Below are 288,358 nucleotides of genomic sequence, written 5' to 3' on the forward strand. Positions count from 1 at the left end.
GTCCCTTAAATCTATTTCTCACTTCCACTGTATAATCATAAGGGATTTGATTTAGGTCATATCTGAATGGTCTAGTGGTTTTCCCTACTTACTTCAATTTCAGTCTGAATTTGGCAATAAGACCAGTCAGCTCCTGGTCTTGTTTTCGCTAACTGTATACAGCTTCTCCATCTTTGGCTGCAAAGAATATAATCAATCTGATTTCGGTGTTGACCATCTGGTGATGTCCATGTGTAGAGTCTTCTCTTGTGTTGTTGGAAGAGGGTGTTTGCTATGACCAGTGCATTCTCTTGACAAAACTCTATTAGCCTTTGCCCTGCTTCATTCCGTGCTCCAAGGCCAAATTTGCCTGTTACTCCAGGTGTTTCTTGACTTCCTACTTTTGCATTTCAGTCCCCTATAATGAAAAGGACATCTGTTTTGGGTGTTAGTTCTAAAAGGTCTTGTAGGTCTTCATAGAACCGATTAACTTCGGCTTCTTCAGCATTACTGGTTGGGGCATAGGCCTGGATTACTCTAATATTGAATGGTTTGCCTTGGAAACAAACAGAAATCATTCTGTCGTTTTTAAGATTGCATCCAAGTACTGCATTTCGGACCCTTTTGTTGACCATGATGGCTACTCCATTTCTTCTAAGAGATTCCTGCCCACAGTAGTAGATATAATGGTCATCCGAGTTAAATTCACCCATTCCAGTCCATTTTAATTCACTGATTCCTAGAATGTCTATGTTCACTCTTGCCATCTCCTGTTTGACCACTTCCAATTTGCCTTGATTCCGGGACCTAACATTCCAGGTTCTATGCAATATTGCTCTTTACAGCACCGGACCTTGCTTCTATCACTGGTCACATCCACAACTGGGTATTGGTTTTGCTTTTGCTCCATCCCTTTATTCCTTCTAGAGTTATTTCTCCACTGAGCTCCAGTAGCATACTGGGCACCTACCGACCTGGGGAATTCCTCATTCAGTATCCTATCATTTTGCCCTTTGTCACTGTTCATGGGGTTCTCAAGGCAAGTATACTGAAGTGGTTTGCCATTCCCTTCTCCAGTGGACCACATTCGGCTGTGGTCCATGTGATCAGATCGACTAGTTTCCTGTGATTATGATTTCAGTGTGTCTGCCCTCTGATGCCCCCTCCCAATACCTACCGTCTTATTTGGGTTTCTCTTACCTTGGTCGAGGAAAATCTCTTCACAGCCGCTCCAGCAAAGTGCAGCCGCTGTACCTTACCTTGGACGAGGGGTATCTCCTCAAGGCCGCCCCTCCTGACCTTGAACGCGGAGTAGCTCCTCTCGGCCCTCCTGCGCCCGCGCAGCCACCGCCTGTTGGACGTGGGGTAGCTCCTCTCGGCCGCCGGCCCTGGCCTCAGGCGTGGGGTAGCTCCTCACGGCCGCGCCTCTTTGCGTGGTTTGTTGCGCCGGGGCCGGCGTCTCTCGCGGCGCGTGTGCGCCGCCGGGGCCGGCGTCTCTCGCGGCGCGTGTGCGCCGCCGGGGCCGGCGTCTCTCGCGGCGCCTCTGCGCCGCCGCCGCCGGGGCCGGCGTCTCAGCTTTGATACAGTCTGCTTATTCATTCTATGTTGTGTTGCTCTGACTCTCTGCTATTGAATATCCTGAGGGCAGGAGTTTCTGTGTGTTTCATTTCTCTATCCCCAACACAAAAGCCTAGGGCCTGGCTTACAATTAACAATGAGTAAGTACTGGGGCTGGAGAAGGCAATGGCAAGCCACTCCAGTACTCTTGACTAGCAAATCCCATGGATGGAGCAGCCTGGTAGGCTGCAGTCCGTGGGGTCGCTAAGGGCCGGACACGACTGAGCGACTTCACTTTCACTTTTCACTTTTACACATTGGAGAAGGAAATGGCAACCCACTCCAGTGTTCTTGCCTGGAGAATCCCAGGGAAGGGGGAGCCTGGTGGGCTTCCGTCTATGGGGTCACACAGAGTCGGACACGACTGAAGTGACTTAGCAGCAGCAGCAGCAAGTACTGGGGCAGGAAAGAAAGAAACAGCGAGGGAGGAAGGGAGAAAGGGAGGGAGGAAAGGGTGATCCAAAGATGCCCAGTACAGTGAGGGGGTCAGGGGATGGACTCCTCTAGACACAGGTGAACCCAGAATTGAGCTGTCCTACGTCTTACTGTGCCTCCTTTTTAGTAAACCCTACAGCTGTACAGACACCATGCAGAGCATTAGGGAGTAACCATGAGGTCGACCAGGTCTCCCAAAGCTGTGTCCTCCAGAAATGACACCTGGGATATTCTTTAAAGTCTAGGGAAGGAAAAGCAGAGACACAAAAATGATCAATGAAATTGAATTTCCCACCTGTATGTGAAATCGGGGCTTGGAATCAGATTAAGATTGATTTAGATAAATATATTTCTTGGGAAGTCAACAATAAAATCTGTGCTGGCTAAATCATACATCTGTTTAAAATAGTGTGATGATTGACTAGGAAAAATAGTGTAGGCCCTGTGCCTCCCTTGCCAGCTGAGTGAGTCCCCTTTCTGAGCATGAAGAGTCACAGCTATACGGGGGAATCATTGTACCTCAGCTGTCAGTCATTACGGGTTGGGTTGTATGGCAGTAACATGTGATCCTCAACTCTGAAACAGCAAAGGGTCTTGTTTTTAATTTTTGATTGCAGGATAATTACTTTACAGTATTGTGATGGTTTCTGCTATGAATCAGCCACAGGTAGACATATGTCCCCTCCCTTTTAAAACTCCCTCCCAACACCCACTCCATCCCACCCCTCTAGGTTGTCACAGAGCTCCAGGTTTGGGTTCCTTGCATCATACAGGAAATGTCCACTGGCTATCTGTTTTATGTATGGTAATGTATATGTTTCAATGCTACTCTCTCAGTTCATCCCACCCTCTCCTTCCTCCACCTGGCCAAAAGTCTTCTTTCTGTCTGTGAAAGGGGCATGTCTTGATCACACAAGACGTCCATCAGGGGTCAGTGGGAGAGCTTTGCTCCTCGTGTCATTCAGGAACCCAGGGCCGTCCCCTTCTCATATATCTGGGGGCTGTGCCAGAGGGAACATGAGGTCTGGAGACGCTCTCAAAATGATTCAGCCTAGTCCTTTGCAGAGATGTGGATGGACCTAGAGATTGTGTCGCACGGAGTGAAGAAAGTCAGAGAGAAAAACAAATATCATGTATTAACACATATATGTGGAATCTGAAAAAAAAATGGTATAGATGTAAAAGATCTGTTTACAAAGTAAAAAGAGAGACACAGACTTAGAGAACAAACGTAAGGATACCGAGGGGGGAGGGGTGGGGGATGAATTGGGAAATTGGGACGGACATATACACACTGTTGATACTGAGTATAAAATAGACAGCTAATGAGCACCTGCTGTGCACCACGGGGATCTCTACTCAGTGCTGTGTGGCGACCTAGATGAGAAGGACATCCAAAAACGAGGCGGTGTAGGTAAGCACACAGCTGAAACGCTTAGCTGTGCAGTAGAACTACCATAACATTGTAAAGCAACTACACTGCAATTTAAAAAAAATTTTTTTAATTAAATTTAAAAAAAGAAAAAGAAAGGATCAGCTTTGCTTTGCTCATCAAAGTCACTGTGGGGACCAGTCTAACAGAGAAGCCCCACCTCCAAGCAGCCAGTTCCAGGTAAGAGAGCTTGAGAAGGTCTCAATAGCAGTTGAATACATGAAGGGATCTTTGGCTTTTCTATTCACAGCCCAAGGTCACCCCCAGTCACAAGGGGACCAGGAAGCATAATCTTACTAATGTGCTCATTTTCCAGCATTGAACCCTTAGACCCTCTTACTGCCATTTTTTTACTGTAGATTACTCTCAAAATTTTCAGGCTGGGGGCAACTGGAAGAAATAACTCATAATCAAATGATTCATGACATCTTTGAGTTCTCACAGAACCCTTGTTGTTGTTGTGTCCGACTTTTGCGACCTCATGGACTGTAGCCCAATGGGCTCCTCTGTCCATGGGATTATCCAGGTAAATTGTGTCCGACTTTTGTGACCTCATGGACTGTAGCCCAGTGGGCTCCTCTGTCCATGGGATTATCCAGGCAAGAATACTGGAGTGAGTTGCCATTCTCTACTCCAGGGGATCTTCCCGATCCATGGATCGAACTAAAGCCTCCTGCATAGGCAAGTGGATTCTTAACCACTGTACCACCAGGGAAGCCCATTCAGAACCCTACCAATTAGTTTTTACTTTTCCCACTTTGCAGATGTGGAAATGGAGGCATAGAGATATTTGGCAGCATGCAAAAGGTCCCACAATAGACAGAGGATCCAAGATTTGCAGGCCAGGTACAAGTGCAAAGTCATTTTTATTCTTTCCAGAATAATAGCACTACCTTTGACTGTCCTATTTCCCTTTTAAATGACTTGGTATTTTCTTATTAGACCCATCCTGTCCAAACCAAAAAAGGAGAGAGAATACTTAGCAAAATATATTTGTTCAGTTGTTAAACTGTGTCCAACTCTTTGCAATCCCATGGACTGCAGCAAAACAGGCTTTCCTATTCTCCACTATCTCCCAGTTTGCTCAAACTCATGTCCTCATGTCCACTGAGTCAGCAATGCCATCCAACCATCTCATTCTCTGCCATCTCCTTCTCCTCCTGCCTTCAGTCTTCCCTAGCATCAGGCTCTTTTCCAATGAGTCGGCTCTTCACATTACGTGCCCAAGGTATTGGAGTTTCAGCTTCAGCATCAGTCTTTCCAAAGAATTTTCAGAGTTGATTTCCCTTAGGATTGACTGGTTTGATCTCCTTGCTGTCCAAGGGACTCTCAAGAGTCTTCTCCAGAGAAAAAGAATAAGCACAGCAAATGTTGGATTGATTCAGTTTTCTTTGGTCATCTTTGTCTTCTGTAAGTAGATGGAGAAAGGAAGGGGAATAGAACATAGGGCAGATAAGAGGCCCCCTGATATTGCTGGGGAAGCTTCTGCTTATTTTGAAAGATTCTCCAGGGACTCAGACATGTGTAAGCCAGCCCAGTCCAAAACTCATGTTTCATGGAGTTGATTCCTTATGAACCGTAAAGTGGTTTTCACTTGTCCCTAGTGTTATTTGTAGAAACTTGTATCAGAGAGATCAGAAAATGATTACATATTCTCTTTTCAAAGGGCCCACATAAGCAGTCTGTTATATTTCTTGGTTAGGGTGGCATATTCAGTTATGTTTCAAATTTCGGCCTGTCGGGACTACCTTCATGCAAAGCTTTGCACAAGTTTAGCTTCGCCAGAACACAGACTATCTGTGTTGTTTGAGGGATCTGATTTAAACTTCATATAAATTCAGTGTGTTTAGTATGCCATATTTATTTCTGAAATCTTTTCTGACGCCTTGTTACAATTAATCTACACCTCCCATTACAGCCTGTGTCCTAAGAGAAAAGTCTGAATCATTTGTCCTGAGTCACTGGTGATATATCCTGCTCTTTCCCTGGTGGCTCAGATGGTAAATACTCTGCCTGGAATGCAGGAGACCCAGGTTTGATCCCTGGGTCTGGAAGATCCCCTAGAGAAGGGAATAGCAACCCAGTCCAGGATTCTTGCCTGGGGAATTCCATGAACAGGAGCCTGGTGGGCTACAGTCCAGGGGATCGCCAAGGATCAGATATGACCGAGCAAGTAGCACTTCATACAAAAGACCCATTTCTCAAGGCTCAAAGATGCCAAATTCTAAAAGAAAAGCTCTCGATTAGGGTAAAAGCCTCAGCCACAAAAAGAATACAGGGTAGAAAAAAGAAACATTCAGCTCCAAAGCTTCAGCTCGTGGTTTGCACGTCTCTTTCATTTGCTCGCCTGGTGTGCATGTCTCTTTTATTTCCAGTTTACACACCAGTAAAGCGAGGCAAGGAGATGAATGAGCCTGGACTTGGACCCCTCACCAAAGACAGCTGTCTCTCCACATTCCACAAGGCAACTTGAGAGATATCCCACAGGTTTGAGCAGAGCCAAACTGTGTAATGTGATGGTCGACCCGCAATACCTCCCCAAAAGCAATGCTAAGCTGAGATTAAATCTGAAGAGTACAGGCAAGACAGCTCCATGTAGAAACAGAAGGAACCCTGAACACTGCACATCTCAGCTCCTTTGTTTACACAGCAGGAGACTGAAGGTCACCAAGGTGAAATGACACGTTCCCTAGCAAAAGGGCCAGGGCTGAACCTGAGCCCTTCTTGAAATACAGCTGGAAAATTTCATCTGTACAATTGTCCAGGAGCTCTTTTAATAGTCTGAGAATAAGTTTATATTTAGCCTAGAATTAAATAAGCATTTAATATAGATAAATCTAGCATATTTTTTTAATTCACCAGTATTCAAACTAGATCAATGTGTTTTAAAATTACTTAACATTTATTTTCCATCTTAGCAGTAATAAATAAGCATTGCCCTCCTCCCACTCATCCCCACCAAGGGCTCTTTCCTGCCGTGCTTTTCCCTCTCCCCTTTGCCCCTGCTTCAATCCAACTCCAATGCTCCCTTAAAGATTCTAGTTAGGCTGATCACCTAAATCCACCAGATCAAAGGAATTTTCACTGAATTTCTATAGTAGTTTTGGTTTATGCCCTACAATCTCCCAAAGAGTGTATACATTCTTTATGTATTTTAAACATTCGTTATGTCTTTATACATTCATTATGCCTTTCTTTAGATACTAACTGAAATCAATTCATGTAGGTATCATCTATCAAGTATGTTTCTGAGTTTCTCCAGGTCAAAGAAGTTTCTTCCTTTCTTTTAATCCCCTTGGCTCGAAATAGCAAATAGGTTCCATCCTATGAAACAGCACTGATCAACTGATAAGAACCATCTTGATTTCCAAGATGAAAATATTCAGGCTTATCAGGAAAAAGCAGTGAAATATGTGCTCTGACTCCTCTTAAGTGGTGTCTGGTTTAGGACTGAGTACAGAGTTTGTGAATCAAACATTAAGTCTAAGCTCACTACAGCCTCCAAGTCTAGAAGACAGCCTTTGCACAAACACACCCTCCCATCTACAGCACCCCCACAAGCACACAGGGGCCTCAGAATTGGCTCATCCTACAAAAGGATGTCCAAAACTTAAATCTCCTCTTTTGCAGATTAAGAAACTGAGATAGAGAACCCTTAAATAGATGACAGACAACCAGAGGCAACCGGAAGTCAATAATACAACTCTATATGGTATCACTTATATGTGAAATTCTAAAAATAGTACAAATGAGCTTATTTACAAAAGCAGAAACAGACTCATAGACATAGAAAACAAATTTATGCTTACCAAAGAGGAAGTGGTGAGCGCATGCTAAGTCACTTCATCATGTCCAACTCTTTGCAATGCTATGAGCTGTAGCCCACCAGGCTCCTCTGTTCTCCAGGCAAGAATACTGAAGTGGGTTGCCATGCCCTCCTCCAACTGATCTTTCCAATTCAGGGATAAAACCCATGTCTTTTTATGTCTCCTGCATTTTGGCAGGCGAGTTCTTTACCACTAGTGCCACCTGGGGAAGTGGTGGCTAGGTATAAATTGGGAATATGGAATTAACAGATGTACACTACTATGCATAAACTAGATAAACAACACAGATATTTCATATAACATATCTCTGCCCATTTAGCACACACAGGATCTATGATCAATGTCTTGTAATAAACTATAATGGAAAAGATTTGAAAAAAGAATACATACACACACAAACACATGCACATACACATATGTATAACCAAACCACTTTCCTGTACACCTGAAATGAACACAATAACATCTCTCACAATAATGTGTGATGTGTGGGAGAGGAAGGAGTTTCTAGAGGGAGTGGATATATGTATATGTGTGATTGATTCACTTGGTTGTACAGCACAAACTAACACAACATTGTAATTACACTCCAACAATAAAATAAGATAATAAATAATATAATAATATAAAAGAAATAAAAAATAAATTAACTATACTTCAAAAATAAATGATTTTTTTAAAAGAATATGACTGAATCACTGTTATTACCCCTCAGCAACCCAGTTAGGAGCGATATTCCTAAGAGAGGGTGGGAGAGTCTAATAGAATCAGTAATATCTGGTCTTTATCTAGTTAACTGTGCAAAAGTACAGTTTAGAGCAACACGGCAAGAATATCAATTGGGAGAATCCAGCCCCTCAGAGCTTCTCATCTTACCATGCCAGAGTTCTAACAGATCCCCCTCTTCATCCTGACAATGAATGCCTCGGTCAGCCTCCAGAGAGACCAGAGAAAAAAAATAAAAGCAAGGAGAAAAAAGATCAGGAAAAGCCCACACTCCTGCAAGTAGAAATTTAAGCTGCTCTGAGTGCGTGCTAAGTGAGTGAGCACAGTGCCAGAGCACGGGATGCGGTGCCTCGTGGCTCCATCCCAGACCCCGAGACAAGCAGAGCTTCAGGCATCCTCAAATCCCTGGGTCCTCGCCTCCATGGGTGAGACATTCCAGCTTTCCACAATGAAGTGCTTGCTCTCCGGGGAGGCCCCTGCTCTGCCCTGCACATAACTAGACACTTCCATTAGACAGTTCTCAGTTTCGCTGGTGCAACACTGTATACTTTAACTATGAGAAACCGAAATATAAATTACTTTAAAAAGAATGTGGCAAAGACAACCAGATGCAACCAGATTTAAAGTATCCAAATTAGATTTAAAATAAATCATTTGTAAATAACTCCAAAGAAACAATGTCCTAAATGAAGACACTTCTAAATATTCCTCGATTCCTTTTTCCCTCCAAAGGACGAAAGGGATAAACTCTAGCTACCCTAAAAGGGAATTACTCAAGATGCCCAATTAATGGGTGAATTAAAACTAAGCACAGCTATTATTTACTGTTCTCAGTTCCAGGCACCGTCAAGAAGTTTACAAGCATCCTTTTACCTAATCTTCACGCCAGTCTCGTAAGACCATTTTGCCCCCATTTTACAGATGAAGGACTTGACTGAGGGACAGAAGTGACTTGCCCCTGGTCACACACCAAGACTAGAGTAGGGTGAGGGAAGAGAGGACTGAAGGGCAGAATTTAAGGAGGCACTCGGTTTCAAGGTTTTACAAGTGCAAGGTCATTTCCTGAGTGTGAGTGCCACCTTAAATTTAGATTCTGGAAGCTTCCCTTGCCCTACTCTAACCCTGCCCATACATGCGCAATGCAATAGTGGTACATCTGAGATTCAAACTCATAGCTATCTGGTTCCAAAGCCCTTGCTTGTCCCACTCATCCCCTTGTAGAGACGAGCAACTCTACCCATGACAATTTGTTCCAAAACACAAATCTCTGCACACGCATCTCTGAGAGCTGAAGTCACCAAAAAGCAGCGGGAGCCACAGGAGCCCAGCAGGGTAGCACCGTGGTGTGGCAGGGTCACACCTGCCCCAACCTTTAGCCATGTCATAATCACAGGGTACCCCAATATCCTAAAAGACAAATCTACTTTGTAAGTATCCTTAATATGACACACGAGAGTACAAGCAGTCTGCTCTATTTTAAACCTACATTAAGTGACCGATTTGTTCTGGGACAGAGAACACAGTGCATATTTTTCACCAATGCTCAAACCAAAACCAAAGCTCTGATTAAGTCCCATGACCAGTTTCCAGCCCAGGCTCTATCCTGCTCATGGCTTAAGCCGTAAAACTTCTAATTGCTCACTAGGTAGGGGTGGAATAAACTCATTTCTTGAGAGTAATAAGCTTAATGGCCATGAAGAGCACCATCATTTCTACGGACTGGAAAGGGGAGACTAGCTGAGGGTTTTTCCTCATAGAAGCTCTCTTTACTGACCTGCTGGTGGTGGGGAGGATGCATGGGAATTCTACAATGTCTGCATTTGACAAAATTACCCCCAATTATGAGAGATATTACCCCAAATGACTCTTTTCCCTTGTCAGCCACGATTTCCCATTGTAATTTTCATTTTCATCTGAAAAGCATTTTTACCAGAAATAAAATGGTATATTTTAGTTTGAAAATGGGTAGCTGCCAAGTGTTGGCCATGTGACCTGCCCATCCTAACTGAGTTGCTCTAACATGGTCTTTTTTTAAATACATTATTTTTTCAGAACAGTTTTTTAAATTTACAACACAATTGAGAGGAAGGTACAGAGAGTTCGCATAAATCTCTCTACCCTCCTTCACACACAGCCTCACCCATTATCAACGTCCTCCAACCAGAGTGGTACATTTGTCACCATTGATAAACTTATGCCAGTACATCACCCAAAATCCACAGTTGTATTAGGGTCCACTCCTGGTGTTGTACACTCTAAGGGTTCAGACAAATGTATGATGACTTGTATCCGCCACCACTGTTGTATAGAATAGTTTCACTGGCATAAAAATACCCCCTCCCCTGTGTTCTGTTCATACATCCCATCAACTCTCCCACAGGATCCATTAGACAATGTTGAGCTACCATAGGATCCAGCAATCCCAGTCCTGGGCATATACCCAGAGAAAACCATAATTCAAAAAGATATGTGCACTCCAATGTCCATTTCAGCACTATTTACAATAGCCAGGACATGGAATCAACCTAAATACCCATGGACAGAGGAATGGATAAAAAGATTGCAACAGTGGAATGGGACATTCCATTAGAACATGACTCAGCCACAAAAAGGAAGGAAATAATATCATTTGCACTAAAACGACGGATCTAGGGATGATCATACTAAGTGAAGTAAGCCAGACAGGCAAAGACAAATATGACATCACTTATATGTGGAATCTAAAAATAATGATACACATGAACTTATATACAAAACAGAAACAGACCCACAGACATAGAAAAAAAACTTCGGTTACCTCCTTAGATAAATTAGGAGTCTAGGATTAACATATACATACTACTATATATAAAACAGATAAATAACAAAGACCCACTGCATAGCACAGGGAACTATACTCACTATTTTGTAATAATCTATTAGGGCAAAGAATATAAAAAAGAAGACACATGCAGAATCACTTTACCCAAGCATCTGAAAGTAACAACTTTGTTAATCAACTGTACTTAAATTTTTTTTTAAGTGGCCAGTGCCCCCTCACCCCAAAAAATTAGACCTTTTGTTCTACACATAGAGAAGGCTCAGAGTGCCTTTGACCTCGGTAGAGGAACAAAGGTGGCTGCCTTCTGCAGGATGGAGGAAGAAAGGACTAGTCTCTCCCCTTTCCACCCAGCCCTTGAAGCCTGCATTCAGGCACAGATGGACGGATGGCAACCAAACCCATGAGACCCAATGAGGACAGCACAGGGTGAGCAGCCCCATCCCTTGAGGAGCTGTCTGTCTCAAGTGAAAAATCTCACCTTTCCTCCCATGGGGCACAGGAAAAACGGGAGCATGCTGGAGTGTGAGCCAGAGAGGACAGCAAGACTGAAGGCTGATGGAATAATGCCTTGTGGATTTCCTGCCTTGGAAGCCAAGAGGCCATTGCAGGTTTAAAGTCCTCTCTGTAGCCATTGGTGGCTTAACATAAATGGGAAAGGGCAGATCTTTATTGACCTCATGTGAAAAGCTGAACTCAACTCTCGTCTTGCTTATAAAGCCTTTCCTCCCTCTCATGGGGGCACTTTGTCCCTCCCTCTTTGATGTCCCTGCTGTACTGCGAGTCTTCAGTGGCGGCAAGTCTGTCACATCATTGTCCTCATTTTTGTTGCAAGTACAGCTCTCATGAGAGTTATGGATGCCTGTGTGCAGAAAACATGCCTTTCTTTTCTGGAATTCGATCTAATTTCTGTTCTGAGCCCCTGTTCCCACCATGAGGCTCAGGTCAGTCAATATAAGTTTTCCCCACCCTCTCTGCTGGCATAGAACTTGAGGCTGTAGAACCAAGGCTATGAGAGCTATGGAGGGCTGGTAGAATTGCAGGGTGGTTGGTCTTCAACTGCCACCTAAATATCCCTTCCCAGATGGCACACAAGGAGCATCCAGGACAACCCCCAGCAATCAGTTCTTGCAGGACACTCCTGGGTTCATCACATGCTCCACCCTGAAAGTGATTTTTCTCTTTGCTTTGTGCACACCAAAGCATCTTGTAATTGGTCAGCCTTGCCTCTGTAGGACCCTTCAGTGCCATCTCAGATCCATCTGTCCAGGTATCTCACATGGCCATTTATTGCTGTTGTTGTTTAGCTGCTAAATCCTGTTGGACTCTTCTGCGATCCCACGGACCGTAAGCCATCAGGCTCCTCTGTCCATGGGATTTCCCAGGCAATAACACTCCTCCAGAAGATCTTCCCGACCCAGGGGTCAAACTCGGATCTCCTGCATTGGCAGGAGGATTCTTCACCCCTGAGCCACCTGGGCTTCCCAACTTTATACTCAACTTATAAAGCTTTTCCTGGAAATAATCTCCCAGCACAGGTATACACACTCACGCAGCCCTCAATACCTCTTACTTCTTCTCCAGTCAGGGTGCAGTCAGGCAAGCCTGCCCCCGCCCCCAGCCCAGAAAAGTGAGTACGTCCAGACAGGTCACATGGATAATCATTTAAAACTAATTACTTACTTGTGTCACAGAGATGGCCCCCTAACATCTGGTTTAGATAATTTTCTCCTCCTTCCCCCACCCTCGCCTGAAACGTTCTACCAAATGTTGCAGGAAAAAATACAACCTGTGCAGCATCGCAGCTGGTCGATGACCCAGCTCTGCAGGCTGACACCCGGGAACAAATTTGCACCCGGCAGAGAAGATCTGATTTCAGTGTGGTCATGTTCCATGATTCAGGGCTGAGTTCTATGACTTCCTCCCTCTCCATCACCCCAAGGGAAAAATTTCACCCTGAAATCAGACCCTAAACCCTAAGGAACTGCCCCAAGGGAGGCTGACTCAGAGCCTTGTGATACAGGCAGGTTTACACTTTTCAAGTGATCCTGCCAAGGCACCCTGCTCCATCCATTCATCTGTTTATCCAGTAAATTTTTATTAGCATTCCTAATGCGTGCCAGGCTTCCCTGGTGGCTCAGTGGTAAAGAATCCGCCTGCCAATACAGAAGACATGGGTTCAATCCCTGGGTCAGAAAGATCCCCTGGAGGAGGACCTGGCAACCCACTCCAGTATTCTTGCCTGGGAAATCCCATGGACAGAGAAGCCTGGCGGGCTATAGTCCATGGAGTCACAAAGGAATCCAACACGACTTGGCAACTAAACAACAGCAACAATGCATGCCAAGTTAATCTCAGAGTGACAGTAAAAATTTCAGAAAAGGTCTAAAAGATCACCTATTACAACCCTCTCTTGCCAAAGAGTAGTCCTGGAGAGGTCAGGTAGCACCCACAGCAACACAACTACTTGGCAATGTAGCCAGGCCTAGTCCCTGGTGTAGCTGACCACTCTTGTTCACACTCACAGAGAACTGAGGCTCACAAGCGCAGCTGCCTGAGGTCAGCTGAGCTATACAGGCCTTCTCTCTGTCCTCTTTGACATTAACATAAGCCCGTGAGACTAAGGAGAAAGCATCAGCTTTATTTGGTGCTGTCTATTGCTGTTGCCATAGCAACTCCATTCATGCCAGCAAAGAGATCCTGGTTATTAATCTGGTTGCTCTTCAAAGGAATCTAAAATTTTCTAGAACTTCCAGGACATCTACCACACTGAGATTTGTCTACAACTTCTTAGCCATTGTTACTTTGCTTCTTCCAATAAGAGGGTATCTGCCCACGAGGAGGGGCTTGAAGAGTATCCCGATATTAGGAAGGCCTGCGCCTCTTGCCTTCGTTGTAATTCTGTGTGGCTTCTCCAGACTCTCTTATGGCTCATCATGTCTACATCTATTTTCCCTCTGGACCTAGAGTGCCGTCCCTTTTCACTGTCTTGTTTCACACTCACAAACTCTCTACTCACACACTCTTGTTCCCCAGCTGCTAAGTCATGTCCCGCTTTTCGGGACCCCATGGACTGCAGCACGCCAGATTTCCCTGCCCTTCACCATCTCCCGGAGCCTGCTCAAACTCATGTCCATTGAGTCGGTGATGCCATCCAACCATCTCATCTTCTGTCGTCCCCTTCTCCTCCTGCCCTCAATCTTTCCCAGCATCAGGGTCTTTTCCAGTGAGTCAGGTCTTCACATCAGGTGGCCACAGTATTTAAGCTTCAGCTTCAGCCTTAGTCCTTCCAATGAAAACTCAGGGTTGATTTCCTTTAGGACTGACTGGTTTGATCTCCTTGAAATCCAAGGGATTCTCAAGAGTCATCTTCAGCACCACTATATCACAATTTTCTAATTGGTATCTTAGCTTCCATCCACCGCTGGAATAATCTTTACAAATGTAAGTCTAATCAGGACCTTTGACCACACACCTCACTTAAGTCATCCTCCTTATGGCTTCCTACAGCTGGGAATATTTCTTTTTACAGTTTTACTATTTATTTATCTGCTTATTCACTGGCAGCTGTGTTGGTGCTTTGTTGCTGCTGGTTTTTCTCTGGTTATGGCTGGTGGCGGCTACTCTCCAGCTGCAGTGCGTGGGCTTCTCTTGTTGTGGAACACAGGCTCCAGGGTGTGTGGGCCCTGAAGTTATGGTTCCTGAGCTCTAGAGCACAGCCTCAATAGTTAGAGGGCAAGGGCCTAGTTGTTCCAAGGTATGTGGGATAATCCCTGGATCAGGGACCAAACCTGTGTCTCCATCATTGGCTGGCTGATCCTGTACCATTGAGTCACCAGGGAAGTTCCTAGAAATAGTTCTGAAGAACCTCATTGGCAAGACCTTCCATGTGAAGCGAAAAAGTGAAAGTGTTAGTTGCTCAATCGTGTCCAACTCTTTGTGACCTCATGGACTGTAGCCCACTAGACTCCTCTGTCCATGGAATTCTCCAGGCAAGTATACTGGAATGGGTTGCCATTCCCTTCTCCAGGGGATCTTCTCAACCCAGGGACCTGGGTCTCGAACCTGGGTTTCCAGCACTGCAGGCAGATTCTTTACCCCCTGAGCCATTAGGGCTTTCCTTATGATGGTGCAAGAGCTTCCATAATCTTGCACCAACTGCCCTTACCAATGGTATCTTTCCATCTGTCCTTCTTCTCAAACCTGTGATCCAGTAAACTAAATGCCATAGCGTTCCCCAAAACCCCTGCCGTGTTTTCTGTGCTTACACCCTTCCACACACCAGAAAAGCTTCCTCCCACACTTCCACTTGGAAATCTCCAAGTCACCCTCACTCAGTTGATTAACTATTCACCACTGCACTAAGAAAATGAATTACGACTTTCTCTAGTCCTTTGATACTGTACCCCTTTATCTATCAGACTGTGCATTTACGGAGCTCGGTGTTAGGTGGTACTCATCATTCATTATTTAGGTTCTTAATATAGCAGTTGTAACAAATCAGCGACAAGACTTACATTTTTAATATCTTCATTTCTAATCTCTAACATAGAGCCATGGCATACAGTGAACACTCAAATTATGTCTGAGAGAGTGACAGAAAGAAGAAGAAAGGAAGGAGGGGAAAGAGGAAGGGGAAAGGGGGGAAGGGGAGGGAGAAGAACAGAAGGAGAGGGGGCAGATGGGGAGGAAAAAAGGAGAGGGAAAGGAGAAAAAGAAAGAAGTGCTAGCAGCCAAGCTCAGCTGCACCGCCTCCATTTCTTATCCTTACCTGCATCTGACAGCAACCATACGTGTTCATTGGGCCATTTCTTTCCTTTGAGGTCTTCCAGATGAAGGGGCTGAAGTGATATTTGCAGTGCAAGGCAAAAAAAAAAAAAAAATTTTTTTTCCTATACACTCCCATTAAAGCCATCAATAAATTAGATTAGTGGTTTTGACATTTTCTGCCTACTTGCTGACCTAAGCCTCTAAATAGAGCCGCTATAGTCTTTTCTTACAGCCCATCTCAGTGTTTATAAGGTGGCAGAAGTTGTGGGACTTACCTGTCGCTGAGCCAAGGTCAGAGGGAGCAAAGCACAGCTTTATTACACTTTGGAAAAGTTCCCAATAGGAGGCTCTTTCTCACACGTATATGTCGTAGCTGGTAAAATACCTTCCAGCAGCGTCCAACCCCGCTGAAAGCGTGGGCGGTGGCCAGTAACCCTCACCTAATATATCAACGTAAATCTTATTCCGATCACATTTTATTCCTTACTCTTTCTCTCCACAGCAGAGCTGTATGAGGTCACTAGGAAATTGTTAGAGTTCCTTTCCCATGGGACCTAAGAACACATTTTACATTTCAGTTCTTGCTACTCAGATTCACTGTGGGAGGGGGGTGGGGCTTTATGTCAATGTTATAGCAGAATCAGAGACTCCTAGAACCAGGGGTATCTTAAAAAAATCATCTATCTGGGTTTCTCAATTTGCAGTGGAGGAAGGAGAGCGGTCTACAGGGGAATGACCTCTGCACTGTCATTACGCAGAAGTAAACTGGTTTTAAAAGCATCAGAAAGATTCTACCCACCTGGTTTTTCTCCCCCTGGACACCAGAGTCTTGACTGAAATATACAATTCCATTGGCAGAGCTCAGGCATGTCTAGGGAATAATACCTGTGAAGATTTTTAACTCAGGACTTTGTGACATTAATTCATGGACTCGGTGCTCGAAAACAAAAACAAGCTGCATTTGTCTCGAGCTTCTAGTTCTTGCTAAGAGATGGAAGAAAGTCCTGAACTACAAAGAGAAATGAAAGACTCCCTGCTTTTGTGCATTCTTGGCCTTCTTTCGGACAATGTCCACCCTCTTGGGGCCCATACTGTTCTCCTCTCCTATTATTTTTACTTCCTTTCCTAAGTCAAGGTCATATTTTTCAGCTTCACCTTGGGCTTTTCTCTGAGCTTCTTTGCTGTAGCAATAAAAGTCTAGTTTTATATTTGACAACTTTTTACATTGATGAGGTGGGGGCGGGGGGCAGGGGCCTGTCCAACATACAAATAAATTTGCTCTATGGGCTGGAAGCAGGGTGACTTGATATTTCCTGTGTAATATTAATAAACATTCTCCTTAAGTAGAGCAGACCAGGGTTTTCCTGATTAACCATTTCATGACTCTGTTCCACAGACATTGGCAAGGAGTAGTGAGTCCTTGGGGAGCTGTTGGGATTTCTTTCTTTAATATAGCTTGATTTGGTGCAATAATTTTCCGGAAAATAACTTACCTCAATTAAAAGACTGATTCTTCCCTGAACAGTGCTCTAACCCCAAGCCTAATGAGATTTGGTCCCTTTGAAAAATATTCAGCCTACCAAGTATTAGATTCCCAAAGCACTGAGATAAAGATTTAGCATTATTTCGTTTAATTCTCACGGCAACCCTATGAGATGAATGCTATTATCCTTACTATCTTACAGTAAAGATGCTGAGACTTAAAGAGGTTAAGCTGTGTAACATTCAGTTCAGTTCAGTTCAGTTCAATTCAGTCGCTCAGTTATGTCCAACTCTTTGTGGCCCCATGAACCACAGCATGCCAGGTCTCCCTGTCCATCACCAACTCCCGGAGTTCACTCAAACTCATGTCCATCAAGTCGGTGATGCCATCCAGCCATCTCGTTCTCTGTCGTCCCCGTCTCTTCCTACCCCCAAAACATTAGGCACATGTTAAGTAGCGGAATTAGTTCCAGCTGGTGCTACAGCCAAAGCAGAGTATTTAATCATTGTACCAAAATGCTCAGACACCCGTAGGAATGGATAGTGCCCTGGGCTCTCTTGTTGGGTTTGCTTTACAGGTACCCAGTGTTCATAGCAACATTATTTACAGCAGCCAAGTTCTGGAAATAACATAAAACTTTTTGTTTTTACAACAATGAGAGGACCTATGCTTTAAATACAAGCTAGGTTTCTTAGAAGGCACTCTTTCTTGACTACCATTCAAGTACCATCCTCTTCAGAAGTGACCTGTAACGTCATGCATCCTTTCATTTTTATTATCTCTCAAACTTTTGTCTTCAGTCTTCCAAAGTCTCAGCACCTTGGCAAATCCATTTCTTGGCAAAGCCGGAGATGACAGTAGACTGTATTAAGCCCAAGGGTTTACCTATGACATGGAAGGAGAAATCATGACTTGAGTGACTGAGTGAGGATTAGATTTTGAATAAAGAGATTTATATCGGAAAACTCAACAGAGTGTCTTTAAAGTCTGACACAGGCATGCAAATCCACTTGGCCTTTTTCATATACCTTCAAGTTTAAGTTCACCTTGGTTTTGTGGTTCACACTCTCTATTCCCAATACCAGCTCTTTCTACCTTTTCTAATTCCATTCTTCAGAGTTATTTTATTCTGCTGTTGTAGAGTGGAGTGTTCTTTAGTTGTCTGTTAGATCTAGTTGATTTGTAGTGTCATTCAAGTCTCCTATCTCCTTGGTAACCTTCATGTCCAACTATTATTGTTGACTTGCTTGTATCTTCCTTTTATCCTGTTGGTTTTTGCTTCTTGTGTGTTGGGCTCTCTTGTTAAGTTTACCTTACAGGCACCCAATGTTCATAGCAACATTATTTACAGTAGCCAAGATATGAAAGTAGCCTAATTACCCATCACCAGATGAATGGATAAAGAAGATGTGACACATATATATAAATTTCCACTGTATGTAATGGAAAGTTATACAGTCGTAATAAAGAGTAAAATTCTGCCATTTGTGACAGTGTGGACAAACCTAGAGACTATTATGCTTAGTGAAATGTCACACAGAGAAAGACTCTGTATGATCATTTATATGAATAATCTAAAAAAAAAGGAAAGTACATAATTAAAAAAAAATAAAAACAGAAACAGACTCACAGATATAGAAAACAAATTAGTAGTTACCAGTGAGGAGAGGAAAGAGGGGAGGAGCAAGCTAGAGTAATAAGATTGAGACAGAAACTACTATGTGTAAAATAAATAAGCAAAAATGGTATTGTACAGCACAGGAAAATATAGCCAGTATTTTGTAATAGTTTTAAATGGAATATAATCTGTAAAAATATTGAATCACATGTTGCACACCTGAACCTAATATAATATCGTTAAGTCAACTATGTGTCAATAAATAAATAAATAATCATTCAGTTCAGTTCAGTCACTCATTCATGTCTGACTCTTTGTGACCCCATGGACTGCAGCACGCCAGGCCTCCCTGTCCATCACCAACTCCCGGAGTTTACTCAAACTCTTGTCCATTGAGTCGGTGATGCCATCCAACCATCTCATCCTCTGTTGTCCATAGGCTTAATTTAATTATATGTTTATAATTACTATATCTTTTTGAGAAACTGGCCCTTTATCTACATATAACACTGCTATTTGTCTCTTGTAGCATTTTTTAAATTAAAGTCTATTTTGTCTAATACAGTGTAGCCACCGAGCTCTCATTTTGTTACTATTTGCCTGATGTCATATTTTCAGTCCTTTTACTTTCAACCTATATTCTCTTTAAAGTGTGTCTCTTGTAGACAACATATAACTGAATTTTTTAATCTATTCTGTCCATCTCTAGCTTTTAATTGGGTGTTTAATACACTCATACTTATTATAAGTACTGATGAGATTGTTATGTTGCTACTTGTTTTCTGTATGTCTTATGTCTTTTTTATTTCTGCATCCTTAAATCGTTGCATTCTTTTGTGGTAAGTAGTATGTTTTAGTCATATTTATTTCCTTTGTTTCTTTAATTATTGTTTTTCAATCATTTTCTTAGTGGTTTCGCTGGAAATTATGTTTTTAAATTTATAACATTTTAGCTCAGATTAATACCAACTTATTTCAATAGTGTACAAAACTTTGCTTCTATATTACTCCATTCCCTCACCCCTGACTTGTGTGATTGCTATCACACCAATTTCATCTTCCAATAATATATGCCCATCAACATAGATTTATAATTATTGTTACATGCAGTTGTCTTTTAAATGAGGCAAGAGGAAAAAATAGTTACAAACAAAATATACATTTATACGGCTTTTTTATTTACCTATGTGGTTACCTTTACTGATGTTCTGTTTCTCTCATACAGATTTGAGCTACTTTCAGGTGCTTTTATTTCATCTCAAATGATTCTTTTAAAATTTCATAAGGCAGACCTGCTAATGAAAATTTTTCTGTTTTATTTATCCTGGGATGTCTTACCTTTACCTTCATTTGAAAGTTAGTTGTGTGGGATGAAGTAGGCTTGTTTGATATCATTTCTTTCCATATCTTTAGTATGCCATCCCACTGCCTTCTGGACTTCATAGTGTCTGATGAGAAACTGGCTGTTAATGTTATTGAGAGTCTCTTATACATGATTTATCACTTCTGTCTTGCTGCTTTCAAGAGACTCTCTTGGTCTTTGATTATACTACAAGTTTAGTCTATTTGGAGTTAATTAAGCTTCTTAGATGTGTACATTAAATTTTCTTATTATGTTGGGAAAGCTTTCAGTAATTACTTCTTCACATATTATTTCTACCCTCCCTTCTCCCCAGCCCTGCACACTCTTGAGACTCCTATTATGTGTGTGTTGGTGTGCTGGATGGTGTCCCATGGGTCTCTCAGGCTGGGCTCATTTTTCTTCTTTATTTTCCTTCTGTTCGTCTATATGGATAATTTCAGTTACTTAATTGGGGGTGGGAGGAGATGGGGACTACAGAGAATGAGATGGCTGGATGGCATCACCGACTCGATGGACATGAGTTTGAGTGAACTCCGGGAGTCGGTGATGGACAGGGAGTCCTGGCGTGCTGTGATTCATGGGGTCACAAAGAGTCGGACATGACTGAGCGACTGAACTGAACTGAACTGAATCTTCAAGTTTGCTGAACTTTTCTCCTTGCCTCTCCAACTGATGGTGATATCCTGTAGTGAATTCTTCATTTCTTCATTTCAGTTATTATACTTTTCAGCTCCAGAATTTTTGTTTGGTTCCTCTTTACAATTCTTGTCTCTTTCATGTTATTAATTTGGGGAGACATCATCCTTATGCTTTCTTTTAGTTCTTTGGGTATGTTTTCCTTTAGCTCTTTGAATATATTTAAAACAGCTGATTTAAGTTCTTTGTCCTTTAAGTCTAAAATCAAATCTAGTCTTCCTTGGTTTCTAATGACAGCTTTTTTTCCTGTATAAGGGCCACGTTTTCCTATTTCTTTGCATATCTCAAAAATTTTTGTCAAAATTGAACATTTTAAACAGTGTAGAAATTCTGGAAATCAGATTCTTTCTCTGACCTCCAACCAGGATTTGTTGTTTTGCTGTTTATTGCTGTTGCTACTGTTTAGTGATTTTACTGAACTAATTCTGTAAAATCTATGTTATTTGAATACATCAACACTGAAGTCTCTGCTTTGTAAGCCTAGTGATCAGCTGATAATTAGACAGAGATTTTCTTAAATTTCTGGAACCAGTAAGTCTCCCAAACTTTGCCAAAAGATCCTATGTATGCTGACCATGTCCTCAACACTCAGCTAGGCAGTTAACAGCTTCACATTATCTTTCAGTTTCCCCTGAGAAAAGCCTCAAAGTCAACCCCTGATGAGAGCTTAGAGCCTTCTCAGGTCTTTCCTAAGTTTTCACATGGGTCAAAGCTGCACATGGGTTTCTAGATTTTCAGGAATCTGTCAATGCTCTTCAAAGCTCTGTATGGAGATGTGTATTCTTCTCAAACTTTTCCTTTAAGTTCTTTGGTTAGCCAATTATTTGCCCTGATTGGTATCTATTATCTCAGGCAACCATCATATTAAGCAATTGTCCTTCATTGTTTTCAACAAGTTCCCTTAATGAAAAGGCTTTTCACACCAAGCGAGCTCTGCCTCTAGTAGGATGGCAGGCTACTAGTTTTCACTGATATTACAGATTGTTGGTTTTCAGGTTGCCATGGAGTTAGAAACTTCCAGATAGCTCAGTTGGTAAAGAACCCACCTGCAATGCAAAAGACCCCAGTTTAATTTCTGGGTCTGGAAGATTCGCTGGAGAGGGTATAGGCTACCCACTGGAGTATTCTTGGGTTTCCCTTGTGGATCAGCTGCTAAAGAATCCACCTGCAATGCAGGAGACCTGGATTCAATCCCTGGGTTGGGAAGATCCCCTGGAGAAGGGAAAGGCTACCCCCCTGCAGTATTCTGGCCTGGTGAATCCTATGGACTATAGTCCGTGGGGTTGCAGAGCTGGACATGACTAAGGGTGTGCTGTGGTTCATGGGGTCACAGAGAGTCGGACATGACTGAGCGACGGAACTGAACTGAACTGAAGCAACTTTCACTTTCACTATGAAGATAGAAATGAGGGAAGGAAACAGGGGAAATTAAAGTTCCACTGTTTATATCAACTTCTTCTACATAGATTCAGCTGTTTTCCTTAAATAAATGCTCCCCAGTTTGCTTAAAACCTTTAGTTAATTTCCATAGTTTTGAAAGAGTTGATTCTGTCAATTTTTGCCAGTGTTCTAATGGCTCTTATGGGGAAAAGACTCTTCAGAGGGTCTTCTTTCATAACTTTTACTGAGGTCCAACAGAACACTTTATATCAATGTTTCTTTGCTCTATGTGACCCAATTAAATTTCTTGCTTCTCTGTTTTTGCTCTTTCCCATTTCAGTTTCCTCTTTCCCCACCTTTAATCAAAACATTTTTTTCCACCTCAAATCTTTCAAATATCCCTTCATTTTCCCCTTCATTGGCCTTGCCTAAAGATTTTATTTATCAACCAGATTACTCCAGCTATGTCCAAATTGGTCCTTTGCAATATGTCTTATTCTCTTCTGATTCTTTACTACCACACAGCTAGATTGATCATTTTAAAACATAAATATTGGGACTTTCCTGGTGGTGCAGTGGATAAGGATCTGCTTGCCAGTGCAGGAGAAATGGGTTCAACTCCTGGTCCAGGAAGATTCCACATGCTGTGGAGCGACTAAGCCTGTGCTCCAAAACTACTGAGCCCATGCTCTAGAGTTCACAAACCGTAACTACTGAGCCCACGTGCCACAACTACTGAAGTCTGCACATTCTAGGGCCCATGAGCTGCAACTGCTGAGCCCTCATGCTGCAACTACTGAAGTCCATGTGCCTAGAGCCTGTGCTCTGCAACAAGAGAGTCACAGCAATAAGAAACCCATGCACTGCAATGAAGAATAGCCTCTGCTCGCTGTAACTGGAGAAAGCTTGCACAAGCAGTGAAGATCCAGTGCAACCAAAAATAAATAATATTAAAAAACATAAATTTGACTGTGTCTTCCCCTGCTTAAGCCCATCCATAGATCCACATCACCTACAGGACAGAGTCTAATCAATACCACAGCAAGGCAGAGAATGCCCTCTTGATTTGATACTGAATCTCCATTCAGAACTTGCAGCTTTTGCCCTAGCCATACATGAACATGCAATTCCATATAAATGCTGCACTCTTTCATTAACATTCTTTTCTTTTGTTCTCCTAGTGGTTTAATCAATTCATTCAATAAAATATTTTCTAAGTACCTACCATGTGCCAGGTCTTCCCAGGAGGTGCTAGTAGTAAAGAACCCACTTGCCAATATAGGAAACATAAGAAATTGGGCTTCCCTGGTGGCTCAGATGGTAAAGTGTCTGCCTGCAATACGGGTCATCCGGGTTCAACCCCTGGGTCAGAAACATCCCCTGGAGAAAGAAATGGCAACCCATTTCAGTCCTCTTGCCTGGAAAATCCCATGGACAGATGAGCCTGGAAGGTTATAGTCCATGGGGTCGCAAAGAGTTGGAGATGACTGAGCGACTTCACTTTCACTTTCAAGAAACAGGAGTTCTATCCCTGGGTCTGGAAGATCCCCTGGCAGAAGGCATAGCAACCCACTCCAGTATTCTTGCCTGGAGAATCCCAGGGACAGAGAAGCCAGGCAAGCTACAGTCCATTGGGTCACAAAGAGTCAAAAGTGATGGAAATGATTTAACACACACACACACACCACGTACCATGCCCTATGCAAGGCACAAGGGAAAAGGAAATCAGCAGAACAGGCCGAGGTCCTCTTCCTGTGGATGTCACATTGCAGAAAGATGATAATAATTAAATTAACAAATAAACTGCATAATTGCAGAATGCTGAAACTGCAGTGAGGAATGATAGTAACAGGCAAAACCTTCCATCACTGGTTTTGGAAGGAAAACTTTCTCTAAAAAGACACGTGTGAACAGAGACTTAAAGGATGACACAGAGTCAGTAAGTCATGAGAGTCAAGAGATCCTCAGTGCAAAACCCTGGAGGAAATGAAACCCAGAAAGAAATTAAAAAACAGGAAAATTGTCCCAGAAGCCTCCACACATCCAACGAACACACACACACTTGCTCACACATGCATAGACCTAAGTTCCTCAAGTGAGTAACTGCTGAACGGACCAGCTGACAGATGGGAAATCCTTGCATGGAGCTATGACAAGGGGAAGTCTGTGGGAAAAGGTGCTGTTATTTAGCTGGCCCACCCCTGCTGAGTGAGTCCAAAGTTTCCCTTGGATTCATTCCCACCTGAACTTCCACCTTATGAGCTAAAAAGGCCTTTAACATTCACGTTTTTTACAAAGAAAGAGATGAGGATTAAGTAGCAGCTGCTTAGGGTTAGGTGGAGAGAAGAAACATATATATACTGGGCTGTAAAATGATTATATTTTGAAAAGAAACTTAAAACCTCCCATCCATGCTTCTCAGTGTTGTGATCCAGCTAAAGAGTGTTGGGTAAGCAAAGCTTTTCGGGGGAGATGGAGAGAGGAACAAGAACGTATTCCACAAAGCGTGGTGTTGACTGAAGAGGTGACAGACTTGCCACTGAGTAACCAGCCCACAAACACAGACCCCGCCGAGGCTGAGGACGTCCTGAAGAAGCAGAGCCACGGCCGGATGGTCCTAGCAAGTTCTTCCCAATGCTGGCACTCTCTGCATATATATATTTTGTAAATAACTATTGTTGTTGCTGTTCAGTCACTTGATCATGTCCGATGTTTTGTGACCCCATGGGCTGCAGCACGCCAGGCTTCCCTGTCCTTCACTGTTTCCCAGAGCTTGCTCAAACTCGTGTCCACTGAGTCAGTGATGCCACCCAACCATCTCATCCTCTGTCGTCCCCTTCTCTTCCTGCCCTCAGTCTTTCTCAGCATCGGGGTCTTTTCCAGTGAGTCAGCTCTTTGCATCAGGTAGCCAAATATTAAAACTTCAGCTTCAGCATCAGTACTTCCAATGAATATTCAGGGTTGATTTCCTTTAGGATTGACTGGCTTGATCTCCTTGCTGTCCAAGGGACTCTCAAGAGTCTTCTCCGACACCACAGTTCAAAACCATCAATTCTTTGGTGCTCAGTCTTCTTTATGGTCCAACTCTCACATCTGTACACGACTACTGGAAAAACCATAGCTTTGATGGTATGGACCTTTGCTGGCAAAGTGATGTTTCTGCTTTTTAATACACTGTCTAAATTTGTCAAATTTTTCTTCCAAGGAGCGAGTGTCTTTTAATTACTTACAATGAGTCAAACCCTTCTCTAGGTTGAAAGATCCATCAGGGAACAAGTGAAGATTGCTTGTAGAATTGTAATGGGGAGAAAGATAGACAACAAGTAAATATATAGGTAACATACAGGTTGTGTCAGTGGCAATAAGTGCTACGGAGGAAAACTAAAAGAGGAGAGGGAATTAAGAAATGCTGAGAGGTTCCACTTCCAGCCAAGATGGAGTAACAGGAGCAGAATTACCAGTCCCCTTGAAACAGTGGGGAAATCTGGGCAAGACACACATCACAGTGGTTCTCGAGTCATTGGATATCAGGTGATGAATGACAGATGAGAGACAAGAAACAAACAAAGTGAGTTTACTGCCCGGAGAGAGGCTGTTATTAGTATAATTCATCGTATCAGGAATTAGTAGAGGGCTTCCCTGGTGGTTCAGTGGTTAAGAATCTGCCTGCCAAGGCAAGGGACAACGGTTTGATCCCTGGTTCAGGAGGATCCCACATGCCTGGGAGAAACTAAGCCCAGACACAACTACTGAGCTTTGCTCTAGAGCCTACAAGCCACAGGTACTGAAACCCAAGTACGCAGAGCCTGTGCTCAGCAATGAGAGAAGCCACTGCAATCAGAAACCCGCACACGGCAACTAGATGACAGCCCCACTCTCTGGAACTAGGCAAGGCTCCCATGCAATAACGAAGACCCACCACGGCCAAAATATTCAAATAAAAAATAAATAAGTAAATCTTTATTAAAAAAAAAGAATAGAATAAAATTACATGCTCAGTTTAACAAATTCTTAAATAATGTATAATAAAATTCAAAATCTATTATCGTTTATTTTAAATCTCAGTGAAAGTAAATAGACTATTTTCTCACCATGATAAAATATATTAAAAGTTAAAAATATCTAGAAGTTAACTGACAGAATTATTCCTAACTGTAGCATATCAGATGAATTCCTATGAAAGTCAAGGACAAGAACAACGGGGACCCAAAATTTTATCAGTCTTATGTAATTTCTGGATAATATATATAAGATAAAATAAAAGATATTTTTAAATATCTCATAAGTATCTTATCAATATAAGTTTTATTTATTTGGAGAGCTCTGTGTGTGTGTGTTTGCGTGAGTACTCAGTAACGTCCGGCTCTTTGAGTCCCTATGGACTGTAGCCCACCAGGTTCCTCAGTCCAGTCCATGGCATTTGATCCAGTCCAAGCAAAAATACTGGGGTGGGTTGCCTTTTCTTCCTCCAAGGCCTCTTCCCAATCCAGAGATTGAACCCGAGTCTCTTGTGTCTCCTGCAATGGGAGGTAGATTCTTACCACTGAGCCACCTGGGAAGCCCACGATTGTATACCCAGAAAAAAGCAAAAACTTAAATGAAAATCTTCTGAACTAATAAGATAGCTCAGTAATGTGACAGCTAACAAATATATATCTTAACATAGTTTTTCCAATATGTCTAAAATAATATATTACAAGGTGTAATAGAAAAAGATCCCTTTTACAGTAACAAAAATCTTTTAAATTCTTATGAGTAGACCTAAATAAAATTTACTGAATTCATATTGAGTACCTACATGTTATTTATAGAATTTATGCTATTTTGACATAATAAAATGTGCAAATTAACACCTTGATCATGGGAGAATAGAAGGAAAAGGAACAGTATCGCAGCGGGGCAGGTCAACTGAGAGGCCGTTGGTATATTCTAGGCAAGAGATGATAAGGCTCTGAACTAGGACAGTAGCAATAGATACAGTTAGGAGGAGAATATTTGGCTGATACTTAAGATCTAGAATCTGACAGAGTTAGAATCACTACATGAATGGAGTTTTTCAAATAAACTTGTATTAACTTGTACCATTGACAAAGGTCTTGAAAGACAAGGCTTGGGAGTGCAGGATCAAAACTTGAAACAGGAAGTTTTGTTTTTTTTCCAAAAGTTTAGCTTGGAATATCAAGAGCCAGGCCCCAAAGGGTTCTGTAAATAAAATTAATATCATAAACTGGTGTTTTTCAAACTGCAAGCTGCACTCGATTAATGGATCATAAAATCCATGTGTGGATTGCAATATAATGTGTAGATTATTAAACAAGAGAACAGAATAGTAGGCCACAGTCTATTACACATATAAGGACAATTCTCTTTCTATTTATTTATTTTTATTTACACTTTTTACTTTGTGTTAGAGTATAGCTGATTAACAATATTATAATAGTTTCAAGTGGACAACAAAGGGACTCAATCACATATATACCTGTATCCATTCTTCCCTAAATTCCCCAATTCCCCTCCCAAAGGATAATTCCTGCTTCTTGATATTTTTTGCTTTGTAGGTGTGTGTGTGTGTTGGGCCTCAGTGTAAAATACATTTCTTACTGTGAGTTGCATCAAAGACTTGAAAAACACTGCCATAAGTTATAAATTTGGGGAAATGTTGAGAAAGAGTCTGATTGCCCAGCTTCTCAATAGACTAGGTAAATGAGCCCCAACTAGGAAAATGCATCAGCTCAGAGGTGACAAGTCATGAAAGAATTTAAAAGAAGATAAGAACTGCTGCAAAAATGCAGCCCCAGGCTGAGTGTTTAAGTCTGAGTTGGACATTCAAGAAGAGGAGATTATTCCCAGGAAGAGAAGCAGCAAATGCAAAGATGAGAAGGTGGGAAAATGCCATAGACATTCAGAGGACAAAGAAGAGGTCCATCTAGCTGCAGCCAATTTAGACTGAGCAATGGAGAGCCGAGAGGGTCACACTGGACGTTTAGCTATTACTAGTAGGAAGGCTGTTTTTGATGGTCTGTAGGGTATCATGACGGAGAAGGCAATGGCAAGCCACTCCAGTACTCTTGCCTAGAAAATCCCATGGATGGAGGAGCCTGGTGGGCTGTAGTCCATGGGGTCACTCAGTCGGACACAACTGAGTGACTTCACTTTCACTTTTCACTTTCACGCATCGGAGAAGGAAATGGCAACCCACTCCAGTGTTCTTGCCTGGAGAATCCCAGGAACGGGGGAGCCTGGTGGGCTGCCATCTCTGGGGTCGCACAGAGTTGGACACGACTGAAGCGACTTAGCAGCAACAGCAGCAGGGTATCATGAAACATTTTTGCTCTGGTGAATGATGTGAAGATAACAGGATGGCCTGGAAGAAAGAGGAACTGAGGGCAATAAGAATTTTTAGAAGTCTCGTAAATAGTTTGGTCCAAAGGAGTAGACAAGATTTGTGGCAGGGGCCATAAAAATAACAGATTGTATGTATTCTAGGCTGAAAGCCTTCAAAGCTCTTGGGAATGGGCTATGAGGAAGGAACAAGAGTTTTAAGATAAAAGCCTCCAATTCTTAGGCATGCAAATAAGTCTACTTACTAATGATCCTAGAATAATTAGTACTATTACTATCATTAATAAGGACTTTACACTTGCATTATACTTCATTACCTCAAAGTATTTTCACATCCAATGGTTATCAGATTTTTGTACCTTAAGAGGCAATGAGGAGCTATACCACTATCTTTGTTTTAAGGATGGGGATAGTGTTTCCTGGTGGCTCAGTGGGAAAAAAATTGCCTGCCAGTGCAGGAGACACAGGTTCGAACCCCGAACTGGGAAGATTCCACATGCAGTGAGTCAACCAAGCCCATGTACCACAACTACCGAGCCTGGGCTCCAGAGCCCAGGAGTCACGACCATCGAGCTCACGTGTCACAACTACTGACCCTGGAGCACTTAAAATAAAACCTGTGCTCCGCAACAAAAGAAGCCACTGCAATGAGAAACCCCGCACAGCAACAGGACAGTAGCCCATGCTCGCTGCAACTAGAGACCCAGCACAGCCAAAAATAAGTAAATAAATAAAATTATAAAAATAAAATAGCCTTGGGGAAATTGCTACTCTCCTGGTGGCCCAGTGGCTAAGACTCCATGCTAAGACTCCATACTCCCAATGCAGGGAGCCTGGGTTTAATCACACATACCAGAACGAAGATCAAAGGTCCAGAGAGCCATAACTAAGACCCGACACAGCCAAATAAATAAACAAATACTAAAAGTACATATGGGAAAATTCTATTCCAAAGAGCTTATCTGGATTTCTAAAGATCACTTAGTTAGCGATGGGACTGAACCCATCAAATCTTCTCATTGTTCTCTAGGAATCTCATAGGAAACCACAGGCCACATCTCGAGTACTGTCAGTCTCTAATAATAGCCCATCAATCTGATGATAAAAATTACTCCAAGAATTGAATGGGCTCTATCTTTCAGGGAGAAAGCCCATTGGAAAGGTCACTGTGGCTTGGTGTAAGTTTATTTAATAAATATTTTTCTTATTTGGAGGTTTTAATTTTAAGTATGTGGTCTACTCTTTTTGTATGATTATTTGCTCAAAAAAATTTTTAGTCAGCAACACACCTCGTAAAAATTTAATATGTTTCAGAGCTCTCTTTACCGTTTAAAAAAACACAAATCAGGCATTCTTGCATTTCGAACGTGGCACCCCCATAACTGGGCTCTCTCTGAAGAAGGCGCTTACCGACCTGGTAATGAAATTACTCTTTTTAAAAGAAAATTGCACTCGAATGGAGGGTTGTCTCAGACGGTTCCTTCACTGACTAAGGGTCTGAACATCAACCTCTCAGATGGGTCCTGACTTCCTTGGTCACCTGCACACTTCTCTTTTTAAATTTGGAGAGGGTCTGCTCTCTAATGTGCCTTTGGCTTTTGGAGCATTAGAGCAGGATGATGATGACTCAGCTGTTTGAGAGTCCTGGGTTGAAGTCACAGCTCTGGCTCTCCTGGGACGTATAACTTTGGACAAGTTAACTCACCTCTCTGAGCATCATTTTCTCATCTGTCCCATAAAGTGGTTAAGCCTCACATCTCAGGGATATTGCTTGGACATAAAAGAGCAAACTTGAGAACACTGAGCCTGAAGTGAGTCTCACTGAAGATGTGTCACCCAAGGGCTTCCCTGATGGCTCAGGGGTAAAGAATCTGTAGGAGACGCAAAGGACGTGGGTTCAATCCCTGGGTCAGGAAGATCCCCTGGAGAAGGAAATGGCAACCCACTCCAGCATTCTTGCCTGGAACATCCCATGGACAGAGGAGTCTGATGGGCTAGAGTTCGTGGGGTTGCAAAGAGTCAAATGTGACTTAGCAACTGAACAACAAGGGCCTCTGAATGACAAGGTTTGCCAGGAGAGTGGTTACTGGGTTCACAGCTTCACTTACTTAGAAAATTAGTGCTTAGATTTCCAGCTCTTCCCTTTTACCAAGCCCAGAGATTTGTACCCATGGGCAAACTTACCTGGTCATATTCCATAACCAACTACTTTGAGCAACAGGTTAGTCAAATTTATTAATAATTGCAGAAAAATAGCCCAAACTTCTTCAGTTCCTTTGTCAACTGAAAAAAAAAGAAAAGTACAACCTAGAAGTTGAGTATTCTGTTTTTCTTGGCAGAAAAAACTGAGGACTTAAGCTAAGAAGATAACCTCTCAGATAGCTCTGATACACTGCTCTGAAGAGGTAAGGGAGGGGCCAAGTTGTACAGGAATTTTGCAACCAAAACCAGAAACTCAGAACTTCAAAAGGGTTTTAAACTTCAAAATTAAAAATTTCTTGTTAATTAAAGAAAATCAGACAGCTCAAGTTAATGAATTTAGCCCTTTTCTATTGGGCTTCCCTGGTGACTCAGATGATAAAGAATCTGCCTGCAATGCAAAAGACCCAGAGTTCAATCTCTGGATCTGGAAGATCCCCTAGAGAAGGGAATGGCAACCCACCTCAGTATTATTACCTGCGAAATTCCATGGACTACAGTCAGACATGATTGAGCGACTAACGCACATGTATGAGTCTGGGTTCATTGAGATCACTCCTTTGATCTGCATCCTAACAGTCTAGGGCCAGCATCCTGTTCTTTCCCATCTTGAATCACCTCAGGGTCCACAGTCAAGGTAACCACGGTGTCTGATGGTCTGATTGTCATAATATCCTTTGCTTACTGGTTTGGCAGGCAACATTCTTTGTGGATGTCTTCAATCAGAAAATATTTATTGAGCATTTTTATGTTCAATTATACGAGAAAATGCCTTAAATCATAGAGGTGCATACTGGAATATTTAAGGGGAAATGTCATGCCTATGCATCCATGCGTGCTAAATTGCTTCAGTCATGTCTGACTCTTTTGCGACTCCATGGACTGTAGCCTGCCAGGCTCCCCTGTCCATGGGATTCTCTAGACAAGAGTACTGAAGGGGGTTGCCACGCCTTCCTCCAGAGGATCTTCCTGACCCACGGTTGTAACCTGCAACTCTTATGTATACTGCATTGGCAGGTGGGTTCTTTATCACTAGAGCCACCTGGGAAGCCCCCATGATGTCTGTTCCTTAAAATAATTAAGCAGAAATAAAAGAAACGAAAAGTGAAAAACTGACTGCTAACCTAGATTAGGAAAATATGCATAGATATTATTTTTGTCTTTCTATATGTATTCATGGGAAATAGATGGGGAAACCGTGGAAACAGTGTCAGACTCTATTTTGGGGCACTCCAAAATCACTGCGGATGCTGATTGCAGCCATGAAATTAAAATATGCTTACTCCTTGGAAGGAAAGTTATGACCAACCTAGATAGCATATTAAAATGCAGAGACATTACTTTGCCAACCAAGGTCCGTCTAGTCAAGGCTATGATTTTTCCAGTGGTCGTGTATGGATGTGAGAGTTGGACTGTGAAGAGAGCTGATCGCTGAAGAATTGATGCTTTTGAACTGTGTTGCTGGAGAAGACTCTTGAGAGTCCCTTGGACTGCAAGGAGATCCAACCAGTCCATTCTAAAGGAGATCAATGCTGGGTGTTCATTGGAAGGACTGATGCTAAAGCTGAAACTGCAATACTTTGGCCACCTCATGCGACGAGTTGACTCACTGGAAAAGACTCTGATGCTGGGAGGAATTGGGGGTGGGAGGAGAGTGGGACGACAGAGAATGAGATGGCTGGATGGCATCACCGAGTCGATGGACATGAGTTTGAGTGAACTCCTGGAGTTGGTGATGGACAGGGAGGCCTGGTGTGCTGTGATTCATGGGGTCGCAAAGAGTCGGACATGACTGAGTGACTGAACTGAACTGAACTGATATATTTGAAAGTTTTCATGATAAAAGTAGAAATAAAACTAAGTATCACAAGAGAAGAATATCTATCTGGGAAGGTTGCTGGAGAGGAGTAAGCGAGATACTTGACACAGACCCATAATAGATGCTCTGCTGCTGCTGCTGCTAAGTCACTTCAGTCATGTCCAACTCTGTGTGACCCCGTAGACGGAAGCTCACCAGGCTCCCCCATCCCTGGGATTCTCCAGCCAAGAACACTGGAGAGAGTTGCCATTTCCTTCTCCAATGTGTGAAAATGAAAAGTGAATAGATGCTCAGTAACCATTAATTCCACTAACTCTTGAGTTACACACTCTTAGCCACATATACTTAGTTTCCTCACCTTTGAAGACATACCAAAATCTTCACCTTGGAGAAACATGATAAATCCTATAGCTTAGTTCCGTCTCATAGCCTTGTGTGGGAGGTTTGTAACCAAGATCGCTTGGGCACAAAGACTGACTCTTGGCCACGCAAGAGTTTTCCACCGACCATTTCTGTTTGAACTTTTTATCGGAGCAGAGTTAATTTACAATACTGTGTTGATTTCAGGTACACAGTAAAGTGAATCAGTTATACATGGACACATAGCCACTCTTTTAGATCCTTTAACCATTTCTTTCTAAAAAGAGGGATCAGTTCAGTTCAGTTCAGTTCAGTCGCTCAGTCATGTCCGACTCTCCATGACCCCATGAATCACAGCTCGCCAGGCCTCCCTGTCCATCACCAACTCCCGGAGTTTACGCAAACTCATGTCCACAGAGTCGGTGATGCCATCCAGCCATCTCATTCTCCATCGTCCCCTTCTCCTCCCGCCCCCAACCTTTCCCAGCATCAGAATCTTTTCCAGTGAGTCAACTCGTCGCATGAGGTGGCCAAAGTATTGCAGTTTCAGCTTTAGCATCAGTCCTTCCAATGAACACCCAGGATTGATCTCCTTTAGAATGGACTGGTTGGATCTCCTTGCAGTCCAAGGGACTCTCAAGAGTCTTCTCCAACACCACAGTTCAAAAGCATCGATTCTTCGGCCATCAGCTTTCTTCACAGTCCAACTCTCACATCGATACATGACCACGGGAAAAACCATTGCCTTGACTAGACGGACCTTGGTTGGCAAAGTAATGTCTCTGCATTTTAATATACTATCAAGGTTGGTCATAACTTTCCTTCCAAGGAGCAAGCGTCTTTTAATTTCATGGCTGCAATCAGCATCTGCAGTGATTTTGGAGCCCAAAAAATAAAGTCTGACACTGTTTCCACTGTTTCCCCATCTATTTCCCATGAAGTGATAAGGCAGAGATAAAAGCTGCTCCTTTGAAGTTAGAGAGATGTTGACGTGTCTTTACTCCCACATGGAATAAAAGCTTGAACTGGGCAGCTGATTTACTTGGAGGAACTTCAGTATTTGTAGTTGTACAAAAAGATCATTGTGTCACCCATGGAGATGCTTGTACACCCAGGGGCTATGACGTCCAGCACAAGATAGGTGGACTAGGCCAGAACACTGGAGTGGGTAGCCTTTCCCTTCTCCAGGGGATCTTCCCAACCTAGGACTCAAACCCAGGTCTCCGACATTGCAGGCAGATTCTTTACCAGCTGAGCCACAAGGGAAGCCTATAAGATAAGTGAAGTAATAGTAACTGCCTCCCACCCTTCCGCCCCCAACCCTGTCCCCAAAAGACCAAGCAGAGGGCTTAATTGGTGTTTGGATTTAGGCAGTGGGTGATTGTTCTACACAGAGATCTTTCATTGGCATCAGTTACTTTGCTTTCTTGAGAATCCCTTGGACTGCAAGGAGATCAAACCAGTCAATCCTAAAGGAAATCAAGCCTGAGTATTCTTTGGAGGGACTGATGCTGAGTTTCCAATATCCTGGCCCCTTGATGCCAAGAGTCAACTCATTGGGAAAGACCCTGATGCTGGGAAAAATTGAAGACAGGAGGAGAAGGGGTTGACAGAGGATGAGATGGTTGGATGGCATAACCAACTCAATGGACATGAGTTTGAGCAGCTGTGGGAGATGGAGAAGGACAGGGAAGCTTGGTGTGCTGCAGTCCATGGGGTCACAAAGAGTCGGACACAACTCAGTGACTGGACAACAACTTTGCTTTCTGTTTTTATTTGTTTTCTTTTCACTGACACACTTCAAGGAGAAAATAAGAAATGACAAGAAAAGCTGATTTCAACAAACATGTACTTTTAGAACATGTGCTGGAAGCAGAACTCATTCAATCCGAAAGCAACATCCAGCCCAAGTGGCCAGACAGGCCTTGGAGGGCCCTCCTTTTGCAGTTAGGGAAACTGAGTCATCAGCTGGCCAGAAATGGGAGAGTCCAGCCCAGCCCTGGGCACCGCGTATCCACACACGGTGGCTGTTCTTGTCTGAACAAAAGGGTCTTGTGGCAGAGCTGGGAAGAGCAGACAGGACAGAAGAAGAGTGATTCTCCTTTTTGTTCTTCCAGCCTGGAAGTGGCAAAAACCAAAGTGAGGAGAACATTCAGCTGTACACATGCCAGCAGAACGACGTGTCAAATGCACAGAGCAGCTGATTCACCAGGACAGGAGTTCAAGTACCAACTGTCCTCCAAAACCCCAAGCAGAGTGGTGAGGCCTTGCTCAGATTTGTGAAGGCTCTGGAATAGGTCAACAATAAAAAAGATCCAGGACGCACGGACTGGAGCGCTGAGAAGCTGCTGCTCAGAAAGGCGGGGCAGAGGGGACTTTTAATTGCTGGCCTGTGAGACGAGATGCCCATACATGGTCTAAGGATGTGGAAGTGGGTGCAATGTGGTCTTGGGACACTCAGCTCACATTCCGGGTCTGCTTTCTGTAGAGGAAGGATGTGCCTGGCCAGTATGTGTCCTTCCACCCTGCTGTGGGTGCTGAGACCAGGGAGGGGCTGTGACCCATGAGTGAGGTTCTTTCAGGAACCATTAGGAAGTATCTACAAAACCCAAACAGGCATTCTTATTCCAGAACCTGGAGATGAGCCAGATAAGTGAGCATGTAACCTCCAGCGCCCACCTCTGACCCTCCCAGAAACAGCAGCTCAGCCATCCCTCACGCATCCTCACCACAAACATCCACGAAGCACTACACCACTCCAGGCAATCTGCCAGGCTCCGGGCGACTGGCACATTGCAGCTCATCTCCACAGCATCATTCATTCCTTCACTGATTCATTCATTCAGCAGACATTCCTGAGCGCTGTTCTGCATAGTAAGTTCTGGAGTTGCAGCAGGGAGCAAGACCAATCTCCTCCCTGACCTCACTGGTAGTCGAATGGTTATAGGGCATTCAGGGAGTCAGGTGACCTCAGTTGAAAGCCCCTGGACACGTAGCTTGAGCCTCAGTTTCTTTGTCCTGCAAAATGGACATTACCCTGCTTTTCCCACAGGGTTGCTGTGAGATTCAGAAGTAAAAGAGGTGAAAACCCCACTCAAGTCCTCATAAGTTGGAAAGTATTCTTAGGAAGGGGGGAGGTTTTGTTCATTCCCCCTAAGCTATTTACAGACAGACAAAGAAGGTACCAAAAATCTGTATCGAGTTACTGGCTCATAAATGGGGAATTTCATAAAGTTTGACCACTGTGAGTGCAGTGACTTACTGAGTGCAGGAGGCTGTCCAGGCAGGGCCGAAATCACTTCCAGTACATTCGGAGAGCGCCGCGTGGTTTACAAAGGCGTGTTTGTAAAGTGCAGAGCACCTCGGCAAGAGTTAGCTTTGCTCAGGTGGGGTTCAGGCGGCCTGGGGGCTGGGGACGTTGCTTATCGGGTTTGCCCACCCTGGAGGCAAGAAACTGAACTCCAGATTCAGTTAACATCTTTATACCTGAGAATATGTGGAGAATAACTGAATCTAAACTATGAGCTAAAGAACAATACGCAGATGTCTACCTACGTGATTCGTTGTGAAGCGTCATTGGAAAAGACCCTGATGCTGGGAAAGATTGAGGGCAAGAGAAGAAGGGAGAAACTGAGGATGAGATGGTTGGATGGCACCACTGACTCAATGGGCATGAGTTAGAGCAAGCTCTAGGAGAGAGTGATGGACAGGGAAGCCTGGTGTGCTGCAGTCCACGAGGTCACAAAGAGTTGGACACGACTGAGGGGCTGAACAACAATTTTACAATCTACATGACACACATCAGTGGCACGCTCCAAACCCTGTCTGTGAGTTTTCCAAGTTGCTCAGAAAAACAAAAGGCATGCCCATCAGCAATCTTTCTTTTGCAGGTAGTATTTCTCAGTTGGTTGAGATAAGGGGAGAAAAGGGAGTGGAGGGGGCCTGCCACAAGGGAAAAGTTCACTGAAGGCATTTCCCAAAGTCTTCTTGACACTTATCCCTGCTTCCCAGGTGAGCATCATCGCAGAACAGAGGAGAGTTGACAGCAGCCCTGCCCTCTGACTGGACCCCATTCAAGGTCTGTACCACCTGCATCGCCCTGATAAGGCATCAGTTTCTGGTCTTCCCATTGCTCCCTGAGAATCTGAGTCTAACCTGCACTGGGACACACATGTTCTCACTCTGGGACTGAATTGTCTAAGGAATCTCCATCTCATTGTCTACAATTGCTTTGTTGGGGGGGGGTTGGGGACGTGAGGGGGAAACTGGCTGAATTTTTATGATCCTCACTGTTGCTTTCCTGACAGCCATGTTGAAACTTGGGGACACCTGTTAGCCTTCCTCTAGACAGCTTACAGAGGTGTCCACTGAAGGAGTCTGTCATGGAGGATGACCCTGTCTGCTCGTCTCTGCGGGTTAGCAGTGGGAAGTGCAATGTGGGTCACCTGATTATCAGCACCAGCGGAAAATTCTGCCCCACCCTGGGTATGTCAACAACTCTGTATTATTTCCTGTATCCCAGAAACAAAACGAAACTTCTCTATCTGAGGAAGCCTATGGCTTTCTTGACCATTGTCCGTTCACTCATGAGTGGACCAGCCCTCTATAAGCAACATCACATTTGAGCCTCGAGACAATACTGGGTGGTGGCCATAGCACATAGAGATGTATCAGTTGAATTTTTTTCCCAAAGGAACAGAGTAGAGTGGTCTTGTCCTTCATCCCTTCCAGCTCCAAACTGATGGACAGCTTCCAGTCAATCCCTTGACCTCTCTGACCCTCAGTCTCTCTGTCTGTAACCCCTCTTCATCCACACAGGCGGTTTCTGCTTTGACTTTGGCTCCAACTCCACGCAGGAATCAACCCCATGCCAGATTTCACAAGAAGTCCAGTCACTGCAAGAAGTTTGTGACTTTTAGAGATGGTAACTGAAGGGATGGGGGGAGGGGAGTCCTAGAAAAAGGTCAACTCATGCTAAGTACAGCAGTAGCCACCAAGGAGCCCGTGCTCTCCAAGTTTCCATCAAGGATGGAAACACACAAGACTTCTTCAACATCTTCCCTGCACAGGAGATGGGGATCTGGTCCTTTCTTCCGGAGATCATCTCTGGTCCCAGCCTCCTTCCTGGGTCTCATGTAAAGGTTGTTCCTCTAAACAAAGGCAGTCCCTTGTAGAAGGAAGAGTTGAGGCTCTACGTCTCTCCTCCTCTACCGGAAGACTGTAATATAATAAGACGTCCTGTTCCCAGCCCAGGCTCTCATGAGGACCAAATGAAGGAGAGTGGGTGCAAGCAATCTTTGTAAGTTGCAGAGAATCAACCAAATGTCAGGACCGATGGTGGTGGTGGTGGCAGTCACACGGCATTAGAGGCGGGAGGAGTGACACCCAGACCCGGTAAATACACCTCCCACACACATGCTCACACACATGCACACACACACACACACACACAACTGAACTAAAGGGTTCACAAGGCAGTATCCACCCTACTGTGTGCTGTCTGTTCTAAGCATTTACTCTCTTCCCTTCCATTCCAATTAAAAATGCTAATTGTGACCCACAAAACTTCTTCCACACCCACCAATGAGTCACCAGCCTTAGAAGAATCCTGATATAGTCCCAGCTTCATTGTACAAAGATGAAGACAAGGTCCACTGATTTTCTGAAACAAACGTCTACTACCCTCCCACCAGCTCACACAATGTGCTGAACTTGGGGAATGCCAAGGTCAAGTTCTCCTTGAGGATTTTACAGACCAGCAAAGGCCTGCTAAAGAGGTAGGTCTGGACAATGATGAGCACAGGTTCACATAATCCCAGGACAGGGCTGGAGTTAATACTACACATAGAGATCTTCTCTTTTAAAAATTGCTTTTCTAGTTTAGTTATGAAAGATAGCAAAGCATTTATTCTAACTCTATTTTTGAAAACTTCCATTTGCCACCTCAGTTGATGAAAAACAAAACATAAATGTTGATGACTTCTGCTCTGTGTGTATAAATCTACCAGAGTCTGAGGTCAAAGCAGAGAAGCCTAAGAGGGAAGAGTAGGCCTTCAGGAGCCAAATAATACAAATCCTAGGTTTTTACATCATTTTACAGCTTAAAATGTACTTCCATATAACGTTGCCTGTTTTATTTCAATATTCACAATAATCCCATCATTTTATTATTCCCATTTTATGGGTAGAAAGCTGAGGCCCGGGCAGTGACTCACCTAGGATCACCCAGTCAGCAAATAGCAGGAATAATAAATCTTTGATAAGTTGTAAGGAAAACAAAAAGGAGGCTCAGGTTAGGCACAGATTTGGGGAGGTCTGGGTTTCTCTTAAAATTACAAAATGCCACAATCCCTCATAAATTCAATAAACATTGAGTCATTATAAAAATCAACTATATATTTCAATATATCATAAATGTTCTGCATAAACGTTGCTTTATCATCCCTTTCCTGGCATGGACTTCTGTTCCAGGGGTAGATGCCAGAAAGCAGAGCCCTAAGGCCACTCCCAGCTTCAATTCTCAATAAATTAAAAAACAAAAAAGAGCCTCAGGACATAAGCCAAAAGTTCTTTGTCTCGGCCCCTGCTCCCCGTGTGGCACTGACTCACATTCTCCACTCCCAGAGTGAGTTTCCTTCTCCAAGCTGTTTATTTATTTCTAGAAATTCTCACAAGGCTAATGATGAAAAACTGACATTTGTCTAAAAGAGCTCAGACTGCGAGAAAATGCCAAGCCCCTGAAGGGACAGTTGTGTGAACTTGAGTGGGGGGATTTTAAACCCCACTTGCAAATCAGAGCCAGAGGTCACTGTGAGAACCAGACAGGAGACAGGTTCGAATGCAGTTGATCTTTGCAAGGCCTAGATACTTGCAGAAAAAAATAATAAATAAATAGAACATGTACTCCCATTTGCTGGGCTTACAAAAGAATACTCTTTTTAAATTTCCTTGGTCTGTCATTCACACACACGCACACACACATATTCACACACAAGAAGTACAAACAGAATTTGAAATGAACTTCATCAAGTAGTTAACAAGTTTATAATGTAGTTTGTAGAATTTGTCTCAAGCCCATGAACCTGTCAATTGTTTCTCATGTAGAGGCAGGCCCAAAAGTTGTTATTAAATGCAAGGTTTTATTTATTTTTTGAATGTCAAATTATCAGCATAGAATTCCTGAAAAGCTGGGCAAAATTCGAATCAAAAATTATTTCATATGGCACACTAAAGAAACGTCCAAAATCCTTCAAGCTAGTCTTCAGCAATATGTAAACCAAGAACTTCCAGATGTACAAACTGGGTTTTGAAGAGGTGGAGGAACCAGAGATCAAATTGCCAGCATTCACTGGAACCAGGAGAAAGGAAGGGAATTCTAGAAAACCATCTACTTCTGCTTCATTGACTAAAGTCTATAACTGTGGGGATAACAGCAAACTGTGAAAACTCCTTAAAGAGATGGAAGTACCAGACCACTTTAGCTGTCTCTTAAGAAGCCTGTATGTAGTCAAGAAGTAACTGTTAGAACTGGACACGGAACAATGGACTGGTTCAAACTGAGAAAGGAGTACGACAAGGCTGTATGTTGTCATCCTGTTTATTTAACCTATATGCAGAGTGAAATGAATCACTGGATGAGGCCCAAACTGGAATCAAGATTGCTAGGAAAAATATCAACAACCTCAGATATACAGATGATACCACTTGAATGGCAGAAAGTGATGAGGAAGTAAAGAGCTTCTTGATGAAAGTGAAAGAGAAGAGTGAAAAGCTGGCTTAAAACTCAACATTCAAAAAACTAAGATCATGGCATCTGGTCCCATCATTTCATGGCAAATAGATGGGGGGAAAAAGGAAACAGTGACAGACTTTATTCTGGGGGGCCCAAAATCACTTCAGACAGTGATGGAAGCCATGAATTTAAAAGATGCTTGCTCTTTGGAAGGAAAGCTACGTCAAACCTAGACAGTGTATTAAAAAGATCCATGTATTTTGCTGACAAAGGTCCATATTCAAAGCTATGGCTTTTCTGGCAGTCATGTATGGATGTGAGACCTGGACCATAAAGAAGTCTGAGCACTGAAGAATCGATGCTTTTGAATTGTGGTGCTGGAGAAGACTCTGGAGAGTCCCTTGGACTGTGAAGAAATCCAACCAATCAATCCTAAAGGAAATTAACCCTGAATCATCATTGGATGAACTAAAAAGCCTCTTGATGAAAGTGAAAGAGGAGAGTGAAAAAGTTGGCTTGAAGCTCAACAGTCAGAAAACGAAGATCATGGCATCTGGTCCCATCACTTCATGGCAAATAGATGGGGAAATAATGAAAACAGTGAGAGACTCTATTTTCTTGGGCTCCAAAATCACTGCAGATGGTGACCGCAGCCATGAAATTAAAAGATGCTTACTCCTTGGAAGAAAAGCTATGACCAACCTAGACAGCATATAAAAAGCAGAGACATTACTTTACCAACAGCAGTCTGTCTATGGTTTTTCCAGTGGTCATGTATGGATGTGAGAGTTGGACTATAAAGAAAGCTGAGCACCGAAGAATTGATGCTTTTGAACTGTGGTGTTGGAGAAGACACTTGAGAGTCCCTTGGACTGCAAGGAGATCCAACCAGTCAACCCTAAAGGAAATCAGTCCTGAATATTCTTTGGAAGGACTTATGCTGAAGCTGAAACTCCTATACTTTGGCCACCTGATGCAAAGAACTAACACACTGGAAAAGACCCTGATGCTGGGAAGATTGAAGGCAGGAGGAGAAGGGAACAAGAGGATGAGATGTTTGGATAGAATCACCAGTGTGATGGACATGAGTTTGAGTAGACTCCGGGAGTTGGTGATGGACAGGGAAGCCTGGTGTGCTGCAGTCCATGGGGTCGCAAAGAGTCGGACATGACTGAGCGACTGAACTGAACTGAACTGAGTCACTGAAAGGACTGATGCTGAAGCTGAGCTCAAATACTTTGCCCACCTGATGGGAGGACCTAACTCATTGGGAAAGACCCTGACGCTGGGAAAGATAGAAGGCAAAAGGAAAAAGGAGTGGCAGAGGATGAGATGGTTAGATAGCATCAGTGACAACGGGCATAAATTTGAGCAAACTTCGGGAGATAGTGGAGGACAGAGGAACCCGGAAGCCTACAGTCCACAGGGTCCCAAAGAGTCAGACACGACTGAGCGACTGAACAGCAACAACAAAAAGGAAATGATCCTGGAAGAAATAAGTAGCCTTTGAAAAGTTGTAAGCAATGGTAGTTGTATGATCCTATTTGCATTTCGAAAGGTTGTTCTTACAGTAGAGGAAGAATGGCTTGGAAGACAGTAAGGCCAGGTGCAGCCTGGCCAGCTGGGCTGCTGCTGCTAAGTCGCTTCAGTCATGTCCAACTCTGTGCGACTCCATAGACAGCAGCCCACCAGGCTCTGCCATCCCTGGGATTCTCCAGGCAAGAGTACTGGAGTGGGTCACCATTTCCTTCTCCAATGCATGAAAGTGAAAAGTGAAAGTGAAGTCACTCAGTCGTGTCCGACTCTTTGCGACCCCATGGACTACAGCCCACCAGGCTCCTCTGTCCATGGGATTTTCCAGCCAAGAGTACTGGAGTGGGTTGCCATTGCCCTCTCCAATATTGCCATATTCCAACCATCAATGATGAGAGGAGGTTGCTGCTGCTGCTGCTAAGTCACTTCAGTCGTGTCCGACTCTGTGTGACCCCATAGACGGAAGCCCACCAGGCTCCCCCGTCCCTGGGATTCTCCAGGCAAGAACACTGGAGTGGGTTGTCATTTCCTTCTCCAGAGAGGAGGTTAGAGGAGACAATTTTCCAGGAGTCTCTAATGTTTTCACATTTCTGGGGAGTGAGACAGTGACTGCTCTCTGTTCTGGACTATATCTTCAAAGTGAAAGTTGCTCGGTTGTGTCCAACTCTTTGCGACCCCATGGGCTATGCAGTACATGGAATTCTCCAGACCAGAATAACTGGAGTGGGTATCCTTTCCCTTCTCCAGGGGATCTTCCCAACCCAAGGATGGAAGCCAGGTCTCCTGCATTGCAGGCGGATTCTTTATCAGCTGAGCCACAAGGGACCTTTGCCTATCCAACAGCCTTGGAAGAGAGAGTGTCTCCCTCCAGAAGAGGCTTGCTGACAACAAACAGGAAAGAAGAACATCGTCTGTCGCCTCCTCCCAGAGCATCAGGCATGATTACTGCCCATCATAGAGGATATGGGTTCCCAAGCTCAGGGTTCCTCTCCCGTCTTGTACTCACCATGTGTGCACGTGTCTTCTGGGCCTCACAGCACTATTCTGAGGGAGCTGGGGTTCAGGGAAATGGCAAGTATTCCTCGCACTCTGGCTACTGCTAATTCTGTGAGAAATACAATAAGTTGGACTCCGGGAGTTGGTGATGGACAGGGAGGCCTGGCGTGCTGTGATTCATGGGGTCGCAAAGAGTCGGACAGGACTGAGCGACTGAACTGAACTGAACTGAACCCTCCATACAAATGAGTTTCGTTCCAAGACCGTATTCATAAGTCCAATTTGTTCGTAAGTACCACAAAGTTAGCATAGGTACCCAACTAACGCAATCAGCTATATAGTACTATAATAGGTTTATATTTTTCACACGCATAAACTTAAAAGACAAACAAAATGAAAATAAAGGGAGCATTCTCAATCTTACAGTACAGTGCCGTGAAAAGTAGGATAGTACAGGACAACAGCTGGCATACAGACTGGCATCAAGTGGACAGACAAGAAGAGGGACTGCCCGGAGGTGGGCGATGGTAGAGCTGGAGGACCGCCAGCAACCAGAGACAGAGGGCAAACTGTGATTTCCCTCACACTAGATGCTGATGGAGTGCACATCCGCATCTTTTAAAATCTGCAACTTGAAGATTCGCATGTAGGGGACTTACTGTATATTGTCCTTTGTCTTTGCCCCATAACATGTATGTCTTCTACTGGCATCAGTGAAACCATGGTGGGCTTAACTGTTCACTTACAGTTAAGAGAAAATATCAGGGCCTTCAGGGCTTCCCTCATAGCTCAGTTGGTAGAGAATCTGCCTGCAATGCAGGAAACCCTGGTTCGATTCCTGGGTCGGGAATCTCCCCTGGGTTTTCGATCCCCTGGAGAACAAATAGACTACCCACTCCAGTATTCTTGGGCTTCCCTTGTGGCTCAGTTGGTAAAGAATCTGCCTGAAATGCAGGAGATCTGGGTCTGATCTCTGGGTTGGAAAGATCCCCTGGAAAAGGGAAAGGCTACCCACTCCTCCAGTATCCTGGCCTGGAGAATTCCATGGACTGTATAGTCCTTGGGGTCACAAAGAGTCGGACATGACTGGGCGACTTTCACATACACATACATCAGGCCCTTCAGTTTTTGACACTGAGATATGCTTATTACAACAGAAATGGAGAGAATGGAACGTATGCGAAAGAAATTTACTTGGTTTTTGGCAATGAGAGAAGAAAAATATTAAATTAGAAATAAATTTCTTCTTCTTCTTTTATGGCCTCTCTTCATTCCATGGATATGTCCATGCATCTACCCAACTCTTGATCTTTTGTGAAAGAGGTATGGATTAGAGAAAAATCTAAGAGATACAGACAATTATGGGATTGATTTATATCAGACAGTGTTCAGAGTAGATCATGAAATTTAAAAAAAGAGAGAAGGGGAAATAATAGATCCTTAGGTATGTAAAAAGCAGCAGTGCTTGAAGAGTTTTTAGGAAAAAGCAGATAGGAGTTGCTCCGGGATAGTTGATACACAGACAGACAAGATACACAGACAGACAGATAGACAAGATGGATGGATGGACGTACAGACAGTGAATAAGCAATAGCTAGAGACAGAAAGAGAGACAAAAATGCAGAAAGCACATTGCAGGTTTTGCCGTTTAATATGAATGGAACTTCTCTTTACATTTATATAGAATTCAGGAGAGGTTAGAATTATTTTAAATTTCCACTTTGGTTGCAAACTGCTGGATTTTTTTCCCCTATGAATTCAAGCCAAGTTTAACTTCAGGGCAAGAGCCAACAGACTAAGATATATGTAGGTTACAGGTGTAAGACTTATGAAACAACAATTTATTAGATGTGCCAGTTTAAAAAAAAAAAAAAAAAACAGAAATCTGTGATAGCACTCAGGGTCCTGGCTTAAATATCTGGTTTTATGGGGTGCCATTTAGCACACTAGGTAATACAGGTGGAAGAGTAGGTTTGGGTGAAAGTTACAGGGTTTGATCTTGAATGTGTTGAGTTGGCAGTGCTGTAGGTGTGCAAGTAGGGTGGCCTTGGCTGGAGTTTGTGGCAACGACAAGGCACCCGTGACAACGCAATTGGACAAGAGGCTACTGCCGAGGATTGGCCCCTGGACAGAGAGTGGGATGGCCCCGGAGGTGGAGAAAACTGGGAGAAGGGGTATTGCAAAAGCTCCAGGAAGGTCACACATCAACAACGTGGATCAAGTGCTGATATCCAGGAAGAAAACTTCAAGATCGTTCCATTACTTCTCAGTCAAAGTAAAAAACAAAAACAGCAGTGAGATATAAAAGACTTTTACAAAATATAATCCTATTTCATACGAAGGTTTAGAACCCTGCAAGCCACTCAAAGAAGAGAAACACACAATCGTAAGTGGAAAAGGAAGTGAGATCCACAGAAAGGTGAAAAGGTGAAGTCCCTCAGTCGTGTCCAACTCTTTGCAACCCCATGGACTGTAGCCCACCAGGCTCCTCCATCCATGGGATTCTCCAGGCAAGAATACTGGAGTGGGCTGCCATTTCCTTCTCCAGGGGATCTTCCTGACCCAGGGTTCAAACGAGGGTCTCCCGCATTGCAGGCAGACTCTTTACCATCTGAGCCAACAGGGAATCCCGAGACTCACAGGCTCTGAGCCAAAAGCCGACAAGGAGCAGCCAGAGGTTCACAAGTGAGAAGGCAAGAGGCCCGTGTCGGGCTCACTGAGAGGAACCTGGAGCTGAGAGAGAATCCGCCACCCATGAAAGGAGGCTGGGAGGGCTCTGGTGACTGCCCAGAGGCCAGCTGGCTCTCCTGCAGGTCAGTAGCACCCTTTGTGCAGTTCTCTTCTCTGCAGCTCAAACTCCGTCCACCTTGGCCTCCCAGGACTCCCAGCTCTGTCATCTAGACTCAGGGAGACCCCCAGACCCTTCCTGGCTCCCCCATCCCTGTGCCACACCCTGGAAACTCTCCAGACCGGAACCTGGGGAAACCACAGCTCATGTCACATGTTTGCCCACTCTCTCAGGGACCACTGCACAGCACCACAACTGTTTCATGTATGAAGACTCTAATATTCAGGTAGTTCGTCCAGCTTTTTGTTCTCTCGAATGTGAGGGTAAATTTGGTTCCTGTTCCTACATCTTGGCCAGAAGCGGAAATTGTTCCTAAGACGTTAAGTGCCATCTGCCTGGGAGCTGTAGAGTCCAAGTTCACACTTCCAGCCCTGCCTTCTCCCCACACTCCAGCTGCCTATCATTTCCACTCTCTCTCTTTTTAATTGGAGGATAATTGCTTTACTATCTTGTGTTGGTTTCTGCTGTCCAACAGTGAAAATCAGTCGTAACTGTGAAAGTAAAAGTGTTAGTCTCTCAGTCGTGTTTGACTCTTAGCGACTCCACGGACTAAAGCCTGCCAGGCTCCTCTGTCCACGGGATTCTCTAGGCAAGAATACTGGAGTGGGTTGCTGGTCCCATCTCCAGGAGATTTTCCCAACCCAGGGATCAAAACTAGGTCTCCTGCATGCCAGGCAGATTCGTTACTGTCTGAGTCAGCAGAGAAGCCCCCAAACCGAGTGAAGATATATATATATCTCTTGAGCCTCCCTTCCGCTCCCGCCATCCTGCCCCTCTGGGTCATCACAGAGCACCAGGCTGGTCCCCCTGTGTTATATAGTAGCTTCCCACTAGCTAGCTATTTCACACATGGTACTGTATACATGTCAAAGCCACCTTCTAAATTGTTTCCATGCTCTCCTTCCCCTGCTGTGTCCACAAGTCCATTCTCCATAGCTTTGTCTCCATTTCCATTCAGATGGCTAAGTTACTCAAACATGTAATACCTACAAGAGCCTTACAGATTTGCCACCCCAGTCATGCATCTGTTCCTCCACTCCCTAGCCCTATTCTCCTTCCCTCAGTCTGCAGTATTCACGTCTTCTCACCTATGCAAGCAGTCCCTGATGCTTCTCAGTCTCTCAGCAATCACTCCCCTCTCACACACAGACACACTCGCATCCAAATAATCACAACGGCTTCTGTCCAGCGTTCGCCAAAATACTACCTACATCTGTTCTCTTCTCGCTCCAGCGCCTACACCCAGATCCAGACAACCAGCATCTCTTGCCTCCTTTGTTGCAATGGCCTCCACGCTAGCCTTCTCTGTCAAATCTATATCCAGCAGGCAAAATAACACTGTTAAATATCAGCCATGTCACACCGCTGCATAACGTCAATGTCTTTTCATTACCCTTTGAGCAAAATTTGAGGTCCTTCCATTCTGCAATCCAGGCCCCATTTCCCAGGACACACACTGCATTGGTTTCCATTCTGCTCCAGGGACATTCCAAGCCAGCTCATGCCCCAGGGTCGTCTTCTTTTTTTTTTCCGCTAAGCCAGGTCTTCATTGATGTGTGCAAGCTTTCTCTAGCTGTAGCGAGCAGAAAGCTACTCTTCACTGCAGTGCACAGGCCTCCTACTGTAGTCACAGCTCTTGTTCAGAGCACAGGCTCCAAGTGCACGGACTCAGTCCTTGCAGCCTAGGGGTTTAGTTGCTCCACTGCATGTGGAATATTCCGGGAGCAGAAGTCAAATCTGTGTCTCCCGCATTGGCAGGCGGGTTCTGATCCACGCTGTGCCACCAGGGAAGTCCCTGTTCCAGGATCTTCACACGTGCTCTTCCCTCCCCTGAGTTCATTTCCCATCCTCACTGCTCCGTCTTCCAGTCTGTCGAATGTCACCTCTTCAGGGGCCTCTTCCTCATCCAGTCGAACATCTTACGTGGGTCCTGCTCTTGTGCATTCGACATCTCAACCCATGTTTTCTCCTCTCACAGCACTGAGTTTTCTGTTTCTTGCTGTTTCCACTTGTTCACCTGTCCTGTCTTTCTCACTCACGTGGCCGCAGCGAGAGGACAGGAAACACTGACCGCCTTGCTCTTCAATCTGTAATCCCAGCGCCGAGCATGGCACCCAGCTCTCTGCGTGTTGAGTCAATCAATCACTCATTCAAAACCTCAGTGAACTGATGAAGGAACAAGACGGTGCAACTCCGTCCGGAAGGTAGTGTGCAGCCATTTACAAACTTATGCAAATCAAGGAACAGTCAGTTTCATGTTTGGGGATCATTATTGTGGCTACGACGTGGACAGTGAGGGGAGGGGTAGGCAGCAGTGAGGCCAGATGAGCAAGGGGTAAAGGAGGCACCTCCTGGAAACATTTAAGGAGGTGCTCGCTCTCATGGCCATGCAAGCTTGGAGTCAGCTCCCAAGAGTGGGTGCCTCCTTAAATGTATATCCTAGCTGCCTCCCCAGCCTCCTCCGGTTCCAGGCCTGGGCAGCAGGGAGACTCTCTGGGAGATAACTGCAACAGTTCAGACAAGAGTTGACAGCGACCCTGGTAATAGAGTGGGTCAATCTGAAAGACGCCGAGGAGACCTACACCCTTCAGTGTCCACTCTCCAGCCCGCTCTGTATAGCTCTCCTCTTTCAATCTGTCCAAAGGCACAGTGAGGTCCCTTATCATCTTCTTAACCTGTTTATAACATTTTTCAAGCTTCCAGAGTTAGTATCTTAGCACCTGGCACCTTATGATCCACAAGTGGCATTTTGTGGTGAAAAGGGAGCACCTAAAGGACATTAGGAAAGGTTTCATGGTCACAGATTCAGAATTTGAGGGCATTTTAAATAGAAGAGAAAGGAAGCCATTGATTTAGTCTAGCTCTTCGTAGTTTTAAATTAATTTTGGCTGTGCTGCATTTTAGTGGCAGCACATGGGATTTTTTATCTTCACTGCAACATGCAGGATCTTTAGTTGTTGTATTTGAACTCTTAGGACATGCAAGATCTCTGCTCCACAACAGGAGAGGCCATTCCAGTGGAGGCCTGGGTGCCACAGCTAGGGCATAGCTGCTGCTCACCAAAACTAGTGGGAGGCCCATGCCTCAGCAAAGGCCCAGCAGAGCCAAAAATAAATAAATAAAATTATTTTTTTAATAGCTGCTTGTGTTAAGGGTTTAGAAGGCTTCAATTTTCTTAACAAGATGTGTCATCTTGGGTAAGTTACTTAATCTTATGAAGTCTGTTTCCTTGCCTATAAAATAAGACTAATAGTATCTGCCCCACATAGTGATGGTGGAGATTCAACTAAATAATCTCTGCAAATGCTTCCCCCACATCTGGCATATGCCCAGTAAACATCTATTTTCTGTCTCTTGTGTTAAAGTTTTCAAAGCACTCTCAGATCCATCGGCAGGTCTGATCCTCATGTTGTTGTTCAGTCACTAAGTCGTGTCCAACTCTTTGTGACCTCACAGACTGCAGCACGCCAGGCTTCCCTGTCCTCCACTATCACCTGGAGTTTGCTCAAATTCATGTCCGTTGAGTCAGTGATGCCATCCAAGCATCTCATCCTCTGCCTCTCCCTTCTACTTTTGCCCTCAATTTTTCCCAGCATCAGAGTCTTTTCCAGCAGTCTTCAGGTGGCCACTGGAGCTTCAACATCAGTCCTTCCAATCAATATTCAGGGTTGATTTCCTTCAGGATTGACTGGTTTGATCTCCTTGCAGTCTAAGGGACTCTCAAGAGTCTTCTCCAACACCACAGTTCAAAAGCATCAGTTCTTCAACCCTCAGTCTTTTTTATGGTCCAACTCTCACATCCATACATGACTACTGGAAAAGCCATGACAAGCCTATAAGGCCAATAAGAGGGATAATTATTACTCAACTTTACAGATAAGGAAACAGAGGTTGGAGATTATTTGAAATAGAGCTGCCCGATGCTGTGTGGTTGGAGCCAGGTGGAGAGGGGACTGGAGAGGGTGGAACCCAGGCCGTGGGGCTTCAGACTCTACCCCAGGGCTCTCTTGCCTTCTTGTCCTCTTCTCCTCCCTCTTTTCTGGGGTCTCGTTTTTTAAAAAATCATTTAATGATCTAAATGATTTAAATGATTCATTTAATGAATACGTAGGCATCTATCAAAGCGAATGACTGAAAAATAAGAACGTAAACTTGTGAAATGTGGGCCAGGCCAGCGGACATAACACCTGTGTTAGCAGAAGCCAGTGGAAAGCCTCTGGTCGTATTTCTGGAACGCTTTTCAAGCATGTGAATGGAAAACTCACTCAGGCTGCTAAGGAAGACAGACATGCCTGAGGACTTCAGGAGTTCCCTGAGTGAGATCATAGCCTCCAAGAAAGGAGGCCCTGGAGACAGGAAAGCGTACCGTTGCAGTTTCTGTTCAGGCCTGCATGCATTGCTGCGTTTGATAAATATTCAGCTATCGGTTGTGTAAAAAGATGAGCTGTGCTCAAAGGCAGCTAGAAACAGATGCAACGCAAGTGCTTTTGCCCCTTTGTCTGAGTCTGAGGGGAGACTGGTTTGGGGTCCTGAAAGTGAAAGTTAGAGTAAGTGTTGTCGTCTAACAAAAGGAAGAGTTCAAGAGCAAACCCAGACTCTCTCAGGAGACCAGTGCAAGTTTGGTTGCCACGTCCCACCAGCCCTAGCCAACTGCTTAGGGAGGAGGGTCTCTGGGTCAGAGCCGAGAAGGAATTAGGGCTCTTACCCACCAGTCAGGGTCTGCTGCTGCTGCTGCTGCTGCTGCTGAGTCACTTCAGTCGTGTCCGACTCTGTGTGACCCCTTAGACGGAAGCCCACCAGGCTCCCCTGTCCCTGGGATTCTCCAGGCAAGAACACTGGAGTGGGTTGCCATTTCCTTCTCCAATGTGTGAAAGTGAAAAGTGAAAGTGAAGTTGCTCAGTCGTGTCCGACCCTTAGCGATCCCACGGACTGCAGCCTACCAGGCTCCTCCATCCATGGGATTTTCTAGGCAAGAGTACTGGAGTCAGGGTCTAGTGGATGCAAAGAGGTGGGTGGTTGCAGTTCTGGCCACCTGCACGTCCTGAGGAACAAATTCCATCTCCCTTCCCAGAGCTCTGGAACCTTCCAGAAGCCCATCTCTAGAACCTTGGCTTCCAGCCCTCCTGCCCTGAGAGCTCCTGCCTACCCTCATCGTTTCCTTCTGCCTCACGAGGACCTCATGACAGATCACCGATGTCTCTCTGATCGTTTTCGGTGTGATGGAGTATAGGGAAACGTTTGCCCCTCGATTTCAGGAGGTCTGGGAAAGGCTAGGCAGTGAGTGAGGCTGAGCCTCAAAGGAAGGGAACTTGACCTTTGTGTGGGGGTGGGGGAACAGGCACAGTGGGGAGCAGACACACCCAGGGTGGGGGATTTGGAAGGCAGCTGGGTGCTGGGATATAGAACTCTTGTCCTTCACTCCCTAATATTTATTGGTGTTACTAAACTCACCACACTTACCCATAGTCATAGATTTGGGGGGATAAATAAAATGGCCAAGGGGACATGGTCTGCTTCCCAAGTGGCCCAGAGCCAGTTCAAGATGGGGCACCAATTTGCAGTAGCAGAAAGAGAGGAGGCCAGGAGGAAGGAAAGTGCGAATTTGCGGAAATTGCGAGGACTTCGGATTCTTACCACCAAAACCTGAAACCTGACGGGAAAGCTGAGTGACTCGCATTTCTGTGTGTTCAGTCTTCCCACCCGAGTATAAGTGCGTGGTGTCACCACCACCTCAATGCCTTTGCACACAGTCGGAGTTTAACCACTGCATTCACTAGTTTTCACAATCCCCTCTACTCCCAGCCCAGCCAGGGCCAGTGCTGAGGCGGTCAGTCATGTCCGACTCTTTGCGACTCCCGTGGACTGTAGTCCGTCAGTCTCCTCTGCCCATGGAAACTTCCCAGGCAGGAACACTGGAGTGGGTTGCCATTTCCTCCTCCAGGGGATTTTACACCCAGCACAGCACACTAAAATCTAGATCACGGACTGAAGGAGAGCGTGATGGCAACCAGATCCTGAACTAGGAGTCTGGAGGGCTTGAGACTTCATCGCTCCTTGGCGGTTTGCCAGATTCACCACCAGGATGAGGTGAATGCCTAGCCCCTCTGGGCTTCAGCTTCCACATAAGTAAAATGGGCATGAAAGTCTAACCGAAGGGCCCTGACATTAGCTACTCAGTGAGTGAGGTGGTGATGCAAACAATGTACCTAGCAGAGACTCACACATGATAATTGTTACGGAAAAGCTTTTCAAAACCTTCTTGTAGTATTACTGACGCTTTGAGAATGTAACTAGGAAAGAAATGAGTTTGGGGGAGGGCCATGCATGTCTGAGCAAGCAGCACCACTTGGACGCGGTAGACAGCATCCTCTGAGGGACCTGCCGGGAGCACTCCCTGCTCACCCTGCTTCCGGCCACCTTGCCTGCCCTGGCCTCTGGGGGTCTTGCTGTCACCTCTGCGCCTCGTCTCTCTCTCTGGCTCTTCCGTCCGTGCTCCTGGCTGCGTCGCTCCGTTTCTGCCCCTGCTGCTGGCCCGCCGTCTCCCGCCCCGCCTCGGTCTTTCTCTCTCTCCCTTCCTCTCCTCATCTGCTCTTTCCTGCTCCTGTCCTCCCGTCTCTCGGTGTCTGTCTCTCCGTGTCTCTCTTGTCTCCCCATCTTTTCCTCTCTCATCCTCTCTTCTGCCTCTCCTCTGTTTCTCGCTGCACCTTTGCCTTGTCTCTGGAGCCCCCCCTTCCCCTGACTCTGCTTCTGTCCCTCTGACCGTCTCTCTGTCGGGGTCCGTCTCTCCCCTGTCCCGTGTTTTCTTCCGTGAAGCTCATGGAGACTGAGGTTCTGCCCCTGTCGTGACCTCCCCCAGCAGTCTCTCCCTCAGCATCCCACCTTCATTGTGACCATTTCTCATCAGGGTCCCCAGGTCAGTATAAACCCCCCTTGTTTCCTATAGGCTGCAGATGGCGCTTGTGTGCAGCCACGCAGCAGAGGCTCCCTTCCAGACCCAGGGGGAGGGGAGGCGTGACCCTGGTTTCCGTCTGTCCTGGGGGAGATGCCCTGGGCTCCCCTGCCCCGCGGGAAACGTATTCAGGGTACATGCCCAAAACAAGGCCCCCCTGAGACCCCACAAACATGGAGACAACGTTCCTCTTTCCTCAACCTCAAAGCTGTTGTTCTTTTGTGTTTTGCTGACTGTCCAAATTACAGGTGCTCTTAGCAGAAAGCTTAGACAGTATGAGAAGCAGTAAAGATGCAGAGACGTTACTTTGCCAACCAAGGTCCGTCTAGTCAAGGCTATGGTTTTTCCCGTGGTCATGGATGGATGTGAGAGTTGGAATGTGAAGAAAGCTGAGCGCCGAAAAATTGATGCTTTTGAACTGTGGTGTTGGAGAAGAGTCTTGAGAGTCCCTTGGACTGCAAGGAGATCCAACCAGTCCATTCTAAAGGAGATCAATCCTGGGTGTTCATTGGAAGGACTGATGCTGAAGCTGAAACTGCAATACTCTGGCCACCTCATGCGACGAGTTGACTCACTGGAAAAGACTCTGATGCTGGGAAAGGTTGGGGGCAGGAGGAGACGGGGACGACCGAGAATGAGATGGCTGGATGGCATCACCGACTCCATGGACATGAGTTTGAGTGAACTCCAGGAGTTGGTGATGGACAGGGAGGCCTGGCGTGCTGTGGTTCATGGGGTTGCAAAGTGTCGAACATGACTGAGCGACTGAACTGAACTGAACTGAAAGATGCAGAAAGGAAAGTCACTCATTATCTGACCACCCAGAGGCAGCCACGGTTGTCATTTTGGCATATTTTTGTCCAGAATTTTTCCCACACATTTTCTCTCTTTCTCTCTCTCTCCCCTGTCTCTCTTCTGCGTGAGGATACAATAGGAAGGCACCTATCTCAAAGAGGGCTCTCAGCAGGACCCAAGCAGGGCAGCTCTCTGAGCTTAGACTTCCAGCCTCCACGACTGTGAGAAGTATTTGCCATTTAAGCCTTTAGTCCACGGTACTCAGTTACAGCAGCTGAAACTAAGACGCCAAGTAACTAATTTCCAGATAGCATTGTCTTGTGATTGTGACGCCAACCCTCATGAGATAGGCTTTGAAAGCTGTAGAGGAAGTGCACACCAGTAATATGACAAGTTCAGGCAAACAGTAGGAAGATGAGAGTCTGGTCTCATTTCTCTCTCTCAGTACAAGCTTGCCAAGCCACGTCATAGAGGTGAGAATCAATCACAGTTCAAGGAGATCGGACAGGGAGTGCACCAAACATTTTTGATGATGTTAAGAGTACTGTAATGTGTTGAATTGTGTCCCTCCAAAATCATATGCCGAAGTCTTAATCCCAGCACCTCAGACTGTGACCTTATTTGGAGACAGGGTCATTTCAGAGGTGATCGAGTTAAAATGAGGTCATCAGGGTGGGCCCTAAACTAGGGACCGATGTCCTTATAGAAAGGGGAACTCTGGACACAGAAACACACATTATGGGAAGACCATGTGTGCCCACCCCGCCAATACCTGCATCTTGGACTTACACCTCCAGAACTGTGAGAAAACAAACTTGTGTTGTTTAAGAATCCTCGTCTGTGGTTTTATTTTTTTTAATCTTCATCTAGCATACACCTCTTTTTCTTTCTTTTTTTTAATAAAGCCATTCTTAATTTCATTCTATTTAGCTTTTTTTTTTAGCTGTGCTGCACAGCGTATGGGATCTTAGTTCCCAGACCAGGGATCAAACAGGGGTCCCCTGCACTGAAAGCATCGAGTCTTAGCCACTGGACTGCCAGGGAAGCTCGAATCTGTGGCATTTTGAATAACAATTCTAGCAAACTAATTTAACTAATGTGTTAAATTATATATATACTTTTATATATATATATATATAAGTGTAAGCTCAAATAATTTTCCTAAGCTATCCAATCAGAACATCTTTCTTGGCTATATTTCACTTCCCATGAGAGTCTGTTCTCTGTAGTTTTCTCAAAATAAACTCTTATCATTGGAAAAGACTCTGATGCTGGGAAGGATTGGGGGCGGGAGGAGAAGGGGACGACAGAGAATGAGATGGCTGGATGGCATCACCGACTCAATGGACATGAGTTTGAGTGAACTCCGGGAGTTGGTGATGGACAGGGAGGCCTGGAGTGCTGTGATTCATGGGGTCGCAAAGAGTCGGACATGACTGAGCGACTGAACTGACCTGAACTGATTGGAGTAGCCTGGATGGATCTCTGTCCCCAAAACTATTAACACCTGGTTAAGACCCTGATGCTGGAAAAAATTGAGGGCAGGAGGAGAAGGGGGAGACAGGATGAGATGGTTGGATGGCATCACTGACTCAATGGACCTGAGTTTGAGCAAGCTCTGGGAGTTGGTAAAAGACAGGGAAGCCTGACGTGCTGCAGTCCATGAGGTTGCAAAGAGTCAGACATGAGTGAGAAACTGAACAAGACTCTCATCCATCCCAGGTCCTTTATCCCAGAGAGACACAGTGTTCAAGTCCGGGACTTAAGGTGGACATCACCATTCACCAAAGAGTGGCTCAGACTACTGTTTGTTTTTTTTTTAAGAACAAGCACATCTCACCCAACTCATGAACAAAAATTCCCACTTCAGCTGGTCTATTTGACAGGAACTGATCAACGTGTGGGAATGATCAATCTTATTCTCAATTTAAAATTAAATAGAGGATATGTTTAACAAGTTGTCCAGTTTTCATTTCCCTTTTGTCCTCTATAATGGATGGTTTATATCACATTTTGTAAAACTTTTTAAAAGCCCTGTGATATCAACCTAGTCTAGGGTGGAACTATTGATAAATTTCAGATAATGATCCTTCCAAATGAATTAGTGAAAATGAGGGAAAGAATTTTGAACAGATACGATAAATTTCTGTTTTCATTACCATAACTACTATGAATTAAGTCCTTCCTGTCTGCTGGGGACAGTGTTAAATGTTTTACAACAACATGATTTCAAATAATCCTGATTCCAACCCCATAAAGCAAGGAGTGATGGCATCAGGTGATGTCATTCAGGTGAGGAAACTGAAGCCCAAAGTCACATGACTGCTACATGGAAGAGGCATAGTTCTAACAGGGCCTTGCACTCTTGGGAAATCCCTGGTGATCCAGTGGTTAGGACTCAGTATTTTCACTGCCGAGGAGGCAGGTTCAATTCCTGTTTGGGAAACTGACATCCCACAGGCTGCACGGTGCAGCCAAAGTAAAAATAAAATAAAAATAAGTAAATAAAGCTGTGCTCCTTTGGCTGCTTTTACAATACAACCAAAACATGCACATAGACAAGTTTCACACACTTCATACAGACATCAGGGTCAAGTTCAGTGGTTCTCAAACTTGTTCAGGCGTTATTGGAATACCTGAAAGCCAGGCAAGATACCAGGAAGCTGTTAGACAGTTGATTCGATTTGGGGAATAAGAGCAGTTTTAGGAGCAGAAAAATATATGTGTTTATGACATTAAGTCTCACTCAGAACAGGGGCCCATGGAGGGAACAGCTGTCACTGAGCCTGAGAGGTGGGAATTTCATCCTTAATTAATTCATCCTTCCCGCCTTCTCACTGGTTTTGCGAGTTGTAAGGACTTGCAAACAGATATCTAGGGAAGCAAGAGTTTTAGGAACTGTTGTAGGAGACAGGGGCTTCCCAGGTGATGCTAGTGCTAAAGAACTCACCTGCCAGTGCAGGAGACATAAGAGGCACAGGTTCAATCCCTGGGTAGGGAAGATCCCCTGAAGGAGGGCATGGCAACCCACTCCATTATGATGATGGGGATAATAGTTCTTGCCTGGAGAATTCCATGGACAGAGGAGCCTGGCAGGCCACAGTTCATAGTGTTGCAAAGAGTCGGACACGACTGAAGCAACTTAGCACATGCACACTCAGGAGAAAGACTGAGAGAGGTCCATCCAGCAGAGCCCCAGGACTAGAATGAGATCTTCTGAACCCCAATCTTTGCTGTACTATTTTCAATCCTTACCTTACAGCTCAGTTTCCTCATCTGGAATATGGGGATCATATCAGCAAATACCTCCAATGGTTGTTGTTACATGTAATGCACTGTGACAGAGCAGTACCTTTTTTAACTAAAAGAGTCAATAAACAGTAGCTGTCATCCCCATCATCATGAAATTGCTTTCCCAACAGAATGGGAAAGGCTGCCTTTATTCGGTTTCCATCAAACATCCGTTTCCTACAGGAACATACCTGGTACAATTGATCCGGCTTAACGTGGCTAAGCTAGTACCAAGGCTTGCATTGATTTGACACTGATGATCTCAAGGCTGCGAGACTAAAGAAGGCGATGGGGGCAGGGTGGATCGGAATTTTTTCCTCCAATAATCCTATATTTTGGGTGTGCTGAAAGAGCATAATCACAGTTATAAAATGTTTTATCTAAAAGAGTTTTTTTAAAAAATCAAGCTACCATGACTTCAAACATCAAAAAAATAAAACCATAACTTCCTTTTCCACCACATCCCAAATTCAATAAAGTCAAGATTTGGGTCTATGGAGATGGAGAGAGGATAATCATAAGAATGATGGTGAAAGCCCAGGGCAGTGTGCAAAAATTCATAATCGCAATGAGTTCATTTAGAATTCAGAGTGTCCATTTCGAGATATAGAAACTGTATTGCTGTTTTTGCAAGAATAAATGTTATTACAAGGACAGGACGTTCCAGCCTGTTCAACCCAGGGCTCTTGTTCCTGCGTTTTCCTTCTGATCCAGGGTCCCTTACCCCACCCCCAACCCCGTTTGACTCCCTCCCCCACCCAATCCCTGCAAACAAGCACGTGAGGGAGGGAAGGAGCCCACAGCACATGGGAGGCGGAGGACAGAGTTCACCCTGAGAAAAATCATTAATCATCTGGAGGTCACCAGCCCTGCACACGTTTCCTTCTCATGCCTGTTCTGTGGGCGATCTGTCTCCTAACAGGTTTTGTAATGCTGAGTTGTAAAGCGTTCCTGATGAATTATTGTTGGCACTCCAAAGGCTTGAAGGCTCGAGTCCACGAGAAGAAAAAGCAGACTCTCTCTCTTGTGCTCATGTCCGCAGGGCCAACACAGGACTCACACTGCATGTGCTGGTGGAGAATCTGGGGTCCCCACATCCCCTCAGCTTCTCCTCCAAGAAGGGCCTGAGACAGACTGGGGTTTGTCACTGCTCTGGGAAACAGGGGTTTGAGGGGGTGGGTGGCAACCCACTCCAGTATTCTTGCCTGGGAAATTCCATGGACAGGGGAGTCTGGCGGGCTACAGTCCATGGCATCACAAAAAACTAATCAGACATGACTTAGCAACTACAACAAAAAAACAAACCCTAGGCCTCACCCCTGGTATAGTCCCGCTCTGGGTAAGGGCAGAATTTATGGTCCCTCTTGACAGATAAGGAAACTGAGGCCATGGCTATTATATGAACGTGTCCAAGGTAACCCGGCTACGTTACAGCAGTACCAGGATTAGAACTCGGGTATCCAAAGTGCAGGATGGGGGTCACAAAAGAGTCGGACACGACTTAGCGACCAAACAACAAACAAATCCAAACTGTCGCCTCCTTCCTTTCCTCCGCTCTGCTTGCGCTGGCGTGTCCCTGTGGGGCATCATCACACAACACCTTTGCCTCATCTAAAGCCTCTGGTCCAGCCCTCCATCTGCCTGATATTCTCTGCTCCCAGGGCCCCCTGCCCACCCCCTTCTGGTCATCCAGGGCCAATGTAAGGTCACCTGCTCAGAGACGCTGCCACGAGCACCCTGTCTAAAATAGCCCCTGTCACTCTTGATTATAACACCCTACAGTATCTCTTCATAGCATTCATCAACTTGAACATCATCTTGTTTATTAATTTTTTTTGTTCTCTGTGCATCTCAGTTTTGCTTCCAGCTCCAGATCATCCAGAATGTAAGAAGTCACCATGGTGGTGTACTTCTCCACTGAGTGCCCAGCACTTAGAACAGTACCTGGCCCCTGGTGGGTGCCCCATCAACATTTAGCTACATGATTAATCAATAAATGCAGATCATTATCAATGCCTTACCTTCAAATAAAGCCTCTGCAAATATAAATGTGTTTACGGATGTTTATGGGCTTCCCTGGTGGCTCAGTGGTGTAAAGAACCCACCTGCCAATGCAGGAGACGCAGGTTCAATCCCTGGGTCAGGAAGATCCCCTGGAGAAGGAAATTGCAACCGACTCCAATATATTTGCCTGGGAAATCCAATGGACAGAGGAGCCTGGTGGGCTACAGACCATGGGATTACGGAAGAGTTGGACATGACTTAGTGCCTAAGCAGCAACATGAATTTATATAAGGATATTTAAAAAGACATTCCTAAGATTTCGAAAGCATTTTCACAAGTAATATTTTACTATCACTTGTTCCATGTGAGATGGGAAGAACAGGCTTTCTTACAAACATTTGATAAACAGGGAAATTGAGAGATTTAGTGACCTTTCATCCTGACCCTACTATTAGGAGCCCAGGGCTCCCCTGCAGGTCACTTGCTATATAACATTAGGGAAGTCACTTTTTTCCCTTTAGACTCAGTCTCCTTTCAATGGAGGCTTGGAAACTCAAAGAATTCTAAGGTTTCTTCCAGGAATGATACTCTAGGGTGGTAGTTCCCAAAATGCAGGCTTGGAACCCTAGCATCTGAGGAGGTAGCCCAGGGAACCACTTGGGAAGCACTGTGTTAGTGTTGGCTCTAAGGTTACTTCACAGCAGGTACTGAATCCCAGCGTGGGTGAGAAGAGCAAGTCCTGGTGCAGAGGAGGAAGTGGAAGGAATGAAATCTGCCAGCCTCTGCACTGTGCCAGGTGTGTCCTGAGCACTTCCTACACGTCACCTCGTTTGATCTCCAAATCTCTAGGAAGTAGGCAGTCTTCTTACTTCCACTTTATGGCTTGGAAACTAAATAAAACTGAGGAAACTCAGAAAGATGATGTATATGGCAGAGGATGGTTGCTCAATCAAATTATCTCAGACTTTGTTCACAAAACTTCAGTTCAGTTCAGTTCAGTAGCTCAGTCGTGTCCAACTCTCCACGACCCCATGAATCACAGCACGCCAGGCCTCCCTGTCCATCACCAAATCCCAGAGTTCACTCAAACTCATGTCCACAGAGTCGGTGATGCCATCCAGCCATCTCATTCTCTGTCGTCCCCTTCTCCCCCACCCCCGACCTTTCCCAGCATCAGAGTCTTTTCCAGTGAGTCAACTCGTCGCATGAGGTGGCCAAAGTATTGCAGTTTCAGCTTTAGCATCAGTCCCTCCAATGAACATCCAGGATTGATCTCCTTTAGAATGGACTGGTTGGATCTCCTTACAGTATAAGGGACTCTCAAGAGTCTTCTCCAACACCACAGTTCAAAAGCATCAATTCTTCGGCGATCAGCTTTCTTCACAGTCCAACTCTCACATCCATACATGACCATGGGAAAAACCATTGCCTTGACTAGATGGACCTTGGTTGGCAAAGTAATGTCTCTGCTTTTTAATATACTATCAAGGTTGGTCATAACTTTCCTTCCAAGGAGCAAGCGTCTTTTAATTTCATGGCTGCAATCAGCATCTGCAGTGATTTTGGAGCCCAAAAAAAAAAGTCTGACACTGTTTCCACTGTTTTTCCATCTATTTCCCATGAAGTGATGGGACCAGATGCCATGATCTTTGTTTTCTGAATGTTGAGCTTCAAGCCAACCTTTTCACTCTCCTCCTTCACTTTCATCAAGAGGCTTTTGAGTTCCTCTTCACTTTCTGCCATAAGGGTAGTGTCATCTGCATATCTGAGGTTATTGATATTTCTCCCAGCAATCTTGATTCCAGCTTGTGCTTCTTCCAGCCCAGCGTTCCTCATGATGTACTCTGCATAGAAGTTAAATAAGCAAGGTGACAATATACAACCTTGACGTACACCTTTTCCTATTTGGAACCAGTCTGTTGTTCCATGTCCTGTTCTAACAGTTGCTTCCTGACCTGCATACAGGTTTCTCAAGAGGCAGGTCAGGTGGTCTGGGATTTCCATCTCTTTCAGAATTTTCCACAGTTTATTGTGATCCACACAGTCAAAGGCTTTGGCATAGTCAATGAAGCAGAAATAGATGTTTTTCTGGAACTCTCTTGCTTTCTCCATGATCCAGCGGATGTTGGCAATTTGATCTCTGGTGCCTCTGCCTTTTCTAAAACCTGCTTGAACATCTGGGAGTTCACGGTTTATATACTGCTGAAGCCTGGCTTGGAGAATTTTGAGCATGACTTTACTAGCGTGTGAGATGAGTGCAATTGTGCGGTAGTTTGAGCATTCTTTGGCGTTGCCTTTCTTTGGGATTGGAATGAAGACTGACCTCTTCCAGTCCTGTGGCCACTGCTAGATGGCTGTAAAAGCTTAGTTGTTATTTATTTTATTTGCCATCAGCTATGGAGAATTGTTTCCTCATTTTCACCTTCCAAATATCCAGTAAGGGCACCTATCAGCTGAACCTAAATGGCATCTAGAACTCCAGCTGCAAGGGAGTGTGGGAAATGTAATTTCCTTAGTTTTAGGTGCTCTGCAGGACAGTACACAGGAGAGTGGCAATCACGCACAGTGCCAAGGGCCACAATCATCATTTATCCTATGGTGAACTTGGTTATCAGGGTCTCTTCCTGGACTCTAGGGGTCTGAGATGTGATCTGGGAACTAGGGAGGGGAGATGGAATTACTGCAGCAATAAACTGGGGGTAGAAGTGGAGGGACTATCAGGGTCCAAGATAAAGACACAAAGCTCCTGGGAAGTTTCCTGGTTGCCTAGTGGTTAGGATTCCAGGTTTTCATTGCTGTGCTCTGGGTTCAATCCCTGGATGGGGAACTGAGATCCTGCAAGCTGTGTTGTTGTTATTCAGTCACTGAGCATGTCCAACTCTGCGATCCCATGGACTGTATCACACCAGGCTTCCCTGTCCTTCCCCATCTCCCAGAGCTTGCTCAAACTCACGTCCATTGAGTCGGTGATGCCATCCAACCATCTCATCCTCTGTCATCCCCTTCTCCTCCTGCCTTCAATCTTTCCCAGCATCAGGGTCTTTTCCAATGAGTCAGTTCTTCACATCAGGTGGCCAACGTATTGAAGCTTCAACTTCAGCATCAGTCCTTCCAATGAATATTCAGGGTTAGTTTCCTTTAGGATGGACTGGATTGATATCCTTGCAGTCCAAGGGACTCTCAAGGGTCTTCTCCAGCACCACAGTTCAAAGGCATCAATTCTTCGGTACTCAGCCTTCTTTACGGTCCAACACTCACATCCATACATGACTACTGGAAAAACCATAACGTGGACTATATGGGCCTTTGTTGGCAAAGTGATGTCTTTGCTTTTTAATACACTGTCTAGGTTTGTCATAGCTTTTCTTCCAAGGAGCAAGCATCTTTTAATTTCATGGCTGCAGTCACCATCCACAGTGATTTTGGAGTCCAGGTATATGAAATCTCACACTGTTCCCACATTTTCCCCATCTATTTGCCATGAAGTGATCTGACTGGATACCATGACCTTTTCTTTTTGAATGTTGAGTTTTAAGCCAGCTTCTTCACTCTCCTCTTTCACCCTCATCAAGAGGCAAGCTGTGAAACTCAGCCAAAAAGAAAAGAAAATAAAAAACAAACTTCTGCCCAAAATTACAGCAAAAGCAAGAGAAATGAAAAGAAAGAAAAAGGAATGCAGCTGCAATGAGTGAAGTGTTCATTTTCTCATATCGAAGACCTCGTGGGGTTCTGCTCCTGGCTTCTCCCATCCTCACTATGCAGTTTTAGACACATCCTCTCCCTCTGAAAAAAAACACTTCTCATCACTTTTCTTTTGCCTCTAGTTTGAGGAGCAAGTGGACCCTCAGACTCACACATGATGAACATGGGATGCAGATTTAAGAGAGATCATGATGGCCTCTCAGCCAGAAATGTCAAGCGGCTTCACCCATTTGCCTTTGAAGTTGTACTCATTCAACCTGAAAAGTTCTGTAAGTGGCAGAGCCACCTTTCAATAGAATTTCAATTCAAAGGAGCAGGGCTTCATGCACTATTTATTTTATAGGAGTTTATTTCTAAGAGTAAGTATATATTACTTCTACAATCAAGAAAAAGTAACTTAAAAATATGAAGTCTTTTGGTAAGTGCAGGTGGGAGGGATGAAGAGGTAGAGCACAGAGGATTTGGGGGGCAGTGAAAACATTCCATAATGACGGATATATGATATTACACATTTGTGCAAACTCATACAATGTATCTCACCAAGGGTGAACTGTAATGTAACCTATGGATTTTTGGTGGACTTTTCAAACCATGAGTCAATGTAGATTCATAAGTTTCATGTACATTCTGGTGGGGGATGTTGATAATGGGAAGGGCTCTGCATGGGTGGGGGCAGGGGATATATGGGAAATCTCTTCCTGTCAGTTTTTCTGTGAACCTTAAATTGTCTTCACTCTCTAAAAAATACAATGTCTTGACCAAAATAAAATAAAAGGTTAAATTAATGCAGGGATGGGAACATCTGATTAAACATATGATAAAAGGAAAGAACTCCCATTAGCAGAAGGGTAAACCTAGCATGGCCACACCTGAATGTTGTTTCATTTTGTTTTGGTTAGAGAATACATAGGTATTAAAACTTATTTTAAAAAATAAAACTCAAAACTGTACAATCTCTCATACACACACATACAGACATGTTTTTCTGGTCACAACTGTGACATAGAATTTAGTTCTGACTGTGGGATTACAGAATGTTTGGGTCTTAAAGGACCTAGAAATCACGTAACCAAGTGGTATCAAACCATGTTCTGAGATGACCCACAGATATATCTGAAGGACTCCAAGAGCAGAGGAGATGGTGGAGACCAAGGACTCCATCCAGCCTGAAGTGAAAGGACTTCCCTTTCATCTATTTTACACTTTGGATTTGCCTACAAGATTCCATTTTTAATACTCTGCAATGATGTATATGGGAAAAGAATCTTAAAAAGAATGAATATATGCATATGTGTAACTGATTCACTTTGCTGAACAGCAGAAACTAACACATTATAAATCAATTATTCAGTTCAGTTCAGTTGCTCAGTCATGTCTGTCTCTTTGCAACCCCATGGACTGCAGCATGCCAGGCTTCCCTGTCCATCACCAACTCCAGGATCCTACTTAAACTCATGCCCACTGAATTGGTGACGCTATCCAACCATCCTATCCTCTGTCATCCCCTTCTCCTCCTGCCTTCAATCTTTCCCAGCATCAGGGTCTTTTCCAATGAGTCAGCTCTTCTCATCATGTGGCCAAAGTATTGGAGTTTCAGCTTCAGCATCAGTACTTCCAATGAACACCCAGGACTCATCTCCTTTAGGATGGACTGGTTGGATCTCCTTGCAGTCCAAGGGACTCTCAAGAGTCTTCTCCAACACCACAGTTCAAAAGCATCACTCCTTCGGTGCTCACCTTTATTTATAGTCCAACTCTCACACCCATATATGACCACTGGAAAAACCATAGCTTTGATTAGACTAACTTTTGTTGGCAAAGTAATGTCTCTGCTTTTTAATATGCTGTCTAGGTTGGTCATAGCTTTTCTTCCAGGGAGCAACCATCTCTTAATTTCATGGCTTCAGTCACCATCTGCACTGAATTTGGAGCCCAAAAATGTAAAGTCTCTCACTGTTTCCATTGTTTCTCCATCTATTTGCCATGAAACGATGGGACCGGATGCCATGATCTTTGTTTTCTGAATGTTGAACTTTAAGCCAACTTTTCCACTCTCCTCTTTCACTTTCTTTAAGAGGCTCTTTAGTTCTTCTTCACTTTCTACCATAACTGTGGTGTCATCTGGATATCTGAGGTTACTGATATTTCTCCTGGCAATCTTGATTCCAGCATGTGCTTCAGCCAGCCTGCCTGGCATTTCCCATGATGCACTCTGCATATGAGTTGAATAAGCAGTGTTATAGCTGATTAAAATAAAAAATAATTTTAAAGAAATTTTACTGCAACGCACATAGGAAATCATGGGAATAAGCTCAAAGCTCTGTTTTTGTTGTTCTCTCCTGTTGACCATTTGCTACCCCATGGACTGCAGCATGCCAAGCTTCCCTGTCCTTCACTATCTCCCAGGGTTTGCTAAAACTCATGTCCATTGAGTCATTGATACCTCCCCACCATATCATCCTCTGCCACCACCTGCTCCCCCTCCCTTCAATCTGTCCCAGCATCAGGGCCTTTTCCAATGAGGTGGCTGTTCGCATCAGACAACCAAAATACTGGAGCTTCAGCTTCAGTTTCAGATGGGAAGCTGAGCCAAGAGAGCTGAAGAGCCCATGTACCATCCTGCAAGAAGCAGAAACGCAGGGTCTGGAACTGGAAATCTGATGCCTCATCTGTTTTCCCTCCACACCCACCGTAAGACTCCCAGGCTGAGTGGCCCAGACAAATGCGGCTCGGATCCAAGGGTCAGATCATTGTTGGTGCTGTTTGTTTGCACAACGTAGAACACTGTTTAAGACCTGAAGCTGGGAGATGTCCCCTGGCGAGCCTCTCTGAGTTGGAGCCCAGAGGAGAGTGTTTCGAGAGCTCATGGTCTGGGACCCAGCGAGCCCCAGAGAAGACCGGCTGGCTCTTCCAGGGGGCAGCGCGCTCTGCTGTTCTGTGTCACCTCCCTTCGCGGTATTGTAAACACCAGTCCACTGTATGTTTTTAAAATGTGAGAAGAAGCAGGATCCTGCCTGCGTGTTTTGACATAAACTGTAAGGAGGGAGAATGGGACTAGCGGATCTCGCCTGTGCAGAATGTCATTGTCTCCTGCACCTGATGGTTAATCTCAGGCCTCCAGGCTGGGCTGTCTGGACGGTCCCTCTACCCCGCTGTCCACACCCACCCCGGCATGCAGAGCAGAAACCTAGGACGCACACTCCACTTTTCCCCTCATGGGCTCTGGGCTTTTGTCCTTGGTTTCCTCACCTGAATAATGAGACGTGTGGCCTAGATCATGGTTTTCAAGCCATCAGAGACACTAGCTTTGGATGCATTTGACAAAATGGGTGTCCTGGTAAGATCTAGGTTGAGGTTTCTGCTACTAAAAGAAGATTGGAAGTCCGCTGGATTAGATGCTTCTACTACCTCCTTCAGCTCTGAGATACGGCAGATCTCGATTTTGCTTCTCTTTAAAGCGCTGGAGGAAGTTTCACTTCCACCCAAGAGAGATGAAGAAAGGCCCCCTCTGCCCTGTCCCTGGATGGTTAGCTGAGGATCTCAGGGTCTGGGGAGCTCAAGTGTGTGGTCACCTCCTAACTCATCCCCTCTCATCCCCACAGAGTGAGTGGTTCCCTACTCTGGCCCATGTCAGCGACTCTGTCTTGTGCCAACCACACTGCCACACAACTGCTGCCCTGTTCTATCCACTCCTCCGACCACTTCTGCCTCCTGCCTTCCATCCCCTCACAGCCACCTGAGGCCCATGAAGTGAAAGTCGCTCAGTCGTGTCCAACTCTTTGAAACCCCATGGACTATGCAGTCCATGGAATTCTCCAGGCCAGAATACTGGAGTGGGTAGCCTTTCCCTTCTCCAGGGCATCTTCCCCACCCAGGTATCGAACCCAGGTCTCCCACACTGTGGGCAGATTCTTTACCAGCTGAACCACAAGGAAAGGCACCTGAGGCCCACAGATGTGTCTTATGCTGGCCTGAAATCCCAGCACCTGGCACAATACCTGGTGTATTGTAGATTCTCAATAAGTGGATGCTGATAAAGCTAGAGTTGCCCTATGAACCTGCAATCTCACTCCTGGGCATGTAACTAGATAAAACTAGTGAGGGAGGAATGGACTGGGAGTTTGGCATCAGCGTATACAAACTCTTATATATAGTTCAGTCGCTCAGTCATGTCCGATTCTTTGTGACCCCATGGACTGCAGCACACCAGGCTTCCCTGTCCATCACCAACTCCCGGAGATGGCACAAACTCATGTCCATAGAGTCAGTGATGCCATCCAACCATCTCATCCTCTGTCGTCCCCTTATAGAATAGATAAAGAACAAGGTCTTACTGTATAGCACAGAGGACTACATTCAATATCCCATGATTCTGAGAAAGAATATATAGGGACTTCCCTGGTGGTCCAGTGGCTAAGATGCCACACTCCCCATGTAGGGGGGTCTCAACTAAACATCTTGCCACAACTAAAACCTAGCAAAATAAATAAATATTTTTAACAGAATATGTATATATAATAAATATATGAACATATAAAACTGAATCACTTTCTTATACAGCAGAAATTGACCCAAAATTGTAAATCAGCTATGCTTCAATCAGATAAATTTTTTTTTTAATGCGTGTTGAATTGCTGTCTGAACAACTGGACTTCCTTTCAAATTCGGCAGTCTACAGCCAACCTTTCAATGCACTCAGTCTCAAGAAACACATTCCCGCCTGGTGTAGAAAACGGTACCTATTCACTCAGCACATGCTGAGCATCAACTCTAAGCCAGACTCTAGGGCCTGGAGACACAACGGAGACTAAAACCTGCTCCCTCCTGGTGGAGAGGCACCAGCATCACGTGATAGAATGGAGTCTAGTGCGAGGGCTGGGAAGGGTCTCCGTTTGCAGAGCATGACTCTTTCTGCTGTCACGGTCGCGCGTGAAAGCTGAGGCTTGATGTGTGAAGTGGGAACAGGAAGTCACCAGTCCTGGTTTCCTTCCTGAGAAAAGGAACCAGGAGACTTGCCGAACAGAGCACAAAATACCAAACAGAGGACGTTGGAAGAGAGCTTCGCAGAGAGACACAAAGCAAGAGGGAAAGGCCACGTGCCTCCCTCCCCACGGTTCCCGACCCGAAGGCTGTAGCGTCTGAGAAAAGTCCAGCATTTGCAGTGCTGGGTTTGCATCTGGTCACTGTTCCTTGCTCTTGCTAAGTGATGAGAGGCAGGATGTCCTAACTTTTCCGACACTGTCTTGGGAGAAAGACCATGACTCTGAATGGTGATGTGTTGAGTTGCAAGTGACTTTGGGATTGCCAGTGGAGGGTCCAGAAGGCACCCAGGCACTAGGTCTAGAGTGCTGGGGAGTGGTCTGTGCCAGAGAGAGGTCTTGGGGGTTAAATTGTATGTGTGTGTTCTTTGAAGCCCCTGATCTATTTGACAACACGCAGGGAGAAGGCACAGGAGAATGGAGGGGTGGTGAGGAAGGAACCCCAGAGAACACTCTGATTAGAGTGACCCAGAAGCTGAGACCTCTGGGAAGTAGGTTTTCTCCTCCAAGCTCTTCCAGGACTTATTCAGGCAGTTGTTCTAGCTCCCAACAAATGGCCTATGCAATCTCTGCTGTTTCCCACCCAATATTGTGATCTCTGAGGACAGGGTGTGTGTACGGTGGGTCATTCAGTTGTAGCCGACTCTGCAACCCCCTGGACTATATAGCCCACCAGGCTTCTCTGTCCATGGAATTTTTCAGGCAAGAATACTGGAGTGGGTTGTCATTTCCTCCTCCAGGGGATCTTCCCCATCCAGAGTTCGAATCCTCATCTCCTGTGTCTCCTGCATTGGCAAGTGGATTCTTTACCATTGAGTCACCTGGGAAGCCCTATCTTATTTGATCAAGTTTTAAATCATGAGGTCCTCCAGTGAGTGCTTTAAAAGAGAAAGGGAGGATCATGTGGGCTTCCTCAATGGGAAAGGCTGCTTTTATTTTAATTTTTATTGGAGTATAGTTGATTTCTCCACTGAGCGCCAGTAGCATACTGGGCACCTACTGACCTGGGGAATTCCTCATTCAGTATCCTATCATTTTGCCCTTTGTTACTGTTCATGGGGTTCTCAAGGCAAGTATACTGAAGTGGTTTGCCATTCCCTTCTCCAGTGGACCACATTCGGCTGTGGTCCATGTGATCAGATTGGCTAGTTTCCTGTGATTATGATATCAGTCTGTCCGCCCTCTGGTGCCCCCTAGCAATACCTACCGTCTTATTTGGGTTTCTCTTACCTTGGTCGTGGAAAATCTCTTCACAGCCGCTCCAGCAAAGTGCAGCCGCTGTACCTTACCTTGGGTGAGGGGTATCTCCTCGAGGCCGCCCCTCCTGACCTTGAACGCGGAGTAGCTCCTCTCAGCCCTCCTGCGCCCGCGCAGCCACCGCCTGTTGGACGTGGGGTAGCTCCTCTCGGCCGCCGGCCCTGGCCTCAGGCGTGGGGTAGCTCCTCACGGCCGCGCCTCTTTGCGTGGTTCGTTGCGCCGGGGCCGGCGTCTCTCGCGTCGCGTCTGCGCCGCCGGGGCCGGCGTCTCTCGCGGCGCGTGTGCGCCGCCGGGGCCGGCGTCTCTCGCGTCGCGTCTGCGCCGCCGGGGCCGGCGTCTCTCGCGTCGCGTCTGCGCCGCCGGGGCCGGCGTCTCTCGCGTCGCGTCTGCGCCCCCGGGGCCGGCGTCTCTCACGTCGCGTAATGGTCAACAAAAGAGTCCGAAATGCAGTACTTGGATGCAATCTTAAAAATGACAGGATGATTTCTGTTCGTTTCCAAGGAAAACCATTCAATATTACAGTAATCCAGGCCTATGCCCCAACGAGTAATGCTGAAGAAGCCGAAGTTAATCGGTTCTATGAAGACCTACAAGACCTTTTAGAACTAACACCCAAAAAAGATGTCCTTTTCATTATAGGGGACTGGAATGCAAAAGTAGGAAGTCAAGAAACACCTGGAGTAACTGGCAAATTCGGCCTTGGAGCACGGAATGAAGCAGGGCAAAGGCTAATAGAGTTTTGTCAAGAGAATGCACTGGTCATAGCAAACACCCTCTTCCAACAACACAAGAGAAGACTCTACACATGGACATCACCAGATGGTCAACACCGAAATCAGATTGATTATATTCTTTGCAGCCAAAGATGGAGAAGCTGTATACAGTTAGCGAAAACAAGACCAGGAGCTGACTGTGGCTCAGATCATGAACTCCTTATTGCGAAGTTCAGACTTAAATTGAAGAAAGTAGGGAAAACCACTAGACCATTCAGATATGACCTCAATCAAATCCCTTATGATTATACAGTGGAAGTGAGAAATAGATTTAAGGGACTAGATCTGATTGATAGAGTGCCTGATGAACTCTGGACGGAGGTTCGTGACATTGTACAGGAGACAGGAACCAAGACCATCCCCATGGAAAAGAAATGCAAAAGAGCGAAATGGCTGTCTGAGGAGGCCTTACAAATAGCTGTGAAAAGAAGAGAGGTGAAAAGCAAAGGAGAAAAGGAAAGATATAAGCATCTGAATGCAGAGTTCCAAAGAATAGCAAGGAGAGATAAGAAAGCCTTCCTCAGTGATCAATGCAAAGAAATAGAGAAAAACAACAGAATAGGAAAAACAAGAGAGCTCTTCAAGAAAATTAGAGATTCCAAGGGAACATTTCATGCAAAGATGGGCTCGATAAAGGACAGAAATGGTATGGACCTAACAGAAGCTAAGATATTAAAAAAAGGTGGCAGGAATACACAGAAGAACTGTACAAAAAAGATCTTCACGACCAAGATAGTCACGATAACGTGATCACTGACCTAGAGCCAGACATCTTGGAATGTGAAGTCAAGCAGGCCTTAGAAATCATCACTACGAACAAAGCTAGTGGAGGTGATGGAATTCCAGTTGAGCTATTTCAAGTCTTGAAAGATGATGCTGTGAAAGTGCTGCACTCAATATGCCAGCAGATTTGGAAAACTCAGCAGTGGCCACAGGACTGGAAGAGGTCAGTCTTCATTCCAATCCCAAAGAAAGGCAATGCCAAAGAATGCTCAAACTACCGCACAATTGCACTCATCTCACACGCTAGTAAAGTCATGCTCAAAATTCTCCAAGCCAGGCTTCAGCAGTATATAAACCGTGAACTCCCAGATGTTCAAGCAGGTTTTAGAAAAGGCAGAGGCACCAGAGATCAAATTGCCAACTTCTTCTGGATCATGGAGAAAGCAAGAGAGTTTCAGAAAAACATCTATTTCTGCTTTATTGACTATGCCAAAGCCTTTGACTGTGTGGATCACAATAAACTGTGGAACATTCTGAAAGAGATGGGAATCCCAGACCACCTGACCTGCCTCTTGAGAAACCTGTATGCAGGTCAGGAAGCAACTGTTAGAACTGGACATGGAACAACAGACTGGTTCCAAATAGGAAAAGGTGTACGTCAGGGTTGTATATTGTCACCTTGCTTATTTAACTTCTATGCAGAGTACATCATGAGGAACGCTGGGCTGGAAGAAGCACAAGCTGGAATCAAGATTGCCGGGAGAAATATCAATAACCTCAGATATGCAGATGACAGCACCCTTATGGCAGAAAGTGAAGAGGAACTCAAAAGCCTCTTGATGAAAGTGAAGGAGGAGAGTGAAAAGGTTGGCTTGAAGCTCAACATTCAGAAAACAAAGATCATGGCATCTGGTCCCATCACTTCATGGGAAATAGATGGAAAAACAGTGGAAACAGTGTCAGACTTTAATTTTTTGGGCTCCAAAATCACTGCAGATGCTGATTGCAGCCATGAAATTAAAAGATGCTTACTCCGTGGAAGGAAACTTATGACCAACCTAGACAGCATATTAAAAAGCAGAGACATTACTTTGCCAACCAAGGTCCATCTAGTCAAGGCAATGGTTTTTCCCATGGTCATGTATGGATGTGAGAGTTGGACTGTGAAGAAGGCTGACCGCCGAAGAATCGATGCTTTTGAACTGTGGTGTTGGAGAAGACTCTTGAGAGTCCCTTATACTGCAAGGAGATCCAACCAGTCCATTCTAGAGGAGATCAATCCTGGATGTTCATTGGAGGGACTGATGCTAAAGCTGAAACTCCAATACTTTGGCCACCTCATGCGACGAGTTGACTCACTGGAAAAGACTCTGATGCTGGGAAAGGTTGGGGGCGGGAGGAGAAGGGGACGACCGAGAATGAGATGGCTGGATGGCATCACCGACTCTGTGGACATGAGTTTGAGTGAACTCCGGGAGTTGGTGATGGACAGGGAGGCCTGGCGTGCTGTGATTCATGGGGTCGCGGAGAGTCGGACACGACTGAGCGACTGAACTGAACTGAACTGAACTGATAGTTGATTTACAGTGTTGTGTTAGTTTCAGGTATACAGCAAAGTGATTCAGTTTTACATATACCTATATCCATTCTTTTTAAGATTCTTTTCTCTTATAGATATCTAATAGGAAAAATTTTTACTTTCTTGAAAAGTGCCCTTAATTTTCTTAGTAGTCTACTGGTTGCTTTGTAATATTCAAACAAGGAGAGATAGGGAGGTGGGGAAGGGGAAATAAGCCGTGGTGATGTGAAGCCCATTGAGCTTCTTCTCTTGATCAGTGTTAGTTCATTTAATCCTAGTGTTAATGCTATTAGGTCGGTGTGGGTTTTCCCTGGACCAATCCTAGAGTCGTTCTCTCTCCTCTCCAGTAAGAGCATCCCCAGAGATGCCTCCCTAGCACAGGAATGAACTCTCAGGGGTCCTGCCCTCAGACCTCCAAGAGCCCAGGAGCAAGGTGGACTTTGGCCAGTCCCACGGAATAGCCAAGGGACTATGCACCAATTCACCATTAATGTCCTCCCAGAAGAAAACATAAGCACCATTGATTACCTTCTAATAACTGTTTTATTACACATTTTATATTTATGAAAGGGCACTGTGAGACGACTATTATTATTTCTCTAATGCAAAGCAGATGGGCCTGACAGAGGTAAATGGGACTTTCTGGGTGTGGCCCTCGAAGTCTGTGTTTTCCCGGAAGGTTTTGAGCCGGGGCCAAACCAGACCCAGAAGTTCGGCATCATCCACCCCTGTCTCGACACATGACTTTCATTAACAAAATTGCATCGCTCTTTTCTGCAGAAAGTGGTACCATTACTCTAATAAAAACATGTCCATTATGGATCAATTGCCACCTACGTGGTGGTGAGGAGGACTCAGAAGCAAGAGGGTAGGAATGGGTGAGAACAAAGGAAGGCTGGTCTTGAAGAAGGGGGCCCAAGTCATCGGAGCTCTTTCCCAGGCCTGGGGCTGGACGGGAATCAAACTTATATCTCCAGCACCACCACCCTGGGCTCATACCCTGCAGACAGGATTTGGCTCTCTGTTCCAGCAACTGAAACAGCCCAGGCTGCACATGCCTGGCCAGTGGAGGTCAGCACAAGCCCACCAGCCACCTTCCCTCCATGCTCACGCTTGGGGCTCATCTGAGGCCATCTGACTTTACTCTTGACTTTACTTCCTTCCCCCAACCCAGTAACTGCTCCTCCAGTTTCCTGCCCCCATGCTTACTTTGTAAATTAAATTCGGATTTCTTGACTTGGCCATGGTCATGTACCTTCCACCCACTTCTGGTACATTCATGGTGACCCCTGTCTCACCAGTGTCCACCAGTACCCACTCAGATTCTGAGACAGCTTAAATTTTTGATACCCTAAGGCATGCCCATCTTGGTGTTTCTGCTTTTCCCTATACCTCTGACACTCAAGGTGCATGAGAACTGACGGAGCAGAGGCAAGAAAATGAATTCCTGAGTCTTCAGAAATATGGATTCTGTAAGTCTGCAATGGGCCACAAACCTGCGTTTCTTATGGTGGATGAATCAAAAGGAGGAAGACCCTGGGGTGCACGTTGAGAAGCACAGTCTGAAACTGCCCTCATGTGCCTTAGCTGGTAGGTAAGTCACCATTTGAAAAAGTAAGGACATTTTGCATCCACATGATGCCCAAACTGTTCATGGGTTCTCACAGCAAGAATACTGATGTGGTTTGCCATTCCCTTCTCCAGTGGACCACGTTTTGTCAGAGTTGGTGATGGACAGGGAAGCCTAGCGTGCTGCCGTCCATGGGGTCACAAAGAGTCGGACGTGACTGAGCGACTGAACTGAACTGATACACAAACCCTTTGAAGCACTTTCATAGTCACTTGTTTTCTATCTCCTCTGGCTCTCTCTCCATGAGTAAATGAAGAACAACACAGCCTTGAACAGCACCGTCTCCCCCACCTGCTGTCTCTCTGCCACTTTAACCAGGGCAGTACTCTTCCCACTGCCCTCCACTCAAAACAGATGCTCAGAAAGGAATCTGCACTGAGCCCTTGACCGTGGGCCCACTGGAGACAGAGGCCATGGGTCAGTGACCTCTGTGTCCTTCCCGGCATCTGGTGAAACCCAGTCCCCATGACATGCTCAATAGCTCCATGGCAAAGTGCTGAAGAGGATCTGAGGAGGGTTGTCTGCACTAAATCTGGTTTCTTGCTCTAAATGAAAACCTACTCTCTAATGGAATATTTTTCCAGCATCAGAGAGCAGGTGGGAGGTGGCCCTACAGTTATGTGAGAGATAGCTCTTGTGGGATCCCACAATGAGCTCAGAAAAGGTAAGGAATGATGTGGCCCCAAGAAAACAAGCTTTGGAGCCAGTCAGGGCGTGTATCCTGGTCTACCTACTTTCTCTCTTGTCACATTTATAGGCAACTTCTATCCCCCTGTTTTATTATCTGTAAACAAGAGGCAAACACCCTTCCTCACAGGGTAGTTGTGAGCATTAGGAAGTGAATTTTCATTTAGACCTTGCACCCAGTAGGCATGTTATCAACGATGTGCAGGCATGCTAGGTCGCTTCAGTCCTGTCTGACTCTTTGTGACCCTATGGACTATAGCCCACCAGGATCCTCTGTCCATGGGATTCTCCAGGCAACAATACTGGAGTGGGTTGCCATGCCCTCCTCCAAGGGATATTCCAGAGCCAGGGATCGAACCCATGTTTCTTGTGTCCCCTGCATTGGCAGGTGGGTTCTTGACCATTCGTGCCACCTGGGAAGCCCCTTACCAGTGGTAGTTTCATCAAATGCTGATCCCTGAATTTTAAAACATAATCTCATTAGAAAGAGGAGACTAACACACAGAGAAAATGTGAGACCGGGCTTGAGACCAAGCAGTGTGGAACTCACCAAAGAGCTGGAGAAACCTGGAGAAGGGTGACAACCTGGAAGAGCTCTTGGAGGACATGGAACCTCCCTGAGCCTCAAAGGATGAAGATATGGAGTGCCAGAAAACGGGGGAGACACTGGCCTGGGCTGCAACAAGGTAGCCTAGTGATTCAGAGGACCATTGAGGGAAGAGAGTCCTTTTTATAAAATTTATGCCTGCTTCAATACGGGCTTCTCAGGTGGTGCTAGTGGTAAAGAACTTGCCTGCCAATGCAGGAGGCATAAGAAATGTGAGTTCAATCCCTGGGTCGGGAAGATCCCCTGGGGTAGGGAATGGCAACCCACTCCAATATTCTTGACTGGAGAATCCCATGGACAGAGGAACCTGGCAGGCTACAGTCCACAGTGTCACAAAGAGTCGGTCATGACTGAAGCGACGTACCCACACAGCTTCAATACAGAAAGGATGTAGGAAAAAAAGCAGTACCAAGATTATATTTTTTTTACCTGGACATCAAGACCAGGTCTTTGGGGGCCATAGATATTTTACTCCAAGTGTCCTAGCAACCAAAGGGGAAAAGCAATCAGAGGTGGGTCTGTAATTCCTTCCATCACAGAGGAGGAAGAGACACATTTTGCTCTTCAGAAGATGGACAACTTTTTCCTAACGCTGAACTGTGAAGGGGATTTCTCACTGGACTTATTGCTAACAATGCTTTATGTCTTGAACCAGCTTCATTGTATATAATGAGGTCTCTTAGGCTGTTACTTAAAGTGTCCCACTGTCAACGGTGGAAGCACCACTCGCAATCCAGGAGGACAGAGAGGACAGGCTAACACAGCCTCTGCACACCTCTCTGATGCTTGGGATTGAGTCCTCCGGAAGCCGGGCGCCCTCCGTCTTCCCTTCATCCGTGAGCACTCGCTGGCCACCAGCGATGAGCTTTTCAGGGGCTTCCCACTGCTCTTCCAAGAAAGTGCAACCTCCTCACTAGAGTCTGCAGGGACCACTGCCATTCAGCTTCTCCCTACACCCCAGGCCTACTTCCTGCTCCGGACCATGACATTGCAGACACACAGGCCTTCGAGAAGGTGCTGTTCTCTCTGACCGCCAAGCCTTCGCCCTTGTGCAGTCCGCGCAGATGACTCCACACGCTGCTTCTCACATGCGGTGGTTGACTTCTTACATTTTGGGTCTCAACCTATAGACCCTTCTTCCCATGGCTCTGCCCTGCCTGCCCTCCAAACCAGGCCTCTCCTATCATTCTCCAGCTCCAACTCCGTGTCTCTCCTCCTTAGCACCAGTCACAATCTACATGCAATTTCCTCCTGCCTTTACTGGGGTATTGGCGTCTTCCCTCTAGAATGAAAGAGGGTGAGGGTGCTGCCTGCTTTTCTATCACACCCCAGTGCCCAAGAGAGCATCTGAGGTGTGGCTGGTGCTCAACATATATCAGTTGAACAAATGGAAAAAAAAAAAAAGTGCTCTTTAAGGAGAGCCTGGTGGGTAGTCTTTTCTGCATGAAATCCTGGCTTAAAAGATCCATCTGTTCAAGCAACTTCCCAGGTGGTCCAGTGGTTAAGACTCCATGCTCCCAAAGCAGGGTTCCCAATCCCTGGTCAGGGAACATGCCCACATGCCACAAGTAAGAGTTTGCAGGTTTCAACTGAAGATCCCGCGTGGCTACAGCCAGACCTGGCACAGCCAAATAAATAAATACTTTTTAAAAAAATCATCCGTTCAAGAAGATATCCTTCCACAGAAATCAAAGAAGCCCAAACAACCTTGACTCCCAGAAGAGCCAGTCAACCGGCTCAGACAGCTCACACCTCTGCAGACAAGGTCAGGTTTCTCTTAAGAACTGGTTCTGGGGGGCAGGCCGGGTTTGTTCTCTGCTGCAGTCTTCCCCTAGAGTGAGGTGGGAGCAGAAGGCCAATCGGATTCTTGTCTTCCATCCCTTTCAATCCAACCCCCAAAGAAAAGTCCCCCTCCCCGCCGTGGCGGGGAGATGAGAACAGGCCTCCACTTCGAAGGCACCAAAGAGTGCTGCACACTGGAACAAAATAAAGAAAGAGACACTGTCTGGATATGAGCGAAAAAAATCTCTTCCTTGACCCTTTGCTGGTAGCAGGGTCCACTGGCATTAGTCCGCAGCTAAGGGCGGCTGTCTGTCTTGAGTGATGCTTCCCCCCCAGCCCCCCGCGGAGAGTAACCAGGGCACGGCCACCCACCACCGCCCGGCCGTCTGCAGCCCAGACCGAACTGAAGGCTTATTATCACGCCCGGGGCCTCTCTGTTCCCTTTGGTTTCCTCCTTCTCTCCCACACTCTTCTCCGGCTCCAAACAGGCCACCTGGTGCCCACACCCAAATTCCTGCCCTCCAGCCTGTCCTTTGCTACAACCGCACGGAGCTGGAGATGCGACCCAGAAATTTCCCCAGCTGGAGTCCAAGGTGGTCAGAGACTTCATTCCTGCTCAGTCACTCTCAAGCTGTGCGGACTTGAGCAAAACTCCTCCTTGCCTTGCTTCAGTCATCTGTGAAATAAGCAAAGTGTCCTCATCCGTGTCCTACCTTCATGATCTGTACCATGACTTCATCTTAGCTCTTCTATTCCTTTTTTTTTTTTTCATTTTGAACATAACTTTATTTTTTTAGCCATGCTGTGTGACATGCAGAATCTTAATTCCCCAAACAGAGGAATGCATTAAGATTGAATGCATGCCCCCTCTGATGGAAGCTCAGAGTCTTCACAACTGGACAGTCAGGAAAAAGAGCCCCTGTTCTATTATTTAAAACATTATTGTCTCATGTTTGCCTTTGTACTCACTCACTTGTCAAGCAATGATATCTTGGGTGTTCTATGTATATTTTTCTAATGTACAGTCAAAATAAATAACTGTTTAAAAAATTCATCTGTCTACCACTAAAAGTCTTCTTACATTTCATCAGTCCAACATAACCACACTTCTAGAAATATTGGATTAATTAACTGATCTCTGACATATTGTTCCTACAATGTATGATTCTGAGGACAATTCTAGAACATAGAACTACTTTGACTCCTGAGAGTACAAACACTGTGTCTTCCATTTCATCACATCCAGGATGGTGCGTCCTCGGCTTGGTATTCATGGAATCTCAAACCGACTGTTGATGGTAATAAGCTCCAAGAGTGAAGGTCCTATTCTTAGCATGACTAGATTTTTTTCTTGCATTTAAGTCCCTATTGTGTGTCATGTCTGATACTAGATACTTGCAGAACAGAAACAGTAGAACACATAGATCTGTCTGCATTAGATCTGGCAGGAGACAGCCATGGAAACTAAAAACTCCACTGAAGTGTGGCAAGAAAACCAGGCTGCAAATCCCTAGAGAAAGAAGACTGAATCTTATTCACCTGTGAGTCCTGGCACCTGGCACTGCACCCAGTACATGGTGGAGGTTCTAGAACGGGAATATTTATTTACAAGTACTCCAGGGGATCAGTGAAGACAGAGATTTACTCTACATTGGTAGCATCCTTGAGGGCTCTGCTGAGCAGGCTTTTGAAAGAGGAGGTATTCTCTGGTGAGGAAATCCAGACAAAATTGCCTAAACAAAAACCCAGAGGAGAAACACAGAAGGAAGTCTACAGATCTACCAGTTATTAAAAAGGGCAGGACAGTGTCTCTTTAAAGGGACTTGGTAAGAGCTGAAGATTTCCAGCTAAACTGGCCCCATGGGAGGCAAGTAGGTGAGCTAAGGGCATTGAAGTTCAATTGTGAGCAGGTCGTTAGCAGTATCAGGATGCAGAGAAGAAGGTGGGCTGACTAGAGATCTCAGATCCTCAAGGACAACATGGCAGTGACGTCCCTGGGTTTTTGATCATTCTAGACTGGGTGCAGCGGAGAAGGCTATGGCACCCCACTCCAGTACTCTTGCCTGGAACATCCCATGGATGGAGGAGCCTGGTAGGCTGCAGTCCATGGGGTCTCGAAGAGTCGGACACGACTGAGCGACTTCACTTTCACTTTTCACTTTCATGCACTGGAGAAGGAAATGGCAACCCACTCCAGTGCTCTTGCCTGGAGAATCCCAGGGACGGGGGAGCCTGGTGGGCTGCCATCTATGGGGCCACACAGAATCGGACACGGACTGGAGCGACTTAGCAGCAGCAGCAGACTGGGTGCAAAGAAATCAGGAACTCCATATCCCAAGAGGTGCAAGGGAAAAAACATAAAAAAACTAACCAAAGGACTAAATAAAGTGCAACCTAACAAGACAGGAAACTTTCAGATGCTAACTGTGCTATTCTAGATAGACAAACCTGTACTCCACTCCTACCATCACCACCAAGTCCAGGAGGGTAGCCTAGATTTCCACCCTTACCACTCAGTCCCAAGACACCCACCTCCTCCACCACGATGGTATCAGAGAAGGCAGCTTAGAGAAGAGGGACATTCATGTCTGCTGGGTGGGAATGAGCTACAGGAGCCCGAAGTCCCACACCTACCTGGCAGTAAGGAGGTGCCCCTGCCCCACCCTGCTGTTGAGAATCAGACAAGACCTCACAGACAGCCAAGCCTTCACCACTGTCCAACAATAACACAGTCACTCCACAGTGTCAGTGGAGGCTCCCTGGTGAGCAGGAAATGTTAAGCACCCTGCCTGTCTCAGCCAGGATGGTATCAGCAGAGGCCGAGTGGAAGATCGGACTTCCACATCCACCTGGGACCCAGAGACAGAACCCTCCTCTCCCATCAGAGCAGCTTCAGTGGAGGCGGATGACAACAGAAGATTGAAAGAAGATCCAGGTGCTCCTAACGTAACTCCCAAGTTGTCTGGGTTTCCATCAGAACAATCACCCTTTCCCTCAAGAACCAGGAAAATCTCAACTTAAGTGAGAAAGACAGTCGACAGATTCCACACCAGACGATACAGATGATAGAATTCTGTGCCCAAGATTTTAATGCAGCCATTGCAAGAATGGGCTTCCCAGGTGGTGGTAGTGGCTGGAATCTGCCTGCAATGCAGGAGATGCTCAAGTGATGCAGGTTTGATCCCTGGGTAGGGAAGATCCCCCAGAATAGGAAATGGCAACCTGCCACAGTATTCTTACCTGGAAAATTCCATGGACAGAAGAGCCTGATGGGCCACAGTCCATGGGGTCACAAAAAGTCAGATACTACTGAGAGACTAAGCAGCAGCATTTCAAGAATGCTTCAGTGTGCCGTTACAAATAGCCTTACAACAAATGGGCTCCCTTGACAGCTCAGTTGGTAAAGAATTCACCTGCAATGCAGGAGACCCCGGTTCAATTCCTGGGTCAGGAAGGTCCCCTGGAGAAGAGATAGGATACCCACTTGAGTATTCTTGGACTTCTCTTTTGGCTTAGCTGGTAAAGAATATGCCTGCAATGCAGGAGACCTGGGTTTGATCCCTGGGTTGGGAATATCCCCTGGAGAAGGTAAAGGCTGTGGGCAGGAATCCCTTAGAAGAAATGGAGTAGCCATCATGGTCAACAAAAGAGTCTGAAATGCAGTACTTGGATGCAATCTTAAAAATGACAGAATGATTTCTGTTTGTTTCCAAGGCAAACAATTCAATACTACAGTAATCCAAGTCTATGCCCCAACCAGTAATGCTGAAGCAGCAGAAGTTGAACAGTTCTATGAAGACCTACGAGACCTTTTAGAACTAACACCCAAAAAAGATGTCCTTTTCATTATAGGGGACTGGAATGCAAAAGTAGGAAGTCAAGAAACACCTGGAGTAACAGGCAAATTTGGCCTTGGAGCACGAAATGAAACAGGGCAAAGGCTAATAGAGTTTTGCCAAGAGAATGCACTGGTCATAGCAAACACCCTCTTCCAACAACACAAGAGAAGATTCTACACGTGGACACCACCAGATGGTCAGCACTGAAATCAGATTGATTATATTCTTTGCAGCCAAAGATGGAGAAGCTCTATACAGTTAGCAAAAACAAGACCAGAAGCTGACTGTGGCTCAGATCATGAACTCCTTATTGCCAAATTCAGACTTAAATTGAAGAAAGTAGGGAAAACCACTAGACCATTCAGATATGACCTAAATCAAATCCCTTATGATTATACAGTGAAAATAAGAAATAGATTTAAGGGACTAGATCTGATAGATAGAGTGCCTGATGAACTATGGACGGAGGTTCATGACATTGTACAGGAGACAGGGACCAAGACCATCCCCATGGAAAAGACATGCAAAAAAGCAAAATGGCTGTCTGAGGAGGCCTTACAAAAAGCTGTGAAAAGAAGAGAAGCGAAAAGCAAAGGAGAAAAGGAAAGATATAAGCATCTGAATGCAGAGTTCCAAAGAATAGCAAGGAGAGATAAGAAAGCCGTCCTCAGCAATCAATGCAAAGAAATAGAGGAAAACAACAGAATAGGAAAAACAAGAGATCTTTTCAAGAAAATTAGAGATATCAAGGGAGAATTTCATGCAAAGATGGGCTCGATAAAGGACAGAAATGGTATGGACCTAACAGAAGCAGAAGAGATTAAGAAGAGATGGCAAGAATACACAGAAGAACTATACAAAAAAGATCTTCACAACGAAGATAATCACGATGGCGTGATCACTCACCTGGAACCAGACATCTTGGAATGTGAAGTCAAGTGGGCCTTAGAGAGCATCACTACGAACAAAGTTAGTGGAGGTGATGGAATTCCAATTGAGATATTTCAAATCCTGAAAGATGATGCTGTGAAAATACTGCACTCAATATGCCAGCACATTTGGAAAACTCAGCAGTGGCCACAGGAATGGAAAAGGTCAGTCTTCATTCCAATCCCAAAGAAAGGCAATGCCAAAGAATGCTCAAACTACCGCACAACTGCACTCATCTCACATGCTAGTAAATTCATGCTCAAAATTCTCCAAGCCAGGCTTCAGCAATATGAGAACCGTGATGTTCAAGCAGGTTTTAGAAAAGGCAGATGTTTAAGCAGGTTTTAGAAAAGGCAGATGTTCAAGCAGGTTTTAGAAAAGGCAGAGGCACCAGAGATCAAATTGCCAACATCCGCTGGATCATGGAGAAAGCAAGAGAGTTCCAATAAAACATCTATTTCTGCTTCATTGACTATGCCAAAGCCTTTGATTGTGTGGATCACAATAAACTGTGGAACATTCTGAAAGAGATGGGAATACCAGACCACCTGACCTGCCTCTTGAGAAACCTGTATGCAGGTCAGGAAGCAACAGTCAGAACTGGACATGGAACAACGGACTGGTTCCAAATAGGAAAAGGAGTACGTCAAGGTTGTATATTGTCACCCTGCTTATTTAACTTATATGCAGAGTACATCATGAGGAACGCTGGGCTGGAAGAAGCACAAGCTGGAATCAAGATTGCTGGGAGAAATATCAATAACCTCAGATATGCAGATGACACTACCCTTATGGCAGAAAGTGAAGAGGAACTCAAAGGCCACTTGATGAAAGTGAAAGAGGAGAGTGAAAATGTTGGCTTGAAGCTCAACATTCAGAAAACAAAGATCATGGCATCTGGTCCCATCACTTCATGGGAAATAGATGGGGAAACAGTGGAAACTGTCAGACTTTATTTTTTAGGGCTCCAAAATCACTGCAGATGCTGATTGCAGCCAGGAAATTAAAAGATGCTTACTCCTTGGAAGGAAAGGTATGACCAACCTAGATAGCATATTAAGAAGCAGAGACATTACTTTGCCAACCAAGGTCCGTCTAGTCAAGGCTATGGTTTTTCCCATGGTCATGTATGGATGTGAGAGTTGGACTGTGAAGAAAGCTGATCGCCGAAGAATGGATGCTTTTGAACTGTGGTGCTGGAGAAGACTCTTGAGACTCCCTTGGACTGCAAGGAGATCCAACCAGTCCATTCTATAGGAGATCAAGCCTGGGTGTTCATTGGAAGGACCGATGCTAAAGCTGAAGCTCCAATACTTTGGCCAACTCATGCGACGAGTTGACTCACTGGAAAAGACTCTGATGCTGGGAGGGATTGGGGGTGGGAGGAGACAGGGACTCATCACCGACTCTGTGGACATGAGTTTGAGTGAACTCCGGGAGTTGGTGATGGACAGGGAGGCCTGGCGTGCTGTGATTCATGGGGGTCGCAAAGAGTCAGACACGACTGAGCGACTGAACTGAACTGAACTGAACCCACTCCAGTATTCTGGCCTGGAGTATTCCATGGACTGTATAGTCCATGGGGTTGCAGAGAGTTGGACATGACTGAACGACTTTCAGTTTCACTTTTAAAACGAATGAAAAACTAGTCTCAGCTAAGAAATAAGAATCAAATGGAAATTTTAGTACTGAAAAAATACAATAGCAGGAAGAAAAAGGAAGAATTTAAAATCAATGATCTAATCCAGGGCTCAGCAGACTGCAGCCTCCAAGCCAAATCCGGTTTGCTGTCTATTTTTGTTAACGGTTTTATTGGAAGGCAGCCATGCTTATTTGGTTACAAATGGCCTGTGACTGCTTTGTGCTACAATGGCAGTGGTGAGTAATTGCAACAAAGAGTATATGTTCTCCCAAACCTAAAGTATTTAGCATCTAGCACTTCACACAAAATGTTTGCCAACTCCTGATCTAAACTACCACCTCTAGAAACTCAAAAAAGAAGAATGAAACCCGTATAAAAAAGGGGAGAAGAAATAATAAAAACAATAAATAATAAGAGTGATGATGGAAATTTCAAGAGTGAGAAAAATATTCTTTATCTTGACTTGGGTGATAGTTTCATGGATTTCACAGTTTTCCAAGCTTATCAGATGATACTCTTCAGATCTATGTATTTTGTTGTAGGTAAATTTGCCTCCAAAAATAGCATGGGTCAAAGTCAGATTATGTCACTCTTTAAGTCACAGTCTTCTGATGGCTCTTCTTTCCATTCAAAGGAAAAGTCAAAAACCTTTCAGTGGCCTCAAAATTTCTACATGAACCACACACACACCCCACAGTCTGCAATGCATTCCGTTATTTCTCTGACTTTATCTCTGGCTCTTCCCATTGTCACTTCTCTCCAACTACATTACCCTCTTTGATGTTGCTTAAAGATTCTAGATACTCACCCGTGTCAGGGCGTTTGCACTGGCTGTTCCCTCTGCCTAGAAGGTTGTTCCCTCAAATACTCCAGTCATCACCTCCTTCACCTTTTTTAAGTGTTTGTTCATCTGTCATCTTCTCAATAAGTCCTACCCTGATGAATATATTTAAAATAATAACTCACTCACCCCCACATCTCCTGGAGGAGGTCTGATTCCCTTTAACCTGCTCCACTTTTTTCTTTTCCCGCAGAAGCTTCTTAAACCCAACTTTGAAGGTATTTATTTACGGTGCATATTGTGCCTTCTGCCTCTGTGCCAACACATGCTAGCATGAGAGCCCAAAGGAGGACTGTTCATTTTGTTCTGCTCATGGATATGACACAGCTACTTATCAAAGTTGTGTCATATGGTGGATATTCAAGAAACATTTGTTGAATAAGTAAGTGAGCAATAGACAAACTTGTGAAGACAATTAAGTGAACGCCTAATTAAGTGAACGCTGGTGTGAATCTGGCAAAGCAAAAACTGCTGCTCCTTTGCTTGTGGTGTTTCCTCCTTGATCCTCACCCCTTGCCATCTGGGCCTCACAATGATAGAGCTCACATCCTGAACAACTACATTCTTTGATTTAAAAAAAAAATCCTAACTGTATGAGTGGCCAGTGTAGCACTTTCACCGCCTAGTCCTAAATATATAGGGTTTAAAGAGAGCATCTTTGACATGAGAGTGGCTGTCTTGACTCCACCCCACCCACACACAAAAATGTGGCGTGGAGGTGTATTTTAACACTGGAGTGGACTCCACTCTCACCAAACTTGGATTTGAATAGTTCTTTGCATACTTATTAGATGGGGCTTCCCTGGTGGCTCAGAGGTTAAAGCGTCTGCCTCCAATGCGGGAGACCCGGGTTCGATCCCTTATTAGATAGCGTATTAAAAAGCAGAGACATCACTTTGCCAACAAAGGTCCTTACAGTCAAAGCTATGGTTTTCCCAGTAGTCATGTACAGATGTGAGGGTTGGACCATAAAGAAAGCTGAGTGCTGAAGAATTGATGCTTTTAAATTATGGTTCTGGAGAAGACTCTTGAGAATCCCTTGGACAGCAAGATCAAACCAGTTGTCCTAAGGAAAATCGCCCTGAATATTCATTGCAAGGACTGATGCTGACGCTGAAGCTCCAGTACTTTGGCCACCTGATACAAAGAGCCGACTCATTGTAAAAGACTCTGATGCTGGGAAAGATTGAAGGCAAAGGAAAAATGGCAGCAGAGGATGAGATGATTAGATAGCATCACCAACTCAGGACATGAACTTGAGCAAACTTCGGGAGATAGTGGAGGACAGAGGAGCCTGGCGTGCTACGGTCCATGGGGTGTCAAAGAACCCAACACCGCTTAGCGACTGAACAACGAGCAGCCATTAAGAATCAGTTAGAAAAAAATGCATTGTAGGTATTTCAAACTGGAAGGGAAATAGGTTCTAACAAAACCATCGGAAGAGCTGAAGAAGAGAAAGTTAGAGCTCCCACAAGCTCTTAGATTCACCACTAGTTTTTAGAGGATTAGGAAGCTGGAGTCACAGAACAACCACTGCTGATAATCATGGGCAGCAAAGAGACAGGTTATCCAAGGATACCGTCTGGGGGTCATCCCAAAGCATCCCATTTGCCAAAACCTACGCTGTGCCCACCACCACCAGAGAAGCAGTAACATTGATTTGGCCTCTATGTACTTGGTGAATCAAACCTTTACACCTATGGTCATTGACCCAGTCTAATCTGAAACTGCTGCAAGAAATTCTGGGAAATGTCATTCTCAGGCTACAGCCTCTGTGATTTGCAGAGGAGCAGGAAGTCTTTCAGAGAAGGCAATGGCACCCCACTCCAGTACTCTTGCCTGGAAAATCCCACGGATAGAGGAGCCTGGTAGGCTGCAGTCCATGGGGTCACGAAGAGTCGGACACAACTGAGCGACTTCACTTTCACTCTCACGCTTTGGGGCAGGAAATGGCAACCCACTCCAGTGTTCTTGTCTGGAGAATCCCAGGGACAGGGGAGCCTGGTGGGCTGCCATCTGTGGGGTCGCACAGAGTCGGACACGACTGAAGTGACTTAGCAGCAGCAGCAGCAGCAGGACGTCTTTACTCTAGATGGATGAGAGCGGTGCCTGCATTGATTCTCCTGTCCTGTCAAATCACTGTGATTTTCAACTGATAAATGCAATTTGTGCAATAGAGGTATCCTTCTCTCCTCCCCTGACCACCCAGTTAAGCACTTCCAGAGGCTCAGTTTAGCTTCTCAGGTAGCACTTTGGTCTCCTAGGTCTCCTGAGCCTTTCAGTTGCCCTGAGGGAAGGCAGCAGGTAGAATTCTCCCAGTGGTAGAGCTTAGCTCCCTGTGGGAGTGGTCAGCTGGTGGGCCATTGACCAAACACTATTCCTGCTTAGACAGGAGAGTGGACCAGCACCAGAACCAGGACACCGGGCATTGTGGTTCTCTCTTCCCTTTTCCCTTCCTATCTGTAGCTCCATCACCCCATGCCATCCCACTGGACATTTCACGCAGAAAGCCGGGCGGCACTTAATATCCCTCTCATGGACTCTGATGGGCCATCAGAAAGCAGTTTAATGGAGCATTAAAACAGATCCCCTAATTAAAACCAATGGAAACTCATTCCCTTTTCCCTGAGGGCAACATCTACATAGAACATTGTCTAATTTCCATTCTCCTGGGGAGGTGTTTTCTATCAAGCCAGGGAGAGGTTAACTCCCCTCAGTTCAGTTCAGTTCAGTTCAGTCGCTCAGTTATGTCCGACTTTCCACGACCCCAAGAATCACAGCACGCCAGGCCTCCCTGTCCATCACCAACTCCCGGAGTTCACTCAAACTCATGTCTATTGAGTCGGTGATGCCATCCAGCAATCTCATTCTCTGTTGTCCCCTTCTCCTTCCACCCCCAATTCTTCCCAGCATCAGACTCTTTTCCAGTGACTCAACTCAACACATGAGGTGGCCAAAGTATTGGAGTTTCAGCTTTAGCATCAGTCCTTCCAATGAACACCCAGGCTTGATCTCCTTTAGAATGGACTGGTTGGATCTCCTTGCAGTCCAAGGGACTTTCAAGAGTCTTCTCCAGCACCACAGTTCAAAAGCATCCATTCTTTGGCGATCAGCTTTCTTCACAGTCCAACTCTCACATCCATACATGACCACGGGAAAAACCATAGCCTTGACTAGACGGGCCTTGGTTGGCAAAGTAATGTCTCTGCTTTTTAATATGCTATCTAGGTTGGTCATAACTTTCCTTCCAAGGAATAAGTGTCTTTTAATTTCCTGGCTGCAATCAGCATCCACAGTGATTTTGGAGCCCAAAAAAATAAAGTCCAACACTGTTTCCACTGTTTCCCCATCTATTTCCCATGAAGTGATGGGACCAGATGCCATGATCTTAGCTTTCTGAATGTTGAGCTTCAAGCCAAACTTTTCACTCTCCTCTTTCACTTTCATCAAGAGGCTTTTGAGTTCCTCTTCACTTTCTGCCATAAGGGTGGTGTCATCTGCATATCTGAGGTTATTGATATTTCTCCCAGCAATCTTGATTCCAGCTTGTGCTTCTTCCAGCCCAGCGTTCCTCATGATGTACTCTGCATATAAGTTAAATAAGCAGGGTGACAATATACAACCTTGACATACTCCTTCTCCTATTTGGAACCAGTCTGTTGTTCCATGTACAGTTCTGACTGTTGCTTCCTGACCTGCATACAGGTTTCTCAAGAGGCAGGTCAGGTGGTCTGGTATTCCCATCTCTTTCAGAATGTTCCACAGTTTATTGTGATACACAAAGTTAGAATGGCCTAAAAGAGCACTTCTTTTATGCTTCCCTGGTGGCTTAGCTGGTAAAGAATCCACCTGCAATGCAGAAGACCAGGGTTTGATCCCTGAGTTGGGAAGATGCCCTGGAGAAGGGAATGGCTACCCACTCCAGTATGCTGCCCTGGAAAATTCCATGGACTCTATGGTCCACACACACTGTATAGTCACTCACAACTGAGCAACTTTCACTCATTCACTCTTTATAGCTAGGCTTTTAGTTTGGGGCTTCCCTGATGGCTCAGATGGTAAAGCGTCTGCCTGCAACGCGGGAGACCCGGGTTCAATCCCTGGGTTGGGAAGATCCCCTGGAGAAGGGAATGGCTACCCACTCCAGTACTCTTGCCTGGAAAATCCCATGGATGAAGGAGCCTGGTAGGCTGCAGTCCATGTGGTTGCAAAGAGTCGGACACGACTGAGCAACTTCACTTTTATTCCAAAAGAGAAGGCAAACACCTGAGTGTCCACATGACTTTGTAAAGGTGCTGAGCCCTTTGCATATGCGCTGCAGCAGGGTTCCAGGCACTGAGAGTGAGGGAAGCAAATACCCTGCGTTTGAGACCTCCCTGGGTTAGGACTCTCCTGAGTTCTGGTTGATGGAAATTATATGGAGAGGTTTCAGGGATGCAGAGTCACAGACGGTCAGACCATGATAAAGTTCACCACGCGTAAAACTACATTTTACAGAGCACAGGATCTTTTATTTGTTTTTATCTGTGCCAAGTCATTTGGAAAGACTCGATTGGTAGACTTGTGCAAATGAAGGAAATCCAAACGCAGTAACGTCTCCTAAAAGGAAACTGAAATCACGAACACATTTTGCAGAGTGAGTGCCCAGAGCACACTCATGTGGCTGAAGCAAAATGTGTTCCATCCAAATTCCATCCCAAATATTCCATCTCCTTCAGTGAGGCCAGCAGAGTGTTGAACATGACCTCATAGGAAATCCATGATATGGCCTTTGACTCTAAGACCTAGGGTTCTTGGCCTTTTTGATCACAGATCCTTTGAAAGTCTGGTGAGTGATGGCCTATTTTTGGTATAGTTTTACCTGCTCTGTGGGCTTTCCCATCTCCCTTCTTCTTGCACCTGGGGGGGACCCCTCCCCCACTCCAGGTAGGTCCCTATCAATGTGGCGGCGCAGGGTGCGGAAGTGACCCAGGTGGATCAACCAGAGGGGCTCAATGCCCTAAAACCCAGTGAATGGTGAAGGCATGTCCGTGTGACCCAGATGGGGGACTGAGAGTCACGCTCCGCTTACTAGGTAGTGCTAAGCTGGGAGGTGTAAGTACAGCATTGTTGGTGGCCTTTCAATAAAAATGGACTTCCCTGGTGGCTTAGATGGTAAAGTGTCTGCCTACAATGCGGGAGACCTGGGTTCAATCCCTGGGTCAGGAAGATCTCCTAGAGAAGGAAATGGCAACCCACTCCAGTGGGTTTTCTTGCCTGGAAAAACCCATTGACAGAGGAGCCTGGTAGGCTACAGGGTCGCAGAGTCGGACAGGACTGAGTGACTTCACTTTCTTTTCAATAAAAAATAATAAAGAGAGCTTCTTTTTTATTTTATTTTTTTTAATTTTTGGTCACACCACATGCCTTGCAGGATGCAGCTTCCCCAACCAGGGATTGAACCCGTGCCACCAGCAGTGGAAGCAAGGAGTCTTAACCACGGACTGCCAAGGAAGTCCCATTGGTGGCCTTTCTGTTTACCAAGCACGAAGAACCTTGAATCAGAATAAAATGAGAGGCAAGCTGAGTGAAGAAGTGGAGAAAGTCAAGAAACAGAACAACTATAGTCAGCCATTCTGGAAGCTATTAGTATCCTGGGTATGAGCCCATGGAAAATAAGCCAATAGATGACCTTTATGCTCAACGCTTCTCTCTTATCCAACTAAGAGAGTCCAGGATCCTCGGCCTAAAGAAAATGCACAAACCTATAGCCCATGCATAAAATAATTCGTATAATATCAGAAGCTGAAGTCCTTCCAAGGACCTTAGGTAAAGGGGCTCTGTCCATTCAGTTTTCTAGATGGTCTTAGAGAAGAGCTGACTTTACAGCCAAAACCGTCTTCTTCCTGTGCATCAGTGTTCTGTTACACGTTAAAATGTTAGACTCTGGAAAGGTAAATACCACCAGCCATTACCAGTCAGAGACAACCATTAGCAAACAGTCTGAGGGTAATGACTGTGATTCAGAACTACCTGCATGGCCTTATTTGGCCACAGATGGTGAACAAGTGACATTTTCTCTTAGGATTTGAGTTCCAGCTACTCATTTTCCCCATTTGTGCAGCTTCCCTGTTTGTATAATGGAAAGTTCGGACATTTGTCCAGAGGTCCTTTCACCACTGGATCTGCTAAATTAACCACAAGTGCTTCTTCCAGTTTCAATTATAATGCCATTTAAAGCCAAGTCAAAAAAGGAACTATTTCTTCAATGAGCACACACTTTGCCTTCCCCCATCTGTAAGTCCCAATATTATACCAACTAGGGTTGGTTTCCTCTCCACCAGGATTGTTTCTTAGAATGCAGAGGAGGCTAAACATTAATAACTGCATCCCGTTATTCTTTAATGACTGTTTTTTAGTTATTCCAGAAAGACTCCAAACTTGACTAAATAGTCTAGGTTCATCAATCTCCTTGGGAGCTCTGCGGAATGAATATATTAATAGTGATTTGTTGTTGTTTAGTCACTCAGTCATGTCTCTTTTGTGATCCCGTGAACTGTAGCCCGCCAGGCTCCGCTGTGCATGGGATTCTCCAGGCAAGAATACTGAACTGAGTTGTCATTCCCTTCTTCAGGGGATCTTCTTGACCCAGCTATCAAACCTGCGTCTCCTGCAATGGCAAGCTGATTCTTTACCAGTGAGCCACTAGGGCAGCCCCATTAAAAGTTATATTTACTCATATATATTTCAGAGCAGCTATAATGTATAATTTATATATCATAATTAAATATATATTATTTATTTAATTAAATAAATAACAAATATATAATTTATATTATTTATATACGATATATATTTAATTATGATACATAAATTATGCATTATAGCTGCTTTAAAATATAGGGATTCCCTGATAGCTTCCCTGATAGTTTAGCATTGCGATGTTCAACCACCATGTTCAATTCCTGGGTTGGGAAGATACCCTGGAGAAGGGATAGGCTATGCACTCCAGTGTTCTTGGGCTTCCCTTGTGGCTCAACTGGTAAAGAATCCGCCTGCAATGTGGGAGACCTGGGTTCAATCCCTGGGTTGGGAAGATCCCCTGGAGAAAGGAAAGGCTACCTGCTCCAGTATTCTGACTTAGAGTTGTACATGACTGAGTGACTTTCTAAGTCATGATCTTCCCAATACAAATATATATATATATATATATATATATATATATTTTAAATGAGTTCATACATACACATATATGAACAGAGTAAAATATTTTAAGATTAAAATTCCCAAATAGGTGGGAATATTCTGACTGGAGGGGTGAAATGTAGATCTTGCAATTTGAAACATGGAGATACCCTTGTGTTAGAATCATCTCCAGAGGAAAATGAGTGAATGAATAACGTAGCCAAAACACAGTGTTTTTCTCTTCAAAATAATGTAACGGGGCCCCAGGCTGAGCCTCACCTGTGCCTACCCTGAGGTTTATTCACAGCTGGCAAGGAGGACCCCAAAGAGACTTATTTTCATAAGGGAGAGTGAGAAGAGTCCCCTGGCAGGGAAAATCTCATGAGTTCTTTACATGAGCTCGACTAGGGGCAATGTGCCTGCATCTGTGGTGGGTCTGGGTACAGCTCACACTGTCAGTCAGACAGCCCTGAGGTCCTGTACCCAGCATCTGAGTCTGACTTGTGATAAGGGGCTGTCATACGAAAGCAAATACAAGTTAGAAGAATGGAACATGTTAAGTGTAAGGTACCCTCAACCTTGAAGCCAGCGGCTGGGCATCATTTGGTCAAGGTGTGTTTGAGGCCAGTTTCATCAGCCTCGAGCAGACACTGGCAGATACCAACATCCCTGGTGAAAAGTTTTGACAAGAAAAGCCCAGAAACCGTATTGCTGTCGAGATCAAGACTGGGAAAGGAGTGAAGCTAAAGCCACACAACACCAAAAGGGCAAGTTCTTAGAGGACAGAAGATGGACCACCTTCTTGGGATTCTCAGAACCCTGTGGAAGGCTTTGAGGGTACCTGGACGCTGGAGTTTCTCCCCACTCCACTCCTACCCTGCCCTTGACCCCTGCAATGAGACTGAGCTTCTCTGTTTTTTTTATGTTCCATAGCATTCTGTACAGAGAGCCACCCTGTTTCTCCAAGATATGACTTGGGCAGCAAAAGTGCCAGTGAGGTAGGCTAGATGGCTCTTTTCCCTACAGTGGTCAGAAGATAATTAGAACATGGACATCCTGGGTTCTACCATTGCAGGCCCTCTGTCCAAGTCAACATTGTAGATTCCAACTGGACCAGCGGCCGGATTTCCGATTCTTCCTTCCCTAGAGTCCCTCTTTCTAAAACAATGCAACACCACTGGATGGATGCCTTTGAATGGAAATATCCAGTGATTGTCAAGGTGATGAAATGAGATTGGAATACCCCAGAAACAAATCTGTATGAATGACGCTTGAAAAATCTTGCACCCGAAATGAGGGAAGGATGGGCAGACCTGTTTACCAGGGACTGACTCTAAATATCACAGTTCACTGCTCCTTGGTCTGTTATCCAAAAATCTGTACAACTCAACAACGGAATCCAAACAACCTGGCTTAAAAGGGGGCAAAAGGTTATGAATTGATATTTCCCCCAAAGAAGACACACAAATGGCCAATGAGCCCATGGAAAGATGCTCCACATCACTGATCATTAGGAAAATGCACATCAAAACCACATTGGGACACCATTTCATGGCAGATGGATGGATAAGCAAAATAGGGTATATCAATGGAATATCATTTGACCAGAAAAAGGAATGAAACTCTGACACGTATTATAACAGAGATGAACCTAGAAGACACTGCATGTGTGCTAAGAGGCTTCAGTCATGTCCAACTCTGTGCGACTCGATGGACCATAGCCCACCAGGCTTTCCCATCCATGAAATTCTCCAGGCAAGAATACTAGAGTGGATTGCCAAGCTCTCCTCCAGGGGATCTTCCCAACCCAGGGATCGAACCCACGCCTTTCACATCTCCTGCATTGGCAGACAGGTTCCTTACCACTAGCACAACCTGGGAAGCCCACTTGAAGACATTGTGTTGCATGAAATGTCAGATACTGAGGGACAAATAGTGCATGACTCCGCTTCTACAAGATCCTGAGAGTGGTCGGATTCATAGAAACAGAAGGAGAATGGTGCTTGCCAGAGGTTGAGGTAGGGCAGGGAAACAGAGAACTATTGTTATTTTTTGTTGCTTGCTTACCCGCTTTTTTTAAATTTATTTTTAATTGAAGGATAATTGTTTTACAGTATTGTGTTGGTTTCTGCCATCCAATAATGTGAATCAGCCATAAGTATACATACGTCCCCGCACTCTTGAACCTCCCTCCCACCCCGTACCCTTCTAAGTTATCACTGGGCACAGGGTCAAGCTCCCTGTGTTAAACAGCAATTTCCCACTATCTATTTTTACCCCTGGAGAAGGAAATGGCAAAGAGTAACATAAGGACTGACATTGAAACTGAAACTCCAATACTTTTGCCACCTGATGCAAAGAGCTGACTTATTGGAAAAGACTCCGATGCTGGGAAAGATTGAGGGCAGGAGGAGAAGGGGATGACAGAGGATGAGATGGCTGGATGGCATCACCAACTCAATGGACATGAGTTTGGGTGGACTCCGGGAGTTGGTGATGGACAGGGAGGCCTGGCGTGCTGCAGTCCATGGGGTCACAAAGCATCGGACACAACTGAGCGACTGAACTCAACTGAACTGGGCGACCCAGGCCACCCCCGCGTGGCAGAGAACAGGAAGGGACAAAGACAAATTGGACATCGGGGTCCGAACGGTAAACCCATGGTGTCTCAAATGGCTGGAGGAGCCCCTAGAGACACGGAGCCCGCGGCAGGGGCCTGCGTGTCCTCAGCCCCCTCCCGGGGAGGCTGGCTTCATTTCTGTAGCACATGCGGTTTATAGAAGGAGAAACAGCAGCACCCAAACCACACCACTGTGTATGCATGCGAAGCCCTTGTTTAGGGAGGCTCAAAAGGGAAGTTCTCAGTCTGTAATATCTCTTCCCTGCAAATTCCTTCCGGGCCTCCTGCGGCCTCAGCACTATATAGAGATGTCAAGTGTTTATCCAAGCGGCCTCCTGCTTTCTGTGGCTCAGCCTATCTTTCTGAATGTGGCTTCTCCTTCCCTGCCCCCTCTGAATGTTCTGGCTCCCCTGGACGCCCATAGCTGATTTTCTAGCTTTTCTCTTGCTCACTCATTCTTCCAGTTTTCAAATAGATCCTTACTTCACCTGCTTGGCCAAAGGAAACATCTGTTGCTCCTACTTAAGTCACATCTGACTCTCTGCAACTCCATGGGCTGTAGCCCGCCAGGCTCCTCTATCATGGGATTCTCCAGGCAAGGATATACTGGAATGGGTTGCCATGCCCTCCTCCAGGGGATCTTTCTGACCCAGGGATCGAACTTGAGTCCCTTGCATTAGCAGGAGGATTCTTTGCCACTGAGCCACCAGGGAAGCTCCTACATATATGCAAAATGACACATATATTAGCAAAGTGACACAATCAGGACTGAGGAAGAAAGGGAGGAAGAAAATACTTACACTGTGCGAGTTAACACAGTCGCCGTAGCTGAACTTCAGAGAGCTGCACCAGTTCTTGGTGCCAAGACGAGGACGCCTAGAAGCTTCTAAGGGAAACAGTGCTTCTGAGGATAGTCAGTTCTGGTGTGTCTTACTTTATGAAAGGAGCACAGAGGGAATTCCCTGGCAGTCTAGTGGTTAGGACTCTGCACTGTCACTGCCAAGGGCCCAGGTTCGATCACTGGTCAGGGAACTAAAATCACACAAGCCACATGGCCAAGGAAAAGGGCCATCGACTCAGTGAAAAATGGCCAACACTTTCCTGGGATATGAAAATTTTCATTTGGCTTTGTTGTGTTGCCATGGTTACTACTTCTCTGTTGATAAGGAGAAAAGAAGCCATTTTCTCTTGGCATCTATTCTGTTTGCAGGAACCAAGTTGGAGATCAAGAATTCTCCCAGGGGACTTCCCTGATGGTCGGGTGGCTAAGGCTCTGGGCTCCCAGTGCAGGGGCTGGGGTTCAATCCCTCCTGATGAGGGAATTAGATCCCACATGCCACAATTAGGACTTGGCATGGCCAAACTAACTAATTTTAAAAAGAATCCTTCCATACATTTGAGTCAGTGCTAATGAAGTGGATGGACCTAGAGTTTATTATACGGAGTGAAGTCAGTCAGAAAGAGGAAAATAAATAATGTATATTAATGCATATATATATATATATATAGAATCTAGAATGCTACCATCTAGAAGCTAGATGGCACTGTTGAAACTATTTGCAGGGCAGCAATGGAGAGGCAACCCACTCTAGTACCCTTGCCTGGAAAATGCCATGGATGGAGGAACCTGGTAGGCTACAGTTCATGGGGTCGCAAAGAGTCGGACACAACTGAGAAACTTCATTGGTAATGGAGAGGCAGACACAGGGAACAGATTTGTGGACACAGGGGACGGGGACGGAGAGGGTGGGATGAGTGGAAAGGACAGAATAGCTTGGAAACATATACATTACCATTTGTAAAATAGATAGCCAGTGGGAATTTGGTGTATGATACAGGGAACTCAACCCGGGGTTCTGTGACAACCAAGAGGGGTGGGATGGGGTGGGAGGTGGGAGGGAGGTTCAAGAGGAACCTATGGCTGATTCAGGTGGATGTATGGCAGAAACCAACACAATATTGCAAAGCAATTCTCCTTCAGTTAAAAGCAAATAAATTTTTTAAACTAAAGTACTTCACAAAAGCCCCTCCCCCAAAAAGGAGTCCTTCCCGTTACAAATTTTTGCATGCCATATTTCCCATTATGTGGGAAGACTCAGGTCCCATGGCAAAGCCAATGAGGAGCTATGGTGTCAGCTGCACCATGAAGTTCTTCCTCCCCTAAAGGTAACTACTCTCTAAGTCACCGTATCTGACCTTCAGATGCCTTTGGCTACCTGACTCCCTACCCACTGCGCCCTTCCATTGTGGTGTCTAACAATGGAGAGAGGACAGAAGAGGTCTGTAACTTTTCCAGCGTGATTCTTGGTGGATCCACAGAAGCAGCTGGTCACAAGGCTGCATCCTGTTGCTTCCTCCCTGATCTGAAGAGTGTGGGGGTCAGCTTCACATCCACCCTGTGCAAGACACAAAAGCAAGCACTCCAGAGTCTCCAGAAGAAAAGAATGCAGCCCTGCCCAGACTTTGACCTTGGCCCACTGGGAATCCTTTTGGAATCCTGATCTCTAAACTTGTGCTGTTTTTAACCATTGCCATTTTGGTGTTAAGTTTGTGGCAGTTTGTTACAGCAGCAATTTGGAACAAACAAACATGCTTCACTCTCTGCTTCCCCCTTCTTGCTGCATGGGATGTGGATGCAGGGTCTGGTGGGATGGCAGCCTTCCTGTAGTCTTGCAGTAATATCCATGAGGATGAAGGACTCAAGCTCGGGCCAGCAGAGTCTGGGTCTCCGATGGCTTCACCAAGCCACCAGCCCTGGGCTGCCCATCCCTGAACTTCATGTCACATTAAGACAAACAAAATACAACATGTTTATGTCACTATAGTAGGACTCTGTGTGCTGGAGCTGACTCAATCAGCTCCTGAGAGGGAATTATTAAATATTTTACAAGTTTTTAAATATTTCACAATATTTGCAATATTTTAAATATTGTACAAGTTTTAGGGGCTTCCCTGATAGCTCAGTCGGTAAAGAATCCACCTGCAATGCAGGAGACCCTGGTTCGATTCCTGGGTCGGGAAGATCCCCTGGTAAGGGATAGGCTACCCACTCCAGTATTCTTGGGCTTCCCTGGTGGCTAGGCTGGTAAAGAATCCGCCTCCAATGCAGGAGACCTGGGTTGGATCCCTGAGTTGGGAAGATCCCCTGGAGAAGGGAAAGACTACCCAATCCAGTATTCTGGCCTGGAAAATTCCATGGACTGTATAGTCCGTAGGGTCACAAAGAGTCAGACATGACTGAGCGACTTTCACTCGCTTAAAGCTTTACTACTCTCTATGCTCCTGAGACTACCCCTCTGTTTCTCTCCCCACTCCATATTATGTACATAGTATATACTGTACTAGATACTATATATCTTCACAACTGCATACCAAGTTCCATCACACTGGTAGCTTAAAACCAGCCATGGGGGGTGTATTTCCACTGGGAAAAACAGCAAACACTACAAATCGGGATTTCACATTTTCTCAGAGTCAGTTGTTAGACATTTACTGATCTGCCAGTGGTTTTGTGTCTCTGCAGCCAAATACATGTCCAATCAATGTGTCCCTAAGGGTTTTTAATGCTGCTTGTCCTGAAAGAAGAGCTACCACTTGTCAGCTCAAATTATATTTGTAGGAAACTGGATTCTCCTTGTTCCTCTTAAGTAAAAATTTAGGTACCAGGCACTGTGCTAGGCAGGCTCTTTCTTACTCTACCTTATGAAAGGTAGATCTTATAAGCCCATTTCACACACGAGGAGACCAAAGCTCAAGAGAAGAAGGGATTTGACAAGGATCCTTGGCCAGTGAGAGGCCAAGAGAGGATTTGAACACCCTTTGAGCTGACCCAGAATCTGTGTTCATCCTTCTGCAGCACAGTGTGCTTCAAACAGCAGACACTGAATAAATATTTGTTGAGTTATTGAAACAAGTGTTAATTCTTCCTTCCAGATTGCCAGGGACCCAAGATGCTGGACTCACGTGCAAGGCAGCTTTCACACCATATGTGCAAAAGACATTGGCACCAGGAAACTTTTCCTGAACATCAAAGAGAGCCCTGAAACACTTATGGTTAGAAGATTGAGTTTCATGAAAGTATTAAATTTATGTTTTTTCGAACAGCATCACTGGGGGAGGCACCAGTGGTTACAGCTCCCTCATCTTGAAATAGACACAGAGTAATTTCCTCCTTTGCTGGTTGTCAGCCTGGCTCCCAATCATTGACCCCAGAGCTGGCAGAATTTCAATGACTCTAAAATTAATCTGTGGGGCAGAGAGATTGTCCCATGCCTTGAAATTCTGGGAGCTTTGCTGTGGTCTTAAAGTCAGGGCCTGGGATGGAAAGTCAGGAGGTCAGAGGTGAAATTTCAATTCCTGGCCCAGCTGGGCACTTTGGACAATCCTGTGGACACATTTTTCCCCTGCCCCACAAATTCTTCTGAGCCAGGGTGATTGAGTAAGTAACACAGAATAGCTAAGCACATACACGGGATTTTTAACTTAATTTTTTCAACATTTATTTCAATTCCAACGATAGACATATGTGGACAGATAAAACAATGGGATGTGTAATAGGAAAGACATGGACAGACTGGTATGATTGCACAGAACCCAGGGTGTCAAAGTACAATGATGTTGGAGGGAGAGATCAGGAAAGGTTTTTTGAGATACTGATGCCTGAGGTTGCTGCTGCTGCTGCTAAGTCACTTCAGTCGTGTCCGACTCTGTGCGACCCCATAGACGGAAGCCCACCAGGCTCCCCCGTCCCTGGGATTCTCCAGGCAAGAACACTGGAGTGGGTTGCCATTTCCTTCTCCAAAGTGTGAAAGTGAAAAGTGAAAGTAAAGTCGCTCAGTCGTGTCTGACCCTCAGCGACCCCACGGACTGCAGTCTACCAGGCTGCTCCATCCATGGGATTTTCTAGGCAAGAGTACTGGAGTGGCTTGCCATTGCCTTCTCCGCGATGCCTGAGGTTAGGTTTAAAGAAAAAATGGAAGTAGGTAAGTGAGAAATCAGTGTAGGGGACTACAAGCAAAGGGAGTCATGCACCTAAAACACAATTAAGGTGGCCAAAGTACAACAGCTCAGTGCTTGAAAGCAAGACACAGAATGGCAAACAGCAAGAGGAGTGAGCAAGGTTGCCAGGACACACAGGATGTCACACAGATGTCACAGTAGAGTATCTTCAGTTTACTCCAGACACCAGGAGAAGCCCTCAGAAGTTTTAACCAGAGGGTGACATACCCCTGTTTGTGTTCAGGAGCAATCTTGAAGGCCTCAGGATTCATGAGAAACTCCTTGCAAAAGAATTGGTAGGAGATGAGCACCACAGAGGGAGCTGTGCTGAGAAAGCAGAGGGTCAGCATAAAGATCCATAAAGATTCATTGGGAAAAATCACAGGACGCAGAGACTGAGGTTAGAGCTGGTCTAGGATAACCCCTGAGTTTCTAGCCAGAGCAACTAGCTGGATGATAACACCCTGAACTAAACACAGGCACCAGAGCAGGTGTTGGTGAGACAGTGGGTTACAGCATGAGTTCAGTATAAGTCGTGCATGTGTTATCCCAGTTGAGATGCCCAACAGCCAGTGTCTTCAAAAAACAGTGGGCTTTATTCATCTCTGAATCCAATCTAGGGCAAATCCTGGCATGCATAAAACTCTTGACATGTATTCATAAATTGAAAGGATGGAAAACTGAATGAAGCCTAGGAGAGGAGTTTAACATAGGAACAGAGGTTCGATTCCCAAGTGGCGCTAGCGGTAAAGAACTCCCCTGCCAATGAAGGAGACGCAAGAGCCACAGGCTCAACCCTTGGATCAGGAAGATCCCCTGCAGAAGGAGATGGCAACCTACACCAGTATTCTTGCCTAGAAAATTCCATGGGCAGAGGAGTCTGATGGACTGCAAAGAGTAGGACACGGCTGAGAATGCATACACACACACCCAGAGAGGTTTAATGGGGATAGCAACTTACTGAGAGTGGTTTAAACTGAGAAATAATGAAATTCCAGAGAAAGAAAGAGTCTCTAAAGTGATAAGAGGAGAAGGCCAAGAATGAGATCCTTGGGAGCACCAAGAAGCAAGGTAGCCCAGTGCAAGCAGATGGAGACTGGGGGATGCAGAGAGTTTGGAGGGAAAGAGACAGACATCCCAGAGGCCAAGGAAGCCAGGAGGACACGCACGGTCATAAAGATACACCCTGAGAAAGGCCCACGGGATTCACGCGAGGGCCTCTGCAAGAGCAGCCACCACAGACCAAGATAGGGTAACGGGGGAGGAAGAGGGTCATTAAAGGTCAATGAATCAGCTCTAAATAACTTGCAGAAGTTGCCCCTGACTCTGCTGAAAGATAGGACAGACTGCTCAAGTGTAAACGGGGCTTGAGACAAAAATCAACTTCACTGTAGACAAACACAAAGGATTTTCTACGTCTTGCATTCCTGAGTGTCTGCAGTGAACATTACCTGCTAATTTGGGTGAGAAGGTAGTAGTTGAGTCAGCTGGCAAATGTGGCAGGAGATGGCAAGACAAACCTTCTGTCCCATTTCTGGTCTGATAATCTCATTTTAAAACCAGTCAACGGAGGCCCAGAGAGATGAAACAAATCATTCACAGAAAACCAGAACTGAGGTCTTCTAAGTCCCAGACCCACACTGCCTCCTGAAAGTTTTGTTACGGTTCCACCATAAACAACAGAATAGGAAGGCCATGTTCTGGGTTAGAGTTGTTGACTAAAAAGTATAGTCACAACCTGAAAGTAGAAAGTTATTTCATTTGGTGGGAATGTTTGGCCCAGGAGGCAGCATCCCAGGAGCTCTGAGAAAACCTCTCCAAGGAGTCAGGAGGGGGATGCAGGCTATACACAAGTTTGCAACAAAGGGAGCAGGCAGCCTGAGCATCAGAGATCAGGGATCAAGTTAAGGAATTTAGCATTCTGTGTATGGGAAGATGGCAGCCTCTGGGCTCACTGAATCCATACCTTTCATGCTCCTCAGCTATCTGGGGCCAATCCTGTTTCCTTGTTCACCTTGCTTCTTGCATTCCCCCAGCTCCTCAGCAACCACCGTGGGGGGTGGCAACATCCCTGGATCACAGTTTGGGGAGCCCTCATTTACATTTGGAGGCCAGAAATCGCTGATGGCTGTGACATTTCTTGTTTATTGATACGGCAGGAGATATTTTCATTTCACAGACTGAAATTGTATTGAAGCTGAGCCATTTTCCCAACATGAAGTTGCTTGAGGGTAGAGTCATCACAGAAAAGGCAAAACCAAGTCTCCACATTCCATCTGAGTCCTTAGTTATGTCTGATGACACATAACCAGTGTCTCCTAACTGGTTGGCCTGAGAGATTTCCATCTATAGAGTACAAGGAGATCCAACCAGTCCATTCTAAAGGAGATCAATCCTGGGTGTTCATTGGAAGGACTGATGCCAAAGCTGAAACTCCAATACTTTGGCCACCTCATGCAACGAGTTGATTCACTGGAAAAGACTCTGATGCTGGGAAGGATTGGGGGTGGGAGGAGAAGGGGATGACAGAAAATGAGATGGCTGGATGGCATCACCGACTCAATGGAGGTGAGTTTGAGTGAACTCCGGGAGTTGGTGATGGACAGGGAGGCCTGGCGTGCTGTGATTCATGGGGTCGCAAAGAGTCGGACACGACTGAGCTGAACTGAGAGTACCCTTATATCAGCTCTGGCTCAAGCCACAACATCCCAGGCGGAGACAATCAACTAACAGCTTCAGCCCTGTGGCCACTCCAAAATCTTCAACAACACTCATTCTTTTCTTGGTTATTGTTTTGTTGTTTTTGATGATCTGAATGACCAAATATATATTTCTTTTTAAAAAAATTCTATTGGAGTATAGCCGATTTACAATGTTGCGTTAGTTTCAGGCTCAACAGAGTTCATTTTTATGGTGGGATAGCCTGTGAGACTCTCTGCCAAAAAGCCTATCTGGAACCTTTGATCCAAGTGACATGGGGTCATTGTCTAATCTAACCTATTGTGTTGCTTTAAAACTCCTTTGGCTTCAGATGACTGAAATGGACCTTGAACTAGGCAAGCATGCAAGTTTCTCATACGGATACCAGGTCTCACGTAAGCACAGTATTTGGATTCCAGGACATACTGAAACCAGGGGTTTGAATGCGATTAAAAATTCTGCCTCCATCTTTTATTCCTGAGCCACTGTGCCATTCCTAAATTCAGGAATCCTAAAGAAGGAACTCACTGGTCTGTCTGGGCCAGGAACTCACCGCTGAGACCAACTTGGCTAGAGAGGGTGAGTCCAATAATATCTCTGCCTCAGCCCCCGTTTAAGAATGAAGTGGAAAGAGATGGCGCCCCGCGTGGCTCTAGTGGTGAAGCCAGTGCAGGAGACTTCACAGACATGGGTTCAATCTGTCGGTCGGGAAGATTGCCTGGGGGAAGGCTTGGAAACCCACTCTAGTATTCTTGCCTGGAGAATCCCACAGACAGAGGATTCTGGTGGGCTACAATGCACGAGGTCACAAAGAGGTGGACTCAAGTGAAGCGACTGAGCACACGAGCGTGCAAGCGTTCGTCTCACTATTTACTCAGTGCAGGGCTCTACACTAGGTTCTCGGAGAGAGGAAGCAAGGCCAACTAAAAGCTGGAGAAGAACCAGATTTCTCAGTAAGGAGCCTCCCGCTCTGAAAGGGAAAATGAGGTAACACAGCCTAGGCACTTCCACCATCATGCTGCCTGCACAGGACATGGGTTCTGAAGTTAATGAGCTTGGCTGAAGAGGTCTACAGTCAAACACATCTGCCCTGGGCCCTTGAGTCACACCCAGCACGGTAAGACGCACGTGGCACAGGGATAAGCAAACGAGCACTGACCTAGACAACTCAGATCCGCATCGCCTGCCTCTCTCTCCAGGGTACGTGCTCATTGTGTAGACGGGCAGGCAAAATCACCCACGTTGTAGACAACCATCTCCCTTCTTCATCGGCTCTTTTACCAAGTTTATGGAGTTATATCAGTGGAGGTTAAGCACCCATAAGATGTGATTCAGCAGCTTACTGGAGCCACACAGCATCAAGCTGAGAACCAGGAGCCAAGCCCAGTGTCCTCTGAGTATTCAGCCCACGATCACATCCTTACACCAGGAAGACTCCTAGAATTACTTCATCTCCCATTATCTGAGCCTTTAAAAAAATGGATCTCCTTGGAGATACCTTGTCCCCAGTGGAAAAGTACAGAGCTCTGCTCAGGTGGGTCCACGTGCGTAGGGTTGGCTTGGGGTCATCTGGGCTGAGTCAAGCTGAACTGGGAGGTCATCTGGACAAGCACAGGGGGACACTGATCCCAGGGCTGCTGGTGGGAAGCCATTGATTTTCGCAGTTGTATATGCTCTAACGGGCTTATCAAGGAGACGTTTACAAATGGGGAGCCTTGCTGTTTCTAACAGAGTAACCGTAATATATTGATTCAGTGACCTGACAACCCATTTCCATGAAGTGCTGGTTTACACTTGACTGTTTTCCTGGCCAGCAGGCAGATAAAGAGGCCACCAGGTTGACAAGGAGGAGGCTGCACAGGCCCAGAACTCCTATTCAGCAGTTAGGCCTGGGCTCTGCAGCTTCTCATATGCCTTGAATCCAGCCAGAACTCACCCCTCACTCTTTCCTACATGGTCTCCGAAACCTTCCACCCAACCCTGCCTAGGGCACCATTCTGACCCACTCTGTGCCAAGCCTCTGATCCAAACAACACAGGGGAACACTGTTCATGTTTCTTTGGTCAAATATTCAGGTCACAACCACGCTGGACAGGCCAAAAGGGCCCTGGGGCAGAGCCAATTATATTTTCTGATCCGGAAAAGGAAAATCTGGCCTCCAGGGACATTAACCAGCACATGCTGAGACCTCATCTGTTGCAGCAGTTCTCACTGGCCGTCAGTACCCTCAAAACTTCTCCAAGAGGATGGTAGTATTCCCTTCATTGTTTGGGTAACAAAACTGAGACTCAGAGAGATGAAGTTAATCAAACTGATGCAATTTGCCAGTGGTAGAACTGGAGTTCTCAGGTCTGTCAGATTGTAGCATTTTTTTTTTTCCATAATACCATGTGGCCTCAGCCAGATATTCTGCCCGGACCTGTCTTGGAAGATGCATTTGGACATCTACTGCAGTCCCGTTTCTAGAACTTCAGTTGGCTCAGATGTCCTGTGGCCTTGTGCTTCACTGAAGACCAGGATGCTCTGTCCCACAGGGAGAGATCTGGAGAGTCTAAGCCAATGATCCTCAACCCTAGGTGCTTATCAGAGCTCTTTGGAATGCACACAGACACACACACAGTGTGTCTGTACAACGGGGCCCCAGTTGAGCCCAGTTAAATCAGTCTCCAAGTACAGAACCTGGCCATCTGTTTATCTTGATATTTTAAAGGCTCCCCAATTCAACCTCAGCCAGAGTTGAGAATCACTGGCCTGAACCATTCTCCTTAGCACTGGTCTGGGATGAGTGTCTGATAATAACTCTAGCCAACAAAGGTAATGAGAAATATTCTGGAAGGCTGGGCTTTGAGAAAATTTTTCTTCTTTATTTAAAAGGGGCATGAGGATGGAATGGGTCGCCTTTGGATCTATTTGACCTTTGGACTTTGTGCTGTAAAGATGTGATGCTGGTGTTATTGCAGCCATCTTGTGACCATAAGGGAGCCAGACTAACAGACAACAGGCTAAGAAGAAAGGTAAGAATCTGAGAACTTGGTGGCATCTTTCAGCAACTTAAATAACCTCAGAATCACCTTACCCTGAGAATTCTTGTTGTGAGAGGTGACCACTATTCTTAATTTTTAAGACACTAAGTTGTATGTTCTGTTGCACGTGTGCATGATTGCTAAGTTGCTTTTAGTTGTGTCCAACTCTGTGCAAACCTATGGATTTCAGCCCACCAAGCTCCTCTGTCCATGAGATTCTCCAGGCAAGAATAATGGAGTGGGTTGACATGCTCTTCTCCAGGGGATCTTCCAGACCTAGGGATACAACCTGTGTGTCTTATGTCTACATGCCTTGGCAGGTGGGTTCTTTACCACTCGTGCCACCTGGAAAGCCAGGATATTCTGTTGCTTACAGCCAAAAGGATCTCAACAGATAACACCCACTAATGAGCTTCACTTGCCTACTGCCTGACCTATTTCTAACAGGGGCAGAAGTACATCAGCAGCTGGGGTCCATCAGACAGTAAGGCCTAAACTCAGTCTTGCTGCCCAAAGGACTAATAACTGGAGTGAGTGCTGGGCGTGTCATTAAACAGTTAGTTACCATGAGAGCCATTCCAATAATAACCATGACATTTATTACGCACTTACTTCATGCCAGGAACTGCGCAAAGTGCTATAAGTATGTCATCTCATTCCATCCTTAAAATTACCCAGCGAGATAAGTTTTGTTATCTGTGTTTTACACATTAAGAGGCAGAGACCCCGAGAAGCTGAAGAATTTGACCAAGTTTGCATAGCCAGAGAGTGGCAGAGACAGGCTGCTAACCCCAATCTGTCAGGCTCTCAAGATTTCCCTTCGTTCCAGGAGACCATGTTGTTTCATTTCCCTGTGACTTATGATGTTCTGTGTGCTCACACATTCACTGAAGTGCTTAACGATGCGAATAAAAGGCATTCATCATTGTAATCCCTAATGGAGATAACAGAAATATTAGCAAAGGCTGAAGTGAAAACAGTTCAAGTGAGGCCTAATTTTTTACAAGGCCAAGGAATAATTTACTTTATCACGGCAAAGAATTTTATTTGACAAATGCACACTTTATCATCTCTGGTCTGCTGAAAATGTAAGTTTACATTTTTCCTAGCCATAAAATTAAAATAATTTTGGCTCCAAAAACTTAAGACAAAATCCCATTCTAGGTTCAAGCATTTCCCTGGAAATTTAAATGCTAAACATGGAGCATGAATAAGCACCCATTCCCATCAGGCAGGGCAGACCCTGGCGTCAGTCCCCCGCACAGGGTTCAAATCCCGGTTCTGCCTCTTGCTGACGGGTGAGGTTGGACTAGACTCATCACTTTTCCATCTCAGCTTTCTTACCTGGAAGGTGAGGATCACAACTCCCACTGCAGGCCTGAGACGAGGGCTAAATTAGACACCCTAAAGACCCTGATGCTGGAAAAGATTGAAGGCAGGAGGAGAAGGGGACAACAGAGGATGAGGTGGTTGGATGGCATCACCGACTCAATGGACATGAGTTTGAGTTAAACTCCAGGAGCTGGTGATGGACAGGGAGGCCTGGCGTGCTGTGATTCATGGGGTCGCAAAGAGTCGGACATGACTGAGCTACTGAACTGAACTGAAGGAAACTGTGCAGCAAAGATGTGCTGTAAAGTTTAGCTGTTATGAAAAACATGTACGGAGTGGCCGAGGATGGGACCCGGGACAGAGTAGCTCCTCAGTGAATCTTTAATGCCTTCGCTCTATCTTCCTTCTCTTGCTTCTCATCAACAGCAGTCTTCAGGGGCAGGCCTTCAGAGAGAGCACGAGAAAAACTAGGCTGTGTCCCCTCTGTTCCTGGTGGCAGGAGGGGTAACGAGATGGTGCCCACGTCTTGGTTCACTCAGCTTCTTGTCAGCATTTACAGCATCATCCCTACACCCTGACCCCAACACAAGGCAGCCAGCCAATCTGGGAGTGGGCCACCTGCCAACTTGGAAGACAAATCTGAGAAAGTGTCAGAGGATTGGGATAAGGGACAGAACAGGGGATAGAGGCGGGATGAGAAGGAATGGGTAAGTTAGCTCAGAGCCAAGGGTTTGGGGGAAGCTGGAAAGAGACGATCCCCTGCTCTCAAGTGAGAAACAAATGGGGGCGGGCGGAGTTCAAGAGAATCTGGACTCCCAGTGGGACAAGCAAAACAGGGGCCTCAGCACGGCATTACCTAACATGGGGGTTTTTATTGTTTAGTTGCTAAGTCCTGTCCAACTCTTTGCAACCCCATGGACTGTAGCCCAGCAGGCTTCTCTGTCCATGGGATTTCCTAGGCAAGAATACTGGAATGGGTTTCCATTTCCTTCTCCAGGGCATCTTCCCGACCCAGGGATCAAACCTGTGTCTCCCGTGTTGCAGGCAAATTCTTTTACCATCTGAGCCACCAAAGAAGCCCCAGGTTTGGCTATCCAAAACCAGACCCCAAGTCACACCAAGAAAAGCAGACAGAAGAGGTCAATAGTTCTTGCACATGTTTGGCATTGTTATAAGTTTTTGAGGTCCGACTCCCCCATAATTAGAATCTCATTTCAGCCCCATTGAGTTAGTTCTCAAGGCACTTTCCATGGTTATCATCCCCATTTTACAGATCTGCAAACAGAAGTCTCAAAGCTGGCAACATGTCACATAAGGGAGAAGCAGATACACAGAGAGAAGTGTGTGTGCATGCTCAATCGTGTCCGACTCTTGCGACCGCATGGACTGTAGCCTACCAGGTTCCTGTCCATGGCATTTCCCAGGCTAGAATACTGGAATGGGTTGCCATTTTCTCCTCCAGGACTCTGCATTGGGGGGGGGGGGTGGAGCCCCCACATCAGTATAATTTTTTTAAGCTTTCCAGGTGACTCTGATGACAACAGGTTTGGAAACCACTGATCGCATCTCACAAATTAACTAAAGAAACGGAGGCTGACAGAGGAAAGGAATTAACCCATGGTCACACAGCCAGTCAGTTGCAGAGACAAAGTCAGTCTCTGGGTCCGCAGTCTCCAGGACAGAGCTCCTCCCAGCTCACCCCCTGGGCTGTTTCGTTGCTCATAACATCCTACAATAGAGATAGGTTTCATTTATTCAATAAACCTTTATTGAGTGCTTCTTCGGCGCCAGGCGCCAGGGAGACACAAACAACAGGGATCTTGGCCTTAGAATCCTGGGTGGCCTGGGGGTGCCATGAGCTCAGAGCTAGTGCTTCTAGCTCAGGGCCTCCGGTGTAGCTGCAGTCAGATGGAGAGCTGGAGGATGCACGCCCATGTACGAGCAAAAGGCACGAGACCGCTTGGTAACTGCTGCCTGGTAGGGGGCTAGGAGGATGGAGGGAGTTGCAGGGGGAAGGCATGAGGCTTCAGACAGAGGAAGGGAGAGAAAAATAAGGGAAACAAAGGCTCCTTTTATGGAAGGTGGGTTACTTTTGTTTTAATAAACCACTTGTGTGCTGTGACTTTATTCAAGTTAGAATAAACGACGGTGAACTCAAGATTTCTAAGGCTATTTACTGGGCGTATAAGAAACAATGTGACATGACTGAAATACGTTAAGACCAAAATAGAGGCACTAGGAAAGCATCCCTGTAGGACAAGTCTTCACGACCACAGAGATACCGCATCGGCCTTGGCTCACAGTTGTTGGTGAAAATCGACCCACACCAGGGCCAGGCAGAGGGCTGAACAGGTCAGCGAAGTCCCTACACCTGCATGAGGAATTTACTATCTCTAATGTTGCCAAGGCCATGGGGAGGTGAACACTTTCATTTGCCATCAACAGGATAAGTTGTACAATATTTCTGAAGTGCGGTTTGGCAAATTAAAAAAAAAAATACATAAAATACTTTCAAAATACCCTTTGAACCAGTTATTCTACTTCTAGGAATTTATCTCAAGGATAAATATATAAAGGAAAACATAGAAAAGGATGTTTGACAAAGCATACATTATAAAAATAGTTAAAATTTTGGGGAAAATGCCCATAGATTGCAGGACTAGATAATTTAGTCCAATATCCACAGTCTATGGCTATTTCCCCTGCCCAACGTTTCCACTATTATTAAGGCTTCCCTGGTGGCTCAGATGGTAAAGAATCTGCCTGCAATGTGGAAGACCGGGTTGAACCCTTAGGTTGGGAAGATCCCCTGGAGAAGGAAATGGCAACCATTCCAGGATTCTTGCCTGGGAAATCCCATGGACAGAGAAGCCTGGTGGGCTACAGTCCATAGGGTTGCAAAGAGACACAACTGAACATCTTCCATTTTCTTGTCTTCTATACTTGAAAACTCTGAAGCCATTAAAAATGATGATGTGCATTTGTCTATGGATTTGGAAAATGTTATCACTTTTATTGAGAAAAGCAAATTTCAAACTGAGTTATTTAATACAATGCATTTTAAATATAGCTCCTGGACATGTGTATTTATGCATATTTGGAAAATTATTTTTCACCAAAATGTCAACAATAATGAGCAGGGCGGGGGTAATTTTAATTTCTTTATTTTTCTCCGCAATAAGTATTTTATAGTGCTTTTACAGTAAGAACAAATGATAGAGCTGTTTTCAATGGGAGATTAAAATGTTTGAAGAAACTAGGCTAATTCCAACTTGATTTAATGGAGATTGCAAATATTCATTCATTATTTTTACAGGCTCCTCTCCATTAATATACGTTCATGTAATTCGCTTATATATTCAGTCATGAAAACAGTTTGTTCATTCACTTGATACTGTTTAATAAGCATCTACTATGAATGGGGGCACAGGGATGGTAGAATACTAAGTCAGGGGGACACCATGATGGCTAAGTCAGGCTTCTGAGCCAGGCAGACCTGGGTTTGGATCGCTGTTCCATCACTCCTCAGGTATACAACCTTAGGATATCAAACTGCCCTGAGTCTGTTTCCCTGTCTATCAAAGGTAACACAAGTACCCATGGTATTATTCACCTATTACTATAAAGCAAACTACTCCAAGACTTAATGGCTTAAAACAACAATAATGATTTATTATCTCACAGTTTCTGCAGACCAGGAATTTGGGGGGACCTCGGCTGGGTGCTTCTAGCTGGAGGTATCTGCCAAAGTTGCAGTCAGATAAAGCCAGAGGGTTCACTTCCAAGCCAACGCATCCAAGGGCTGGCAAATTGATGGCAAAGATCACGGGGGCCGTCTTGCAGGCTGAGTAACCCATCCATCAAAGGAGGAGATGTTTATAAAGGGCTCGGTGTATCTGCACTGCATTCTTTATAAGCCAGAGTGACGATAACGTGGACATATAGCTGTCCTCACATAGGAGCCCCGCGAACCGGCCCAGAGACGTTAAGTGGTTTAACCAGTCATACAGCCAGGGGGTTTCTGAGCCGGGAGAAGCAGCACATTTTCTAACTTGTCTCTGCTAGGGTTCTAACTCCTTCCCTACAGGAAATCTCAGTGGAGCCACAGCAGTGAGCAACCACTTGCTGTAACAGAACAAAGTCGGTTACGAGGGTTGAAGATGAACAGATGTCTCAGAAGGAAGGACAGGGAAGCTGCGTGAGGATTCTGAGTATATAGCTGAGGAAGTCATTTTCCTTTGATGGAAAAAGTCATGAGGAGCCATGGGGAGTTTGGAACAAGAGTGACTTAATTCAAGCCTGCGTGTCAAGTTCAGCAGGCTATTGGAACATTCCCGGCATCGGGGGATGAAGGCAGCGGTGGGAAAGGATGCCCACAAGACACCGTGTCCAGGTGTCCTATCCACGTGCAACCTGTGGATGCAGGTTAAGGAAGGATGGAGGCCGGCTCGCAAGGCTGAGGTGAGAGTGGCTCCTGAGCCAGCGCATGTGCAGTGGCAACGATAAACGCCTCCCTCACGCTCATCACCAGCCCTGTGTCTGCTTCAATCGACAGCACTGGAGGCCTAAGAACATTCAGCACCACTTGGAAGCAGGGTTTTAAAGCAAAGTCTTTCCTCTCATTTCCAGCTCTCCAATGTGGCAAACGGATGAAATGAAGGGCCAGACAGAATGCGATGAATGTGGTTCCGAGTTCAGTCCCAAGGCCCTGCTCTACTGGAAGGCTGGCTTCCCAGGGATGGAGGTGCTGAAAGAGTTGTCTCCCTCAAGGCTGTGAGGCTGGGCATCACTTCCCTGTGCAATCTGTCTGACCACCCCCTCACCCTGGCCTGGAGGAACAGAGCGGCTCTCAGCACCCTGCCCACCATTTACCACGATGGACCCTCTCCTGAGACCAGGAAGGGTGCTCTGCTAACCTGAGGGCAGAGACCATGTCCCTAGGCATCTCAGTTCCTAGGGCCTGAACGCTGCTTCTGCTCTCTGAGAGCTTGACAAGTATTTTTCCCTCCCAGTTTCATCAGCTTCACATCCAGACACTGAGGGTGTGATCCCAAGGGCTGAATCCCCCCATCAATAGGGCTGCCATTCACATCACAGGTCTTGTAGATTCAATCATCCATTTTCCAGGATAATAAAATAATCTGTTCTAACAAAACAGTGTGACAATCTTCTAAAAGAGGGGAATAAAAGTAATGTGAGAAAGGAACATTTTTTTCTAGTTGGCCCAGCGATTCTATACCCACTGGCAGTGGCCTTATCCATACACAGGTTTTATTTGGCCAGTGTAACTTTAAAAATGGGATTGGGGTGGCTCTAGATGGGCACATGCTCTCCAAATCGCCACCCACTCCCTATTGGCTTCTATTCTTAACTGCTTTGTATTCCTTACCTCCTAGCCCCTGATGCCATACACGTTTGCAGCCCTGCAATAGGACACAACACTTCATAATGCATAAAGCGGATGTTTGCAAGGTTCTTTCTTGGGCTGGATCAAAATCCTTGCTATAGCTTCTATCTCTCCTATATCTAGAGTTCTACAGGTTCCATATTGGAAGTTGAACCTTTTTCTAAAGCAGTTCTTTCATCAATTTGGAAACCATCATCAGAGTCTCTGAGGCCTTCTCTTTTCCATGTTAAGCCCACTGTCTTTCTTCATCTGTTTCTTAGGACACCAGAATCAGAAAGCATCTTCTTAAAGAGGGGCTTCCCAGGTGGCGCAGTGGTAAAGAATCTGCCTGCCAATCAACGCAAGATGATGCAGGAGACATGGGTTCTATCCCTGGGTTGGAAATAGCCCCTGGAGAAGGAAATGGCAACCCACTCTGGTATTCTTGCCTGGAAAATTCCGTGGACAGAGGAGCCTGGCGGGCTACAGTCCATGGGGTCACAGAGTCAGATGCATCTGAAAAGAGGAGCACTCATCAGAGGTAAAGAAATAATGCAGGCATGCTCTAATCTCTTGCAATTCAAAGTGCAACCCAAAAGCCAGCATCAGCACTAGGGTCACTTGGCACCTTGCGACAGACGCAGAGCCTCAAATTCCACCCTAGACCTACTGAATCAATATTCTTTAGCTGATTCACACAAACCAACTCAGAGAACAGAGCCTCTTTCTGTACTGACATAGCCTAAGATTCCATGAGTCAACGTATGGACACCAAGGGGGGAAGGAAGGGTGGGATGAATTGGGAGATCGGGATTGACATATACACACTACTGTGTATAAAACGGGTAACTAATGAGAACCTACTGTACAGCACAGGGAACTCTATCTACTCAATGCTCTGTGGAGGCCTGAATGGGAAGGCAATCCAAAAACAAGGGGCTATATGTATACAGACAGCTGATTCACTTTGCTGTACAGCGGAAAGCAACACAACATCGTAAAGCAACTCTACTGCAATAAAAATTAGTAAAAAGGAGATCAGTTCCGAGTATTCATTGGAAGGACTGATGCTGAAGCTGAAACCCCAATACTTTGGCCACCTGATGTGAAAAGCTGACTCACTTGAAAAGGCTACCTGATGCTGGGAAAGATTGAAGACGGGAGGAAAAGGGGACGACAGAGGATGAGAGGGTTGGACGGCATCACGGACTCAATGGACATGAGTTTGGGTAAGTTCTGGGAGTTGGCAATGGACAGGGAGGCCTGGTGTGCTGCAGTTCATGGGGTCGCAAAGAGTCGGACATGACTGAGCGACTGAACTGAACTGAAAAAGATTACATGATTCAATCTTTTAAGAGGCAGTTATATTGTTGACCCTGAGTCCTGTTATCTGAAATCCATTTTTTCACTCACTAAGCCATACCTTCCTATGTATTAACAGTTTTATGGAAGCATTTAACAGTCTAATGACATTTTGATGACTTATACATATGCATAGAGGAAGATCTTAAGGACCAAACACAGATCATGTTCATCTTTGCTGCTTCTGTCAGGCAGGTGTGTTCTCGTTTGTGTCTCGTCTCAGCTAAAATTTGAAGTGACGGACATTAAAGTCCTCGGCACATCAAAGCTCTGTGACAGTGTTACAGCTCCCTCAGTTTTATTTAGAAAATAAAGGAAAATACATCCTCGAGGCGTGGGGACATGCCAACCCAAAAGATGCGAAGAGAAGAGAGAGAGACCCCTGGCCCTTTGGCTCCTCTTTTTATGTTTTTCCTCCCCCTGGGCCTGCCCTATGTAAATTGGGCTAGCCAGGAATGCTGTTTGTTCTACCTGAGGTCCTCACTCTGCTCTCTGACCTTCCTTTGACCTTCCTTTGTAATATTTTCGTGGGCTTTTCCCTTCCTTGTCTTTTAGCCACCGCCATTTTGGACTCCTGTTTCCTATTCTAACTACCTAACACTTTTATGTAAGAAGTAACAGAAAAAATGAACTAACATTGCCCCAAGAAGGATAAAGGAAATGATTCGTGGCATCCCGTGACCTGCAGCTCAGTGTCCGGGACAGGGGTTCTCCCCACTTCTCACCTCGCTCCCTCAGCGTCAACCCTGTACTTGGGCAGGGTCACCCCTTGTATCCTCCAGACGGAGCGCTGCTCAGGGGCTACAGCTTTCTCATTCAAGCCCAGCGGGCAGAGCGTCGTCTGCAAACTTCAGGCAATGAAAGCTTTCTTGTTTCTCTTTTTCAGAAACTTCAGCAAAGTCCTCTCCAGTTTCATTAGCTCTGATGGAATTAACCACTCACTTCTGAGCCAATCACTGAGGCCAAGAGAAATGAATATCCTAATAGGGTTAAGCCAATAAGAATGCACTCCCTAGAGCCCTGGGAGCTGAAAATGGAGGGCTCCACCAGGAAACCGGGAGACGACTGTTGCTGGGAGAAGTGGCGACGTGATGCTGGGGAGGAGGCCGACAGATGTCGGCCACGATGCTCCATGGATCTGCATTTCCATTTCCTCTGAATCCTGCGAGTGTTTCTCAGGATGTCCAACACTGCAGCAATCACCAGCATGGGTTATGGCCAGAAAACTTTTCTATTTTTAAACGACACACACACATTATTATGCCCCATCACATTGTTTCAGTGATCAACTTTAAAGGGCCCTGGCTTACCTCCTCCTGGAATAATAAAGCAGTCACAGGAGGGGTTCTTTGGGCCACTCCAAAAACCACTCCAGAGTGGTTTGCCACACATAATAGAGGGTGCACTTGAAAGACAGCATCCAATGACTGGTTCTGGCTGAAAACTTTTGTGTTTTCAAAAAGTTCAATAAGCACCAGAAGTGACCACAATGTGTTTGAAACTTTATAGCATGCGTCTTCAGGAGACAAAGTGCCTAAAACTAGATGGAAAGACTTGTAATTTTTTAAATTAAAAAGTGTGGACAGGAGAGGTAACAGTCAAAGTAAAATAAGCATCAATCCAATGTTTCTGTTTCAAAAATAAAACCCGAGGTATGGGGAAAATTGTAATATGGAATTCAGAAATCTGCCTTGGCCCTATACTCTATGGCATGTTCCCTGTGCCTGTTCTCCATGAGCCAAACAGCTCTCACTGACTGGTCAGGCTTGGAGGGGAGAGACAGAAGACCAAGGAGATCAAATGCAGGGAAGGCATTTTTCTGTCCTCACCTCAGTGATCAGAGGGCAAATATACCCATTAGCCTCAAACCAGTCAATCCTAAAGGAAATCAACCTTGAATACATTGGAAGGGTTGATGCTAAAGCTGAAGCGCCAATACTTTGGCCACTGATATGAAGGGCCAACTCACTGGAAAAGACCCTGATGCTGGGAAAGATTGAAGGCAAAAGGAGAGGGAGGCAGAGCATGAGACAGTTAGATGGCATCATCGACTCAATGCACATGAACTTGAGAGCAAACTTCAGGAGACAGTGGAGGACAAGGAAGCCTGACATGCTGCAATCCAGAGGGTGGCAGAGTTGGACATGACTTAGCAACTGATTATCGGCCTCTCTCAACATGCACTGCTTGCAGGTCTAGATGGTCAGTGTGAGAAAGTAGGTGAACCGGTGTTGGCCATCACCACTTCTCCAACGAGCAACGTAACACCCAGGCCTAGTCAAGTGCCAGGAAGGCCAGCTGCGTGATGTTTCCTAATGGAAGGTAACCTAGTTTGGTACTCCGCCTGGTCCAACCTACCTCAGAAATGGTTTGTGTGGATCCTGACCCTGCCACTTACTGGAGGAGGGGCTTGGTATGATCCCTTACTCCCCACTTCCACATCCTCACGTGAAAGGAACTGTGGAACGCTTTCTCGTGACTGGTGTGCAAATAAAACAGCTCCTGTGACAAGTTCTTGGATGTGAGCCAGACAGAGCAAGCCCATGTGAGCCATGCAGTCCCAGTCAGTGCTCTGACTTTAAAACACACAACTCAAGTATTTTGGTCTGATCACAGACCTTTTTGTCTTTTCTGTCTCCTCCAGATGCTTATACCATCACATATGAGTGTTAAGTCACACATTTTAGTACTACGATAATTGAGACTGAAAAATAATAAAATAAAAACCCACTTTTGTAAATCCTCAAAATTTTCACATAGGTATATAAATAACATGAAATGATCAAAAGGGCATGGCCTCACCCTTTACTGAATGTAAAGCCTTGGGCAAGTTTAGTTCAAAAGCAGACTTCAATCAGTCATAACTTTAAAACAGTAGCAATGACAACAAACAGCTCTCGTACTAGATTGTAAGGTCCCTGAGGGTTGAAATCTTTTATCTCCCTTTATATTCTCTTAAAGGACCTAGCAGATCGACTGGGATATATTAGATGTCGAAAGGAAGGATAAATTGAACTATCTTAAAGGGCATGCCACCCTGGAAAAGAGCTTAAAAGATTGCTTAGTTGCTATAAAATGAATACAGAAATTAGAGAAAAAGTGAACTCACTGCCTAATAAATACAGCAATCACAATTTTTACATTTCATAAATTTCCAACCACTCTTGAAAAAGTGTCTCCCCAGCTGAGAGACAGAAGATCTCCTATGGGATCTACCTCTGTGATTCCATGACTTCTGGCAAGTTCCTTTTCTTTTTCTTAAATATGATTATCCTGGAGCAGCCTCTACACAGAGGGCTGGAACAGCAAGAAGAATCAGAAGCAGTCGTGCTCGCCAAGTGCCAGAACCCCTAGGGGCTTCTCCACCTCTGGCAAGTTTCCTTTTTCTTTCCAGACTTCAGTTTCTTTAGCCACACAAGATGGAAGTAACAAGCTTTCTAAAATCTGTTAGCTGCAAAATCAGATGTCCAAAATTTCTCCACACCCCTCTGGCAGGTCTTCTATGAGTAAGGTGCCCTGACAGGCACTCCTGAAGGATGTGAGACCAAACGAGAGATCTGTTCTCCAATAAGCTTATGGTCTATGAACAATAAAACACAAGGACACAAATAACCATGATCCCAGGCAGGAAGCGGGTAATGGCCATCCAGGAGGTGCTCATGTGGAATTCGCAGCTGTGGGCACAGCAAAGGTTTTGCAGAGGGGTAGCATTCATCCTGTTTCAATGTGGCCAACACAGAGCACCCACATGCCAGGCACTGTGCCCGAGCACAAAAAAATATAACTGTTACCAAGCCACCTGCCTTCACAGTGCCTGAAGGCTGAGAAGGGAGACAGAGAGGGTGGAGCAATTCCAGGCAGAGGGACTGGTGCAGCGCAGACAGGGAGGCAGCGTGCCACAAAGCGCCCAGGCATGGCCGCGACTCCACTGGCACAGTGGGAGGCTGTGTCCAGGAGAGCAGCCTGAGGAAAGGCAGGGGGCAGGATGCAACTGACACGGAGCCCCTGAACGTCAGGCTTTGGGGTCTGGATTTTCATCACTTCAACTAAGCCCCCTAACAGCTCTACCTACCTACCAACTGAACGTGGGTCATGTGCTCAGTCATGAAACTCTCTGCAACTCCTCTGTCTATGGGATTCTCCAGGCAAGAACACTGGAGTGGGCTGCCATGGGGATCCTCCCTGGCCCAGAGATTGAACCCCTGTCTCCTGTGTCTCCTGCACTACAGCCGGATTCTTTACCTGCTGAGCCACTGGGGAAGTTGTAACAACTCTAAGTGACTGAATATTTATTAAAATTCACACAACCATTGATTTGAATCCAAATATAACTTTTCTGTAACGAAAGGGGACGTGGCTGAAAGAAAATTCTCCCCCAAAGGTAATTTAAATAAATTTATTTGCAGGAGAAAAATATCTGTCCGTCAGGTACAGTCTGATCCACAATGATCCAACAATAGTCACAGCTCATTCTGGGAGGACACTCACACAGCCTGTAGGAGCAAGTCCACATGGAGCATCAGAATCACAAAACCATCTAACCAGAGTATTACACAAGACATAATGACCATGATACAACAATAAAAATACACTATCAAATACTCACTACTTCGTGAGCTACAGCTAAAATATAAACAAGTTAGGCTCTTTCTTTAAAAAAATGAAGAAAATATTTCTATTACAGCTTTATTTCAAGCATTTTCAGTTAGATACCGCTTTATATATTTTTACTCACAAGTGATAGCAAAAGAATCCTTTCTGAAGTATCGGTAGATAAAATATATTACTCGTTCAGATGTTTGCACTCTGAAGCGTACTTTGACAGGTATGAGTTCAGATAAGAGAATGAAACTGTGCTGCAGCAAAATCCTGGCTGATGATCAAGATCTGGATAGTTTTCATATTTGTTTAAAAAAAAATTTACATCACGGAAAAAAGAAGTGAGGCCATAAGAGAGCCAACGTTATTCTTTCTCAATGGAGCAGTCTAATTCCAGAGAATGGGCTTTCCAAGCTGAATTCAAAGTGTGTGGTCCTGAAGTTGAATTCTTTCCAGTCCGAGAAGCTGCCTGCGGCTGAGGCAACACGCAATGATGAAGCGAGCTGAGTGGAAAGTGTTAACTGAACTACAGAGATGGTCACTGATAAAGCAAGTTCCTAGAGGTCCTCAGGGCCCACACAGAGGCGAAAGGCAGTCAGAACTATCAATACAAAAGAAAAATGTGCTCACTGAACTGTACACATAGAGCTTCTAGGAGGGTTAACAGTTCTTGACATGGGTTCCTGGTTGTAGTTTACAATATCTGCCTTCACCACTCTCTGTCATAAAAGAAAACAGAGTTATTATCAGGACATCAGAACATTTAGAAAGAGCTCCTTAAAGTATATTTTTATTTTCTGAACTTTCGTGAACTCCTGATGATAGACATCATAAATGAAGCAGAAGCTGATATTAAAAGAATCAGCCAGAACCAACTCATGTCAAGCTTAGATTTTCTTTTTTTTTTGGGGGGGAGGGGAAGGGGGGTGGGGCAGGGGTTGGTTTTGTTAAGGATGTAATAGCAATTTTTTTATTTAGTCTTCTCTGGTTTTATGACATCTATGAGGTTATCACAAGTCTAATAAAAAACTGGCAAATCAATATGAAAAACCAAACACCGGTTGGAATTTAAAGCAAAGGATTTAAAATTAATCATTACGAGTTCTGATTCATAGATAAGGCCTCATCATTTCAAAGTAAAAAATATTATTTATTAATATTTCCATATACTATTATACTCAGGTCTCTTTTAAAAATGTTTATCAATTTGTGAGTTAGTGAGAAGAAATACTAATGTTAAAGAGAAGTTACATATAAAGAAGAAATATTTTGAGCGGAACTTTTCCAATTTTTAAAACTCTTCTCCCAAATCCCTGACTTACTTCCAAATGGTTCACTATTGGGTCATGAATAATGACTCTAACAAAATACAGAATAATGAGAAACTTATATTACCTCACATTCATGTGTTTAAAAGAATTTAAATCAAAAGACACTTTTAACTCTTCCTTCCTTCCCTCGAACACAAACTTCAAGGAATATTTTAAACAATGAATTTAGCGACATGCCCTAACATTCTTCTTTAAGTAATAATTTAAGGAAAAACAAATCCTGAACTGTTTTCAACTCTTACTAAGTCTGCACACATAAGCAGACAAAGAAGGGTACTTCAAGGCAAACTTTAAAAATACTCTTTCAATTACCAGGCCATTTCAGGAAAAACAGTAAGGAGAGAATAATGAAATAACTGCTTCAATTCTCCACTTCACTGCACATGTAATAAACACGACCATAAAGACAAACACATTTGAAAGTAAATGAAATGTTATTTTAATTTGTTCCCAATTCCTTAAGTCGTAAGTCTGGCAAAGGATCAATTTTTCAAAGTTCCAGAACAGGACTTATGCAATATTAATTCCCAAGAATGTACAATAAATCTTTGAATTTTTTATTCATAAAGAACAAGATAGCATTCATCAGTTCTCCCCACCCTCCTCCCACAAACTGCAATAGTTTATCGATTAATACCTGCACTACTGTACTGAACAGATTCTGCTCTGAGAAGGGTTGGTATGTTGGTTATCTTCTTCCGAGTACTTCACTATTTCTGCCCTGACAATACGCTGCCAATTCCGTATAACAGAAACAAGATGCAGAAAAAAGGGGGAAAAAAAGAAAGAAAAAAATGTGTGTTCAATGACTGAAAATAGATGGGAACACAGAAGTAGAAAAAGAAATACGCACATAAATTTAAACAAGTCACAAAAGAAATAGCAGAATATATGCATATAAAAGGAAAGAAAATGAACAAAGGTCCAAGAAACATTACAATTCTATTTAATTATTGAAATGGACATGTCTACTGAGCCTCCCAGGAAAGCTGTGGGCTTTATTTTTGATATCACAATTACATGTAACACATATAATATCCAGTATTTCAGAAGACAACAAAGAATTTGGGGGCTTTTCTCTACTAAAGAGCAGCAGAGGTACTCATTCAATTTCCTTTTACAAACATTACTGAGGATCTACCATGGGCCAGTCGCTGTACACTGGGCACAAATGGTGAACTAACTGCACAGGATTTGTTCATAAGTTGCTGTGCGAAGGGAACAGGCACACAGCTAACCGTCATACCAGGTAAGAAATTTACTAGTGGATTTGTAACGTGTGTGGGAACAAAGAGTGCTTCATTGTCTTTGAAGGTAGGGAGAGGATGCATAAATCAGAAGAAGCTGCTTGTCATTTACGGTTTTTACATTTAATCATATTCATTATTGTCAAAGACTTCCTTTTGATGGTCACGTCCCCAGCTCTCACAGCCCTAACCTCCATGTTTTGAAATTTCATACAGAAATAAGTAAGATCAAAATACATTTTTTATAGTTAAAAAAACATACCATATTTTAAGCATGACAGATGATATTTTCAAATAAAGAATTCTGCTAAGTAACAAATCTAGTTAGATTTTTTTGATTACTATGACCCTTAAGATGAGAAGACCACATAAGACAAATATGACAGAAATAACACACTCCCCAAATTTTTTAGACTTGGAACTATACCCGCTTTTAATGAGTTCAAATATTTTATTTTGGAAAGGTCTTCCTTCATCATAGCATCTATTAATTAGCACACAGAGAAAAACATATTAATCAGGCTGCTGCTTGTGATGATGTTTATAAAGCCTGGATAAACAGCTGAGAGTAAATGAACAGGACACTGAGGTGTCTTAGCCTTGGACAGGCTCTGCTCCATTCTCCAGCAAGTAGTATTAACTTCTGGACAAGACTCGTGATTTACTGGGCACTCAGCCTGATGCTATCACAGGAGCATTGCCAACTGCCACATGACGTATGAGAAGGGCGCATCAGTGACCCTTGAACATCATCATCTGGCCTCCCCAAACCTAACTGCTTCATGCCGAACTATGGGCTACAATAAAGAGAAGGGATTTTCATAATCAGCAAGCAACTCATTAATCCTCCAAAATGATGGTTTAAACCCTATCTTATAAACACAACCAGGTCACTGACCTGTGGTCAAGACATTCTGGTCAAAGTATTGACTAACATAAACGACTTGGATTTTCACCACTAATTCTCATCAAATTAATTAAAAACTAACAAGGCAACATCTTTCTTGAGAGCCTTGGTTGTTTGACATAAAGCTCTGTTCAAAATTTCTGAACTAGAAGCCAGAATCAAAGTTCTACATATTCAGGACTTTGCTTTCTCTGAGTAAATAAAGCATAATTTCTATGATATAAACTTCATGGTAGGGGACTTCACAGTAGTTGCTTGTTTACAAATCATTCAATCATTGATGTTTTCAGAGAAAAGTGTTACCTACAAAACACCAGTCTTTATGTTTGGAGCTACAGAGTAAACTCAATTGTTCTCTGCTATTAGTCAAGTGAATGCAAACAGTGCAGTGGCCCTAAGAGAAAGGCAGCTGTGTGGTTGAACACCAGCTTAACCTCTGTTTTGTCAGAGTTGTCAGAGTCAGATACTAGAACTGCAAGTGGTAGCTCTCCATTAGGGTAAGCAAGAAAGAAACTTAGGAGTTGAAGTGGTAAGGTATAAGCAGTAGAGATGGACTCGGGAAAGATAAATCTGGTCAATTCTGCAACTGTGCTCTAATCCAGATAGTAGAAACATATTTACCTTACAAAAGTCATGGGATAGAGAGGAAACATACTCTGACAGCTAAAACACCTGTCACTATCACTCATTCAAAGCAAACCACTATTCCAGGTACTGGAAACATTCCAACAACCAATCATGATCTCTTTTTTTTTGGGGATGCATTAAGAGTCTAGCATGGAAAACAAGTGCATAAATTATTAAAGAATACAATGATTGATGCAAAGTCAACATGCAAAAGCTTACAGGTTACCATTCAAAGCACAGACACACCATCTTTTAAAAGCATGGCACTGTGCACACGATAGGAGCTTAAAGAAAGCGACTCCCCATTTCCTTCCGTGTGACGGCATACACATACACTGTATAATATGGCACCACAGGCTGTCAGCAGCAGCCGCAACTCTGTGCAAGTTACTGCACCTCTTTGGTCTTCACACTCTCCTAATCTACAAAACACAAGGTTTATCTATGTGGCCACTAAGATACCATTTGGTTTTGAAACTATATGAAAAAAAAAAATTTAAGTGAATAGAAAAATAAAAAAATGGAATATGATCTGACATAGGGCTTAGCAATATTTTTTTGGAACTTTCTCCTCAGGCAAGGGAACCAACCATCAACAAAATGGGTGATAGTTATGAAACCATCAATGAAAGGCCATGTTAAATAAACATTAAATAATGAAAAGGCCACTTACTAAATGAGAGAAGACATTTGCAAATATTATGGATGAAGAGTTAATATATAAAATATATAAAGAACTCATATAACTCAGTATCAAAAAAACAAAAAAAAACACAGAAAAACAGAATTAAAAATGTTCAGACGACTGAAATAGGCATTTTTCCCACACAAGACATACAGACGGCCAAAAAACACATGAAAAAGATGCTCAACACTTCTAACCGTTAAGAAAACACAAATCAAAACCACAATGAGGTATCACTTCACACTTGTTAGAATAACTACTGTCAAAAAGACAAGAAATAACACGTGTTGGCAAGAATGTATAGAGAAGGGAGCCCTCCTATACTGCTGTGGGAATGCAAATTGGTGCAGCCACTATGGAGAACACTATGGAGGCTCCCCAAAAAACTGAAAATAGAAATACTATATAATCCAGTAATTCCATTCCTGGGTATATATCTGAGGAAAACAAAAACACTAATCTGAAAAGATATATGCACCCCAATGTTCACAGCAGCATTAATTATAATAAACAAGATATGGAGGTCATGTGTATTCATCAGCCCACAATGGGTAAGAAAGATGTGATGTACACACACACAATGGAATATACTCAGCCATAAAAAGAATGAGATGCTGCCATTTGCAACAACAGGGATGGACTTAGCAGTTATTATGTTTAGGGAAACAAGTCAAATAGAGGAAAAATAAATACTGTGTGTCTTCAGTTACATGCAGAATCTAAAAAGCAAAATAAACAAACTAATGAAATAGAACAGAACAGAAGTAGCTTCACAGATATGGAGAGCAAACTAGCAGTTTCCAGAAGGTAGAGAGGAGAGGAAGGGGACAGACTGGGGACGGGGATTAAGAGGTACAACCACTAGGGATAAAAACAAAATACAAGGGTATAATGTACAGTTAGTACTATTTTTAATGAAGTATAATCTATAAAAATATAGGCTCACTAAAACTAACGCACACCTAGTTCAAAGCAAACAAAGTCATAATTTATCAACTGGCCAGTGAAAATGCCCTACACAGAACTATAAAAAATAGATCTAGAGCATACTTGGCTATCTGTCTGTCCTCATGTAATCTGGGAGCTCCCTGAGGATAAGGACTGTGACTTATTCATCTCTGTATCCCCAGATTTTAGTATTCTGGCATCAGTTCAGTTCAGTTCAGTCGCTCAGTCATGTCCGACCCTCCGCGACCCCATGAATCACAGCACGCCAGGCCTCCCTGTCCATCACCAACTCCCGGAGTACACTCAAACTCATGTCCACAGAGTCAGTGATGCCATCCAGCCATCTCATTCTCGGTCGTCCCCTTCTCCTCCCGCCCCCAACCTTTCCCAGCATCAGAGTCTTTTCCAGTGAATCAACTCGTCGCATGAGGTGGCCAAAGTATTGCAGCTTCAGCTTTAGCATCAGTCCCTCCAATGAACATCCAGGATTGATCTCCTCTAGAATGGACTGGTTGGATCTCCTTGCAGTATAAGGGACTCTCAAGAGTCTTCTCCAACACCACAGTTCAAAAGCATCAATTCTTCGGCGATCAGCTTTCTTCACAGTCCAACTCTCACATCCATACATGACCACGGGAAAAACCATTGTCTTGACTAGATGGACCTTGGTTGGCAAAGTAATGTCTCTGCTTTTTAAAATAGTATCAAGGTTGGTCATAACTTTCCTTCCAAGGAGCAAGTGTCTTTTAATTTCACGGCTGCAATCAGCATTTGCAGTGATTTTGGAGCCCAAAAAAATAAAGTCTGACACTGTTTCCATTGTTTTTCCATCTATTTCCCATGAAGTGATGGGACCAGATGCCATGATCTTTGTTTTCTGAATGTTGAGCTTCAAGCCAACCTTTTCACTCTCCTCTTTCACTTTCATCAAGAGTTCCTCTTCACTTTCTGCCATAAGGGTAGTGTCATCTACATATCTGAGGTTACTGATATTTCTCTTGGCAATCTTGATTCCAGCTTGTGCTTCTTCCAGCCCAGCGTTCCTCATGATGTACTCTGCATAGAAGTTAAATAAGCAAGGTGACAATATACAACCTTGACGTACACCTTTTCCTATTTGGAACCAGTCTGCTGTTCCATGTCCAGTTCTAACTGTTGCTTCCTGACCTGCATACACGTTTCTCAAGAGGCAGGTCAGGTGGTCTGGGATTCCCATCTCTTTCAGAATGTTCCACAGTTTATTGTGATCCACACAGTCAAAGGCTTTGGCATAGTCAATGAAGCAGAAATAGATGTGTTTCTGAAACTCTCTTGCTTTCTCCATGATCCAGCGGATGTTGGCAATTTGATCTCTGGTGCCTCTGCCTTTTCTAAAACCTGCTTGAACATCTGGGAGTTCACGGTTTACATACTGCTGAAGCCTGGCTTGGAGAATTTTGAGCATGACTTTGCTAGCGTGTGAGATGAGTGCAGTTATGCGGTAGTTTGAGCATTCTTTGGCATTGCCTTTCTTTGGGATTGGAATGAAGACTGACCTCTTCCAGTGCTGTGGCCACTGCTGAGTTTTCCAAATCTGCTGGCATATTGAGTGCAGCACTTTCACAGCATCATCTTTCAAGACTTGAAATAGCTCAACTGGAATTCCATCACCTCCACTAGCTTTGTTAGTAGTGATGCTTTCTAAGGCCCACTTGACTTCACATTCCAAGATGTCTGGCTCTAGGTCAGTGATCACGTTATCGTGACTATCTTGGTCGTGAAGATCTTTTTTGTACAGTTCTTCTGTGTATTCCTGCCACCTCTTCTTAATATCTTCTGCTTCCGTTAGGTCCATACCATTTCTGTCCTTTATCGAGCCCATCTTTGCATGAAATGTTCCCTTGGAATCTCTAATTTTCTTGAAGAGGTCTCTTGTTTTTCCTATTCTGTTGTTTTCCTCTAATTCTTTGCATTGATCACTGAGGAAGGCTTTCTTATCTCTCCTTGCTATTCTTTGGAACTCTGCATTCAGATGCTTATATCTTTCCTTTTCTCCTTTGCTTTTCACCTCTCTTCTTTTTACAGCTATTTGTAAGTCCTCCTCAGACAGCCATTTTGCTCTTTTGCATTTCTTTTCCATGGGGATGGTCTTGGTCCCTGTCTCCTGTACAATGTCACGAACCTCCGTCCGGAGTTCATCAGGCACTCTATCAATCAGATCTAGTCCCTTAAATCTATTTCTCACTTCCACTGTATAATCATAAGGGATTTGATTGAAGTCATATCTGAATGGTCTAGTGGTTTTCCCTACTTTCTTCAATTTAAGTCTGAATTTGGCAATAAGGAGTTCAGGATCTGAGCCACAGTCAGCTCCTGGTCTTGTTTTCGCTAACTGTATACAGCTTCTCCATCTTTGGTTGCAAAGAATATAATCAATCTGATTTCGGTGTTGACCATCTGGTGATGTCCATGTGTAGAGTCTTCTCTTGTGTTGTTGGAAGAGGGTGTTTGCTATGACCAGTGCGTTCTCTTGACAAAACTCTATTAGCCTTTGCCCTCTTCATTCCGTGCTCCAAGGCCAAATTTGCCTGTTACTCCAGGTGTTTCTTGACTTCCTACTTTTGCATTCCAGTCCCCTAGAATGAAAAGGACATCTTTTTTGGGTGTTAATTCTAAAAGGTCTTGTAGGTCTTCATAGAACCGGTTAACTTCGGCTTCTTCAGCATTACTGGTTGGGGCATAGGCCTGGATAAAACCCTCAAAAAACATCTGCTGTCTTAGTAAACGTCATTCCTTCTTTTCTCCTTCTTCTCTTCCTTGAACAGCTTGTAAAGTGTGTTGATAACTCATTTTATAGGACTGTCAAATGGAAATATTCTAGGTTAAAACTAAAATAGCAGAATCTCTTTAAATAATCAGTGAATGGAGCTAAGGCCTTATTTTAAATATTTGTCACAAACAAAATTACTATAGCATCAATTTCCATGTGACTGGTAAGTCTACAGTCTAACTTTTTCTGTATAAAATAATACAAAATACTTTATCACTGTGACACTGAGCTCCTTCAGGACTCTTTCGAATGACATAAAACCACGGAATGCAGGTGCACAAGCTCTCAGTCTCTCCCTTCCTTTCCACCCTCCTCCTCCACTTTCTGTATATAAATTATATATAGAAACGAAGTTCAGATTATCTGAACTTCTTTGCTTTCAAATGAACTTTCAGAGACATCAAAGGGAAAAAATAGGTACATGAAAAGAGGCTCAATATCACTAATCAACAAATTAAAACTACAATGAGATATCAACTCCCACCTGTTAAAATGGCTGTCTTTAAGAATGTAAGAGATAAGTGCTGGAGAGGATGTGGAAAAAAGGAAACCCTGAATGAGAATGTAAATTGGTGCAGCCCCTGGAAAACAGTATGGAGTCTCCTCAAAAAGTTAAAAAATAGAACTACCATACCATCCAGCAATTCCATCTCTGAGTATTTATCTGAAGATATATGCACTCCCATGTTCATTACAGTGTTATTTACAATAAGCAAAATATGGAAACAGCAAAGTGACTGCTAGTTAATAAAGAAAAATGTGGAATATAAATATATGTACACACACACAATGTAATATTATTCAGCCATGAGAAATAACAGTCTGCCATTTGTAAAAACTTGGATGGACTTCGAGTACATTGTGGAAAATGATATAAATCAGACAGAAAATGGCAAGAATTGTATGATACTACTTACACATGAACTTTTAAAAAGCAAAAGTTGCAAAAAAAAAAAAAAGAAAAGCATCAAATGGTTGTTCCCGGAGGATGAGGGGATAGGAAAGATGTCCTCTAAAGGGTACAAACTTACCATTATTAGTAAATAAGTCCTAGAAATAATGTACAGTATAGTCAATACAGAAAGCAATACTGTTTATAATCATCAAACTTGCTAAGGGATTAGAACTTAATTATTCCAACTACTAACAAAGATATTTATGTAACATGATAGAGGTACTAATTACTGCTATAATGGAAAAATCATATTACAATTATAAAGATATCAAATTAACATGTTATATACTTTAAATTTACATGTTTTGTGCCAAGTATATCTCAATAAAAAATAATATTGTGCTCAAGATAGCTTGCAAGTATGTTCTTAGAAACATCTTTTAAAAATAATGAACTTTCAAAAATGTTTCCTTCCACTGAGAAAACTTAACTGTGAAATACATAATTTAACTGGCAAAGGCACCAAATTCACTGGTCTAAGGAATGGAGAATGAGGTTTCCCTACACAAAGGCTCTGATAGACCCAGTGAAGGAGGGCTTAGTAGCTTGAATTCATCTTCAAATGAATGCACTCATTTGAACACCAACAAGTTGAAAACAGAACTAAACTTCACGACCAAAGAAGCTGGGGTGCACTTACAAACAATGTGGAGTGTACAGGGAGGGTGAGGAGCTCTGCAGTGAACACACCTGACACGGGTTTAGTTAAAATGTGCGTAGCTGTTACTGCTGTTGCGTCACTTCAGTCGTGTCCAACTCTGTGTGACCCCATAGACAGAAGCCCACCAGGCTCCCCCCTCCCTGGGATTCTCCAGGCAAGAACACTGGAATGGGTTGCCATTTCCTTCTCCAATGTGTGAAAGTGAAAAGTGAAAGTGAAGTCGCTCAGTCGTGTCCAACCCTTAGCGACCCCACGGACTGCAGCCTACCAGGCTCCTCCATCCATGGGATTTTCTAGGTAAGAGTACTGGAGTGGCTTGCCATTGCCTAGCTGTTAAGTCCATTTCAAAAAGTGCAAATAGTAACTTTCTGTCTCTGATGACTATGATTGAGATAAAATATGAATAAAGTGCCCCTAGAATTCTGAAGGAGATCAATCCTGGGTGTTCATTGGAAGGACTGATGCTAAAGCTGAAACTCCAATACTTTGGCCACCTCATGCAACGAGCTGACTCACTGGAAAAGACTCTGATGCTGGGAAAGGTTGGGGGCGGGAGAAGGGGATGACAGAGAATGAGATGGCTGGATGGCATCACCGACTCTGGACATGAGTTTGAGTGAACTCTGGGAGTTGGTGATGGACAGGGAGGCCTGGCGTGCTGTGATTCATGGGGTCGCGGAGAGTCGGACACAACTGAGCGACTGAACTGAACTGAACTGAGAATTCTGCCTTTTAGCAGTACCCCAGTCACTCCACCTCTCTGGAGAAACCCTAGAACCTGAGCACTGCTCAGGGCTCAGGCGAGTACAGACCCCCTTGTCCGGGGGGCTGTCAGCACTGCACCAGCACACCTTCTCCTCTAGAGGGGCTCATCACTGGGGCTCCCGTTTTCCATTCCTCCAGTTGAGAAAACTCAATGTGATCTGGGATGACTTCTTCCTTTATCCTGTCATTCCACAAGTCCTACTGATTCTTCTGTGAAATGTCTCTTACATCCATCCCTCCCCTTCCACCCGATTCCGGTCCTTATCACACGAGGGCAGTAACCCAGTCTCCTTGCTTCAACCTCTGTGACACACACACACACAGACACACACACACACACACAGACACACACACACATACACAGACACACACACACAGACACAGACACACACACAGACACACAGACACACAGACACACACACACACACATATGAGGGCAGTAACCCAGTCTCCTTGCTTCAACCTCTGTGACACACACACACACACACACACAGACACACACACACACAGACACACACACACAGACACACACACACACACACTCCATTAGATTAATCCCAAATAAAAACTGCTTTCGTTTATTTCCCTGCTTAAAATTATTTTCCACTGTCAATATGTGAGATTAAAATTTATCAACTTGGCATTCATAAATCTCCATAATCTTTCCTCAAATTTCCTTCACACTCCAACACAAATGGTCATTTATTTTAACCAAACAGCTCTTCTCTTTCCAAAATACAATCTAAACTTTTCAAATTGCTTGTGCCAGCTTCTTTTTCAACTCCCCACTCCAAACCACCCAGTAAATCTCCCCCCAGTGTGGGAGCGTGGAAACGTTAAGGGCACTACCATTAGACAGACGCGAGTTCAAACCCTGGGTCCGCCACTGCCCAGCTGTGGATGAACAGATCAGGTTACTTAACCGCTCTGCAGCCTCAGTTCTCCAACCATAAAATGATGACGTGCCACCTGCCCCAGAGTTATAAAGATTAAATGATACAACAGCAGCTGGCACAGTTATTAATTTTCTTCACTGCATCTTAAACTCTTAAATCTCCTCTGGATCCACCAGTAAACCACACTTATACGATCAATTCATCATTTATGATGGTCTGAAAATCATTTATGGACTCCCTAGTTAAGCAGGCACAAACACCATTTAGAAAGTGAAGCTACAAAGCAGAGGAATCACGTGACTTCTTGGATCTGCCAAATTCTGTATATACAAGCAAATCAGTGATTTCTCTTCTTGTATCCATCCTCCTAGGCCAAAATCAGGAACTACTTTTTGTCTGGGAACAATTTATAAGGCACAAATAGCTAAACACTGTGTCTGGCCACAGTAAGTGCTAAAATGTCTTTTGAATAGTGAGAAATAAAGGTAGATTTCCAGAGTTCCAAATATGTTAATGAAGCTCTAGAAACAGCCATATCAGCATAACAATTTTCAATTGATATTTGCTCAAATTGTCTAAAAACATGCACACATGCATACACAAAGAGTGACCATGAAAAGAGACACAGAATTAATTCAAAAAGAATTAAAGAAAAATTTAAGAATGGAGAAAGATCATTATATCTTTCTAGCTTCAAAAAGCAGGGAAAAAGTGGAGGAGGTTGAGGGAAAATGTAATTTATCAATATATGTTGCTTCTAAGCAAACCACTTTTGAAGTCTGATTTTAAACTACAGGCTCTTGCTCTGATTTCTTTATTCAATCAAGAATTTATTCAATTGTGAAGTAGTGTGCTGCTGTGTCTTTAAGCAGCTGACTATTAGTATTCATATCTATTTCTTAGTCTAACAGAACTGTCTAGGAATAGTAGAAGAATTCAGAAATGCTCAATAATTAATACCATTATTAAATTAACAATAAAATAACATCAAGAATTAATATTACAATGTAGGATATTTCACAGAAGAACAGAGAGCAACACCTTTTATAGTGCTTCACCAAAGCAAACATAGAAGATGCCAAATAGGGTAAACTCTTACTATTTAAGACTAAACTTTAATAAATAGTTGGGATTTTATATAAAACATAAAAAGGATATTATACAGTAATCATGGAAGAAGAACTTAAATACACAAGTACGAAATAACATGGTCAGTTCCTTAGCCATTATTTAACTGCTGATGAAATTTTTATTACATTAATCTCATTTTTCCAACAAAAAAAGGACAAAATGAGGTTTCAAAGGTATCATCATTGGCAAAAAGGTAACATCCTCCATCTTCTGCAGTAAAAAAATGACTCATACACACAATCTATTTTTAAGGCTGTTAGGGATATATACATAGAATGCATAAATGTAAAAGGATTCAGAGTGAAAATTAATGTCTTTTAAGAAATAAATTATTTTTTTTAAGTATACAGTTCAACATAATCACCTGTGACTGTTCTATTTCTGCTTTGTTTAACTTGATTCCAAGGATTTCAGCAGCAACTTTCTGAAAACACAGGAAGACCTGCATAACAAAAACAGGTTTAAATGATTTAAAACAGGCATGTCTAAGTTACCTTCAAACAAATTGAACTTTCTAAAAAATGATAAACAGCAAGAGCTGCAAAAAATATGATGTACCAGGTTATTCCAAAAATAGCTCTATTTGTCAAATACAGCAACATTTTAAGTATAATTTTTTAAATGATTAAACCATAATTTGAAAATTCATACACTTCACTGAACTGGTCTAAATTTACACATTTATCCTGAAAAACTTACACTTTTAAAGAGTTAATATAATTAATTACAGCTAACACATTAAAAAATAAAGACTACTAGCCAAATAATAAACTTTTATAAGTCCTGAAGAAAATGAAAGCAGTCTATACTTTACTACCTGGGTAAAGTTTTTCACTGCCAATTTTACACTGATCTTTTGATATGGCATTAGCCATCCTTGAAAGGTCTTACTTTCTACTCTTTCATAATCTCTAAGGTTCTAATCAATTTTAATAAATTCTCTCCAGAGCAAAAAACTTAGTAACCTTTACTGTACTTTGTCAAACAGAAAAGGAACAGTATAGGACTTCCTGATAGCCTGCAATGCAGAAGACCGTGCTTTGATTCCTGTGTCAGGAAGAGCCACTGGAGAAGGGATAGGCTACCCACTCCAGTATTGTTGCGCTTCCCTTGTGGCTCAGCTGGTAAAGAATTTGCCTGCAATGAGGGAGACCTGGGTGCGATCTCTCAGTTGGGAAAATCCCCTGTAGAAGGGAGAGGCTACCCACTCCAGTATTCTGGCCTGGAGAATTCCATGGACTGTATATAGCCCATGGGGTCGCAGAGTTGGACACCACTGAGTGACTTTCACTTTCATAATCCAGTATCATGAAACAAAAATCTGAAAAGACTTCTATAAACATCCTTTCATATATAGATAGCCTATATGGGGTCCACTATGATTCCTGGAGCTCCACTACAGTCTTTGCTTGTCTGCGTATCTTGTCTTTGCTCCCTAAATATCTGAGTTTATTCTGACCCCTACTTATTCATGACTCAGTTCAGTTCAGTTCAGTCGCTCAGTCGTGTCCAACTCTTTGCGACCCCATGAACCGCAGCTCGCCAGTCCTCCCTGTCCATCACCAACTCCCGGAATCTACCCAAACCCATGTCCATTGAGTTGGTGATGCCATCCAACCATCTCATCCTCTGTCGTCCCCTTCTTCTGCCCTCAATCTTTTCCAGCATCAGAGTCTTTTCTAAGGAGTCAGCTCTTCACATCAGGTGGCCAAAGTACTGGAGTTTCAGCTTCAACATCAGTCCTTCCAATGAAAACAGAGGACTCATCTCCTTTAGGATGGACTGGTTGGATCTCCTTGCAGTCCAAGGGACTCTCAAGAGTCTTCTCCAACACCACAGTTCAAAAGCATCAATTCTTCGGCACTCAGCTTTCTTTATAGTCCAACTCTCATATCCATACATGACCACTGGAAAAACGATAGCCTTGGCTAGATGACCTTTGTTGACAAACTAATGTCTCTCCTTTTTAATATGCTATCTAGGTTGGTTATAACTTTCCTTCCAAGGAGTAAGCGTTTTTTCATTTCATGGATGCCATGACCATCTGCAGTGATCTTGGAACCCCCAAAAAATAAAGTCTGACACTGTTTCCCCATCTATTTGCCATGAAGTGATGGGACCAGATGCCATGATCTTTGTTTTCTGAATATTGAGCTTTAAGCCAACTTTTTTGCTCTCCTCTTTCACATTCATCAAGAGGCTTTTTAGTTCCTCTTCACTTTCGGCCATAAGGGTGGTATCATCTGCATATCTGAGGTTATTGATATTTCTCCTGGTAATCTTGATTCCAGCTTGTACTTCTTCCAAGAAGCCAAGCATTCCTCATGATGTACTCTGCATATAAGTTAAATAAGCAGGGTGACAATATACAGCCTTGATGTACTCCTTTTCCTATTTGGAACCAGTCTGTTGTTCCATGTCCAGTTCTAACTGTTGCTTCCTGACCTGCATACAGGTTTCTCAAGAGGCAGGTCAGGTGGTCTGGGATTCCCATCTCTTTCAGAATGTTCCACAATTTATTGTGATCCACACAGTCAAAGGCTTTGGCATAGTCAATAAAGCAGAAATACATGTTTTTCTAGAACTCTCTTGCTTTTTCTATGATCCAGCGGATGTTGGCAATTTGATCTCTGGTGCCTCTGCCTTTTCTAAAACCAGTTTGAACGTCTGGAAGTTCACGGTTCACATATTGCTGAGTGAAGCCTGGCTTGGAGAATTTTGAGCATGACTTAACTAGCGTGTGAGGTAAGTGCAATTGTGCAACAGTTTGAGCATTCTTTGGCATTGCCTTTCTTTGGGATTGGAATGAAAACTGACCTTTTCCAGTCCGGTGGCCACTGCTGAGTTTTCCAAATTTGCTGACGTATTGAGTGCAACACTTTCACAGCATCATGTTTTAGGATTTGAAAAAGCTCAACTGGAATTCCATCACCTCCACTAGCTTTGTTCGTTGTGATGCTTTCTAAGGCCCATTTGTCTTCACATTCCAAGATGTCTGGCTCTAGGTCAGTGATCACGCCACCGTGATTATCTGGGTCATGAAGATCTTTTTGTACTCATGACTACTCACTGAATATTTATCACAACTTCAATAAGGCTACCCACTCCAGTATTCTGGCCTGGAGAATTTCACAGACTGTATGGTCCATGGCGTCGCAAAGAGCTGGACAGGACTGAACGACTTTCACTTTCAACAACTTAATTTTAACTTCTAATCAAAAAGAGATGATGTCCCCAGAAGGCTTATGTCATTTGAACCCCAAAGAGCATTACATGTTATAGTTCACTGACGGTCAAAGTTCAGGGAGAAACAGGAAAGCTATTGTGGTGAGACGGAGAGAAAAGGAGGACTGTAGAAGACAAACAGCAGAGGGACTAAGAGCATACAGGCCAGGGAGGATCTGTTGGGCTGCTATGGGGAGGTCTTTGGCTTTCATTCACTCTGAGTGAAATGGAGGGTGGCTTGATGTGACTTGTATTTTAACAAGCTCAATCTGGTTGTTGTACTGAATATTCACTATAGAAGATCAAGAGTGAAAAAGAGAAATTGGCAAGAACACTAAAGTAAGAGATGACGGAGGCCTGAAACAAAGTGGTAGCAGTGGCGATGTCAAGAAAAGTCATCAGTTTATGGGCACATTTTGAAAGCAGAACCAACAGGACTTGGTGAGAGTTATGGTATGCCAAAGACAGGAGTCAAGGATGACTCCAAAATTTTCCTGGTCTTAGCAACAGATAAGAAATCTACCATTTATTGAAGTGGGGAAGACTGGAAAAGATTTGAGGAAGAAATATCAAGAGCTCAGTTCTGGACCTGAATCCTGAATTAAACTGGGACTGACTCTCAAGACACTTAAGCAGGAGTGCTGGGCTATATGAGTCTGGAGTTCAGGGAAGAGGTCTGGCCAAAGCCATGAGACTAGATGAGGTCACAAAGGGAATAAGTTTTAAAAAGAGAGATATCCAAGGACTGTGCCTAGGGCGATTCAATGAAGGAATCTGCAAAGGCGATCAGAGAGTAGTTAGCAAGGTAGGAGGGAAACCAGAAGATGTAGGATTCTGGAAACTAAGTGAACAAAGTATGTCAAAGAGGAGCGCGTGACCAACTATTTTATATGCTGCAACTAAATCAAGTAAGATGAGGACTAAGAACTGGCCACTGAACTGAGCAAAGAGGAGGTCTCTGATGACCCTAATAAGAGCATTGTGGGGTGAAATATTAGGGGCAAAAGTCTGATTGGAACTGTTCAAGACAAACCGGGAGGGGAGAACTGGAGACAGCTCTTTGAAAATATTCTACTGGTAAGTAGCAAAGAGTAAGAAACAGGTAACCATGTGGGTGATCAAGCATTTTCTTGTATTTAAGGTAACATAAGTCAAAACATTTTGTGTGCTGATAGAACAATCCAGTAGACGTGAAAAAAATGATGCAGGAGTGAGAATTTTAAGCGTGTTTGTTACTAGGCAAAGAGACATGGCACTAATGCACAAGGGAGGAGTTGAGCCTAGCTACAAGCAGAGACAGCCCAACCCACAGGAATCACAGAGGAGACAGACATGGGAACAGACAGTGGGTGAGGAGAGCTGGGGGAGACGAGGTGGCAAGAGTGTGTGAAAGCTGTCTTCCCGTTGTGTCAACATTTTTTTATAATATAAGAAACAAGGGAGTCAGCTAAGAGAATGGATGGTGAAGGTTTGAAGATTTGAGAAAAGAAGCTATGAAACCGTCATCTAGGTGGAGAGAGACAGTGACCTAAGGGCGTAAGTACTGAGTAGCATTAAGGTCCAACTGAGGTGAGCTGACTGTGGACTGGCTTCCCTGGTGGCTCACCTGGTAAAGAATCTGCAGTGCGGGAGACCTGGGTTTGATCCCTGGGTTGGGAAGATCTCCTGGAGAAGAGAAAGGCTACCACTCCAGTATTCTGGCCTGGAGAATCCCATGGACTGTCTATGGGGTCGCAAAGAGTTGGACACGACTCAGCGACTTTCACTTCACTTCACTGAGGTGAGCTGACTGTGGACTATAAGCGAAACCTCCAACATGCCTCTGAGCTTTTTTCTCTCCTCATGTTTAAATACACAAGTGCAATCATATAAAGGGGTGTGGTCAAGGTTTAGTCAAATAAGTCAGATAAAGTGACTGAGAAAAAGAAAGATATAAGCATCTGAATGCAGAGTTCCAAAGAATAGCAAGGAGCAATAAGAAAGCCTTCCTCAGCAATCAATGCAAAGAAATAGAGGAAAACAACAGAATAGGAAAAACAAGAGATCTTTTCAAGAAAATTACAGATATCAAGGGAACATTTCATGCAAAGATGGGCTCGATAAAGGACAGAAATGGTATGGACCTAACAGAAGCACAAGAGATTAAGAAGAGGTGGGCAAGAATACACAGAAGAACTGTACAAAAATGATCTTCACGACGAAGATAATCACAATGGTGTGATCACTCACCTGGAACCAGACATCTTGGAATGTGAAGTCAAGCAGGCCTTAGAGAGCATCACTACGAACAAAGCTAGTGGAGGTGATGGAATTCCAGTGGAGCTATTTCAAATCCTGAAAGATGATGCTGTGAAAGTGCTGCACTCAATATGCCAGCAAATTTGGAAAACTCAGCAGTGGCCACAGCACTGGAATAGGTCAGTCTTCATTCCAATCCCAAAGAAGGGCAATGCCAAAGAATGCTCAAACTACCGCACAATTGCACTCATCTCACACGCTAGTAGAGTCATGCTCAAAATTCTCCAAGCCAGGCTCCAGCAATATGTGAACCGTCAACTCCCAGATGTTCAAGCAGGTTTTAGAAAAGGCAGAGGCACCGGAGATCAAATTGCCAACATCCGCTGGATCATGGAGAAAGCAAGAGAGTTTCAGAAAAACAACTATTTCTGCTTCATTGACTATGCCAAAGCCTTTGACTGTGTGGATCACAATAAACTGTGGAACATTCTGAAAGAGATGGGAATACCAGACCACCTGACCTGCCTCTTGAGAAACCTGTATGCAGGTCAGGAAGCAATAGTTAGAACTGGACATGGAACAACAGACTGGTTCCAAATAGGAAAAGGAGTATGTCAAGGTTGTATATTGTCACCCTGTTTATTTAACTTATATGCAGAGTACATCATGAGGAATGCTGCGCTGGAAGAAGCCCACGCTGGAATCAAGATTGCCAGGAGAAATATCAATAACCTCAGATATGCAGAAGGCACCACCCTTATGGCAGAAAGTGAAGAGGAACTCAAAGGTCTCTTGATGAAAGTGAAAGAGGAGAGTGAAAAGGTTGGCTTGAAGCTCAACATTCAGAAATCGAAGATCATGGCATCTGGTCCCATCACTTCATGGCAAATAGATAGAGAAACAGTGGAAACAGTGTCAGACTTTATTTTTGGGGGCTCCAAAATCACTGCAGATGCTGACTGCAGCCGGGAAATTAAAAGACGCTTGCTCCTTGGAAGGAAAGTTATGACCAGCCTAGATAGCATATTAAAAAGCAGAGATATTACTTTGCCAACCAAGGTCCATCTAGTCAAGGCTATGGTTTTTCCCGTGGTCATGTATGGATGTGAGAGTTGGACTGTGAAGAAAGCTGACTGCCGAAGAATGGATGCTTTTGAACTGTGGTGCTGGAGAAGACTCTTGAGAGTCTCTTGGACTGCAAGGAGATCCAACCAGTCCTTTCTAAAGGAGATCAAGCCTGGGTGTTCACTGGAAGGACTGATGCTAAAGCTGAAACTCCAATACTTTGGCCACCTCATGAGACGAGTTGACTCACTGGAAAAGACTCTGATGCTGGGAGGGATTGGGGGTGGGAGGAGAAGGGGACGACAGAGAATGAGATGGCTGGATGGCATCACCAGCTCGATGGACATGAGTTTGAGTGAACTCCGGGAGTAGGTGATGGACAGGTCGGCCTGGCGTGCTGTGATTCATGGGGTCGCAGAGTCGGACACGACTGAGCGACTGAACTGAACTGAACTGAAAGTGACTGACGGAAAGGGAACTGACAGAGTACTGTATGGTAATGATTTTGACTGACCATGAGTAAGGAAGAAAGGAAAATGAGGACATGGAAGGTCAGGGCGAAGTGTTAGGGTCAATGTCATGTAGGCCCTGCTGGGGCTGCAGACTGACTGGACTAGGGCATTCAAGCTGGTCAGTGATGAGCGTGCCTGATATGAGGTATGAGATACCAGAAGGGCTCAGTAATCTGTAATGACAGAGCATGGGGGTGCATGGACGAGGTGGGGTGGTGAACAAAGATGCTGACACCACTAAGAATTATGACAAAGGCAATATCAGAGAAAGTATAGTAAGACCGGAGATCAACTTCTCAAGCAATGAAGGGAAGTAACCTGTGATTGGAGATGGCGTAAAGTGATTTCACAAGAACCAACCATTTCAAAGTTGCGTTTAAAAAGAAAACAATGAGTATTTTTAAATATTAAGTGGTTAAACACAAGCTAAAATACTGGAAGTTAAAATAACTCTAAAATGATGAAAAGAAAAGTGAGAGTAAACGTCCAATCCACGGACTGGTTTATCAAGGAATATCAATACTGTATACATTTTTAAAGTAGGTAGGTATCCCACGTTAGCATTATCCAGGGTAATGGGTTCTAACACATCACATTTTTAAATGAGTTTGATCCCTCAAAAGATTAAATACCTTTTATATTATGTAATATTTACCCTAAGCTTTATAAAAACCATCAGTGAAATCATACAGGAAAAACATCAAGAAGACTAAACCACAGAAAAACTCAAGCGTCCTTTGGTTGAAAATGTCAAGAAAATTAACGATCAAACAAAAATCTGGGCAGTGGAAAGAGAATATTTGCAAAAATTATGACAAATGGCTGTTATGTTATCCCTAACACAAAAATGGTCATAGAAAATTTTAAAAAGCAACAAAAATATAATAAACAGGTAATAAGCAGAAAATCAACAATAAATAAATTTATAATAAGTATATAATATTATAAACAAATATAAGCAGAAAGTAGGTAATAAAATTTTAAAAATTTTAACCTCAATAGCAGTCAAAGAAATTTAAATAGTAAGATACCTTTTAATCCCTTGTCTACCAAACTGACAAAGTTTTAAAAATAAATTCTGAATGTTAAAAAAGATTACAGTGATATGGCACTCATACAATGCTGATGGTAGTATAAATTAACTTAGACTTTCTGGTGGTAATCTGGCAAAAGGTTTCAATTCCCTTCCAAGGAAATAATCAAAACTTACAGACAAAATTTTACATTAGAAATTTTACAAAATTGTACAATGTCCTGAACTTGGAAACAATCTATATATCCAACAATAGGGACCTGGTTGAATAAATCTGAACATTTATTTACTTATTTTTTGAATATTTATTTAATGGATTATTAAATCTAGTGGGTTTTTAATCTATTTAGTAATTTTAAGTGACACAAGAAAATTTTTTACGGATAAACACATTAAATAAAAAAGTACAAAATTATTTCTATATTATGATCTCAATTTTTAAAAAAATAAACATTTAGCATGGTTAATATGGTGAACCCTGGAATGTCAAACCTTAGGTTTACAAATCCTATCTCCACCACTTATTCTGTGTACCCTGAACCCCCACAACACAACCTCTCTAAGACTATTCTATAAAACAGATATAATTACTTATGATTGCTGGAAAATAAATCTGACTTATATGTGAAGATATTTTAGACTAACTCAAAAATATTTTAACATCATTCTAAACTTCTTATTTCGGAGAAGGCAATGGCAAGCCACTCCAGTACTCCTGCCTAGGAAATCCCATGGATGGAGGAGCCTGGTAGGCTGCAGTCCGTGGGGTCGCTAAGGGTCGGACACGACTGAGCGACTTCACTTTCACACATTGGAGAAGGAAATGGCAACCCACTCCAGTGTTCTTGCTTGGAGAATACCAGGGACGGGGGACCCTGGTGGGCTTCCGTTTATGGGATCACACAGAGTCGGACACGACTAAAGTGACTTAGCGGCAGCAAACTTCTTATTTAAATGGTTATGCTGATTTACAGAATACCAAATACAATTAATTAATTAAAAACTAAATAGAGATAATCAAAGTAGTACATGCCCATCACAAAGTAGGCACTCAGTAAATGCAGTCCACTAGCCATGGGAGCAGAAGCATCATATGAGGTTATGAATGATCATCTCTGGAGGCTGAGATTATCAGTGATCTATATTCTTTTTAACTTTTGTATTTTTAATTCCCTAAAAGAACCATGAAATTATGTTAAATAAATTATACGAGGAGTATCAATAGAATAACCATGTTGTATATAACCTGAGGTATTTTATGTCTTCAATAGGAATTAATTCAATCTAAAAGTTGAAGTAATGGAAGTATACTTCCTATGAATATTAGTAAATAAAAATAAAACATCACTTATAATATTTAGTAGTCATTATCTTACTTACAGAGTCTCCTGTCTTTGCTGAGACAAAGTGGCTACTAAAACCATTTTCCTGGCAAAATCTTAAGTGTTTTTCAGGTTTTACTGTTCGCATATGCTCCAAATCAACTAGAAAGGTGAACAAAAACAGAGAACAAAATTCAATAATAAAGTCAATCAATAAATGTAACAAGTTTAAATGTGACTTCTTTTCCAATATTATACCCTAGCTTAGACACTAGCGGTATAATTTGGGGCAATTCTTTTAATCTCTTTATGCTTCAGTCTCTAAATCTAAAAGCTGGGAAAAACAAATGGACCTACCATATACAAAGTTCTTTGAGAATTAATCCATGTTTAGTGCATAATGGGGCTTCCCTGGTGGCTCAGCTGGTAAAGAATCTGCCTGCAATGTGGGAGACCTGGGTTTGATCCCGGGGTTGGGAAGATCCCCTGGACAAGGGAAAGGCTACCCACTCCAATATTCTGGCCTGGAGAATTACACGGACTATATAGTCAACGGGGTCTCAAAGAGTCAGACACAACTGAGCAACTTTCACTTTCATGCGCAATGACCAGCACATGTTAAGTGCCCAGAAAAGTAAAAGCTATCATTCCTATTATCTATATAGTGTGAGGCACATTTGATGATACTCAAAAATATGCATTAATATAATGCATTTAAACACAGTGATTAATTGTAACATATACTTGCTGCTGCTGCTGCTAAGTCGCTTCAGTTGTGTCCGACTCTGTGCGACCCCACAGACGGCAGCCCACCAGGCTCCGCCGTCCCTGGGATTCTCCAGTCAAGAACACTGCAGTGGGTCGCCATTTCCTTCTCCAATGTGTGAAAGTGAAAAGTGAAAGTGAAGTCGCTCAGTTGTGTCCGACTAGCAGCGACCCAATGGACTGCAGCCCACCAGGCTCCTCTGTCCATGCGATTTTCTAGGCAAGAGTACTGGAGTGGCTTGCCATTGCCTTCTCCGGTAACATATACCTACCACAGCATATTTGGTTTGAAAGTTTAATTACTTTAATACATTAATTACAATAGTTCTGTAATCTCTATAGACTTTAATATTAACACAAGCACATTATTAATTTTCTGCCAAAAGATATCAATATTTAATTGTCTACTTACTTTATTTACAGTTACGGCTTAATTTCACAAAGACATAGCTCATTTGCTTCCCAATTCTTAAAGTGTCCATTTTGAAAGCAGTAATGGGCCAAAATATATTTTCTTGAATAGTGGTAGGTGCTTTAAAGCAAAGCATAGTACTCATATCCAATACTGGTTTTATCCAACACAGTCTAATTTTTTCAAATGTGATCTTTTATTGAACAGTTTCTCTTTTTATAACACTACAAACCCTATAAGGGTGTTGATTCAATGCCGTCAAATTATAAGGCAAATATATTCATAGGATTTAAGGACAACTAGGCTCTTTGAGTCAATATAGGAAAAAAAACTTAAACTGATTTCCTGAGGAAGGGACCCAACTGACTTGTAAAAACTTGTAAATTTGCAAATCTAGTAAGCTTACATAATAGTGGCAATTGATTATCAACTAAAAAGTGCTCTCATACTACATAAAAGGCTTTATTTGAAATTACATTGAAGGTCTTTAGTTTGTAAGCTCAAGAGATCTTTCTCTAGGAGATTTTTGATCTACTGGGGGATTGCTGAGCCCCATTTATACTGCTTAACTAGGATAATATGCACCTTTTTTCTTTTCTGGCCACAACTTGCTGTTCCTTAAACATCACTGAGACTTTATTTACAAGAAGAGGCCAAAAAATGTCCAGATACCACAGGCATCAATTTGTTGACGACTAAAATACTACGCTATTAGCACTGACATTTGTACATCTAGTTTACCATAATATTGAAGTTAGAATACTTTCCTAATTCAACAAGAGTAAGAACAAATCATGTCACTAGGAAAATGCCCCAGTGAAATCACTGTCCAATTAAAAAAATAAAGTCTGTCATTTAACATGTATGTGAATTTGTCTTTCCTAATGGAATAGTCTGCCACGGTTGTGCCTTCTCTTCCTTTCTTTCTTCTCTCCCTTCTCCACTTGCCCTACCAGATAACTTCTCAACTACTTATGTAGATAAACTACTATAAATCTATCTATATAGCACTGGGGGATTTACTAGCCAAAAGTTTTGTTTCCTAAAAAAGATAATCATTACAGACTAATAATTATCACTAATCAATTGATAAAAAATTATTCAGTAAGTATTTATTATATACCAAGCACTATAGTCGGAGAAGGCAATGGCAAGCCACTCCAGTACTCTTGCCTAGAAAATCCCATGGATGGAGGAGCCTGGTAGGCTGCAGTCCATGGGATCGCTATAAGTCAGACATGACTGAGCGACTTCACTTTCACTTTTCACTTTCATGCATTGGAGAAGGAGATGGCAACCCACTCCAGTGTTCTTGCCTGGAGAATCCCAGGGACGGGGGAGCCTGGTGGGCTGCCGTCTATGGGGTCACACAGAGTCGGACACGACTGAAGCGACTTAGCAGCAGCAGCAGCAGCAAGCACTATAGTAGGCAGTGAGAACCCAAAGAGGAAAAAGATACAATCCAGGTCCTAAAAAAATTACCACCAGTATTAGGAATATAAAAGATTGTTAAGAAACAAAAATGTTATCTTAAATAACCGAGATTTTGAGAATGACACAGCAGATATAGAAAAGGCCCTTGCAGAATTTGACCATTGTTTTCCTCTGTTGTGTTAGAATTTAGTGAGCAAAACTTAAAAAGCCTTAATTACTAGAGTTTGTTGTTGTTGTTCAGTCACTAAGTTGTATCTGACTCTTTTGCAACCCCAAGGACTATAGCTGCCAGGCTCCTCTGTTCATACCCAGGCAACTATACTGGAGTGGGTTGCCATTTCCTTCTCCAGGGGATCATCCCAACCCAGGGATCAAACCCATGTCTCCTGCACTGGCAGGTGGATTCTTTATTGCTAAGCCACCAGGAAAGCCCAGTTACTAGAGTACTTCATTCTAAATAATCCAGAAATAAATAAATTCTGACAGTGAACCTACAGTGAGATACTGGTAAATTCTTTCATTTCTTCGATTTCTGAAAGCATCCTTAAAATTATCCAGTATTCATCTAGCATACATGTGGTAACAATCTTACTGCTATGATTTAATTTCCCTTATATCCTTCAGTGCAGTGGTCCCCAACCTTTTTGGCACTAGGCACCAGTTTCTTGGAAGACAATTTTTCCATGACCAATTCAAGCGCAGTAGGGTTCTCACTCCTATGAGAATGCCTGTCGCTCATCTGACAGGAGGTAATGCGAGCAACGGGGAATGGCTGAAAAGACAGATGAAGCTTCGCTCGCTCACCGGCTCGCTGCCCATCTCCTGCTGTACGGCCCGGTTGCTAACAGGCCAAAGACTGGTACCAGGCCATGGTCCTGGGGCTGGGGACCCTGCTTCAGTGAACCAGTATATACTTACTCTTACTATTTTCTTATTTTAATACAGCTAATTCCTGTATTTTATTTTTGAAAACGGAATTAAAATCTCCCAATAGCATTAATACATAAAGATTTCCCAAATATTCAGAAAAACAATTATCAAAAGGATATACAAAATGTCACTAGAGACAACTACTGTTAACGTTTTGGTGTATATCCTTCCAATATCTAAACAACTGAAGGACATGGGCATTAACATTGCAATACACAACTTTCTTTCAGCTCTACTATACTATACCCTGCTTAAAGTATGTTTAACAATTTCAATGGATAACCAGTTTACTGATCACTCACTCTATTCATTCAGCGAGTATCTGAGTGCCTACTATGGCTAGGCACAGACAAGGAAACGGCAACCCACTCCAGCATTCTCGCTTGGAGAATTCCATGGACAGAGGAGCCTGGCGGGCTACAGTCGATGGGGTCGCAAAGAGTCGGACACAACTAAGCGACTAACACAAACACAGACATGGCTAGGCACTGTCCTAAGAGCTGCATATGTAACAAAGACCATACATTTTAATTCAGAGAAACTGACCAATAAGCAAATTACAGAGTATTGCAAATGCTGATATATCTTATTGAAAAACAATAAAGCATACATAAGAGGAATTACTCTTTCAAACAGGTAGGTCAAAGACCCTTAAGGTGAAGACCACACTTACCACACTCAAAGAAAAGCCAGGAGGCCAGAGTGGCTGATGAGTTAGCAAGAGAGGGAAACAGCAGGAAATGAAGTTTTAAAAGCCAGGAACTATATAGGTCACTGAAAGAGAGATGCAAAGCTAGTGGGAGGTTTGTAAGGGAAAAAAAAATGTTTTAAGATGTAATCTTACAGTTTAAAAGGTTGGGCTGCTAAATAAACCACTGTTTGTTGTTTTAGTCACCAGGTCCTGTCTGACTCTCTCATGACCCCATGGACTGCTCATCAGGCTCCTCTGTCCATGGGATTTCCCAGGCTAGAATACTGGAGTGGGTTGCCATTTCCTTCTCCAGGGGATCTTCTCAACCTGCATCTCCTGAATTGCAGGTGGATTCTTTACTGCTGAGCTACTGGGAAATAAACTCTAATTAAATGTAAAGCAGAGAAGACACTGAGTTAGATTACAGTAAAACTCTAGGAAAGAGAAGACTGTTCTTGAGAAGAAGTTTGGACAAGAGTGGGAGCAAGAGAGATGATAAAATGTAGGGAAGACACGACTGAGCGACTGAACTGAACTGAACTGAACTAACTAATACAAAGGGCTTCCTTGGTGGCTCAGATGGTAGAGCATCTGCCTGCAATGCGGGAGACCCGGGTTCGATCCCTGGGTCAGGAAGATCCCCTGGAGAAGGAAATGGCAACCCTCTCCAGTACTCTTGCCTGGAAAATTCCATGGACGGAGGAGCCTGGTAGGCTACAGTCCATGGGGTCGCAAAGAGTCAGACATGACTGAGCGACTTCACTTTTAACTAATACAGACTGTTGGTGGTGGTGTTTAGTTGCTGAGTCATATCCAACTCTTTTGTGGCCCTCGAACTACAGCTCTCCAGGCTCTTCTGTCCATGAAATTTCCCAGGCATGAATACTGGAGTGGGTTGCCATTTCCTTCTCCAGGGATCTTCCCGACTCAGGGACTGAACAGATTATTTACCACTAATTACCTTAACTAATATGGATGTGAGAGTTGGACTGTGAAGAAAGCTGATCGCCGAAGAATCGATGCTTTTGAACTGTGGTGTTGGAGAAGACTCTTGAGAGTCCCTTATACTGCAAGGAGATCCAACCAGTCCATTCTAAAGGAGATCAATCCTGGATGTTCATTGGAGGGACTGATGCTAAAGCTGAAACTGCAATACTTTGGCCACCTCATGCGACGAGTTGACTCACTGGAAAAGACTCTGATGCTGGGAAAGGTTGGGGGCGGGAGGAGAAGGGGACGACGGAGAATGAGATGGCTGGATGGCATCACCGACTCTGTGGACATGAGTTTGAGTGTACTCCGGGAGTTGGTGATGGACAGGGAGGCCTGGCGTGCTGTGGTTCATGGGGTCACGGAGAGTCGGACACGACTGAGCGACTGAACTGAACTGAACTGAACTGAACCTTAACTAATATAAAATATATATTTTCATCACTCCTGTTAACAATAAACCTCTTCCTGAGCTTATATTGGGTCTTGAGTTATTAACTAATGAAAACCTGAAGTTATAATTAGTGAGATCATAAAATCCAGCATTACAACCATCTCTTAGATTCTGGTTATGTCATATTCAACTAAACAGTTTAAAAATTACATTAAACTTAATTATAAATTGAAAGGCAACTACATTTTTAGTTACCAGGGAAATAAATACAAACCAAACATAAACCACTGGAGAAATTTTCTTTCTTCTGCCATTAAACAGTTCAAGTAACATGGACATGGAAAACAGTATGAAAACAAAAGCGCATTCTCCTTTTGTTAATATATCTTGCTGGAAGATACAAAATATCTGAAAAATTATCAAGTCATGACAAATCTTGTTTCATCCATATCCATTCTTATTTTAAAGCAAATCAAAACCATGTCATTTCAACCATAAATATTTTATGATATATTCTTAAGATGCTTTCTTTTGGTTTTAATGAAGAACAAAGCTTTGATTCAGAAGCAACGCATGAGAATTCTGAATCTAAAGCTGTCACTTTCATCCTTCATTCGGTCCTGCTGATTCCAATGGGACACTAATCCCCTAAACTGATGTGATGGTTCAAAATTTACTTATTCTGATAACTTTCAGGATAAAGTGGCCTTTATATCAGGATATAGAAACAGATTTTGATGAGTATCAGAAAGTGAATGGTGTTTAATAAATAATATACAATCTTGATAAAAATGACATTATGTCAAATATCATCATAAAGTAAGTGTCATTACAGCAATATTTTTCATATCCCAATAGATGATCTTTGTTACTATTTTACTATCTGGAGTGGTAAATTATATATAAATACTAGTCTCAACAAAAGAAATTACTTTTCTGAACTTCTCAAATGTTTGCATTATGGCAAAAATAGAAGAAACTATGGTTCTTCAATAATTCACAATTTATTTGGAAAGGATGTAGGATATGGTAGTAAAGAATACAGTCTGCAGAGCCAAACCGCCTGGGCTTGATGCCTTGTTGTTTCTGTTTGTGGAACCTTGAACAACCAACCTCTCTCAGTTTGCTCATGTAATGGGAACACCAATAGTACCTACCACATGATATTAATATGTAATAGATAAAATTACTAAATACATATAAAGCACATAGAACAATGACTGGTACATAGCAAGGTACACAGTATGTGACTAGCATATTAAAAGTATTACTGTCATTAATCTATTTATTCATGAACTATTTATCCAGGGCCTTCTAAGTGCTAACTGCTAAGAAGGGTGAGAGGAACACATGTGGAAAGATACTACACAATGAAATTCTAAGACCAAGAGAACAACAGTGGTCTGTATAAGATAAGGTACACAGGAGCAATACAGAAAACTTCTAAGACTGCACAGAGGGACAAGAAAGATCTCACAAGAGAAGATGATGCTTCTGCTAACTCCTGAAGGATGAGGAAAAATTACCCAGACAACCTTGGAAACAGAGGAGACACACATTCTTCACCAAGGAATGGGTGCAAGAGCATCTGAAGAACCTGGCTTCCAAGAGATGGTAAAATCAGCAGAGCTGGTGCATAAGGGTCTTCTATAGGATACTAAGAGGTTCATATACATGTAGATAACAAATACACCACTACACTTTCATTTATCTTACCTCATATATTCCAGGTAAAATATAAGCACTGAAAGGAAATCCTACAGGTGATGATATACACTGGGAAACCTTCAACTTTCCCTTGCTGGACTCAAAATATTTCTATTAACTATACAGTGACAACTTTTGTTTCTAATTTCAGAGACTAATCAAAAGAAAACTGCAAATGATAAATGTTACACTCCTACAGATTTCAGGAATATGACATGTTTTTTTCTGTTCAGGCATCTTGTAACATAAATAGTTGCCACTGTCATGTTATAACTTTAAAAATAGAAGATGGCAAGTTTTATACACAAAGTCGTTAGTCATTACACTGCATATCAATCAACCTAAAGATGATTCAGATTAACTATGCAGTTGCAAAAATCACAGGCTACTAAGAAAATAGTTCATGTACTTCTTTAAAAGAACACAACACCTTAAAATTCGTTTATTAAATAAATATAAATACCTATTATGTCAAATATTATGCTAAGTGTAAGCAATAAATTAGAGAACAAAATAGACACTATCCTTATTCTCACATTCAGGAGGAAGAAAGACTGAAACAAGTAAACAAATACATAAGCAAGTCAATGTAACAATTATAATCAGAGATTGTGTGTGGGGGGGTGGTTGTTGAGTGGATAGAGAGTGACAGAGCGACAAGAAGCAAGATGGCAACTATGACACTTTTATGAGGCAGCCATGAAAGGCCTCTTTGGTCTGAGATCTGAAAGATGAGCATAAGCCAAGCAGGTTAGGAGGAAGCTGGAACAGAAAAATGTTTCTGTCACTAGGACACAATGTAAAAGAGGAAAATGACTGAGTACACCTGAGGAAAACAAAGAAGCATATGGCTATGTGTGGTATAACACAAAGATATCACTCAAACAAGGCAAAGCAAAGTCCCTGGAGGGCTGTACGCAAGGACACATGTGATCTTTGCATTTCGGAAAAATTTACTCTGGCTACTGAGAGGAGAAGGGAGCCAGAAGGGCAAAACAGATGCAGAGAAACCACTTGAGGAGACTTCTGAAGAACCTCAAATCCATTTCAAAATTTACAGAACGCTTAGGGGCCCCACAACAATCTTGACAGACAGGTAAAGCATTAACTAACTTCACACACAAGACACTGAGGTTCAGAGTGACTGAACCAAAGTCCCATTGTTAGTCATCTGTAGCACGAGAGAGAACCAAACCATCCTGTTCCAAATCCAGCCAGTGTCTCACAGAGAAGAAGGAGCCTGAGTTTTGGGGATGATCATGTTAACAGTCTTTTATTCAGAGTTTTAATTAAAAGAATAAAGACATCAAACTTTAAATGCTCATTACTGTAAAAACATGAACTATTATATACCTGGTTATTGCTTACTAGTACTTTAAAAGTATTCATTAATAACAGTAAATCATAAAACTGATCCCATCAGCATTACAAAATAAGACACTCTGCCTTAGCACTTGATTATATAAAGTCCTTTACAAAGTACTTGCAGCTGTACATACAAATTGTGAAATCACATAATGTTTAAAAATGATCCATCATGATTAGCCCACACATGACAAGTAAAATACCCTTAATAATTTATTAAATTTGATTTACATGTGCTTAAAATTATGTATATATTTTGACTTCTAATATACACACACTAATGCTAATAAGCCAAGTATATGACAACTTCTCTTTTTTAGTCCTATTTGTTTACTGGCATCCGGGCATCCACGTTCAGGATCTCCACTGCATCCACTGACAGGATCGTTTATGCAATGAACAGAAAGCCTCCCAAGATATAGTCCCAAATGTAATAAATAGCCTAAAAACTATATATCAAATTATAATAAACAGAGCTACTAATCAAACTAAATAATATAAAACTTTAAGCAAAATTTTAAAATCACAATAGTTTCTATATTGCTTTATGTTGGCCTAAGATATTTCTATTTTCCTAAATATTCACTTTTCGACATCCTGTAAGAACATATTCTATAATGAATATAACTTTTTCATTCAAACCAGAATGTATTACTTCATGATTTTTAAAAAAGCGAAAGTACTGTATATGCTAACTTATTACATTATTGTCTGTTCCCTGTTAATAGAAAGCATTAAAAATATAAACTATTTATGCTTTTTAGTCCATATATAATGGCAAAAACAATATTCTCTGTGAAGTTATTGAAAAATATGTCGCTGCCTAACTTAAAGAAGCAAAATATAGATATAGCACTTGTATGGATTTTCACAGTAATTTTTAGGTTATCAAGGAAACATCTAGAGTGTTGATCTGGTTATACTCAATTCAAACAAACTACTTGTCACATTAACTACCTCCAGGAAGTTACTCCAAACACAAAATAAACTGTTTATGCCCCTACTCAGATAGATAACATGACAGATTGTTATTAGTTGAAGACAGATGAAATACATTAATTTGATTGTGAGCATATGTTTAATTTTACCCTGCCATGCACACTCTCTAAAGCTGTCTTTCTGTGATGACATAGTAAATCATACTGTATTAGAAGAATTGCTAACACAAGAAAATAAAAAATTACCAGAATTTTACTTTGGAGATTCTTAAACCAAACTTCTTAAAATATGTAACTGCCTGAAACTGTGTTCCACAAATACATAAAGAAAAAAGGTGTCATCAAAGAAACTAATTTTTACTATAAATTTAAAAAAAAGACCTCAATGCAGTTTAACATTTTTCTTATATACTACTTTTTATAATTTCTTTGTGAAATGCCTCTTCCCTCCTTTCCCCATTTCTACTGTTTTTAATGTTTATCCTATTAATGTGTGTGTTTTCTATAAGAAGGACATCTGCTATATTTTTTCCAGTGTTCATTTCCCTCAAGTTAGGATTTTCCTTTTCACAATGCATTAGATTCACAGAAATTAAGATTTTATGAAATCAAATACACCAAGAAAGTAAGCTCATTATTACTTAAGCTACCTTTCTTGTTTCTTTTATAAGCAGCTAAAAACAAAAACAAATTTTGTTAAAAAGCACAAAACTCAATAGCCACTAAAGATAAATATTTTGGGGGCTCCCCTGGTGGCTCCGTGGTAAAGACTCTGTCTACCAAGGCAGGAGACACAAATCCCATCCCTGATCCGGGAAGATCCTGCATGCAACTAAGCCCATGCACCACAACTACTGAGCCTGTGCTCCAGAGTCCAGGAGCTGCAACTACTGATTGCACCTGCCACAACTCCTGGAGCCCGTATGCCCGAGAGCCCGCGCTCCCCAACAAGAGAAGCCACCATAATGAGAAGCTCGCACACCGAACCAGGGAGTAGTCCCCACTCGCCACAACTAGAGAAAAGCCCGCATAGCAACAAAGACCCAGCACAACGAAAAATAAATGTTTAAAAAAAAAAAGAAAAATATTTTTAGGTTCTTAAATACAAAATATCAAAGGTGTCTAAGCTAATATGTATTCTTTCATTTTACAGGAATACTATACAGGACTGAAAAACTGAGCCAGAGTCTCACACCACGATCAAGAATGGGAATCACAGACGTGTTGAGCAAAACAGAAAGACACTCACACTTCTGTGGAAGAAATAAAATACACATAAATGACAACATTCATGTGAAATTTTAAAATGAAAAAATTATCCATCAATGAAGAATACACAGATGATGAAACTAAGAACAGCAAGGAAAACGTCAGGACAAAGGATAGTAGTTAACTCTGAAGGAAGAGAAAGGGCTGATGAAGGCACCTGGTTGGCCTCTGGGGTGCTTGGCAATGCTCTACTTCATGACCTAGGAACAGCCATTCTTTAAACTATACATATATTTTATGTACTTTTCTGCATGAATATATCATTATATTAAGAAGTCTAATAAAATTACACTAATATGAAAATCTTCTCTTCAAACTGAAATTTTCGTATTATCATAAAGAAGGTCACTGCTGCAAAAATATTCATGGTTTTCACAATTTTCCCAAGGACTTCTTTAGTCCCTTAATTATCAAATCATACTCTTTCAACCTCTCTATATACATCATGAATCTTGTGGATTTTCTCTTTATTTATTACCTGACTCCTCCAGATCCTTCAGTTGTTAATAAATCTATTTTTATAGATTCTCTATATTGCTATAAGATTTGCCCAATTACTTTGCATTGTATTTCTATTGTATAGTCACATACACATCTAAAACCAGACCTACAAGGATTCTGAGGGGATAATGAAAAATACCATTTACTCTGTAGAGTCACCAGAATAACACTAACAGCAGGCAGAATCGAGACGGCAAGAAGGTGAGCATGTAAAAATTCATATTATTTCAACTTATTTAGTACCCTTAACTGAATTATCTAAATTCTCTCTGGTGGTGGGTAATGGATAACCACCTCTCCTCTAGCTTCAGGTTAAAATGTAATAACAGGCCTAAATCAGGACATAATATCATGGAGCCAGCAATTCTTTTCGTATTTGTGACAGTTTATAACTTTTATTTCATATTGACTCTTCTTGCTTTGAGTCATGTTTCAGGCAATCTCCATAGGAATTCTTACCGGAGAATCTCATACTGGCCAGTATTACATAGGTTTATTTGCAAAGATCGGCATGATAGCTACATAGTATAATAAGGTCCCAGTTCACTTATGTCTTTCATTAAAAAAAAAAAAAAAAAGCACTTCTTTTTTTTGCATGAAAAAAAAAGAAGTGTATTTGTCTTTCCTAGATACCAGTATAGCCTGGGATCTTGCAAGGATCAGAGGCAATTGTAAGAACTGCTTCAACTGGCAATTATACTATGGTTATTTAATTATTTCTTATATTTTCTTTTCTTTTGTAATTGCCCTCAATGACCATATATTAGATCCACTGGGAGAAGGGGAATGATAAAACATGATTTAAAATCACAACAGAAAGTAAACAGTAAAGACAAAACTGCCCAATAGCAACAGAATCCACAATAATAAGAATAGTTAACATTTATATAGCACCAAAGTGTTTTCCAGGCACATTACACATATTAAATTATTTAATCCTCACAATAACCACTAGCTGACAGATGAGAAAATAAAGCATAGAGAGGATAAATGACTTCTATAAGGACACATTTCTAGTAAGGAGAGGAGCCAGAACTCAAGGCCCTCGCAGTCCTTCTCCAGAGTCTGCGTTCTTAACTCTCAGTTTTCTCCTCAGGCAGGACAATCTTCTACAACTGTCGTTTTCCCCATGACGCTATTTCATTCATGTTATCCCAAGTGGAACACTTCATTCACTTTCACTGCCATATAACACATCTTTGTATGAACATACCATAATTTATATATCTTTTCTCCAAGAGGACATTCAAATTGATTCCAATTGTTAGCTATTATCGACAATGAAGCAGTATGACACCTGATACATATCTATAGCAGTCTAAGATATAAAACTGCTGAACCCTAGGGTCTATGAATGTTCAACTTTACAGAATAATGGCAAATTATTTTCAAAGTCATCGTATCAATCTACAATCCACCCAGTATGAACATGAATTCCTGGAGATTCATATTATGTCTCTGTCACTTCTTAGGCCTTTTGATATGTATGTTATTACTTATGGGGCTTCCCTGGTGGCACAAAAGGTTAAAAATCTGGCTGCAACGTAGGAAACCCAGGTTCAACCCCTGGGTCAGGAAGATCCCCTGGAGAAGCGAATGACAACCCACTCCAATATTCCTGTCTAGAGAATCCCATGGACAGAGGAGCCTGGCAGGCTACAGTCCCTGGGGTCGCAGAGTTGGACACGACTTAGCAACTGAACAATAACAATCCTTTCAGAAGATCTTCAATACCACTTCCATTATAACATCCAAGTTCCCTTTATACGAAGGTTTGTTTCAAGCATTTCCACTCTATTTTCTTGAGTGAATTCCTCAATGTATTTACTACAAGCTGTTTATAAAAATGTTTATCACTATCATAGCAAATGGTCCTCACCTTGTCGTTCAGGAACATATTAACTATCCTTGGCCCTTTTTTCCATCCATATAGATATTAGAGTCAGTTAGTTTAAATACCACACATAAATAGCATTGGGTTTTAAAATTATGCTGAATCTGTAAACCAATTTGAGATGAAATGTTAGTTTTATAATATTGAGTCTTTGTATCCTTGAACATGGGAGCTAGCACTTATTTGGGTCTTATATATTTACACCTTATAATAAACTGTATACTTTTCTCAACACAGGGATTTCTGAAGTAGTGATTAACATCATCTGAGAATTTTGCAGTTTTGTTTCTTCCTTTTCAATCTGTATGTCATGTATCTTTTTTCTTAATGTATTACAATAGCTAGGATTTCAAGAATGATGTTGAATATGGTGAACAGTGAAAGTGAACATCCTTGCCTTGTGCCTGGTCTTGGTAGGAAAGCATTCACTCATTTGCTATCAAGTATGATGTTAACTGTAGGTTTTTTATAGATGCCATTTATCAGGTTGAAGAAGTCAATCCTCATGCCTAGTTTGTTCAGTTTTTTTTTTTAATACCATGAATGGATGTTAAATTTTATCAAATGCTTTTTATGCATTTACTGAGATCATCCTATGCCTTTTCTTCTTAAGCCTATTGATATAGTCAATTATATTAATTGATTCTGAATGCTAAAACAGCCTTGTATTTCTATGATAAACACAACTCAGTCATGATGTAGTATCCTTTATATATACTGCTAAATTCAATTCATTAATATTTTGTTAAGAATTTTTTGTGTCTATGTTCATGAGTGCCTGATGAACTCTGGACGGAGGTTCGTGACATTATACAGGAGACAGGGACCAAGACCATCCCCATGGAAAGGAAATGCAAAAAAGCAAAATGGCTGTCTGAGGAGGCCTTACAAATAGCTGTGAAAAGAAGAGAAGCGAAAAGCAAAGGAGAAAAGGAAAGATATAAGTATCTGAAAGAAGAGTTCCAAAGAATAGCAAGGACAGATAAGAAAGCCTTCCTCAGTGATCAGTGCAAAGAAATAGAGGAAAACAACAGAATAGGAACAAAGCTAGTGGTGGTGATGGAATTCCAGTTGAGCTATTTCAAATCTTGAAAGATGATGCTGTGAAAGTGCTGCACTCAATATGCCAGCAAATTTGGAAAACTCAGCAGTGGCCACAGGAATGGAAAAGGTCAGTCTTCATTCCAATCCCAAAGAAAGGCAATGCCAAAGAATGCTCAAACTACCGCACAATTGCACTCATCTCACATGCTAGTAAAGTCATGCTCAAAATTCTCCAAGCCAGGCTTCAGCAATATGTGAACCGTGAACTCCCAGATGTTCAAGCAGGTTTTAGAAAAGGCAGAGGCACCAGAGATCAAATTGCCAACATCCGCTGGATCATGGAGAAAGCAAGAGAGTTCCAATAAAACATCTATCTCTGCTTCATTGACTATGCCAAAGCCTTTGACTGTGTGGATCACAATAAACTGTGGAACATTCTGAAAGAGTTGGGAATCCCAGACCACCTGACCTGCCTCTTGAGAAACCTGTATGCAGGTCAGGAAGCAACAGTCAGAACTGGACATGGAACAACAGACTGGTTCCAAATAGGAAAAGGAGTACGTCAAGGTTGTATATTGTCACCTTGCTTATTTAACTTCTATGCAGAGTACATCATGAGGAACGCTGGGCTGGAAGAAGCACAAGCTGGAATCAAGATTGCCAAGAGAAATATCAATAATCTCAGATATGCAGATGACACTACCCTTATGGCAGAAAGTGAAGAGGAACTCAAAAGCCTCTTCATGAAAGTAAAAGAGGAGAGTGAAAAGGTTGGCTTGAAGCTCAACATTCAGAAAACAAAGATCATGGCATCTGGTCCCATCACTTCATGGGAAATAGATGGAAAAACAGTGGAAACAGTGTCAGACTTTATTTTTTGGGGCTCCAAAATCACTGCAGATGCTGATTGCAGCCATGAAATTAAAAGACGCTTACTCCTTGGAAGGAAAGTTATGATCAACCTTGATAATATATTAAACAGCAGAGACATTACTTTGCCAACCAAGGTCCGTCTAGTCAAGGCAATGGTTTTTCCCATGGTCATGGATGGATGTGAGAGTTGGACTGTGAAGAAAGCTGATCGCAGAAGAATTGATGCTTTTGAACTGTGGTGTTGGAGAAGACTCTTGAGAGTCCCTTGTACCGCAAGGAGATCCAACCAGTCCATTCTAAGGGAGATTGATCCTGGGTGTTCATTGGAAGGACTGATGCTAAAGCTGAAACTGCAATACTTTGGCCACCTCATGTGACGAGTTGACTCACTGGAAAAGACTCTGATGCTGGGAAGGGTTGGGGGCGGGAGGAGAAGGGGACGACCGAGAATTAGATGGCTGGATGGCATCACTGACTCTGTGGACGTGGGTTTGAGTGAACTCTGGGAGTTGGTGATGCAGAGGGAGGCCTGGCGTGCTGTGATTCATGGGGTCGCGGAGAGTCGGACACGACTGAGCAACTGAACTGAACTGAACTGATGTTCATGAGGGATATTAGTCTGTAGTCACTTTGTCTTTTCCTGGGCTTAGTATCAGATTAACACTGCTGTCACAAAATGAGTTCAGAAGCGTTCCATCCTCTTTGGTATTCTGAAAGGATTTACATACAATAGGTATTATTTCTTCCATGTGTGTTTGGCAGAATTCACCAGTAAAACCATCTGGGCCTGTAGTTCTCTTTGTAGGAACATTTTAAATTATGGATTCAGTTTTGTTTTGTTTTTCATAAATATCACAGTATTCAGGTTATCTATTTCTTCTTGAGTAAACTCTGGTAGTTTATATCTTTAAAGGGATTTGCTTATTTAATTTAAATTGTCATTTATGGAAATAAAACTTCTCAGTATATTCCCCATTCTCCTTTTAATATCCACAGGATTTATGACAAATTCTCCTCTTTAATTCCTGATACTGTAATTTGTATCTTTTCCCTTTTTTTATGGTCAGTTTGCCTAGAGGTTTATCCAATTTTATCAATCTTTTCAGAGGATCAGCTTTTGATTTCATTAATTTCTCTTTTACTTCTGGTTTTAGCTCTTTACATTTTCCTTTCTTCTATTTGCTTTAGATTTAATTTGCCCTTCATTTTCTATTTTCTTGTGATGAAAGCTTGGGTTATGAACTTTGAGGATTTTTCTTTTTTTCAAATATAAGCATTTAGTAACACTAAACATTTCTCTCTAAACAACTACTTTAGCTGCACCCCACAAATTTTTATATGCAGTGCTTTTATTCAATTCAAAATATTTAATTTTCTATGACTTCCTCATTGATTCGTAGGTTATTTAGTAGTGAGTTGTTTAATTTCCAAATAACTGGAGAGATTACAAATATCTTTATGTGACTAGTTCCTAATTTAATTCCATTACTGTCCGAGAATACATTCAATTCTTTTCAATTTGTTTTTATAGGTCAGAATACGGCCTTGTTTCATATACACCGGAAAGCAACATGTATTCTGCTGTTGTCAGAGTAAATGCACTGGAAACATCAGTTAGATCGGGCTGGTTGACACTGTCCACGTCTCTACATCCTTAACTATTTTCCACCTGCCCTATCAGCAGTGAGAGGAGCGTTGAAGTCTCAACTGCAACGGTAGATCTATTACTCTGCTCTATCAGTTTCTTTCTGTTGGTGGCTTTATATATGTTTAGGATTGTGATGGCTTTTTACTGAATTGACCCTTTGATCATTATTGTAATAGCCTTCTTTATCCCTGCTAAATTCCTTGTTTCTGGTATTAACAAAACTACTTCAACTTTCTTTTGATTAGGGTTTACAGATCTTATCTTTTCTCATCCTTTTACTTTTAACCTATCTGAATCTTCATGTTTAAAGTGGGTTTCCTATAGAAGGATATGGTTTGGTCTTGCTTTTCTACCCATTCTGACTATCTCTATAATTTAATTGGTGTATTTAGACCAGATATTGGCAAACATTCTCTATAAAGGGCCAGACAGTAAATATTTCAGGCTTTGCAGGTCATATGTTCTTTACAGCAGCTACTCAACTCTGCCGTTGTAGTGAAAAAGCAGGCATGGACAAGATGTAAACAGATGAGTGTGGCTCTGTTCCAATAAAACTATTTATGGACACTAAAATTTGATTTTCATATAATTTTCAGGTGTCAAAAAATATTACCCTTCTTTTGATTTTCTTCCAACCATTTAAAGATGTAAAAACCATTCTCAGGTAGTTGGCCATACAAAAAAGCAGCATAAGCTGCAGTTTCCTGACCCTTGCTCTACACCACTGCTCAAATCATTCTTCTGCTTAAAATCCCTGAGGGACTATCTATAGCTCTTAGGAGAAAATCCAAACTCCTTAAAATATAGTCTCCATTTCTCAACTCTTCCTTACACCCTATGCAACAGCTACAACAAAATGTTGTAAATTTCCCTTAATATTTCAGACTATATCCTAGCTTCTGAGGCTTTTTCATTCTTTCACTTGTTCCTGAACTGTTGTTTCTTGTCCTTCTCCATATGGCACACTCCTGGGATCCCTTAAGAGTCTGCTTGCGCACCTGTACACCAAGTACACTATGCTAGGACAGCACTATCATGCCAGCTGCACTACCACTGCACTTAGAATGCCAAAGGCACTCAGTAATGAATGATGACCGAATGAATACTTCAGAATACTGTAAGAGGAAACTGAATTGCTCACATCAGTACAAACAAAGTCCGATTCTAACAGGTAGTTATGTTTTCATGATCATCAAAACACAAAATTCTTAAATTCTCACAAAAACTGAAAGCATTTTCTTAATTATAAAGTATCTCTTAGACTTTAGTATTAAACTGTAATGTAACAAACTCTCAGAAGATGGTGCTAGCCTGATACATCAATAAGCCAAGAAATAATAAAACAACAGATTTTTTAAAATGCGTCCTCCTTAAAAAAAGGAACTATTTAAGAAAAATCACAAGGACAGATAATTCCTGACAAAAAACGTTTCAAAAGAGGAAAACATCATTCCTGAACCTAAGACTAAACATAAAACTTCATCAATTTTCACCACTTCTTTTTTTTAAAAATTTTTTATTTAAGTAATTAATTTATTTTTTATTGGAGGCAAATTATTTTACAATATTATATTGGTTGGTTTTGCCATACATTGACATGAATTCGCCCCAGGTGTACATGAGTTCCCCCTCCTGAACCCCCCTCCCACCTCCTTCCTCCCTTTATCCTCCCTCTGGGTCATCCCCGCATGCCAGCCCCGAGCATCCTATAACATGCATCAACCCTGAACTAGTGATTCGTTTCACATATGACAAAATACGTGTTTCAATGCCATTCTCCCAAATCATCCCACCCTCACCCTCTCCCACAGAGTCACAAAGACTGTTCTATACACCTGTGTCTCTTTTGCTGTCTCGTATACAGGGTTATCATTTGCATCTTTCTAAATTCCATATATATGCATTAGTATACTGTATTGGTGTTTTTCTTTCTGGCTTACTTCACTCTGTATAATAGGCTCCAGTTTCATCCACCTCATTAGAACTGATTCAAATGTATTCTTTTTAATGGCTGAATAATATTCCATTGTGTATATGTACCAAAGCTTTCTTATCCATTCGTCTGCAGATGGACTTCTAGGTTGCTTCCATGTCCTGGCTATTATAAACAGTGCTGCAATGAACATTGGAGTACATGTGTCTCTTTCAATTCTGGTTTCCTCGGTGTGCATGCCCAGGAGTGCGACTGCTGGATCATATGGCAGTTCTATTTCCAGTTTTTTGAGGAATCTCCACACTGTTCTAAATAGTGGCTATACTAGTTTGCATTCCCACCAACAGTATAAGAGGGTTCCTTTCTCTCCACGTCCTCTCCAGCATTTATTGCATGTGGACTTTTGGATAGCAGCCATTCTGACTGGTGTGAAATGGTATCTCATTGTGGTTTTGATTTGCATCTCTCTGATTATGAGGGATGTTGAGCATTTTTTCATGTGTTTGTTAGCCATCTTTTTGTCTTCTTTGGAGAAATGTCTGTTTAGTTCTTTGGCCCATTTTTTGATCGGGTTATTTATTTCTCTGGAATTGAGCTGCAGGAGCTGCTTGTATAATTTGGAGATTAATCCTTTATCAGTTGCTTCATTTGCTATTATTTTCTCCCATTCTGAAGGCTGTCTTTTCACCTTACTTATAGTTTCCTTTGCTGTGCAGAAGCTTTTGATTTTAATTAGGTCCCATTTGTTTATTTTTGCTTTTATTTCCAATATTCTGGGAGGTGGGTCATGGAGGATCCTGCTGTGATTTATGTCAGAGAGTGTTTTGCCTACGTTCTTCTCTAGGAGTTTTATAGTTTCTGGTCTTACATTTAGCGCTTTAATCCATTTTGAGTTTATTTTTGTATATGGTGTTAAGAAGTGTTCTAGTTTCATTCTTTTACAAATGGCTGACCAGTATTCCCAGCACCACTTGTTAAAGAGACTGTCTTTTCTCCATTTTATATTCTTGCCTCCTTTGTCAAAGATAAGGTGTCCATCAGTTCAGTTCAGTTCAGTCGCTCAGTCGTGTCCGACTCTCCACGACCCCATGAATCACAGCACACCAGGCCTCCCTGTCCATCACCTACTCCCAGAGTACACTCAAACCCACGTCCACAGAGTCGTTGATGCCATCCAGCCATCTCATTCTCTGTCTTCCCCTTCTCCTCCCGCCCCCAACCTTTCCCAGCATCAGAGTCTTTTCCAGTGAGTCAACTCGCCGCATGAGGTGGCCAAAGTATTGCAGTTTCAGCTTTAGCATCAGTCCCTCCAATGAACATCCAGGATTGATCTCCTTTAGAATGGACTGGTTGGATCTCCTTGCAGTAGGGACTCTCAAGAGTCTTCTCCAACACCACAGTTCAAAAGCATCGATTCTTTGGCGATCAGCTTTCTTCACAGTCCAACTCTCACATCCATACATGACCACGGGAAAAACCATTGCCTTGACTAGACGGACCTTGGTTGGCAAAGGAATGTCTCTGCTTTTTAATATACTATCAAGGTTGGTCATAACTTTCCTTCCAAGGAGCAAGCGTCTTTTAATTTCATGGCTGCAATCAGCATCTGCAGTGATTTTGGAGCCCCCAAAAATAAAGTCTGACACTGTTTCCACTGTTTTTCCATCTATTTCCCATGAAGTGATGGGACCAGATGCCATGATCTTTGTTTTCTGAATGTTGAGCTTCAAGCCAACCTTTTCACTCTCCTCTTTCACTTTCATCAAGAGGCTTTTGAGTTCCTCTTCACTTTCTGCCATAAGGGTAGTGTTATCTGCATATCTGAGGTTATTGATATTTCTCCCAGCAATCTTGATTCCAGCTTGTGCTTCTTCCAGCCCAGCGTTCCTCATGATGTACTCTGCATATAAGTTAAATAAGCAAGGTGACAATATACAACCTTGACGTACACCTCTTCCTATTTGGAACCAGTCTGTTGTTCCATGTACAGTTCTGACTGTTGCTTCCTGACCTGCATACAGGTTTCTCAAGAGGCAGGTCAGGTGGTCTGGGATTCCCATCTCTTTCAGAATGTTCCACAGTTTATTGTGATCCACACAGTCAAAGGCTTTGGCATAGTCAATGAAGCAGAAATAGATGTGTTTCTGAAACTCTCTTGCTTTCTCCATGATCCAGCGGATGTTGGCAATTTGATCTCTGGTGCCTCTGCCTTTTCTAAAACCTGCTTGAACATCTGGGAGTTCACGGTTTACATACTGCTGAAGCCTGGCTTGGAGAATTTTGAGCATGACCTTACTAGCGTGTGAGATGAGTGCAATTGTGCGGTAGTTTGAGCATTCTTTGGCATTCCCTTTCTTTGGGATTGGAATGAAGACTGACCTCTTCCATTCCTGTGGCCACTGCTGAGTTTTCCAAATCTGCTGCCATATTGAGTGCAGCACTTTCACAGCATCATCTTTCAAGACTTGGAATAGCTCAACTGGAATTCCATCACCTCCACTAGCTTTGTTAGTAGTGATGCTTTCTAAGGCCCACTTGACTTCACATTCCAAGATGTCTGGCTCTAGGTCAGTGATCACGTTATCGTGACTATCTTGGTCGTGAAGATCTTTTTTGTACAGTTCTTCTGTGTATTCCTGCCACCTCTTCTTAATATCTTCTGCTTCTGTTAGGTCCATACCATTTCTGTCCTTTATCGAGCCCATCTTTGCATGAAATGTTCCCTTGGAATCTCTAATTTTCTTGAAGAGGTCTCTTCTTTTTCCTATTCTGTTGTTTTCCTCTATTTCTTTGCATTGATCACTGAGGAAGGCTTTCTTATCTCTCCTTGCTCTTCTTTGGAACTCTGCATTCAGATGCTTCTATCTTTCCCTTTCTCCTTTGCTTTTCACCTCTCTTCTTTTCACAGCTATTTGTAAGGCCTCCTCAGACAGCCATTTTGCTCTTTTGCATTTCTTTTCCATGGGGATGGTCTTGGTCCCTGTCTCCTGTACAATGTCACGAACCTCCGTCCGGAGTTCATCAGGCACTCTATCAATCAGATCTAGTCCCTTAAATCTATTTCTCACTTCCACTGTATAATCATAAGGGATTTGATTGAGGTCATATCTGAATGGTCTAGTGGTTTTCCCTACTTTCTTCAATTTATGTCTGAATTTGGCAATAAGGAGTTCATGATCTGAGCCACAGTCAGCTCCTGGTCTTGTTTTCACTAACTGTATACAGCTTCTCCATCTTTGGTTGCAAAGAATATAATCAATCTGATTTCGGTGTTGACCATCTGGTGATGTCCATGTGTAGAGTCTTCTCTTGTGTTGTTGGAAGAGGGTGTTTGCTATGTCCAGTGCGTTCTCTTGACAAAACTCTATTAGCCTTTGCCCTGCTTCATTCCGTGCTCCAAGGCCAAATTTGCCAGTTACTCCAGGTGTTTCTTGACTTCCTACTTTTGCATTCCAGTCCCCTATAATGAAAAGGACATCTTTTTGGGGTGTTAGTTCTAAAAGGTCTTGTAGGTCTTCATAGAACCGATTAACTTCGGCTTCTTCAGCATTACTGGTTGGGGCATAGGCCTGGATTACTGTAATATTGAATGGTTTTCCTTGGAAACGAACAGAAATCATCCTGTCATTTTTAAGATTGCATCCAAGTACTGCATTTCAGACTCTTTTGTTGACCATGATGGCTACTCCATTTCTTCTAAGGGATTCCTGCCCACAGTAGTAGATATAATGGTCATCCGAGTTAAATTCACCCATTCCAGTCCATTTTAATTCACTGATTCCTAGGTGTCCATAGGTGCGTGGATTTATCTCTGGGCTTTCTGTTTTGTTCCATTGATCTATATTTCTGTCTTTATGCCAGTACCATACTGTCTTGATGACTGTGGCTTTGTAGTAGAGCCTGAAGTCCGGCAGCTTAATTCCCCCAGTTCTATTTTTCTTCCTCAAGATTGCTTTGGCTATTCGAGGTTTTTTGTATTTCCATACAAATTGTGAGATTATTTGTTCTAGAGAAATATACCATGTTCATGGATTGGAAGAATAAATATTGTAAAAATGAGTATACTACCCAAAGTAATTTATACATTTAATGCAATCCCTATCAAGCTACCAACGATAATTTTCACAGAACTAGAACAAATAATCTCACCATTTCTTATTAAAATATAGAATAGCTGTCAGTAATCTTCAAAGGTTAAAAAAAAAAGGTCTGAAGGAAAGAGTGAGCTTAAGTGCAAGCCCAGAAAACATTCATCTCCACTGATTAAGATTCAGTTTCTATATATCAGCATATCCAACTATAACTCTCTATATAAATGGCAGGGGTAGGAACGAAGTAGGAATAAAGAAGAAACTAAAACTATACAACCATTTTTGGTATTCAATTTTAAGCCAATGACTTACATTATACAAGTGATAAATTTAAAATAATTCAGTATGCTAATACTTGAATATGAGATATAAATACATGGAAATAAGTGTTTTTTAAAAACCATATCAAGGATAATCTTGTACTTTACAAAATTATTTCACTAATATTTAATAATATATTTATAAAAATTTAATATTATTTTTGAATGTCTCCATTTGGCATAATTCATTCAACAATTATTTATTTCATAGTCCTTTATATATGTCTCAGAAAAAAATAAAGCATTATAATAAAATCCCATTTGGGGCCAAAGTGGCATCAATTAACCTGAATGGTTAAATAATTCTGTCTCCCTGGTGGCTCAGATGGTAAAGTGTCTGTCTGCAGTGCAGGAGACCCGGGTTCGATCCCTGGGTTGGGAAGATCCCCTGGAGAAGGAAACGGCAGTCCACTTCAGTACTCTTGCCTGGAGAATTCCATGGACGGAGGAGCCTGGTGGGCTACAGTCCATGGGGTCACTGAGAGTCGGATACGACTGAGTAACTTCACTTCACTGCAAACAAAAAACCTCAGAAATAAAAAAAATACTGATAATAAAAAAACAAATGTTGAAAACAAATGATACACAAATCGACTCCGATGGAGAATCACATGTCACTGAAATAGGTGATCAAACTTTAAAGTTGCCAAAGGGTGTAAGACCTTCCTTCATAATCGATCACGTCATAGTACATGTCTAGAGCATAATGTGAAAACAGGTCTCAAGGCTGGCTGTCAGACACCTCTCACTGTGCCTCTGCCACAGCGCTGACTTAAGCTGACACTTGTGTCTCACTTGAGGCCACTTATATGCAAAAACTTCTTTGGGTTTTTGGATACTCCCAGCTTACTGTTTCAAGTGGGTCTTTACAGTAAAAAGACTTCAACTGTTTTTAAAAGACTGTTAACAACTGTTTGCTGCTGCTGCTGCTAAGTCACATCTGTTGTGTCCGACTCTGTGCGACCTCATAGACGGCAGCCCACCAGGCTCCCCCGTCCCTGGGATTCTCCAGCCAAGAACACTGGAGTGGGTTGCCATTTCCTTCTCCAGTGCATGAAAGGGAAAAGTCAAAGTGAAGTCGCTCAGTCGTGTCTGACTCTTGGCGACCCCATGGACTGCAGCCTACCGGGCTCCTCTGTCCATGGGATTTTCCAGGCAAGAGTACTGGAGTGGGGTGCCATTGCCTTCTCTGGTCACAACTGTTTAAATGTTTTTAAAACTAATACTTAAGCACAATAAGGACTTTTAAATCCAAACTATTAAAGGTTTGAAATGCCACTGATATGCTGAAGAAGTATTACAAATGAGAATACACAGTAGCATTGGAAACAAAAAATAAAGAAAAAGTGCCAAGAATAGAAGAGAAACAGAAAAATTTTTGGAAGATAAAATAAACCAGTGAAGTAACTCTCCAAATATGGGATCTAATATCATAAAGCCAGGCTTCAGCAATATGTGAACTGTGAACTTCCAGATGATCAAGCAGGTTTTAGAAAAGGCAGAGGAACCAGAGATCAAATTGCCAACATCCGCTGGATCATGGAGAAAGCAAGAGAGATCCAGAAAAACATCTATTTCTGCTTCATTGACTGTGCCAAAGCCTTTGACTGTGTGGATCACAATAAACTGTGGAAAATTCTGAAAGAGATGGGAATCCCAGACCACCTGACCTGCCTCTTGAGAAACGTGTATGCAGGTCAGGAAGCAACAGTCAGAACTGGACATGGAACAACAGACTGGTTCCAAATAGGAAAAGGAGTACGTCAAGGTTGTATATTGTCACCCTTCTTATTTAACTTATATGCAGAATACATCATGAGAAATGCTGGGCTGGAAGAAGCACAAGCTGGAATCAAGACTGCTGGGAGAAATATCAATAACCTCAGATAAGCAGATGACACCACCCTTATGGCAGATAGTGAAGGGGAACTCAAAGGCCTCTTGATGAAAGTGAAAGAGGAGAGTGAAAAGATTGGCTTGAAGCTCAACATTCAGAAAACAAAGATCATGGCATCTGGTCCCATCACTTCATGGGAAATAGATGGGGAAACAGTGGAAACAGTGTCAGACTTTATTTTTGGGGGCTCCAAAATCACTGCAGATGCTGATTGCAGCCATGAAATTAAGAGACGCTTACTCCTTGGAAGGAAAGTTATGACCAGCCTAGAGAGCATATTAAAAAGCAGAGATATTACTTTGCCAACCAAGGTCCGTCTAGTCAAGGCTATGGTTTTTCCCGTGGTCATGTATGGATGTGAGAGTTGGACTGTGAAGAAAGCTGATCGCTGAAGAATGGATGCTTTTGAACTGTGGTGCTGGAGAAGACTCTTGAGAGTCCCTTGGACTGCAAAGAGATCCAACCAGACCATTCTAAAGGAGATCAATCCTGGGTGTTCATTGGAAGGACTGATGCTAAAGCTGAAACTCCAATACTTTGGTCACCTCATGCGACGAGTTGACTCACTGGAAAAGACTCTGATGCTGGGAGGGATTGGGGGCGGGAGGAGAAGGGGATGACAGAGAATGAGATGGCTCGATGGCATCACCAACTCTGTGGACATGAGTCTGAGTGAACTCCGGGAGTTGGTGATGGACAGGGAGGCCTGGCGTGCTGTGATTCATGGGGTCGCAAAGAGTCAGACACGACTGAGCGACTGAACTGAACTGAACTGAATATCATAAATTTGTGAACCCTAGAATACTCAAGGTGTATCAATTAGGGTTCAATCAGTGAGGCAGAAGAGTATAGATAAGAAGAAAGATTTATTACAGTGTTCAGACTGCAACATTGTGGGGGCTGCTGAGCAACAGGTACAGGCTGTTGCCCCTGCATCCGGTCTTGAGCCTGAAGTCACACTGTAGGTCAGCTGGCTGCTTCCAGACCAGCAGTCAGGAAGGGAACTGGATAAAAAGCAAGGACAAACTGGAACCTGTCAGGATAAGCTGGAACTGATAAGGAGAAATAAGTCTGCAAGAACTAACTGGAACCTGTGAGGATGACAGTAATGACAAACTGAACTCGCATCTGTCTCTCACCAACCCAAGCCTGATGCCAATGGTGACCAAAAGGAGAAATGCACACCTTTCTCTAGGGAGCTGCACATTCAGGGCAAGTACTCAGAGATGCTGACGAGGGAAATCTGACAGGTGCTGAAGGAACTGCAGGTCCACCTGCCATCCCACACCTACAAGGTGAGCTAGCAAATGAGCGCTACAGTGTGAGAGCTGCCACAGCGCCTGGTACACAGCACTGACCCTCAGAGAGCCACAAAGCATGCCTGCCACTTCACTTCTCTCTTACAGCTTTTCCACAAAATGTCTTTTGTAACCAGTACTAACTGACCAGTACAGGAAAGGAAATTTTGGAAATATATTTGCAGTTTAGCCAAGCTGACCTAGTACAATGCCACCAGAGAAACAGCAGTACACCCACTTATCCTTAAACTGCCATAAGGTATAAAGAGAGAAAGGAAGAACAGTTGTACAGAGTGGTAAACTCCTCTAAGTCAGTCCAAAATAATTCCTTTCTAATATCTACAATGGACAGGGGTCTCTAATACTGCCTGTCTATACACCCATGTTAGAAGCCTGATTGTCAATATACTACCAATACTCTAAAGTCAGGGTGAAATATATTGCAAACCCTGAAGGCTGTCCTCACCTTCAAGGTAGGAACTACTAAGAAAAGCCAATAATGACCTTCATCATCAGCTACCGTGTGTGTGCTTAGTTGCTCAGTCATGTCTGACTCTTTGCAACCCCATGGACTGTAGCCCGCCAGGCTCCTCTGTCCATGGGATTCTCCAGGTAAGAATACTGGAGTGGGCTGCCATTTCCTCCTCCAGGGGATCTTCCCAACTCTTAAGATTGAACCCAGGTCTCCCGCACTGCAGGCAGATTCTTTACCGTCTGAGCCACCAGGGAAGCCTAGATCAGGTACTAATACTACCCAATTTTACATTCATATTTAAATAGGAACAAGCAAGAGTCTACAGATCTTAAGATATCAAGAGCATGAATGGAAGGACATAGAGCTGTTAACCCTCAAGAAAACAGCCAATATTGAAAACGAAGGACAATGAAACAAAAAAATGCAAGCATCCCAATCTTGTCATCACCAATCTCTTCCCACTCTGGCAGTGGAGGGTACAGCAGTGGCAACAGCTGCTGCTGATTCCAATACTTCAGCTTTGTGCTTATAGCAATGGCTGCAGCAGGATCTGGAGGGCAGGGAGAAAGGCTAGGGCTTGTCTGGGATGATAAGGTTCAATATTTTTATAAGGATAAAGGTTATGCAGGGGCATGACCTGACAAAGTCAACACATGCTACACTTAAGATTTTTTTCATTTCACTGTAAGAAAATTTTACCACACTCCCCCCCAAACTTGACCTCTAAGTAATGATATGTAAAATGAAAGTGTTTAGATATAAAAGGTACTGTGTACAACTAATTTTGAATGCATCGAAATACAGATGAACTACTAGACTGATAGAGGGATGGATAGATGGATAGATATGTGATCAAGCAAACCCCAGATCAGGGTCAGTAAACCACATGTGGCATGTGGGTTAAAACTGGTCTGCCACCTGTTCTTAGGGCCCTAAGAAAGAACCCTTTCTTAAAAAGGGCCCTGTCTTAAGAACAGTTTTCATATTTTGAAAAAGTTGAAAATAAATGAAAAGAATAATTTCTGACATAAGAAATACAAAATTCAAATTTTAGTGTCTTTAAATAAAGCACAGTCACATTCATTCATTCGTAAATTGTGCAAGGCTGGAAAAGCACCACAATGGGACAGTGCAATAGCTTGTGACAGATGCTAGAGGTCTTGCCAAGCCTAAAATATTTACTATCTGGCTCTTTTCAGAAAACGTCTGCCAAACTTTTCCTCTAGACAGTGAGTATATAGGTGTTTACTGTAAAGTTCAACTTCCCTGTATGTTAAAAATTTTTATAAGAATGTTAAAAAACAAAGAAATAATCATAAACTGATTCAACAGAGGCCCACTGGGAGGAAGAGGGTCAATCAGTTCTGAGTGTGGCAATCAGCTTTTCTAAATCCTACCTGCAAGAAGTCATGTGCTTGGAATTGCAAAAAGGTGAGAAAACTATCGCCAAGACTGCAGACTCGAAGATGTGCTCTGTCCATTAAAAGCCAGCCTAGTAACACTCGAGGCATCAGCCACTGAAAATGTCAGGGAAGCTTGATATCATGCAGTCTTAGAAAAGTTTCTTAAAAAATCCATGAGAAATCAAAACATGAAGCCTTCCCCTATTCTCACTCGCAGCTGAAGACTGGTATCAGTTTCCAAGGACTGCTGGAACCAATGGAGAAAGAAATGGCCACCCACTCCAGTGTTCTTGCCTGGAGAATCCCAGGGACAGCGGAGCCTGGTGGACTTCCACCTATGGGGTCGCACAGAGTCGGACACGACTGAAGCAACTTAGCAGCAGCAGCAGCAGCTGGAACCAAACCACCACAAAATAGGTGGCTTAAGATAATAGAAATGTATTCTCTTGGAGTTCGGAGGCAAGAAGTCATAAATCAAAGTACTGGCAGGACCGAGCTCCCTCTGAAGGCTCTTGGGAAGAATCCTTTCTTGCCCCGCCTTAGCCTCTTATGGTTACTAGCAAACCTTGGCAAAGCTTGTAGCTCCCTGACTCCAATCTCTGACTGCATCTTTACATGACTTTCCTCCCTAAGTGTCTCTGTCTCTGTCCGAATTTCTCTGTCCTTTTAAGGATACCAGTCATTGGATTTACAAATAACCCTAATCAAGTACAACTCAACTTGCTTACATCTGCAGAGACCATATTTTCAAATAAGGTCATACTCACAGATTTTGGAGGTCAAGATTTCAATGTATTTTGTTAGGGGAAAAGAATTTAAACCACCAGAACTGTGTTTCCCATTTCACTGAGAAACTAGAAATAGTCAAGAGACGTTCTATATGTCACCAGATCTACACATCAAATACAGTATAGGCAGATGTCTATATTCCTATGGTTGAGTTGCTCAGTCGTGCCCAACTCTTTCTGACCCCATGAACTGCAGCACGCCAGACTTTCTTGTCCTTCACTACCTCTTGGAGTTTGCTCAAACTCATGTCCACTGAGTTGGTGATGCCACCCAAGCATCTCATCCTCTTTCGCCTCCTTCTTCTCCCCTCAATCTTTCCCAGCATCAGGGTCCCTTCCACTGAGTAAGCTCTTTGCATCACGTGGCCAAAGTATTGGAGCTTTAGCATAAGTCCTTCCAATGAAAGACTGATTCCCTTTAGGATTGACTGGTTTGATCGCCTTGCTGACCAAGGGACTCTCAAACGTCTAGTACAGTAACACAATTCAAAAGCATCAACTCTTCAGTGTTCAGCCTTCTTTATGGTTCAACTCTCACAACCATACATGACTACTGGAAAAAACATAGCTTTGACTATAAGGACTTCTGTCAGCAGTGATGTCTCTGCTTTTTAATATGCTCTCTAGTTTTGTCATAGCTTTTCTCCAAGGAGCAAGTGTCTTTCATTTCATAGCTTCAGTTACCATCCACAGTGATTTTGGAGGCCAAAAAAATAAAATCTGTCACAGATTCCTCTTTTTCCCCTCTATCTGCTATGAAGTGATGGGACCAGATGCCATGATCTCAGTTCCTTTCACTGTTGAGTAAGCCAGCTTTTTCACTCTCCTTATTCACCCTCATCAAGAGGCTCTTTAGTTCCTCTTCCTGTTCTGCCATTAGAGTGATATCATCCGCACATCTGAGGTTGTTGATATTTCTCCTAGCAATCTTGATTCCAGCTTGGCATTTCGCATGATGTACTCTACATATAAATGAAATAAGCAGGGTACCAATATATATCCTTGATGTACTCCTTTCCCAACCTGGAACCAGTCTGTTGTTCCCATGTCCGGTTCTAATTGCTCCTTCTTATCCTACATACAGGTTTCCCAGGAGACAGGTAAGGTTGTCTAGTATGCCCATCTCTTTAAGAATTTTCCACAGTTTGTTATGATCAACACAGTCAAAGGCAATGACTCCAAAGTAGTTAATGAAACAGACGTTTTTTTGGAATTTGCTTTTTCTGTGATCCAATGGATGTTGGCAGTTTGATCTCTGGTTCCTCTGCCTTTTCTAAATCCAGTTCATTTTCCATTGTCTTATCTTTTTGCCTTTTCTCCAAGCAAGTACTGCACTCAATATGCCAGCAAATTTGGAAAACTCAGCAGTGGCCACAGGAGTGGAAAAGGTCAGTTTTTATTCCAATTCCAAAGAAAGGCAATGCCAAAGAATGTTTAAACTACTGCACAACTGGACTCATCTCACATGCTAGCAAAATAACACTCAAAATTCTATATTGAGGCTTCAACAGAATGTGAACCAAGAACTTCCAGATGTTCAAGCTGGATTTAGAAAAGGCAGAGAAACCAGAGATCAAATTGCCAACATCCACTGGGGCACAGAAAAGCAAGAGAATTCCAGAAAAACATCTACTTCTGTTTCATTGACTACACTAGTCTTTGACTGTGTGGATCACAACAAACTGTGGAAAATTCTTCAAGAGATGGGAATACCAGACCACCTTACCTGCCTCCTGAGAAATCTGTATGCCAATCAAGATGCAACAGTTAGAATCAAGACATGGAACAGAGGACTGGTCCTGAATTGGGAAAGAAATACAACATAGATATATACTGTCACCCTGCTTGTTTAACTTATAGGCAGAGTACATCATGCAAAATGCCATACTGGATGACTCAAAGCTAGAATCAAGATTGCAGGGAGAAATATCAATAACCTCAGATATGCAGAAGACACTACCCTTATGGCAGAAAGTGAAGAGGAACTAAAGAGCCTTTTGATGGAAGAGAAGAGTGAAAAAGCTGGCTTAAAACTCAACATTAAGATCACGGCATCCAGTCCCATCACTTCATGGCAAACAGATGTAGAGACAGTGGAAATAGTGACAGACTTTATTTTCTTGGGCTCCAAATCACTGCAGATGGTGACTGCAGCCATGAAATTAAAAGAAGCTTGCTCCTTTAAGAAAAGCAATGACAAGTCTAGATAGCATATTAAAAAGGAGAGACCTTACTTTGCCAACAGAGGTCCATGTCGTCCAAGCTATGGTTTTTCCAATAGTCATGTATGGATGTGAGAGTTGGACCATAAAGAAAGCTGAGCACTGAAGAACTGATACTTTTGAACTGTGGTGTTGGAGAAGACTCTTGAGAGTCCCATGGACTGCAAGGAGATCTAATCAGTCCATCCTAAAGGAAATCAGGCCTGAATATTCACTGGAAGGACTGATGTTGAAGCTGAAGCTCCAATACTTTAGCCACCTGACTCAAAGAGCTGACTCCTTAGAAAGACCCTGATGCTGGGAAAGATTGAAGGCAGGAGGAAAAGGGGACAACAGAGGATGAGATAGTTGGAGGGCATCACTGACTCGATGGACATGAGTTTGAGGAAGCTCTGGGAGTTGTTGATGGACAGGGAAGCATAGCGTGCTGCAGTCCATGGGGTCACATAGAGTCGGACACAGCTGAGCGACTGAACTTAACTGAATGAACTTGCCATTCTGTTCTCCAGTGAACCATGTTTTCTCAGAACTCTCCAACATGACTGGTCCATCTTGGGTGGCCCTGCATGGCAAGGCTCATAGTTTCAATGAGTTATATAAGGCTGTGACCTATATGATCACTTGTTAGCTTTCTGTGATTGTGGTTTTCGTTCTGCCATTTACACTAATACCCCCCAAATAAAACACCCTGGTATAAATCTAACAAAGCATGCATATGATCTATATCTTATAAAGGAATTGTACATGTAGAGAAAAACTACAAAACTCTGATAAAATCAAAGAAAAACTAAATAAATGATGATATATTCCATGCTCACGGATAAGAAGAGTCGCTATTTTTAAGATGTGAGTTCTATCCAACTTGATCTACAGATTCAATGCAATCCCAATCAAAATTCTAACAAGGTATTTTGTGGATACTGAGGAAATCATTCTACAGTTTATATGGAGTGGCATGAGGCCCAGAGTAGCCAAAACTATACTGAAAGAGAAAAACAGAGTACTGATACTACCCAACCTCTATACTTACCATAAAGCTTCAATAATCAAGACCATGTGGTATTGCAAAAGAAAGACAAATATATCAGTGGAACAGAGTTGAGAGACCAAAAATAGACATAAATACAGTCAACTGATTTCTGACAAAGAAGTAAAGGTAATACATGGAGGTAATAAGTAATAAGGTAATAAGTCTTTTCAACTACTGGTGCTAGAAAAACTGGATAACCATATGCAAAGAAAAAAAAAAAAAAGAAAAATCTAGACACAGACCTTACACCCTCCACAGAAATTAACCCCAAAAGGATCATAGAACTATCTGTAAAATTCAAAACTATAAAACTCCAGAACATAACAGAAAAAAACCTAGATGACCTTGGGTATGGTGATACCTTTTTATATACAACACCAAAGGCACAATTCATGAGAGAAAAAGTTGATAAAGCTTTGTTAAAATTAAGAACTACTCTGGGAAAGATGATATCTAAAGAATGAGAAGACAAGCCAGACCTCACCAAAGAAGACACACAAATGGGAAATGGAATATGAAAAGATGTTCCACATCATACTATCAATCATGGCAATGGAAAAGAAAACAACAGTGAAATGACATAACCTACTGTAATGGAATACTGACAATACCAAATTTTAGCGAGGATGCAGAGTGCAAGAACTCTCAGAAAGTGCTGGTAAAAATGCAAACTGGTACAGCACTTTTGGAAGACAGCATGACAGTAACTCACACAAGTATACATTCTTATTATATAATCCAGCAATTGCACTTCTTGGTCATAAATGACTTGAAAATATGTCCACACAAAACTCTGCACACCAACGTTTACAGCAGTTTTATTATAACTGCCAAAACTTAGAAGCAACCAAGATGTCCTTTAGTAGGTGAATGAATAAATAAACAGCACTAAAAAGAAATGAGCTATTAAGCCATGAAAAAGCCATGGAGGAGCTACAAATACATATATTAAGTGAAAGAAGACAATCTGAAAAAGCTAAACACTTTTACATGATTCAAACTATTAATATATAATATTATGGAAAAGGACATGATTCAAACTACTAATATATAATATTATAGAAAAGGCAAACTAGGGAGACAGTAAAAAGACCAGTGGGTGCCAGGAGTTGCGGGGAGGGGACGGACAGGTGGGGAGCACAGAGGATTTCAAGGACAGTAAAAACACTCGTATGCTATCATAATGATGGATATGCATGCCATCATATACTTGTCCAAACCTTCAGAATGTGTAACGACAAGAGTGAATCACAATGTAAACTGTGAACTCTGGATGACTACGATGTACCATTACATGTTTATCAACTGCAACAGAAGAACCACTTCCAGGGGCTTATTAATGAGGCAGCATGTGTGGGGGCAGGAGGAACATGAGAAATCTCTGTACCTTCCCCTCAATTTTGTTGTGAACCTTAAACTACTTCAAAAAAATAAAAGTCCTAATAATTTTTTTTTTAAATTTTTAAATATCAGCAAAGAGGCAGTCGGTTTTGGAATTAAGCTCCCTTGGCTACTACTAAAATTAAGGACTGAACCTCATAAAAAACTATGTCAACAAATCTGCTTTCCTCAAATACTTTAATCCTCCATGGTAATTTAATGCAGATTTTTCTATCTCAGAAACCACAACACTAGCAAAGTCAATCTCCAGCATCATGAAGAGCACTCAAGATTCTACTGTAGAGTGCTCTGTGTCTATGGGTGCGCATGTGTGCCTCTGTGTGTGTGTGTGTATGCAAAAGACAAGGAAGAATTCTGAGAAAAAGCCAAATTTGGTCCATATATATTGTTTCAAGATCTTAATAAATTCAGCATTACTGGAGAATTAACACAAACTTTTAACCTCTGACAAAGTTCCTGGCTTTTATAGGTTCTAGCAATTTCAGGAATTCTGTTCAAATGTTGTTTTTTTTTTTAACCCATGCACATGGAGTTCTGTGGCAAGAAAGACAGTACAGTAGTTATACTCTGGAGCAGCATCAGTTCTAAACAACACACAAGTGATTATCCTCATAGGATTATCACTTTGAGGTACTACTCCCCTTGCATTCCCTCTCAGCACTTGCTTGTATTAATACTATAGCAGTGAAATAACAAAGAAAAATAAATTAAAGCTTAGGTTAAACTTAAGAATTGATTTAAAATGTCACATTGAAAATTTTAAATTTTATGACTATCATATTACCAATTTATTATCTCTGGGGATTATCTTGAGATAATGTTCAACCTGAACAGTTCAAACAGTGCACCTGATTGTTAGTTTCAGTCTAGTGAACCCCTCCTGACATTCCTATAATTAAACTTGAAAAAAGTCAACAGAAAACCATTAGCTCAAAAAAGGTAAAACAGCCAATCTTCTGGAATTAAGCCAAATATATTGTCTTTGTTTTTGTTTTTTTAAAAGTGAATTCACTTGAATGTTAGATACAGGTATACCTCATTTCACTGCATTTCACTTTACTGTAATGCATTTTCTAAAAATTGAAAGTTGAGGGAAAACGGCATTGAGCAAGTCTATTGGTACCATTTATCCAACAGCATTTGCTCACTTTGGGTTTTGTGTCACATTTTAGCAATTCTCACAATATTCCAAACTTTTTCATTTTTATTATGTTAGTGAAAAGTGAAAGTGAAAGTTGCTCAGTTGGGTCTGACTCTTTGCGACCCTGTGGACTATACAGTCCATGGAATTCTCCGGGCCAGAATACTGGAGTGGGTAGCCTTTCCCTTCTTCAGGGGATCTTCCCAACCCAGTTATTGAGCTGGGGTCTCCTGAATTGCAGGCAGATTCTTTACCAACTGAGCTATCAGGGAAGCTCATTATGATAACCCATAATCAGTAATCTTCAATGTCACTATTGTAATTGTTTTGGAGCATCACTGGTGGTTCAGGTGATAAAGAATCTGCCTCAATGCAGGAGACCCGGGTTCAATCCCTGGGTTGGGAAGATCCCCTAGAGAAGAGAACGGCAACCCACCCAGTACTCTTGCCTGTAGAATCCCATGGACAGAGGAGCCTCACAGGCTACCATCCATGGGGTCGCAAAGAGTCAGACAGGACTAAACAACCAATAGTATCAATATCACAAATTGAGCCCATGTAAGACTGAAAATTACTCTGGTGAATACATAAATGATAAAAAAACAAAACAGCCTCACTGCTAACATGAAGTTGTGTTTTTTTTAAATTGCATTAAAGTATAATTGATTTACAACGTTGTGTTTAATTTCTACTGCACAACAAAGTGACTCAGTTATATACATATATTCTTTTTCATATTGTTTCCCATTATAAGCTATCACAGGATATTAAATATAGTTCTCTGTGCTATACAGCAGAATTTGTTGCTTATCCATCCTATAAATTATAGTTCGCATCTGTTAACCCCAAATTCCCCATTCTTTCCTCCCATGGCAACCATAAGTCTGTTCTCCATATCTATGTCTCTTTTTATTTTGTAGATATCTTCACTTGTGCCATATTTTAGATTCCATATATAAGAGATATCATATACAGGATGTCTTTCTCTTTCTGACTTATTTCAGTTAGCATGATAATCTCTAGGTCCATCCATGTTGCTGCAAATGGCGTTATTCCACTCTTTTCAATGGCTGAGTAATATTCCATGGTGTGTGCAGAATATACACATATATACACACACGCATACCACATCTTCTTTATCCATTCATGTGTCGATGGACATTTAGCTTGTGTCCATGTCACAGTTCAGTCCAGTCACTCAGTGCTGTCCGACTCCTTGTGGCCCCATGGACTGTAACACACCAGGCTTCCCTGTCCATCAACAACTCCTGGAAACAGCTCAAACTCACATCCATCGAGTCGGTGATGCCATCCAACCATCTCATCCTCTATCATCCCCTTCTCCTCCTGCCTTCAATCTTTCCCAGCACCAGTGTCTTTTCCAATGAGTCAGTTCTTCGCATCAGGTAACCAAAGTATTGGAGCTTCAGCTTCAACATCAGTCCTTTCAATGAATATTCAGGGCTGATTTCCTTTAGGATTGACTGGTTTCATCTCCTTGCAGTCCAAGGGACTCTCAAGAGTCTTCTCCAATACCATGGTTCAAAAGTATCAATTCTTCAGTGCTCAGCTTTCTTTATGGTCCAACTCTCACATCCATACATGACTACTGGAAAAACCACAGCTTAGACTATATGGACCTCTGTCAGCAAAGTAAGGTCTCTGCGTTTTAATATGCTGTCTAGGTTGATCATGCTTTTCTTTCAAGGAGCAAGCTTCTCTTAATCTCACGGCTGCAGTCACCATCTGCAGTGATTTTGGAACCCAAGAAAATAAAGTCTTTCACTGTTTCAATTTTTTCCCCATCTATTTTCCATGAAGTGATGGCACTGGATGCCATGGTCTTAGTTTTTTGAATATTGAGTTTTAAGCCAGCTTTTTCACTCTCCTCTTTCACTTTCAACAAGAGGTCTTTAGTTCCTCTTCACTTTCTGCCATAAGGGTGGTGTCATCTGCATATGTGAGTTTATTGATATTTTTCCTGGCAATCCTGATTCCAGTTTGTGCTTCATCTAGTCCGGCATTTTGCATGATGGACTCTGCATATAAGTTAATATACAGCTTTGTCGTACTACTTTCCCAATTTGGAACCAGTCCTTTGTTCCATATCTGGTACTAACTGCTGCTTCTTGATCGGCATACAGATTACTCAGGAGGCAGGTAAGGTGGACTGGTATTGAGAGAGTCAATTCCTAGGTAGGTTGATAAGAAGTCCGGGGTCCCCAAGGAGGAGAGAGGGGTCTGGGGCTCCTGAAGAGGAGATAGGGGTCTGGGATTCTAAAGGAGGAGGAAAAGACAAATGTCTTTTTTTTTTCCTCTACATTCCTTAGTCTTAGTCACATAAGACTTTTTTATTTCTTAAGCCTGGAATTGGTGATTACACAACCAACAACTCAATTTAAACTCTGTACAATGCCAAAGAATGCTCAAACTACCGCACAATTGCACTCATCTCACACGCTAGTAAAGTCATGCTCAAAATTCTCCAAGCCAGGCTTCAGCAATATGTGAACCATGAACTCCCAGATGTTCAAGCAGGTTTTAGAAAAGGCAGAGGAACCAGAGATCAAATTGCCAACATGTGCTGCATCATGGAGAAAGCAAGAGAGTTCCACGAAAACATCTATCTCTGCTTCACTGACTATGCCAAAGCCTTTGACTGTGTAGATCACAATAAACTGTGGAAAATTCTGAAAGAGATGGGAATCCCAGACCATCTGACCTGCCTCTTGAGAAACCTGTTTGCAGGTCAGGAAGCAACAGTCAGAACTGGACATGGAACAGACTGGTTCCAAATAGGAAAAGGAGTACATCAAGGTTGTATATTGTCACCTTGCTTATTTAACTTCTATGCAGAGTACATCATGAGGAAAGCTGGGCTGGAAGAAGCACAAGCTGGAATCAAAATTGCTGGGAGAAATATCGATAACCTCAGATATGCAGATGACACCACCCTTATGGCAGAAAGTGAAGAGGAACTCAAAAGCCTCTTGATGAAAGTGAAAGAGGAGAGTGAAAAGCTTGGCTTGAAGCTCAACATTCAGAAAACAAAGATCATGGCATCTGGTCCCATCACTTCATGGGAAATAGATGGAAAAACAGTGGAAACAGTGTCAGACTTTATTTTTGGGGGCTCCAAAATCACTGCAGATGCTGACTGCAGCCATGAAATTAAAAGACGCTTACTCCTTGGAAGGAAAGTTATAACCAACCTAGATAGTATATTAAAAAGCAGAGACATTACTTTGCCAACCAAGGTCCGTCTAGTCAAGGCTATAGTTTTTCCCGTGGTCATGTATGGATGTGAGAGTTGGACTGTGAACAAAGCTGATCACCGAAGAATGGATGCTTTTGAACTGTGGTGCTGGAGAAGACTCTTGAGAGTCCCTTGGACTCCAAGGAGATCCAACCAGTCCATTCTAAAGGAGATCAATCCTGGGTGTTCATTGGAAGGACTGATGCTAAAGCTGAAACTGCAATACTTTGGCCACCTCATGCGACGAGTTGACTCACTGGAAAAGACTCTGATGCTGGGAAAGGTTGGGGGCGGGAGGAGAAGGGGACGACGGAGAATGAGATGGCTGGATGGCATCACCAACTCTGTGGACATGAGTTTGAGTGAGCTCCGGGAGTTGGTGATGGACAGCGAGGCCTGGCGTGCTGTGATTCATGGGGTCGCGGAGAGTCGGACACGACTGAGCGACTGAACTGAACTAAGGATTATATAATAACAATGTATCCTGCTTGAGGACAGTTTCTCTTTCCTGAAAAGCTTCTGGCTAATCCTGTTATCTTAAAATGTAAGTTCTGGAAGTGGGTCTAGTAAGACCTTTATAACCTTGAGACCGTCTTGATTTACTGTAATAACTAATTTAAAAAGTATGTAACTCCCTCGCTTCGACTAGCGAGGGGGGCACTCTCCATCCCCCCCTCTGATGTCTATGTCAGAAGCTTTCTCTGGTCCTTTTCATACTTTAGTGAAACTTGCTACACAAAAGCTCTTGAGTGATCAAGCCTGGTCCCTGGTCCCAAAGCTAAATCTTCATCTTCAGAGATCACGAATCCAACTGCATTGGTTGTAAGCTATCAGTATGCCCATCTCTGGAAGAATTTTCCTGTGTGTTGTGATCCACACAGTCAAAGGCTTTGGTATAGTCAATAAAGCAGATGCTTTTCTGGAATTCTCTTGCTTTTTCTATGATCCAATGGATGTTGGCAATTTGATCTCTGGTTCCTCTGCCTTTTCTAAAACCAGCTTGAACATCTGGAAGTTCTTGGTTCATGTACTCTTGAAGCCTAGCTTGGGGATTTTTGAACATTACTTTGCTAGTGTGTGAGATGAGTACAGCTATATGGTAGTTTGAACATTATTTGGCATTGCCTTTCATTGGAATGAAAACTGATCTTTCCAGTCCTGTGGCCACTGCTGAGTTTTCCAAATTTGCTGGCATATTGAGTGCAGCACTTTCACAGCATCATTTTTCAGGATTTGAAATAGCTCAGCTGGAATTCCATCAGCTCACCTCGCTTTGTCCATAGTGATGATTCCTAAGGCCCACTTGACTTCGCACTCCAGGATGTCTAGCTCTAGGTGACTGATCACAACATTGTGGTTATCTGGGTCATGAAGATCTTTTTTGCACAGTTCTTCTGTGTATCCTTGCCACCTCTTCTATCTTCTGCTTCTGTTAGGTCCATGCCATTCCTGTCCTTTATTGTGTCCATCTTTGCATGAAATGTTCCCTTGGTATCTCTAATTTTCTTGAAGAGATCTCTGGTCTTTCCCATTCTATTGTTTTCATCTATGGATCATGTCTGGACTACTGTAAATAGTGCTGCTATGAGCACAGGCATACATGTATCCTTTCAAACTATAATTCTGAGTATATGCCTAGGAGTGGGACTGATGTATCATATGGTAACACTATTATTAGTTTTCTGAGGAACCTCCATACTGTACTCTATGGTGGCTGCACCAATTTATATTCCCACCAACAGTGTAAGAGGGTTCCTTTTTCTCCACACCCTCTCCAGCATTTATTATTTGTAGACCTTTTAGTAATGACCACTCTAACTGATAGACATAGTACCTCATGGTAGCTTTTTAAAATCTTTTACTACTTTTTAAAATTTTTATTTTATATACCTGATTTACAATCTTATGTTAGTTTCAGGTGTACAACAAACTGATCTGTCATACACAAACATATAAATTTTTTTTAGATTCTTTTCCCATTTATTACAGAATATAGAGTGGAGCTTCCTGTGCTATACAGTATGTCTTTGCACACACACACACACACACACACACAAAATAGATGAAAACAAAGACACATATATGTGTGTGTGTGTTCATATACACACACACACAGACACATATATGCTAAGTCTAACTCCTAATTTATCTCCCCCGACCCCGTTTTTCCCCTTTCAAACCATAAATTTGTTTTCTAAGTCTTTGAGTCTGTTTCTGTTTTATAAGTAAGTTCATTTCTGTCACTTTTTTAAGAGTCCACATATAAGTGACATTATATGATATCTGTCTCTCTCTGACTTACTTCACTCAGTATAATCATCTCCAGGCCCACCAGTGTTTTTGCATTATTTCATTCCTTTTTACTAATGGCATTATTTCTTTCTTTTTATGGCTGAGTAGTATTCCACTGTACATCTGTACCTCATTATAGCTTTTATTTGTATTACTTTAGTAATTAGCAATAATGGGCATCTTTTCACATGCCTACTGGCCATCTCCAAGTCTTCTTTGGAAAAATGTCTATTTAGGTCTTCTGCCTATTTCTTGATTGTGTTTTGTTGTTGTTGTTGTTGTTATTGAATTGTGGGAGCTGCTTGTATATTTTGGAAATTATACACATCATTTGCAAACATTTTCCTGATGCAGAGAAAATTTTAGAGGTCAATATAGGAAATGATCCAGTCATAACATTCCTGTAAGTCAAAGCAAAATCCAAAGCAAGGCACTCTCTTCAACTAACGAAGGCTGAGAAAGTTGAGGAACCTGCAGAAGAAACGTTTGGAGCTAACAAAAGTTGATGAATAAGGTCCAGGGAAAGAAGTCATCTTCATGGAGATGGAGCCATGCTCCATCAACATGAAAGCACAAGGTGAACCAGCAAGTGCTCATGGAGAAGTTGTGGGAAGTTGAAGGAAGAAGATGGAGCTACGTTAACTGATGAAGGTGGTTACACTAAACAATTCAATTTGACTGGGGTCCTTATAATAGGAGACTCGAATACAGACATTCACAAAGGAAAGACCACGTGAAGACAAAGCCATTTACAAACCAACCCTGCAGACACCTTGCTCTCAGACTTATAGTCTCTAGAATTGAGAAATTAATTTCTATTGTTTAAACCACCCAGCTTGAGGTACTTTGTTATGGTAGCCCTGGCAAGCTAATACAGGCTCTAAGACTGTTCAGTAATTTAGATCCTCCTAGCATGAGAACTGGAGAAGGAAATGGCAACCCACTCCAGTGTTCCTGCCTGGAGAATCCCAGGGACGGGGGAGCCTGGTGGGCTTCCGTCTATGGGTCACACAGAGTCGGACACGACTGAAGTGACTTAGCAGCAGCAGCAGCAGCAGCATGAGAACAAACACCACATATGGACATGGAACTCATACTGCAAGAAACTCAAAAACGAGTTCCTAGGAGATTTTTTTTTGTTTGTTCTTAAAGCCAACATTTAGATCTTATGTCCATTTTCTGAATGGGTTGTTTTTTCCTTTTACATTGAGCTGCATGAGCTCTCTGTATTTTTAGAAATTAATCTCTCGTCAGTCGCCTCATTTGCAGATATTTTCTCCCATTCTGTGGGTTGTCATTTTGTTTTGTTGATGGTTTTGTTTGCCATGCAAAAACTTTTAAGTTTAATTAGGCCCTATTTATTTTTGTTTTTATTTACATTAGTCCAGGAGCTCTCCAAAAAAGACATGCAGATGGCCAAAAAGCACAAGATGCTCAACATCACTAATTATTAGAGAAATGCATATCAAAACTACAATGAGGTATCACCTCACACTGGTCAGAATGGTCATCATCAAAAAATCTACAAACAATAAATGCTGGAGAGGGTGTGGAGAAAGGGAACCTTCCTAAACTGCAAGTGGGAATGTAAATTGGTACAGCCACTATGGAGAACAGTATGGAGATGTCTTAAAAACTAAAAACAGAACTATCATATGATCTAGCAATCCCGCTACTGGGCATACATCCAAAGAAAATATTAATTCAAAAAGATACATATACCACAACATTCACTGCACCATTATTTACAAGAGCCAAGACAGGAAGCAACCTAAATGTCATCAAAAGAGGAGTGGATAAAAATGTAGTACATACAGTAGTATAAAAAATGGAGTATTACTCAGCAATAAAAAAGTGGGAAATAATGCCATTTGCAACAACACAAATGGACCTGGAAATTGACATACTAAGTCAAACAAAGACAAGTATCTTAGGATACTGCTTATATATGGAATCTTAAAAAAAAAATGGAACTTATTTATAAAACAGGAAATGAAGAGTCACAGATGTAGAAAACAAACCTATGGTCACCAGGAGAGAAAGGGGGGCTAGGGATAAACTGGGAGACTAGGGTTGACAGAGGCCTGGCGTGCTGTGATTCATGGGGTTGCAGAGAGTCGGACACGACTGAGCGACTGAACTGAACTGAACTGATATATAAAACAGATAACCAATAAGGACATACTGTATAGCTCAGGGAACTCTACTCAACACTCTGCCATGACCCATATGGGAAAAGAATCTTTAAAAATAGTGTGTGTACATATATATATATATATAACTGATTCACTTTGCTATATACCTAAAAATAACACAACACTGTAAATCAACTATATTCCAGTAAAACTAAATAAATTTAAAAAAAAATTTAAGCCAACATTAAATTCCAAATAGAGAGATACCCGTGAATTGTCTCAAGACTTACCCATAACAAGATGTATCCAAACCTAACAGTTTTGCCAAGATTCAGTTTAAGTTCCACATTCCTCTTAATCCTTTCCTATCCACTGATAAAGTAGAGCTAAGTAATAGGTTGTTTTTCTTTTGTACTTTTTGTCCATTATGTTACTCTTACTTCCACAGCAAGACAAGTTTCCTGAAGGCTGGATTCATGACATATGTGCCCAGGAAGCAGCCATGTGCTCACAAAAAGAACTTGTTACTTTATGGACTGACTGTACTAAATAGTTACATTAAGTTTGCTATTATCTTTCTATGCTGCTTAATTTTAAGGTATTTCAAAATTACAACTCAGAACACATCTTTGATTTAACACATATATAGAATCACACAGATTTTAAAGCATTGTACAAGAATTACTTTGTTGTTGTTATTGTTGTTTAGTTGCTAAGTCATGTCCAATTCTTTTCTGACCCCATGGACTGCAGTTCTCTAGGTTCTTCTACCCATGGGATTTCCTAGACAAGAATACTGGAGAGGGCTGCCATTTCCTTCTTCAGGGGATCTTCCTGACCCAGGGATCAATCTCTCATTTTCTGCATTGGCAGGTAGATTCTTTACCACTGAGCCACCAAGGAAGCCCCACAAGAATAACTTAATTTAGCCTCATTAACCATCTAATTATTTAAAGTAACTATTAGAGACATACAGACCACAATATTTATTCTTATTTTTTCCATTGTTAGCGAAATACATCTTTTACAGTATACAATGGCTAATCTTAACCATTCCCTGAATGATAATGAGAATGTATTTTCACAGTAGCAATTGGTGACATTTCTATAAATCAATGTGCTGCAGTGATACCTAAATAAAAGCTTATTTCACTATAATGATGCTTCCAGGCTTCCCTCAAGTCAGGTGGTTACTTGCAGTTAATGATCTGTGACATGCCACACAAGTAGTCCTAAAAAGACTTATTATCCACCTCATGTGCAACAATATTTGCTTTATGGATGGCTAAATGAATGAAGACATTCAATGCAACTGTAAAAGTAAAATCAAAAGAAAACTTACAAGTAACATGTTTTCTTTAAGTAAAAGGGCTGTGACCATTTTCCATTAATACTTAACCTTTTGCTGGAGCAGTGCAACCCCATATAATACTCAGATCCATGAAGTCCAAGAGCTGTTCTGGGTTAATGCTAATTAACTGCCCCCAATCAAAAGAGCAGTAACTTTCCAAAATTGTGAGATCATCAGACTTTATTGCTGACGTCAAAGTCACAAAGCTAAAAGGAGACAAATATGCTTTATATATAAATTAAGAGTATGTCTTTCAACTGAATTTACATACACCTACACAACACAAACATGCCAAGAAAAGAATTGTTACGCTGCACACAAAATTTGCTAATCTCAAACAGTACACTATCTTTTATAGCTGCCAGACTTTGTAAGCGTTCAAATGTTTACCATTTATAATTTTTTTTCATTTACTAGACTCGGCTTTTGTCCACCATATGTCCGCTGTGGATTAACTATTCCCTTAGGCACAATTAAGGCCTTTCCATTTGTTGTAAGAAGAGCTAAGTATGAAGGACACAGCCAGAAATAACATTTATACCTCAACCAAAAACAGAAGAACATTCAAACTCAAACGATGGTTTATGTAGCATCTTTTTTTATTAGACACATGTCTACAAAACAAAATAAACTTGAGATAAAAAATCACAGCAACTGTACACCAGCTTTCACCATTCAGATTAAATACCAAAATTATAACATCCCCATCAACTGAATTTAAATATTTTTGCAGAAAAAATGTACTTCTAAACTACAAGTGAAGGGTGGCTTCCAAACAATAATTATAACCAAAACTTTAATAACCATTTGAAATACAAAGACATTTCACAAAAATTTTGATGCTTTTGCTTTTTAAATCCTTAAATTAAAAATCTACATGAATTGAGCAATATCTCTTCCCATTACCCATAACAAGAAGACAGGATTCTGAGAGACAGTGGGAAATAAAACAACAACTAACACATATAGCACATATTAAATACCAGGCATGATTCCAGGAGATTTGTATGTATTTAATTCTTTTAACAACCTCCTTATAAGGTACGTGGTATTGTCATTTCTGTTTTACAGATGACAAAACTGAGGTACAAGAGGGTGAATACCTCCCCATGGTCACAGGTTTAAATAAGTGAGCCCATATCTGACCTAAGTGATCTTACTTAGAAGTCTCTGTCCTTGACCACTACTCATACTGCCTTTATAATAAAGATATTAAAGTGCTAGAACACACTACAAAACAAATATCAATAAGGGGAAATAAATGCAACATCTCATCTTTTAAAATTAAAATTTTGAATGTAAATTAAGTAGGGCTTAAGAGTTTAGTTTTCAAAACAACTATGTAATATAAAAGAACTTGCACACGATCTTATGTAACAGTAAGTCATAAGCACCAAGTGAAGCTGTTACTAAATGCCTCTTCCAAATGAAAAACCTAGCCTAGAGTTTTACAAAAGCTAGGGGGGAAAAAAGTATTATTTTTTGTCTTTATCATCGCAAAAGTTCCATAATTCCATCTTTTACTGAGGTTGAGAATTAATAATTTTGTAGTCATTCATAACAAATATTAGTATTTACTGAGCACTTCCTGTGGCCAGGGATTGAACTGACTCCTAGAGAGACAGCAGTGAATAAGACAGTCTCTGCCTTCATGGAGCTTTAGTCACAGACCACCTGCATGATTCCAAAGGGAAAAACTAAACAAACTTTGCTCTAAAAAAAGGTGATACTTTTTCAGAAAAATGGCACAGTTTAAAAAGCAAAAAGCAGCTAATAAGTATTAAAATCAAGGGAGAAACTATCCAATATTCTGTCCTACCTAGTCCTTTTCTATTTATTTCCCTCAACCCTCTATAAGGAGAACTGGGAAAGTTCTCACACACACCCTTCAAGTTCTACTTCTTCACTTAATGAGAATCAATACAACAAACTGAAGAGGAAAGAAAGATGACATTTAAAACTATATCTAAAATCAGAACAACTTAAAAAAAAATAATTCAACATTCATTTTCTATCATCAAGTGTTTGCACAACTCCCTTCCCTCCACGTCTGTCTCTCTTTAGCAACAAACATAAAGCATACGGTACTACCTTCCCTCCTTTAATGTGAATCCTCATTCACATCCCCTTCCACTGCTTCCCCATTCATCGACTCCCTCACTCAGCGGTATACATATGCATTTTGTCTCCATTCACTGTCTACAATTCATTTCCTTCCCTTCTCTCTGGAACTCACTCTACTCAGTTTTCAGTCCCACAACTCCAGTGAACCTGCTTGCCCAGGCCACCACCAACTGCTTCTGTACTGCTTAATGTAACCATTCTCAGACCAGCTCTGCTGATCACTCCTTTCTCGTTAAAAATCCTGTACATTTGGCTCCCAGGACACTTCACTCTCCTGATTTTCCTCTTATTTTTACTGGCCACACTTTAATTCCCTTCCTAATAATCTCTCTTTGGAAAACTCAGCAGTGGCCACAGGACTGGAAAAGGTCAGTCTTCATTCCAATCCCAAAGAAAGGGAATGCCAAAGAATGCTCAAACTACCGCACAACTGCACTCATCTCACATGCTAGTAAAGTCATGCTCAAAATTCTCCCAGCCAGGCTTCAGCAATATGTGAACCGTGAACTCCCAGATGTTCAAGCAGGTTTTAGAAAAGGCAGAGGCACCAGAGATCAAATTGCCAACATCCGCTGGATCATGGAGAAAGCAAGAGAGATCCAGAAAAACATCTATTTCTGCTTCATTGACTATGCTAAAGCCTTTGACTGTGTGGGTCACAATAAACTGGGGAACATTCTGAAAGAGATGGGAATCCCAGACCATCTGACCTGCCTCTTGAGACACCTGTATGCAGGTCAGGAAGCAACAGTCAGAACTGTACATGGAACAACAGACTGGTTCCAAATAGGAAAAGGAGTACGTCAAGGCTGTATATTGTCACCTTGCTTATTTAACTTATATGCAGAGTACATCATGAGGAACGCTGGGCTGGAAGAAGCACAATCTGGAATCAACATTGCTGGGAGAAATATCAATAACCTCAGATATGCAGATGACATTACCCTTATGGCAGAAAGTGAAGAGGAACTCAAAAGCCTCTTGATGAAAGTGAAAGAGGAGAGTGAAAAGGTTGGCTTGAAGCTCAACATTCAGAAAACAAAGATCATGGCATCTGGTCCCATCACTTCATGGGAAAAATATGGAAAAACAGTGGAAACAGTGTCAGACTTTATTTTTGGGGGCTCCAAAATCACTGCAGATGCTGACTGCAGCCATGAAATTAAAAGACGCTTACTCCTTGGAAGGAAAGTTATGATCAACCCTGATAATATACTAAAAAGCAGAGATATTACTTTCCCAACCAAGGTCCGTCTAGTCAAGGCTATGGTTTTTCCTGTGGTCATGTATGGATGTGAAAGTTGGACTGTAAAGAAAAATGATCACAGAAGAATTGATGCTTTTGAACTGTGGTGATGGAGAAGACTCTTGAGAGTCCCTTGTACCGCAAGGAGATCCAAACAGTCCATTCTAAGGGAGATCGATCCTGGGTGCTCATTGGAAGGACTGATGCTAAAGCTGAAACTGCAATACTTTGGCCCCCTCATGCGACGAATTGACTCACTGGAAAAGACTCTGATGCTGGGAAGGGTTGGGGGCGGGAGGAGAAGGGGACGACCGAGAATTAGATGGCTGGATGGCATCACCGACTCTGTGGACATGAGTTTGAGTGAACTCCGGGAGTTGGTGATGGACAGGGAGGACTGGCGTGCTGTGATTCATGGGGTCGCGGAGAGTCGGACACGACTGAGAGACTGAACTGAACTGAACTGAATAATCTCTCTTCACTTTCCCAACTTTAAAACATGAGTTAACTCGAGGACTAATCTTTTGACCTCTCTTCTTTTTATACTCATTTTATGTAAAGTTCTGGCTTCCCTGGTGGCTCAGAGGGTAAAGCGTCTGCCTGCAATGCAAGAGACCCAGGTTCGATTCCTAGATCAGGAAGATTCCCTGGAGAAGGAAATGGCAAACCACTCCAGTACGCTTGCCTGGAAAATCCCATGCACGGAGAAACCTGGTAGGCTACAGTCAATGGGGTCACAAAAAGGATACGACTGAGTGACTTCACTTCGCTTCACGTAAAGTTAATCCAGTCTCAAGGATTTATGAACAAAGCTAGTGGAGGTGATGTAATTCCAGTTGAGCTATTTCAAATCCTGAAAAATGATGCTGTGAAAGTGCTGCACTCAATATGCCAGCAAATTTGGAAAACTCAGCAGTGGCCACAGGAATGGAAAAGGTCAATCTTCATTCCAATCTCAAAGAAAGGCAATGCCAAAGAATGCTCGAACTACCGCACAATTGCACACATCTCACATGTCACTAAAGTCATGCTCAAAATTCTCCAAGCCAGGCTTCAACAATACGTGAACGGTGAACTTCCAGATGTTCAAGCTGGTTTTAGAAAAGGCAGAGGAACCAGAGATCAAATTGCCAACATCTGCTGGATCATGGAAAAAGCAAGAGAGTTCCAGGAAAACATCTATTTCTACTTCATTGACTATGCCAAAGCCTTTGACTGTGTGGATCACAATAAACTGTGGAACATTCTGAAAGAGATGGGAATACCAGACCACCTGACCTGTCTCTTGAGAAACCTGTATGCAGGTCAGGAAGCAACAGTTAGAACTGGACATGGAACAACAGACTGGTTCCAAATAGGAAAAGGAGTACGTCAAGGCTGTATATTGTCATCTTGCTTATTTAACTTATATGCAGAGTACTTCATGAGAAACGCTGGGCTGGAAGAAGCACAAGCTGGAATCAAGATTGCCGGGAGAAATATCAATAACCTCAGATATGTAGACGACACCACCCTTATGGCAGAAAGTGAAGAGGAACTAAAAAGCCTCTTAATGAAAGTGAAAGAGGAGAGCAAAAAAGTTGGCTTAAAGCAAGATCATGGCATCTGGTCCCATCATTTCATGGGAAATAGATGGGGAAACAGTGGAAACAGTGTCAGATTTTATTTTGGGGGCTCCAAAATCACTGCAGATGGTGACTGCAGCCAGGAAATTAAAAGATGCTTACTCCTTGGAAGGAAAGTTACCACCAATCTAGACAGCATATCTAAAAGCAGCGACATTACTTTGCCGACAAAGGTCTGTCTAGTCAAGGCTATGGTTTTCCCAGTGGTCGTGTATGGATGTGAGAGTTGGACGGTGAAGAAAGCTGAGCACCGAAGAATGGATGCTTTTGAACTGCGGTGCTGGAGAAGACTCTTGAGAGTCCCTTGGACTGCAAGGAGATCCAACCAGTCCATTCTAAAGGAGATCGATCCTGGGTATTCATTGGAAGGACTGATGCTAAAGCTGAAACTCCAATACTTTGGCCACCTCATGAGACGAGTTGACTCACTGGAAAAGACTCTGATGCTGGGAGGGATTGAGGGCAGGAGGAGAAGGGGACGACAGAGAATGAGATGGCTGGATGGCATCACCGACTCGATGGATATGAGTTTGAGTGAACTCCGGGAGTTGGTGATGGACAGGGAGGCCTGGCGTGCTGTGATTCAGGGGTCGCAAAGAGTCGGACATGACTGAGCGACTTAACTGTACTGAACTGAACATGTCCAAAAGCAATCTTATCCAAATCTGCTCCTCCAACACTCATCCTCATCTCAATAAACTGACCTTTAACCTTTCAGATGCTAAGAGCAAAAAGCTTGGCATTATATGGCCTCTTCTCCCCTCTAGTCCATAACCAATCTACGAAAATATCCATCAATACCTTCCAAATATATCCAGAAGCCAACCACTTCTCATGGATGCTAAAGTCACTTTCAGTTCTGTTCAGTCACTCAGTCGTGTCTGACTCTTTGCGACCCCATGAATCACAGCACGCCAGGCCTCCCTGTCCATCACCAACTCCCGGAGTTCACTCAAACTCATGTCCATTGAGTCAGTGATGCCATCCAGCCATCTCATTCTCTGTCGTCCCCTTCTCCTCCCGACCCCAATCCCTCCCAGCATCAGAGTCTTTTCCAGTGAGTCAACTCTTCACATGAGGTGGCCAAAGTATTGGAGTTTCAGCTTTAGCATCAGTCCTTCCAATGAACACCCAGGATTGACCTCCTTTAGAATGGACTGGTTGGATCTCCTTGCAGTCCAAGGGACTCTCAAGAGTCTTCTCCAGCACCACAGTTCAAAAGCATCCATTCTTCGGCGATCAGCTTTCTTCACAGTCCAACTCTCACATCCATACATGACCACGGGAAAAACCATAGCCCTGACTAGACGGACCTTTGTTGGCAAAGTAATGTCTCTGCTTTTTAATATGCTGTCTAGGTTGGTCATAACTTTCCTTCCAAAGAGTAAGCGTCTTTTAATTTCATGGCTACAATCAGCATCTGCAGTGATTTTGGAGCCCCGAAAAATAAAGTCTGATCATGTTCAACTCTTTGTGACCCTATGGATTGTAGCCTGTCAGGTTCTTCTGTCCATGGGATTCTCCAGGCAAGAATAATGAAGTAGGTTGCCATGCCCTCCTCTAGGGGATCTTCCTGACCCAGAGATTGAACCTGTGCCCTTGAGGTCTCCTGCATAGGCAAGTGGGTTCTTTACCACTAGGGCCACCTGGGACTTCACCATTATCACTACTTCTCACCTGGACTGTCAAAAAGTTTCTATTTACCATGCTTCCACTTTTACTCACTATGGTATATTCTCAAAATAGGAATTGTATTAATCCTTTCAAGTTAAATCATTTCACTCTCCTCAAGCCCCTCAGTGGCTTTTCATCTCATGCAAATAAACATCAGAGTCCTTACAATGGCCAACAGTCTTTCCTGATCTGTCCTCCCCTTCTCTATCATCACGCTTCAATCCTGTGCTAGTCTTTCAGATACCATTCCCCATACACAGCTACACACAAAGCTGCCAACTCTCCCCCCACCCCTGTCTCCTTCTCCCCCTCATGTACACACACACACACACGCGTGCGTGCCTTCTCACAGTTTCTAAGAGAAAACACAACAACCAGCTACTTCAGGGAGGCCCTTCCCTTTACCTGGATAACTCTTCTGCCAGGTATCTGTGTGGCTCTCTCTCTTATCTCCTTTATGCCTCTGCTGAAATGTCATCTTCTCAGACTTTCCCTGACTACCATGTTTAAAATCTTAACACTCTCTTCTGAGAATTCCTTTTTCTCCTTTCCTGCTCTATCTATCTACACAACACAATGCCATTTAATACATTATGTATTTTACTTGTTTATTTATTGCCCATCTTCCTCTACTGGAACACCTAGACAGGTATGGGCTCAATGACAATTTGCTGAATGAATGAAATAAATTAATAAGAAAACATATAAGAAAGCAGACAAAGAAAATAACTGCTGAATTACTGCAGAAACTAGACATTCATATGAAATTTTAGAAAATGTTACAGAAAGTGAAAACTAAACTCTACACTCAAGAATAAATTTCAATTAAAAAGAAATGCTTTTTTAAATCAAGCTCCCTGGCTTCAGATTATACTACAAAGCTACAGTAATCAAAACAGCATGGTAGTGGCATAAAAAGAGACACAGAGATCAATGGAACAAAAGAGACTGCTAAGAATTCAATACTAAGATTTATCGTTACTGTTGTTTTAGGTATACACATCTATTCATGTATATGGAAAATGGATACTTAATAACTGAATAATAAAATGAGCCTAAAAAATCATCTCTGCAAGGAAAAGACAGGATTTCAATTACATGTAAAGTTAAACTCTCTTAAAATTGTATAGCAACAAATACGTTCAATTAATCAGACATACATCTAAATACAGTTAGGGTCATCATATTTTAGGAATAGAAGGTGCTTATGATTGTCTGGTACAATGCCCTCATCTTATACATGAGGATTATCTTAAGTGAATAAATTGCCAAGGTAATGAAGTTAGAAAAAAAATGACAGCAGCAGTACAAAGTTTTCTGATCCCCACTCTGCTGCTGCTGCTGCTAAGTCACTTCAGTCGTGTCCGACTCCGTGTGACCCCATAGACGGAAGCCCACCAGGCTCCCCCTCTAGTATTCTTTTAATGCATATTGAGTTTATTACATAATCACTGCATATATAAAGCAAACTATTAAAGGGGCTTAAATTACATTGATGAAAATCTCAAAACTCCTTTTCACACACAAAAAAATCTGCTTTTATAGCTGCATTCTTTTAATAATTTAATTTTAATAATTAAATTTTCTTCTAAAACTTAAATTCAAAGATTCATCATAAAACAAAAGATGGATTATGCTTTCTTTAGCATTTAATAAACTTTCTATATCATGACAATGAAAAATAGACAGAAATTATATAAACAGATTGCTACGCCCAAAATCCTTACACAGCTCCTCCCAAACAAAACAAAACCACATAAGGCAGAGGTCAACACAGTACCATAAAGCAATTATCCGCCAATTAAAAAAAAAAGAAAAAACAAAACCACAAAGTCCTTAAATTTCCCAAGCTAAGTGAACCATAATACTGCCAAAATGGTTTAAAGCAGGCCATCAAAAAAAAAAAGTAATTATGATATAACAACTGTAACAACTGTCAAGTGAAAAACGTCCCTTGATGAGTATTATGAAAAAGCACTCATATGACATTTTCTCCCCCCCAATATATCAGTCACAGTATCAGTCTGAATTCAAGCTTATGCATTTATTTGAGGAAACTACTCAATCAATTAAACTTGAAATATTATCAAAATGTTCTTAAAAGTACAGTAGTAGTGTGAAGTATCACATAAAGGAACAGCTATAAGTGTTTATATTAAAATACTCTCACTCAAATATACAGAATACTGATGCTACCAGTGTCAGAATAAGACGCTATCATCATCCTCCAGTAAGTACATAATGATAGCTCTATTCAACAAATTTACATGTAAACAGAGGAGAAAGCAATATACATATAAAGCCACAGAAACAGAAATGTTAGATCCATCTGAAAAAGACACTTGGATCTCATACCTTGGGATTACTATTACTGGAACAAAAAGAACCAAAGTATTAAATGGATAAGGAACAGACTTTTAGACTGTATAAACAGAATGAACTTTTCAAATCCTCAAAAGAGCTTTTGTTTATGCTTTATAAATTGTAAACTCTTACACAAATTGGTAATAATGACTCATTTGTTCACTTTGTTATAATATTATAGATGACAATTTTTATAGAAGTTGATATTAATCCTTCAAAACAGGAATCAAAGTAAATGTTACTTATTTCATAGTTTCACATTTCCACTCTCCAGATAAAATAAGAATTTCTGAAGACTCAAAAGAGTCACAGTATAGGTAAGTATTTTCATGCAAATTCCCACGAAGTTCTTAAAGCTAGACTTATAACCTTCTCTTATACTCCTCTATTACTAAGAATAAAAAACAGTCTCTAAAAGCCTTGTGATAATTTTATTGAGAAGATCAGTAAAATTTTCAACTTAAAATTTACTTGTTTTGCTAATACATTTCCATGGAGTTCAGGGAACACAACTTACAGGGTACATTAAAATGTAACCTTTGAACCTCACAGTGTAAAACATCACTTCCTGGGCAGAGATAGTACTCCAAGAACAATCAATCACTGTTAAGAAGAATATACACTCAACATTGTTAATTAGTGTAGATGCACTCTTCTCTATGCCCTCATCTGTCATGAAGATTGTTTAAAAATCTGAGTTATTAGTCTTTATTTGGGAAAGGATCTGTTTAATATCTTTAAGAGTAGGAATCATTCATCCATTCACTGTATCCTGGAGTGTGATAATTCCTACTCCCAATACAAGTTACTGATAGCCACTAACTAAGAAGCTATAAATCAGGAAGGGGGCAGCTCCTATGCAACCCTGTTAATTTCTGTTTACAATCTATCCAATGGAGAATGTTAGCTAGTCAGGGGAGAAACTAGGTGATGGATCAGATAGTAGGAAAACATAACAGCTTAAAGATAGAAAATAACAAAATGACAAATTAAAATGTCATGTGGTTATAAAACATGGATTGAATATAAAATTAATCTTTAAAAAAATTAATATTCCTAATGTTCATTTCATTTTAATTTGAACCTTCCCTGAAACACTAAAAGAAAACTAAAATTGTATTTGAGTGCAGATTATGATTTTTAAATTAAACACACAAATTTTTAATCTGTAAATTAAAAGTTGAAAGTGGACAGTTCTACCAATATGTAAAAGTTTAAAAAATGAAAAATTCTGAATTTTTTTTAACATTTAATCTAAAATCATGACAGAAAATCTATGACATTTTATCTCAAACATGATCCAGCATAATATAACCTCGATGTGTTTCCTAAGAAACTCTGACATTATTTACCAGAGTGGAATTCACTAGGGCAGTTGGGTCTGAAGGCCATCTAACAGATTCCCTGTATCTACATATGTATTTTTCCTCATTAAGAAACCATTTTCCCTGAATAACATATCCCGGGCCATAAACACTTCTAATTTCAACAGTCTTCATGAAAAGGCTTTTATTCATTCATTCTGTATTCACTCATTCAGGCACTGTTGTAAGTGATGAGATCCTCAGCTTTCACAGAGTTTAGACACACAAGAAACAAACAAGAAATGATACCAGATGACAATGAGACTACGCAGATAACTGAAACAGAACATCCTGACAGACTTTAGATTCCTTTAGATTTCATTGGTCGAGGAAGGCAACTCTGAGGTGATGACATTTAAAATGAGTTACAAATGACAAAATGGAGCCAGCCAAGCAGAGGCCAGAAGGAAAAGTCTATCAAGCAGAAGAAACCCTAAAGTACAAATTAACTTGGAATGTTATAGGAACAGAAAAAAAGACAAATGTGCCTTACACATACAGTGGACAAGGGAGCATTTAGTAGAAAATGAGTCTGAGAGGTAAGTAAGAGCTAGATTACCTTGTGCTTGAGAAACTGGATAAGGAGTTTGGATTTCATTCTAAGTGTGATGAGAAGGCACTAGAGGGTTTTAAGCAGAAAAGTCATATAACATGATTTGCCGTTGGGAGCTGGATTGTAGGAGAACAAAGCTAGGAGCAGGAAGAACAGTTAGGAAGCTAGTGCCATAGTTCACGTGAAAGATGGTCAGGTCCACTTGTAACAAGCTTGCAGTAAGTGGAGATAAACTGAGAATCCCTAGGCTCTGCAGTACAGGCTCTGGTCAACTGAGAGCGCCCCGATGCTGGGGACAGCACTACCTTCAAGGCCAGGAAATCAGGGCCTAGGCCTGATGCATTTGGCTCCCCAAATTGTAGAAGCTATCCGAGATGGTAATATAATTGCTTCCAGGTGCTTATGTGCCTACAGTCATTGTAGCCTATAAGACATCTCACTGCACTTGCAGCCGCAAACATCATCAAACTTCAACCAAACTTCCATAAAACGCACAGAATAAGTAGATGGCTTACCCTCTTTCCCATTCTGAAAGTTACTACTTTCAAACAAATTTTTTTAATCTCACTAGGGAAAAGTAAGGCCTTCCATGGAAATTTGAACATAACTGTATTTATTAATCCCAACAACCAAACAAAGCAAAAGAAGGTTAAATTTCTCAAAAACTTGAAGATGGTATAGAAAAATAATATAATTAAGACCCAGGTTAGCAGGTCCCAAACACTGCTTAAGCATTCTCTTGGGTTCTACTTTTGTGCAAAATAATAATGGCTACCTGAATACATATAGCTGGCACTCAAGAATGTCTGCTGAATGAACTGCCCTACCCAACACATAGTACGAGAACTATCATGGTAAAAAAACAAGAAAAGATGGTGATGAAAGAATTCTTTAAGAACCATTTCCTTCAGGCTACTTTTGTAAAATTTCTATTTCAGCTCTACTAATCTGCAATTTATGGTCTTTCAAGTTGAAGTTATAGTCCATGCTTTTAAAAGGCTATATGATAAATAATAATAATTAAGTTATCAAGCACTTATGTATATAGGAAAAGTGTTTTTATGTATAGCCGATTTAATCATTAAACTGACTTTATCAGACAGAAACTATTATCCTTATTTCCAGATGAAGAAATTAAAGACATAAAGTAACTTGTATGATATTACACTGCTAGTAAGGGAAAAACTTGGGCTTACAAGGAAAGTCTGTCTCAATTTAAAACCCTCCGATCTTAACCACGATTCAATACTTCATTTTCAGTCTTAAACAGTACAAAGAAAGAACATTAACTAGTATTTCACAGCCTTTTAGAATTGAAGATAAGATATTTTATGTACAGCTGACCATTGATCAACACTGGTTTGAACTGTGTAGATCCACTAACACACAGATTTTTTTCTCAGTAGTAAATACTCCAGTACCTCATGATCCGAGATTGGTTCAATCCATGGATGCAGAACCACAGATATGGAGGAACCATGTTTACAGAGGGCTGGCTAAAAGTGAAATGTGAATTTTTGACTGCAGGAAGGAACTATGTCCATAACCCCTGTGGTGCTCAAGGGTCAAATGTATTACATACTTTTTAGTATGTACTGAAATAATTAACTTACTAATTAACACTATTTCATTAAAGCAAGTCCCTTCCTCTGCTGGCTATATCATTAACCTACTCTGGTTACTCTCTGTATTTAACCATAATAAAACACAATTTTTACAAAAATAAACCTGCAATTCACCTTTACCTAAGACAATCCTCAATCCAAATTTCTGAGAATTTACCATATTTTAATAAAAAGTAAATGACTTGATAACTTAGTAATACAAGCTCTTACTATGGAACAAGTTCACACACACACTCTGTGCATGGAAATTTTCTTTGTGTCTCATCTTTTTGCTCAACTTTGACTAAAAGTTGGCTACTGCTGTCAATATTTTCATAGCCTACACGTGCTTCTTTTCAACATATGCTTTCCATTCAAGCTGCACAGAATAGGACACAATGATGAATTTTTAAAAACACAGTTAGGCAGACAATGACTCTATATAGATAATAATCATCATAAGTCAGCTTCAAACGTGTTCCTATCGTATTTCTTTTGCTTTGCCTTCAGTATCTACAGCCTTTGCTCTTAACTGAGGAAATTGTCAATAGATCTACTCTAAAAGAAATGTTAAAGGAAGTTCTTCAAAGAGAAAGAATCTGCTATCAGACTCTTGGATGTATACAGATACATAAGTGTCGGCAATGTAGTAAGTGAAGGTAAAATATGTGTGTGCTAAGCTGCTTCAGTTGTGCCTGACTCTGTGCAACCCTATAGACTGTAGCCCACCAGGCTCCTCTGTCCATGGGATTCTCTAAGCAAGAATACTGCGGTAGGTTGCAATGCCCTCCTCCAGGGGATCTTCCCTACCCAGGGATGGAACCTGTATCTCTTTCACCTCCTGCATTGCCAGGCGGGTTCCTTACCACTAGCGCCACCTGGGAAGTCAAAACAAAGTGCACCTTTTTCTTATTTGTAATTGTTTTGAAAGCTAAATGACTATTTAAAGCAAAAGTTGTTTACAGAATATTTAAAAATATGTCTGACAATAATAACACAAAGGATTGGGGGGTTAAATAATACTACACATGAAGAGGGATACTATTAGTTGAAGGTAGAGTAATCAAGGATGTATATTGAAAATTCTGGGCTTCCCTGATAGCTCAGTTGGTAAAGAATCCACCTGCAGTGCAGGAGACCCCAGTTTGATTCCTGGGTCAGGAAGATCCGCTCGAGAAGGGATAGGCCACCCACTCCAAAATTCTAAAGAAACAACTAAAAATATAATACATGAATATATAATATGTATAATAAGTTAATAAGCGAGATAAAATGGAATAATTAACAATCAATTAACCAAGGAAGAAAAAGAGGAGAAAAGAGAAGCAACAGACTGAACAAATATGACACTCATGTGATGAATGAAAAGGTGGAACAGAACAACTGTGAGCATATTTTCATCTGGAATATTCTCTGAATCTGGGAGCTGCTTCCTTGACTTGGAAGACTTTCCAATGTTCATGGGGCCCTTGATATAGAAACTCTTAATAAAATCTCTTTAACTAGCTTAATGTTGATCAAAAAAAAAAAATCTTTGCTTTTTAATAAAATTATACCTCCCCCCAAACAAAATACTACTATAATGTAATGCCTTCATCTTAGAAACAAACTGTAAGATCATTCGCTACATGAACATATTGATCATATGAAACTGGGCCAGTGACAGATAATAGTAAACAATATACAGATAAACGTTCATCTCTAATCACTTAATTTCACATATATATAATATTCTGTGTGATCACATACTCTATTACATGATCTCATTCTGAAACAGAGTATTAGTAATATAAATACAAGAAAAAGATTACTACAAAAGTAAAAAATTCTTTCAATTTTCATGCTATTAAATCTCAAACACTGTAACAATTTTTTGCATAAGTTCATATAACTTATGTAAATGTTTGTTTTTAAAACTCAGAATGGCATCACCAGCACAGCCCAATAGCCCATCTAGTCTGACATCCTGACAGTGACCAATGACGGAGGCCTCACAGGATAGCATAAACACATAATGTATATAATTGTATATATACCCACCACACCATTACTCCAGATGTAGTTAGATTATATCCTGAAAGAAATGAAAACAAATCCCAACTCCCATCACTTCCTTACTCTATAATTTCCCAAAAGGTGATGGGAAACCTCCAATAAAGCACAAATTTAACTATAATATATGCCAATGCTTTGGTGACATGACAAATGACTAACAAATGATCTTCTAAAATGAAAAGCTGTACTCAAAAACAGAACCTAAGCTAATCAAAACTTATGATTTGTAAAAGGAGTTTTCAATGAGTTGAAAAGCATCTGATTCACTTAGTTAGACCTATATAATCAATGAACAAAATTTAATTAAAGTTTAATAAAAACTGTTTTCATCCATTTTGTGATGTGTTATACTGTTTTCTAGAAAGTAGTATAAAATTTATATTTTTAACTCTTCAGAGAAATTATATTCACACCTGTTTTGTAATGGTTTTAAAGCAAGGCTTGGATTTATTAAATGTTCATCTAAGTGTACAAAACCACATAATGAAGAAACCATGGTTTGGTCCTTCAGGAAGTACTATTTCCTAAACAATTATAAACCCCTCCAAAAATGCACTATATTTTTAAAGACTTCTGGAGGAGATAATTCTCTTGGTAGTAAACTTGGGTACTGATTTAACAATGCTTATAGTCAGGAAATAGTTTCTGACATGAATCCTCCATGGTATAATTTAAATTCATTTTCTCTTTCTCTGACCTCAAATAAGTTGTAGAAGACTGGGTCATATCATATCTATTTGAAAACTCTTATTAAGGTCTCCTTTTCCAGGGCAAATGCATTGCAGGACTACGAATCAAGTAACAATCCTGTACTGAAATCAGTCTTACAATTCTTACATGCTGTATATCATAGCCCAAGAGACAGATTTCAAAAATTATCCATCATTTCTACGAAGCACCACTCCTTCCCCACAATAATATACTTGCTCAAGAAAAAAAAAGTTATAATGTAAAAACCAACCTCAAAAATTTAGTAAAAGAAAGTCTATGAGCGATGAGGGCAAGGAATAATATACACAGAATTCCATACAGACACTGCTTCCTTCCCCAGAACAGGGTACCATTTAATGAAATGTATCTCTCAAAATCTCTGGGGCAGAGCTAAAGCTGTAGTGCAATATCATAAAAATCTGCAGCTGTGCTGCCGTTCTTAATAGTCCACGCTGCATCCTTAGACCACAGGAAGCCAAAACACACACACTGTCAGAACACAACTTACCTTAATAAGGAACCAGCCAAAGCTGCAGAGCAGTTACGACAGGTCAAGCATCAAAACTGTTACTGAAAAGACTGTACACATCTTTATGAATTTTCTCAACTTGCTCACTCCAGAAAAGCTGTTTTTCCAGAAAAGCTGTTTTTCAAAAAAGGTACTTACATTTCCAAACATCATTTCTTCTAGGGATTAAAAACTATAGGATAGGCAAATAAATTTACTACATATAAATAAACATTTATAACTTACTTTTATTGCCCACCAAGGCAACCAGGGGCTGAGTTTCTGACTCCTCACTCACTTTCTTCACCACGGAATACCAATCTTCTAAATTCTCAAAGCTTTGATAATTTGTAACATCATATACCAAGAGGACTCCCTGTCACAAAAGAGTTACAGAACATTTGTAATATAGTGCTTTAAAAAATATTAATACTAAATACTCATAAGTAATAGGTATGTTGAGTATAAAAAATACAAGCAAGGACTGGTTGTATGTGACTCTAATTCTGTTATTAGCAGACAGATAATACTGAATGTTTTCATTCAAGATGTTGTTAAGATACAAAGCAAGATAAAGAATGATTATATCAAATGGTAAGTGAGTTCCCAATAAGATATCTGGGATATGCTTGATAAGTTTCAATAAATGTAAGAAAATCTTATTATAGAAATGGAAAAAGCTGGAAGGTCTACAGTTCTGCCTGTCACTTTCATGAGGTCAAACATTTAAACCTTTTAATAAATAACCATCTGCTGCTGCTCTTTTAAAATATTTTCAAAAATGGAGATCCCATGACATCCCTTGATAGTCATTTAACACAATCTTCTTTCCATGAAATGAGTCGGTGTCCTCTTTCGGTGCTCTGTGAATCAGGAGAACAACACGAGAGCGCCCTCCTTAAAATGACCCTTCATGGGCTTGAAGAGAGTTAAGTAACTCCTTCACCATCTCCTTTCCAGAATAAACAAACTCAATTCCTTACACTTGCCTCAAAGGACCTATTTTCTATCCTTTTAATCATAGTTGTTGGTTCTTCCCAAGGCATGCTACATATAGTTTTTTGACATCCTCTTTAAAATGAGCAATGTAAAACTGGACATGATACTGTAATAAGAGTCTGAACAAAGCCAAATATAACAGAGGGATTGCTTCCTGTCTCTTATATATCATATTCCTTTTAATACATCCCATTATTTTGTGTGGGAAGAAGAAGTATGTACACACACAAAAATAACACTGCTACATTCTTGATTCTCATCCAATTTGTGGTCAAACACTTAATACAAAGCTCTGCATATATAAGTCTGGACCCTAATGGCATTTATGTCTCCTTCTTCTTAAGTTATAATCATAAATGTTGACAACTTCTTACACCTATTATGTACCAGAGAGATATCTGGATCTTTTCATTCCTCCTCACAAAAAATTATGCAAGACTAGTATTACCCTCATTTTCACTAATAAACACAAGGTCACAAGGAGCCAGAATTTGAGTCAAGGACTGAATATAAAGTCCACTCATTTACTCTATAAACATTAGTCGGTCAGCTATATGCCAGGCACTGTGCTGGGTACTAGGGATATAAATTCCAGCTTCAAGGAACTCACAGCCCTGCAACAAAGCCAGACACACAAACAGACAAGTATATAACACAAAACTCATCATCAATGGTATGCTGCTGCTGCTGCTAAGTCACTTCAGTCGTGTCCAACTCTGTGTGACCCCATAGATGGAAGCCCACCAGGCTCCCCCGTCCCTGGGATTCTCCAGGCAAGAACACTGGAGTGGGTTGCCATTTCCTTCTCCAATGTGTGAAAGTGAAGTCGCTCAGTTGTGTCCGACCCTTAGCGACCCCACGGACTGCAGCCTACCAGGCTCCTCCATCCATGGGATTTTCTAGGCAATAGTACTGGAGTGGCTTGCCATTGCCTTCTCCGAATGGTATGCTGGTAAATATTAATTAACCAGCTTATGGCATGGTAAGCAGAGGAAAGGATGAGAGAGGGTTATTTGTAGCATTTGCCAATTTCTGTAGTGTAAATACTCTCCTGTGGTCATTTAAAATCTATCAATGTCACTTCACCAACCAGAGCTGGGTAGGAGATCACCACATAGCATTTCCACTATACACATACACTTGATACACTAGATACAAATAACCGTAAGGGCACAAACAGAAATATATATTAAATAATCAGTAAGTGATACATTTTGATCATATAAATCTTTGTTTTTAATATAATTTATGAGTTTATATATATATATACATATATATATATATATATATATATATAGTAATCACAAACGTATTCAACGATTGGCTCAAAAAAATTCCTAAAAATTTAACAACTGACTCTCCCTATCCAGATCTAGCTCACTACTATTATGACCTTTCAGTACTATGCTCTTTTCACCCCCCCAGTTTTATCACGAAATAGTTGACATACATCACTGTACAAGTTTAAGGCGTACAGCATGAAGGCTTAATTTACAAATATTGCACAGTCATTCGTTAAAGTACATTGGCTCCCCCAAGTCACTCAGCTTCTCTGGGTCTCAGATTATTTGCCTAAACATTCTCTATGATCCTTTTCAGTTTAATGACTCTATAATCTTTATGCAAAATCATGTGTCTGATTTATTTCAGGAACTTACAAACCTATTTCTGTATTTCTAAATGCTTTGAAATAATGCTCAGCACAGAATTATTTGAAACAATAAGCATAATCCCACTTTTCTTATTAAAAATAACGTCCCAGAAACAGCCTGTGAACAAAGCTACTACTCAATCCATTGACTCTATCTTCAGTTGACGTGACTGATACAATGTATTACGCTTAAAGAGCTCTGCCCTGGAAGTCAGACCAGCTTTGGATTATAGTCCTGCCCCTACCATCTACTGATCTTGGGGAATGCTTCTGTAGTCCACCTTTATAATACCTGTCATAATTAAGTGAAGTAATAAATACAGACTAATTTTAAAAATAAGTTGCTACACAATCACTGGGAACTTTTTATTATCATTTTGAATGAATATGAATCATTTTCAAGGTAACTTTGAGGTAGCTTTCACCCTCATAAATTGAGCTTTGACCTATTTGTTGTACAGTTACTAAGTCCAACTCTTTGTGACCCCATAAACTGAAGCACACCAGGCTTCCCTGCCCTTCACCATCTCCCAGAGTTTTCTCAAATTCACGTCTATTGAGTAGGTGATGCTGTCTAACCACCTCAGACTCTGTGGCCCCTTTCTCCTCCTGTCCTCAACCTTTCCCAGAGTCACGGTCTTTTCCAATGAAATGCTCTTCGCCTGAGGTGGCCAAACTTTGGGAGCTTCAGCTTCAGCATCAGTCCTTCCAATGAAAAACCCAGGATTGATCTCCTTTAGAATGGACTGGTTGGATCTCCTTGCAATCCAAGGGGCTCTCACGAGTCTTCTCCAACACCACAATTTGAAATCATCAATTCTTTGGTGCTCAGCCTTCTTTCCGGTCCAACTCTCATATCTGTAAGTGACTACTGGAAAAACCATAGCTTTGACTGTATGGACCTTTGTCAGCAAAGTGATGTCTCTGCTTTTTAACACACTGATTAAGTTTGTCAGCTTTCCTTCCAAGGAGCAAGCATCTTTTAATTTCACGGCTGCAGTCATCATCTGCAGTGATTTTGACCTATGGTACCTCTTAAACCTGAAAATTTTTAGAATTCTATTGCAGCCATGAAATTAAAAGACGCTTACTCCTTGGAAGGAAAGTTATGACCAACCTAGACAGCATATTAAAAAGCAGAGACATTACTTTGCCAACAAAGGTCCGTCTAGTCAAGGCTATGGTTTTTCCAGTGGTCATGTATGGATGTGAGAGTTGGACTGTGAAGAAAGCTGATCGCTGAAGAATTGATGCTTTTGAACTGTGGTGCTGGAGAAGACTCTTGAGAGTCCCTTGGACTGCAAGGAGATCCAACCAGTCCATTCTAAAGGATATCAGTCCTGGGTGTTCATTGGAAGGACTGATGCTAAAGTTGAAACTCCAATACTTTGGCCACCTCATGTGAAGAGTTGACTCACTGGAAAAGACTCTGATGCTGGGAGGGATTGGGGGTGGGAGGAGAAGGGGACGACAAAGAATGAGATGGCTCGATGGCAACACCGACTCAATGGACATGAGTTTGAGTGAACTCCGGGAGTTGGTGATGGACAGGGAGGCCTGGCGTGCTGTGATTCATGGGGTCGCAAAGAGTCGGACACGACTGAGCGAATGAATGAACTGAACTGAACTGAAGTAATATATTAAAATAGTCATCACAACATGGGTCAATATCTGAATAGAATAGAATATATGCATGGCCAGCACCTTTTGATAATCAGTACTAGACCAAAGCCAAAGAATAAAAACTAGAACTGATCTAGACTAGGAGTTGGTAAACTATGGCCTCAAGGTCAAATTCAGCTCATAGCCTAATTTGCAAATAAAGTTTTATTGAAGCATAGTCATACTCACTTGTTTAAGTTTTATCAATGCCTGCTTTTGCACTATGATGGCAGAGTTGTGTAGCCACAACAAAGAGAGTCTGATCTGTAAAACCTAAAATATTTTCTATCTAGTTCCTTAAGGAAGTTTGCCAATTTCTCATCTAAACTGATGTATCCCAATATTCTCCAATCAGCAATACCTATGAATTGGTCCAGGACTCATAAGAAAGATAGAAGGATAAATACCTTTCCGTTAATCTAGCAACCCAAATATCTATCGGTTCATATATTCTTTTTTCAATATCATTTAATGAAAAATTATTACTTTTATCTTTGCTCCTAACATGACAACTTTGCACCAGTTTTGAATTACATCAATGTGAAAAGCTGAGAAAGGAAAATGAGATAGCCAAAGACATTAAAGCAAAAGAAGTTCTAGGACATTTGGTTTCAGCTCAGACACGTAAAGAGTTTGGAAGTCATCACATTTGTCCTTACATTAAGAAAAAAGCTGGACAAACGGAAAATCAAAGACTTTTTTTTGGACAAAACGGAAAGCTGAGTTTGTAGGGCAAACTGACAGCCTGAAATCTGGAGAAAGAGGAGTGAATCCAGAGTCACCATCAAAAACCTGCTTACCTTGAACAAAAGTCACTAGAACCAGTAAATAGTAGAAATACTCAAACGGTAGTTTTGACAAACTGCTGAAGGCTGAGCATGGTCTAGCCTGAGGCTCAGAAACTCCTGAGAGACATAGTTTTTGGGATACCCTCATACTTTCATGAGTTTTACCTACTGGTGAAGAATCAAGAAAAATACCCTCACAGCTCCGGTAGGAGGAAAGAGAAATTAACCACTGTAAAATATGCCCAGAGCATTGTCCAAAAAAAGGCATACTCTCCAAGAAAAAACCTTAATCAGAGTTTTCTATCACATGCATTTTCCAACTTCAGCCCCTTCCAGCCCGCCTATCTCACATAAATGAGAAAAGCTAAAAGATACCTATGAAAGTCATAGCTCAAGGACACAAATCCTTAAGTCACACAAGGCTGTGACTTAATCATAAGAGTACAGAATTTTCCCTCCCTCCATACTTCACGACACATCAATAAGGCTCCAGGATAACAGTGGAAGATTACATATGAAAGAGCTGCAAGACACAAACTCCAACTAAGGAAGAGTTCAAGATGTACAAAAAGACAGGGGAGGGAAAAAAACAAAGACACTAAAAGAATTTAATGTCTCCAGCATTTAAAGCTTCAGTAAGCATTAAACACAGACCAACCCCTGGCCAAATTAAGATAAAACCTCAAGTTAATTAAAAGGCTATTTATTTGAGCTCTTATCCCAAAGAAAGGCAATGCCAAAGAATGTTCAAACTACCACACAACTGTACTCATCTCACATGCTAGCAAAGTAATGCTCAAAATTCTCCAAGATCAGCTTCAACAGTATGTGAATTGACAACTTCCAGATGTTCAAGCTGAATTTAGAAAAGGCAGAGGAACCAGAAATCAAATTGCCAACATCTGTCAGATCACAGAAAAAGCAAAGGAATTCCAGAAAAACACCTACTTCTGCTTTATTGACTATGCCAAAGCCTTTGACTGTGTGGATCACAATAAACTGTGGAAAATTCTGAAAGAGATGGGAATACCAGACCACCTCACCTGCCTCCTGAGAAATCTGTATGCAGGTCAAGAAGCAACAGTTAGAACTGGACAGGCAACAACAGACTGGTTCCAAATAGGGAAAGGAGTACATCAAGGCTACATTCTGTCACCTTGCTTATTTAACTTATATGCAGAATACATCATGCGAAATCTTGGGCTGAATGAAGCACAAGCTGGAATCAAGACTGCCAGGTCAAGTATCGATAACCCCAGATATGCAGATGATACCACCCTTATGGCAGAAAATGAAGAGGAACTAAAAAGCCTCTTGATGAAAGTGAAAGAGGAGAGTGAAAAAGCTGGCTTAAAACTCAACATTCAAAAAAACTACGATCACGGCATCCGGTCCCATCACTTCATGGCAAATAGATGGGGAGACAAATGGAAACAGTGACAGACTTTATTTTTTGGGGCTCCAAAATCACTGCAGATGGTGACTGCAGCCATGAAATTAAAAGATGCTTACTCCTTGGAAGAAAAGGTATAACAAAGCTAGACAGCACATTAAAAAGCAGAGACATTACTTTATCAACAGAGGTCTGTCTAGTCAAAGCTATGGTTTTTCCAATAGTCATGTATGGATGTCAGAGTTGGACCATCAAGAAAGCTGAGTGCCGAAGAACTGATGCTTTTGAACTGTGGTGTTGCAGAAGACTCTTGAGAGTCCCTTGAACTGCAAGGAGATCAAACCAGTCAATCCTAAAGGAAATCAGCCCTGAATATTCATTGGAAGGACTGATGCTGAAGCTGAAACTCCAATACTTTGGCCACCTGATGCAAAGAACTGACTCATTAGAAAAGACCCTGATGCTGGGAAAGACTGAAGGCAGGAGAAGGGGATGACAGAGGATGAGATAGTTGGACAGCATCATTGACTCGATGGACATGAGTTTGAGCAAGATCCAGGAGTTGGTGATGCACAGGGAAGCTTGGCATGCTGCAGTCCATGGGTTCGCAAAGAGTACGACATGACTGATCGACTGAACTAAACTGAATAGTCCATACATCTTGTCTAGTTTTCAACAAAAAATTAGAAGGCATACTAAAAGGCAGTTTGAAGAGAAAAGCAAGCATTAGAACCAGAGTCAAACATGAGACAGATTTTGGAATGATCAGACCAGGAATTTAAAATAATGTGAATAATATTTTAAAGACTCTAATGGAAAAGATAGAAAACATGAAAGAACAGGTGAGTAAAGTACACAAAGAGATGGAAACTCTAAAGAATAATTAAAAGGAAATGCCAGATATCAAAAATACTATAACAGAAATAAGACCACTGATGGGCTCATCAGTAGACTAGACACAACCTAGGAAAGAATCAGCAAATTTGAACATAACAGAAACTTACAAAACTGAAATGAAAAAAGAAAAAAGAATGAATATAACAGAATATCAAAGAACTGCGGGACAACTCTGAATGTGGATCATACATGGGACTAGAATATCAGAAAGAGAAGATGGAACTTAAGAAATATCTGAAGTAATAATAGCCAAGAAATTGCCAAAATTAATTAGACACAAAACCACAGATCCAAGAATCTCAGAAAACACCAAGTTGGATAAATACAAAAACATCTACACCTAGGCACATCATATACTTAGACTCCATAAAACAAAATACAAAGAGAACATCTGAGAAAAGGTAGAAGGTGGAAGCTGAGGGGAGCGAGGGAATACCCTATCTGTAGAAGAATAAGGATAAGAATTATACAGAATTTCTCATTTGAAACCACACAAGTAAGGGAAGAATGAAGTGAAATATTTAAAGCACTGAAAGGAAGAAAAGGACCAATCTAAAATTTCAAATGTAATATTATCTTTCATAAGTAAGGAGGAAAAAAGACTTACTCAGGCAAAAATTGAGAGAATTCACAGCTAAAAGACTTGCCTAGGAAGAAATGTTAAAAGAGGTTCTTCAAGAAGAAGGAAATGATACATGTCAGAAACTCAGTTCCACATAAAGAAAGGAAGCATATCAGAGAAGGAACAAGAAAAGGTAAAATAAAATCATTTATGTGTCTTATTCTTAATTAATCTAAAATATAACTATTTAATAATAGTAACAATGTATTGAGTGATTATATTATAGCATATGAAAGACATTGACGTCATCAGGGACAGGAGAGATGAACTGAGAATATTCTTTTATGAAATATTTTATGAACTGCACAGGAAGCAACATAATATTGTATGAAAGTGGACTTAGTTTAAAATGTATATTATAAAAGCCAGAGCAATCACTTAAAAAAGAATGCTTAAGTATAATTGACAGGCTAAGAGAAGAGATAAAATGCTCAAATAAAAGGAGAAAAGACAGAAAGAGAAAGGAGGGGAGTGAAACAAGCACAGGTCAGAAAATAAACCTGAGAGCTGTGAACCCAGATATGTCAATCAACACTTTAACTGTGAACGGTCTAAATCTACCAATTAAAAGACATTTTCAAGGACACAAATGCCTAAGTCACACAAGGCTGTGACTTAGTCATACGAGACAGAATGTTTCCCCTCATCATACTTCACCACACACGGAAAGGCCTCCAGTATGAGTAGAAGACTACATTTGAAAGAGCTGCAAGACACAAACTCCAAAAAACCAAGACTGAACTATATGTTGCCTACAGGAAACACACTTTAAATATAAAGATACAGGTTAAAAGTTAAGGGATAAAGAAATATCATGTAACACTAGCAAAAAGAAAGCTGCAGTAGCTATATAAATTTCAGACAAAGAAGACTTCAGAATAAGGGAAATCATGAGGTATAAAGATTGGCATAATGATAAAGGGGTTAATTCTCCAAGAAGACATAATAATCCTTTGTGTATATATACTTAACAAGAGAATATCAAAATATGGAGGCCAAAACTGACAGAACTATATGGAATTCAAAACCCACAGATCCATTAGTACAGTTGGAGATATCAATACCTCTTTTTCATTAATTGACACACCAAGCAAGCAGAAAGTCAGAAAGTTGACCTGAACAACACTAACAATCAGCTTTATCTAATCTCGTCATTTATAAAACAGTCCATCCAACAGCATTAAAATGTACACTCTTCTCAAGTTTATATGAAGCACTCATCAAACATTCACATTCTGGGCCATAAAACATACTTAACAAAATTTATAAGAATAGAAATCATACCAAGCATTTTCTTAGATTACAATGGAATTAAACTAGAAATCAATAACAGAAAGATAGCTGGGAAAATTCAAAATATTTGGAAATGAAACATACTTCTAAATAACACATGGGTCAAAAAAAAGAAGTCCCAGGAGACGTTTAAAATATCTTACATAAAATACAACTTATCAAAACTTGAAGATCCAGCAAAAACAGTGCTTAGAAGAAAATACAGAGCACTGAATGTGATACATATATCTTGTGATATATATATCATGAGAAGAAACATCAAAAATCTAAGCTTCCACTTTAGGAAACTAAAGGAAAAGAGGAATTCAAACTCAGTGCAAACAGAAGAAAAAATAATAAAAATTAGAGCAGAGACCAATGAAACTGAAAAGATGAAAACAACAGAGAAGATTAACAAAAGCAAAAGCTGATAACCTCTAGCCAGGCTAACCAAAAAGAGAGAGAGACTGAGAAAGAGACACAAATTAATGAAGGGTCATGATTGATTCCCACAGACATTAAAAGAATAATGAAGGAATAATATGAACAACTGCATGGCCAAAAATTTGAAAACACAGATGAAATGAACCAATTCTTTGAAACACACAAACTGCCAAAACTCATACAAGCTGCCAGACTCCCAAAGCTTCTACCCACCAGCTTCAGCACACCAAAGCCAGACCTCTAAGTACTCACCTCTTTGGGAGCCTATAATATAAGCACCTCAAAGCCCCGAGTCTCTTACCACATCAATCAATCCAGCCCTCTTCCAGAAAACTATCAGAAAGTACAACTCCCTCAGAAATGCAACACATTTCGGCAACAACTGAAGTCAGAGAAGAATCTCCAGGGAACTGCTGGAAATAACTGTCTCTTGGCAAACTTGCAGCCATCTAAACCCACCACCGTGTCTCATGTCCCTGATACCCTCTTCTGTCAAACATCTATCTACCGTTTACCCTTCTGCTATGTAGGTCTTCATCCCTATCCTGCCCTGTGCTTCCTCTTCCTAATTTACCCTCCAGATGCTCCTCTTCTTTCCAAATCTTTCTGCCATGACTCTTGGAAATCAGACTCTTAAGTTTAATCAATCCTTATACATCTTAATAAACTCTTCATAAAAATTTCCTTGATTTTCCTCTATCTTAACTTCACCATTGTCAAACATAAAAATCTTCTCTTTATAAACCTTAAGACTTTTAGTAGATAACCACATAATATTACACAGCACTTTATTTTCATCTGCTTCACTTATCACTATACCAAATAAGTATGATGAGTCAGTAAATCAAATGGAAGTAACAAACACTGTGGCAGCACTTAACATTATAAGGTATTTCAAAACTTAGTTCTAAAATTTAACAGATACAATATATACAACTTAATGAAAGCTTCCTCACTCCCAAAATGCAGGTATTTTTTCTTGCTTATTTGTACAACATATAATCTACTTTAGATTTTAATTAAATATAGAAATGAATTAAATCATATAGATTATAAATAGTCATAACAACATATATTTTACTGTATAAGTACAACCTATAAAAAGGAACACTAATGCAAGAGAGGACTGTAAATATAATCAGTTACAAGTTGGCAAATATCCAACTAAAAAAAAATTCAAAGCAAAAGACAGCAGAGTCTCAGGGAGTCCAACTTTGAGATCTGCTGTCTCCCCAGCTGTCATACAAGCACCATATCCTTTTGTTGGTGGTTAACAAGGTGGCTCATCTGCGTGGGGCACTGGCACACAATAGCAGTTATGTTCTTCTACCTCACAAATGACTACACTTCATTGAGTTTATACTCAGTAGAGCAGTGTTTGCAAACCACTTAGATTCCAGGGCGGAAAGACCTACAAAAATGAAACATCCAGTCCTTCTCTGAGGTTTGTTATTAGTCTCTGTTAGCCACAGGTTACGCGGCACTAAACACTACGTGCTGTGTGTTTGCCTGCAACCACTATGAAAAATAGCCTATAACATCTCTCTGAAGACTCCTAGAAAAGTTTAAGTTAATTTAAAATCAGGGAATTTAACTGGGACATACTTCAATTCTTAGAACTAGTTTTTGAAAAAATACCTCACGAGTTTTTTCTTGGATGTCAATTCGATTTTGTTTTAACCAACACTATTCAATACATTATCACTATAATTCAATGCTACTGGTTGAGAAAAAGTAAAGACGGTAAAAAGTGAAGAAGGTAAAACAATCAGTTTGATTTGAATAAAAGTTAATTCCTAGCCTACAAATAAACTTCTTCCTAAGAAATGCTTTAAACAAAAACAGATTCATAGCTTAATAGCCCAATTATGTATAATTCTTTCCATACATATTACATAAGTTAGAGAACCTAGAACAAAACCCTAAATAATACATTATACCAATGTCTTCAAAACCCGCTTGTCAAAACATTTCTCAAAGATTTCTACCCTATAGCATGTGCACAAAAATCTGAAGTATTCATTAGATGGGCAATATACAGCATCTACAATGATTCCAGACACAAATCTACTTTGAAGAATAGTTATATAATTATATACCATTGTTAAACACTATTAAAATGTTTATGAAAGCATTGTTTTTAAAAGTAACATTTCCCCCAATTTATAGTAGAGAACTGTAGTCAGAGCTTCTCTGGTCTGGGTAAAAAAGTTTACATGTATTTTAACAAAAGAAACTACTGTAGTTTATTGTGTTTTTATATAGCATTTAACTTAGAATCTCTGGAAAGCAGAAAAAAGTACAACAATTCATTTTATCATCTCAGAATTCCTACTTTCCTGGAATGATTTCATGAAAATGTTCATGTACTTCCTAGAAATACTTTACTGCATTGTTTTAATAAACCAAGGTATATGTTTTACAGAGATTATAATAGATAAACAATGTAAGGCACTGTCAAAAAAGAAAATCAACAAGTACCTTCAAAATAGAAATCTCATGTGACATTCTCTTTCTCCTAAAATATGAATTACATTAGAAATGAATACAGACATTTTACTAAACTCAACTATTCTCAAAGATGATGGAAGTTTTTAAAATTTCTACAAATTTGCCCATTAATGTTTGCTGACTTCAAGCAGCTACATAATAGCATCAAACACACACTGTAAAGAACTATAAAGATTTGAGGGGATGGTCACACAACATTTAAATGTACTAAATATCACTGGTTATACACTTTGAAAATGATTGTTATTATACTATGTGAATTTCATACCAATATTAATTTTATATAATATCAATAAACTTTAAATTCCTATAAATCAAATAACAAATTTGATAAATTTTGTCTTCACCAACACTAAATGTATCAAATTTTTAAATGATTTGGAGTAAGGTAAAATTAACAGATTCTAATCCACACACATTATATTCCCCTAATTTTTAAATGAAAAAAAATTTATTAATTGAATGTTGTATTATTTACTCTGACATGCATAAAAACTTCCCATTCACCACTAACTCTAGATATATCTATGAACCATAAAAAGTTATTCTATTTTACATTTAGAGTCAAATATCATTAGAAGCTTGACTAATCTAGTTCTCATTTTTTTAAATCAAATATGTATCCATGTAGATAGATTTTAATGGAGCAAAGAGAAAAGAAACTGTCATTTTTCAAATCCTAGCTTACCAACTAGGTGAATGAAACAAGGACTGGCTTTCCACAAACCTCTGCCCAATAATTTTTCTTTACCTTACTATCTGCTTTAAACACAATCAGTTTAAAACAGAAAGAAACAACAATAAAAAAGCCAGACACAAAAACTTCAGACATATTTTTTAAGAGGAAACTGAACAGGCATAAATATTAAGTCATTTGGTCACAGGTGAAATTTTTTAAAGGAGACACAGAACATGTGGAAGAAAAGGTGAAGCGGAGTCCTAAAAGCCTAATCTATGTATCAGCAACGCAAACACACAGCGCGAGGGCCTGCAGACACAATCAAGAACGTGAGCCTCAGCCTTCTCTTCATATTCTAGAAAATAACTCAGAACCTATTTTCCATCCCAAATTAAGGCAATGGTATTTGTTAAGCATCAAACTTCATATAGAAGAGTGCTTAATACTCTGTCGTCATTTTCTAGATTCATTTTTTTATGAGCAACACAGTTCCACATAACCAAGTTATGATTCTCCACTTAAAACGTCAAACTCCAACAAAGAACTAAATGAGGATCATGAATATTACCCCCCAATACTTCATCATGAAAGATACACACTAACTCAAACTGGAGGAAAGAGCAAAAAAACAGCATGTCAGTAATTAAGTACATTAATTACTACTATGTATATTTTATATTAGCATAATTTAGTTTAAAATCTATATATCTATATAAGCTCATGCTGCCAAAGAATTTTTGTTATATAATTATTCAAGTAGTTTTTCTTACTCTACATAGACTTTCTTCTGAAAACACACTATACGTGACTATCATGTTAAAAAACTATATGTGCTTCATATATACAATGAGTCATACTTAGTTTTCTGATACAACATATCTATTAAATCTGAACACTTATAAATATTTAATAAACTAATTCAAACCATAAAAAATATATACATATATATGCTTTTTGTCCTTACAAATTAAAATGAAATTAAATTTTCTTCTCTAATAATTTTCATTCAATTTATATATTCTGTAAGTGGTGAATATGACCAATATCAGTCACTAAATATCAAAATATCATTTATTACTACATGTATTAAACTTCTGACAGTAATATTAGTAATACAAGTAGCATATGAAAGCTATTAAGATTTACCCAGTTCCCTGACCCAAATCATTCCAAACAGGACTTGCGGGGAGGATGAAATCAAAGGATTAGCACAAATGTAAACTCAGTCTCCCTACATATGATATAAAGATCAAGGTAGAAAGAGCATGTGTGTGTGTGTGGTGTATGTATGTACCTGCTTATGTGCTTATAAGGGGAGTATATTCAGTATTGGCATAATCATAGAATTCATTTCATACCTGTGCTCCATAGATATATTTATCCAACATCTTGCCTCCTATCGTCTGCCCTCCTATGTCCCAAACTTGAAGAGTAACATTCAAGCTTCCTAAAATATAAAACAGAATATAAAAATAAGAAAAACAGGAACAATATAACTGAATACAGTTTCACAGAACATTAAGTTACAGTGATAAACTCTGAACCTAATGTGCATGTTTATTCTGCATGTTCACATAATTGGAATTGTGAAATAATGCTGTCAAAAGAGATTAACAGTGGGGAATTTACGTTTACACTTTACCCCAGTTCCATATAAGCAACCACACTTATAATCACCTTCAAAACAAAAGAAAATAAATAAAGTTTTAATTTACAAACATCTTAAACCTTTTTTTTTTGTTATACAGAGACTAAAACAATAAAGCACTTGAGTGTGGAGTAAGATATATAATTTAAAAATTAAAACTGAACTTTACCTTATTGCATATAATGAATTTTGCTGTAACTTCTAAACTCTAGAGGTTCTAAATAAAACTCACAAATTACCAACAGACTACAAAAACGGTCTTAAGGTTTCAATTCAAATGAAGTTTTAAATTTGAATGTCAGCTACTATATACAATAGTGAACATAATTTTAAATGTACATGTTTTCAAATTTAACTTATAAAATATAAACATTTTAACAGCCATATTCAGAACTGATGTAGGATACATACCCAGGATATCACAAATTATTATGATGCATTTATATCTGTTCAAAGCATTCCACTGAAACTAATCACAATATGTGCTTCAAAGCCCTCATAAAATAGAGTAAATCTATTTGATGATTTAACAAATCTCTTCCCCATACAAACATTATAAAAGCATTCTAAATTACTAAAAGGCAATCTTTAAAATTCTTTCATCCATTTTGCAAAATATTTACTTGATGAAAAATTTATAAGACATTATTCTCTATTATCAATGCAATTAGTGACTAAACAACAAAATTTAAAGACCAAGTTCAATATGCTTTGTAATTTAACATTTCAGACTGTTTCTCCTAATAAAATTATGCTGTTTTCTCCAAAGGTAGACAGAATCTCAATCAGCACCTTTAAAATGAGCTCCCACACCAAAATTGTATCTTTCTGAATGATTTGCAAATCAGGAAAACTCAAAATCTTAGATACTAAAAAACTAGTCTCACTTCAAAAACAAACCAAAAAATGTTATATAGATATGAGTTTTTATACCAATGCAAAACCCTAAAATTGGAGAATGTTCAGTTCAGTTCAGTCGCTCAGTCGTGTCCGACTCTCCGCGACCCCATGAATCACAGCACGCCAGGCCTCCCTGTCCATCACCAACTCCCGGAGTACACTCAAACTCATGTTACTCACACCATTCAACTTAGCAACTGGAAAGAAAGTACAACACTAGATTAACCAGTCAACTTTTACCCTTAACTCTAAGTTTTGTTAGGGTCTGTATTACAATCTTTCCATTATGTGGATATAGCTCTGTTCTATCTGCCAACCTGCAGGATTTACATGAGGAACTTCCATTAGCATTAATGAGAGCTACCGAAGTTTATCACCCGTCATCTTGCCCACATATACACACTTTCAACACTCACAGAGTAATGACTGAAGTGTTCTTAGAGCTCTACAAATACAAAACCCAAACGTCACAGACGAAGACTCGCCCAACAACTTCTATAAAACCGGTATCTTAAAAATCTAAATTTTTAAGAAAATTAAGTTAAATTCTAGAAAATTAAGAAATCTAAATTCAAAATTCACTGTCCTACAATGCTGTCTCAAATTAAGCAGGGGAGAAAGGGCTAGTTGACACTAGAAGAATGTCATATGGATTCAGGAGCCTCTAAACAGGCTGTACTCTATTCACTTTACTAACAAGACTCTTTAGTTATGTTTACTTCAAAAACCAGTCCTCAACAGTCTTAACTTTTTAAAGATTTTAGGCACCACTTAATAAAGGGCATTTAATACAATTTTCTTCAAGGTCATTAAACTTAACTTCATATCAAAAAATATGAAGTTTTTTTCCTTTACATTCTGATATTTAGACCCTATCCTATCTATAACTTTAGAAATATCATCTTCACTACATACTTTCAAATTCTGACAACATAATTTCAAGACTTGAAATCATTTATTCAACTATCTCCCACCAGAGAGGTTTATATTCCTGTATTGAGGGAACATTTTTTTTAAATCCATACTTTTCCAAATAAACACTATTTGTTGTTCTTGGCTTGTTTTTCTTTATTATACATATTCTAGTGCCTCAGATAAAAATAGCTGTGTATTACTAATAACCCACTAATATACAATGCTAACCAAAAAACAAACAACTTTTCTTGTTACAGCTTCAACAAATGATATTAACTTCATGGTTATTTCATGTATCAAGAAATGTATTTTCAACTTCCACATTTGAATTTTAGGCTTATTAACACATAAAAATAAGTTAGAGTTCCTTCTATTTGGGAAACAAAATAATACAGAATTCAAATTAATATTCCCTTTAGTTCTAAAAAGCAAAAACATATTAAGTCTTCTAGTATACTTTCAAAATGACAAGCCTATAAAACTATATAAGAATTTTCAAATAATCAACATTGTGAAATTTTTAAAAACCAAGAATCCATTAAAATAAACTTCTAACTAATAAAGAATGTTAAGGAGGAAACTGTCAGCAATCTAATCCTAAATACAAAATGCTACTCTTGCTCCTCTGTAAGAAATGACATTTAACTAGGGAAAAAAATAAATAAATGAGGTGACAAAATACAGGTAAGTTGCTCTTGGTATGAATCAAAGCCACCAAGAGGATTCAACAGTGACCTTGTAAAAGTACACTTGGTGCCTTGGTTAACCTTACTTAAAGTGCTGCATAGTCAAGATGGAACTAAAAACACAAGTCTGCCCACTTCTTGTACTAAAGACTTAGAAATCCTTTTCACAGTAGAACGCTGTTTACTGGACTGTACCCACAAGCTTCCTGAAAGTATTTTGACTAAGGCTCTTAAGAAGCTCTATCAGCAGAATCTCTGACTAACAGATACACTATTTTAAGCAGTAAAATCTGCACAGTGGTTGCATCCAGACTATACAGCATACCAGATCATGAAATATACTAACATGGATGAGTATTTGCAAAGTAATGACCTTGAAAACTTGCATGAAGAGAATGTTAATAGATGGACAGGAGATATTACACCTCTAACAATCTGAACGGATAGAAGACTCACTAGAATACTAACAAATCCTAGATTTGCCTCCAGTGCTGCTATACCATAAATTTAATAATGCTGCCTATAATGTTTCAGCAAATGATACAAATATGAATCACTGGGCACAATGAATTAAAATTAAACTATACAAAGGGTATACTATAAACCTGTAATTTATTCATCTTATTTCTTAATATACCTATTAATATCAAATCAAGCAACAACTTTTTCCTACTAATATTTATACAATAATTTTAAATCCACTAAACAGAACAAAACCAACTGCTTTTATATAAAAAAAATTTTTTTCTGAAACTCTGCCCATCAAAATGAAAGCTTAATCAGGAAAATTAAAACATACATTCAATAAGAGTATGCATTTCCTAATGTCATTTCTTTAACCTAAGTACTTTCTACTCTAAAATATAAATTTGGATTTCAAAAATAACAAATACTTTTTACAAAGTCATCAAAATTCAAAAATGTCTGGTATTATGCAAAGAACTAGAAATCATTAACATGTATAGAATCAGCCTTAAAATGTTTTTAATGTCTGAATAGGTGCTTGCTCCTTTACTTAAAATCAGAAAAAATAAACAATATTCATGATACAGAAAGTTAGTGCTTCTGCTAGTTAGCACTGAAACAAAATAGTAATTAAATACATACTGAGGTTCTCTGTGTACAGCCGGCATCTCTGAAGAAACTGTTGTCAAGTAAGTTTTCAGTAAATATATTATCTGATTTCTACATGTATTCTGCTAGTGATTGGGGTAAATATTCTATTTATATCAGCATTAACCTATCCATAAGCTAATAATAAAAAGGAGATTTTTCAGTTTTTCATACAAAAAGACAAATGAAACAAAATACACACGTGTTTCTGAACAATAACTTAGTAATGGATAATTAGAATTCTTTTCTGAAGCTATATCTTCTTCTTATTTATTTTTCATTGGTAGTCGAGTAACAACCATCAAAATATAATAGTATATTACTAGCGAGATACACAGGATACCTTCAATTACCAAGAGTTTTTATTAGCTGTTGTAAAACATTCATAGAGAGTTGTCTGATAGATGGAATATTTGAGAGACTAACATATTTCAGTAATATGAGAATTTATTAAACCCCTTCCCACTATATCACTCACGTTCCAGTATATGAATCTGACATTACACTTGCAACTGTTTTTATTCAAATGTGTTTCCTCAGAGACGAGAGAGAGATGGACTGGCTTATGAAGTCAATCAAAACAAACGGCTTTTAATAAAATACTTTAAACACATAATTTAAGCACAAGTGAATGGACAGAGCATTTTAAAGCCCCAATTGTTCAGAAACTAACTTAAAACAGAAACCACTCTTTTTTTGTTATTATTCCCTGTATTTCCCACAAAATGTGCTGCAACTGGCATCTAAATAGTTTCTTTGCATGGTGAACTGAAACATCTTGAATGCTCAAACTGTATTTTTATGAGTGCCTAGGGACCCTAAATTTTAGTGGTCTATTAAATGCCAGCAATTTCATGCTGCCTTGCATAAAACAGCATTCACATATTAGAGCACAGAAGTTCCATAGCTACATTATACTTCTGTTCCAACTTTCTCTCAAACAAAAAACTGAACCAGAGGCTAATCAAAATAACATTTAAAAAAATAATCCTTTCCAGTCTTCTCACATTTAGTTTATACAATATCTGTTGATAATTATATGGCATTTGATTTTGTTTTTAAGGTTAGAATTTTATAAGCAACTATTGTTTATCCTCAAAAAACGTGCAACGGTCAAAAACAGTGTAGCGTGGGGAGTATATAAACTTTTTCCTTACACACACGGACAGTGTATCTTCATGATAGATGCTGATGAAAGAACCACCCTAAGACACATTTACTGATTACATATATTTTCACACAGAAACCGTACCCAAATGTTACACATTTCTGCTTATGTCTCTTAGCGTCAGATATGAACAGCTTTCTATGTTAAGACATGTTAGTCTCTTACCTGGCAATGTTATTCTTCTCAAAAAGAAATCCAATCCTATAGTTTGTTTGTACTGTTTCCCAAAAGTTTCTTGAGCAAAACAGGTAGCTAAGGAGGTCTAAAAAATTGATGCACAGAATATCAAAATTAATGTCTTTGGCTTTAGAAATGTAAACAAAATCACTACTATATCTTATTAAGTAATCTTAATATTTATACTCCGATTATACCAACAAGCAACTTTAAGCAGTTCTAATCAATTACAAGGGGAAGAGGGACTTTTCATTCCACCAAGTGTATTTCACTTGCCAACCAGCTATCAATGGCAACAACACACTAATCAGCTAAATCTCTTTAAATCTCCTTACATCTCCTGACTGTCAACCTCCTATTCCTTCCTAGAAATTAGAATTTCTATTTATCGACAGAGAAAATTAAAACAACATGATTAAAGATCTGAGTCTTATATGTCCCTATATATCAGTTCAACACAACTTTCACAGATGTTTCATTTCTGAAGTCAAACATCTGAGTAGTCTGTGTCCTCAGCTAATAAGTAGCACTAATTAAGGAAAGGAGAACCTGTTTATACAATTTCTTTTTCCCACCTAAGAAACGTGTCTAATTTTTCTCTGCATTAAAAATGGTAAATGAACATGATTCTATAGAACTGATAGTATTTATCTTTTAAATTAATAAGCTGAAGTTTTTAAGATTAATATTAAACAGGCAAAAATATATTCCACTCAAGAACTAGAAAGCTTGTCACAAGAATATTATAACTAGAATATATATCTACATTTTTAAAATAATAATTCAAAGTTACATTCAAAACTCTAGAGTTTCTTTAAAGTACCATTTCTTATCAATGCAAACAAATAATTAATCATTCCAGTGAAATAACTCAAAAGCTCCTTAAACATTTGTAATGCACTATTTATTTGTAAAAACCCCCTAAAAGAGAAAGCTTTTCTGCTCTTCAAGATTCTCAAAGTTAAAGAAAAATAACCCTTTATTATTTTAAAAGTAAAATTAGATGTCAACTCCTAAAATAATGAAACCTAAAATTTGCAAGATAGCTTATTATGACATAAGTGCAAAAGAAAACTGGGCCAAACTTTCTTTCAAAAAAACCCTAAGATTCCTTTGACATAAGAACCATATTTTTCAGATAAATGGCAATTTGCACACAGTAATTCCATTCATTTAATATTTAAATAATCAGCATTTGTAAGAAATTGCAAAAATATTTGGTCAAATATATATTGAGCACCATAAGAAAGATGTTCTGCTACACTCTGAGAAATAAACTTACTACACCAAAATGAAAATTCATTTGGCTTCCTTGATAATATAAAAACTGAGAGATCAGAAGAAAAAAATCTAAGCATTCCTTTTTAAAGCCTTTTTTTATTTAGCCTTGTTTATGCCAGTGAACTCATTTAACTTAGAGCACAAAATTATTTATGAAGAGGCTAAGGGTTCTAAAGAAAAATAATTAACACTACTTATACTATTACAGATATTTCAAAATGTTTAATATATGGATGGTTGAAACACTTTCATAAGTCTAAGAGAAATTCAAGGCACATGTAACTTCAGCAGAGTGTTTTTTTCCCTAAAAATAGGACTTCTAGATTTTGAAAGCCCTACCCTCACACTTTTGAGACATATAAAACTAGAATTTTCAATTGGAATAAAGTATGATTGGTCAAAAATGTAGGCCATTAGGAACAATTAATATTAAAATAGGTTCTTACATCATCTCCAGACATCTTACTACAAAAATTAAAGAGCATCTGAATCAGCGGGAAAGAGGCACTTCCTCTCCAATTATCCAGATATTATGCTATCTGTCTCATTTGATAATTTCTCAGAAGTTATTGTAGAAATACTTTTCTTAAACAATTATGAAGTGAGCAACCATCTATCAAATCTCTTTTTTTTCTGATTCTTTATAGTTTTTTTTTGTTTGGTGAACTTTTGCTAACAATTTTTAACCGTACTACCTTTACCAATACTGAAAAGACACCATAAAAGGATATTTTGTCTCAAAAAAAAATCTTAATATATAATAAAATTCAAAGTATGAATCAAAGGAATCAAAAAAGGAAAGAAATAGAAAAATGTGTTAATGGAAGGAGGGGCTAAACTTCTCTTGCATAAAATGTTAGTGGTCATCGCAATACTCTACTGCTTTTGTAAGGGTGTATAAAAATGTTCTGATTAGAACCAGCAAAAAAAAAAAAAAAAAAATGCTGCTAGAAAAAATGGACAGGAGTTAAATCAGGATACAAGTAAGAATGAAAGAGAGGCTGAATTCATGAAAGAAAAAGACCATAAAAGAAACAGAATGGGAATGTTGGTAGCTGCCAATAATCTGAAAACTGAATATGGCATGGAAGAAAATAGCAGCTTGATATATGAACAATGAAAAGAAGGTAAGATGTCTGATGCTGGCATCCAGAAATTTCTGGGAGAAAAAACATCTTTACAATTTTAAAACAGATGAGTCGAGATGACAAGGACTAAAAGAACACCAGCGTCCGTTGGAGCAGAATATCCCCAATTCCATGACACAGAATGAAAAAATGCACTTTATCACACGTTAGACAGAATTCTAGAAAGATATGACAAATCGTCATTATTCACACTAAATCAGCAAAAAGAGGACAATACATGACTGGCTAGACGAAAAACCTAGGTGGAAAGTTAGGAACAAATTTCAATTGAGAAATACACGCATGATAACAAATAAGTACTGGAAGAGAAAACTAAAAAGCATTTTAAAAATTACGATAGGATATAGGATAATGGACAATTTTTGTCTTTTTTTGAGGTGTATTAGTATTATAGTCATTATCATTTTAAACAGGAAATAAATTTTTATGAGTTGAAGATAAAAAGATTTAGGAAGTGAAAAATTAGAAGGCATTCAAAAGAAAATACGAATGACGAGAAAAACTATAAAAATAGAACTTAAAGTTTTTATTGTGTTAGAAAACAATGTTGACTTATTTAAAATAATTCATCCACTCAAAAACTTGTTATAAACGTACAAAAAGTCATATAATTAATACTTGACTAAGAAAAGTGATCCCAAGTTCTTTTCTTCTTCAAAATGTTTAGAAGTAATCAGAGCATATTGATTTGTTTCTCCTCAACAGTAAAAATCAGTAACAAAGTATCACGGATGGCAAGAAAGAAATGAACAGAATTCTCCAAACTCTGCCTATGAAGGACACCTTTCCATAAGGAACTGAAATCTCAGCACGAAAGAAGCGAACAGCTGTGCAGTGCCAACCGCCAAGGGAAGACGTATCGAGCAGTGGTTACCACAGAAACCAGCATCCAAACTACACCAGGCACACGGAAACATCGAGTGTAAAACAACACTGGTAACAATAAAAAACCCGCGTTTCTGGAGCCTCTGGTTGGGAAAAGGGACGGGAGAAGAAAGGTGACAAACTTTAGCAGGACGACCAGAGACAGCGTTGGCGCCACTGACAGAAGCGACAGGTGTGAAGGTTCCTTGGGCAGCTCTGCTCCTTGTTTGGGGGGCGGGGCGGATCCAGAATCCTTCAAGATCTCACGGATGGTCTTCAAAGAGCAAGGACCGGGCAATGTTTACTCCATTTCAGGAGCTCCACAACCCTGGGTTAAAGACCCCTGCCTCGGAGGTAAAGGGGACTGGCGGCCAGATATTCTCACGCACTCACTTCATTCAATCAGCTGTCATCACAGGACAGATTTTAAGGCAAGGATGCCATCTGTCATGCCAGCAGCCCTGCCCTCAGCACCCAGGCCACAAGAGGAACTCGAGAGATATTTATTGAAGGAATGTTTGTGTTGACAGGTGCTGTACTGGGGAACAGAGATGAACAGGTACGATGCTCTAACACAGCAACTAACGTTTACTGCGTGCACTCCGTGTGCTGCAAGCTGCATGTAGATGTTTACATTTACTGTGGATTCACACACTTCACCCCTCCGAAGCGACCCCTATCAACATACCCATCCTACAGATGAAGCACAAATAGGGATAGCAATTTGTCCTCCAGTGACCCGACCAGTAAAGTGATGGGAGCCCCACTTCTCTCACCCAGGGAGCCTGATTCCAGAATCAAGCTCTTGGGAGCTCCCAGTGCAGCGGAGGCATCTGAAACGGTAAACGGGGGTTGGGGGGAACGCGCAAAGTGTGACCTGGACTAAAGGAAAAACAGGTAAGATGTTTTGGCAGATCCTTGCTAGTCCTCAGAGGCGAGAAGCTGGAAAGCTTCCCAGGGAGGCGATGCTGGCTCAGGTCTTGAAGAGAAGCAGGAGTTCGCGATCCAGGCAGGGATTAGGAAACGACTTTTTTTTTTTTTTAAAGGGAGCTGGACAGCTCTCGTCGGACTTGAAGCGTCTAATTTGTGTCGGGCCCCAAGCCACCTCCTGGCGGGCCTGAGCCCAGACGCCCCGGCACTCGCGGAAACACGGCGACGCCCGGGGGGACGGGGAGGAGGAGGAGGTTTGAAGGGCGCCGGGGCCGCGCCGGGATTCCTTGCAGGCCTGGCACGGCGGGCGCACCAGAGGACTGACCTTCCCGGAGGTGCCGTCCCCCAGCACGACGATTTTCAGTTGCCGGTCCAGGCTCTCCTCCTCAGAGTCCGACATGGTGTCCCAGGAACGAGGCCCGCCTCCCCTCCCTCCCACCGACCCCACCCCCGCGAAATAGAAGGAGGAAGGGAAGGAGGGGGATCTCCGGGGGCGGGGGAGAGGAGGAAGGCCGGCAGCGGGGACAGGACTCCCCCCACCCCCGGCCCGGTGTCTCAGAGGCCGCTGAAGGCACCCGGGGAGAATCACTCGCCGGACGCCATCTTGCCCGGCGCCCCGCCCCTCGAGCCCTGCCCCGCCCCCCACACCGCGCTCTACGTCGGGCGCGCAGCCCTGCCCCCCGCCGCGCGCTACGTCGGGCGCTTCTTCGCCAACCCGCGAGCCTCCCTAGCGGGCCGGGCCAAGTGCCGGCCCGGGCCGAGGGGGGCCTTCGAACCGAGCAGGCGACACGTCTTACTACCTCTCGCAGGGACTGTTACCGAGATGAAGAGAAAAACTAAAAGAGTATAATTTAAACTAAGTAGAAAACACAGGAGCAGAGTAGCGCATAGACGTTCTGTGAAATCCCCCTGTTTCCATCATCTCCCCCTGCGGAGAGCCCTGAAGCGAATGGTTCAGCCTGACTGGGCGGGTGGGCGGGGTGATAACGAGGCTGCGCTCCGCGGTTGCCATGGGAGCCCGGACCCGGAGTCCAGGCTGCGGGGCGGGGCCTGTCTCTGCGCGCCCGGGACGCCGGTGGCCCCGAGGAGCGCGCGCAGCGGAGGAGGGGCCTCAGAGCCGGGTGGGTCCTGACGGTCGCGGGTTGGGAAGAAGTGCGGTGCCGCCGAGGAGCAAGCGATGGCTCAGGAAGTGTAACTGCCGCGGGGCGATGCTGCGAGAGTGAAATGTCGGCTTGGCGCTGCCTTCTTCATTTTTCCTCCTCTCAGACCCTGCGTTTTCTTAACCAAACGGCAGAATCCGATGGTTCCTTCACGAAGTGATTAAGCTGGAGCCGCAGTTCTCCAAGTGTGGTCCGGGGTACCCTGCAGGGGTCCCAATAAAGTCAAAACTACTTTCCTAATAATTCATTTTTCTTTCCTTTTTCACGTTCATGCGGTCACAAATATACCTAGAAGTTTTCCAGAGGATGCATATGATCTGTATGGCATCACCACTGAGAGATAGAGGGGTAAACGTTTCTTGGTAACCATTTCAATGCAATAATGAGAGTTATAACAACATAAAAACTCTTTGGGGGTCCACAATAATTCTTAAGAATGTAGAGGGAGGCATTGAACCCCAAAATTTTGAGAACTGCTATTCTGGATGATAGTCCAGTTCAGTTCAGTTCAGTTCAGTCGCTCAGTCGTGTCCGACTCTCCGCGACCCCATGAACCACAGCACGCCAGGCCTCCCTGTCCATCACCAACTCCCGGAGTACACTCAAACTCATGTCCACAGAGTCGGTGATGCCATCCAGCCATCTCATTCTCCGTCGTTCCCGTAGGGTAGGTAAAAAACATAATTGAACATTTCAACACAGATAAATTACACAACATTAATGCCAGCCTACTATCTCCTTGTTAATTACTTTACATGGATTATCACGTTCACTCCTCAATGGAGCCCTATAAATTAGGTAGAATTATCTCATTTTATGGACTAGGAAGCTTAAGTCACAAAAAGCTTAGCTCAGAGGCAATAGTTCTCAAAGAAAATGGGAATTCAAATGGGAAAGCAATAAAGAGTAAGGAAGTACTCATGCTGGCAGCCGAACTGAAGTTCCAATCACAGACCCTCACTTACTAGAGGTGTGACCTTGAGCCTCAATTTCCTTATCTGTAAAAGAGAGGCACCACTTTTTTCATAGGGTTGAAAACATGTATGGATGTGAGAGTTGGACTGTGAAGAAAGCTGATCGCCGAAGAATTGATGCTTTTGAACTGTGGTGCTGGAGAAGACTATTGAGAGTCCCTTGTACTGCAAGGAGATCCAACCAGTCCATTCTGGAGGAGATCAATCCTGGGTGTTCATTGGAAGGACTGATGCTAAAGCTGAAACTCCAATACTTTGGCCACCTCATGCGACGAGTTGACTCACTGGAAAAGACTCTGATGCTGGGAAAGGTTGGGGGCGGGAGGAGAAGGGGACGACGGAGAATGAGATGGCTGGATGGCATCACCGACTCTGTGGACATGAGTTTGAGTGAACTCCGGGAGTTGGTGATGGACAGGGAGGCCTGGCGTGCTGTGATTCATGGGGTCGCGGAGAGTTGGACACGACTGAGCTACTGAACTGAACTGAAAATTAAAGTAACCACTGCAAAGTAACATAGTACAATGGCTGGCATATAATAAGCACTCAGTGCTAACAGATAACACCTTCCTCGACATCATTAGATATGGTCTGTATTGAAGCTTCACTGCTTTCTACTCATGTTACCTTAAACCCAGGGTTCCAATGTAGAGCCATCCACAATAGTCACTGCTGCTGCTGCTGCTGCTGCTGCTGCAATAGTCACTACCCAGTTGCTCTTAGTCCCCAACTCTTTCCCTTCTCCGCTCCACCACCATCACTACCAACTGTCTACATCACTAGGTGTGTTCATGAAAATTAGGAGAAAAGGTAAATGAAAAAGCTCTACAAAGTCCTTTGTAAATGTTAGGTTGAGAGATTTGTTTCTGATGAGGACAAATTTAACCCCTTCTTGTCCATGATGTCTGCTAATGTGGTTGCAATTGGCTTCCCCACTCATACATAATAGAAATGATTATATGACCCAGTCTGAGCAATAAGACAGAGGATATTCTTTGGGAGACATCTAGGAAAGATCTTCTCCTCTGATTTAAAAAAGAAGAAGAGAAATAAGAAAAGAGATGAAGAAGGCATCCCTGTCCCTCACTATCTCCTGGAGCTTGCTTAAACTCAGGAGATACCATCCAATCATCTTGTCCTCTGTTATCCCCTTCTCCTCCTGCCTTCAATCTTTCCCAGCATCAGGGTCTTTTCTAATAAGTCAGTTCTTCGCATCAGGTGGCCAATGTATTGGGAGCTTCAGCTTCAGCATCAGTCCTCCCAATGTATATTCAGGATTGATTTCATTTAGGATTGACTGTTTTGATCTCCTTGCAGTCCGAGGGACTGGTTATTAGTATATTCTTTCTGAGATGAGCTGAAGTCTCTCACCAAGAATTCCAACCAATCGTATTGAGTATGACATAGGACTACCGGAAAAACCATAGCTTTGACTATACCGACCTTTGCGAAGTGATGTCTCTGCTTTTTAATACACTGACTAGGTTTGGGGTGACAGAGGATGAGGTGGTTGGATAGCATCACTGACTCAATGGATACAAGTTTGAGCAAACTCCAGGAGATAGTGAAGAACAAGGAAGCCTGGTGTGCTACAGTCCATGGGCTCTCAAAGAGTCAGACACGACTTAGCAACCAAACATACTCTGATGCTGCTGCTGCTGCTGCTAAGTCGCTTCAGTCGTGTCCGACTCTGTGCGACCCCATAGACGGCAGCCCACCAGGCTCCCCCGTCCCTGGGATTCTCCAGCCAAGAACACTGGAGTGGATTGCCATTTCATTCTCCAATGCGTGAAAGTGAAAGTGAAGTCGCTCAGTCCAACTTGTAGCTACCCCATGGACTGCAGCCTACCAGGCTCCTCCATCCATGGGATTTTCTAGGCAAGAGTACTGGAGTGGGTTGCCATTGCCTTCTCAGAAACATACTCTAAATAATTCTAAACATACTCTAAATAATAATTTTGTCATAGCTTTTCTTCCAAAGAGCAAGTGTCTTGATTTCATGGTTACAGTCACCATCTGTAGTGATTTTAAAGCCCAAGAAAATGAAATCCGTCACTGTTTTGACTTTCTTCCCTTTTTTTGCCATGAAGTGGTCAGACTGGATGCATGATCTTAGTTTTTTTTAATGTTGAGTTTTAAGACAGCTTTTTCACTCTCCTCATTCATCCTCACTAAGAAGCTCTTTACTTCCTCTTCACTTATAGTCCAATAACTTCGCTTCTTAGTATCTGTCCAATCAGTTCAGTTCAGTCACTCAGTTGTGTCCAATGCTTTGTGACCCCATGTACTGCAGCACTCCAGGCTTCCCTGTCCATCACCAACTCCCAGAGCTTGCTCAGACTCATGTCCAGCGAGTCAGTGAGGCCGTCCAACCATCTCATCCTCTGTCATCCCCTTCTCTATGCAGTCAAGATGTATCTAAAGACATGCACAAGAATGTTCATTGCAACATTATTCACAGTGCTCCAAAACTGGAAGATATCCAGATGTCCATCAACCATTGAATTGTGACATATTCACATAATGAGATATCATGCAGCAATGAAAATTAATAAATTCCTACATTACAATATGGAAGAATTTCATCAATACAATGTGGAACGAAAGAATCCAGACACAAATGAGTACATCCTCCATGGTTCCATTTACAGAAAGTTGAAGAAAATCCCTGTGGTATTAGAAGTCAAAATGATGGTTATCTCTGGGGAAGAAGAAGTGGGTAATGATGAAGAACAAGGCACGAAAGAAGCATTTAGAGTACTTGTATCACTCTCTTTTTTTTACTTGGCTGGTGGGTTGCTTACTGGTTTGTCCACTTTCTCATACTTCACTTAGGTATATTCTTAAAAATTACTGCAATTTTTGTATATTATTCTTAAACTAAAATGATAAAGATACTGGAGAATTCCCCAGTGGTCCAGAGGTTAGGACTTCAAACTCTCACTGCCTAGGGCCCAGGTTCTATCCTTGGTCAGGACACTAAAATCTCATAAGCTGCATCTTTAAAAAATTATAAAGATACACATATATAGTTGATAGCAAATGCAGAGTAAAACTAAATCTGGAAGACACTAAGCCAAGTTATTTATAGCCATTAATAGTAGCAAGATTATCGAAAACTATCATTTTCCATGTTATATATTTCTGTATTTTATGAATTTTTTATAGTAAATGTGAATGCATGTTGCACTCAGAAAAGCAACATGCAAAAATACATCAATAACAACAAAAGACTAAATAGTTACCTACAACCCTTTTCACAGTGGGCAGATGAGAATTTTATTGTGTGACAAGAAGATTCCACTAATATAGAAAACCTGTTAGTTTCATAATCATCTAAGAGCCTTTGTTTGAAAAGAAAAAAAAAATCTTGTTTGTAAGAGAACCCCAGGCTGGTGTGTGAGCTGCAGATTCCCAGCTGTCCACAGTTATGCCTCATTTCTTGGGGATGTGCTTCATTGATTGCTAAAGCAAAGCTCCAGACAAAACCCAAAATTTGTAAAGCAGGAGAACTCTCAAATCACCTCCACAGCTGTGAAAACCAGACCTATCACAACCTACCAGTGAGTCTGGCACAGTTAAATAAGGTAATACGTGTCAAAACATCCCCCAAAACTTAGAAGTTACAGTAGAAATGCAAAATACTACCTGGAACTTTGGGGATGGGCGTTTCCCCAGCCATCAAGAACTAGCATAGAGAGCTTGTGAGTATTAATGAAAATCTGAATTTCCAGATTCCACGCACTGGCAGCAGTACAGATATTCTCCAAGACATAATATCCTTTGCTTTGATCCCTTCAGAAACCTTGTTTTCCGCAGCTCCCCACTATACAGCATAACTACTTTACCTGTAATCGTCCCTTAGCGGCATCATCTGGATTTCCAGTTTACCTATGTTTTTAAAATTAGGTTTCAGACATTCAGACAAGTAAGATGGTATTAAAAAACACTATCTTGCCTTCAGGATAGCATTTTCAAAAGGCAAGTTCTTTGGGACACTAGTCCCATGAATTGCTTTTCAAATAAAGTTTGCAAACAACTATAGCTACCCCACTTTTGGAACATGATGATGCACTTAAGCAAAACAGACTCTGAGAATATTGCAAAAAGCACTCTCCTTGGACTTTTTTAACCCCAAATTTCCCAAACTTATTTGACCAAAGTTCTACTATACTGAGATCGCATAGAATTAATGTTATATAAAACATTATTTCAGAAACTCTACAACTATGGACTTCCCTGACAGTCTAGTGGTTAAGATTTCGCCTTCTAATGCAGGGGGAGTAGGTTCAATACCTTGGTTGAAGAGCTAAGATCCAACAGGCCTCATGGCCAAAAACCAAACCATAAAACAGAAGCAATATTGTAATGAATTCAATAAAGGCTTTTAAAACTGTCCACATCAAACAAAATCCAAAACTAAAAAATTCCAATAGTGAATGAAATCTTAAAAGCGTTTAAGCAAGTGATTTTCAATACTTGAAGCTCCATTATACGGATGGGGGAGCCTGGTGGGCTGCCGTCTATGGAGTCACACAGAGTTGGACATGACTGAAGCGACTTAGCAACAGCAGCAGCAGCATACAAAATTCATATGAAAAAGATCTCAATTTCTCCTTACATATGTGAAGAGTTCAACTTACTGATAAATGTTTTGATTCAGAACTTATTTAAATTCTCAGTGCCTTTGCAATTATAACTCAAATAAATTCATATCGTAAGAACCTAAAGATTACTCAAGCAGAGTGGTTAAAGCACTGGAAATGGCAACCCACTCCAGTGTTTTTGCCTGGAGAATCCCAGGGATGGGGAAGCCTGGTGGGCTTCCGTGTATGGGGTCACACAGAGTCGGACACGACTGAAGTGACTTAGCAGCAGCAGAGTCAAAGAGATTTAATTTTCATTTGTGGTCAAGTTTACAGGATTGAACAGTAATTTAAAATCTATGAGTTTCAGTCTCCTCGTCTATAAAACAGAGATTATAGTAATATTCTTTCTTCATAGGGTTTGACAATATTATACATACATACATTATATGTAGGTATGCAACGCAATATATGTATGTATGAAAGTGAAGTCGCTCAGTCAGGTCTGACTCTTTGCAACCCCATGGACTGTAGCCTACCAGGCTCCTCAGTCCACGGAATTTTCCAGGCAAGAGTACGGGAGTGGGTTGCCATTTCCTTCTCCAGGGAATCTTCCCAAACCAGGAATCAAACCCGGGTCTCCCGCACTACCGGTAGACACTTCACCATCTGAGCCACCAGGGACAATGGACCTAAACTTGGGCGAACTCTGGGAGGTGGTGAGGGACAGGGAGGCCTGGCGTGCTGCAGTCCATGGGATCACAAAGAGTCAGACACAACTTAGCAACTGAACAACAGCAATGCTTAGTACAATGGTAAATCTATGTTAGACCCTATTATTAAAGCATCTTATTTTCATAGCAGATAAGCATATTTTTATTTACTGGGCTTCCCTGGTGGCTCAGGCAGTAAAGAACCTGACTGCAATGCAGGAGACCTGGGTTCAGTCCCTGGGTCGGGAAGATTGCCCGGAGAAGGGAATGGTTACCCACTCCAGTCTTCTTGCCTGGAGAATTCCATGGACACAGGAGCCTGGCAGGCTACCATCCTTGGGGTCGCAAGGAGCTGGACACAACTGAGCAACTAACAGTTTCACTTTAAGCACATTAGAATATAAATATTCAAATGAGTTTTGCTGATAAATCAAAGTCAAGCTATATGGTTAAACCAGTGATGGTAATATTTTTAAAATATCTTTTTAGGAAGCTGAGTAAACAGAGGATAAACTTTCTGACTAAATATGGATAAATTAAAGCTTGGGGTGATATATGAGACACATGTTTCTAAAAATACAACTGAATTCAATAAAATGTGATAGAATCCCTATATGTGAAAAGCCATGGGTTAATACTACATGCTGCTGCTGCTGCTGCTGCTAAGTCACTTCAGTCGTGTCCGACTCTGTGTGACCCCATAGACGGAACCCCACCAGGCTCCCCCATCCCTGGGATTCTCCAGGAAAGAACACTGGAGTGGGTTGCCATTTCCTTCTCCAATGTGTGAAAGTGAAAAGTGAAAGTGAAGTCGCTCAGTCGTGTCCGACCCTTAGCGACCCCATGGACTACAGCCTACCAGGCTCCTCCATCCATGGGATTTTCTAGGCAATAGTACTGGAGTGGCTTGCCATTGCCTTCTCCGAATACTACATGCTGAGTGACTGTTAAATTTTGAAAAACCTAGTTTCCTGGAGAAGAAATTCTACCTCAAGCTTGAAATGTAGAAATCCTACCTGAGTTTGCAGTCTGCTTGTTGTTGCTGTTGTTCAGTCACTAAGTCGTGTTCGACTCTGTGACCCCATGGACTGCAGCACGCCAGGCTCCTCTGTCCTCCACTATCTCCCAGTGTTTGCTCAGATTCATATCCATCGAGTCAGTGACGCCATCCAGCCACCTTGTCCTCTGTCACTGCCTTCTCCTCCTGCCCTCAGTCTTTCCCAGCATCAGAGACTTTTCCAATGAGCTGGCTCTTCACATCAGGTGGCCAAAGTATTAGAGCTTCAGCTTCAGCATCAGTCATTCCAAGGAATAGTCAGGGTGATTTCCTTTCAGATTGACTGGTTTGATTTCTTTGCAGTCCAAGGGACTCAATAATCTTCTCTAGCACCACAATTTGAAAGCATCAATTCTTCGATGCACAGCCTTCTTTAGGATCCAACTCTTTAGTCATCCATACATGACTACTGGTAAAACCAGTACGGACCTTTGTTGGCAAAGTTATGTCTCTGCTTTTTAATACGCTGTCTAGGTTTGCCATAAATTTTCTTTCAAGGAACCCATCTGAAAAATTTCAGACATGCCAGTCTCACACAATCAGGTGGACCAGTTCCATAAAGTTCATCTCTCTCTCTCTGTCTCTTTATACACACACACATATACACACTCTCTAATGGTTCTGTTTCTCTGCAGAAACCCTGACATGTGATGGAATTATGACTTCATTGGATTACTCATTTTTTAATTTATTTTTTAATTGAAGGATAATTGCTTTACAGAATTTTGTTGCTTTCTGCCAAATATTAACATGAGTCAGCCATAGGTATACATATGTTCCCTCCCTCTTGAACCTCCCTCCCATCTCCCTCCCCATCCCACCCCCGAGATTGTTATAGAGCCCCTGTTTGAGTTCCCTGAGTCATATAGCAAATTCCCATTCGCTATCTATTTCACACATGGTATTATAAGTTTCCACGTTACTCTCTCCATGCATCTCACCCTCTCCTTCCTCCCCTGGCCCAACACGTCCATAGGTGTGTCCTGTATGTCTGTTTCTCCATCGCTGCCCTGCAAATAAATTCATCAGTACCATCTTTCTAGAGTCCATATATATGCATTAGTATATTTATCTTTCTCTTTCTGACTTACATCACTCTGTATAATGGGCTCTATGGTTTACTCTTTATGCTACCTTTGCACATAAAAGAATTTCTCTTTTTTTGAGTGCCTGTTATGAACCAGATACTTTATGAGGAACGTGAATATACATGATCTAATTTCATCCTCATGATGATCCAGCAAGCTAAAAAAGTAGTAGACCTTAAATTACTGTGGGCTTCCCCTTGTGGCTCAGGTGGTAAACAGTTTGCAATCAGGGAGACCCAGGTTCTATCCCTGGGTCAGGAAGATCCCCTAGAGAAGGGAATGGCTACCCACTCCAGTATTCTTGCCTGGAGAATCCCATGGACAGAGAAGCCTGGCAGGCTACAGTCTCTGGGGTTGCAAAGAGTCAGACATGGCTGAGTGACTTTCAATTGCTTTCACTTTAAATTATTATGAATTTCAAATTATAAATTGCTTTACAGAATATAAGACGCTTAAGGGAGGGGGTAGAAACATAGGAAAGCAAAGTAGGAAGTAAGGAAATAAAAAAAAAAGATGGGAAAAAATTATTCTGAAAACCCATTGTCATTTACTCAGGAAACAGTTTGAGTTATCTTGGGCTGAGCTTAAGTAGCTTTTTTCAGAGAAAGTTTAATTGTGTCATAGTGAAATATAATACATCTTTACCTACTTACTCAACACTCTAATAACCCATGGCAAAAATGTAAAAAATGCTTAAGGATAAATATTGGAAGAAATATAGAATACAATGAGAGTCATAAAACATGAGTTTAAATTCAGTTCTACTTATTACTAACTTGGAGGCCTTGGGTAAGTCTCAGTTTTGTTACCCATAAAATGGAAATAAGAATAAGCACCTCACAAGAGTACTTTGACTAAATTAAATGCCAATATGCTGAAGAACTCTTCAGACTATACCAGGAGGTACTCATTTTTGTTCATTTGAGCTTCCTAGCTATTATATCTTCATTTTTCCTACAGTTTACTTAATATGGCAGAAATATACTTGAAAAAAGGCCAAATATATGCTTCTAGCAGCTTTGCAAACTGTATAAAGTCCTCACAACATAAAATTAAAAACTTTCAAAAAATTACAGTGCTTTTCTTTAAAATGGGACTTTAAGAAATGAAAATTACAATCACTGAAATGAATATCTTGGTGAATGGATTACGTAGTAGTAGTAGCAGTCCAAAATCAAGTCCAGTTGAAACAGCTCAGTAACTGGAAGATAGATATAATGAAATTACCCAGAATGTAATTCAAAGGAGATTTTTTTTTAATGAAAGAAGGATTAAGAAACATGGAAGATTAAAAAAAAAGAAAAGGTGTAATACAGAGTTGGAGAAAGAAGAGAAGATGTGGAAGAATTCTACAAGGTTAAGCCCTAGCATTTTCCAAATTAATAAAAACATTAAAATGCAGATAGGAAAACACAATATACTAAGTGGGATAAAAGAAAGTGACACCTACACTTATTGTGATAACACTTCATAATCTGACAAAAACCAAAAAAATTTTTTTCATAGTTTATATACTAATCACAGACTCAAACTAGTTTATTTTCCTGTAATCAGGAAAGTACAAAATAATGATGTGTTACAATGATGCGTTTAATTGTTAATGTTTAAAGCTTTTGGAGTTTTTCTTGTGTTTTGTTACCTCTCTCCATCTCTCCATCAGGCCAATTCATGACTTGCTGGAACTCATACCACAAAGCATTTTTGCCAACTATTTATATTCTTTCCTTACTTAGGTAAAGTAAATCCCACACTTTCTCAGTGGGGTTAAGGTCAAGACTCAGAGGGGAGCCACTCCTTCCTAATTAGTTCCCCAGACTCCTCTTTTTTTCCCTTTTTAAATGGCCACAACAGTTTAGAAAAATGTTTGGAGTCATAATCCTCCTGATAAATGAATCCCTGATCAAGCAGCTGGTTTCCAGAAGGGACTCCTTGCTGTGCTGCAATTAAGTTGAAGCTGAACTCCAGTAGTTCAGGTCAAGCTGAAGTACTTGAGGGGACCATACCTGTCTCTGAGCTCTACTGTATAATATGCAAAGCTATGAGACTCCAGCTTCTTCTCTCCAAAGCCCTCACCCAAAATGTCAATTTTCTTAGTCAATGAGAAAAATACTTATTTTTGGAAATGCATGGGTAGGTCCTCTACTGGTGATCTAAGGTAATAGAAGATCATGCTTTCAGAGAGTAATGACAATTTAATACCATCCTAGAAATCTTGAAAATAATTTTCTACTTATACATAATGTACTTAATTTCTGAGTTGATGAATAGTCACGTGTTAATAGTGGTACCATAATATCTGTCTGAGATTTTGCAGATTTAAGTCACTTTAAAGGGAAATATTTATTAAACAAAAAAAAAACAAAGTTGTATCTCAGACTTAAAAAAGTAATGTACAGGAAATTACAAAAGGCTACATCCTGAATACTGTAAACAATCACACTTTAAAACACACACACATGAATGCACACAGAACTGTTCACCTGAGCACATGCTCAATGTAGAAACTTCGCTACTTTTACAGATTTATTTTCCCTCTCTGATTCTTCTAGGTTAATAAAAATGTTGCCCACATATGCCATGTGAAAGTACAGTCCTTTGTCTTGATTTCTGGGACAAATATTAATAATCTCAGAAATGTAGATAACACCATTCTAATGGTAGACAGCAAAGAAGAACTAAGGAGCCTCTGGATGTAGGTGAAAGAGAAGAGTGAAAAAGCTGGCTTAAAACTCAACATTCAAAAAACTAAGATCATGATAAAAGATGGGGAGAAAATGAAAAGAGTAACAGATTTTATTTTCTAGGGCTCCAAAATCACTGAGGATGGTGACTGCAGCCATGAAATTGAAAGACAGTTGCTCCTTGGAATTAAAGCTAGGACAAACCTAGATAACATACTAAAAAGCAGAGACATCACTTTGCTGACAAAGGTCCATCTAGTCAAAACTATGGTTTTTTCAGCAGTCATGTGCAGACATTAGAGTCAGACCATAAAGAAAGCTGAGCGCTAAAGAATTGATGCTTTTGATCTGTGGTGTTGGAGAAGACTCTTAAGAGTCCCTTGGACAACAAGGAGATCAAGCCAATCAATCCTAAAGAAAATCAACGCTGAATACTCATTGGAAGGACTGATGCTGAAGCTGAAGCTCCAATACTCTGGCCACCTGATGTGAAGGGCCAACTCATTGGAAAAGACCCTGAGGGAAAGATTGAGGGCATGAGCGGGTGGCAGAGAATGAGATGGTTGGATGGTTTCATTGACTCAGTGGACATGAGTTTGAGCAAACTCCAGGAGAAAGTGAAGGGAAGTCTGAAGGGTGTGCTGCATGCAGTCCATCAGGTTGTAAGAAGTTGGATATGACTGAATGACTGAACAACTGTCGATAATGTTTATATCAACTATGAAACTGATTTGTATTTTTGTCAGGAGACAACTTAACTTCCATAAAAAACACCTCAGAGACATTTTGGAAGACAATGAGATTCACTGTGTGGAGAAAGATGATGGTCACCCATATTCCAGTAACGGACAAGAGAGAGGCTCATAGAAGAGGTTTGCAAAAAAGAAAATAGAAAAAGAATTAATAACCAGAATATTATGAGTTTTCTAGAGGTGTTATAACAAATTGCCCCAATAGAAATGTATTAGTTCACAGTTCTGGAGGTCAGAAATCCAAAATCAAAGTGTCCATAGAGCCATACTCCTTCTGAAGACTGTAGTGAAGAATCTTTCTTTGCCTCTTCTAGCTTCTGGTGGATCTAAGCATTCCTTGACTTGTGGATATCTGATACAGACAAGGAGGAGAAGACCTCTGTATGTCTCTTAGAAGGACTATTGTCATTGAATTGAGAGCTTTTCTAGTTAATCTAGCATGATCTTGTCTTGAGATGCCTAATGTAATTACATCTGTAAGGACACCTTTTTAAGTATGGTTTCATTGGCACGTTTCAGAGCTTAGGACATAGACATATCTTTTTAGAGGCCACCATTCAACCTACAACATCTGTCAATAAAGCTCCTAGTTAAAATAGTTCTACAAGGTTTTTACTGGAGGTAAGTTCCTCTACCATGTACATATAAGACGGAATAGATAGCATATAAAATAGAATTCAAGACATAAATCATGGAGAATCAGAAGGTTAAAGCAGTAGGTAGAAATGAGACTATGGGCATAAATGACTTCAGGTCTTGAAAGACAAAAGAGGTTAACTCTTTTATGATTACAGAGAACAAAAGCACAGTCCAAGAGTTCATATTTATTTATGATTTAGAAAAAAAGAAAAGAAACCCTCTTATAAAATGAGAAATAGAAGAGAACTTTCTTACTCTGAGGCAAAATTACTCTGAAACATTCCAATAAACATTAAAAATGTACAGTCAATTTATAATATTATATTAATTTCAGGTATATAGCCTGTGATTCAGTATTTTCACAGATTATACTCCATTAAAAGTTATTACAAGATAAAGGCTGTGATTCCCTGTGCTACACACCCTGCTGCTAATTCATTTTATCCATAGTATAGCAGTTTCCGTCTCTTAATCCCAAGCCCCTGTTTGTTCCTGCCCCTTTCTGTCTTCCTCTTTGGTAGCCACTAGTTTGCTCCATGTTTCTGTGAGTTTTTTCCTGTTTTGCATATATTTCATTTGTATTATCTGTTTGATTCCTTGTATAAGTGATATCATATAGTATTTGTCTTTTTCTGACTTATTTCACAAAGCATAATATTCTCTAGGTCCATCCACACTGCTGCAAATGGCAGGATTTTATTCTTTTAATGGCTGAATAATATTCCATTGTGTATACCTTCTTTGTTCACTCATCAGTTGATGGGCACTTGGGTTGCGTCCATATCTTGCCTGTTATAAATAATGCTGCCGTGAACACTTGGGTGTATATATGTTTTCAAATTAGTGGGTGTTTTTTTTTTCTGGATATGTACTCAGGAGCCGCATTGCTGGATCATATGGTAGTTCTATTTTCAGCTTTATGAGGAAGCTCCATATCATTTTCCATGATGACTGTACCAATTTACATTCATCAGTCAGTCAATTCAGTCACTCAGTCGTGTCCAACTCTTTGTGACCCCATGGACTGCAGTATGCCAGGCTTCCCTGTCCATCACCAACTCCTGGAGCTTGCTCAAACCCATGTCCTACCAACAGGCCGACCAACAGTGTATAAGGGTTCCCTTTTCTCCATACCTTCTCCAGTGTTTTTTACTTGTAGATGTTGGATGATAGCCATTCTGACAGGCGTGAGGCAACATCTCACTGTTGTTTTGATTTCTCTGATAACTGCATTATTGAGCAGCTTTTAATGCACTCACTAGTCATCCATATGCCTTCTTTGAGAAAATGTCTATTCACGTCTTCCATCCATGTTTGATTGATTCTTTTTTTTTTTTTTTTGATGTCGGGTTGTATGAGCTGTTTATATATTTTGGACATTAACCCCTAATAGGTCATATCCTTTGCTAATATTTTCTGCCATTCTATGTATTGTCTTTTCATTTTGTCATTGATTTCCTTTGCTGTGCCAGAGCTTTTAATTAGGTTACATTTGTTATTTTTGTTATTTCTTTTGCCTCAAGGGACAGATCCAGAAAAATATTGCTATGATTTGTGTCAAAGAATGTTTTGCCTATGTTCTTTTAAAGGAGTATATAGTTTCAAGTCTTAAATTTAGGTCTTTAATCCACTTTAAGTTTATTTTATGTATATTTTGAGATTATTTTGAGTATATGGTATGAGAAAATGTTCTAATCTCATTATTTTGCATGCAGCAATCTAATTTTTCCTGGTACCACTTATTGAAGAGACTGTCTTTTCTCCACTGTATATTCTTGCCTCCTTTGTCTTAATTGACTATAGACGTGTGGGTTTATTTCTGGGCTCTCTGTTCTGTCCCACTGGTCTTGTTGTTCAGTCACTAATTTGTGTCTGACTCTGTGACCCCATGAGTCTATGTGTTTCTATTTTGTGCCAGTACCATACTGTATTGATTAATGTAACTTTATAGTATAGTCTGAGGTCTGGGAGTAGGATATTTCCAGCTTTGTTCTTTTTTCTCAAGATTGCTTTGGCAATTAGTGGTCTTGTGTGTTTCCATATGAACTTTAGGCTTGTTTGTTCTAGTTCTGTGGAAAGTGTTATGTGTATTTTGATAGGGATGGCATTAAATCTATAGATTGCTCTGGGAAGCATGGCCATTGTGACAATATTAATTCTTCCAACCCAAGAGCACAGGATACCTTTTCATTTATTTGTACTACCATTAGTCTCCTTCATCAGTGTTTTATGGTGTTCAGAGTATAGGTGTTTCACATCCTTGATTAAGTTTATTTCCAGGTATTTTATTCTTTTAGATGTGATTTTAATGGATTATTTTTTTACTTTCTCTTTCTGATAGTGTGTAGAACAGAAACAGATTTCTGTATATTAATTCTGCATCCTGCAACTTTGTTGCATTCACTTCTAGTGGTTTTGGAGTGGAGACTTTGAGAGTTCCAATACAAAGAATTATGCCAGCTGCAATTAGTGACAGTTTTACTTATCTTCCAATTTGGATGGCTTCTTTCTTTTCTGATTACTGTGGCTAGGGCTTCTGATACTGTGTTAACATAGAAATGGTAGAAGTGGGCCTCCTTGTCTTTTTCCTGAATTTAGAGGAAAGACTTTCAGCTTTTCATCACTGAATATGATGTTACTTCGGGTCTGTCACAAATGGCTGTTATTATGTTGAGATATGTTCCCTTGATACCCACTTTGATGAACATTTTTATTACTTTGTATCTTTATAAATATTAAAAAAGGAAATACAAAACTGTCTCTGCAGATGACATGATCAACTACATAGAAAAGCAAAGTAAATCTTCTAGTAAACTCATAATACTAAAAAGTTCATTAAGGTTGCTGGTTACAGCATTAACACACATACACACAGTATTTCTAAGCTAAATCAACTAGAAATTATAAAGAAAAAAACATTCATAAAGAAACACAAAAACTATGAGGTAATGAGACATGGAAAATGTTCAAAAATTTTGTTGAGAAAATTGTAACACATCATTGAAGAAATAAATGAAGATATATATATACTATATTCAGAGGTGAAAAGCAATATTTTTAAAGTTATTACTGTAAAATAGCCCCAAGTCTTCATAAACACTGTGCTGTGCTGTGCCTAGTCACTCAGTCATGTCCAACTCTTGGCAAGCCCGTGGACTGTAAGCCCCCAAATACTTTTCAATTAAATTTGAAACAAGTATTAATGTGGTCAGTTCAGTTCAGTCGCTCAGTCGTGTCCGACTCTTTGCGACCCCATGAATCACAGCATGCCAGGCCTCCCTGTCCATCACCAACTGCCAGAGTTCACTCAAATTCATGTCCATCGAGTCGGTGATGCCATCCAGCCATCTCATCCTCTGTCGTCCCCGTCTCCTCCCGCCCCCAGTCCTTCCCAGCATCAGAGTCTTTTCCAGTGAGTCAACTCATTGCATGAGGTGGCCAAAGTATTGCAGTTTCAGCTTTAGCATCAGTCCTTCCAATGAACACCCAGGATTGATCTCCTTTAGAATGGACTGGTTGGATCTCCTTACAGTCTAAGGGACTCTCAAGAGTCTTCTCCAACACCACAGTTCAAAAGTATCAATTCTTCGGCGATCAGCCTTCTTCACAGTCCAACTCTCACATCCATACATGACCACAGGAAAAACCATAACCTTGACTAGATGGACCTTTGTTGGCAAAGTAATGTCTCTGCTTTTAAATATGCTATCTAGGTTGGTCATAACTGTCCTTCCAAGGAGTAAGCGTCTTTTAATTTCATGGCTGCAATCAGCATCCGCAGTGATTTTGGAGCCCCCAAAAATAAAGTCTGACACTGTTTCCACTGTTTCCCCATCTATTTCCCATGAAGTGATGGGACCAGATGCCATGATCTTTGTTGACAAGATAATCCTGAATCTCCAAGTAATTTTGAAAAAGATGACCAAGGCATGCAGACATTGTAGAGGTAAAGACACTACTAGAAAAGGATGGAGAATCCAGAAACAGACTGACACATGCATGGAAACGCAGTATCTCAAATCAGAGAAGAGAAGATGAACTATTCAGCAAATCACGCTTGGACTACTGGATATCCATTTGAAAAAAATTTACATCCTACACTATAAATAAAAATAATCTAGGGACTTCCCTGGTGGTCCAGTAGCCTTCCAATGCAGAGGACATGGGTTCAATCCCTGGTTAGGGAGCTAAGATTCCAAATGCCACAGAGCAACTAAGCCCCCACGTCACAACTACTGAACCTGCATGCTCCAGAGCCCAACTGCCACAGTTAGAGAGTCCATGTACCACAGTGAAAGATCTCCCATGACACAACCAAGATACAGCACAGCCAAATAAGTAAATTCAAGTAAGTATTTTAAAATAATCTATAGTTGGGAAAACCACAACTTTCTATTGTTTAGATAAAAATATACAACATACAACTTGGAGTAGGAAAGGAGCTGTTAAGGAATAAAAACAAGACTATAAAAAAAAATATATATATATATAATGATCCCCTTAAGATGAAAAAAAACAAACTTTAGTTTAAAAAGAAAAAACACTGTAAACAAAGTTAAAAGGCAAGCTATGAGAGAAAACAAACACCACTTACATAACTGATAACATTCAAACCATGAATTTAGCTTAAAATTAGTCTCCAGCCCTAGTGATCCTAGGCATGGGGAAAAAACAAAAATAAATCATCCCTGGAAGAAGATACCCTTATCCTATGCTACAAAGCATCACAACAACCAATTTTCCATGAAGAAATGAGCAGTTCACAAAGATAATTAGGACAGAAGGAAATAAGGCACTGTGAATGACAATCTCGGGAAATAACAGACAGCATAGACAGACCTAAAATAACTAATAGAATGGAATTATCATGCAAATTATGAAAAAACATGCTCAGTATGTTTAAAGACATAAAAGGTAAGTCTGAAACTGGGATATTTTTGCAGGTAAAATAAATTTATTAAAAAATAACAAAGCAGACATTCAGAAATCCAGTAATATTCCTTAAATGAAATTTAAAATAATTGAGATTAAAAATGCAACAAACACATTTGACACAAATGAAAAAAGAATTTTTGAATATGGTAGTCCAGATGATAGTATCCAGAATGCAGAACAGAAAGAAAAAAAGGTGAAAAGCATAAACTAAACATTGAGAAACATGGGATAAAGTGAAATGGTTTGTCAACCATCCAGCTTGAACTCCAGAAAACAATAAAATAAAAAACAGGGCAGATGTAATATTTTTATTGATAAGGGATGAGGTTTTCCAAAAATTTATGAAAGACATTCATCCACAGCTTCAAGAATTGCCATGAATCTCAAACAAGTTAAATAAAAACAAATCCATATCCAGATACACCGTGTGGATTTTCTGTTCAAAGACAAAGAAAGGGTCTTTTTTTTTGTTTAGATTATTGCAGAATACTGAGCAGAGTTGTCTATGCTGTACAGTAGGTTCTTGTTGGTAGTCTATTTTAAATACGGCAGTGTGTACATGCCAATCCCAAATTCTCAATCACAAAAACAGTGTGACCAAAAGTGTGTTAAAATGAGGTTATCAACAAAAGAGTGGCATATGGACTCCTGACTTCTCAACAGCCATAGAAGTCAAAAGACTAACAAATGGGTTCTTGAATGTTCTACAGGAAAATAACTGTTGTGATAGATTTCTATACACAGAAATAATATTGTACTGTACAAAGAGATAAATAAAGCCAACAAAAATGATTTACCACCATTCAGTTCAGTTCAGTTCAGTCACTCAGTCGTGTCCGACTCTTTGCGACCCCATGAATCACAGCACGCCAGGCCTCCATGTCCATCACCAACTCCCGGAGTTCACTCAAACTCGTGTCCATCGAGTCGGTGATGCCATCCAGCCATCTCATTCTCTGTCGTCCCCTTCTCCTCAGGCCCCCAGTGCTTCCCAGCATCAGACTCTTTTCCAGTGAGTCAACTCGTCGCATGAGGTGGCCAAAGTATTGGAGTTACCACCATTAGACTCACTCTAAAGAAAATTTTAAAGGATGCACATGAGGCAGGAAAAATTATTTTCATAAGGACTAAATGTAAGAAGAACAAAGAAAGTGATCAACATGGGTAAACAAAGGAATGCTGAGTTTATAAGTTATTAATAATAATAATATTCTATAGTGTTTAAAAGGGTAGAACTAAAATACACTACAATAATAGCAAATAAATCTGGGATAGAGCAAAATGATCTAAACTCATGATGAAGTAGGGCTTATCCAAGGAATGTAAGGTTGGTTTGACACTATAAAATTAAATAATATAATATACTACATTTAAAGATTAAAGAATAAAAATTATGACCACTCAGTAGATAAAGAAAAAGATTATAATTCAATAGAATCCAACATTTTTAACAAATAGGAAATAGAAAGGAACTCCCTTATTTTGATAAAGAAATTTGGCTCCAATGGTAAAGAATCCACCTGTAATGTGGAAGACCTAGGTTTGATCCCTGGGTTGGGAAGATCCCCTGGAGAAAGGAAAGGTTACCCACTCCAGTATTCTTGCCTGGAGAATTCCATAGTCAGAGGAGCCTGGTGGGCTACATGGGGTTGCAAAGGGTCAGACATGACTGAGCAACTTTCATCACCAGCAGCTACAGTAAATACTACACTTTGTGTTAAATAAGTCAAAGCTTCCATTTGAGCTTAGAATGAGGAGTCCCACTATCACTGATATGACTTACTGATGTTCTGGCCATCCTAGTTGGCACCATAACTTAAGAAGAGGTAATTATAATGATCAGAAATGAAGAAACAACAGTCATTATCTGGCATTGATACAAATGTGTACAGTCAAAAATCCAAAAGAATCAAGGATAAATTGTTAGTTCCCAGAGCCTATCTATATTCCCTCTTGTTTGGTTTCCTCCACTCCAAAGCCAGCAACCAAGAACCTCCCTTAGATCCAATCTCTTGCTTCAAATTTCTTGCTTGAGGAAGAACCCTTGTAAATATTCACCTGATTAGGTCAGACCAACCCAGGACAATATATTCTTTAAGTCACCTGTCTATTCTTTAATAGAAAAGATAATCTATTCTTTCAGTCACCTGGAGAAGACTCTTGAGAGTCCCTTGGACTGCAAGGAGATCCAACCAGTCCATCCTAAAGGAAATCAGTCCTGAATATTGACTGAAAGGACTGATGCTGAAACTGAAACTCCAATACTTTGGCCACCTGATGTGAAAACTGACTAATCTGAAAAGCCCCTGATGCTGGGAAAGATTGAAGGCAGGAGGAGAAGGGGACAACAAAGGATGAGATGGTTGGATGGCATCAGTTAGTTCAGTTCAGTTCAGTCGCTCAGTCGTGTCCGACTCTCCGCGACCCCATGAATCACAGCATGCCAGGCCTCCCTGTCCGTCACCAACTCCCAGAGTTCACTCAAACTCATGTCCACAGAGTTGGTGATGCCATCCAGCCATCTCATTCTCGGTCGTCCCCTTCTCCTCCTGCCCCCAACCTTTCCTAGCATCAGAGTCTTTTCCAGGGAGTCAACCCGTCGCATGAGGTGGCCAAAGTATTGCAGTTTCAGCTTTAGCATCAGTCCTTCCAATGAACACCCAGGATTGATCTCCTTTAGAATGGACTAGTTGGATCTCCTTGCAGTCCAAGGGACTCTCAAGAGTCTTCTCCAACACTACAGTTCAAAAGCATCCATTCTTCGGCAATCAGCTTTCTTCACAGTCCAACTCTCACATCCATACATGACCACGGGAAAAACCATAGCCTTGACTAGACGGACCTTTGTTGGCAAAGTAATGTCTCTGCTTTTTAATATACTTTCAAGGTTGGTCATAACAATAAACATGAGTTTGAGTAAACTCTGGATGCTGGCGATGGACAGGGAGGCCTGGCGTGCTGCAGTCCATGGGGCCACAAAGAGTCAGACACAACTGAGCAATTGAACTGAAATCACCTGTGCCACATAACCTAACCAGGCAGGGGATCGGCTATCCCATCATAGTCACATACAAGCTGCATCCATCAGGGGTTAGATATCTTGAGGACCATCTTAGAATTCTGCCTACCATACCAACTAACTCTTCTCAATTATTTACAGCTAAGCCAGAGTATTGAATTTTCTGCTTAATTATCTATTTGAGCTCAATTTATGGACTAGACTCTGTTAGACGATGCACATTAACTTATGTAATTTCTTAACAACTCTGTGAAGTAGGTACTATTATAATCTCCATTTTATAGATGAGAATACTGAATTTTACATGCATGATATTATTTTCCTAGGATTGTTCAGTCACTAAGTTTTGTCAGACTCTTTGCTACTCCATGGACTGCAGCATGCCAGTCTCCTCTGTCCTCTGCTATCTCCCAGAATCTGCTCAAATACAGGTTCACTGGGTCAGTGATGCTATCTAATTGCCTCATCCTCTATGCCCTATTCTCCTTTTGCCTTCAATCTTTCCCAGCATCAGGGTCTTTTCCAATGAGTCGTCTAGAGTTGTGCAGGCATGCTAAGATGATTCAATTGTGTCTGACTCTTTGCAACCCTATGGACTGTAGCCCACCAGGGTCCTCTGTCCATGGGATTCTCCAGGCAAGAACACTAGAATGGGTTTCCATTTCCTCCTCCATGGGATCTTCCAGACTCAGGGATCGAACCCCTGTCTCGTCTCCTGCATTGCGCAGGTAGATGCTTTTAGCAGAGGGAATTATACTCAATATTCTGTAAAAACTTACAAGGGGAAAGAATCTGAAAAAGTGTATATATATAGTTTCACAGTTTCAGGTGTTACTGTGCTGTACACTTGAAATTAAAATTTTAAAATTTTTGAAAAGTTAAAAAAAAAAAGAAATCATTCTTCTTATCCTCTAGCTGCCCATCCAAACTGGAGTTATGGGCTTGTTTGTATAACAAACGTTTTATTTTTCTTTCTATTTTTTCCATTGACAAAAGTTCTCTTTCACACATTTATCCTTGAGTTTGTAGGTTTTCCGGCACATCTTTCCTGCTGGCTATTACATTTGAATAACTGTGGCTCAGTGGTAAAGAGTCTGCCTGCAATGCAGGACATGCAGGTTCAATCCCTGGGTCAGGAAGATCCCCCAAGAAGGAAATGGCAACCCACTCCTGTATTCCTGCTTCAGTTCAGTTCAGTTCAGTTACTCAGTCGTGTCCATTTCTTTGCAACCCCATGGACTGCAGCATGCCAGGCTTCCCTGTCCACCACCAACTCCCGGAGCTTGTTCAAACTCATATCCATCGAGTCGGTGATACCATCCAACCATCTCATCCTCTGTTATCCCCTGCTCCTCCTGCCATCAGGGTCTTTTCCAAAGAGTCAGTTCTTTGCATCAGGTGGCCAAAGTATTGGAGTTTCAGCTCACCATCCATCTTTCCAATGAATATTCAGGACTGATTTCCTTTAGGATTGACGAGTTTGATCTCCTTGCAGTCCAAGGGACTCTCAAGAGTCTTCTCCAACACAGTTCAAAAGTCTGGAACATCCCAGAGACAGAGGAGCATGGCTGGCTAGAGTACATGGGGTCATAAAGAATCGGACACAACTTAGTGACTAAACAACAACAATAATCTTTCTAACAGAGCCTTCCAAACCACAGAGACAAAATGCAATCACTTTTAACAGTAAATTTATATTTAAATAATATAATAAAAATAAAAATCTCAAGATATAGAATATAAAATTTTTAACTTTCAGTTTAATTTTGGTACCCCACTAAATTCATTTCACAACACACTAATGAACTGTGCCCCACTATTTCAATTACTGTCGCAGCATAACATGTTACCACATGCTAGGGATATAAAACAATCACCATTTTATTATGTTCAGGATTCTGTTTATCAGGAATTTGGACAGGGCACAGCAGGAGTGGCTTGTCTGTGTTTTGCAATAGCTGGAGCTACAGCTGGGAAGACTCAAATGACTGGGAGTGACACAAACGCCTTGGGTCTGGAGTGATCTGAAGCATTCTTCGCTCAATGTCTGGATCTTGTGCTAGGACACCTTGAAGACTTGGCTCGAGTGAGACTGTCAACAGGAACATCTACATGTGGCCTCTCAATGTCTTGGGCTTCCCAAGGGACATGGCTGTGTTCTGAGTGGGAGTACCCTAAAAAGGTGTGACTAGAAACATGCATTCCCAAGTCCTAGGCAGAAGCTGCAAAATATTTTCTGATATTTTTCAGCAGTCATGTGATGACACTTCTGCTGCATTATCTTGGTTACTGAAACTCACCAAGGCTAGCTGGATTCCATGGGAGGGGAATTACACTCCATCTACCAGTGGGAGAGCAGTAAAGAACACTGCAGAAGGGTACCTAGGATGGGAGACATTGTTGTAGCCTTCTTTTTGAAGATATGATCTACAATAGCCCCAGATTGAAAAAAAAAACCTATCTGCTGAATAATAAAAGATACATTTATACACTGTTTTGTGTTGAATTCAGTTCAGTTTAGTCACTCAGTCATGTCTGACTCTTTGTGACCCCATGGACTGCAGCACGCCAGGCCTCCCTGTCCAACACCAACTCTCAGAGCTTACCCAAGCTCATGTCCATTGAGTCAGTGATGCCATCCAACCATTTCATCCTCTGTCATCCCCTTCTCCCACCTTCAATATTTCCCAGCGTGAGTGTCTTTTCAAATGAGTCAGTTCTTCGCATCAGGTAGCCAAATAATTTTTTAAAAAAGATATATTTATACACAATCTGTTTTGTGTTGAATTGTTCCCCTCCAAAAAGATATGTGGAAATCCAATCCCCCAGCATTTATGAATTGATCTGGCTTGGAAATAGCCTTTACAGTTGTAACTGAGTTAAGACAAGGTCATCTTCATGAGTCTTGAATCCAGTAAAACCAACGTCCTCATTAGAAGAGGAAAGAAACACAGGGAGGAATATCTTGTGAAAACAGAGAGAAGAAGGCCATGTGAAGAAGGCAGAAATTACAGTGATGTTGCCACAAGCCAAGGGATGCCTAGGGCCGCCAAAAGCTGAAAGAGACAAAGATTCTCCTCTGGAGCCTTTAGTGGAGCATGGCCCTGGAGACACCTTGATTTTGGACTTCTCAATTTCAGAACCATGAGAGAATAAATTTCTGTTGTCTTAAGCCACTCAGTCTGTGGTACTCTGTCATTGCGCCCTTGGGAAACAAATACACCATGCTTCCATTTCTTATACACACCATGCTACGTTTTATGTTTTTCATCTAAGTGCTCATACTTAATCATATTTGAATGCAAAATTTGCCTTACTTCTACCTAGGATTTTCTCTATCTGAAGACAAAAATGGTTGTCAGTTCACTTCCTGAGAACTTTTTCTTAACAAACACTGGATCTTCCTGTCCATATCTAGTTCTTCTCTCCAGTGATCTCTATGTGATTTTGTTAAATGGTTTTCTTTTGGCATTTTTAATCATCCCACTCTAACTGTGATTAGTCATATTTGCATGGTTGCAAGTGACAAACTCAAGCTATATTCCTGTTTCTGGAGAAAACTTCATATTTATCCCATTTTACAGCACTTCAACTAAGCCAATTCTACAGTTCTCTTCCCCAAAGGGCTATTATTTGCAATCCAACTTCTGACACCAATGTTCTTAGTTAAAACTCTTTTAATTGAGATATAATTGGCATATAACATCATATTAGTTTCAGGTGTACCACATAGTGATTCAATATTGTATATATTGTGAAATGATCACCCAGGTAGTCTAGCTTACATCCATCATGATAGTTAAATTTTTTTCTTGTGATGAGAAGCTTTAGATCTACTCTCTTTAGTTCAGTTCAGTTGGTCAGCCGTGTCCGATTCTTTGCAACCCCATGGAATGCAGCACGCCAGGCTTCCCCATCCATCACCAACTCCTGGAGCTTGCTCAGACTCAGGTCCATCGAGTCGGTGATGCCACCCAACCATTTCATCCTCTGTTGTCCCCTTCTCCTCCTGCCTTCAATCTTTCCCAGCATCAGAGTCTTTTCCAATGAGTCAGTTTTCACATCAGGTGGCCAAAGTATTGGAGCTTCAGCTTCGGCAACAGTTCTTCCAATTAATATTCAGGACTGATTTCCTATAAGATTGACTGGTTTGATCTCCTTGAAGTTCAAGGGACTCTCATGAGTCTCATCCAACACCACAATTCAAAAGCATCGATTCTTTAGCACTCAGTTTTCTTTATGGTCAAACTCTCACATCCATACATGACTACTGGGAAAACCATAGCTATGACTAGACGGACCTTTGTCAGCAAAGTAATGTCTCTGCTTTTTAATATGCTGTCTGGGTTGATCACAGCTTTTCTTCCAAGGAGCGAGCATCTTTTAGGTTCATGGCTGCAGTCACCATCTGCAGTGATCTTAGCAATTTTCAAGTAAACAATACAGTATTGTTAACTACAGTCACCATACTGTGTATTACATCTCCAGGATTTATTGAGTTTATAACTGGAAATATGTTCCTTTGGACCGCCTTCACTCATTTCACCCACCCACTTGTCAACTTTGGCAACCGCCAATCTGTATCTCTCTTTCGTGGATCATCAACCTTGTTGTGGCACAGGAGCTTCTGTAATTCAATGAAACTATGAGCATTGCTGTGCAGGGCCACCCAAGATGGACAGGTCACAGTGGAGAGTTCTGACAAGACATGGTCCAGTGGAGGAGGGAATGGCAAACTACTCCAGTATTATTGCTGGGAAAACACCACGAACAGTATGAAAAGGCAAATATATATGACACCAAAAGATGAGCCCCCCCAGGTCATAAGGTGTCCAGTATGTTACTGGAGAAAAGCAGAGGGCAATTACTAATAGCTCCAGAAAAAGTGAAGCAGCTGGGCCAAAGCAGACATGAATTTGAGCAAACTCCAGGAGATAGTGAAGGACAGGGAAGCCTGGCATGCTGTGGGATCACAAAAAATCAGACACAGCTTAGTCACTGAACAACAAAAACAACAATCTGTACCTTTGAGCTCTGCTCTTTTTTATTTATTCATCTTTTTAAGATTCCACATATAAGTGATATCTTTCAGTCTTTACTCACTCTCTCTGACTTATTTCACTTATCATAAAGCTTTCAATTTCCATTCATGTTGTCAGAAGTGGCAAAATTTCCTTTTTTGTATGGCTGAATAATATGCCATTGTGTATATATATATATATCCGTGTATATATACATGGAGATATATATATACACACACACATATATCCATCTCACATCTTTTTTATCCATTCAACCCTTGGACTAGACACAGGTGGCTTCCATGTCTTGTTATGTTAAGCAATGCTGCAGTGAATATGGGGATGTACATATCTTCTCAAGTTAGTGCTTTTGCTTTCTTTGAATAAATTCTCAGAAGTGGAAAACTCTTTTGGTTAAACTAGTAGACTGTAACTTGAACGAGGCTTAGTCATTTTTGTTACTGGGATACATGAGTATCCTTTAGAACCAAAGGACAAGAATGGATTTAAGTTCCACAGGAGGACTTTTAAGCAAGACCTAGAAATCCATAAGGAGGAGACAGACTCTATCTGTTGTATTTATTTCTCTCTTGGCATATAATTTATTCCACTCCATTTAGCCTGGTATTCTCTGCTTTCTTGGCCCATCCTGGAAGACAGCCATGCCTCAGCCTTCAGGCTTGCGTGACTGTAATTCTAATTATACACAGAGATGAATTCTCTGTCTCTGAATCCCAATTCAAAATTACTGAGAGCATCTGACTGCTTTGGTTCGGTTCAAGGGTCCATTCCAGGTCTACCCTACAGGAGCTGGAGGGCAGGGTCGCAGACAGGGTCTTTGGCAGGGAAGGACATTCATCTGAGAAAGGGTGAGGGGAAGATGGCTTAAACTGCGTAGCTTATGGGAAACAACGAACCTCCCTTTAGATCTTCTTGTTCTTCAAATGTTATACTTCAGCCTTCTTTCTACCTAGGCCACTCCTCTAACCTCTTTCTTCTAGGCAGCCCCCAGCTGCCCTGGCTTCTTTTTCCTTCTTCCAAATCTCCCTTAGGACTTTAGATTTCTCCTCCTTTCTCCTACATGCTCTTTGTGCCAGCCTACATCTGCATATCGGGGTTGAGTGTGGGGCGAGAGGGGGGTTTGGAAATGCGTGCTTCATACTAATCATTGTATTGTGCCTAAAAGGTAGTCATATGCCTGAAACTGATTCTGATGAAGAAAATTCCTCCATCCTTATTCATCTATTTCTGTGTCAACATTTATCTTCTCCCCCAAACGACTTGAAGCAGCTCTCTTCTTCTCCGCATCTTCCCCTTCATCCTGTCTGCGCCTTTTCTTCTAGCATCAGCTGCAAGCAGGGCTTCGCCCTGAATGTTTAGACTGAGTCCTCGAGCTCGGTCCTAGGAATTATGGATTCCATTGACACAGTCCCCAGTTCTCAACAACTGAATCCTCTCAGAATTGAATCCTCAGTTCTGAATCATTTCCTGTTCTGCCTCTGAACTTCCATCATATACACACATAAGGGAATATTACTCAGCCATTAAAAAGAAGGAGATCTCGCCAGTTGTGACAACATGGAAGGAACTTGAGGGGATTATGCTAATGAAATAAGTCAGACAGAGTGAGCAAACACTGCATGATATCACTTATGGCGGAAGTGAAAGTCGCTCAGTCGTGTCTGACTCTTTGTGACCCCGTGGACTATACGGTTCATGGAATTCTTCAGGCCAGAATACTGGAGTGGGTAGTCTTTCTCTTCTCCAGGGGATCTTCCTAACCCAGGGATCGAACCCAGGTTTCCCACATTGCAGGTGGATTCTTTACCAGCTGAACCACAAGGGAAGCCCAATATGACTTATAAGTGGAATCGAAAAAAAAAAGAAATAAAAAACAACAGATCTCATAGATACAGATTCAGTTCAGTTCAGTTCAGTTCAGTCGCTCAGTCGTGTCCGACTCTTTGCGACCCCATGAGTCACAGCACACCAGGCCCCCCTGTCCATCACCAACTCCTGGAGTTCACTCAAACTCATGTCCATAGAGTCGGTGATGCCATCCAACCGTCTCATTCTCTGTCGTCCCCGTCTCCTCCCGCCCCTAATCCTTCCCAGCATCAGAGTCTTTTCCAGTGAGTCAACTCGTCGCATGAGGTGGCCAAAGTATTGCAGTTTCAGCTTTAGCATCAGTCCTTCCAATGAACACCCAAGATTGATCTCTTTTAGAATGTACTGGTTGGATCTCCTTGCAGTCCAAGGGACTCTCAAGAGTCTTCTCCAACACCACAGTTCAAAAGTATCAATTCTTCAGTGATCAGCTTTCTTCACAGTCCAACTCTCACATCCATACATGACCATGGGAAAAACCATAGTCTTGACAAGATGGACCTTTGTTGGCAAAGTAATGTCTCTGCTTTTTAATATGCTATCTAGGTTGGTCATAACTGTCCTTCCAAGGAGTAAGCGTCTTTTAATTTCATGGCTGCAATCAGCATCCGCAGTGATTTTGGAGCCCCCAAAAATAAAGTCTGACACTGTTTCCACTGTTTCCCCATCTATTTCCCATGAAGTGATGGGACCAGATGCCATGATCTTTGTTTTCTGAATGTTGAGCTTTAAGCCAACTTTTTCACTCTCCTCTTTCATTTTCATCAAGAGGCTTTTTAGTTCCTCTTCACTTTCTGCCATAAGGGTGGTGTCATCTACATATCTGAGGTTATTGATATTTCTCCCAGCAATCTTGATTCCAGCTTGTGCTTCTTCCAGCCCAGCATTCCTCATGACATACTCTGCATAGAAGTTAAATAAGCAGGGTGACAATATATAGCCTTGACGTACTCCATGCAGATTAGTGGTTGCCAAAGTTGGTTGCCATATTATTCACATTTAGGGAAGATAAACATGAAGCCATAACGTGTCTTGGACTGAGTTTCCTGGAAATAGATTTTGAACCAGAGAACTGCATGCAGGTTTCTTGTAAGCGTTCTGGTGGAATACTTCTGTAAGAAACTCTGGATTGGGTGGAGTGAGAAGCTGACCCTGAATGCAGTTCCTACTGAGGCTTCAGCCCACCCTACAAAGTGCTCTTCAGAGTTGTCTCAAATTGAAACAAGGGAGTCAAGTCTTAGCATCAAATATTTCTGAATTAGTCAATCAGGTACTTATTCTAGAGCAATAATTCCCCCATTTATATAAAAAGGGTCAAGGGACTTGGTTATAAAAATGAAATAATCAACAGTTGGGAGGTGCGTCATAGTATGGATTTACAAGCCCCAATTTAAAAGAATTAGGTATATCTATATGTACAAACGTGGGAAGTTCCTTAGATAATATTACAAGGTGAAAAAAAGCATATTGTATAGTGATGTGGTGTGATTCCAATTGTGTTTGAAATGTATCACATGAAACAAAATTATGTGTGAAAATGCATTTGTGTTTGGATGGACTAATACCAAAATAATGTAAGTAATTAACAATGGGAGGGTTCTAGGATTGGGGGGAGCAAAACAGAGGAGGGCTTCCCTGGTGGCTCAGCTGGTAAAGAATCCACCTGCAATGCAGGAGACCCTGGTTCGATCCCTGAGTTGGGAAGATCCCCTGGAGGACAACATGCCAACCCACTCCAGTATTCTTGCCTGGAGAATCCCCATGGACAGAGGAGCCTGGCGGGTTACAGTCCATGGGGTCACACAGAGTCAGAAACCACTCAGCGACTGAGCACAGCACACAAGACAGAGGAGAAAAGAGAGTACATTCTTTTGCTTTATCCAGTCTATATATGTTAAACAGCTACACATCCCATACGTAAAAGAAAAAGAAAAAAAAAACATGAAGTGGACTAACATAAAATGGCGAAATGTGAGCTCCTACATTTCAAACTCTGAAATTCCATGATTTTTAAGGCCACACCTTTTTATTTCATCTCCCTCCCTCGGACAGCCACCTCTACACCAAAATGTTGGTAATTCTAATAAGAGAGGGAGTTGACCTTAACAGCAGAAGTGATTGGGGAAGATAAGAAAACATAAATAAAAATATTCTCTAGAGTGATTACCTCTCAAATTTAAATGTATTAGCTAAGGAAACCTCAAGAACCATTCAACTACTATGTCCTCGATACTTAACTCCTGTTGTGAGTCAGTGAATACAGCAGCAGAAAGAGGTAGTAAAACTGAAACAGCTTCAAAGACATGTTAGCTGATCCACACAGGTCTTTGAGAAAGAACTTTGACTTTTAACATAGGAAGAAAAATTAACCCCACAAAATGTGATCACTCTCTTGGTAATTATAATTTTTACATACATTATCAACTATGACAAAGCATTCTTGATTTCCACCATTTCAAAGATAAGCTGTTGAAACTCAAGTTGACAAAACCACTTTACATCATCTGTCAAAGTACTCTAAAAGCAAAATCTTTTGAAGAAAGATTCTATGAACGCGGCAAATAATATTTATATTCCAGAAATGCTAAAGCCCACTAATGGGGGCTTCCCCTGTGGTTAAACAGTGAAGAACCCGCCTGCCAATGCAGAAGATGCAGACTGGACCCCTGGGTCGGGAAGATTCCCCAGGAGGAGGAAATGGCAACCCACTCTAGTATTCTTGCCTGGAGAATCCCATGGACAGAGGAGCCTGGTGGGCTACAGTCCTGTGAGGTTGCAGAGTCAGACACCATTGAGAGACTAATCAACAACAAACCCCTCTAATAGGTACACATGCACTGCTGAAATTCATCTTTAACTACTTTGATAATGCACAGAACACTGTAATATTCTCCAGAAATTTAGACAAAGAAGGATGACTGTCTCCTCTCTTTCTGCCAGAATGAGAATGTTTAGGGGCGAAGCCTCCTTAAAGTGAAGAAAAGAGTCAGACCCAATTAAAACTGCAAAGGCAACTTTGAAAGGACGAATGCCATTAGCTCAAACTGGAATGTGGCCAAAACACAGGGTAATACTTCAACTCTTACAAAAAGTGCCAGGGGAATATTTAACAACCACAGGTGGCCAAATGCTTTCTCCTAAGTTTCATCAGAAAAGTCATTTATAGCGATAATATTCACTAAGGTAAAGTAATATTACTTGACAAACTGCATATTCAATTACTGTGTTTAAATTCTGATATTGGTCAGGTATCAATTGAGACTACTTCTCTATAGGATAATAAACAGAGAAATGAAATGCTCTTGTCATTAAGTTTAGAACATAGCAAACAACTGTTACTTAAATCTAGCTTTGGGTTTTCATTAAGTGAAACACCAGTTATCATTTTGTCCAATAACGTGAGCCTTGAAATATGCATGTTTTTTCATTTTCTTACTAAGTTTTAGAAATACTTAGGAAATCTTAACCAAGATTTTATTCCACATTATATTGTCTCACTATATGCTTATTTTACATGAGCGTTTATATTTTCCATTATCTCCGTGAGAATGAGCTTGACCAGTTCATTCATATTATTTGATACACTTTCTTATTTTTCTTAATTTATTTTTCTGTTTTTAATTTCTTTTTAATTGGAGGATAATTGCTTTAATGTTTTCTTTTAAATCTCTATGACTTATTTCTTTCAAAATCTGTCACTCTCCCTCCTCTTGGGTTGTAAGAGAAACATTTTGTGAACTGTGATATAAAGGAGATGGAAAATGTGGGCCTGTTAGTGACATAACACATCCATTCTTGAATCCTGCAAAGGATATTATGTGAGCAAATGCACACAGTGAAACCTAAAAAAGGTTCAAAATGCTGAATGCTTGAGAACTCTGCTTTTACCTGCTGTGATTTAAAAGGCTAGAGGCCTCATTTTGAGCCACTAAAATTCAAAGTGACAGAAACCTACAAATTTTTATTGCTGTGCATTTAATAAAATTTACATTTACAAGCTGTCAGTTTGAAATGTTGAATAACTGGTACTTTAGCATTGAGACGAGCAGATTTGGTTGTATTGGGGGTTCATTACTACCTACTTACACGTTCCTTAAATACTCAGAATAATCCTTCAATCTATGACTTTTGATATCTCTTAATTCAACACTGCACAAAAACACCATTGAGTGTGCAGTAAGGTCAACAAAAGGAATTTATTGTGCGCCCATAAAGCAAGGCGTAATTAAGAGCCCCCTTTCTGCTTGTTTTAATGTGCTAATACGAGAACATTAGAACCAAGGAACAGGCAGTTGCTAGGTGTCTGCAGCAGCTGCCTAGGTTTTTGGTAATTTACTTACTCAATTATGTCGACTCTCTTAAATCCACAAGGCTGGTGGGTGGTAAGGGAGAGGGATAATAAAAAAACATAGAGTAGGAAACGCCTTTAATGCATGTTTTATGTGCATCTTGGGTAACATTTTTTTGTTTGTTTGCTTTTGAGAACAAGAATTAAAGATTGTAACTTTAGGAAATTCAGCATTGGAATAAAGGTGCATGGGTTTAAGACAACCTCTAAAAATTATGAGATGCCTAATAATCCTATGATTATGTGGTCTGTTCTGAAAAAAAGAATACTAAACCAAATGTTTGACTCAGTATTACAAAAACAGATTATCTAATGGCTTCCAGGGGGGAAATATGAGAAAGGCCATTCATAAAGTTCCTTAATAGTAATAAATTATATATGCTTCCTTATTTTCCACGTAAATGGAAAGACAAAGGGTAACTCAGAGAGAGAGAAGGACATTTTAATAAAATCTCTTCAAAGTGTTTGTATCAATATGAATCCAATATTCCTTTCAAATGAACACCAGAAAAGTGCTCATTACACTCATAAAATATCTCATTTTTCTTAATATATAAAGAAGCTTTGAATGCCAACCACTAAGTCTTAAGTTTTGGAATGCATTTGTTTTGTAGACAAGTCAAAATACAAACTAGAAGAAAAAAGGCCCAATGTGGAAAATTCATCATTAGTCAAATATGAAAAATTAAATTATTGAACAAAATGCAAATTACTGACTTAACCCTGAAAATTAAATTACCTCATTTTAAATTTCATTTATATTATCTCTATAATTGCAACATTCATATAAAAGGGCACATTGTAACATATCGATATAAACGGAGACTTGGAGAAAGAGGTTGAGTAATTTTCTTCAAATACCAAAATTTATGTTGCATTCATCACCCATTTTCTTTTTAAGTGCCACAAAATGTCACTGATAAATCAAATGATCTCCATTTTACAACTCAAAACTTACAAAAGAATTTACGAATACCAACCTACTAGCTTTGATTGCAAATTAGGTATCCTTAAACTTTCCTCCTTGGAAATTTTCATCCTGTCTTAGACAAGGTGACATAATTAAAAAATAAGAGAGAACATAAGTACCATATTTATATAATTACCTTTTAGTTGCATTTAAAATCATTTTTATCTTTTGTCCTTTAGAGAAGATGTTTCATTTTTGGTCTCAAGGGAATTTAAGGTATAAAATATTTTATTATACCCAATTAAGTCCTATGCAATATTATGTTCAATCCTAGAGGTACCTTTCTAAGTTTTCAAAAGCAACTTATTTCTTTTTAGCTGCCAGAAGTAAATTAAATACTTTGGATGGAAGCCTATAAAATTTTGTTTTTAAAATGAAAAGTGAAACCTGAAAATGACTGAGAGGCTACAAAATGACAGAAGACTATGTAAAAGTCATTTTTTCTCTTTTATTTTCCTTATAATGAAGTCACCCTACTGAATTTTCACTGTGCAAAGATCACTGAACTAGCCTCAGTCTGAATGATGTACGTTCACAACATCAGCTCAAGCCAATCTCAAGTTAATAAATCCATCTGGAAAGAGCACATCCTGCTCAGAAAAGACAGACAGAAATAATATCCATAACAGAGTAAAATAATTTTACCTCGCAGATGCACTGACAATAGAATAATTTCGCGGCAAGCGTAGCAGTGGCATAGCTGAGATAACACAGGCCCGTGACTCATCTAATGCAGTTTACAGTTTTAAAAGAGAAGCTTTGGCCGTCACTTATCAGCTCAGAGCAAGCTCAGGCCGAACGTAAATAATTACACACCCTTTCTCACACACTGAATTTCAACGTCCGTTTCAACGTGAGACTTACTCATATAATGAATGCACTGAATATATCAGATCTGTATTCATTGACCGGTTGCCTTCAAGATAACCGAGCTCTAAGTAACTAAAATAAGGCCAGTATTAATATAATTGTATTTACTAACCCCTCGCTACACCCTCCTGACTGGCATAAGTTTTGGAATTAGAAGTCAGACGGGGCTGAGCAGCAATCTTCAAGAAAATTGCTTTAAATTGGCCTTCATTAACACTCACAGCACTGAAAAACAACTCCAAGTACATGCCTCATGGAGGAGAAGCCAGTAGCAATAGCTCCCTATTAAAAAGGCAGCACATTAACCTGCTCAACCAGTGTTTACCACATTCTATAAATATTATTAAATAAAGAATCTTCAACCGCAAAATAATTCTGCTGTTTCTAAGTACTGAGACTATTTAAACCAAATTTAAAATTCCAATCTTCAATGGCATGTATGTTCATTCCAGTTTACTTTTTTTTCAGTTTAGAGAGCTGGAGATTGTAATGGAACTTTTCATTTTTCCTTATATAATATTACTCCTGGGCTATTAAAAAAAAAGGCAGTACCACACAATAACAAAGAATAAAGAAACTAAAAGCTGCATAGGAAATTCAAACTTACATAGCTATCGAGAGCAAGAAGAAAATATATTTCAAAGAGAAGAAAAAAAATTCTTCTGTTTCATAATTTTGCTCTGAAAAGTATGCTCTTTCTTGACATCTGCATAGTCAAAGGGAGTTTAATTTCCTTGGTCAACTATCCTTTCTGAAAATCCTGCATTGGCAGACTTGGAAATGGAAGGAATTTTTCCCGGGGATTAATTCGTAGCTCTTCTTAACACTCAAAACGCTGAATATCTTCAGTACACAAGCCAGGGAATTTGGCCCTTGGAGTTGCACTTTTCAGCAAACAAATGTTAAATAAAAATGCTTTCAGCAGAAAGAGGACACATGAAATCTACCAGACATATGAAACTGTCTGATATGAAAGCTGATATACATATTAACTCCCCCAGTTCAGCTCCCTCCAGTTTACAGCTTGAAAAAGCTCCAGCACTTCATCCTTTATATTGGCATCTCCATTTCTGAACCTTACCACTGGTTTTGCTCCAAAACATAACATTTCAAAACAGAACAGTAAAGTAAAACATTTTAGGCCTAGCAAATAAGACCACCTTCTTGAAAGCCAGGTAATTTTTCTCAAAGTCTAAGTTCATAGCCAATTCTACCATTTCAACTTGAACCATTTAATTTAGTAAACACTTTTTTTTTAAATACAAGGTTCTGTGAATTCAAGACTGTTCAGTGAAACATGGTTATTCATGTCAATGGAGGGATGCAACTTAGAGTAGTGACTAAAATTTGAATCTTACAGTTAGCTGATCCCAGTTCTACCATTATCTATATAACCATAAAGAAGTTCCTTACACTCACAAAGTCTCAATCTTCTTATCTCTTAAGTGCGGTAGTATCATAGATTTTCATGAGGAGGAAATGAAATAATATTTATAAGATATGAAGCATGGTGTCCAGCACATGAGAAGCTTTCAAATAATAACTGTTACCTCCATTTCATTTGACCCTTTAAAAAAATTATATGGAGTAGTTTTAGACAAAAATGACAAGTTCTGTGTTTTAAAACTATCTATACTCAGTTCAGACTCCAATCATCCATTATAAACTGCCAATACCCAGCAGACAAAATATGAAAATGTGGACTGTTCATAAAACACTTTCTCACACACCAAAAAAATGCCATATTTTCCCCATCAAAATATCTATCTGTTCCTGTAAATAGGATATAAAAATGACAAATGACATTTTTCACTTTTCTTCAAAGCCATTTGCCATCTTTAAAACAATTGTGGTATTTTTCTTCATGTGACATTTACATGCAAGCCAAATCATATTTTAAATATTTATTTCAAGACTTATCTTGAAGCTGACTTTAAATTTTATTTACATAAGACACTGTCAAGTAGAAACTAAAGTCTTTCTCTTTATCCTAATTTCAGATTCAAACAAGCTACATTTTTGCTAGATTCTTATTTCTTAAAAAAACTAAGAAGAAAAAATATATGGAGGGAAGGGAATCTAAAAACAAGAGTGAAATTATATATATGTATAACTGATTCATCTTGCTGTACAGCAGAAACTAATGCCACACTGTAAAGCAACTATACTCCAATAAAAAATTAAATATATATATGCAATATAGAGATATGTACAGTTTTTTCCACAGTTCTGAATACATAAGCAGTGCTTTTCAACAGAGATAATGTAAATTAATTCCATTTACTGCAATACCCAAGACTATTTATTTCTATGCCAATCTACCTGTTCTTTACTAAGTAATCCATTTCTAGGAATCTAATGGGCTTCCCTGGTGGCTCAGATGGTAAAGAATCTGCCTGCAATGCAGGAGACCTGGGTTTGATCCTCTGGGTTGGGAAGATCCCTTGGAGGAGGGCATGGCAACCCACTCCAGTATTCTTGCTGGGAGAATCTCAACGGCCAGAGGATCCTGGTGGGCTACGGTCCATGGGGCCGCAAAGAGTTGGACACAACTGAGTGACTAAGCACACAGCACAATTATCCTATTAACATTATTTTCAATTTTATGATTGAGAATAAAGGCACATAGAAGCTCAGGTGAGAGTGACAGGTGGCTCACTGTGCGGAGAGAAGGGGTGAGAATTATTTCAAACTCATTTGAACAAAGGAAGAGGACAGGTACTCTGCTGAGGGAGCAGGACAGCTTCATTTCAGCCTTCATATGTGACAGGTAAACTTGGCGAACAGCTTAGGCGAACCAATGGCAAAAACATAAAAACCTCCAAGGTAATGATGGACTTATCATGTGGTCTCGGAAAAGACAACGGGTTGAACAAAGGACCCCAGGTCCAGTTTCATAAGTAGTCAAGGGCTTCCTTCTGTCCTGGGCCAGACACACTATGGAATGTGTCATACAGGCATAGAAAACAGCATATATGACAACAAAGCTTACACTCAACCATGCCGCTTATGCCATTTCTTCTTGTCTCCCTCTATCCATGAAGGTGGGACTTGAGAAGTCAATGTGAGTTCAGGGCATGTAAGCATGTGCAAAGCAAGCCCATACAGCCCAACCAGGCCCATAAAAGCCAGGAAATGAACAAGTTCAAGTTCTCATAGTGTGTTAATGTGCCCACAAATATACCTACTTTATGCATTTAACAGCTCATGTAGTAATGAAAAACTCCATGTAGAACATATAGCTGCCTGTGCGAGGTGGGGTCATTAATATGCTTCTAGGTGCTCCTTAATTGTTTCATTCCCTGTATTTTTGGTTACTGTAACACTTTGCAAACTTTCATATAAATAGTTTATATTTTATAAGGAATTCCATGTAAAAGAACCAAGGGGGGGATGGCAAATAAGGGAAAATTCTAATGGTATTCTTGCTAAATGTCATTAGCTCGATAGCCTACATTTAAAAAATTTTCTATAAACTGCCAATATATTGACAAAACTTTCAGTTTTAGCACGGCCACTCAGCCAGCTGATAAGTGGAATTAACCAGACAGAAAGAAGGGTTCCAAATCTGTTGGAATTACCATTTTACATTTTCAGTCATGTCTCAGCCAAGCCATCTTTGCAAGAGCCAGATATCAAGCTTGACATTTTGAAGTCCAAACATGTTTGAGTTGTCAGTTTGGAAACTGGGGAAGCCTGGGAGAAAGAGCTGGATTTTACAGTTTTCACTATTACTAGTGAGGTCTGGGTTTGGGTTGTTTTTCTAGGAGAATCCAAAGGCCACTGGAGATGTTTTTCCATCAATTTTTCATAAGCATTTAAGCTTAAAGGGGGGAAAAAAAAAGGTGGCAAGGTGGGAAGACATGGTTTTCTTTGGAGGAAGGAAATTAGAAGTCACCGCAAATAATTCACCTGGATAGGTAAAGGGGAGGAAACACTGTTTGCTTGTGAATCTCTGACAACTTCATTGCCTTCGACCCCAGGGAGGGGCAGAGCCTCTCGCTTCATTTCAGACAGGCTTTGAGGAGGGAACTGCGGAGGGGGACGTTCCAGGTGTGGGCTCAGCTCAACTCTCGCCGGCGGCCTCCGCAGGTGGCTCGGCTTGGCTGCAAGGCCGGGAGCAAACCCGACTGCCTGGAAAGCCTGACGTGACCCTCGCTGAGGCGGGCAGGAAGCGACGGCCCTGTTCTCATCGAGTCGGCTATAGCGGGACCCAGTTTGCTCCTGTTCCCCAGGTTAGAAAGAAAGAAAGAAAGTGAAGTCGCTCAGTCCTGTCGGCCTCTTTGCGACCCCGTGGACTGGAGCCCACCAGGCTCCTCCCTCCATGGGATTCTCCAGGCAAGAATACTGGAGTGGGTTGCCATTTCCTTCTCCAGGGGTCTTCCCGACCCAGGGATTGAACCCGGGTCTCCCTCATGGCAGGCAGATGCTTTGCCCTCTGAGCCTAAACCGGCGCCAAGACCCAAGCTAGGGAAAATTCGACCCCCTCCAAACTCCCCAGCCGCTTGATCACTTTCCCAGTTGGCAAAGGCCACGTCGGTCGCCGGACTTGGTCTGCAAAGATGCTCGTCGAAGCGCTCTGAGCTGCCCCCACCCCGCAAAGTCTCAGTGGGGTCCCCAGTCCCGCAGACTCAACCGCACCAAGGCGGCCTGGAGGTACCGAGGATTCCGGGCAGAGGCGCGCGTGGCGCATCGGATCTACACGCGCACCGTAGCGCGGCGGCCTTGCTGGAGGAACAGGCTTAAACGCAGAGTTCTGGTCCCAGGCCTGACTTCACTGCTGCGCTGTCCCTTCCTCGAGCGCAGGTCTTTGACCGCCCGCGTGTCCCCAGTGCCTTCGGAGCCGAGGGTCGGAGGACAGGCCGATCCCGCCGAGGCCAGACTTCACCCGCCAAGCCTCTCCGCCCCGCAGGGCTGGCGTCTCCCTGTGAGGTCCCTGAACCGCGTATACTGGGGCCACCCGAGGAGTAAAAATACAGATTCCGTCTCGCCCCCACCCCACCCAGTTCCCGTCCCCCGGGAAACCAAGCACACTCCCCACTGAATGTTTACGCCTGCTGAAGTTGGAGGCGGGTTGGGCCCCTGACACCGATTGCATCTTTTTTGTTGCTGCTGTGTCCTTCTCCAGCTTCTCGACGAGGGGACATCCTCAGGTTTGTCTTAAGAGAAGGACCCGCAGCACCAAGAGACTTGTTGGTACCCAAGGCCCCAGGAGGAAGCAGCGCGGCTGGGCGGAGGGCTCTCTCCGCATCGGGGCGGCATCGGGTCGGCTCTGCGCTGCTGAGATTTGGGAGACTGACCCCTCGAGCTCCGAGTCCTGAACCGATTTTCCCCTCCACCTGCACCCCCTGCCCGGGCCTGGACCGCCCGCGATCGTGCGAACGCGGCTGCTGTTGCCGGGGTGCGGGAGGAGGGGTGGGAAAGGAGCGGCCCCGCAGAGAGGGCAGAGGCCGGTTACAGCCAGCTTCGCCCTGCTGAGACCCCCGCCAAGAGGGAGGTAGCCCGGGGGAGAGGGGACCACTGGCTGGCCTTACCTGCGCCTCTGGGCCAGGTGACCTCCGCGAAGGTCGGCGGCACTTCTCGACCCAACTCCTCCCAAACCTCAGCCAGCCGCGCCTGTGGCCGCGACCCCCACTGCATGCCACCCGCGTCCAGCCTCCGCCCCTAGCCCGGGTCCACTCCACTCACGCCCGGCCTCAGCCACTCCCCACGCCCGCCACCCAGGCCCGCCGCTCCAGCCAGTCGCCCAGGATCCGACTCGGCCTGATTCTTTCCGTCCGCGGCGCCCGCGGAAACGATGGGATTATCGCATCTCCGCTCCAATCTCCCGATCTGAGCACGCCGCTGGCCTCCAGCACCCCGAACCGGCCCAGGGTTGGGGGTCGCGGGTTGAAGAAACTGTGAGTCCGCGGTGAGTCCCGGGGGTAGCCTTTGGATGGGAGTTCTCAAAAAATACTACTAACTCAGCGTCCTCTGCCCTGCAGGCCGAGAGACCTGCCTCACGGACCCTCATGCTCCTCTTGGGAAGGAAGGACTCGAGTAACTGAAGGATGCATCAGGCTAGCGGCCCTCTGACCATCGCCGAGGCCACCTGGACCGCAGGGGGAGGAGGCCACCACGACAAAGCGGCCTGGGCTCTGTTCCCGGCCGAGTTTGACTCTGCAATTCTATTTGCATCATCGGTCAAGCGAGAATAACAATGCCCCCTCTTCCCACCAATATTCAGAGAAGCCTACCGACCTCGGCCACCATTCTGGCCCCCGGCGACACAGGAAAATGTAGAGACGCGGCATGGTTAGGGACATGGGTCCTCAAGGTTCAAAATCCGAATTCCATCACTTGGTTAACTGTACGACCACAAAGAAACGCAGTACTTTGTATCTCAGTCCTCTTCACTGTAAATTCGGGATGATGAGGTTACATCCATCCCTCACAGAACAGACGTGACAGATGTTTTAACGGGCAGAAGTAGATAGCTTGTCATGGTGACAAGGAAAGCTCAGCAAATCATGAGCCGTCCCTCTCCTGACCCTTTCAAAATGCAACGAGATGTCCACCGGTCTTGCCAACAACCTTTCCGTAAATTTCAGGGCAAAGGGATGCAGACGTGAAAAAAAAAAAAATCTCACGGAGGAACCCGCTGCAAGTTAGGCGCTGAGCCAACCCTCAACCCCTGCCTACAGTACCAGAAAGCCCAAAGCACGGAGGCCTTCCTCGCTCTCCCAGGCCTCGCAGTTCTGCTTTTGAGTCAAGGCAATCCCCTAGGGCGCCGAGCACAGGGCGCGGACAAGATGCCCCAGAGCTGACCGCCGGTGCAGACGCAGAGCGCACGAGTGGAGCTGCGCACTGTTCCCCCCAGCCTTCCCCCGGCGTGGGGCACTGGGGAGCCGCAGAGCAAGCGCCAAGAGACCCGCGTTGCGTCTCTTCTGAAATCTACCGCTAGAACAGGCTTCCACCTGACTGAGTGAGACTCCAGTAGGAAAGGTCTCCAAGCCTTAGGATGTCGTTAGGGAAATGCACAGAAGTCGCACCACGGGCCTTGCAAAGCTTCTTCTGGGAGGGCTTTAAAATGCATAGAATAGATCCCAGAAAGTCCTACTTAGGCCGTTTTATTTCAGACATCTATGATCTGATTTAATAATAGGGGTTCCCATTTTTCCAGTACTGCTCGCTAGGCACATCGCCAAGCATTTTACATGCTTTAATTCTAAATCTGCAAAATAGGCGCTGAAACCTCTGGGCCTTTTAGCATCTTGCAGACACGCTGTCAGTGGTCCGTGTGTGTGTATGTGTGTGTGTGTTAGTGTCGACTTTTGGCGATGCCGTGGACTGTAGCCCGCCAGGCTCCTCTGTCTATGGGATTTCCCAGGCAAGAATACTGGAGTGGGTTGCTATTCCCTTCTCCAGAAGTGGTCCATAAGATCTAGTAAGTAATCAGGATTTCTGATCAAGATTGTCTTCTAGAAGAAGAGTTTGTGAACCCCAAATGAATTCTGCCCGTCTCCTGGCATTTTAGGTAAGACTAAGCGCAAAGGCAATGGCAAGCCACTCCAGTACTCTTGCCTCGAAAATCCCATGGATGGAGGAGCCTGGTAGGCTGCAGTCCGTGGGGTAGCCAAGGGTCGGACACGACTGAGCGACTTCACTTTCACACATTGGAGAAGGAAATGGCAACCCATCCAGTGTTCTTGCCTGGAGAATCCCAGGGACGGGGGAGCCTGGTGGGCTTCCGTCTGTGGGGTCACACAGAGTCGGACACAACTGAAGTGACTTAGCAGTAGCAGCAGCAAGCAGCAAGTCCCTCTACTTAATCAGACTTTAATCCGGGCTATCTGCCCCACCCACAGACCTGAGATGAGAACACTAGTTTAGCATTCTGTTCTCTTTGAATGGGCTGAGCAGCAAAGGGCACTCTGTCCCTCTTCCAGCACATCACAAGCACACATCCAGTCTAAACCAGGAGCCTGCCTGTTCTGCCAGAACAGCTTTAAGGCAATCTTCCAAAGCCCCTGGACCCTAGAACCCTTCCTATCAGAACATTCTAGAGTCTCTGCTGCTAAGTGAAAATCATTATCCTCCTTGCAGGGGAGACAGCTGGCTCAATGAGGCTGTGACTGGGGCAAGACCACCCACCTGTGAGTGGTCTTGTCAGCCTGGAGTTCCGATTACCCCTAAACTCCTTGGCCCTGAGCTGAGGGTCACAGCCAGGTACCAGGGCATTCACCAGTTCTACTGTCTCCCTCTATGCTGGCAGTGTCTGTAAGACAGTTTATACACCAACAAGGAATACGAGCTGACAACACTGAACTCTTATTGTTGGGCAGTGAGATACCTATCTTTTAAAACTTATTTTACAAAGAAGAAACTGAGGCACAAATAGATTAAGGCCACCTGCCTAAGTGGCAGAGCTGAAATTGACATCCCATCAGTTTGGAAAGACCACCATCCAAACTGCCATTCTAGGCAATACTTGAAGCATCTCTTTGCAGATGTCTTTAGGCCCCATTGGTCTGTGATAGCTTCTATATGTGTTAGTTTGAATGCATGCTAAGTTACTTCCGTCATGTCTGACATTTTGCGATCTTATGGACTGCAGCCCGCTAGGCTCCTCTGTCCATGGGATTCTCCAGGCAAGAATACTGGAGTGGGTTGCCATGGTCTCCTCCAGGGGATCTTCCCAACCCAGGGATCCAACCCATGTCTCTCATATCTCCTGCATTGGCAGGCACGTTCTTTACCACTAGTGCCACGTGGGAAGTTCATTTGTTTGTTTAAATCCAGGCAAAGACCTGAGAATCCTTCCCATGTGAGCCCTGGTGTCTTTGAAAACAGCTAAAATATACTGGTAGCTTATTATACACCAGACACCAGAGACTGAGCACTTATGATTGAGCACCAGGCTCTATTCTGAGCCATTTACAAGTTTTAACTCATTTAATGCTCAGCAAAACCCTATGAGGTAGATTCCACTGCTCCTTCCAATTTACGATTGACCATACTGATGGGCTTCCCTGATGCCTCAGTGGGTAAAGAATCTGCCTGCAATGCAGGAGATGTGAGTTCGATCCCTAGGTCAGGAAGATCCCTTGGAGGAGGGCACGGCAACCCACTCCAGTATTCTTGCCTGAAAAATCCCATAAACCAGTGGGATACAATCCATAGGATCACAAAGAGTCAGACATGACTGAAGTGACTAAGCAGACACATTCTGATGTGGGGTTTCCCAGGTGGCGCTACCTGCCAATTCAGGAGACTTAAGAGACACAGGTTCGATCCCTCGGTTGGGAAGATTCCCTGGAATAGGAAATGGCAACCCATTCCGGTGTTCTTGCTTGGAGAATTCCATGGACAGAGGACCCTGGAGGCTACAGTCTATATGGTCGCAGGTCACAAACTGTCGCAGGTTGTAAAGCGTCGGAGGAGACTTAGCATGCACGCATACTGATGTCAATGTTTTACAGCCAGGAAAATGAAGAGTTGAGTTTGACTCCCAGATAGTCTGGCCTGTAAATGATTCTGCACTGGATTGGAAAATGGAAGATCCCTTTGCTCAGAGGCGTCTGCTCCACTCTCTGCTATCTCTTTTCCTCCCAGTGAGAGGGATGTCCTCTCTGAAGGAGTTTCTCTGCTGAGCTAAACCTTCAAGCTGCCCAAGGAAAAGAGGAGTGCCATTCCTTTCAGGTTTGACCTCAGTCTCCAAGTTGGTAAAATGAACAGGATATGCACTTCCTGTAGATTTGAGTCTTGCAGATTATGCCTGGAGCCAGAACGGCAGGAAGGCCAAAGGGGTTCTCCTCAGCCTGTGGGCAGCCCCTAGAGATGAACTGCATCCACAGGCTCTTTGCATACCCTTCCTCTTACCAAAAACAAAACAACAACCAAAAAAAAGCAAGATGGCAACTGTGAAATAAACTGTGTCGGCCAATCAGACCAGTCTGAATCAGTGCTAATAACGCATGATCCACCCTGAGGAGGTTGCTACCAATGGAAAGAATGGGAGAAGAGGTGCCTATAAATAAATAGAATAAACATATGCCCTGAAGGAGGGTGGGATTTTAGTTGCTCAGTTGCGGCAGGTTCCTCTGTCCGTGGAACTTTCCAGGCAAGAACACTGGCCTGGGTAGATGACACCCGAGTCTCCTGCATAGCAGGCAGATTCTTTACCATCTGAGCCACCAGGGCAGCCCAAAACCCTTTCACAAATATCCTTTCGTTTGCACCCTCCGTTGAGAAACGGGGTTGGGGAGGAATCTGTTGCTCAGGGAAACCCAGAATTTCTGTTGAGGCAACCACTCGGGCTTCCAGCTGACCAAGGGCGTGAGCAAGGCTTGTCCTGATAGCTAACTGTCTTCAACTTCCTTCCCTGGAAGCCTCCAACTTACCTGTATCTTAGAAAAACCTATTCTCAAGACATTTCTTTTTAATTAACAAAGGCAGACATCAAGGTAGGGTGGGTTAGGTATGGTGGAGAAGACAGTTGCGTTAACATTTACACACCACCACGGCTTCCCTGGGCATCTCCGAAGACGCTGAGATGGAGACATCAATCGACGCTTTGGTAGGGACAGAGCGTGGTCCCAACAGACCTTGGATGCGGGCAGAAAAAGGGGCCCTGAGGGGTTTGATCTGCGACGGGGGTTGGGGGGAGATGCCAGTGGGATGCGCTGTGCTGAGCCAGATGTGCAACAGCCAGCTGTCTGTCTCCTGGCTGGCAGGGACCCACACCCAACGTTCAGACCTCGGTGAGTGATTGCGCTTCTCCGGGTCTCAGTTCCCGGGGTGGGTGCCTGACCTGGTTGACCCTGCAGGGTTGTCGCTGCTTCCGCACAAGGAGGTGCGCTTGGATTTGCAACCCCCTGTGGTCACCTGCAGAGCGGACTTCGTGGGAGGGCACCCGGGAGACGGCACTCCCACCACCCTCAGCTCAGGGCCCCGTACGGAGAGAGAAAGCCCTCAGGGGTCCAACACTCCCTCGAGGGAAGCTCGAGGCCTCCTTGACTGATAGGGGTGCGCCCCTTGGCACTGGCTGCGTTCCCCCACCCGCCACCGTGGGAGTTGGCACCGGGGCTTCTCGGGCCGAGTGGGACAGGGTCCCTGCAAGGGTACCCTGTGCCTAGACAGAGGGCCTCCCCTAACCCCTCAGCCAGTTCCGCAGGTGGGCATTTTCACCCTCTTCTTACAGAGGATGGTGAACCTGAGGTTCTGTGATGAATTCCCAACGCAGGATTGGTAAATTCTGAGCAAACACTCCTTGCGCCCCGTGGACGATCGTTCTTCTCTACAACAAAGCGCACGGACAGCTATTAGGCCCCTTAGGTGTGCATGACCAACAGTTGTCACTGTGAAGCCCTGAGGGGGTCTACTTGTTCCCTTCTCTAGCCTCAAGACACACCCAGAGTGGGGACTGTGGAAGGCAAAGAGAAAGTGACTCCTGAAGCAGGCTGGAGAGTGTTGGCTCATATGGGGGTTCCCTGCCAGGGCTCCCAGCCTCAAAAGTATGCAAGACCTGCGCTAGGAATTGGGAGTCTTGACTTCAGCTCTTTGCCTGCTGACCTCAAGTTCCTCACACCCACGGTGAGTGACTGGTCAAGGTGAATTGTGGCACCTTGGTAAGAAGTTCAGAGCAGGGGCACTGGGCCCGATTCCACCTCCACCAGCGCTGCGATCTTGAGCAACTTACTTAACCTCTCTGTGTCCCCTGCCCCAGCTCTCATCAATTTCACCTCACAAGCTTTGCCTCACCCATGGTTTTGAGGCTTGCAAGTAAAGGGACCAGTCAGGTCTCCCTTTCCATGGCTGGGAAACTCCAGGAATGGTTCTGAGCAAAGCTGAGCCTCTCATGGTCGGTCGTGAGATCTTAAGACAACCTTGCCCTCCCCTTTCTGCCTTCTCTGTGTTCCCATCTGCAAAATGGGTCCCCCCAAACATATCAGTCTCCCAGGTCCCTTCTAAGTTCTGGCTTTTGTCATTGGCGACTGAGCGTTGCCAATCATGTTGGTAGGAGTGACCAGAAGGCCCAGTCGCCAGCAGAGACCCATCCATCCACCCCTAGGACCACTCCTGCTCCCCTCAACTTTGGGTGCGGCTGAGGGGGCGGGGTGGAAGCACCAACCGCAGGATCTCTGCCAGAGCAGGGAGGACTGAGGGGCCCAGAGTTCCCGCTGACACATATGGTCTGTGGATTTAGGTGTCAAAAACCGGAGAATTAGAAATGGTAATTTTCCGTCATTATGGCTGAAACGCGATCTGTCACAACAACTGGAACATGTCTCCTGGCTAGCGAAAATAATGTTCGTGATTAGGAATCATTACGCATGTCAAGCCGAGTCCATTAAGTTGTAGGGAGAAATTAGCCTTGACGGGCGGAATCGAACTACAAATATACAGGCCTCGCCTTCGGGAGGCTGACCGGCGGCCCCTGGGGAGAAGCCAGCCAGAGAGAGGTGTTTTCTTAATAGGAAACTGCCCAGAAAATTAACACCGCTTTCTTCATTCCCTGTGGGACTCTGCCTCCTCTGCCCACCGCCAAGACCCCACCCTAGGAGTGGGATTGGGGCATGTGGATGTCCCAGGCAGTAGTGGGAAGCTTTGAAGTCCTATAGGTCCCCTGGGTGAGTTGCCTACAAGCTGTGTGACCCTGCCCTAGTCACTTGACCCTCCTGAACTTTGCTCCCTCATCTGTTAAGGAGAGATAATCCCACCCACTTCATGGGATTCTCTTGAGGATGAAACAAGATCAAATACGGCCGGAGCTGAGCAGCAGAGGCCCTTTGGACCTATGTGACCCCTTTTCTCTTTCTGGAGTGCCCTCTCTGTTGCTGGGGACTCTGCTCATGGGGGCTGCAGTTGTGTGTTCAGAAGGGCTGGGGATCAGGGTTGAGTGACTGGTGCTGAGAAGCTCTTGCCAATCAGGCCCTGAGAAAGGAAGAGAGGAAGGGCTGAACTCACAGCAACTGCTGTGCTTTCCATACATCTTGTCCACCTCTCCTCCTTCACAATATCTAGGAAAAGGGGTGCGGAGCCTTCCACCCTGCTTATGGGGCCTGTGCCAGCCATCAGCCCACAAGGATCTATGACGTGTCAGGAACCACACTGTCACCAAGGAGAGAAACAAAGTAAATGGAGCCTGGATTAAGAAGGCTTCCTCCTCTACAGGCTGTGTCTCAGACCCCTCTAGAGTCAAAAAGGCAATTTACTGTCCCCTGATGCTTCCTTTAGGGACTTCCCAGGTGGCTTCGTGGTAAAGAATCCTCCTGTCAATGCAGAAGATGCAGGTTCGATCCCTCGGAAGATCCTCTGGAGAAGGAAATAGCAACCCACTCCAGTATTCTTGCTGGAAAGATCTCATGGACAGAGGAGCCTGGTGAGCTACAGTCCCTGCGGTCACAAAGAGTCGGACACGACTGAGCATGAGCACTTATGTGTGATGCTTCCTTAATATGGAGTTTGGGGGAAATTATTCCCTTTCTGTGGATGGAAAGGAAAGCGGGAAAGGCCAGGGAGAGGCTAGGAAGCCTGGTTCCTGTTCAGTCTCCACCCTCATCACTACTGAGAACTTGCTTTGTGCCAGCACCAACTCCAACGGCTTTGACTACGTTATCTTTTTCTCCCAGCAAACCCATGTCCCATTGTTCCGATGGGGAAAATGAGAGCCAGAGGTTAGGGGACTTGTCCAAAGGTCATGCATGAAGGGGGGATAAAGCAAAAGCCACAGCCAAGGCTGGCCGGGCCGCCAAAGCTTTAACACCAGGCTGCTGTTTCGACCCGCACAGCCAAGGCCAGCCAGCCACTCCGTATCCGTTCTTTCCTCCTCCGCCACCGGGTGCACGGATCACGCCTCTCAGAATGCGAAATGAGCTAAGCAGCATCAACCAACCAGACCGGCGCCGGACACCGCTTACCCTTCCCCGACCTCAGTTTCCTCCTCTGTAAGTGGGATCCTCATCACCGCGGCTCTGCGGTGGGGAAGGGAACGGAAAAGTGGCCAGCGCTGAGTGGTTTTGGAGCCAGACAGTCTAGTTCGAACCCCAGCTACGCCAGCGAGAGCCGCAGCGTAGGGGTCGATCTCCAACGTCGGCGGAGCAGTCATCCAGCTGCGGGGAGGAATGAATGTAATAATTCAGGGAAGGCACTTAAGGACAATGATTAAGCGCAAACTGATCAGACGCTAAAAAAAGCGCGGGTTACCGGGCTGGTGAATGGCCACGCAGGCTTGGAGGGCTCCTGTCGAGGAAGGAGAAGCGGCACGCCACCCACCACCCCAGCCCCAGCTCCTCCAGAAACTTTTTGGCGTCTCCAGACTCTCCGAGTGCGGGTGATCGGGACCGAAGGCGCCCTCGGCTGCGCCACCCAGACCCTCCCGCAGGCCTCCCGGGAACGTGTTTAAAAGAGCGCTCAGAGCTCTCGGCCTGGGCACTGCACCCGCAAAAATGCTCAGAGAAGGACTGAAAAGAAAAGCCAGAGACTTGGCCCGGAATAGAGACCCTCTGATGCAGAGGCAGCGACCCCCCCAACGTCAGGCCGCGCAGTGAGCGCGCTTCCAAACACTTGACACGCCAGTGACCTCCCTGGACTAGCCTTCCAAATAACACCTGGCACTCGCCTGCACGCACCCACAGCCCGCTGTATGGTCCTCTTGACACTTCCATCCCTGTCTCCCAATACATGGTCAACTCCACCAGGGCGGGGCCTTCTGGCTCTGTTACGCCAGGCAGAGCAGGCACCTAACAAATAAAGCTGAGTATCTGAACAAGTGAATGAATGAACGGGGACAAAACAGAGGGGAAAGAGAAGGTCAGGCGGCCATTCCACAACGAAGATTTTCCTCCTCACCACCACCCCCTCAAAACTCTGTGTTACGGCTCCCCTGGAGCTTTCTTTTGAGGTCCTTCCCTGGCTGAGCACCTGGGAAGGCAAGACCCCGCCTGACCTTGCTGTGTATCTTGCCTCTGTCTCCCCTACCTCTTCTGGGGGTGCATTCTCAGGACTGACCCACCAGAAGGCACAACACTGGCCTCCCACAAACACAGGGTACCAGCATGGTGTGGAAAACAGTTGCCACTAATCAAATAAACAGTGCACATGTTAGGAAAGAATTATTTCTAAAGAAACGCTTCTGCAGGTAAGTTCTTGTGCAGAAGGAATCCGCTGGAAAGCAGATTTCTTTCCTGAACCCTAAAAGTCTCCGTGTTGAATTTATTTAAAAGCTAAAGTTGCAGTGTTAAAGGATGCAGGGAACCTCTTGTCTCAGAGATTTCCAGTCGGGGTTGATTGTTCTCACTCCTTTGGTGATTTTTACAATCTCTCAACATTCCCTTGCTACCCCTTACCATCGCCATAATTTTTTTAATGCTAAATGTTCTTTTCTTAACTTTGCAAAACTTATTGAACTTTTCCTCGCACTTACTGCCTAGGAAGTACAGGGTTCTTAAATTATTCTATGGCTGCCAAGGGTGGGATGGGGGCTGATGATTCATATTTTCAGCACTGAAGCTTACGCCGGATCTTCATGAAGGGCGGGTTCCAAATCCACATTCTGTTCCTGCAGGATTTTTCAGGGGGAGGCTCTCACTGTCTTCCCTTCTTGTTCAGTCGCCAAGTCATGTCCGACTTTTTGCAACTCCGTGGACAGCAGCGGGCCAGGCTTCCCTGTCCTTCACTATCTCCCAAAGTTTGCTCCCGGGCTTGAATGTCTGGATTCAGCCTTTCTAACTGAGCGCTTCTGGACTCACCACCTTCCCGCTCCTGCGCCTTCTCATGCAACCAGAACAGTCTTGAGACTCAACAGAAGTGGCCCAGAGAACCGTTCTGGAAACGTGAGGTGCAAGACAGCAGGAATCTAAAAACGCTGGCGTGCTTACCGTGTCCAAAGACCTGGGGCAGTCGCTGGAAGGGGCAATCCCAACTGCCAGCCGAGCGGGAGGCCTGTCACCCCTCTGAGTCTGGAGAAGCCTTTCTGCCCAGAGTCGCTGAGGGCTCAGCCCTGCTACCTGACACACCACGGCCCCAGGGTGTTGGCAAGCGCCCCTCCCGGGTCTCAGTACCCTGCCGGCCAGCGGGCCCTCTCCATTCAAGGCGTCTGTCCAATTCCAAAATTGGACCACGGCAGCCCTCCCATATAAATCGTGGAACGTTTATTCTGGGCCATGGTTCGCTCAGCCCTTAACTGGTCAGATTGTATGTGCACCTGATGGGCGATGCGCTTCGTGGATTTTGCTGTTGGGCACGCGGCCTCCCAAGCGCCGGGAAGAACCTTCAGCCCGAGGCGAAATAACTTGACCACCCCACTCGGGGCACGCCCGGATCGCACCTTCAGCCCTTCCCCAGGGCCTGCGCCGGACCAACCCGGAGAAGAGAATTTGCCGAAGCTCGGGAAAGCTCCGTTGACCCTATTGATCGGCACGCGCGTGCTCCTGTGACCACGCACTCAAAGTCCGAGGTGCGAGTAGGGTGTGGGCTGGACAGGCAAGGACTAAACCCAGGATCTCGGCCCTCACTCATCGGTCCTGCCAGTTCGTACGTCCTGAACGACAAAGAGCGGAAGACTCTGCCCTGGGGGCTTAGTGCCACTGCGGGCCCTTCTTCCTTGGGGTCACAACACCCCGGGCCCAATATCACGTATCTTCGCGACCAGGGGTACCGCCCGGGGCAGGGGGACAGATTTGGGATTTTTTTAATCGAAACGTGGCGGGGAGCATTGCTAGGGAAAGGCCTGAGATCGCTTAAGTTGAGACCTGGAAGGAGAGCCGGGGGAGGTCTTCCGTGAGCCCACCTTATCGCTCACCTGCCCTGTGTCCGCGCCTCTCTCCTCTCCTCTCTCACCACCTGTCTCTGCGTCTATAGTTTCGTTTCCCACGGTCCGCAGGGGCCAAAGACGCGTCGCTCAGCTTCTCCCGGAAAGAGGAGGGACAGCGTCCCCGGCCTCCTTAAGGAGGAGGGATTCCCGGAAGTCAGTCACCCTGGTGACACTCGCACGCCGAGTCCAGGATGCGCCAGCCCCCGCCAGCGGGAATACCAGCGGCACCCGAGCAGGGAGGAACGTCAATCCCATCAGCACCCTTTGCAAAAACACAGCAGAAACGTGAGAAAGCAGGCCCAACCCTCAGATCTGCTGGTCCTTCGAAGCTGGGGGCACAATTCAGGGAGAGCTAGGGTCACTCGAGCTCCCTTGCGCCCTCTGACCCTAGGCAATATAGGCGCGGTCTTGCTAAGGGCACGCAGTAAGGCGTGGACCAGTCGGGGACGCCCAAGTCCAGAGTTGGAACCGTGGGCGCCATCCGGCCAGCTCCCCAACCCAATCAGACCCCGGGAACCCAGAGCGGCAGCACCGGTGCGTGCTGCTATGCTTGTCCCTGCGTAAAAATCCCGACCGCCCAGCTCCCCCACGCCGCCGAGGGAGGCCGCGGAGCACACAAGGGAAACCATTCAAAAATGTTAATAAGCTTATTAAAATAGGCGGCTTTACTGGCTCTTGTTTTACAGCGTGCCGCCCACCCTTGCTTTCTGGTGGACCACGGCAGAGAAAACACTTGTGCCATTAATTTTTTTTTTCTTAACACGTTGCATTTTCCACCCAAGGATACGGGACTCGCTGGATCTCAGCGGGGCCACAGAAGCGAAATGGCCTCAGACCTCCTTTCTACCAAGCTTGGTGGGTGGGGAGAAGTCCTCGCAGCAGAAAAGGCTGGACTTTTCAAAACAGCTGACCACCCAGGCCGAGACAGCAGATAAAGGAGGCCCAAAGATAATGACCTTGGGGAGGCCCAGATCCTTCAGACCCCCTCCCCGAGGGGAAGAAACCTGCTCCCAAAGGGGACGGCAGTTATTTACAGTAAAATATAGAAAGGCTTTGTCCTTCGTTCTCCTTCTGGCTGGGGGTGAGTGATAGCCCTAAAGGCTACCCAGAAGCCTGAAGGAGCATCTCACGACTTTCTTTTCTTTATTTAATTTTTGAAATAGAGATTCAGAGAAAAGAAATGAATTTCCTAAGACTCAAGGGAGTGGCAGAGCGGCTTCTCACCTGTGGACTCCAGGTCGGAGGGAGAACCACTTTATGCATCCATGAGGCCCCTAAGCACTTCTACCCTCGAGTGCGCAGGCTGGAGACAGACGCCCTCACCTTGTGCATCCCACACCTCCAGGACCCGGGTTTCTCTAGGTGCTGGGGCTTGGGTCCAAGTTCTAGGGAGCGCGGCTCAGCCCCAGGCCTGAAAATGTGGCTGCGGGAGGCACCCGGCCTGGACTCACCGAGAAGCCCCGAGGCCTGGAGCAGCCCCTAAGCTGGATCCTTACGCCAGAAACTAAAGCTGCAATTGCAGAAACAGCAGGGAGGGCTGCAGACGCTCGCTGGAGACGTGAGGCCTGTGCAGAGACCACGAGCTCTTGGCTCCGAGGGCGCACCCGGGACTGCGGGCGGGGCGCGGAAGGAGAGAACCCCGGCGCCCGTAGAGGGGCGCCTGGGGCAGATCGCGGGCATCGCGCGGGGGACTGCGTCACGCTCACTCACTCAGACTTGGAGGGAACAGTGGAGCCCAGCACCGAGCTTACCTCTCCAGAGGCTCCGGGGCGACGCCCGTGTTCCCGCAGCTACCGAATGTTCCCTTTGAACTTGACATTCCAGCAGGAACAGAGACGTGCTGTTCGCCAGTGTAGAGGTGCCGGGTCCCTCCGGCCCGGTCCGAAGCCACACTCCGGCCTTTCCCTGTCCGACTCCAGACCAGAAAACTGCAACGGGGAGCTGCCGCTTGGGAGGGGTGCGGGGCCGCGGAATCAGCTGCCCAGTTCTTATGAATTGCCCTAAAATTGGACTTTTTGATGCTTCCTTCCTTCCTAAGAGGCACAATTTCAGATACATCTAACAGGTTTGAAATAAGTTCATTGTTCTCCTTAACCTGGACTCCACACCAGACCACCCGAATTGTAATTTTAAAAAATAAATAAATACTCTAATAATTTGAACAAGCCAATTTGTGTTGAATAACCTATATGTGTGACTACAGGGGGGGAAAAACCCCTAATTCATTACATGATGTAACCATTTACAATATAACACTTTTTTTTTTTGCATCCCTGTTTTGGCATTTCTTCATTTCAAAAACATATTTATCAGGAGACTCCAAAACTGGAGGAGGTCCAGGGTCTCTACCCCTCTGTGGGCCCCTTTGTTCAGTACACCATAGAGCACTTGGAACCCTGGAGAGGGTGCAGGAGTTCAAGTAAGATTGTTGCAGATCAGCCAACTCAGCATTGCCCAGAAGTTCATAAAAATATAATAATGGCAACAATAATAGCAGGTCCACGCCAGCTGCACCGTGCTTAATGGATTTCAAAGCATACCCACCCACTTGTGAGCCAACCACACCCGAGGCCAAACCTGAGGGATGCTGGCTCTGACTGCTGAAGGACAGTTCACCCTGCTGCCTTGAATCCTAAAATACGCTTCTGAGCTTTGAATGACGCCAACTTGGCCTCTTGATGGTCTGTGACTTTGGGAGGGTCACTTTCCCCTCTTTGAGCCTCAGTTTCCCCATCTGCAAAATGGGGAGGTGATGTCCACCCAGCTAAAAGGCGGCCTCGGGGAACTACTAGTGGAAGACAGGATGCAGGAAGCACTTATTAAATAATGATGCCCTAAACAAAAGGGCTAGAGTTAGAGGAATTGTTATTATGATTGCTGCTGCGGGTGGTATGACTGTTTGGCCGCTCCTCCCGGCCGCTACTCCTGCTTCCTTAGTGGCTCTGGGCGTAGCCTGACTTCTGCAGCAGCCTTGCAACACCCACAGTCACATCACTCTGCCCTGTCTGTCTTCAGCGCTTTCAAGCATTTGCTTTGTCCAGGGAGCTTGCTGTGGTTCCTAATGAAGCCTGTTAGCAGGGGGAGCTGGTGGCCCGCAAGCCTGAAGCCCTGCAGTGCCTTCAGTGGCCTGAGCCCCAGCTCAGGTCTGTCTCCCTCCCCTCCTCATCCTCTGAGCCCAAGAGCTGCTCCACAACTGCCCTGGTTGCCAGCAATGTGTGATTCTCCCAGCTTTCCCCAAGGCAGGAGCCTTTCTATAAGGCAAGGTGAACTCCGTGGAAGGCCAGATTCTAGCTTTCTTCTGGTGATGAAAGGCGAGTGGGGGCCATTGGAGTCTTTGCCCTGTGGATGTCTGCAGGCCTGGGACGAGGTTCTGCCCCTGTGGGATGCTGATGTGGCTCTACGACGCTCAGTTTCCTGCTCCCCCAAACGCCACTCCTCCTCCGGCCCAGCCTCTTGGGGTTCAGGTGCGACTACCATGACTCTCAGAGGCACTCTCCTGATCTTCTCCAGTGAAGTCAGATTCCCTGTCCTTCACTAGAGTGGAGAAGTGGGGATTCGCCATGGCCTGGGAACCCTTTATTTTCTGAAAGGCACTCTATTCCCAAACTCGCTCTGCTATTTGGAGATACTCTTGGGGGTCTGGGAACCCTGCAAATCAATCAGTCATCTGAGTGAGATGCTGCTTGGGACTACCATAGTCAACAGGTCCCGGAGTTCAGGTTAAACACACATGCACACACTCACCAGTAACATCTGGTAGCCTACCATCCCAAATTTGCAGCCCTGAGCAAGATTTGTAGACTCAGCCTGATCCCTTGGAACTGATTGCAGCACAGGTCACAGCGTGTTCTGCCTGCTTACCCAGCCACAGCTCGCATCTGGATGTGTGGGTCGAACCCAGTGATCTTTTCGCCAGCTCTGAAATTCACTAAAAGCTGACAGGACTGAGAAAGATGAAGTCAAAAGGCTCCTGGACTCCAGCAACAGCTGCTCTTGGCGACCAGGCCCTGGCGAGGCCCAGAGGGTTCGCCGGGGCCCAGGGTCACAGGGAGTGGATGAGGGAAGATCCGCTTGGACAGGAAGTAGGCCAGGCAGAAAGCAAGACTGACTTTCTCGCCTTTAAAGAAAGGGCCAGGGTGGGAGTAGAGAAGGAAAAGGAAATAAAGTAATTCCGAAAATCTCCAACAGAAAAGCCGCGTCTGCGGCCTGGGGCCCAGGTAAAGACATCGATCTTGGGTCATGAAATGTGGTGGGAAATTGTCGGAGGGCGGGCTGGACCCAGAGGCCGCCTCCAGCTCCTGGAATCAGATCTTACGGCCTCGCGCCAACGCCAGCGGCGGGGCAGCTCAGAGTGAAACTGCAACAATTCGGGTCAAACTGAATTCGTTTGAGTCCAGTTTCCTGGGCAACTCGAGTCAGCCCAGTAGAACCAGCACAGGCTGGGAGCCCCAAGAGGCTCGAGAAAGGGAAGGGGGTGACCCTGCCTGCCTAAGAAACTCCCCAGTCCTCTGGACTCCAAATTCGCCAGGATGGGGAACCAACTACAGTCTCAGGACGCGGCCACAAACTACTGAGGTTTTCAGAAGGAGGGGGAAGAAACCTCCGCTCCTCTCCCAAGATCTCTGGAGAGCAGAGGAAAGATTCTAGCATTATTGGAAATGTTCTAATTTTATGTGAGGAAAAGGCATTCGGGATTAATGATGCAATTAGAACGGAATTTTAAAAGGTATCAAAAAGAAACCAAATGACCACAGAAACCCTTTGGAAGGGAGCCGGACTTGGGGGCCAGGGCGTGCATATGCTGAGGCCGTTTGCTTTTTCCTTGGCGTTTCCCTGTCCAGAAGCAGGAATCGTCTTTGTAAAACCTTCCCTGCAAATCGCTGGCACCGCCGGAGGAGGGGTGGCAGAAGCCGAGGCATGTGGGTGCCTAGGTCGGAGGGTCAGAGGCTGGGAAAGACCGCGGGCAGGGGAGGAGAGAGCGTTGGCCTACCCACTCCGGGTGAAATTGAAAGCTAGCCTGGCCTGGGTTTCAGCGTTTTCCCAGCTGGGCCACGGACTGAAGGCCTCGGCGCCTGCAATGTGGCAGTAACTCTTCCTGGCTCGCCCGGGACCCGATGTGAGGGGCACGTAGTGGTGAGCGGTTGGCACCGGTGAGTCTTTGGCATCTGGAGAGTTATTCTGGGGAACGCTGGCTGGGCGAAGTTCATCTCTAAAATGGGGTAATAAATAAGTGTTGCCCTGCCCAACCTCTGCTCCCACGGTGGGCTTCGGTGCGCATCAAATGAAGACGAGTCCTTGGGGGAGTGAGTGGGAACACTTTGGAGCAAGGTGCAGAGTCGTTTGCACCCGGCATGAGTCAAAGTGCAGGAGACATCTTTTTAGCTCTTCCTTCGCCCCTAATCGGTTCAGAATTCCAGCGAGAGTTTTTGCTAGCCTGGTCTGGAAGCGAAATAATAATAGGATAACTTGGAGCAAACTCTCAGAAAATCGAAAGCAGAGAGGATACCAGCAGGTGGACGAGTGAACAGGTTAGGGTTGGGTACGGATGGGGGGCATGGAAATTGGTAGCGGGTTCAGCTCTGGAGAAGGGCAATGGCAGCCCACTCCAGTATTCTTTCCTGGAGAACTCCACGGACAGAGGAGCCTGGCGGGCTACAGTCCCTGGGGTTGCCAAAAGTCAGACAGGACTGAGGGGGTTCCATTCAACTCTGGACGCTTTCTAGACTCTGACACACTAGTGCCCACGGGGGAAAAAGGGGAATCTTAGGCATTTGCTCTGGATTCACTAGGATTCCTCTGTGACTCCTGCAAAGTGCCAGAAATAGCGATTCCCTGAGCCGCGCGGATTTAAACCCTTCCTGGAGGTGAGGAGCCAGGCGGCTTCTGTGGTGGGGGAGAGGACTCCTGGAGAGGACTGAATGGGAGACTGAGCCCACGTTACCGGTTCCCCAAAAGCCGGACAGAGAGAGGCTCAGAGAACACACGGCGTCCAGGAAAGCATGTTAAACTAAAAGTTTATAAATTAAAAGGGGAAAAAAATACAACGAATAGAGCTTCCAAATTTCACAAATCTTTTTAAAGTTAATACTCTAGTTGAGTGCACAGTGCCCTTAAGGAGGCGACAAGCGGCGAGGTTGACAGGGTCACCTGTCTCAGGGACAGGGATGGGAGAACCCGGGTCCGGAGGCAGGAGTCGCAGGAGGGTGGAGAAGGTATTCACATTGAATACAAAAATAACCGTCATTTGAATACAAACAACTGCAAAGTGCTGCAAGTTTTAACCTCCTTAAAGAGAGAGAGAGAAAGGAAAAGAAAGGAAAGTTCTGCGAAGGACTCCTAGTTTGCTCTTTCTCCTGATTCTGGGGCTTCCAGGAGCTGCCCGCGTTGGTCGGAGCCCCGGGACCGCGAGAGGGAAGACGCCGGGCCCATGCCCTGTCCAGTGCCCAGAGGCTCCCTTCCATACATTCAGCACCCAATCAGGCACCCTTACCCGAGCTGCGACAGCGGGGAAGGATGGGGCAGACGGCCCGCAAGCCAAGCACTTCACGGTTCAGTGAACCCCTAGCCTGGGGCTCCTTGGGGACTGCCCGGGTTCTGCACCCCTTTGTAACAAATGCGATTTCCAAAAATAATAGATATGTAGATACACATAGATCGGTAGCATGGATACCATGAACTAGTGTGGCCTAGCGCACGAAGCTCCCAGCAGGCCTGACATGCTGGGCTTCAGGCTTCCGTGGTCTCCAGGAGCTCTCTCCGCTCTGGGAAACGCCATCCCCAGGCAGACACAACCCAAATCCAACAGTGCGGTGGTAATAAATAGTGTCCGAGGGCTTCCCAGCATGTGGGGACGAGAGGACGCCGGGTCCCTAGGCCATAAGATGCCTCTGTTCCAACTAGAAAAAAAGGCGCCCCGCTCTGGGTAGACCCAGTCCCCGCGGCCAGGGCACACGTCCCAGAGAGAGGAGCCGGGCTGGATTTCAACCTCCACCTGCAGCCCCCTCGGCGGGGCGCCCCTGTACCGGGCACAACCCTGCAGGGCCACCGGCGCCCGTCCGCAGCTGGGGCACTGGGATCCTTCGCCGCCTCACCGCAGGCCGGCTCACTGGGTGCCCGCGGCGGCAGCGCACGTGGAGAGCGCCCAGCCGGGGAGGCAGTAATAAGGATAATAGTAGGAGGGCTGCAGGGGCAACAGCGAGGGTGGTCGCAGCACCTCTCCGGGCAGGTACTGTCTCTGATCGTCGCGGACCAGGACCTTCACCGCCACCTTCTTGGCGGCGGGCGCCGAGGCCAGCAGGTCGGCAGCCATCTGCCGGCGCTTTGTCTTGTAGCGACGGTTCTGGAACCAGATCTTCACCTGCGTCTCGGTGAGCTTCAGCGACGCGGCCAGGTCTGCGCGCTCCGGCCCGGACAGGTAGCGCTGGTGGTTGAAGCGGCGCTCCAGCTCGAAGACCTGCGCGTGCGAGAAGGCGGCGCGCGAACGCTTCTTGCGGGGCTTGGGCGCCACGGGCCCCTCCTCCTCCTCCGCGCCGCCCGCCGGCCTGCCGCCGCCGCCGCCGCCGCCGCACAGCGTGGGCACGCGTGCGCCTCCCGGGCCAACCCCGTCGTCCTCGGCCCTCGGGCTGCGGTCGCCTGCGGACCCGGTGGGAACAGAAACAAGACAGTGTCAGCACCGCCGAGGAGTGAGGTCCGGCCTCAACCGCTGTCGTGGGGGTTAGGGGTTGGGTTGGAGGGCGGATATACACTTTGATCCCGCCGGAGTGGTGGGGTGGGCCTGGAAGCTGCGGTCCCGGAGGCGAGTCTTACAACTCTGCCCAAGTCGCTTCCTGCCTCTCTCTAGTCTTGTGAGCCGGCAAGGAACTCAGCCGCTGTATCAACGCTGTGCGGGCAAGATCCAGCTCCCTGCCTTCTGTGAGCTCCTCCGGGCGCCTCTCAGCAAATGGGGACAGCGGGCCTGAGCGTCCCCCAAAACCTTCTCCGCTCTCAGCCCTGGAACCCTGGGACTCTCTCCCTGTGTTCACTGGCCACCTCGCGCTCGCACACGCATCGCAACAGCACACACGCGGGCTGCGCAACAGGCTACTGCCCAGGCCCTGGGTAGGGTTCTCCCTCGCCCTTCGAAAGGGGATAAAAGGAAGGCTGGGGGTTGAGGGGTGTCCCTGCTTCGAATCGTAGACCCTAATCCAACGCCTGTTCCGGGGTCCCTTCCTTGCTCCCCTGGCTGCACCCTAGCTGCGGTCCAGCACTCTGGCCTGCAGCCGATACTGTTCGATTGGAGCCAACTCTGAGGCCTACACCGTCCAACCGAAAGGGCAGGCACGGGGGTCTTTCTGACCAAAGGGCGTGCCAGCTGGTGGCTGAGGAGGGTCTCTCCCTTCTGGGTGTGGGATGACCTAAATCGGCCCGGCTGCCTTCTGCTGGCAGCGGGGTTACCTCCAGCTCTTGGGTCCTCAGCCCAGCGCAGCCCTCTCTCCCTGGGGTCTGAGAAAGCTACATAAACTCTCTTCCCAAAGCTCCGGCTTGGTTGGCTTCCGGCCCACTTGAATGTTATTCCTTGCTACCTATCTGTGAGCTGCCCATCCAGGCTCTGGGACCTCAGGCTGGGAGCATCTCTGATCTCTCGGCCTTGGAGAAGGAAATGGCAACCCACTCCAGTATTCTTGCCTGGAGGATCCCATGGACAGAGGAGCCTGGCGGGCTACAGTCCGTGGGGTCATAAAGAGTGGAACAGTACTTAAAAGAATAAACAATAACTGCTCTCTGGGCCAGGCCCAGGGTTCTGGCTCCCCAAGTTCTCTGGGCCGCTGCCTCTTCCCTTTCCTTGATTTTGGGGATTTGGAGACAGACTCAATCTAAGGCACTGGCGTTGGACTCAAGGCTAGGGTGTAGTGGTTCCCTCCCACCCAGTTCTAAAGCACACTGCCCGAGGTTGTCTTCTGAGACTTCACCCCATCCGCCCTCTCTGGGGCTCAGTGGTCGGAGGGTTAGAGCAACCCTCGCCAGCGCGCAGAGCTAAGGGTCTTGGACAACGCGGGGGGCCCAGGGCGCGGAGTGCTCACAGCGCGCCCACCTTGCTCTGCGCGGTTTCCCTCCTTGCCCAGCCCCTCAGCCCGGCCCCCTTTCCCAGCGAAGCCTCGGCCGAACCTGAGACGCTGGCCGACATCTCACTGTCGCTCCGGCCTGCGGCTTCCTCCTCCAGGTCCTTGGCGGCCGGCAGCTCGCAGACCGGCTGACCGAGGCCCAGGGTCGCCCCTGTACGGCAGGCCCCGCTGGCCCCCGGCGGGTCCGCGCAGCGCCGGCCGCCCTCGTTCTCCTCGCTCAGCGCCGAGTCCGAGTCCCAGCCGCCCGGGCTCTCCGCGGTCCGCCCCGCAGCCGTTCTGGTCCCCGCAGGCGACGACAGCAGAGAGTCCTCGGCGCCCCCCAGCGCGCCCGCGTCTGTCTCCCCAAAGAGCCGCCAGCAACAGACAGCGGGCGCCGAAGCCACTGCCACCGCTGTGCCCCCGGGTACCGAGCGCCCTTCGGTCGCGGGCAGCCCGCCGCGCTCCTCTTTCTTGTTGAGGATCGCCTGGATGGAGAAGGGCGTCAAGGTGTTGGCGCCGCGCACAGCCATCAGCGCCGCGGGCCAGAGCGGCCGGCCGGGCGGGCGGCTGGGGCGCGCGGGCAGCTCCGAGCAGGATGGAGCGCGCGGGGCCCGCTGCAGCGCGAGTGAGCCCGGCGCGCGCGCGAGGCCCCTGCAGCCCACTCCTGCCCTGCCTAGCAGCCTCCACCCCCCACGGGCCCCGGATCAGCGCCGACCCTCACCCCCACCCGGAGAACCCCCCTCCCCCCCAATTCCAGCGCCAGAAGTTCTCCTTTTCGCAGCTCGGCTGGATTAATCTCCCTTAAGGGTGGGCCGGGGTCTGGCCCTCGGAGGATTTGGGGTGGGGAGGGGAGGATCGGCGAGGCCCCCCCTCCGCGGCTGCAGTCCCCTCTCCAGCGCCTCCGGGGCGCACGGCCCGAGTCACTTTTTCTTTGCGCCTCTGGTCTCTTCCTTCCCCGCCTGCAGGATTTCGCTCCTTCGATCGTCGTCTCCAAGTCCTGCTGGGCCGGCTCTTCCGGAGCCCACCCCCGGCGGCGGCGGCGGCGGCGGCGGCCGCAGGGTTCCGAGAGGCGCGGGGCACCTTGTTACCCCTATCCTGGTTTTATCTGTTTCTTCTCTTTCCTTGCGCAGCCTTCCACCGTCCACCCCCCTCCCGCCCGGGTGTCATTCCTCACTGCTGAGTGACAGCCTCAGGCCACGCCCCTTCGGGGGGCGGTCCCGGGCCTTCCCGGCCGCCCATTGGTTGACTCCTCCTGGGCGACGTTGACTTGAACGGACAAAACTGGGCACGTTGCTCCGAGAAAGTCAGGGTCTGACTTAACCCCTTTTCTCCCAAGTCTGGTCCTCGAAGCATCGTCCTCTAGCCGCAGGGACGCTCAGCCACCTAGACCACGGCTTCTTACCTATCCTGGCACTTTTATGGAACTCGATATTTAGTTGAGTCCGATCTGGGAGGGAAACCCAAGTTAACGCAGTTCCTTAAATCGTGCGCTTGGTTTCTGTTCTCTAGGGAGGTTTATAGATTCGAAGAATAAATTGCTGCTTCTTTTCCCCTTCCAGTTTCGCGGCTTCCTCACGGCTCATTCTTTTCTCTGAAATAATGACTGAACCAAAAGTCACTCTAGAAATAGTTTTCTTTCCTCACCGGATTGTATTTGGTGCAATTTCTGGAGAAGCATGAAAAAAGAAAAGATGGGACAGATAGAGCTAAAGTCAGACAGGAAATTGGAGGTCATCTTTGGGAGTTTCTGGAAATTCAGAGATCATTTCCCTGGGCGGTCAATACTGAATGTACTTGGAGTTTGTACAGTTTTACATGAGGAAGAAAATTGAAGCTTTCTGTTTGTTCTTGAAATATGCTGCTACTTGTGAGTTGAAAAGCATTTTTGTTTAAAAGAATATCTAGGAATTACCAAAGTAGAGATCCTGAACTGATGACTTTAATGCTCTTTTTAAAAATGAGTAGTGAATTGTTTTATGTAGTAGAAGCCAGGCTAAGAAACACAAATATTGTGGGTATGTCAAAACATTTGTTACTCTATTTTCATTATTAATTTTTAAATAAATACTTTACTCAAGGAACACACATCATTGTCTTCTATAAATTTTTGCGGGAGGTTTAAAACCAAATACACAATTTGAACCATTAAATAAGCTTAAAGAGCTGTGATTTTAATTCAGTTATTTTAATTTAAATTGCTGGGATTGGTATTTTTGGTACTACTAAAACAACATTCGCCCTTGTTAGCTTTCTTTTTTTGTGGTTCTTGTTCTGCACCGCAGGATGAAATCCACACACTGGTAGTTTGCAGGGCCAGTGGGCTTCGCAGCATCTATACTTTCCAGCATTTCAGCCACGTGATGCTCTCTTGCATCCCAAACACACTCCAGGGCATATCCTGTGGTGTTTGGGAAGGGAGAGGGGAAGAAAACCTTACCCTTGGAGAGGTCATTGCCCTTTAATAGTTCTATACGACTACTTCAGTTTTCTGGGAAAGGTGTTTCAATTTGGTGTCCCTCGGCGGCCAACTGTAAGGAACAGGACGCTCTTCAGGCCCGTAGGGGAACAGAACAGAAGGCACACGATGTTTCGAAAGAAAACCATTCTTTCCTTCCTCCCGCTGACCTTGATTTACCCTTTAACTTACGCCCCCCTCCCACCACCTTAGACAATTTGTTGTTCCTCTCTGGGGGCGAGTTGAGGAGGAGATGGACAAGAGTCTCCCAGAAGGAGAGAAGCGAGCAGGTGTGAACTGTGTGTCGCAGACAGCCATCCCTTTGTGGGGTTGGGACTTGATGGAGACAAACACGCAGAGATGCTGGGGGGTTGAATGACCGAATGTTAGAGTGAGTTTGGGAGCTATACAAGGACTTACTTGAATATATAACCACCACTTAGTTCCCCCCTCCCAATGTTTTTTTAAAGAACCCCAAATCAAAGTAGCATATACCCCGTGGAACAGGCTTGGGTAGAGATTTTTCAAAGCTTAGAAAGATGTAGTTAGGTGACTTTGAGCTGCCCGGTTTTGTTTGTTTGTTTGTCTGGTGGTGTGTGCCCGGGGTATAAGAGTCTTCAGGAAGCGCACAGAGAGGGATGGAGTCATCTCGGGTCACTGCGGCGGCCAGTTAACCTTTAGGTCCAGGGAATGCTTGCAGGCAGGGCTGGGAGTGTTGGCGGAGAGGAGGCTCGCGGGTCTGGAACTTCAAGTAGAAGCTGATGGTGGGGTTGGGTGGGAACGAGGAAGCTTTGGGGGCCGGTGAGCTGAAGTGGACGGATGCATAGAGATTTCCCAGGTACATGCCCTGTAGAATCAAGGCCGGCGAGTGAGGAGGGGTGTGTGGCGAGGACGCAGCCAGTCAGCGCTTGTCGCTGGGCTGGAGATTGGGGGACCGGGGCGCGTCGGCGCGGGCTCACCGGGGCCCCGCTCGCAGCCCAGAGAGGGCGATTTGCTGCGCCCTTGACCGTGAGCTCCGGGGAATCCACATCTGCCGGACGGCGCCCGAGGTTCGATCAGTTCCAAGCTCCAGCCCGGGCCGACCCTGGGAATCTGCGGAGCCCGGGAGCCCCCGGCGGTCGGCCGGGCTTCGGGGAGGCGCTCGGCTCGCTCTGCGCCCTCCCGAGCCCCTCGCCCAGCTCTGTCTTCGTCTTCTCTCTCTCCTTTCCGTCCTCATCCTCCACCATGCTTCCTCCTTTGCAGTTTGGTTCCTGCACGCCGCCGGCGGACCGTGCCCTCCAACCCCGAGCCGCCGAAGCGCCGTCGGAGGGTGAGGCTTCCGCGGGCCCGGCGCCGCGCGCAGTTAGGGCGGGAGAGCCGCGGGGTCGGCCATGGGGGAGAAACCCCAGCTCTCGGGCGGGCGCTCGCCGCGAGCTGCCCCGGGCCCGCGTCCGCCGGGATGTGCCCGCGGTGCCCCCGCGCGCCGCGCCCCTGCCACCCTCCACCTGCGCCCCGGGCAGGGTGCGGGGAGACGCGGCAGGCGCGATGGCCCGCGCGGGAGGCTGCTTCGCAGTGGGAGTCCACGCGGCTCTCTCAGACGCCAGTGGCCGTGGTCGGATTCACCTGCTGTCTCTGGGCCAGGGTTTCCAGTCCTTTAACCTGAGGGTTTGTACCCGGTTCTCTTCGAGGCCGATGATAAGTTGCGCGGGCTGACGCGCGGGGAAAGGGCGCCGCGCAGGACCGCCTCGTTGGAGCCAGATCCAGGCGGCCTGCACTTGGGAATCACCCCCTGTCCCCGTCCGCAGGATCCGGAGGTCACTTCACGCGACCGAGGCACCCTGGGCATCAAGGGACAGGTCACTTGCCGGCCAGCAGACCCTGGCTCCTGGGTTCCTAAGTCATCCGCATTCAGGCCCCACAAGGATTTTTCACGCACGTGGTCCAGGTGTATCATCAGACCATTACGATGGGCCGAGAAAGTTTCATATTTAAGCAATTGCTGCCGACCAACAATGTGCCAGGATAGCAGCTCATTGTTTGGTTTAATCTACATTTCCCTGAGGGTGGAAAACATTATTATCCCTGTTTTACAGATGAGGAAACTGAGACTCATGGAGTGAGTTTAAATTTCACCATCGCTGTGATTCATGGGGTCGCGGAGAGTCGGACACGACTGAGCGACTGAACTGAACTGAAGCAGTTAAGTCAAGATTCAGATCTGACTTTGTAATGCCAACCCAGTTGGGTTTTCTATTGTAACAGCCCCATAAACCTTCACGTTTATTCTCATTAAAGGTTTCC

The 288,358-nt window shown here is 42.8% G+C and overlaps 2 protein-coding genes across 5 annotated transcripts; both read right to left on the reverse strand.

Moving 5' to 3' along the window:
- Positions 1-107,517: 107,517 nt before the first annotated feature.
- Positions 107,518-223,664, reverse strand: RAB28 (RAB28, member RAS oncogene family). Of its 4 annotated transcripts, XM_088836495.1 has the most exons (8): positions 223,374-223,664; positions 218,814-218,910; positions 213,577-213,665; positions 199,547-199,676; positions 139,643-139,746; positions 130,554-130,631; positions 119,196-119,290; positions 117,010-117,946 (listed from the first exon to the last, which is right to left on the reverse strand). In XM_088836495.1, exons 1-7 carry the CDS (start codon positions 223,446-223,448, stop codon positions 119,201-119,203), a joined length of 663 nt encoding a protein of 220 aa, XP_088692621.1. In that variant the 5' UTR covers positions 223,449-223,664; the 3' UTR covers positions 117,010-117,946; positions 119,196-119,200. The 4 variants fall into 4 exon arrangements, with proteins under 4 accessions (XP_088692622.1, XP_088692621.1, XP_088692623.1 ...); XM_088836496.1 differs by lacking the exons at positions 117,010-117,946; positions 119,196-119,290 and adding an exon at positions 107,518-111,782; XM_088836497.1 differs by lacking the exon at positions 119,196-119,290 and having other exon boundaries at positions 117,010-117,828.
- A 57,981-nt stretch (positions 223,665-281,645) lies between these two features.
- Positions 281,646-284,153, reverse strand: NKX3-2 (NK3 homeobox 2). The gene is made up of 2 exons (XM_088836112.1): positions 283,688-284,153; positions 281,646-282,175 (listed from the first exon to the last, which is right to left on the reverse strand). Exons 1-2 carry the CDS (start codon positions 284,151-284,153, stop codon positions 281,646-281,648), a joined length of 996 nt encoding a protein of 331 aa, XP_088692238.1.
- Positions 284,154-288,358: the final 4,205 nt, after the last annotated feature.

This window comes from Moschus berezovskii, chromosome 5 (assembly GCF_049115385.1).
Source record: "Moschus berezovskii isolate FMDL1 chromosome 5, NW_MosBer_1.0, whole genome shotgun sequence".
Taxonomy (NCBI): Eukaryota; Metazoa; Chordata; class Mammalia; order Artiodactyla; family Moschidae; genus Moschus; species Moschus berezovskii.

Excerpts from the sequence above, each read along its gene's own strand:
- RAB28 (XM_088836494.1), bottom strand. The coding sequence starts at position 223,448 with ATGTCGGACTCTGAGGAGGAGAGCCTGGACCGGCAACTGAAAATCGTC. Across the intron at positions 213,666-218,813 it reads GAGAAGAATAACATTGCCAG|GAAGCTTGAATGTTACTCTT; the intron begins GTAAGAGACTAA and ends TTTATATTTTAG. Across the intron at positions 117,947-130,553 it reads CAGAAATAGAACAGTCACAG|AGAGTGGTGAAGGCAGATAT; the intron begins GTGATTATGTTG and ends CTTTTATGACAG.
- NKX3-2 (XM_088836112.1), bottom strand. The coding sequence starts at position 284,153 with ATGGCTGTGCGCGGCGCCAACACCTTGACGCCCTTCTCCATCCAGGCG. Across the intron at positions 282,176-283,687 it reads GATGTCGGCCAGCGTCTCAG|GCGACCGCAGCCCGAGGGCC; the intron begins GTTCGGCCGAGG and ends CCGGGTCCGCAG.